At 41.8% G+C, this 288,358-nt stretch overlaps 10 protein-coding genes across 18 annotated transcripts; 6 read left to right on the top strand and 4 right to left on the bottom strand.

Moving 5' to 3' along the window:
• Positions 1-18,394: 18,394 nt before the first annotated feature.
• Positions 18,395-59,474, bottom strand: prdm5 (PR domain containing 5). The gene is made up of 16 exons (XM_078259777.1): positions 59,240-59,474; positions 58,373-58,456; positions 57,607-57,729; positions 55,321-55,489; positions 53,921-54,098; positions 52,790-52,882; positions 52,529-52,650; positions 51,718-51,797; positions 48,143-48,227; positions 47,481-47,638; positions 46,870-46,963; positions 41,619-41,779; positions 37,924-38,017; positions 29,748-29,833; positions 23,054-23,158; positions 18,395-20,570 (listed from the first exon to the last, which is right to left on the bottom strand). Exons 1-16 carry the CDS (start codon positions 59,336-59,338, stop codon positions 20,406-20,408), a joined length of 1,896 nt encoding a protein of 631 aa, XP_078115903.1. The 5' UTR covers positions 59,339-59,474; the 3' UTR covers positions 18,395-20,405.
• Positions 59,475-70,523: 11,049 nt separating this feature from the next.
• Positions 70,524-80,818, bottom strand: ndnf (neuron-derived neurotrophic factor). The gene is made up of 4 exons (XM_078259776.1): positions 80,368-80,818; positions 74,357-74,551; positions 73,787-73,911; positions 70,524-72,652 (listed from the first exon to the last, which is right to left on the bottom strand). The coding sequence occupies exons 2-4, from the start codon at positions 74,548-74,550 to the stop codon at positions 71,256-71,258; spliced, it is 1,716 nt and encodes a 571-aa protein (XP_078115902.1). The 5' UTR covers position 74,551; positions 80,368-80,818; the 3' UTR covers positions 70,524-71,255.
• Positions 80,819-101,995: 21,177 nt separating this feature from the next.
• On the top strand, positions 101,996-127,669 carry cpeb2 (cytoplasmic polyadenylation element binding protein 2). 3 transcript variants are annotated; one of them, XM_078259772.1, is made up of 11 exons: positions 101,996-103,418; positions 104,912-105,181; positions 110,214-110,304; positions 113,487-113,537; positions 114,904-114,927; positions 116,272-116,445; positions 118,613-118,702; positions 121,594-121,712; positions 121,828-121,942; positions 122,234-122,415; positions 123,971-127,669. In XM_078259772.1, exons 1-11 carry the CDS (start codon positions 102,483-102,485, stop codon positions 124,196-124,198), a joined length of 2,280 nt encoding a protein of 759 aa, XP_078115898.1. In that variant the 5' UTR covers positions 101,996-102,482; the 3' UTR covers positions 124,199-127,669. The 3 variants fall into 3 exon arrangements, with proteins under 3 accessions (XP_078115898.1, XP_078115900.1, XP_078115901.1); XM_078259774.1 differs by lacking the exon at positions 114,904-114,927; XM_078259775.1 differs by lacking the exons at positions 113,487-113,537; positions 114,904-114,927 and having other exon boundaries at positions 101,997-103,418.
• Positions 127,670-129,060: 1,391 nt separating this feature from the next.
• Positions 129,061-135,602, top strand: c1qtnf7 (C1q and TNF related 7). Its single transcript, XM_078258215.1, has 3 exons — positions 129,061-129,190; positions 131,904-132,140; positions 134,849-135,602. The coding sequence occupies exons 1-3, from the start codon at positions 129,169-129,171 to the stop codon at positions 135,475-135,477; spliced, it is 888 nt and encodes a 295-aa protein (XP_078114341.1). The 5' UTR covers positions 129,061-129,168; the 3' UTR covers positions 135,478-135,602.
• Positions 135,603-136,948: 1,346 nt separating this feature from the next.
• Positions 136,949-157,030, top strand: cc2d2a (coiled-coil and C2 domain containing 2A). The gene is made up of 38 exons (XM_078259769.1): positions 136,949-137,072; positions 137,248-137,329; positions 137,579-137,632; positions 137,830-137,910; positions 138,028-138,166; positions 138,516-138,604; positions 138,736-138,834; positions 139,428-139,508; positions 139,592-139,810; positions 139,946-140,105; positions 140,240-140,376; positions 140,711-140,842; positions 142,774-142,983; positions 143,116-143,222; positions 143,331-143,471; positions 143,695-143,851; positions 144,472-144,743; positions 145,784-145,961; positions 146,100-146,253; positions 146,439-146,586; positions 147,522-147,660; positions 147,782-147,985; positions 148,087-148,179; positions 148,276-148,367; positions 149,895-150,062; positions 150,200-150,257; positions 150,364-150,473; positions 151,639-151,735; positions 151,841-151,939; positions 152,707-152,883; positions 154,564-154,767; positions 154,892-154,981; positions 155,268-155,381; positions 155,553-155,687; positions 155,797-155,919; positions 156,005-156,063; positions 156,144-156,321; positions 156,673-157,030. Exons 3-38 carry the CDS (start codon positions 137,627-137,629, stop codon positions 156,856-156,858), a joined length of 4,836 nt encoding a protein of 1,611 aa, XP_078115895.1. The 5' UTR covers positions 136,949-137,072; positions 137,248-137,329; positions 137,579-137,626; the 3' UTR covers positions 156,859-157,030.
• Positions 157,031-158,238: 1,208 nt separating this feature from the next.
• On the bottom strand, positions 158,239-165,569 carry fbxl5 (F-box and leucine-rich repeat protein 5). 2 transcript variants are annotated; one of them, XM_078259770.1, is made up of 11 exons: positions 165,352-165,569; positions 164,326-164,541; positions 163,345-163,440; positions 162,928-163,123; positions 162,259-162,462; positions 161,962-162,087; positions 161,456-161,610; positions 161,272-161,354; positions 160,388-161,125; positions 159,646-159,794; positions 158,239-159,226 (listed from the first exon to the last, which is right to left on the bottom strand). In XM_078259770.1, exons 1-11 carry the CDS (start codon positions 165,433-165,435, stop codon positions 159,150-159,152), a joined length of 2,124 nt encoding a protein of 707 aa, XP_078115896.1. In that variant the 5' UTR covers positions 165,436-165,569; the 3' UTR covers positions 158,239-159,149. The 2 variants fall into 2 exon arrangements, with proteins under 2 accessions (XP_078115896.1, XP_078115897.1); XM_078259771.1 differs by having other exon boundaries at positions 162,277-162,462; positions 165,352-165,568.
• A 1,000-nt stretch (positions 165,570-166,569) lies between these two features.
• On the top strand, positions 166,570-186,221 carry nek1 (NIMA-related kinase 1). Of its 2 annotated transcripts, XM_078259767.1 has the most exons (36): positions 166,570-166,636; positions 167,039-167,187; positions 167,300-167,396; positions 167,528-167,625; positions 167,826-167,909; positions 168,010-168,077; positions 168,170-168,256; positions 168,755-168,809; positions 169,103-169,303; positions 169,398-169,470; positions 170,814-170,965; positions 171,186-171,251; positions 171,558-171,617; positions 171,705-171,752; positions 171,852-171,932; positions 172,110-172,288; positions 172,369-172,491; positions 172,618-172,720; positions 174,238-174,324; positions 174,961-175,044; positions 175,138-175,215; positions 175,761-175,856; positions 175,951-176,169; positions 176,268-176,321; positions 176,426-176,663; positions 176,929-177,057; positions 177,252-177,428; positions 177,943-178,146; positions 178,242-178,347; positions 178,543-178,619; positions 178,712-178,929; positions 180,386-180,543; positions 181,750-182,144; positions 182,842-182,975; positions 183,746-183,878; positions 185,417-186,221. In XM_078259767.1, exons 2-36 carry the CDS (start codon positions 167,071-167,073, stop codon positions 185,434-185,436), a joined length of 4,299 nt encoding a protein of 1,432 aa, XP_078115893.1. In that variant the 5' UTR covers positions 166,570-166,636; positions 167,039-167,070; the 3' UTR covers positions 185,437-186,221. The 2 variants fall into 2 exon arrangements, with proteins under 2 accessions (XP_078115893.1, XP_078115894.1); XM_078259768.1 differs by lacking the exon at positions 174,238-174,324.
• Positions 186,222-191,469: 5,248 nt separating this feature from the next.
• sh3rf1 (SH3 domain containing ring finger 1) lies at positions 191,470-224,683 on the top strand. The gene is made up of 12 exons (XM_078259766.1): positions 191,470-191,776; positions 192,649-193,154; positions 209,020-209,295; positions 209,848-209,943; positions 211,309-211,614; positions 215,257-215,367; positions 218,542-218,669; positions 219,409-219,579; positions 220,249-220,532; positions 220,627-220,943; positions 221,442-221,773; positions 221,938-224,683. The coding sequence occupies exons 2-12, from the start codon at positions 192,774-192,776 to the stop codon at positions 222,104-222,106; spliced, it is 2,571 nt and encodes an 856-aa protein (XP_078115892.1). The 5' UTR covers positions 191,470-191,776; positions 192,649-192,773; the 3' UTR covers positions 222,107-224,683.
• Positions 224,684-227,425: 2,742 nt separating this feature from the next.
• On the top strand, positions 227,426-233,055 carry cbr4 (carbonyl reductase 4). 2 transcript variants are annotated; one of them, XM_078259765.1, is made up of 6 exons: positions 227,426-227,438; positions 227,695-227,923; positions 229,634-229,754; positions 230,310-230,446; positions 230,863-230,997; positions 231,135-233,055. In XM_078259765.1, exons 2-6 carry the CDS (start codon positions 227,779-227,781, stop codon positions 231,311-231,313), a joined length of 717 nt encoding a protein of 238 aa, XP_078115891.1. In that variant the 5' UTR covers positions 227,426-227,438; positions 227,695-227,778; the 3' UTR covers positions 231,314-233,055. The 2 variants fall into 2 exon arrangements, with proteins under 2 accessions (XP_078115891.1, XP_078115889.1); XM_078259763.1 differs by having other exon boundaries at positions 227,437-227,452.
• On the bottom strand, positions 232,473-266,454 carry palld (palladin, cytoskeletal associated protein). 4 transcript variants are annotated; one of them, XM_078259762.1, is made up of 20 exons: positions 266,282-266,454; positions 265,996-266,047; positions 265,057-265,174; positions 264,866-264,928; positions 262,274-262,415; positions 262,111-262,134; positions 261,332-261,451; positions 258,257-258,710; positions 256,327-256,362; positions 242,768-243,448; positions 241,832-241,976; positions 241,350-241,451; positions 239,049-239,270; positions 238,380-238,529; positions 237,910-237,998; positions 236,881-237,013; positions 235,086-235,293; positions 234,558-234,723; positions 234,307-234,440; positions 232,473-234,200 (listed from the first exon to the last, which is right to left on the bottom strand). In XM_078259762.1, exons 2-20 carry the CDS (start codon positions 266,001-266,003, stop codon positions 234,040-234,042), a joined length of 3,156 nt encoding a protein of 1,051 aa, XP_078115888.1. In that variant the 5' UTR covers positions 266,004-266,047; positions 266,282-266,454; the 3' UTR covers positions 232,473-234,039. The 4 variants fall into 4 exon arrangements, with proteins under 4 accessions (XP_078115888.1, XP_078115885.1, XP_078115886.1 ...); XM_078259759.1 differs by having other exon boundaries at positions 265,996-266,062; positions 266,282-266,299; XM_078259760.1 differs by having other exon boundaries at positions 258,257-258,707; positions 265,996-266,062; positions 266,282-266,299.
• Between the last annotated feature and the right edge of the window lie 21,904 nt (positions 266,455-288,358).

The following is a 288,358-nucleotide window of genomic DNA, read 5'->3' as shown; positions in this document are numbered from 1 at the left end:
ACAATGGCTTCACTTTTTAGCGCTGGAATGCGGCTTGGTTAAACGCAGCCGTATACCTGCTAAGCATCAGCTGTTAGCATTGTCACTGTGAGCATGTTAGCATGCTGATATGAGCATTTAGCTAAAAGCACTGCTGTGCCTGTGCAGCCTTACAGAGCAGTCAGCATGGCTGTAGACTCTTGTTCTAAAAATGTATTTAGCCATGCAAAGTTGAATTAATGTACTTTTGGTAGCAACAATCTGCTTTCTCTTTCACACAGTTCTACACAATCCTGGGTGCTGTGTTGGAAAGGTGAAGGTTAAGTGCCTTGCTCAAGCGCACCTCATCAGCAGTCATTGAGGGAAGGGAGAGAGTTACTCATTCACTTTCCAGAGCCAAATTTCCCCCAGCCAGAGTCGATTACAGTGCCAGCCTGAAACAGCTCCTCAGTGCAGCACTGCTGGCATGCGACCATGTACATTCAAACCCAAACACTGACATTCCTGAGCCTCTGGAGGTTCCTCTCTCCTCCTCTACATGCTGAACTGTGATATATGATCCAGTGCTTATTAAACAGAGCTTACTTGTAATTAAGCCTCCCAGATGGGTTTTGCTTGAGGTTCACTTTAAGCCTCTCTCTCCAGTCTCTCCGTCTGTCGCCCTAAAAGTGATGAGTGAAGGGTAATAGGTTTCATAATGTGCCATAGAAAAATGACAGACAGCATCACAGATTGTGCTAAAAAAATGCTCCAAACACTTGTTTAGTCCTCAATTAGCTGTCCTGAACGTATCCCTCCAGTGGCACTGTATACAAGAGGCTATGAAGTACTGCAAATAAATGTCCAGCTCCAGAAAATGTTCTGGAAAATAATTATAGCACTGTCTGCACAATAAAGACTGAAAAGGGAAACCTAAAACATTGTGGGTGAGGTTAGAAATACCTTCACCGAGTGTGTTTATCTACAAGTCAATGCGCAGACAGGATCTCCATAGTCATTATGTAATAAAACTGGGAATAATATAAACCTTTCATTCTGACTTATTGCTGTCTTTTGTTTGACTCAACCACAGAAGAGATTCTGCACGGCATTCTTGTTTAACAGTAAACAAGCTCTGACAAAAATGGAACATGAAAAGCAAGATGGAACAGCCTGAACATGATGTTGCATGTGGAGGTGCACAGCTGTGCAGGGAGGCAGGAAGCCAGGTGTCCAGCAGGAGAGCGGTCCAGGATCGCTCTGATGATGATGTGTAGGCCTCCAACACCTCGCTGTAGACCTGTAACGGCTTTTACAGAAACATCTGGCAGGCGACAGGTCTTATTCACCACTTTCTTGCCAATTAGTGTTTCTCTGCACTCCTCTACGTCCCCATGCAACACACACACACACACACACACACACACACACACACACACACACACACACACACACACACACACACGCATTCTCTCAGTCTCTGTTCTCAACCTGCCGGCTCTTGCCAGGTTGGACACACAGGGATGCAAAAACATGAAAAGAAGCCAATTTAAAAGGGCTAATCTACCCATTTTTAAAACATGAAGACTATTTTTACAGTCTCCAGCTGGACTTGCTTCGAGTGTGTGGAAGCAATCAGGAAACACAGAGAGAGCATGAGGGAGAGAGAGAGAGAGAGAGAAATTATGTTCACAGATTCAAATGTCACTTAGCCTGGAGGATAAACTGTAGAATTGTATAAAGGCCCCATTGAAACGAGTACCGATCAGACTGCTTGGGCAATTGCCTCCAAATGGATGTTGCATTTTGTTTTTATTTGCTAAAGAGGAGGTCACTTAGCAAAATAGGACACATTTAGTATTGAGACTAGGCAACATGCCAATCATTAGCCTTCAAAGGCCACTTCAAAGTGTGTTGAGTGTGTCGGTCGATGAATAGAGACATGCAAGAAAAATGTCTTTGTGTCCGTTTGTTTTCATTTAACAGTGTTGTCTCACTACCATGTGCCTGGAATTACCTGGCATTGCTGTACGCTCGCGCAGCAATGTGTGTCAGTCATTATCACTACCGAGGGAATGGTGGACATAATTACTGGGTTTTCTCTGGAGAAAGAAAAATAACTTCTGTTATAAACACTATAAAACAAAAAATGTAAAGTGCATATTGTCACACTGGCACTCTGGCTCAAACCCTGAATCCCTGTTGTATTTGCAGCATTGTACATCTGTTTGCTAATATGTAAAAAAGTGACGGCTGCCTTTCAAACATCTCTACCAACAGGACCTCTGCTGAGGTGTTTGTTAGGCTTAAACCCTGTTTGACCGAGCCGATACCCTTCCTTCGCCCCGCTGATGACTCTCCTCTGCCCTCGCCGTTTGACATGTTGCTCCTCTGATGGATGTTAGCCATCTGGACAAGGTGGCCCTGCGCTTTCATCAGGCTCTCAGCAGGCAGGCAGATAGGCCGAGAGAGCGGGACGAGCATCTCATGCCTCAGCACAGGAGATAAAACAACCGTCCCATGTCACCACGCAGGAGATAAAACAAGGCTCCTCTTCACAGATCATACATCAACATTATACCATCTGACGCCAGGAAGCAGCAAAGCATGCTGGGTAGATGACACACCTAGAAAGATGGATCTCTCTAATCTGAGGAGTAAACACATAAATTATCCAGGGATATATTTAAGCTTGTGCGTGGGAAGTTGGTGTCAATTTAGCGGAGATGCAGCGTAAGAGAGTTTTATCTCATGTTTTTATATTTATACATTATTTATTTTATATGACACCAGCATGCAGATGGAAATTTTAATACAATAAATGTCAAAGTATCTTTTAACTGGGGTGGAATTCATTATAGTGTGAGAGTGTGACAGTGACAAGTACCATCTATAGCAGCTTACCTCATCACTCACTTCTTCTGGGAATCAAAACATATCATCCTCATGTCTGTCCTGAGTGCTGCATGGTGCTGTAGAGGCACATCTATTTAAAGCTATAGTGCGCCACTATTTTATATTAATGAATGTCCGTTCCATTCAAGCCATTGCCAAATGAGTTGATACAAAGCTAATTGAGCCTATCAGCTCCACACAACTCTCGCTGTATTTCTTAGTATGGCTGTGTTTACAAAATGGTGTGTAGTCCTGCGACTTTTGGGCGCAGCAGTTCGAGTGATATGTTTGACGTCACCGCTGAGAAAGGACAACACCAGCGTTCAGCTCTGGAGACGAAGAGGACTGCTGCAACAGGTGAAGCATGGCTGAAAACCAGAAGAATCGCCCACGAAATGTTTCAGTCAGTGATTGTATTGCTAAGAATAGACCTACACTTTCAGCAGAAGGACTAAAATCCATAAAAGAAAGCGACCGACGGCGAAGACAAACACGGATAACCATTGGTGGGGCGTTTCCTATTTGGAGAGCGCTGAAAAAAGACACAGTCAGACAAGGATGTCGCCTTACTGCTCTTAAACAGGTTAGTAATGGGTTTTGTAACATATTAGGAGTAGGAATTATTGCTATTTCATTTACTCGACCTAAATGATGTGCTACCAGCAACTGCGTGAAGGAGGGGTGGGGATGGCGCATTCACCGAAGGCTTGCGTCATGTGGATGCATCGGCAGTGTTGTTATCATTACTAATACTCCTCATGGGGGGGAGAGAAACTACGCACTATAGCTTTAAGGCCGACTGTATAGTCGTTTTTCAGGAGACCTTGACCAACTGTGCAGAGGAGACACAGAGGAACTGTATAGGTCTTCATCTTTCACCTCAGCACACACTTCTTTTTCTCAACAGAGTCTATATTTTCATGTCTCTCTCTTGAATGCCATAAACACACACAGACAGTTACACTGAATGTGATGCAGTTTGATCATTCACCAGGCAGACGGAGCAGTTTTTCAGTTGCGGTCTGACAAACACTTGACATCGGAATCTCACTGTATCACTCCTCAGTTCCTCCTTGTGTTCTCAACCTTTTCAAACCCGATTATACGTGATCACTCTGTTATCCTCTGAACATGCTCGAGCCACCTGTCATCCTTCTTGCCACTAAACTAAATGTGGTTTTCATCTCTCGAACATGGTTTATATTCCTCCTCCGAACTGAACCGCATTCTCCTCTTTCCATGACTGTGAGCTGGCCCACTGTGGACTGCATTATGGTGTTCAGATGCCCGTTGGCTTGCAGGGGTACTGTTTATTTGGAGAACTGGCACTCACACTGTCTCAACAACCTCCCAGTCAAGTGCACCGCAAAAGCTTTAATTACTGGAGTTTAAAATGAGGCTCCATTAAAATGAATGACCTTCATTAAAGTGGTATTAAGGGACAGAGGCCTTCGCTGGTGGGGTGAACATGCAGTGAGAGGTGGGGGGGGGGGCACTTGACCAGACTTACAAGTGCCTGAATAAACAGCTTGGCAGGTTTTTCTTTCTTTTGCCCTCTTTGAGCGAAGCCCCACTGCGACCGCCATCGAGATTACAACCACCTGGCTGTGCGTCCTGCTCGCGCCCCTGCCCCAAACATTTTAATCATGGATGAAATTCATTTATATGTTGCGATAATTGTACTTAATTGTTTCTTTGAAGGGGACTGAGGCCAGCAGCATCTGGCTGACATATGGCTCGATGGTTGTGAGACTGACTTTGTGCCCAGCAGGAAACCGTGGGCCCGGTCAGCTCTCTATCGTCCATTTAGCCTAAGTCCAAGGCGCGCTTTGGAGGTAATGAAGCCGACCTGGTGACTGAGTTGGACGAGGTACCTAAGCACTCAGCCTTCCTCCACATGTGTTTGAACCCCATTGAAGATGTGTCATCGCCAGTATTGGCTGGAAAATGATCTTCTCTTTAGGAATTCAGCAGCCTCGACTTCTCCAGCTGGGCTTCCCGTTTCTGGTTGTACTGTACATTCCATATGGCCCACAGACCTAGCAATCGTATGCACAAACACACATACGGCACTTTAGTGTATCCACGCAGTAATGAACACACACAGATGCATGCTTTCACCAGACATGTGCTCTCAAAAGCCAGAATCCCAGGAATTATGGATGATTCTACTCTGAACAATTTACATCCATTGCCAATGTTTAGTGCCATTGCAGGAAGTGGCCTTTATGTAGCCAGGTTGAAACGAAAGGGTGTAGAGCTGAAGGTGGCAGATGAGCGTGTAGCACATCCAACTTTATTGCAGAGAGAGTTTTCCAACCGTCACAAGCCTGCAAACAAAGTTGTCATCCTTATTACGTCAGAGTAATAAGTACAGCAATTGGTGTTACAGTACAGCCAAACAAACTAATACAGCAACAGCAATCGGTTTTCATGTTTTTATATGTAGTTTTCTCATAACAGCAGGACACAGTAAAGTTAGTTATTTATCTATCAGCTCGGTATGGCAGCTGCTTCTTATTCCATTACACTTTTTTTAAAAATCCAAAATTATCCAATGGCAAAAAATCCCCAAAACGACCATGTCTTGTTTTAATTTCCTGTGACAACTTCACAATAAAACAAATACACTCATTTTCACCAGCTGAATACTGTTAATGTGGAGCAGCGGCAGCAGGAATGTTTGGTTATCATAACCAGTAGCTTAATACTGCTCCGTAATGGTTAAAGAGAATGAACAGTAAACAGTGTGGCTGTTGTCACTGAACCCCTCGTGCATGTGAAGGCAATTTGAATCGAAAGCGGGAAAGGTGGCCACAAACAATGAAAACTACTATACACTGTAGAAACTATCATTGAATGTTTATACATTGAATGGCTATTGCAGAAAGAATGCTGACCATAAATAGTATCACAAAAGGGGATTTGATTTCGTGAAAATCTTACAGATTCAAACATTAACAATCTCATTTTTATTCACCGTAACCACGATTTCCCCCCCTAACAAAGGGTTTTTGTTGGCTAACCCTAACCATACCGTGACCATATTTTATTTGCCATCACCACACTGTCCCTAACCTAAACCAGAAACATACACACTGGACATAAAAAAAACGTTGTCATTGTACACAATCGGGCGTTTTGCAGAACCATTGTTGGCGTTCTTGTCTGGCGATTGGGTTATCTCTCAACATGCACAGGCAAGCTCATAAATGCACAGCTGTTCTGTGATTAAACAATGCATGTGTGTGTGTGTGTGTGTGTGTGTGTGTGTGTCTTTCTTCCTCACACACCCACTCTCATGTTGACTACAAGGCACATGTTGTCACCGAAACATGCACACAAACCTGAGTGCAGTCATTCCCATGTAAACACAACCTTCCCCCAAAGCGTCTGGAGATACAAACACAGGTTGCCATTGAAGAGATGATTATTTTTTCTCTTCTCTCCTTGAGTGATATTCTCATTCACACTGAGAGCCTGTCAGTCAGTCACCACCCTCCCCCCCAACACATCCCTACCTCGTCACTGAGTGTCGTTGATGCTGACATGTCACATCTGGAAGCTCTTCCCTACATGTGCTGCATAGACATTTCTCTGCTCACTTTCCCTTTCCCAGGAGGCCTGAATGTGAAGCTCCTGTAACAATGTGAAAAAGGAGCCTGAGATCTCTATACAACAGCTCTGGGCTAATGAATGCATTCTGGACACAACCCCCCCCCCCCCCCTCGTTGTTATGGGATCAGTTTCCTCAATATGCAGAAGAATAAAGGTATCTAAATGGTAGCAATTTGCTGCAAGTCTTCAACACCTCGTTTGTTCCAAGGGGCTCTTTGTGTAAGGTCAGAAAAGTGAAAACTATTTTAAGTTGACAAGGATGAGACGCATGTGTGATAGCATACTGGCATCTGTAAGCAAAGGATGAAATTTCAAAGACGGACACTTGTCACTTGTTGCAGGCAGCAACAGAGGAAATTCAAGAGACTGCCCTCCCCCGAAAAACGCCCAAATATGTTGTTTGTTCAAGCAGCGATTACGACTCATATTTACATGTGTAGTGACGTCGCCCTCTAGTGGCCGTAGTAGTTATGACGGGAGTGACGAATTACAAGAGCGAGAAGGAGGTGGGGATGGATTGGTCAAACAAACACAGGACACAAGGTTTTTTTTTTTACTTTACAGAACAAACAAAAAAGTGAAGTCTGATTTTAACATGAACCACGATCTTTAGCTTAACACGTTTCACAACATTTACGACGGTTTAAAAACCGCGATGTTCGGTTATGTTCTCTGGCTTACCACTAAGGGCGCTAATTTATGAACCGCTCCTGTGGGTCTTATTAGAGAGTAGGAATAGACGACATGATATCGTCGTATGGTTTGGAGGACTTTTTGAAGTTCAAGCCTCTGTTTCCTGTGGAAAGTCTATGCTCAGTGTGCTGCTGTGCTCTGTTACAGGCGAGCAAGGGTGTTCCCTTGGCAGGAGGAGAGAATGAAACAATCATTAATACGTCTGAAGGGTAAATGATGTCATGCACGGTGAATAAATGTTGCTGAAAGGCCATATAAGACGTTTGCACAGAGAGTGACACTTTGTGCTATAGTGTTTCACAAGCACAGATATGTTACACACTGTAACATTCACTGCAGACAACAACATAGGTGTGTTCCCCCCCACACACACACACACACACACACACATACATGTGTAGCCCAGCCCATTGATGAAGGGTAGGATGATCTGCTTTCAGTTAGGTTGCACACTGTTCCTGTTCGGCGGCTGTACAAAGAGATGGATCCAATTTCAGGACATGCTTTTAATGAAACTCAAACTGAAACACGTTTCTGATTGGAGAACAAAGACGGAGAATCAAAAGCTGTTGCAGAGGTGACCTGGGCTAAAGCGTGCTCACAGCTCCAAACACCAGCTCCTCACTAAAGGCCGACTCCAAACAAGGCCCCTCCGAAGCATCCTGTTCCTGTAACACCGCAAAGCAGTCTGACAGACGTGGCCAGATTTGATACCTTTGCTATCTAGGATTACAATTTGTTTTGAAAACTCTATGGCATATAGAAAAACTACAATTTAGGTTGCTTATGACTTCCAGAGATGTAAAGGCCAAAAGCTGAGGCTACTGAAACCTCAGGGAGCTTTGAAGACGAGAAACATTTCAAAAATCAGATGAATCAACGGCAATCTCAAACATATGTTGTCTTACGCTGCACACCCATGAAAAGTACACATCGTGAATAAAAGGAAAGGTTCTTTGTTTGATATGGAATTGTAAAAAAAAAAAAAAAAGGCTCATTCCAGCATAATTGTATTACTGTGTAAATTATGAAGTGAAACTAGCTATGCCTAAAGCAATTGTTCAACATTTTTGGAAATGAGTTTATTTGCTTTCTTGCAGAGAGTTAGATGAAAAGATTGATACCACGCTCATGTCTGTACAGTAAATGTACATCTACAGTCAGCAGCAGTTAGCTTAGCTTAGCATAAAGACTGGAAGCAATGGCAAAAATGAGCATACCATTTCCTCTAAAGCTCACTAATTAACACATTATGTTCTCATTTGTTAAATGTGAACAAAAATCAAAGTGTAAAAACCTCAAGTGGTGGTTTTACAGAAACTTCCTAAAGCCTTGTTGTCTGCTCCTGGCTAAGAAATAGTTTTGGACATAATCCCCCATAAAACAGCAACTAGATGTTTTTACACTTCGTATTTTTGTATGAAATAAACAAATGAGATATAACATGTTGCATCAGCCTCTTTCCGACCAAGTAGTTACAGGAACGTAGTTCTAGGAACAGTCCACTTCTAAACACATCTACTAACTACTCTCCCCCAAAACTGGTTTTGCCATTTGCATTCGCACTGGTGAAGTGGCCATAGGGACTGGTAGGAGGGGTAAGGGAGTGACGCAAGCACGGCAACGGTCTTCATAACATTTTTATAGGATCCTCATAACGGAGTTCGAACGGAGGCATTTAAAGACTAGGCTGGAGTACTATACAGAGAAACGCAGAAGACGAAGGCTCCAGCGTAATATGATCCTAATTAATATGATGGAAGAAGAGAGAAGAGCAGAACGCAACAGGCTAACGAAACGACGGGTTAACTAGCATTAACAATTAGCTGGTTGAATGTGTGATGTTTGTCTTATGAGTTAGCACACGCAGGCGAATTGCAACAGACAGTGAAGAATATGTACTGTTTGTGTTTCAGACGTGTTGCTAAGTCACTAAGGGTTCTTATGTGGAAAAGGGAAAAGACCCTTCCCTGAAGAAGGAGCTGAAAGAGTTACAGGAACTGCGGCCAGAGGAACTTAAAAATCCCCAAATTGGTCCAGTCGGAACACGAGAAAAAAAGGGTTCTAGGAGCATTATGTTCTAGGAACTGCAAAAATCCCTCCGGTCGGAAAGAGGCTATAGTAGACCTTCAAGGTGATGCTAGCAGTTGGTTACCTTTTGACAGAGTCAGGCTAGCTGTTTCCCTGTTTCCAATCATGACGCTAAGCTGAGCTCGCCGGCTGTAGATTTAGATCTAACAGACATGGCATCAATCTAATCAGCTAACTCTCAGCAAGAAGGCAAATGGTTTCTTTGTTCTTCTTTAAAATCACAAATATATACTGACTATCAATCAGCAACAGTCTTTTGCTTTCTATGGAATTAAAAGTATTTTTTTAAATGTCTTTATCCTATGTACCTCAGCCCAACACACAATCAGAGTCAGAAAAGGTTTTATTGCCACAATAAGTACACTTATGTGGAAACACTATCTCCCAAAGGCCTGAATGATGAGTTCAACCTAAATATCATGTTGTAATATATTTTTATTTTTATGTACTTTCTTATTTTGTGTTCTTCATGATGGAATTATGTATTTGAACTGATCAGATTGTATATTTCAAGTCAGATTTCTAATATCTGTTAATGTGGAATGGTTGTCAATATTCTGACTGTGTTAAAAGAGAGCTGACATTACCTCTATGTTTGTTACTCACAAATGGTGATGGAAAGTTTTTGTGAACGAATGATGTAACCTGTGAGCAGATTCTGATTGGTTCAGAGTAGTCAACTAAACTACTTGAGCGCAGTAGTGTAAATTCACCTGAGGAAGGTCTGTTGTGAAATAAAGCATTTACAGTGTCTTCTTCAACAAGAATTTGCCCTGATGGTGAAAGGTGCATATATAAAAAACATATTAAACATGAATATAAAATAAACTACAAATAGAGAAAAAACAAATATATACATACAAAGTTGCATACTAACTGTTGCATGAGAAAAAAGGCTGAATGGGTTGAGTAAAAGACCACATTAGGAGCACAAATCCCTTTCAAATGGTCCGTATCAACGTCCCAGAGGTGATCTGCAGTGATTCTCCCGGTCAGAGCAGGAGGAAGGGTCATTACTCTCCCCACAGAGACTGCTGTGTTTGGTGGTCTCCGAGCTCAGCCTGCACCTGCGGCCGGCCATGTCCCGAGCTGCAGCAAAGAAAACAAATACAGTAAATAACAGCCCCCTCTGCTTAATGGAGCTCAAGAGTGGCCTCGCTCATTTGTCGTGAAGATCAGAGGCTTTTGAAATGACTTCCAGTACAATGGCTCTCAGATAGCGCTCCGTGGTGTGAGCGGCCTCCAGTTCTGGTGTGCATGAGTAACCTTGTGATGGTATCGGTTTAAACTGGAGTGCTGGATTTAAAAGAAAAAAGAAGATGTGAGTGCAATGACTGTAAATGTTTGGTGCAGAGGTTAAATATACGGGTTGCCCACATTTGCCAGGAGAAACAAGCGGAAAGTCCTACACAAACATCATTGTCTGCTACTGAGGCACAAAGACCGAGGGCTAGTGCATCAAAGACGCATTCAAGGACATGGAGGTAAACTGTCTCAGACCCAACGCTACGAAACCCGAGAACACAAACAAGCTCTTTCTGCGTTCACTATCTGGGTATTTTCATTTTAAAAGAAAGAAAAGCAGCTTTTCCCTTTCTTTGTGCAGGTATTGTTTTGAAAAGCAGTTGTGGAATGTAACTAAGTACACTTATTCAAGTACTGTACTTAACTACAAATCTGACGTACTTGTACTTTACTTGAGTCTTTTCTTTTCATGCCACTTTCTACTTCTACTCCACTACATTTCAGAGAGAAATATTGGACTTTTTACTCCACTACATTCATCTGTTACAGCTTTAGTTACTAGTTACTTTACATATTAAGATTCTGCACATAAAAAACATGACATGTGATGTTTAACCCTCGTGTTGTCTTCCCATAGACCATCCAACTCAAGTTGATCTGGGTCAAATTTAAAGTTAAAACCTCCAGACACTTTTGTCACTTTTCCCGAAGTTCTTTGTTGATTTTTTGGGACATTTTTGTTGTTGTTTTGACCAAGTTTTTGAAGCTTTCCCCTACATTTCTGTCACTTTTCTTTCTTCAAATGCTATAAAATTAAATAAAACACCCAAATTCAAGGAAAGTAGTGAACTGAGTGTTGTAGGGAACCGTCCACATTATTGTTTTTGACAATTTGGTTGAAGGAAACCCAAATTTCTGATATAGAAACTTTTTGAAAACGGGTCAGATTAGACCCGAGGACAACAGGAGGGTTGATGCTAAAGTAAACTACCCAACAGTTTAACGGCCTACAAGTCCAGCTGAAATTATTAGACCATTAAACACTTGAATGACAGAACTGTTTCCGTTTCCAGTTTCTAAAATATGAGGATTTTTCTGCATTGAGTACTTTTAATTTGAAATACTTTATAAGTTAGTACATTTTCCTGATGATACTTACATACTTTTACTTAAGTAACATTTCAATGCAGGACTTTTACTCGTAACAGAGTATGTTGTTGTAAAGGATCTTCCACAGCTGTTGAAAAGTCAACTGTAATGTGTCTGTAGTATTTTCTGTCCAATGTTCCAATGTTCTGCCTTGAAATCCACCACCTCTTTTCCCCGTGTCGCTCTGCAAATGGGATTTTATCTATAACAAGGGTGTAATTTATGAAAATCTGAAGGCCCTGACTATTTCATAACCTGGGTCAGACTCACTCTCATTCTTCAGCGTGACAGGGCTGGGCTCCTGGAGTTATGGGATCAAGGCTGATGTCTAACAGAGCACAGCTTGGGGGGAACAGGTATGTGCACTTCCTTATTTTATCAGCTCTCCAACAAGTGAACATGAACACGGGCATAAATCATTTGCTTCTGACAACAGCCCAGAGGCAGCAGGGCAGAGCATCGACTGATGTCGTACACGTGTGCCATCTTTTTTCTTCTTCTTAGAAGATATGTAGCATGACAGACTGAGCCCTCCTCGTGCCTCTGCGTGTGTGTAGTACACCTGCAGGGTGTGACCACTATAGGTGGTAGTTGTGATTCAATTGGGGGCCATTTTAGCTTTAGCATCTGTTTATACTGTATTAGGAGAAGGGTCCAACTGCAGACCTCCCTTCTGGGGACCCCATCTGCGAGCCAATGGGAAGAGAGTAGGGTCCCCAGCATGGATGTATTAAAAGTAGGGCTGGGTATCAAATTCAATACTTTTTAGGCACCGACAAAATTGTCTCTAAAGTATTGAGTGTAGAAAAATGCCTCGTCATTCAATACCAAATATCAATACCTAAGGAGTAAATCTCATCAGCGTCAGTGAGCCAATAAGCATGCAGCATGCTTTTACCAAGATCTAACAATGCTTGTGATTGGCTGTCTAACGTTACACGTCGTAGAGACAGGCAGGAAAACTCTACGTTACCATAGAGACGGGCTCACGTAGTAGGAGCTGAGAAATAACTAAAAAGATTTGTGTGTAATGTGTAATGTTGTAATTTCTTTTTGTTTTTTAAAATTGGTATTGAAAAAAGTATCATTCAGGAACCGGTAACAAAGTCACGGTATTGGTATTGGTAACTGTATCAAATATTTTTGAATGACACCCAGCCCTAATTATTAAGAACCAGATTCTGGACATATTTATACAAAGAGTAATCATTTACTGAGTTTGCAGTTCGAGGTGTCTTTGTCAAATACCTTCTTGTGGTATTGCCGTCATTGCAACACCACAAGTGACCACTGGGATAAACAGATCACTTATGTAATGCATCCATGGTCCCCAGGCATTAGATGGTCCCCAGCAGTGAGGTGTCATTTGCGTTAATGGCCTTTTTTTCCCCTTTCCTTCATGCATCCTCATTTAAAATGCTGTTTCTCTTGCTCAAGACTTGACAAGTCATGTTTAGGTAATGTTTTATTGGTTAAAAAAAAAGCCAAATATTCTGTCCTGATGTTAGCCTAAGCTAACGTTCATTGTTAGCCCTATAAAACCATGTGAAACCAATTCTTATGAAATATATCCTCTAATATAACAAAAACATAAACCTCTCTTGTGTTGTCAATGCCAGTGTTATACACAAAATATAGAACTTAACAAACATTCTCAGTATTTAAAAAATAAAAATGGAACCTCATTGACAAACACAGCCATCATAACAAGCTAATCTAAACAGCAAATTAGCAGACTTGAGTTTAATATCAGCATTAAATTGAACCCTACTCTATTTTTCCACATCTTGCTAATGTTAAAATGCTGACGTTAGTTACAAACATAAAATAAAAGTTTGCCTAATAATACTGTGGCTTTTGAAACCAAATGGGCGTGGGAGTGAAACAGCCTTCTTTTATGTAAGAGGTCCATGGCCTTGATTCTTTTTCCACTCTACTGTTTCTGTTAACGGGCGTGAGGAAGAGAAAATGAGAGTGTGTGTGTGTGTGTGTGTGTGTGTGTGTGTGTGTGTGTGTGTGTGTGTGTGTGTGTGAGAGACAGACAGATCTAGTCATGGTCAACAAGACAAGAACAACAGATTCATTACATTTGTTTGACCAATAACTTCCTGTGGAAGATAGATGTGTTTTGGCACAGCAGCTGTTTTGTTCTGACAACAGTCACTCCCCTCGCATGATGTCCCTGTGTGGCAGGGGAATTATCATTCAGTGCACACACACATTAATGTGTGTGTGTGTGTGTGTGTGTGTGTGTGTGTGTGTGTGTGTGTGTGTGTGTGTGTGTGTGTGTGGTCTGGGTTAACAGGTTCAACGTGGCTAATTCAGAGGGCTCAGACAGAAACCCCAGTCCCACCTCACACTTTTCATGAAGGGTCTAAGACACTGGAGGCCTTTCTCCATGAAGTTAGCGTCCATGTGCGTCTCCACGTGTGTGTGTGTGTGTGTGTGTGTGTGTGTGTGTGTGTGTGTGTGTGTGTGTGTGTGTGTGTGTGTGTTCGACGGTCCATTGGACCGAAACCTAAATCAGCACATGAAAGGTGTGCATCTCAGTGTTGCTTCTCTGACAGGAAACAGATCCTCACAGTGGTATTTGGTTTCTCCAAACTCACACAGGACTCCATTTCAAACATGGTGCAAAATTCAAAACAGAAATGTAGCATGAGTGGGGGGGACAATAAGGCCAATGTTATGTCAATAGTTACATTTAATTCCACAGATTGTTCACTGCTGTTCCAAATACATCAATTTCACATGACTAAAAAACAAAATTAGGATATTTCGCATCTATTGAAATTTGCTCTTCCTTTCATCCAACTGTTTCATATTTACTTCAAAGTGTTTTAATGTTTTAGTGATTTCACTTGAGAGTGAATCCTGGGCTCAGTGTTGTCTCTGTGTGTGTTCTTGTACATGCAGTCATTACCCCTGCTTCTCCACCCCAGCAAGAGTTTGGTGTTGTTTGTGTTGGGCCGTTTTGCTCGCAAAAAAACCGCCAAGATTATGGGGGCTGACACAATAACAGGGAGGAGGAGGATGAGCAGCAGTGTGACCAAAGAGAATAGAGAGGAATTATGGCGCTTCTATCATCACTTTTGCACAAATGTTTTGGCTAGACCAGTTGAGTCTTCTCTGTCATCACTAATCACCTCACAATAAATCCCTGAGCAGCACGCGGTGAAGGGAAGAAGCACAAAGACTAGTCTAGTTGCTGGAGAGGAAGCCTTTTTACAGCGTTTTCAAATATACAGACTACTAAATAGAATGGATTGAATTTGGTTCCTGGCAGCTCATCATAGACATTTTCCCCTCTGTGGGTCACATTGAACCTTGGCGTAGGTCAAAATCTTATTGGATTTGCTTGTTTTGGTGTATGTTTTCTGCCAGGTTGAATTTCTCCTTTGACAGCTGAACTTCAGCACGACATCAGCTTTGTTTCTTCTGCCCCTGCAGGCTGCTGTTGTGTTCCATTTTTGTTAGATCACGCATTGTAAAGGACCAACCTTTCATGACTTTTGTATCTGTTCTGTTGCTACAATGCATGGCCCACGAAAAGAGACGCGAGACATCAACCGAGCGAGGACAGCGCTGTGGTTCCTAATGAGGCTGAGGAGTGATGGCACCCAGCAACAACGCGCTGACAGAACTGAGCAACACTAAAGCTCCAGAGGTGGACCTGCACACTGACTGAAGTCTTTAACCCGCAGACTTTCAGAATGAGCCTCTATGTCCTGTAACACAGCGGGGGCCTTTCATCTCCCGCATGTCTTCACAGTTAGAAAAAGTCAACATTCTTGTTTATTGGAATTAACAGCTATACTTGGCATAGGCTGAGCCATTCTTACACAGTTGAACCTCCCTAAAGAGGACAAAAGTGGGAAAAGGAGACAATTCTCCATCATTCTTCTGGAGCGTTTCCTGGCCAGCTTTTCGCCTCTGTATGTTGTCGAGAGTCTTTCTCACGAGCCAAGGCACCATTGTGCTGCAGTGCTTCAAATGTGGTTCCATTTCCTACAGGCACTTCAAACCTAAACAATCAGGACATGCTGTTTCCTCATCAATATACTCTATTTTGATTTTGGAGGGTGGGGAAACACAATTTGATGTAAAATAACATGACGTTCCCATTTTTTTCCACCAGAGGGGACTTTTTTTAATAGTTTGAGTCAAGATATAGTTATTCAAACCAGCGTTTACTGATTTTTTGGCCACTTTAGCGGGAACAAGCTGTGAACAAAACCCTGACATATTAAAACCTTATGAAGTGGATTTGGCAAATTTGTTAGCAAACAGTCCAAAAGTCCAATATTCACTCTCCTTTTACGTCTAGTCTAGTTCCCAGCTGATTTTTCGTGATACCATGATATCATCACACAAAAATCCATCTTGTCAGGCTTCAAGTAGCGTGTTTGTGTCTGAACTACCAGCTTACCGAACCAATTAGCGTCCGATGAGGAGCTCCTGGCGTGGTTTAGGTGTGTGTGTGTGGCGGCGTTCAAAACAACAATGGCGGATGTAATAGACAGATGGTTCATCCTATCACCTGCCAGGTATTTCCTGAAAGTAACTGCACTTTTCCAAACAGTTTCCAATGGTGGCTTCTCAGTTGATTCTGTGTAACAAATCATCTTAACTCCTGAAAGAAATATCTGGCTCTTTAGCTGTTTAAATGCTCCACTATGTTCACCAGCTGGTTGCTAACTGTGTCTGTCTGCTGTTTGGTAACGCACCGTGGGCTTTCATTAGCTTTTTGGCCGAAAACTGCATGCACAATGCTTGCATTTTGTGTTATCTCTCTAACATAAGTGTGTATAAGTGAAGTTTTGGGCTGTGTGTATAGTTGGGAGTAGCTGTGTGCGGTGTAATGATAGTTCTTCTCCTAATGAAAGAATCTCTGTTTACCTGACCTGATATAGCCTGGAGTGGAGTCTGCAGATTAAATTAGAACCATCTTGTAAATAATCAAGAAAGACTGAAATATCGTGAGAATGGTGTGTGTGTGTGTGTGTGTGTGTGTGTGTGTGTGTGTGTGTGTGTTTGCGCGTGTGTTTTCCTCAGACAGGCAAGTTTTTCGGCTCGAGCCCTATGGCCTTGTGTCAAGCATTTAACCTTTTGCTGGTTTTCAGTGTCAAGGCTTTTGCCACAGTCTGTTTCCATGGAAATGTGGCTTTAAAGGAACATCCATCATGCTGAAAGGGTGACCCAGAATAACCAAACACACCCTGCCCACTCGTATTAAAATTCTTCAGCATGGCACTCTTCGCCGGGCACACACATTCCACATTACTGGTCAGGGGAAGTGGAGGGGAAAGCTACCTGTTGCTACGGCAACGCCGGCCAAACACAGAGGTCAGACAAGCGTGTCCGTGTCATTCCTAACGTGACAGCGGCTTGCCATAAACCCGGCCCTGGCGTGGTAATGATACTCCTGTGCAGTGGGCGGGGCTGGCGTTGGCCTCTGTGGACGCTGGTCGGGGCCCAGTCTGGCCACACTCACAAATGGGGAGGCAACACAGGAAACTGGGGCTTCCAGTAAAAACATGTAATTAGAAACACATTGACTGGGAGCTTTGGTATGATACACCCAGCAGGAAGGGAGAGACACATGCAGGCAGGGATGCACGCGGGGAGAAAAAAAAAGTGGAGGACAAGCTCACTGGGTCACTGGGAAAGTCCCAGGAGAAAATCAAAGGTTGGGGGGCCGAAATGGAAAAGCAGAGATGTGGACATCGTTACAGACCAGGGGCGATTCTAGGATCAGAGCTTTAGGCTGGCACCCTTCTATCTTTAATCTACTGTGCTAACTGTGCACTTAAACATTATTTTGGACCATCACGGCAGAGGAATCACTGAATTATGTAACTAGAAAGAAACCAACAATTCTGAGAAATCTTCCTGTGATGCTCAGCCACTGGGCCATTACTACAAAGGTGAGGAGGTATTACAAATGAAATCCGATATTTATCTATGAAAAAACACTGACATTTCCAAAATGCAGTATCAATATTATCAATTTTAAAAATGAGAGATTTATGCGATTTTGACTAATGGCTGACAAGCACTTTTTTCTGAATGATCTAGGCATCTAGATTCTGGATTTAATTTCACGATGCCGTAATATTCCTAGAGGAGAACTCCTTAGCTCTCAATAGATTAACAGACTATTTTTTTAGGCTTAAATCGCCCCTGTTACAGACACAGAGAGAGATAGCAAAGTGATAATCAAAAGCAGAGATATCTCAACTCCCACTCTGACCTGTCAGTCCAACAAGACAGACATGTGGCAGACAATAATATTCCACTGTTGGATATCCCCACTACTACTACTACTGTTTACAAGATGCAGTATAAATGCTACTGTATTTGAGAGTGCGTCAGTATGGCCTGGAGGCCTCACCACTAACAAGCAGGCGGCGGGCAGCACAAGCTCAGCGGGCAGCGAGGGCTGGCGACTGCAGCCACGCCCTGCACGGCCACGCGGTGAACCGAGCTCCAGAGGGAGAGCAGGGTAACCCGGCCACATGGGATCTGAGAGTCATCGATAACCACGCTCCTCTGGAAGCCTGGCAGAGAGAGGCTGATAGGAGCGCCTGAAACATAATGCTGGTTTTGATTTCTTTATGCAGCGGAGCTGAAATGTAATCTAACATGAACATTAGCTAATTGTTAAAACAAACAGGACACACTCAAATAAGTGAAGATAGACATACTGTAGGAGTTATGTGTTTTTAGGAAGCCAAAAGCACACATGGCAAGATTTATTGAGTTTCAACAGCAGCCCGTTTGACAATCTTCACACAGCGAAGATGAGAAATACTCGCAGCTCTCCCACTTCACTCCACCGCTCCGGAGATTCTCACAGATAAATCCTGAGATACTAGAGAGCCTCTGCAGGGGACGGATGTGAGAAAGACTCCCCGCATCCACAGAGAGAAACCATCACAGGCAATATTTAGAGTGTGGCTTTACGGATCAGGCAAGTGGTGACTGTGGCCTCAGTAAGAAGAAAAAGCATAATTAGCCCTCGCTCCCAGCAGACTGCCAACCCAAGAATAGGGGTTAGATTAACAACGAGAAAGCGAACACTTTTAATCAACTCTCAAAGCGTTTCCTTGCACCCCCACCCCCAACGTCAACAGTTCACAAACACATAATTAGAACGGGCGGAGGAAATGGATGTTTGGTAGGTGATGAGGTTTTATATATTTCAAAATACAAAAGTGTGAAGTGACAATTCACAGTCTACAGATGCAGAATAAACAGCGGGAACATGTGCATTCATCACAGGGGCAGTACATGAGGAAGCAAATGGGTGTGGACATAAAACAAGAGAGAATTGCACTTCTATTGAAATACATTAAATACTGTATCGAACAATGATGAACAAAGAACTTAAACACATACCGTAAGGCACAATAACCCTGGGCCGTTCATATGAAAACATACTCAATACATTAAGAAATTCAACACACACAGTACTTTGGATTCTCTTCATGTCCCTAAGACAATTTGGGACGCAGAAACAGTAACACACTTTAAGCACCAAAAGGCTGTGGGAAAGGGAGGAACTCATTCATCTTAAATTAATAATGTATGCCCTGTAGTTTTAAAGTTGTCTACCAGATTATACCTAAAAAGCCATGAAACTTCTGTTTTCTTGATCGCTTTTTAAATGAGGACCCAAATAGATCTGAAATAGGAGCATGAAAGACTGGGGACAGTATGTTTATACTCTGGCCATTCATGTAAATAAAAACTTACAGGTGAGCTGTTTCAGATCTCGTAGCTGGTTAGTATTACAGTTTTCAGAGCTTCACTTCTCTCCATCTCCCGTTCAAACATACTGTTGAAATACTTTTACTTTGAAATAATAAATGGAGCAACATGCTTGTGTAGTGTGCTCTAGGGCTTAACAGTCTAAATATTAAACATGTTTGGATGCCAAAGAACCGGTATAAACATGTAGAAAGCGTACAGGTAAGTGCGCTTCAAGGTCTACTGGCCACAGATGTACAGTAATGTGTTCAGACAGCTGGTCAGTAAATGCTACAGTGGAAGAGGTCAGGCTGTAACAGTATGAACAGTAACACTGGTTAGAAGTCAGACAGACTAAAAGTGAAATAACAGACATATCTGTGAGCAGACACTCTGAAGGCAGCTCAAACAATACCTAAACAGTAGGGCTGCACAATACATGGTTTTTATAGTGTCATCGCGATATCAACTTGCGCAATAAACACATCGCCAAAGACACTCTGAGATTTTTTGAGTTAGTTGAAAGAGAGTATCAGTAGAAAACTACACTTTAAATGTAACTGCCATTTTGTTTTAATGGTGCTTTTTATGTTCAATGTTCAATAAAATAATTTTGTTTTCCAAATTCAACAAGCAATTTGTTGTATTTTAGCAGAACACTGAAAGTAGCAGAAAGGCAGAACTAGGTACACTTTAATATTTGTGTATTTATTGTAAGTAATATTGTTTTCAACAATGTTATCACATATTTTCCTCATATCGAGCAGCCCTACTAAACAGTATGACAAACATTACAAATAACAAATGTACAGCCTGTGTTTCAATTCTGAAATACTCGCCCAAATGTTTTCCATATCCTACATGTGTGTATCTTTAATAACAACGTTTCTGCTATCGCTCCATCTGTATATACAGTATGTATAGGCCATACTGGTTGCATAGGGAGACTGAACTTTATCTGAGGAATCAGATATCATTGTCAGCCAGCGGTTCCATAATTAGCTCTAGCTCTCCGTCTCCCCGTGGACGTTCTCCATGTGTACTTTGAGGTAGTCGTTCCTGGTGAACTTCTTATGGCACAGCTGGCACTCTGCCATTGGCCGGTTCGGGTTGTGTGTGAGCTTGTGCCTGCTAAGCATCTTCTTCAAGCTGAACGACAGGTCACACACCTAGAAAACACACGGAACAATACAGGATTTTAAAACTTGAAGTCGTTTAACCCGTGGTCTTGTTTGCTGAATTCTTCTGCTCACTGTAGAGTTCAGGCTTATCTCCGCCACAGCCAGAGACACAGAGAGTGATTTGTAAATCACACGCGGCGGACCTTGGCGACAGACTTTGTTTCCTCCACCAGCAGCGAGAGGGAATGCATGCAACTTAACATCCATCATAAATGAGCCATTTTACACTGTACAAAATGACTCCATCGTCCTCTATCAATCATGATAATCTGCCGCTGGCTGCTGTGCAGCTGCAGTTTAACATACTGCTTCAAGAGGCACAGCATGTGTCCTCCTCACTCTATCTGGGAAGAACTTCAGCGCCATGACTACATTCACAAAGTCTCACAGACAGTTTATATCTGTGGCAAAAGACAAACAGAATTCCTGCGAGAATCATGGTGAAAAATAAGGAGATTCCTGTCCTAATATCATGTGGTCGGTTCAGAATTATTTTTTTTTGGTCCAGAGTCGTTGTAAGTTAATAACTGTACACAGCGTTTTTCTACCATAATAATTCTTGCGGTCGGGGCACACTGGCCGCGAAGCGCTGCGAAGCGTAGATTTGTGCCTGATCGGGCGCCTGGCTGCTCAAATCAGATGCGCATTTCTCTGCGCCGGTCACAAAGCGATCCTGCTCCTCTCCACTCTATAGAATGGATTTTTTTTCATCATGGGTAACTTCATAACCTCATGAAATTATAATGTAATGTGTTCATGACAACTATACATGTGTGTCCTGCTACAGTAATGGCTGCAGTAGGAATATAGACAAAAAGCTCTTGTTGCCAGTAATGTGTGTGTGTGTGTGTGTGTGTGTGTGTGTGTGTGTCTGTCTGTCTCTCTGTCTATCCAAATATCTGTCAAACAATCAACGAATCTGATCCAGTCAGTAAAATATTAGACATTTTATAAAGTGCACCAGTGGCAGGAGCTGATGAGAGAAGGGCCTTCTCATCTCATCCTAACCCAGATGTTACTGGATGCTTCTACAACATTTTTAATGCTGTTATGACAGACACTGCTTATAGAGCCCCTCTAGCTTGTCTGGAAAATGTTCCTGGAACTGTGCGATCCTTTTGTCTGACTCAAAATCCACTCCGAAATAAAATCCACATGTTATTTCTATTATCTTTTTAGTTTAGCGTAGAATTATTTACATGAGAATTTCTCTTCCACAGCTGGGAAAAAGAAGCCAGATGAATGTTGGATGTCTTCTGATGCTTCACTGACGATGAATAGGAAACTGATTCTGTGGTCTCAAACAACAACTCTATGCCCATTTTTTGGTTTGGAACGTGAGGCGATGCCACAGATTTAGGCTTATTAGGGTGTTAAAGCTCAAACGAGAGTCTGAGAATCCAGAGTTGGGTGATGGATTAGACACAATTGTTTTTTTGATGTTCTTCAAAGAATTAAGAGATATTTGGCTTCCAGAGTTACGATCTAAGAGTATCGTCCATGACTGAGCTGTCTAGATCAAAGGCTTTCAAAGTCTGACACTGTGGACCCCCCCCTCAGACAACTGTGCCTCCCACATTTTAGTTTATTACCTCTAAGCCTGTATTTGTATTTAGTAAGCAAAGTGGCACCATTACAGTAAAAGTATGCTGAAGTAGTTATTATCAGTTCCTGTTTGCAATGTTTCTATGAATGTCCATGTGAACCATCGCTGGATTACTTTGATACTGAAGAAAACTTAAAAACATGATGATTCTCAAGCAAGTTCTGAGTTACAAGGTTTGTCTTTATTTCAATGATTTCTAAGTGGATTTATGATTTATGGGCATTGATTTGCAATGGACACAATGATATCCCTGAAAGGTTTTAGTTACTCTGAATCTAAAAAATAGGTTCATCTTGTTTTTGTGATCAGTTTTGACTGAGTTATGACTCCAAGAAGAAGTAGCTTAAGCACTTTAATTGACCGTGTTGTTGAGCGAGCCAAACTATTTTGACTTGCTGTCCTTTTTTAGAACAGCTTGCACCTGCCTCTTTTACCTCACACAGCATTAGTCTGAAAACCCCCGGTCTACAATAACATCATCTTCATTCTGTTTAAAAGGCATCTGGCTTCCATTATTTATCACATTAAAATGTTTCTATTTAAAAAGAAATGCCAATAAAACACAGCATTCAAAAAGTTTGTTTCTAACATGGACAACATCTTCTGTCACATGTTCCCTCCCCAGTCTCTGAGAATAATTATTTCTCCTGCAGTATTATAAGCAGAGGGTAATTTCTCCCTCTGATCTTCTCAATGTGTTTACGTGAGATCAGCCCACTCTGCCCCTCCAGAGAAGCAAGATCACTATCTGCCTCTTACTGAGCCCCCCAACTCTTCCCCACATCTGGCCTTGTGCCATCACATATAAAGTACACACAGACAAACACGTGCAAGAATCCAGGGAAGACAGAAGTTGGATACTCACATCACATTGGAAAGGTTTCTCTCCTGTGTGGGTCCTCATGTGCTCGTCCAGTCCTCTTTTCTGGCTAAAGGCTTTGTTGCACTCGCTGCATTTATACGGCTTTTCCTGCAGCAACACACACACACACACACACACACACACACACACACACACACACACACACACACACACACACACACACACACACACACACACACATACACACTAAGTTTAAAGAGGGCACTTGATCTGTCAGTGTGCAGCAGAACAATACATAAAACAATACTTCCCCAGTTTGGTCACATATGGCATACACCAGGGTAATGACACACACATGTGCATGCACAGCACAGCGGAAAACACAAGAAGATGTAGAAATATCCCAGTAACACGCACGCACGCACGCACGCACGCACACACACACACACACACACACAGATACCCTCTCACTTGCTCACTTGCTTCACACCCCGGTGTTCTCCCTGTGAGTTTATGAAGATATGAAATGAAAGGTTGTACAGCCCCTGCAGTAGGGAGGAAATGACCGGCAAAGGGGCCATCAAAAACACATGGATTCCTCAAAAGAGTAAGGAAAACACGGCACAGAAAATCCCTTTGAACATGTATCAGAGCACTGGCTCTCTGGTGCTGTAGAATATCACTCCTCTGTCTCCACACCTCATCAGTTTACCAAAGAACATTTCCTCTACGCCTTTCGGAGGCCTGTCTCAGTGTCAGTCAAAGCAGCTATCTCAAGTATGTGTGTGTGTGTGTGTGTGTGTGTGTGTGTGTGTGTTCAACTGGGTGGACGGCTGCCTTGAAGAGTAGGTGTGTCCTACAGTATGAGGGGAAACAGTGGTGACACCTACTGTAAAAGACTTGAGGAGAAGTAAGAAGTGTGGAGATCGTCACTCTTTGGAAAGCTGTTTTTGACAAGTCTGGCTGATAGCAAAGGCTCTACCCATTTAAAGCTTAGTTGTCATGGGAACAGGGTGAATGCAGGAAGTAAGGGTCCTGGGAAAGGCGCTATCATGTGGGCGGGGCAAGGAGTGCCCAGTGACACAGGATACAAAAGGAGGTAAAGATCAGGTTCACTGCATGTGCGTGTGTGAGCGGCTTTAAGTATGCAACTGTTTGTGTGCATGTGACTGAATGAAGGGGAGCGATGGAAATAAAGCAGTGTGTGTGTGTGTGTGTGTGTGTGTGTGTGTGTGTGTGTGTGTGTGTGTGTGTGTGTGAAAACAGACTCTGTGATGATCTGTGTAATGCAAATTCCAACTTAAATCTTCAGCTTTAACAAGGATAATTTATTTTTCTATAAGGTCGTGCCTTATAGAAAAAGAAACTATCCTTGTCCTATGGCTCTTGTATGACCAAGAAAAAAAAAACTATGAGGGGTCAAAGTTCAAAGGCCAGGAAACACATGGATGGACTTAGGTGATATGGTGTACCCAGAATGCATCACTATGACCCAAGTAACATTGAACATCTGTACCTGGTGACCTTCACTCTTCAGCAGCTGTTCACCCTTTGGCCTGTGATCTGGCCTTTTCCTCTGAGTTTGACCACTCTCAAGCAAATAGCACATATATACATGCACAGATGGAGTTTGGATGGAGGGTGTTTATTTGCTCCAAAAGAGCCTCACATCTCATGTGTCAAGTTAAATATGTGGCTATTTGTAAAGCAGCATGCTGACAGGATGTCTTTGTGCTCTATCAGGCTTCAGTTAGAAATCAACAAAGAGCACCGGTCCACCTTAATAGGGCGTTCCGTTATGCTCGGAAGTCAGAAACACGCCGCCTTTAGTCGGATTTCTAAGTTGAGAAGTCAGACAACCTCACAGTACCTCAAGCTCAAAATACAACATGGCTGTTCTGTGCATCAACAGTAATGAAAGCTGTAGTAACATACAGTTAGAAGCACTTCTGTCTTATTTGTGTCTCACTAAATCAGTCATATACACAGTCCTGTCCAACTTCTAGCAGTGGACATGTTACGCTGTTTGTACTGTATGCAAAAAAACAGCATAATGCGTTGTTATCATCTGGTATTCCTAACAATGGCTAACCTGGTTACTAACTTGTTTTCTGTATTTCATAAAAACCACTGGTGATAACAAGGCACTTGCTTTCACAATAAAAGTGCATTTTAATTTGAAGTCAGTGGTTGGCCTTTACTGTGAAGTCAGTGACGTGTTGACAATGACATTCGCGTTTAGCTAATAGTTTCCTTCGTTTAACAAAGTTTTTTAAGCGACTTGGAAAACAAGGACTGACATTCATCACAAAATTAAATCAAAATGAAGACAAACTTTTAGCAACTGTTTAGCAAGTTGGTTTTGCTTTGTGAGAAAGAACTGAGACACGCAAAGGTGAAGTGGATTGGATGAAGAGATACAGAAGCCTCAAATTCCTTTAGCTGAGAGCACAGCAGCATTACGTCTGATTGTAACATCTGTATTTGTCAACAACACTTTAATCAATTCAATTTAATTTATAGGGCCCTATCCTGCACCCGGCGCAGCACAAAGCCCGACGTGAGTGTCTTTGCTAGTTTAAGACCGACGCAGTTGTCAGTTTCCCGTCCAGCGCCCGCGTCGTTTAAATAACAAATGCACCTGCACCCATCTGTGCGCCCATGGGCGTGCTGGTCTTACAGGGAGGTGTGTTCAGGTGCATTCTGGGAATATTGCTATCTTGAGGCAGCGGGAGGTGATCGCGCCATTGACCAACAAAAACCTGGAATAAAGTCAATAGCGCAGCATTTCATTGTTATTTTAACAGAGCATTAGTAAAATGCTCCTAGGCTCGTGCACAGTGCAGACACACTTTGCTTGTTACACACACAGGGACGCACAGCAGCACACAAACATGCAAAAGATTACAAATAAAAATATTACGGTGCAAATCCTCCATCATAATAGCAATGCTCCAAGGTCCAAACGCACCTGGCTTTTAAAGGGAATGGGAGATGACACTGATTGGTTGATTGCATGTTACGCCCAAAACACACCTCTGGTTAATGAAGACACTAAGTTCAACCCTTTTCAATCCCTTTTTTCCGTCGTCAAACTAGCAAAAGTGGATTTGTACACGCCCTAAACGCACCTGTGATCGTTAAAATAGGGCCCATAGTGTCAAATCATCACAGACGTTATCTTAGGACACTTTTCAGGTAGAGTAAGTCTAGACCACACTATAATTTCCAGAGACCAAACGCTTTCCCCAATTGGAATTTTTAGAATGGTTCTCCTACTAGCGTGTGTCTGCCATAATCACAATCAGGAAAAGTTAAAAAGGAAAAGTTTAACCTTTTAACCAGTTTTAAAGTGTCCTAACGCCTTCGTGCGTGACAACGAAAGATGAAACCTTTTACATAAAATATGCGTTTGTAATCATACAACAGCCATCATCAGAGATCAAAACCATATTGTAAAAAAAATCTCTTAATATCCAAAATGTCAGAATTTCATATCGGCATCAAATGTGTTCCACTTGAGTTTGCAGACGATGTGGTTTGTGGTATACACACATCTCAAATCGTCGTGTACATTAAGAGTGAGCTGCAGCTCTCTCAGCCAAATGACAGTGACTTCATCTGGTTCTGCTGTTTGTAACTGTTCAACCCATATTTCAGAGCGCTGTGAGCAAAGGCAGATCTGGGAACATTAGGAGCAAAACATCAGTCAGTTTAATCAGCAGCTCACCAGAAAATTATACCTGCCTGTTTCTACTGAGGGACGTCAACCTGGGCAGGATACGTCCATTATCGGCACACGGTAACAGCAGAGCGCCGTGCTCTGGACAACATTAACAGAGGGCAAATCTTTGAAATGAACAGTGTTGACAGGCCCAGACTGTCACAGTCATAACTGTATGAATTGATGATGGAAATCTGTGATGAAATACATATTAAGTCGCTTTTATCAAAAGTGCCACCAACACATGTCCAGATTCTCACAAAGAGCTCATGGAAAGTGGCGCTTTGGTGGAGAACTTCAATCGTTTCAAGTGATGCTGGGAAATGAGCGCTGTCCCGACCCAGGATATGACCTCATGACGTCCAGGGAGAAACCTACCTTTTCCTTTCTCCACCCCGAGCCCTGGCTCGCTTTACATTTACATGTTTGGGCCATTAAAACAACATTTCCTATGTCTGCATCGGAAAGTTTCTCCCAGTTTCTAAAGCAGTAAAGCTGGGGATGTCAATAACAAACAGCAAACAGTCTAAGTAAAGTGTATGTCATTTTCTCTTGCCTTTTGCGTCACTAGATGATTCATGAAAGAACCTGCAAATGTGGGATTTACCTCATAATTAAATGACTAGGGAGTGTCACTTCTGTTAGACACAGAGGAGACAGGACATTTTTCACTAGGCGAGGTGTGTGAGAATTTCTTTATGCACACTCTGAAGTTCAGACTGGACAGAAAAACTGAAGCAAAGTGGTCCAGATTGAATGATTGAGTCAGTGGGAGACCTGACGCTGTGTGAGCATCCCTTTCTCTCTTTCTTTGTCTTGACACCTTTTCACTGCACTCATTGCATTCTGGAATATAGTACAACACTAAAAAACATTGCAATTAGGTGTTAATAGGCCTTTTTCACAGCATTTTGACTTTGAAAAGCAAACATGTTACTCATAATATTAATAATGGCTCTGTTCTAGGGCTGTCCTCGACTAATGAAGTTCTTAATCGACTAACACTCATATGATTTCGACTAATCGATTAGCTGATTTAATCGACAGATCTGTAAAACTTAAAAGAATCATGCAAAAGCACCACTTCAAATCTTGTGGTTACCAGAGATATGATCATACATTTTTTTTTAAATAAGTCATTCAGCATGAAAAGCATAAAAAAATGACTAATCGACTAAAGAAATCTTAGTTGACTAAGACCAAAATGATTAGTTGACTAACAGACTCAAAGCCCTATTCTGTTCAATTCAATTGTCCCAGTAAGCCATGACAGTGTGACAGTGAGCCAGCATGCACAATATCAGGACCCTGAAACGATGATATCGTTATCGTACAAAAACTAGCACAACAATTCGTATGATATATTACAAAATTACGGTCACATGGCCGCATCTGTTTTACAGTTGTTAAGACAACAAAAAGGTACTGCGAGCTGGCCGAGAATTCCGGCCGATTTTTACCTGAATCTTGATCGCTAGATGTCTCGGAATGGAATTCAGTTGTTGCAGGAAACGGTAAACAGTAGTGTGCAGATCGGAGTGTAGTGTGTGAAGAGTGAAGATCGGAGGTGTTCACAAGGGAAGACGCTTGGAGTAAGAATAACGTGTGTTGATCTACTGTAGAAAAGAGATGGTTTGCGTTTGTGTTTGTTTACCATTTCAACAACTGAATTCCCACGGGACTTCAGCGCAAGACTACAGCTAGCCTTCAGTAACGCTATTACTGTGCAAGCCACAGGCATCGTTTGGACCGTTTCCATGTAGTTACATAGTCACTGATATGGTCATAACCACTACAGTGCTCAATTACCTATTTTTGAGGGGGAAATAAACTTCGTCGCGAAGGCATGACCTCCGTGATCGACTCTTCTGGGCTTTTGGTGAAGCGACCGATGGAAAAAGAGGTAGGTGACAGTACAAACTTTGAATTTAAACTGTTTCTTCACAATGTCTGAGTTGAAAACACATCTTGTTGTCACGTAAGGGCCCTGTTTGTGTTGCACAGACATTTTAATTGCATTTTGTGTCTGTTAAGAGGCACAAAGGCACTCTTTAGAACATGCCCCCACAACTGGCATTTTAGCTAACTGGGAGCTCAGCATTAGCTGCAGCAGCTCCAGTTTGCTAGCACAGATTTTGGTCGTTTTTTTCTTCCTATCGACAATACTCAGAGACATCTAGCGATCAAGATTCAGGTAAAAATCGGCCCGAATTCTCCTTTAAGTTTAGACACCAAAGACTAGTTAAGATTATAAAAAAAAAAAAAAAAAAGTGGTTTGGGTTAACCTTAAGTAGTACTCCCGGGACACAAACGCCCGTTACCTGGGAGAAAGGGTGTTTTTTTCCTCTTCTCCCGGGACACAAACTCCCCTCCCCTGCTTAAAAGCCCTGCTTCTTTGTGGTTTTATACAGCAGCAGTCCATGTGGGGCAAACTCATAAATTCGTGGGATACATACGAATAACAATGCATTTCTTTTCGTAGCTACATGTACGACATGTATGAGCCAGCCTGATTATTTACGTCTGTGCTTTTCCTACAAAGGCCAAATACCAAAGGCCTACGGTGCATTTGGTGATGCTTTGTCTGATTAACAATGCCATTGCTTCAGTAAATATATAATAATGCCACCATGGCATGTAACAAAATCAAGAGGACACATCTAAACATTGATTAAAAAAAAAGTTACACTTATAAGTTACATTGTAAAATACTTCACTATATCCATTACTGTGTTTTTGGAGGCAAGGATTGGCTAATCACAGTGTGCTGGACACGAATGGCTGTGATTGGACCATTTACAAGTGTTTAGGGAGCTCTTGATTTGATGCACCAGAGCAAATATTCTATCAAATTATCAATATGCCTCCGATCAAGTTTAACTAACAAATGTCTGATTGTACTTATGATTCGAAATACTGTAATGGAGAATACAAAATACTGTACACTATACACACACAATAACCGAAAGATGAAGTTCTTCCAAACGTGAGTACAGAAAGGGGGAAACTTACACGAGTGTGTGTGCGGATGTGCATCTTCAGGCCATCATTCTTGCTGAATGCTTTGTCACAGTAGGGGCACTGGTATGGACGCTCACCTAGGGAACCAAAACAATTAGACATCATTCACATATGAAACTGATACTGGACTACAACTCTAAACAGGAAGACAGACTCGGGAAGACTTTCTATTATACATATACTGCACATTTGCTCACATATGCCACACACACATTTACCAATATAAAATATGACATACAGTATGTATATATTCTCCTACATGACCAAATTAAAGACAGACCTTCAATGTCCGGTAGATGACTGAAAAAAATCGCATAGCCAACAATTCTTAGATGCAGGTGCATTGGAAAATATCACATCAGACTTGAAAAAGGAAGTTCCAACACTCTGCTCTTGCTCAGCATAACAATTTATTGATGATACTAACATTTTGGCTAGGTCCAGAGGGGCAAATAAATTGTTAATAAATTGTGATGCTGAGCAAGAGCAGAGTGTGGGATCTTCCTTTTTTAAGTCTGAGGTAGATGACAGAAAAAATATAAATAATGGACATTTATACAATGCCTTGCCTCACAGATGGTTGAGTTGTGTGTGTTGTTGCCTCTGTCCTGTCCCTTCTTCACTTGCTCTAAAGGCTGATTTATGCTTTTGTGGAGGCTCCACACAGAGCTTTCGCCGTAGCCTACGTAAGTGGCCTGAAGTTTATACTTGTGCGTTGGTCTGTGCTAGTGATAGACAGACCGGCCGATATATCAGGCTGATATTTGCGTTTTTACTGCTGTGTTTGCCGATAGTTTTTTCCTGTCATTATTTACAAACAGGCGTCCACAGGCAGCTCTGTGTTGCTGGAGACGCTGCAGTTCACGTGCAGACCATGCACTGCCCCTCCACCACTAGCACCATGGCAGTCTTAAATTACACATCAAGCACTTTATTTCAATGGCCACTTTTCAAGTTCATTGTTTCCTTAAATTATTTAAATGTGTTGACAAAGGACATTTTGTGATGACCTGATTATATCTGTCTTATAATATGTCAGCAAGCGATGCATAATCAAGGCTGTGTTGTAGATGTTGATGAAAGCCTTTTACCCTTGCACAGTTAACCATATGCAGTGCACCCATCCATATGATGCACATTGCACACATACTTAGGATGATATGATATGTGATATGAATGTAAGATGATTGCAGAAGTGACACTGATCTGTGTTTTTGTTTATGAAAGCATACAACATACGACATTTAGTTACATTTTTTGAGAGGTGCACGTCAGGCTACATCGTAGGATCCGGCGTAGGGTCAGTATTTCCACGTACCTACGTACGTACCCACGGCATCGATTTAACACAGAAGCATAAGTCAGCCTTAACGCAGATTTGACCTGGCTGCTGGTACACCAGATATCTTTCACTCCATTCATTTCTGATGCACACTGACTTTCCACTGCAGAGCAAAAGCTTATATTGGCTACACTTCATGGCTCGCTATCGGAGCTACAACTGGCCAACAGTTTAGGAGCACATCAGAGGCAATGTGGCTTATCCCAGTTGGATCAAAAGCAGTTGGGCCAAACTCCTGCAGATCCTATCTGAGCACACACCGATGATGACAAAGAGAAAGTGACAGGCTGTCAGTCAAACAGTCCACTGACACATGGATCTGTTTACCGTGTGCCGATCCAAAGGCCAGATAGGAGCACCAGAGCTGATTAATCTATAGAAGGGATATGAGGTAACCTATAGAACCATACTGAAATTAAAGTCTCCGACAGGAAAAATTTCTGGGTTCAATAATTGCTTAATTTATTTCATAGATATACCCTTAATCAGGAAGCTAGAGCAAACTAAATAAATCTCCTGTGTTCAGAAAATAGAGTAGGGAATCAAACTTAAAAAAGCATTTTCTGAAATCCCCTTCCTCGTGATATAGGAAATGACTCTTTTCTGAATTTAAATATATGCCTGCAAGTATACACAGTACAATCTAATGAAACACTGCTAAAAATAGATACCTACAGCTACACATCTGTGTTCATTCCTTCAGTACGACAATCTCATTTCTTATCTGCTTCATAGTAATCTCTCTTTAGTGGCTAATTGTTGAACAGGCAAGCAAGTCATTTTATTGATGGGGGAGATGTTTTGTCCCTTTAAGTAATAAGGTTAATTAGCTGTGTTTCTTTGGGATTCAAAATGCAAAGAAGATCCATCTAGGGAGGATATGAGAAAAGTAATATTATCTCCCAGTGCTATGAACACAACTGTGCTGAAGGAATATTTCTCTTCTGTTCTTTACAGCAAGGAAGTAAGGTTTGATTGAGGTACACAGTAAATATTTCATATCGTTTTGTTTTGATTTAAATGTTTTCTGTCCCTGACTAGATGAGACTGGGCAGATGTACTCATTTATCCATTTGTGTCCGACTACTACTTTGACTTAATACATTTTTATTAGGACTACAATGGTTATATTAAAACCATTTGTGATACACAAATCCTGTGTCTGTTAACAGAGAAGCTGCGACAGCTGTCACGACATACAAGTCGGGGTCTAAACCCATCGTAAACCTCCCCCCCACAAGAGGGCTTCAGCAGAGCACAATGAGGAGCGCTGTGACACAAAGTAATGAAATGTGTAACCCTTACGTTGGTGTCGGAAAGGGTTAACGTGACAGATGTGCACTGATTACCCATACTGAAACATGTGCAGAGGAAAGCTCGCCATTCTGTCCCATTCTGCGCAATTTCAGCTCTGGGGGGGGGGGGGGGTTTGTTGACAAACAGGAAAATCTGAATCCCAGATGTGTTTTGAGAAAGAGGAGAGCAAATCCTATGTCTTCTGTAGCATGTGTGGTATCGGGTTAAGGTCCCAGCGTTAGCCTTGGGGAGTCCTGGGGAAGGCATTAGTGGGCTAATTGCGCCGGAGCGCGGTGTGCCAGTGTACTTCTGTAGCTTGGCTCACATCCCTCCCAGGAGCTGGCTATTGTCAGTTAATACACCACACCCTGTTAACACAGAGGCTCACAATAAGTGTACACCAATTCACCTACTTAACCTATACACTCTCTGATTCTGGACATGTGGGCCTCATCTGGATAATTATCCATATATTCCAAAAGAGGTCATTCATAAATACGATCACTTATAGAGCACATATCCCACTCAAAACTACTTTAATTCAACAGTCATTGCTTTTCCACTGGTTCAACCTGCTCTTAATGAATCATGAGCAACTCAAACCTTTAGCGAAACAGGAAATAAACAAATATTACTCAGGAACCTAAGTAGTAACATTCTTGCAACATGGGTCTCTGTTATTCGTGCGAGAGGCTTTGTGTCTGTTTAGCTGAGTGTTACTGTAACTAGAAACCCTCCACTTATTCTCCAGATTGAGCCAGATTGTTTGGGGATTATGAGGGGTGGCTGCAGCACTGAGCCTGGGCTTTATGTGTGTGGAGATGGTAACTGATTTAGCATGTGCTGAAACAGTACACCATCTCTTTGACCCTGGGTGTCTCCCCCGGCCCCCGCTGTGGCCCTCACACTCCTTGTCTGCTAATCGATCCGTTTGGCACCCCTTGTGTGTTGTATATGTGTGCGTACGGCCGTGTGTCTGGTTAGCAGATGGCCGGCTTTGTCGTCCTGCCTGCCGCACAGCGTTCCTGTTATGGAGAACGCTTTGTAGCTTCGGGGCTCCGGTCTGAAAGACATTAGTGCTGTCCGTCAAAAAATGAATTCCCATCTTCCTCCAGTTCAGCCAGACAGTGGCCCTCCACTGTCCTTCTCTCTGCCCTGTGTCACATGCCGACAGGGGCCACAGAGGTAATGTGATATCAGTGTGTTGGAGATGATAAGAGATCACCTTTGATGAGCCGTAAGAACGCCCAACAACTTTTACACTTGACCTTTCCATTATAGCCAGGGTCTCGGTAGATTTCTCCACTTCCTCAAACAATTCCCTTAAACTCGCCCATGTGAAGGTATCAGACAGACTCGCCTTACCGCACATGTCGCAGATCCGAACTCCTGACACGCGTCTCAAAACTCCATCCTCAATCCAAATTAAGCATCTGCACGACACCCGGAAAAAAAAAGAGACCAAGCTGCGATAGCGCAGCACTATTTATCACAGAGACAATAATTCAGTACATAGTGATTTTACTTTTCAAGATTGTAACCATGACCACAGTAAAGACAAACAAAATCATCTGTGCGTAAATAGGTTCAGTGATTCCAGAGTTCTACCAGATGTCCATTTGAGGGCAGTTGTTCTGTCGTGCGATCACCTAAAGCTGCAATGTGTAGCTTTTTAAAGCATCAAAATATGGCTGTGTATAATTACTGTAACAAATGACACCATTATCGAGACAATTAGTATCCTTTGTCCGGTGCTAGTGGGATAGCAAGTGCGTGTTTATAAAATGAAGATGGTATTTTCCATGAACAAGTCCTGGTGTTATTTTCTCTTTCTCTTTTCCATTACTGAAAAGGAAATAAATATTGATTGTATTGTATATTGTTTTAATATCAATTTCGGTCTCACTGAGAAACCCATAATGACACAAAGAACAGTGACCTCAGAGCAATCTCTATTACAGCAATTCACTGTAAAACACATCACTGAAAATGCACATTGAATGTTTTGTATAAAGTTTTCTGGCACGGCCTTTTGTATAATTATACAAATGTTTCAAAGTTTAGATGAAATGTATTTACTGAAAATGCTTCAGGTTGTACACAACTATAACACAAGCTTCAAGTTCAGTGAGGCAGGTCTACTTTTCCTGTCATCTGTAATACAAACGTTAGACCAACCACTCCTTTCTCTAAGTCTCTGAGAAAAACCAGACACCAGACTTTGGCCTGTATGTATTTTATCTACTGTATATAACCTGATAATAACAGAATATGGGATTTGACAATAATAAATACCCTGGGGCCTAGGCCTGTGAGAATGTAGGCCTGTTGCTTTTTTTCTGATCAGTACATTAAAGGGGCACAGATCTTTATGTTACAAGTTGTATAACTGTTTCTGTGGCTCAGGAGGGACATTTCTGTCTGGAGAAAAAAAAACCTAATGCTGTCAGGAAGTGCCAAACTAAATTGCTAACTAAACTAAATTGTGGCCCTTTAATGCCACTATGTGGACGTTATTTGTTGTTATATCTTCAAGTAATTGTAAAGGCATATGTTTTTGTTTTTAGAGAAATATGTGACAATCCCAGTGAAACAATTGGTGCGGCCTTTCAAACCATGGTGGCTTAAATATACCCCACTCAGACAGCTGTGTAAAGATGACACAATGGAAAGGTGTTTGCTTTTTGTTTTGTTCTGCCTCATGTTTCTGCTTGTTAAATTTACAGGAAACTAATATTTTATTTGTTGGTTATGATGATGATGTTATGAGTTATAAGTGTTCCCCTTTTGATTGCTGAACACACTGGAGACCTTGGTCTGTCTGTGCATGTGGAAAAAGTCTAAATACTGACGCTTGTTTCATTATACAACATAAACACTACATCATCATTTTCAAGGGTTAAAATGCCACACCAATTTGTTGTAGCACAGCTCATGGCTTTACACTGATCACTGTGCCCACACATGACATGTCCTATGATGTCAGTGTGACACAGAGGCACTGGGTTCTGTCAACATTTCCCTTGGCACAAATAATTTTCATGACCCCACTATGGTTATTTACCACATCATGGCACACATGGTGGGAAAATCGACTCTCACTGAGCTGTGATGTGGAGAAGGACACATCACAGGGCCAAAAAGAACTATTTAGAAAATGATAGAAACATCCATCATCACTCCTGAGTTCCACAACGTCTCCAACATCCAGTCCAAGTTTTTGACAGCTCACATTTTATGGGTTGTCGGTGATCTCATAAAGGCTGCTCTCTGAGAAGACGCCTGTCTCTGTAGCACTACAACTAATTTATTTGAGCACCATGTTTTAACCAAATTAAATTGAAACAAAATCCAAGCCAAATATACAGTACACGTCTTTGCCAGCTACTTAATGCTCTCAAGTAGATGTTTTAAAATGTCTCTTTCATCTATTTCTCACTTTCCCCATTTGTCCCATAATGCTCTCTAGTATTTCATGGTAAAATGATAGGGGAAGGAAATCTCCAAGTAATCTGTACAAAGTCCTCTGTGTTCAGCAGGTAAATAATCAACACTGACTTGTTCCTGTGAAGCAGGAAGACAAACAAGATCCTGTCCGCCATCCAGAGAAGCCGTCGATTTAAAGGTCTTTACCTCAGCTGGTGGCCTTCTTTAAGAGATTACTGACAGAAGAAAAACTACCCGTGTTTAAAGTTTTTCTTAAATAAACAGGATCGTTTTATGATTTACACATTTATCACACAATGTACATAATGGGTTACATGAGCCGTGTGTGCAAAATTACTCTCTCTATTTGAGAACAAGATGAGTCTTGTCTGGATTGTCGCTCATGGAACGACTCGCACTTTTCACCAAAGCTTATTTTTTCCTCCCACACAAAAAGGCAACAAACAAAAAAAATCCCGGTCTATAGAATGAGGGGACAGATTTACAGCCAGTCAGGGTCAAGGGTCATCCGGCTGGATGCTTTCTTGGAGTGGTCTTTTCTCTCTTTACTCCTTTCTTTCTTTGAGGTGTCCCCTCGGCTCCCACCCCTCCCCCAGCATTCCTCTCTTTTGTTTATTCTATATAAATACAATCAGACTGGGCCACAGCTCACACTGGAATACTTTCTCTCTTACTGTTGGTTTGTCCTTCGCACACACATATACAAAAAAAACACACATACGCAGCTCGCGCACACACGGATACAAAGGACGCTGTTGACAAAGTGTGGTAGGACCATTGTCCGGCTAGCACTGAAATATACACACACTTTTTGACACACTAATCCTGTCAACACCTGACAGGAATGTTTGAAGAGGCTACACGTATGATTTAAAGGGATACTTTACCGATTTTAATCCAGCTCTGTGTCATCTTTGTGTGGCCAGTGTCTTTAGATGAACGGTGTTTGGCTTCCCTCAATGGCTCCAGTGCACGTTGGAGCAGATGTCTGTCGAGATCCACCAGATGATTCAAAACGACATGTTTCGGCGGACCTCGGTGACACGTTGCGCGTCACTTTCGCGCCACTTGCTCTGCTCCGCAGGGAGCTCTGTGCACTGGCGCCACGGAGGGAAGCCAACCACTCTTTATCTAAACACACACCCCACACTGCCATGACACAGAGCTGTTTTAAATCAGTAAAATATTTCTTTAAGTGTGGTATGGACTCAGTACAAGACATGGAGTGAATGAAGCTGACTGAGCATTATTTAAAAACCGATTATATTAGGTAACTGATTTGCCAATTAGGGGGTCTATGTGGGCTGGTAATGATGACAGACTCTACCTGGATTCAATAGGAAGTTTAGAAGATCAAGACCTGTGAGGAGGATTGGCATAGTTCATAGGAAATCTACAGAACTTAAGTGCATTTCAGAGAGCGAGTCTGAAGCCAGAGAGCAAGCACAGTAGTGATGTCTTCAAACTCCTAAAAAACAACAGAACAATGGGAAGACAACATGAGAGAGAGAGAAAGAAATGAAGTTCAGTAGGAGTAAGAAAAAGAGGGAGACAGCCAACAGTAAGACAGAAGAGAGAGGGAAAGAAAGAGTGAGTTTAGAGGCCAAGAAGTGTGTGTGTGTGTGTGTGTGTGTGTGTGTGTGTGTGTGTGTGTGTGTGTGTATGTGTGTGCGCGTGCGTGTGTGTGTGGCCGTGCCAGGTCTCTGCACCAGTCTGTTGGTAAGGAAACACACAGGAATGTGTGGCTTTCCAGTTTAAGGCAGTTTAATGAACATCCAGGGCTCTATTTTTGTGGCAGAGCAAAGACTGGAACAAGCAGTGCTGTATCATGTTGGCGTTTTCTAATATTAAAATGTGTAATATGTTACGTTGTTAGGTGGATAGTCGTGACCTGAGCGGTGAGCATGGTGTAAAGGTGGTACAGTAAGAGCTGAGCATCATACATAATGAAAATGACAATTAACACAAGGTGTTGGTATTTAGTATACCAGACCTCTAATCATTAGGGCTGTAGTAGGTGATGTTAATGGCAGCTGATGGAAGGTGGATTAACAAAGCATTGACCTGTGGAGGGCCACTGACCTGTATGGCTGCGGATGTGGACCCTTAGCGTGCCGTTGCTGGCAAACTTTTGTCCGCAGTATGGGCAGATCTTCTCCTTCTCTCCCGTGTGTGTCTGGCACCGAAATGATAAAACAGACATGTGGTTGATGTTAAAAAAAACATTTGTAACATTCATCCTCACATCCTTCCTACATTACAAAGTAAAAAATGATCTACTGTGATAGCTGGAATTCAACGTCAGGACATTATACGTATCAGATACTCATCAAAAGTAGAAAATTAAACTCTGGCATACTGTGTCTTCAACCCATTCATACAAATGTAATCTGATTTTGTTTTTTTTTTTTTCTTGGTAAAAAAAAAAAACTCCATCATCTAGTTCCACTTTAAATGCCAGTCTCTTTAGATTAAAACTTGATCTGCTCTGATTGGGTAAAGAATACACTAAATGTAGTTTTCTCCCATAATGCACCACTAACTAGTGGAATGGAGATGCACATGTTCACATGACAGTGGATCCACTGAGCTGCCCTGAAGGCAGGATCAAAGAACACAGACGATGCAGATTTGCCAGGGTCCAAAGCCCGGGGGACTAAAGGCCAGGGTGCACGAATGCATCCTCCTCCTCCCTCTTCTTCCTCTCCCTTCACCTCCCAGCAGTCCACAGTGTTGAGCTCTGTGCACTCATACGGGCTGCACATGCAAACAGGGAAGAAGCGCATGTGGAAAGCATGTACTACCTCCTCTACCTTTTCCTCCACCCCCTCCCCCCCTCGCTCTCTCTCCTTGTTGAAAAGTATACGCTCTGAATTCCTCCTCCTGGCCTGTTAGAAAATTCCCGAGAATAATCTTGAGTATGAAAGGCTCAAACTCAGAGCGACAGTTTCAACAGCAGTACAACAATACAGGAACACCTCCTCTCTGGGCCCCCATCCTTTCCTCCATCAACCCACTGTGTCCCTCTGACACCTCGGGTGTTTCGTTACAAAGGCTCCATCCACACACACACACACACACACACACACACACACACACACACACGCACACACACACACACACACACACACACAAACACACACACACACACGCACACACACACATACACACACACACACGCACGCACACACATGCTCACACAGACACACATACTTGCATGCACATTAACAAACACATGCATGCACATTCACATGGTCACTCTCTCTCACACACACACACACACACACACACACACACACACACACACACACATACATACAGACACAAACAAATCCACATCTTTATGAACACATGTGTCCCAGATGGAGCAGTGTTGCATGTATTTAGTTAGTTGTTTGTACAACAGAGCAAACATCACTGCTATTCTACCTTCACAGGCAGACAGCCAGGGGGGAACGCTAGCAATTTCACTTGGGAACACCACGTTCCGAATCATAAGTGTGGAATTTATTGGGAGTTGTAGGTAATGATTCAAAGTTTTTATATATAATTGTTCTGTGTGCCTGTAACTACTCAAAATCCAACCCTGTAATTTTCAGTCATGGGTGAATTCTTCCAGAATAGCACTGACAGAGGTGAGACTATCTTGTATAATGTGCAAAACATACAATACATGCACATACATGCTGACACACACGCCCTCTCATATAACACGAATCCAGGCTCACTGAGGAGAAAGCATCGACTGTAACACAAGAGCGCTCCACGAATAACTCAGGCCTGTTCTGTCAGACATGGGCTGCACTACTGTTCATTTGCACAAGCAACTGCTGCAACATCACATACCGCGTGACACAAAGAAAGACACAAAGGTGTACATCCGTTCTGTCCCATCTTGAAATACATTGAAAATCGATCAATTCGTTCAATCATTTTTCATCAAAAATGCCAAACGTTTGCTGGTTAGAGATTCTCAAATGTGTTTCTCTCTGTTACATATCATTGTATAAATTTAACATATTCGTGTTTTGATGTTGGTTGAGTAAAACAAAACCTTTTTTTTTTTAAAAGTCCCCTCGGCATTTTCTGACTATTTTTTAAACAATGTTTCTATTTCAAAGATTCAAATGATTAATTGATTATACGAAAAAGAAATGGCAGAGGAATCTATAATGGAAATAATCATACTCAAAAGCATCATAACTGTTAGAATAATGGCGGTAAGCTCATACTGTGATCCTAACAAACCTGGATCAGATGTTTTGGCTTTCATGATGTTCAAAAAGTCACTTTATCTTACTCCATGTAACTTCTGATTTCCATCATATGGGCAGAATCAGACACGGTGCACAGAGCTACGGTTAGATTTGATACTAACAAAAGATGGCTGTGGAGACTATATGGGATTGTTTGGGGGCCAAAGTTTACTCAGACAAACAGTTGCGGAGTATCAAGGTGTACATTAAATAAGACCTCAACAATAGTATGGCCAAAAGCAGGGTTACTCTGCGAGTGTAAACACGGCCAGTAAGTTGTCATCTCCTCGGCAACCTGGCTTTGATCAAGGCCAGATCTCCCAGCAGCCTCCAAAAGCCTGTAAGCAGCGAGACAGTTCAACATGCCTTTCTTCAGCCCTACTGTTCTGAGACAACCTCCAAGACATTTTCTTTAGCCGTGTGCCAAGAAGCTGTTTGGTTTCAATCTTGATCCATAACCACACCGGACGTTGTCAGATTTAGGGCTCATAATCTGCAGCGAGATCTGTTTGGGGCTTTGAAACCCTGCAGAGCTAATGGGCTAAATGCCATTTCTAATCATCATAGGAATTGATTTCCAAGCCTTCATGGGCAGCAACGGTCAAGATGGATGTCCCCGTCAGGTTTGACAGTCCACGATATTACAACAGTTAGCTGCATCACGTTCATGAGACGAGGACTAATGTGAAACAATGGACACATTTTGGTAAAGTAGATGGTCGGGCTGTCATTTCTTCCCTTTTAAATGTAGTTTGACAGCAGAAGATTGATGATGAATGATAAGGCTGGGACGATATGCTTTTGTCCCAATTTGATTCTTTCACGATCCACGGGTGCCGATTTGATTTGTATTGCGATTTTCATTAATTGCGATTCTAGAAGTATTGCGATTCGATAGTATTGCGTTTTATTTAGTTTTATAGTATAAAGTATTATTGCGATTTTTTCCCCCCCTTCTTTAACAAAAACAAAAGTTGAATAACACACTTCTAGAGACAATGTATCATGAGACATTTCAAAAAAGTAATTGTTTTCTAAGAAGAATGCACATCACATGTCTGACATTTATTTCATTTGTAAAGAAGTACAGAAAATGGATTTTTTGTATTTTCTGTTTTTGGTCTGTTTTGCTGGAAACAGATACAATGTAGTCGCCATCAGCGGTAGCGTTCAAACAGAAAATATTTAGGTGAATCGTTGCAAAGAAAATCATGATACATACGTGAATGGATTATTTCCCCCACCCCTAATGAATAATCTGACGAAAAATGCAGAAGTATATTCTTCTGCATTATATATAACCCTAACTATATGTACTTTCGTGCAAGATAATTGTATCAATCAACTTCATTTTGCAATGTTTCATACATTATTTTCTAACCGTTACATTTCAACTATGTGCATTTCAAATAAACGCAACAAAAATTAAGCTTGAACTCAATTTCGGGACAAAGTGACGGCCCTGGCAGACATGCAATCACTGGCTGTGATTGAGGTTGTCTGGCTCCAGCAAACACTCACCTTCTTGTGGCTCTTGAGGACAGAAGGAGTGACAAAGGCCTTCTCACACAGGTCGCACTTATACTTCTTATGGCCGTCGTGCACCACCTGGATGTGAACGTTGAGCGTGTCCTTCCTCTTGAAGGTGGCGTCGCAATGGTCACACTTGAATGTCCTCTCACCTGCAGCGAGCATAGAGGAACATTTGTAAGAGCCATTTGCAGTTCATCTATTGTTGTGCCTCTAAACGCACAGTCATCACGCACAGCGAGAGTGGACCCAATTTCACCGGGAGCGATTGTGTGCGCAGGAACATACAAAGAGGGGTGTTTCGCTGCACCAGACAACCCTGAACAAAAGTCTTTAGAAAAGTCTGGTTCTGGGTAATTATTTTTTTTTTTTTTTAACAGGAGTCTTCCTTTATTGTGCATCTGTAGCTGTAACATATCCCAGGGGAAACAGTAAAGCAAACTGCTCTGCCATATGTTTCAGTTGAACGTCAAATGGTTCTGTCTTACTTTTTTACAGTGCAAAAAAAACATCCCTTATTGCATTAATCATTCCACTGACAAGCACTAAAACGCCAGACAGACAGTACACCGACAGTACGATGGGGCACAATCTCAGCTGTTCACAGAGTGCAGCCTGATGTTTTCCTTCACGCCTCTGCTCTCTGTCTCCATACAACAGCCTCTATTGTTGCGGAGTAGTTGTTTCCATTATATGGAGATCATTCAATTTTCACAGAGTAGTTTAGTGTGTGTGTGTGTGTGTGTGTGTGTGTGTGTGTGTGTGTGTGTGTGTGTGTGTGTGTGTGTGTGTGTGTGTGTGCGTGTGCGTGTGTGTGTGCGTGCGCGTGTGTTTGGCGGGAGCAAGTGGTTACAAGCTTGTGCTCATTCTCCTGTTACCAAGGCAGATGATGGTCAGCTCAATAAACTGGAACAACAGTGAAAGCTGAGGTCCATTGTGTTTTTAATCAAATCAAAACATCCACTTGATGATAATTAATGTCAACGACACCCTCGCATAAAGATTTCATTATTACTTGCAGCAGGGCTTCAGTCTGGTATTAAACCATGCAATGATAGTGATTTATACTTTAACATACACACAGGAATGTTCTCGGGGGTCCTGAAACAACTAGAAGACCACAACTGACATGTAACTCTACATAAATGTGCTGTGCATGTTTCTTTGGGCAAGAACCACACATACTAACAGATTCGTTCTGAAGTGGCTCGTACGAATAATTAACGAGAACTTGTCGCATTCAACAGTTTTCTTGTTTTTAGATTTATTCGAACAAAACTCCAGTAGTCCAGATCTGTCCAGATAGGACTCATGTATGATATGATATGATGTGATTTGATATGATATTTTATTTACGTGTCATGCCACTAAGTGGCCCATCCCACACGGAATTACATGACACCAAAACAGAAGTAATTTCATCCACAGCCTCCGGTCCAATGTCCACACACAACATACTCTACTTTGCACAAAATAAAGAACAAAGAAAACATATTACAGCAGCCACAACACAATTGTGTAACCCATAAATTGTCCAACTAGAACTAAACATTTCATACAAAACTACAGCCACAGAAAAATAAATAAAAAGTAAATAAATAAATAAATGAGAACCATCGATACAAAGCTGTCTTCCTTATAGCCCATGCTTGTTCTAAAAAGTCTGCAAATGAAATGAAAATGTTTTATGTTCAAACAACCAAACTAACAGATCTATATCCTGCCCCATCTCTTTAACTTTGTTAAATAATTGCAATCTTAAATCATGTTAATATGGACGATAAAAAGCCAAGTGAACACACGGATAGAATTTCATTGAGATCATATAAATAACATGCAGTAACAGTAAGTCTGCCTTTATCAACGATAAAAAAACAACAACTTTTGTTTGACTTAAACTGCTCCGGTCTCAAAACATCTTGGTCGCCTAAGCAACACAGTTCAAATTAGCCCGCTGGCTAACACTGGCACATTGACAGAAATGGTGTCTGTGCGTTGTCCTTATAAATAAAATAAATGAAAGATAATATTTAACTTTTACACAATAAAATGTCTAAAAACAACTAGACTCCTGTTATATAGTTTGCTGAGTTGAGTAATTACATTATCCCAAATGTTTCCAACAATGATCAAACCGAGAGAAATCTGAAATTTTAATCAAGGACAGGGTCCGTGTCATTTGGTAGCCTGTCAATGGTGTCATATCCCCTTTACGTATGCGTCAAGCGTTGTGGTTGTCTGCCAGAATCTGTCATGAATTGACTTTTTATCCAGTTTCAAGCCACATTTTTTAACAATACACTTTTTTAGATCTTGGTTGTTTTAGTCATCGGACATCTGGATCTAAAGTTATCAGAGAAACAAGCTGAGCTTGTTGCAGCTCGGCTCCAGCCGCTCCAATTTTTAACTCATTTTAGATTTTTAACATGAAATTGGCTTTATTCAGTGTTTTTTTTTTACTGGTTTTAATCCCCTGGTTCGTTTGTTTGGAGATGGGAAAAAAAACAACTCCTGAACGATGAACACTGTAGGAATCCTAACCGGGAAAAACTGACTGCAGAATCTGAATGGATTTGGGGTTTAAATATGTTGCAGATATCAACTTAAATAAAAATAAACATAGTCCAAAATGAATCTTGGCTTGCCAATACACAGACAGCTGTGAGGTTTCTTGTTTTTTATATTTCAGTAGATGTTATTTTCCCACTCATCCTCCATTATAACACCTACCAGTGTAATATCAGCTGTATGATGGCAGCTGTCGTAATATTTTCTCGCTTATTCTTTCAGGTCCCCTAATGCAACTACTGACACTGTTACACTGTGCTGTGTTTTTTTTGCTTTTTACTGAGATTACGTGATATTTTTGTGAATGAAACATACACAAAAGGAGAGGAACAAAAAGCCTTAGGTAGAGATTTGTGGGCATGGATTACGCTAATAATCAAATCTAACGAACACTTGGCATTCATCAATTTGAAACAAGAAATTTAGGGCAAGTGTGTCCAGTTAAAGAGAGTACAAGACAAAAAAAAGTGCAAGGCATTTAGAATAAAAATATGAAACTGTTCTTGCATTAGAAAGAAAAAAATTAGATTTCACCTAAAAATGCTGCGACATCTGTGCTTCATTTTCTCATTTTTAGACAATCGCTAGAGAGCTAACGTGTATGTGCACTAACGTTAACTCACAGAGACAGGCACAATAATTCAATGGCGTGTCTATTCTCTTACCTACAGTGAAATCACACACTGGATCCTCCCGCCCCACATGCTATCTAGAACTTGATACAGAATACGAGTCCTGGTATTATATGGCCTGCCTCCTGAGACAGCGGCAGGAAATGCCTTGAGCTTTACAATCTCTTTGTTATCTGGCTCAATTGGAGGACCAGCGTTGCATCCTGCCAAGGCTCGACTGTCTGGGGAAGAAAAGTTTCTGCTGGGTCACAGCAGCCAGGGACCAGCAGACAACCTGAACGCTCTGTAATGTCTCCTTGGTGAGATGTTTAAAAGAGTTATGATGTCTATTATTAATGGAAATATCCACAGGGGTAAGGATGAGTTGAAGGCAGATGGAAATATAGCACCGTCTATCACATAAAAACTAGACGCTAGGCTTGTTTTCAAACTTTTTTCCTAAGAGATATTAAGATGGTCAACATTTTTAGATGGCTTGATCAAACTACAGGAGGGATAAAATAATCTATTCCAAGGTCATTTCTCCTCAAAAACCACTGCATGTTTCACAGGGCTCATTTTGTTATTGCATGTTATGCATAAAATATCATTATAACTTGATTTGTTTTGGTATTTTTCACTCAAAATTTTAAATTAAAAAAAATATCACTAACTTTCTTGGCACTTCAACATTACCTTTTAAACTTATGGGTAGGGCTGCAACTGCAAGACATCGTTGAAGCTCTACGTATGTATTGATTGTGGGCAGAGTCACGACGACACACTAGGGCTGCTCGATTGTGGAAAAAATCATAATCACAATTATTTTGGTCAATGTTGAAATCACACTTATTTAATACGATTACTCGTTGACTTTTGGAAGCAATTATTCAACTTAAAAAACATTGAAACAGTTAACAAATCAACAGTGAAAACCATAGGCGTCAATTTCGGTGGGGACGGTGGGGACGCGTACCTACCAGATTTCGTCATGAGTTGTACCCATCACTTTTTTGAAAACCTTGAGCTCAATAACATATAATTCTTGAGCGACATATGCCAAAAAATCCACAACAATCTCTATCCCCACAAGGCAGGCACAGACACCTGCTGCTGCGCTGGCTGCACACTTCTCTGTTCACTACACTGCCTGTCGGGACATTCTGCTTAACGTGAAAAAAAGCTTAACGTGGTTTAATGTACCTAAACAACGATCAATGATCACCAAATTTCTCATGGCCATATCTTGTAATGAACACTTACGCCTGTCAAAAGAACTAAACCGAAATCCAACGATTATAGAAGTTATCTCACATTAACGTTGTCTTCTTCATTGGCGCCTATGGCGAGGAAAAAGCTTGTACCTATAAACAATGATCAATTATCACCAAATTTCTCTCTCATATTGCTCCTCATAACCACTGAAAACTGTCAAAAAATCTAACCAGAAATGTGGTGATGATTGGTCGTTGTTAAGGTACATTGCGCTGAAAATGTGTGGAAGAAAAATGTAAAAATTGTAAACGTTGGAAAAAGCAAAAACAAACTGTGAAAAAAAGGCGTCAACAACGTCGAAAACAATCCATAATAAGTCGGTAATAATAGGACTTTGGGTTCGATTTTTTGACAGTTTTCAGTGGTTATGAGGGAAATTTGGTAATCATCGATCATTGTTTACGTACATTAAACCACGTTTTTATTCATTAGTAAGCTACAGGACAGCGTCTTTCAAAACATGACCTGCGCGAAAGAGAAAAAACAATGAATGCGTCATTATACCCAACACTTCTGGAAATGTACTTCCGAATGCATCTCTGTCCCCAGCACATTTCAAACCAAACTGACGCCCATGGTGAAAACACCTCGAACTGTGAAATTTGCCTTGGTACTTTTCCTCGTTTGAACACATCATACTTGCAAAAGGAAATGTGCAAAAAAATCGTTTTTCTCGATTACTCAGTTTTTGTGATCATTAGGAGCCGGAATCGTAATCGTGAATAACAATTTGATTAATTGCACAGCCCTACAACACACAGGGGGCTCTCCCACTCTGCTATACTTACTGTTGTGGATGAGTAAGTGACGCTGTAGAGAGAAGGGGGTGCGGAACAGAGCTTTGCACTCCTCACACTGGAAGGGTCTTTCCTCGGAGTGGGTCTGCAGAGAGAGCAGAGCAGCGTCAGCATGTTTATAATGTGTAAGGCGATCCGCCGCCTGCCTCCGCGTGGATGTTGATGAAGCTTCTTAAATTGATGTGAGAGGATCATGCAGAAGGCTCCGTAGCCGATTTGGTTTGTTGACTTGATGAGGACAAGCAGCTCGAGGGGCTTTAAGTTTAAAGTGCTTCTGTTTTCTGCCCCCCCCCCCACCCATCCCCGGCCTATCTATCTGAGTGACACCTCAATCCCAAAAGTAAACATGGGGGAGCTCATGGGGTGGAGCAGGCCAGAGACCGCACAGATACCCGCCACCAACGAGACCCTGATTGATTACAGTCTCACTAATAATTCTAGCTTTGAAGTGACTTTGCCTTTCAATTAATGCCTCTTCTCAGCAAACGCCAATCAGCTACATGTAATCGTATCAAGAAAGTCATTTCCGCTGTTGTGAAAGCCTAATTACAATGACCTCCCCCGGTGTAACGGTATGTGTGTGTGATACCACATCTGCTCACCTTCTTGTGATTCTTGTAGACGTTGCGGTGGGCAAACTCTTTCCCGCACAGCTTGCATTTGTACGGTTTGTCCTCGCTGTGGATGATCTTATGAGCCGTCACCTGGTCCAGGCGCTTGAATGAACGACTGCAGATCTCACAGGTATACGGTCGCTTCTCTAATCATTGGAAGATTTAACACATTAAGTTAAAGGGATAATTTGTTATTTTTTGTGGGGTTATATAAGGTTAGGTACTTATACATAGTCAGTGTTTTAACTACAGTAGATGGCAGCTACTCCAGTGTTCTGCTAAGTAAAATGACTGTGTTTGTCAAAGGGAGACTGGTGGCTTTGAAGAGAGCATAGGTAATGGCTTCAGTTCCCCGTCGAAAAGGGCTGTCTGACGGCAAGGTAAAGCACTGAAAATATTCTAAATATAGCATACACTGAAAACAGATATTGATTTTTTGAAGTGGGCCTTTTTTCTAAAATACGTTAAGCTGCTGCCCCCGTCCACAGCAGTACATTGCTTAGCGTCTGTGCCGGTACTCCTGTCTGCTTCATGAAACCATCTCCTGTAAGTAATACACTGACTATGGATAAGTACCTCGTACAACCCAACTTTAAAGAATCTGAACTATTTCTTTAAGGACTGATGTATTTAAGGCACCATTTTCTTACCTGAGTGTGTGATCATGTGACGTTTTAGCTGATTTGTAGAAATGAACTTCTTGTCACATGCGTGGCAGTCAAGTATTTCATGTACCTACAACAGAAGAGTAAAAGAGAAAGTTTTGGTCTTGCTGGTAATTTTAAATAAAAACGTAGGGTAAAGAGCACGGAAAAGTTGGAGGATCACGGTCTGCGATAGTCAACAGAAAGTAAATCAAGTCCGTTTATATTAGAGTGATGTCTACTGACAGAAAAGCAATTAAAGTGATGAAAAGTTCCAATCCTTTTTCTGCTTCAGAGCATTGCTCCAATAATTGCACATTCAATAGTTCCCCGGCGTACAGCTACAATAGCATATGCTAATGCAAAGCAGCTCCTCTTGTAAAGCTGATACTGCAAAAGCTTGTTCAGCTAAATGATGATAACGGCAGCTTTAAGCTGCTTCGGAGCTAACGTGTCATTATGGAAAGTTTGATTGCTCCTCTGCGAGAATAATACTTAATGCCCCAATGTCTTTGATGGAAGCTATAAGAACAATGTGTGACATATTTATTATAACACTTTGTGTTTAAGTAGGACTCAATTATTATGAACAACTTTATTAAAATGTTTTACTGGAAAAACATAATTTGTCAAATTGAATGTAATGCTGACCTAAATTTAGAGAAAGACATTCTGCCTTTCAGATCTCCTAATGTTATGACAGACAACGGTTCAGACAACGGGCTCTATTTTAACGATCTAAGCGCACGGCGTGAAGCGCCTGGCGCAGGTGCGTTTAGGGCGTGTCCAAATACACTTTTGCTAGTTTGACAGCAGAAAAAAGGGTCCGTGCGTCGGGCGCATGGTTCAAAAGGGTTGTACTGAACACACCTCCCTGTAAGACCAGCACGCCCATGGGCGCAAAGATGGCCGCAGGTGCATTTGCTATTTAAACGACGCGGGCGCTGGACGGGAAACTGACAACTGCGTCGGTCTTAAATTAGCAAAGACACTTGCGTCGGGCTTTGCGCTGCGCTGCGCCGGGTGCAGGATAGGGCCCAATGTGTGCATGTACAAATAGTGCATGACTGGAAATCTTTTCTGCTACCGTGAGCCACATATAAAAGCAGGAATGGAGGCCACATAGCAATATTACATACGCCTATTTTAAAATTCCCCGGAGGTCTGAAACAGGAGAATACTGACTCATAGGTGAAGTAGGTTAAATGATGCACTGCAGAACTATGTCACAACTTCCAGGTGACTTTAAGTGCTGAAGAGTTTGGAGGTGGCTCGAAGATGAATTAGGTGACAGGGTGGATTAATGCCTGTTGATTAATCTGGATGATACATGATGACAAGAGGAAATGAAAATGCACAATAACCAGCAGGGATAATTAATCAGGAATGTTGGTTAATGAATGGCAACCAATAAGAATTTGTGAGACATCTTGCATAATAACCCAATGCACAACGTCGTCCAAAGTGCTGTCCTGATCTGAACTAGAAAACAACAGTGATTAATCCATTGAAACAAAAAACTGTTATCTATAGATATATTTTTTTTTCTTTCTTTCTAAATCCCGATATATACAGCAAAGAGCAACTTTGAATATTGGACTTTTCTACACCAATCTCCTGTATTCTGAATAATTATTAAATACAATTATATTCATTGCATTGGAATTACATGTTTAAAGCAGAATTATGCAACTATTTCACTTTAAAATAACAGCTTCAAAATCGTTTTGATGTTACTGTGACTTGATGGTGCCCCCATCATTACCACTCTGCGCACCAATTGCCTGTCTTAGCACTATGTAACTTTGGAGAGCAGTACGATCTACATAACGCTTCACGGCAATAAGTCACAAACCACCAACTATGTCACTGATTTTGGTGAAACCGGATCACGTTTTTGGTGAAAATATTTTTCTGGTTTTCCCTCTGATGTCCTCCGACTGCTCTGCCTTCACTCTCTGTCATTTACGGAGAAAGCTTTACTTGTTGCTAATGTAAGGCTAACCACTAACTGCTGCTAACATTAGCTGCCATCAGCTATAGATGCTCAGTTACATGTGGTGCTCAGAGCACAGGGGGAGTGTTGGGGTTTACACAGGTGTGTTGGACCGCTGGGAGGAGGACGTTTTCAGGCCGTGGGCCAGAGAAGGGGGGGGGTGGCGCCGGTCGGACAGAGGTTCAGCAGCTTCTACGGACATCATGGGAGAGGTAAAGAGACCGAAGAGTAGGGCTATATATCGTTCAAAAATATTTGATACTGATACCGGTTCCTAAACAATACTTTTTTCAATACAAATTTTATGAAACAAAAGGAAACCGTAAATCTTTTTATTTATTTTTCAGCTCCTACTACGTGAGCTGTCTCTGTGTAACATAGAGTTTTCCTTGCGTGCCTCTAAGACGTTTAACGTTAGACAGCCAATCACAAGCATTATTAGATTTTGGTAGAAGCATGCTGCATGTTAATTGGCTCACTGACTCTGATGCGATTCACTCCTTAGTAAATCTCATTAGGTGTTGAAATTGGGGATTGAATAACGAGGCATTTTTCGATACTCGATACTTTAGAGGCAATTCGGTCGGTGCCTAAAAGGTATTGGATACTGTACCAAGCCTTACCAAGGAGGACGCAGAGAAAACTAAGAAGAGAAAAGGAGTGAGTGTCTGAGCGAGAGGCCGCGGGGACAAGAGAAAAACTCAGACTAGATTTTAGTCGTTGGCCAGAGCTTCGCAAAATAAAAGGCTGCAAGACAGATACCGAGCTGGCCATCTTGCTGTTGGATAAGTAACATTGGCTGGCTTGCTATGTCTTGTGTTGTTGCACTTGCTTGATGTTTGGCTGGGTTATCAAAGTTATCGACTCTCTAGTTTTTTAAAATTTTGTAATCATTACAAATGCACGCGTACAGCTGTCCATTTTTACGACAGCGGTGTATGAGTGAATTGCACTCTTCTTCTATTTAATGTTGCTTTAAGTGGAATAAATATTACCCTACTTTGTGCACAACAAAGTGTAAACCACTTGAAGATGTCTAAACACTGAATGTAAAGCTTTCATGAACTAAATATAGGCTGATAGTGGTAATACACAGTACCAACACAGATATCTATTTGTACAAAAACATTTTTAGAATGGTATTTAAACAGCCCTGTTCAGTTCTGTGATCCATCAATAAGAGGGAGAATGATGACGCCAAGGTTAAAACCTTATTGTCTGCCAACAGAGCCTCTTAAATTTCACAAGACATGTGAGATGAGCTAGTGAAAAAGAAGCCAGACCTCTGCACTTTGTCACCCAGAATATATTTGTAACAACTTGACCATAAAGACAGCCTCACGTGGAGAGGGAATAACCGAACAAAGTGAACTCAGAAGCTCAGGAAGCAGAGCCGAAAGCTAGATTAAGGGTTAGACTGGGTTATAGAAAAAGTGGAGTGTGATGGATTGTACAGCAAAAAAGAGACGTCACTGTAAAAATGGATCCTGCAGAACTGCGTAAGCTGAGTAAATCCTCTCAGATCCGAAGCAAAGTATCTGGCTGGGGTAATTTGAGCTGTACAGTAGATGTTGCAGAGCCTCACCTTTCTGTGTTCTTGGAGATTCAGAGAGGAGGAGCATTTTCTGTTGCATATGGTGCACGTGAGTTTCCGACGTGCACTCCCTATAAAGAAAAGAAAAACTGGATGAAAAATGACCCAACCTAACCGACAGGACTGATAACAGAAGTGGGCAATCATGAATACTATTTCAAGACAAGCATGGCACAGCAACAGAAAAACAAAGTTTTACTGGAGACTGAACTTTCCTCATCATCCCACCATTTTACCATTTTGGGACCCTCCCCTTATCCCCATCTGAATCGCATGACCCACATCTGACGAGTCTGATCCACTTCCTCCCTCGCCCACACACACACACACACTGACACACACACACACACACACACACACACACACACACACACACACAGCCTTGTCCTGACCACATTGGTAAAACATAAAGGGCCAGATCTCATCTCCATCAGCCTCTGAGATTAATGTCTTAATCTCGGGTTGATACTTGATTCAGGCTGCGTAGATCCCCGCTGCCCTACATCCCATCATAAATAGCTATGGAAGTCCAATTATCTAAAGGAGTGAGCCGCCCCAGAACACACAGGTCAACAATTATGTAGCGCAAGTAATTAGAGATGTGCTGCAACGTTGCAGAGATTTTAACTGATCGAGGTCAAGTACTTTTATTTCAGTTCCTTGAGTGCTGAGGCTGCTAATGGACAATAGGCTTCATTACATAAAAAATAAAAGAAAAGTGCTATGCATGTGAATATGTGTGTGCTAGAGACAGAAGAAAAAAATGACGGAGAGGCATACAGGGAGAGACAGAGACGCCAACCTGTGTGAACATTTCCTTTATGCTTCTTCAGAGCGTCCTTGCTTTTGAATCTTTTGCCGCAGCTCTCTGCTTTACAGATGAACCTGGCATCTCCTTTACAGGCTTCCTTGTGCTGTTCAAAACTGTACACACAGGATACAGAAGAAGACTTTATCTAACTGTGCGTCTTAGGAAGTAAATGGCATGTGTCCATTATACATTGTATTGTGCTTGTTATTTAGGTGGTAAATTCCCTGTATACAGCAATGGACTGTATGTTACCTGGATATTGATCTGAATGTGTTGTGGCAGATGGAGCACTGGTGTGCTTTAGAGTCACCTGACGGGTCCAGTGACTCAGAACAATGCAAAACACTGGGGAAGGATTGAAAATAAAAAACTAATTATAGATATACAGGATAAATGAATTTGAATAATTCTTACTGAAGTTATCAGATTATCAGGTTTGACCTTAATTTAAACCAACTGTAGAGTGGAAGAATACACATAGTAGTTTATAGAGTTTGAGATTATGGGAAATAAATGTATTTGATTTCTTGCAGAGAGTTAGATAAGGGGATCAATACCACTCTCATGTCTGCATGTTAAATATAAAGCTACATTCAGCAGAGGGTTAGCCTAGCTTAGCATTAAGACTGGAGACAGGGGACAACAGTTAGCCTGGCTCTTTCTGAAGTAAAATAAAACCTGCCATCCAGCACCTCTAAAGCTCACCGATTCACATGTTAGATCTCATTTTTTTAATCCGTCAAATAAACGTAGTGAAAAAACGATATGTGGTTTTATGGCTGATTATGAGCTGAAATGTTTCTTGGTGTCATGGTGACGAGAAGAGTCCAGGAAGGATTAAAACCATCAATATATAACATGTTAATAAGTGAGCTTTACAGATGCTACAGTAATAGGCGAATTTTGTTTTGCTTGCTGTTTCCCCAGTCTTTGTGCTTAACTAAGCTAAGCTAAGCTAAGCTAAGCTAACTTGCTGCCGCCTGTAGCTTTATATTTAACAGACAGATATGAGAGTCGTATCTAACTTCTCACTTAAAGGACAACTCCGGGCAATTTTTATATTAATCTTGATTAAGAGTTCTCCTTTAACTCTCGGCAAGAAACACATGAGCATAAAATGTCGAACTATGCCTTTTTATTTTTCATCTTATTTTGTTGTTTTGTGGAATCAGCAACATCCTCCTTCCGTCTTTTTGTGTTAGAAGCAACAAAATGAAAACCATTAAAAACTGAACCATCATGTCTAATAAAAAGAAACTTAATTGCTGCCAAACTGACTTAATACCTTTTTCAGACTTCTTAATGACCTGCAGATTCATTGAACAGTTCAATGTTAAATAAAACTACACCACAAGCAGCTTAGTGATGGAAAAGACAACCCACTGGCGCTGCAGAGCCTGTTTGATGGGGAACTTCTTGCCACAGTTTTTGCATTTGAACTCCTTCTCCTCTGTGCTGGGCCTCTGGTGCAGACTCTGGAGGTGGGCGGCCAGGATCTCCTCACTGGGAAAGCTGCTCTCGCACAGCAGGCAGGGGTGGTCCTCCTTCTTTATTATTAGCTCTGCAGAGATGGGACACACACACACATACACACACACACAATGAAGAAAGATCTCACAGGCAATTATACGGCCATTTTTGTTTGATTGTCTTTGAAAAAGTATATGATAGCATTGCTTGATTATGGAAAAAATCATAATCACAAGTATTTTGGTCAATATTGAAATCACGATTATTTAACCCGATTACTCGTTGTCTTTTTGAAGTACATATTAACAATGGAAAGCTATTTTTACCAGTGTATCTTGACTGGGAATCAAATGAATGCAAAGAAAGTGACTTTATGAACTTGACTTTAAGATTTGTATTTGTTTAGTATTTATTTACTGTAAACAAAAGAAAAATGTGTGAATCTGTCATTATAGCACAATTCCTCCAAGTACCTAACTAAAAAACTAAAAATCCCTATCCTTACTACAGTCAATATAGTGTTTAGTAACTCCTAAATAATGTTGATTACTCACTGATGTCCAGTGATCACCGGTTAATGAGACAGCGTTTGTACTTTGCAGCTGTTCCAGTGTGGCTGCTTTCTCCATGTCATACAGGCTGTGTGGGGCTGCTGTCCCCCTCGACGGCAATGAGACAGGTCAGAACACGCCAACCGTAGTACGTCTTTAAGACCCGAGTCCTCTACGATGCTGACAGGTCTGCAGTTAGTTGCCACCCATTTCGCAAGAGCTGTAGTAATTTTTTGGGGATTTGGTTTCATCCACAGGTCGGCAAGTAGCACTCTCCAAAATAGTGCTTTGCCTGAATGGGTAGCATGCTAGTTGGTAGCATCAACCAGAGTCACGTTAATTAGCTCGTAGGTGGTAGCTCAAGCTTGACGTGCTTCGGCGATATTTTAATTTGGCTTTACACAACGTGCATATGGCTTTCGACTTGTCTACGAGCCGTCCGGGAGTTTTGGAAAATAAAAAGCGCCATTCAGTTTGTGTTGCTGCTGTGTTTCTCCATCATGCCTGCAGCCTGCTGCAGCAGGATGTGTTAGGAGGAAGTATGGCGGCTTGATGATAAGTAACGGTGCAGCAAAGGGTCAAAATAGTAGCCTGTTAGGCACGACGCAAAGCCGAGTGAAGTGTAAAATAAATTAATAAATGCCGGCATGCGATTAATGCGATTTAAAAAAATAAACGCACTATGCCCGGCCCTTAATCGCATCGCGATTAACGCGTTAATGCTGACAGCCCTACAAATAAGGTAACATAATTCCACTGTACCCATTTCAACAAGATGCCTAGCATCTTTACTGTTTTCATCGTCATCTTTGATGACCTCCTCCTCTTCTTCCTCCTCCTCTTCCTCCATGTCACTGTCCAGGTAGCCTATCAGGAGCTCTGTGTCAGTCTCTATGTCATCCACAGCCAGGTAAAAGATGTTCTCTCCATCCTAAGAAACAACAACATGCTTATAATTAGAGCTGCACGATATGAGGAAAATTTGCAGAATGCGATGACGTTGTTGAATATCGCGATAACGATATAATTTGCGATAAATAAACAAACGTTAAAGTGTACTCAGTTGGGCGCCTGGATAGCTCAGTTGGTAGAGCAGGCGCCCATATATAGAGGTTTAGTCCTCAACACAGCAGGCCTAGGTTTAACTCTGACCTGCGGCCCTTTGCTGCATGTCATTCCCCCTCTCTCTCCCCTTTCATTTCTACAGCTGTCCTGTCAATAAAGGCCTAAAAATGCCCAAAAAATAATCTTAAAAAAAAAAAAGAAAGTGTACTCACTTCTGCCTTTCTGCTGCTTTAAGTGTTCTGCTCAAATACAGCAAATTGCTTGCTGACATTTAAAATAACAAAAAAAATAATTTCCAACATTATTTTATTTAACAAATTGAATATTGAATTGAACATAAAAAGATCCATTGAAAAAGGAATGACACTCACATTTGAAAGTGTAGTTTTCTACTCTTTCAACTAACTCAAACAATCTCAGAGTGACTGTCGCGATATGTCGCAGCCAGTTGATATCGCGATAACGATTAAAAAAACGATATATATTGTGCAGCCCTAGTTATAATATAGTAATCACACAATAACAGCGATGCCACGGAGCCCTGGCAGAGCGGTACCAGACAAACCTGAGTAGAATGGAGCATTCCTGCTAAAATACAGCTACAGTATAACCGTTTATGGTAATGCACACTGAGTTGAGACTGGCTGAAGGTTGAACTCATTACACCCAGACAAAAGTCTGTTAAGCCTGATTAAGGCCGCAGGTCAAATGCTCAAACCCTTAAAAATGTTGTCATTAACTTCCTTGTCCTTAAAGGTCATGCAAATAAAATCAAACAGTCATTTTGTTTTAACTATGGGATTCTAAATATACATAAATAATGATTAAGAGGAAAGCTACACAATAAATGTCACTGTTGATGGAACACAGAGCTTTGACACACATGATGACCTTTAAACGACCAATCACTTTGGGCATCGGTGTATTAATGGCAGGAACTTGGCCCTGGCTCCTCTTCATTCCAACTCTATTTTTCTTCCATCATGAGAAAGCAATCTGTTTGATCTTTTGCACAGAAGTGCAAGAGGTGAAATTTCCTAGATCCAGTATGCTGGGGTATGTAGTATGCAAGTTCACTCTCTCACCACTGTTTATCGTATTGTAACTTCAATATTTATGTAATCTTGCGTGGTCATCTGGAATATCTAAATCTACAACCACACTACTATATTTTCTTTTAAAAATGGATATCTTCTGCTACGTTTATGCCTCACGTCCACACTACGTTGCTGTTTCTGAGCCCCTATAACGGAGACATTTGGAAACACTGCTGCCCCTGTTTTGGTTTAAAAACAGCTTTGTAGTCACCCCAGTCAGTCTTATCGGTTAGGTAGGATTACATACCTTTCAGTAACAGTTCCACCTCGTCGTCGGTCCAAACTAACAAATCCCTGGTCTTACTTTAAGCCATTGTTCTTTCTCCAAAGTATTTTCAACTTATTCATCCATGGTTTTCAACCACAGAGTAACGCCAGATAATCTGCTTCCTGTTTACACCGGCACGCACATGCCCCGTGCATGCGAATGGTCATGTGACATCTGCTGTCAGTGCTGTGTTAATATGGACGGAGATTAGTTCCGCTACGGAGCTAAAACACTTGTGTGTACGGAGATCCTTTTTGTTTCAAAACGCCATTTAAAAATGAAAACGTATCGGTGTGGATGTAGTCTCACAGAACAAAGACAATACAAGGCTTCCATTTTTATCCTGCGCTACTGAAACAAAGTGACTTTTCAGATCTTGCTTTGAAGGTTTTATTCAGGCTGAGAAGAGAGAGAGTCTGTACACTCATAAGTGAAAAATCAAACTAGATTCCAATATTTATTACCTGTATAAGTAAGTCTCTTAGGGGTCTCTTAACAGCTACATTTACAAAAATAAATCAATAGCCGACTCTGACAGATGTGTATTGTTTTCTAGTCTGTCTTTCTGTAGTCTGTCTTTTTATGAAGGTCTTTATGTTCCACTGAGAGGAAATATACCTGTATGGCTGCCAAGTTCTTCTGCTCTTGTGAAGGCGCCTGATGGACAAACCGCAGCCAGTTGGCATAGCGTGGGTTACTAGCATCCAGAATATACAGCACATCTCCTTTACTGCCACGGACCTGGAAATAAAGTACAAGAACTGCATGAGTTGTCAGAAGCGAACAACTGATTCTTCTTCTCTTGTTATTTTCATGGTTTGTCTTCTGTGCGTCAAAGTGTGTTGGCCTTACATATGAACAGCTAATGATGTGCACAGGCTGGTACCTCCCAATGTGGCAGCTACAGATAACTACATCACAGCTTTTATTTCAGTGGTTACCAGCAATGGCTTCATCGCAACATGAGTCAATTTAAATCAGCCAGTACGGTTAGTTGATCTGCAAAGTAATTAAATATTCTCTTTATCACAGAAAAACTGAGAACATATTTGGACAGAAATGCAAGCAGCTGTCTTTCTTCCACAGCTGTCCCATGAAAAAGGATGTTTTGAGCTTAACTGCAATATGAGCTGTTAATTACCACATTACATATTTAACACAGCTTTAGCAGGTGTGAGGCTTGTGTTATCATGCTGTATGAACATCTTACTGTAACTAGAAACAATATAAAGTCACATATTAGTTACTTCTGTCAAACAGCAAACGCACATTTGGTTCTCATTTTGCTTTTAACCACTCACACCTTTGAGTTCTGAAACCTTTGAATGTGTAAAAATATGAGAATGTATGTGGTGTAAACATATGAGAATGAATGTGCATTCACCTCCCACATAAGCCTGGTGTCCGAGCTTTCATCCAATTCACCAGGCAGCTTTTTCTCACCTGCAAAAGGGCCAAACTTTTCTCCCTTTAAAACAAAACACAGGGATCAATGTGTCAAACACAATGCCATTGTAGAACAGACAGGCACCAAAAATGAATTATTATGAATTAAAACATTATACGCTCCAGTGGACTGTCCAAACCATGATTTTTGCACTGTGGGTAAATGTTGAATAGCCTAGTGTTTAATGTGACATGAGAGTACATCCTTCACAACTGGACATATTTTACTTTTGATCTCCCAGAAGAGTCAAAACTCCAGGGGGCGTGGTCAAAATGTGTTCTTCGTGTTGTATTCACGTTCATCCTCAACCGGCTTTACCACAGTACCACAGATTTAAATAACAATAGCCTTCTGAGTGCGAACACATCCCTACTGATATATGAACCTATTCACCCAATGACATATTTCACAACTCCATACGCCTTCTCTATACATCTGGCAGCAGGGGGGAAATATTGTCTGCAGTTTTGCAAAATGAAGTAAAAAACTGAGAGCTTTAAGCTGAATGCAACATTCATGTATAGTATGTACTGTGTTGCCTCCCAAGACAGCCGCGAGACCCTTCTTCGCCGACATGAATACATTGTAGTGTAGTGAACGGGAGAAACAACTGGAGTTACTGTAGCTACGTGGCAGTTCACGTCAGAGGAGCCTTGGGTTTACACTGAGACGTTGACAGAGACTATAAGGAATAAGGCGAACAGAAAAACTATCTACAACGCTTAGAATTCATTTTAAAAGTAACATAAAACGCTTCCCGCGTGTATACTCGGTTACAAAGTTGCCCAGTCAGAAACAACAAACCTTTTTCACTCGCCTCGCCGTGTAAAGACCGATTCCATCCTGGACCTTTGACGATTTCAGAGAAAATCTGTCTGGCACATACATACCCAACATTGTCATTACTCGGAAATGTTTCCTTCAATGACAATTTGTTGGCTATTAAGAATGTCAGCGGAAGTGAATAAGCATTGTCAGTTTGAATTTAGAGCAGATAGTTTCTCCGTGAAGCGGTCCAGGTTGAACTTCTGTTGCTCCTGCAGCAGGAATGCAAAGCGGCGTCCTGATTGGTCCAAAGTTTGTAACCAGAAGCTACCTTTACTGTCGTGCAACACTCCAGCCTGTGTTTCATTCAGGCTGCACTCCCAGCATGCCCAGGATGAAAGCAGCACTGTAGATGCAGTAGTACTGTAGTTATACACGTACAACATTTCCCCTACATACTGTTAGCGTATACACACACGCTGCATCTTAGTAACTTTGTAACTTACTTAGGGTAAAGTGTTATAGATGATATAAAAGCCCTCACCTGAGACTTTTTCAAGATTCAAAGATTTAAAATCCTTTATTAATCTCACAATGGGGAAATTCACATTGACTGCTGAGTCAATGAGACTGCTGAGTTATTGGATATGATTTTGTGGGTGAACATTACTCAGTGAAATATTTATATACCAATAATTATAAATAATAATAATAATAATAATGATGTCTGAATCATTTACTAATTGGTTTAAAATAGGTTAAAATATGTAAAAATTAAAAATAGTTTTGCCACAAAGAGTCTCCTTTAAGGGCCACGGAATAATGCACAGTAATATGAAAATTAATAATCTGAGTATTTAGGAAAAGTTACTTTGAATAGTTATTCCCATTGTCATACATCGTATGAGAAAAAGACGTAGCCTTCTATAAACTTTCCAAATGCAGCAGCTAAATGCCCTTTTTCTCAGTGCATATGTTACAGAAAAAGTGGCTATAACAGTTTGATATCATTGCAAATTCAGATCCATTAATACTGTTAGGTTATTACATCCTAAACTGTTGCAGAAGCTACGGGGCAATACCTTCACTAAGCTGACAATGCATGCATTTCACATAGCTCAGAAAAAAACCACTCACCATCATTTTCCTCATTCACCATTAGCCTCTAAAACCTCAGAATATTGTGATGGCTGTGTGTTTTGGCTTGCATCTATCTGTTCTATAATTCAATAACCACACTGTACCAACAAGCAGTAGACCAGTGGTCTGACTGACCTTTTCAGCTTAAAACAGTCGGCTCTGTCCTTTGGCCAGAAACCACAATTTACCAACAACCTAAGGCTGCTGGGACAGATGGTGCTCCTGGCCTGAAGGAACCATCTGAACCAAACATTCCAGGATGAAAAACTTAACCCTTGTGTTGTCTTTGGGTCAAATTTGACCCGTTTTCACAATTACTATATCAGAAATATGGGTTTCTTTACCCAAAAATAACATGGATGATTCCACACAATGGCTTCGCAAGTAAAACAAAATATCGGATCTCCACTTTCATTGAATTTTAGGGTGTTTTATTTCATGTTTTAGCATTTGAAAAAAAATGGAAATGTTTCTCAATAGTATCCTGACTGAACGTCGACATATACCCTTCTGTGATGATCCTTCCTTTAATATTAGTCTAAATAATTCATAATTTCTGCTTTTGTAACTCAAGAATTAGGTATAATTTTCTAAAAATGAGGTTTATTGACCATGAATTCCAAAAATAAGTGTAAAACTAGTGGTAATAAGTTGGTGTTAGTGGTGTTTATACATGGTAGTGAAAAGAAGCGTTAAACGTCAAAATAGCGCCAAAAACATTGAAAAGAGCGCCAAAAATGTTTAAAAAAAAGACTAAAATGTCAACTGGCAAGTACATGGTTGAATGGAAGACAAGACAAGGGTTACATCAGGAGTTATGATCATACCTACCTGTCCCAGTAATGGTGACTGGTAACATTTTGATTATATAATTACTATTTTCACATATTGCTGGTTATACAAGGCTACATATAAATTAAGGGTCAAATTTCCATAGCGTAAGCCCTCTTACTAAACCTTTGCTTAATAACTCTAAAGTCAATGCATTTAAGTATTGTCATTTACACATTACACAGAAATGACTGTTGCCACATTAGTCCTATTTCTTTATCCATAACAACTACTTTTTCCCCAAGAAGTAGAAGTGCTACAACTTGCTAGTACTAGAAATATCTACCTGAGGTTTATTCATTTATTTAAGCTTACACAGTTCATCTTTAAGGCTGAGAAAATGGAGCTCAAACTAGATCAGAGGGAAAACTTGAAATTTCGAAATAAAAGTCCACAAAGTAAAACCAGATGATTCTTTTTTTTCTTTCTTAGCTGACAAACCACTTAGTCGAAATGCTCAGCAGTGGATGTGGTTTCAACTGTACTGTAAAACGTGACTTATGGATATGCTTGTGTGAAAATGCTGAAACTATCAGGCGCCCAAGCAGACCTCTGCATTATGTTTTTTAGTTTTTTTTTCATCCCTACTCACCTTGATTTGTTGACTTTTGCCCTGAGTGGAGAGATTAGCATCATCTCTCATCACTGACTGCTTGTGTATATTCTGTTTTTGAACACCTCTTCAGCAAACGTCTTCCCCCTTTAATCAGCAGTGTCAGCATCATGTCGGATCTCTTTACTGTGTTTATAGCTCGTGTTTATGCCAATGTTTCCTGTTGTGTCGTGGCTCTACGCCACAACTGCTTTATGATTGGTCCAGATGACCGGCGTTGGTTGACAATCACCACAAAGACTGAATCATGATGTACATGTTTACCACAGAGTCAATGAGCTGGTGTGCTCCAGTGTCTTTGTCAGCCTCAACAGCAGTGGTGGAAGAAGTATTCAGATCCTTTACTTAAAGGACAATTCCGGCACAAAATGAACCTAGGGGTTAATAACACATGTGTACCGAGTCGACCGTTCTCTGGGATAAGTTTTCATGCTAATCGAATGTGACCAGTTTTAGCGCATTAGCTTATAACGCTAGTTTATTAAAATGATAGTTTATAAAGACAGTAGCTTTCACGTATACATCGTATACGACCAGTCATTCGACTGTTCGTGACTGTTTTCCCAAGATGGCGCCTGCCTATATACGTGAACGGTACTGTCTTTCTAATCTATCTTTTTAATAAACTGTCTGTACACTTACAAAGTTCTCAATGCTTCGGTTTACATGTAGGCACCCTCATTATGCTACCGTGGTAGTGTGGTGCTATTTTGAGCCTTGTTAGTGGTGTAGAAATAGGGATTTCTTTTTTACTTTTTACCCGATGACTAGCGCTATAAGCTAATTAGCGGTTTGCACTAAAACTGGTCACATTCGATTAGCATGAAAACAAATCCCAGAGAACGGTCGACTCGGTACACATGTGTTATTAACCCCTAGGTTCAATTTGCGCCGGATTTCTCCTTTAAGTAAAAGTACTGATAATGATGATGATATTTTATTTACGTGTCATGCCACTACACACACACCCATCCTACACAGAATTACATGACACCAAAACAAAAGTAATTTCATCCACAGCTTCCGGTCCGATGTCCACACACAACATAAAACACAAAATAAAGAACAAAGAAAACTAACAACTAACTGAGAAAAAACAAAGTACTAATACTGCAATGAAACTGTTACTCAAGTATAGGTATGTAAGTATCATCAGGAAAATGTACTTAAAGTATTTTAAATGTAAAATTGTAGTACTCAATGCAGAAAAATCCTCACATTTTAGAAACTGGAAACGATCCAAACAGTTCTATCACTCAACTAAGTGATTAATCGGCTAATCATTTCAGCTGGACTTGTAGGCCTATATATTGTTGGGTACTTTTATTTTATTAACTACATATGTTTTGTGTGCAACAATCTTAATTTGTAAAGTAATTAGTAACTGAAGCTGTCAGATTAATGTAGAGAATGTGGAGTACAATATTTTTCTCTGAAATGTAGTAAAAAGTCGTATGAAAAGAAAAGACTTAAATTTGTACTTACAGTACTTGAGTAAATGTACTTAGTTACATTCGACCACAGCTCACCAGACTGCTGTTTTTAAAGGGTTTACGCTTCAAAATTGGGGTAAACATGTCCTTCAAGAGGGATCCCCCCCCCCGAGATCACTATTATTTTTGAGATGGTGTCGTCATTGGCCCGGGGGGGAGAGTTAAGCCACAGGAGAGGGTTACAGGGAGACTTATCGGGTGACAGGCCTGATCACTGCACTGAGAGGGTCTTTGTGTGTGTCTGCCCCACCCATGTCCTCCTTGGTCCATTTCTGTCCCCCCTGACCTCGCTGTCAGGGCCTTGGCCTGTCGGGGCAGGACGATTAAATGTCATGACCCCTTTTCTCCTCCGTGCCCTCTGAGGACCCTCCATCCCATTAACTTTCACTCAGCTTTCACTAAGATCCCAGGGTTATCCTCACCAGCTCTGATCTCCCAACACCTGCACAAAAGACACACAGAAACACACACGAAGAACTCTTCTGCTAATGCCCAGACCCCATTACAGGATGATAGCAAGCTGAAGATGATAATCCTGATTTAGCCATTTTAAGATTATGGAGAGTCTGTGCTGGTCTGCACAGATAATTCACAATCTCAGTCGTGATTGAGAGTGGGATTGAGGGGAATTGGAGCATCACACTTTTGATGAGACAATCTGAACACAAACCTGTAGTCTGACCTAGTTATTAATGAAATCGTTTCTGTGATTGTAATCTGAAAAAGTCTGTGGTTAACTGTGTGATACAAAGTGTTTTGTAGTTAAATACAATATGGTGGCCGTCTGGCCGACCAGGGCAAATGTGCTACAACGGCCCAAAACACTTCTATTAGTTGAAAAGTGCTGCAAATACAGAAAAGAAGCCAAGTAAAAAACACACAAACCAGTGGTGTAGTTTAATGTATTGTAGTGGCTATACTGTACTGTATATGTATGGGCTTAAATATATATATGATGATAGTCTGGGTGTCCTCTGCCAGGAAAATTTTGAGTGTCAAAGACTTAATTTCCTGCATTCTGATACACTTTTTTGCACAAATTTACGGTGAAAATACCTTTATTTAGTCTATGCGAAGAAAAAAAAACACAGATGACGATTCAAAATATACCATAATTATAATGGAAAGCATGTTGTTACATGTCATTGCACATTTTTAAGTGGGTATATGGAAATCCTGGAGCTTTCTTAGTGGGTATACTGCGTATACCTGCATATCACGTAGACTACACCACTGACACAAACGCCAAAAACACATGCAACAGAAAAACGCTGCATATCCAGTCGACGGTTCAACGGAAGGTCTCCAGGCCATCTGGATCTACAACATGACATGGCAGATGATATAGCAGAGAGATTACATTTATTGTATGTTTTAAGTATGTATGTTTAAGAACTTGATTTTCCTTCTCGCCTTTTTAAAACAAAAAAATAAAACAGCAAATATACATGAAAAAGTACATATCAAACACAAATAAATGCAAAATAAAGTCATAAAGATATTACAAACTGTGGCCAAATGCAACTAGGGGACAGATAAACTGGGCAATAATTGACACTTATAGAGCAATATGAGTGGTTTTATACTACAGGTATGTGCAGCAGCAGCAAAGGCATCACTGCAAAAAGTGGATTGACTTCAGTATAGAGTATTATGTTTATCTATAACAACTATTAAGTCAGCCCCCCTGGAAGCAGGACAGACACTGCTGGAGTTAAAAAAAAAGATAGAAACTGGCACTTTCTTTATTACTTTGTGTCATTTTTGTATTTGCATCATTTTTATGTAGCATGTGTTTTTGGTGTTTGTGTGTTTTTTACATTGCGTCGTTTCTGTATTTGCAGCACATTTCTCCTAATGGAAGTGTTTTGGGCCGTTGTAGCACGTTTACCCTGCTTGGCTACCGTATGGACAGGATTCAACCAAGACAGCCATGCTACCGCCTCTGTGACGCTGTAGGCTACTTAGCTACAGTGGTGATTTGAGCTAAATGCTAACGTCAGCATGCTAACTCAGCTAATATGCTGATGTTGCTGGTATAATGTTAAAAATGTTCATGATATTAGTTTTGTGTAATATTTGCTAATTAGCGCTAAACAAAAAGTACAGCTGAGGCTGATGGGTATGTCATTAGTTCTGCAGGTATTTGGTTATAAACCAAAGTGGCCGGACAAATTGAAATTTTGGCCTGATGATGGCATTAGACGAAAAGTTAAGGGATCAAAGTTATTACATTTTATCCGGATGGGGGACATGGATGTTTGTACAAAAATTCATGGCAATCCATCTGTTAGTTGTTGGGACATTTCATTCAAAACGACAAATATCAAGCTCATGGTGGTGGTAGATGGAAAGTTGGAGCCTCATCAAAGTCAGAAAGATTCATTCTCTGGGGACCATGAATGTCCTAACACAATTTCATGACAATCCATCCAATAGTTGTTGAGATATTTCAGTCTGAATTAAAGACTGACCGACCAACAGACTAACTTTGCCATTCATAAAGCCATGCGGCTAGCATGGCTGAAAAACATAAAGTCTGTTCCCTACATAAAACACACAAACGTGTAGACGACATCTCTTTTGGCATTGGAGCACACTCATAACTAAGGTCTTAAAATCACTAAAATCATCACCAGCTCTTTCATTGTAAAGTCGTTCTATTCAATGCAGTGGGAGCATGTCATGAAGGTTTTGTTCCAAAACGTCTTTCACCATTTGCAGGCATGTATGAGTGAAAGAAGCTTTCCATGAATGGTCTCATAGAGTGATGACAAAGCCTACACATGGACAAACCAGCACTAGCAGACAATGATGCATTGAGGACTTAAAAATCTCCCATGATAAAGATTTTTTTCAACTAAACAAAGAAATTTGGATCATGAATCCCGCAGGACCAAGACTTTGAACCTGAAAGTGCCCATGGAACTGAGCCACTCAGTGGCTGGACTGCCAGTTGAGTCTCTGAGGGCCAAAAACTACAAAAACCACATTTAGGACATGGTGAAGGAAAGGATTGCATTGAAATAAATACTTTCAGAGTTTCTTTTTTTAAGTAAATATTTTCACTGGAGGAAAACCTCAGTTTGGCAAACATACAAATGGTTCCATACAAGATTTTCCAAATGGATGTGTGCATTTTTCTAAAATCTCTCAAACCTGATACTGTAGATTGAGGGGCCAGACCACCTTTTGTTTCATGTTTCACAAACCCCCGCAGTCCTTCACCACAGCTCCCTATTTCAAGGCTGTCGCTGAATAGCCAGCAAACCATTTCCTGAAGCTCCGAGGTCACTGGATAAATGATGTTTTCATTTGACAACCCCGGGTCGCCACTAAAGGAGGGTCTTCAATGGGAGCCTTTTGAAATTACAGTACTGATGAAGCGTGAGAAATTACAAGCACTTAGAAGTGATTTCATGAGCACAAGAGAGCAGTGGGACCACCCCTATGCAGCTCAGGCGAGAGGGAGCGATGGCAGTGAGTACACAAATACACAAACACACGAGGCTGATACATACAAACACATAGACTCACACACAGGATCCTAATCCAGGAATCCTCAAATACTACATATCATGTGTACAGGATAGTTCATATATCTGTGTATGATAATAACACTGGCCTTAGATTTAAATATACAGCAGGATTAAATGAAAATCATGTTCAGGAGCCAGTCATTATTTCTTTCACTACTTGAGTTATCCTAATGGAGATCGGCTGAGACGGACAATGCCCGAGGGCCACTGGTCCCTCTCCACCCTTTCATGGGAATGGGCTCTTGGTCAGGATGGGTTTGGAAGGAAGCCTCCGATTTCTCCCTGGCCCTCTGCTCAATCAGAACTATGTAGAGCTGGTCTGGACCTGAGCCTCAACAATGATCTATCCCTGAAGTGGAACTATTTTCATCATGCTCTACTCCTTTATACTTCGCAGCCGGGGGTCCCTCTCTGTGTGCGCGTGTGAGATTTCAAAGAGTCATAATTTCATTTCACACTGTTTACTTTGGATATTTCTAAGACAGTTGCACCAGTGTAAGGCTGAATCATTTCATTTAACTCTGTAGAGTAGTACCCACCCCATAGATGGCAGGAGCCCTTCATTCAGTACTGAGCTCTTTACACACAACAACGTTTCACTGCTTTTCTCTGCCATAGGAGTTAGACTCAAAGCCCTCCCAGCGTGTCCGTCTGTTTGCTGTCTGTCTCTGTTTGGATTCTGCTCGAGACTTTCCTGCCTTTTCACGATCTCTGTCCAAAAGTGTCACTCAGCTCTAGGTTGAGCAGCAAGTGCATTCACGAACGCATACACCAAACAGGCACACAAATGCCAACTCCTAAAGCCCCTCGTAAAGAGACGCTGGTGGTGGGAGTTCTACTTCTGTTACAAATTACAACTGTTGCAAGTATTTGAAGCACATATGTGATATTATTTCCTCCAAAATTTGGAGAAACTACTTCAGTGAAACTGGCTGTGTTATGGATTTAGGAATAATTGGACATTTTGGGAAACACCCTTATTTGCTTTCTTGCTAACAGTTAGATAAGAATATTGATGTCACTCTTATATCTATCTGTTAAATATGAATTTACAGCCAGGAGACGGTTAGCTTAGCTTAGCATGAAGACTAGAAACAGGTGGAAACAGCCAGCTTGGCTCTGTCTAAAAAATCTAAAGCTCAATAATTACCAAAAAGTTTGAATAAACCAAAGCATTAAAACAAACCTTCTGAGACTAGACTGTATATGCCTTTTCAAAATACAGTAGGTCTTATATTATGCAAAATGTATCAAACATATAAAACTCTAACTTTGATTTTCTGACACTAGTTAGTCAACCCCAGTCTCAGTTTAATTGAGATGTTATGAGGTTGTTTCATTAGCTTGACAGGTCAGATCCGTCTGAATCCCATCTGGTGGAAAGTGGAACTATCCAAACCAGGAATCAGAGCCAGGTCTTTTGTGTGCTGCTGTGATTACTCCACTACTTACCCGGGCACTACATGTCTGTCTCCACTCCTTACACTGCTCCATGTACACATGTGTATACAAAAGTCGTACATCAAAGCCCTGCGCTCATTACCACGCAGAAGATAAACATGGACAGCCCTGCAGATGGTTAGCTCTCGGACAGAGGTTTCTCTGTATATGTATGTTTGCATGAGTGTTTGTGAGGAGATCTCCTCAAGCATGCTGGCAAAATAGAAGTGTCTGTGCATTTTTTCCATCTTGGACCTCTTGAGTTGACCAGAAAGCAGGAGATTCTTAGAAGACGCCCAAGGACTTCACACAGCAGATCTTATTCACACATGCAGGATAACATTTGAGCAGGGCTGGCCAACTTTATTAGTGGCGGTTTACACGGATATCCATGACACTCCCACAGCTCTCTGGAAGCTCCTCCACATTATACCAGGGCAACGGCAGGTTAATGGAAGCCAGGTGGAGCCTCCCTGCATTTCCTCTGAACAGGAGTGCATGATTGACAGTGAGTTGTGGCGATGAATCGGAGTGCAGCTACCCAGAATCAGGGTCGGGATGGAAACACGGCAATTCAAGAGCAACAGCTGCTTTTCTTGGCCACAACAGAGAAAGCATTTCCATTCACCTGAGACTACTGTTAATTGGAACGTGTAGATATGTTCACTGATGTGTCTGGCTTTTCTCTTTGCTTATTTGTGGTTAACTGTGTCTAATGGTTAAATAGTATAGCAAGTCACCCGATTCTCCCAAATTTGGAGTTTTTTTAAGTGTATGCACTTAAATGAGGGTAGGGGAACAGTAAGATTGCTTTAGAGATGGTGGCCTGTTTAGTATCACCAGTTTGTTCATTTCTTTTTTTGAAAAAAAAAAACGTGCAAAAATGTGTTTTGATTAGTGAATTATTGTAGTTTTTTGCTTCAAAGCAAGTCTAGGTAACTTTTAGAAGAAGAAATCATTCATTTGTCGTCATACAAATGAAAAGCTCAATTCTTAAGCAATAAAACACACCACTGCTCACTTTATTACACTCATGGGTTTTACTGCTAGTCTTACTTGGTAAGACTAGCAGTTACTTACTGGTATGAACAGTAGCTTATGGTTGCTAATGTTAGCAAACTTAAGATGGATATTGCTGTGTAGCTGATATGACTACATTTGTTTACTGACTTTATTACTCCTAAGTTAACATAAAATACTACTTATTCAAAATACTCAACAAGAAGTAAACCCACCGTGTTTATTGAAATGTTTCTCTTTGACATGCGAGCATAGCGTGGCAGTAGCACACGTAATGAAATATTACAAAGTCAGCAAGCTGACTCAGTAATGTTACACATCGAAATCTGTTGAAAGTTTGCTTACATAAAGTTTGCTAACATTAGCTAACATTAGCCACTCATAAGCAGCAGTAATCAAGTGAGCAATAGTGCATTTATTTGTTTCAGTTTATGAATTAAAGGGGTTATATATTATATATCTTCTCTCAAAAGTTACAGTGTCACTTTAACATATAAAAAAAAAAGATAAACAACAAAATGATTTGACAATGATTTTGATTTTGACACCAATTAAAAACATTCTTCGTTCGTTCTTCCACCCATTGAGATCTTACATAATTTAACGTATGAAATGCAAATTTCCTAATCGACAACATCCTGTGTGGCCAGACAATGAGTGTAGAGAGAAGCATGTAAAGTGTAATTGTTTTATAAAAAAACCAACAAAGACTACAGAGGGACCATGTGAAACAGGGCCTGGGCTAAAACAAACTTTCAACATACATTTCTGCTCCGACTTTCTTGTGTGAGAGCAGTTCTAGGTAGACTTTTTTTTTTTTTTTAATTCCTCAACATAAAACATATGAATAGTTCTCCACAGAGACAAACAAATGCACTTGTAAGCTATATGCTAAGGTGCACTGATTTATTACTGTATCTATGAGAATGTCCGTCAATGAGACGCTGATTTGATTGCAAACGAGCTAATATATATATATATATTTTTTTTTTTAATGGAGCTTGGGCACCACTTGTGTCTTGAAAGTTATTTCCAGCAAATATTTCTCCCTCTGTCTGTCTTTTCTAGTCACAAATCATTTTTGGGATCAAGTCATCATTCGGAATCACTCCGGGTATCAAGTTGTACTTATGAAACCCTGATTTAGATGTCTGCGTCTTAACACAATGCGCAGTGTGCTCTTTCAACTCAGAGCCATGACTGTGATGTTAACTGCTTGGCAAAAGAACATGACACCCAGGGTGACAGAGGGATTACTTGTTCTATATTTAGTGTTTATGTACATGAATATTGGCAGGACAACTCTGTACATGTGACACACACAGCGATACAGTGATAATAACACAGATCTCCAGCACAGAACACATTTACAAGATGGGCTCTAGAGCAAACACTGACTGAGATACATAAGGGAATGTCTGAACTACGACAACTTCCTCATAAAACTGGAATTTCCTCGTAACAGTTATTATTGTCATCAATAAAAACAGACAATCAAAAAGAGAGACCAAAAGTATAAAATAATTTAAATTCCTCCTAAAACATGTAGTGAATATGCAGTGAGAGATCTATACAATGCGGGCAGCTACTGTATCTCCTCCGGACAACATGATGTGAAACTGAAGTAATGCACAAATATGACGGACAAAAGCAAATGTCATGCAGCAACAAAGAAACATACAAGATGAAATATGATCTTCTTTGAAGTTCTGCCTCCCCAGTGGCAACATCATGTCAAGACGACAAGCTTCGTATCAAAGCACCTCACGCTATGGGCCACCCAGAGGTGCCGCAATGAAATGTAAACATAAATATACAGGTTGATATCTCTCTCTCTACAAACAGTTCAGTCACTGCCACAGGCCCATCTGCTGTGTGAGTAGTCAGTCTGTATACACTCCTTAGTAGAATATCACTTAGAGTTAAATAAACTTATTTAATATATATATTTATAATAGATTTATTCTTTGCAGAGTCATTTAGCAGTATTTCCTTGTTTTCACCAGTTTGCTCTGGTATTTCACTGAGTGACCACTGTGTCCAACAACGTAAACGTCCAGCAGGTAGGTCTTGCCTGGCTCCAGACCTGTGATGGTCTCTGTAGTCACAGCTTTCTGCAGGTTCGGGCTGTGGAAGTACTTGCACAGGACCTTTTCTGACTTCCTGCGGGTCTCTGGCCCGGCGCATTGGTTCTGCTCCCGGCGTCGCTGCTCCTCGCCATAATTGTCAGCCACCTCCTTGCGATAAATGCAGAATTTGTTGCGGTCCTGCGTGCCCAGCCAGGCCACAGTGGCGGAGGAGCAGGTGCGCAACTTGTCAAAGGCCTTGATGCGCGTATCCTCCGGAAGCGACGGGAAGGGCTGCTTGCTGCTGGGTCGTGTGGTGGCTAGCACTTTCAAAGTGGAGGCCCCTTTCCTGCTGCCCCTCAAACGGATCAGGTACTTTGCTTTTGGCTTTCCCCGCAGCTGGAACTGCCGTACCCCCTCCACGTTCTGGGAGAGCAGCAACTTTCCGTCGCGCCTCACTTGCACCTGCACAGCGTCCAGACATGTGTGCACAAACAAAGTGACCCTCTGATGGGAAGAAACAGGAGCAAAGCGCAGGAACTTGCTGCCCTTTCTCTTGATGAAAACATCCGATACTTTGCCGTCCTTCAGCTCCACTGTCTTCTGGCGAGCTTCCTCTTTTGTGCGGGCGAATGTTCCCACGTATGCCGTGCTGGTGTTGGTTGCAGAATTTACAGCGAACACGTCAAAGTAATACTGCGTGTCTGGTTTCAGGTCTGACACAGTGAAAATGTTTTTATTGCCTATACACACCTTTTGAATGTCTGATGCTTTGGGCTTGGCTGTGTACGCCCGTGAGATCTTGTTACTTGTGAGACCTCGGTCCTTGCCAAAACCATTGTCAGAGGGCACAAAGCCAAAGTGGGCAAAGTCAAACGGGCTAAAGTCTCTGCCAGGCTTCGGAGCCAGCATGAAGGCATCATCAACGCTCATCTTAGCTTCAGCAGCACACATGCTCTTGAAATTGTGCTCCTTGTTGATCACTACACAATACTGGACAGGCTGGCCCATCAGAAAGCCCGTTGGTGTTGGCTTCCAGGCTAGGGTGACAGTGGTACGGCCCAGTGCGGTCACATCCACACGCGGGTCATAGGGCAGCTCCGGGTAGGGCTGGTCAGACTCTGGAGTTGTGGTGGCGTACACCTTGAAGTTGCTGTCTTTCTCTGTGGACAACAGCTCCAGCTGGTAGAGGCCAGAGGGCGTGCTGGTGGCCACATAGGCCTCCACATCGTTGCCCTTGTAGGTGAAGAGCTCCGTCCCGTCGTCGACGGTCACCTGCTGTTTCTGCTGCTCCAGAGGTTCAGGCTCTCCTGGAAAACAAACAGGCACAACGTGAGCTCTTTGTTTGACACTGTATCTAATCTGTAGCCATGACCTTAACAATATTTTCTTCCATTTAATTTTTGCCTGTGAGGAAAAATAATTTCCACCCATGCTAAAAATGTTTCATATGTTGATGCTGTGAGGTCACGATGAAGCTCTGCAGCAAGCCTCGCGGACGATTAGCCCCTCACATGGCAGCCATGTTTTCACTTCAAATATCCCTTAAAGATCACAGGCCAGCATTCACTGGGCCTTTCTGGGGAAGTTGTGCTACAAAGAGGCGCCTTGTAGCTTCTACGTGAGAGAGACAGCCCAAGCATAATATTATGTTTGTCAACCAGAGAGTGTGCTCACTGGTGTACTAAAAATTAATGCTCAAAGATCTACTCCCACTAGAGACATTTAGCAACAACAACAAAAAGAGCTGCAAAGACGAAAAGAAGTTCACTGGTTCAACCATTGGCCTAACACATCTTGTGGAGTCAGACTTCTACCAATGGCACTGCGTGTGTTGGGTCCAAGTTTGACATTATTTTTCTACTTAGAGATGAATTCTTTTCTCTTGAGGCAAAGTGCATGTCTTCAACAACCCAATAAATCATTTAGTAGGATTTTGACATGACAAGAGCACAGACACACTCGCAGGTGCTCATGTATTGATATTCAAATATATGCTCACATCACACATCTATGCTTTAAACCACCGCTTTGGTCATCTGGCAAGATCTCAATGTGTTGAAAGGACACCCTCCAGATGGAGAAAGTTTTAACGTGAGGGAGAGAAGAAAAAAAAGACAGAGAGAAGGAAAGGAAAAAAGGAAGGAAGACAGACAGACAGACAGAGAATTTACCTTAAGAAGACTAAGTAAAGGGATGCAATGGCTTTGATTCAGTACGTTGACTAGAGTGGAGCCCTACTCTGAAATTATAGACATCAGCTTGGGTCGAGTCAGACAGACATCATAAGTGGTCGGACTAGACACTACGACTGTGACTTAATTAAAACCCACCAAAACACAAGGCCTAACATCACTGCGTAGGTTAATTGTGTGTGGGGGATAGTGATATTTCCACATAACGTGTCATTAACCTCTTCCACTGCTGCCTGATGTCAATTATACCTGATCCCTCTCCACTGGCCTCTTCTGGCAGCTCCTGCAGAATGAGTTTCCACTCCAGAGGAGCATCACAAGGTGTCACGGTCACAGACAGGGGTGTGTTGTCTTCTTCCACCACAAAGTAGTACCTGTGAAAATAGCAGGTTAAAGGGGCCGATACTGACATTGCTTCATCACATTTTGACGTTATCCAAAATAATGTGTGGGGTAGATGCATACGCAGACAGTTGGAAACTGTAGTACGCAGCGATATTACTGTACCACTGACCTTTGTCTGTCTCGGGCTGAGCGGACAGACACTCAATTACACGAACATGACTTTCTCATTTATTATTTAGTTTTTTGCATCTACATAATAGATCATGTTACAGAGCAACATCTGATGTTTCCTATCTATTTACAGTAAGTGGCCATCAGCAAGTTTAATGTATTCCTCTGTGATTGTTATGGATCAGTCAGCAGCGGAAGGGGGAATTGGCTCCTTTATTTTCGCTCTCATTACAACATGATGACAGTTTTAATCACCAGGGTTATCTATTTCATTCAGTCGCGGTTTGTCTGAGCAGCTCTTACCTTTTGGGTGTGTCCCTGAACAGGTAGCCACTGATCTCCGCTCCATCTGGGATGACCGAGGAGTCGTGGAACAGCGACTTGTCTCTGATCTGCATCTGGAAGAGCCCTTCGTCTCTCGTGGGCAGCTTCTGGGCCAATGCTCCCAGTCCCAACAGAGCCAACAGCATCACACTCCAACCTTTACACTGCCTCATTCTGAAAGACAGAAAAAAATACTTCTGTTTAATTTACAGGACACGGAACACTCTGGAAACAGAAGCATGGTGTTGTATCATAGTTATGTTTGATTTTAAAGAAATAGTTCGGATTTTGCGGATTTGTTTTTTTGCTGCAAGTTAGATGAGTAAATTGATACCGCTCTCATGTCTGTACAGTAAATATTAAGCTACAGCAAGCAGCAGATAGCTTAGCTTAGCATAAAACCTTGAAACAGGGGGAATCAGCTAACCTGGCTCTGTATGAAGGTTAAAAGAAATGGGGGAAAAACTTGTCATTTCTACATTTACTTTTTGTATGACTTAAACTAAGGAGATATAACATGTTAATTTGTGAGTTTTAGAGGTGCTGGTAGCAGTAGTTTTTTTTAACCTTTGGACAGAGCACGGCTAGCTGTTTCACCTTGCTTCCAGTCTTCTATTATGCTAGGCTAAGCTAATCTACTCCTGTAACAAAGCTTAACATTTAATGTGCAAATTTAAGAGTGGTATCAGTCTTCTCATCTAACTCCTGGCAAGAAATCAAACAAGTGCACTTCCAAAAATGTAAAACTATTCCTTAAAACCAAACATAACTTAACGATACAGGAAAAAAAAGGTGGATTTTGTTACTTTTGGACAGAGCCAGGCTAGCTGTTAGTCCATTTGCATTCCTTAAGCTATGTTAGGATAAGCTAATATTTAGCATACAGACAAGAGAGTGGTATCCGCCTTTCATATCTTATATCAAGAAAATAAATAAGCGTATTTATCAAAATTTCTAACTATTTCTTTACTGCACATTATCAATCAATAATGGTGGCTCATATCAGTTACCAAAATGGCTATTTTTACCATAGAAGTTCTAAATGGCTTTTTTTGCTTCCTTTTTCTTCCCTTTCATTCTGGCATTAGCTTAAAACAGAAAAACTGTTTGTAGTGATCTCTATTTGGCAACACTGAGCTTTGGCAACAGACATAACAGTGTCTTTTATAGGGTTCTGCTTTAATTTGGTTCCACAACATATTTAATTTGATGTAAAAATGTGTTTTCTTGCCTTATTTTCCTCTGAGATTTAACCTTAATTAACAATTCACATTAAAACTGGGAGACACCACCAACATCGTCGTCGAGTGGATCTATGAGACCGAAAGTAAAGGGAGAGTGAATGAATGCTCATGGCCACAGAGAGGAAGGGGGATTAGATTTAAATACAGACGTGTGAAGGAAAAGACATGGCTAGAAACTTCAGGGGACCACGCTATTCCATAAAGCGCTTAATATATAAATCCCTAAATCCATGCCATTTAAGTTTTATTGATGCTAATATAAAAATGTTTAGTGGTGCAGTCCACAGATGGAGCGGTGGCTCAGCACAGGGTGCAGCTGACCGTGGCTGAGAGCCTCTCACGTATCCCCTGTCTATTGATTTTGCCTCATTGATTGCAGCTGATGGGAATGCCAAATCCCTGGTGATTTAATCAGCGTAATGATGGCAGATTAGCCAGATACTTTACTGCCATTTACTGCAAGTGAGATGGTGTCCTTTTAATGACCCCTCTCCCTCCCTCCCCCTTTCTCAGCTCACCCTCCCTTGTCTGTCTCTTCCCCTTGATCACAGTTTTTTCATCGACAAATAATCTCTTTCTCTTTCACACTTGTAAACACATACAGTACAGCCATTTAACTTTACTCTGTCTTTTCTCCTCGCTCATTTCCTCCCAAAACAAGAAACCGAAAAAAGCAGCCTAAAACCTGAGGCCTGGACGACCCTCCACACTACAATCATGGCTTCATTTCTGCATTATCGTCCTTTAAAAACACAAGCAGGGGAAAAAAGCCCTTTGACAGCTCCTGTCAGTGTCTCCGTGTCTGCCGTTGTCTGAGCCCAGCCTCCCGTCGGAGCGCCAAACTTCAGAGAGCAAAAGGAAAGCCGCCTAAGTGGTACTTTGAGGTTTGACTCACACAGAGAGTGGAGAGCCTTATCGCCTCAGCTTGTCTCATTCCACTTCAGAAGTGTGTCACTTGGAACAAAGACATGTCTATTAATACTCAAGACAGCGCTGAGGTGGTATGTACAGAGCTGCTCAGAGCTGTCTTTCATTCCAACATCCCCAAACACCACACAGACACAGTGGGGGCCTCATCCCCGGCACCCTCTGTCCACCACACTGATGTCATTACACATAATGTCTGCTATCACGCATACAGTGAGGGTTTTATCACCACTGTCATTGGCACATTTGATGTGTTCCTTCAATGTGTTCCCCACATGTGACACTTCTGAATTAAACCCTATGACTGAACCTTTTACTTCTCCCACATGCGCTGAACCACTCCGTCTGTACTCACAGTATGTATTGTCGAGAGATGACATCTGAATATTAGAGCAGCGGGGTTGGGTCACTGCGGTTGCATGGACCAGCGCAGAGTCAACAAGGTCACACACAGGCTGCGCTGGATCTGCTTTTACATGCAGGCCTGCACCCTTCTCATGCCACAGAGCTCCCTTACCAAAATAACACATCCCAAGCTGCATCTGGAACAGATAAAGTCTAATGTTTAATTAGAACGGGGAAAAATGTATGATCACAATTTGAGGAAGGGATAATTTTAAGCAAGGTCAGCCGCAATCGCGTCAACTTTGTTTTGCTGTTGCTCTTTTATGTGTGTTTTTTTTTTATACATTTATAGTTTTTTGTTTCACTTTGTGTGGAATTTTCTAAGCATTGTGGGTGGAAAACATCCTGCATATTCTAATTGGCAAGCTGTAAAATCTGTGTAATAGGATTAAAAGGACAAATATACAGCTTGCAATGGTTTCACCAATAGAGGAAATGTTGATGATCTTTTTTCCTGTGGCCGTCTTTGACACATCTACAGTTTCAATTCTCACACAGAAGGAACACGAAAATGGCCCCCGCCCTCTTCTTTCCCGTGTGATCTGAGGAATGGTATCCCTTCATTTAAAATTACTTTTATAACCACTTTCACCTGTTCTAATTTAGGTTCATTACAAGCAAATTGTGTACAAAGCCAAAACAAAATGTTCACACTTGGTCTTTACATCTCCCAGATGGGCCCAATATTTTCAGGGACATCAATCAACTGCAAAATCATTCGCAATCTACTCATGATTAAAGCAACAACAAAAAACTGCAACATGCAACAATTCAGCCACACCTTCCCTCTACCTGACCAACTCACACTGATTATAAGCACACTATTTTCATGTATGAAGGTGGAGCAGAACATCCCAGCCCCATCATGTGTGTGTGTGTGTGTGTGTGTGTGTGTGTGTGTGTGTGTGTGTGTGTGTGTGTGTGTGTGTGTGCGTGTACATGCTCGTGCATGTATGCACCAAACTGCCCCTGACCTCCCCTTTCTCCCCTCACTTTGTTTAACCGGTCTCTCTCTCTCGCTCTCTCCTTTCCTCCAGCTCCTTGTCAAGACGGATAAGCCTACTGCCTACTGCCACATGGAGCTCATTAACAGAACGGGAGGGAATAAAAGACAGTTTAATTTCAACACAAATAAAGAGACATTTCGGATTCCACCCAACAAGACGCCTGGCAGGGCTCGCAGGACCTGAAACCTCTATGTGTTTTCATTAAGGAAATCTAAAGGCAGATTTATGGAGTGGAGTCCTCGGTAGCGAGCTCCATCACTGCTGTCATTTCAGGGCCAATGTGGGGATTGCAGTGAGAGGAGTATATGTGTGTGTAGGGGGGGCTAGGAGCCATGGATGGAACCACACAGGACCTGGACCTGTGCTATAGGAAGGCCAAACCAAAGCAGGTCTGGTGCTTTTGGACAGCTAAAGAGCTCATTAATGGATTGGTAGAGACTGTGGTAAAGGCTCTGATCCAAGAATGTAGATTTGTATCTGTGTGTGTGTGTGTGTGTGTGTGTGTGTGTGTGTGTGTGTGTGTGTGTGTGTGTGTGTGTGTGTGTGTGTGTGTGTGTGTGTGTGTGTGTATGTTTGTGTGATCAAACCATCACATTCCTCTGCTCCACTCTGTGTATAAGTCTAAGTCATCACTCGGGACCCGTCTCTTCGCCATCCACAACATCACTCACAGTTTGAGTTTCTGAACTATCCACATCATCAGAACCATGAAAGCTGGCACAATAATAGCATGATGGAAAAGAAGAGCCCAGTTTCCTTTCCTTTCCTTTACTTCTCGCATTCCCCTCCCCTCCCCTCCTGCTTCTTTATAGTCCATCTCTGGAGCTTGCATTTAGCACTGCATCCTGGAATGTCTCTATGAGGAGGGTCAGGTCGCAGGGCCCGCTTTCTGCCTCAAAAAGCATTCAGATAGAATTGAGGGGTGGGGGAGTGGTGGTGGTGGTGGCTCTGACTGATGTGCTGGCATTGTGGCTGCAAGGGTGATTAAAGATTATAAGAGAAAATGCCCCATGGGAAAGTCATCCACCCACTGCCCATCATCCAGGGCACATACACACACACACACACACACACACACACACACACACACACACACACACACACACACACACACGGGCCTGGCTGCGTCGTGGGAAATGAGTCAATCATGATCCGTTGTGTTGTGCTTGGGGAAGCACAGAAAGCCTGTTCAGCAGCTATGTGTGAGCCGCCCTGCCTCTTGCTTGTGTCCATCTGAGGGAGCATAATGAGGGGCTTTGCGAAATGAATGTGCCCGGGACTGGGAGTAGGGGATTGTGGATAAGATGAATAATTTAACAAGGAAATAAAAACTTGTGCTTAATCTTCCACCAGTGACTCTTTGGATGTTGACAGTCAGAGACTGTATATAGGCATATACACACCGCAGCCCGTCACTTCTCTGGACGCAAACGGCTACAGCAACACTGGCGGAATTCTTTCAGTCGGTTTTCATATGCAAATCACGGTTTAGTTACGGTATGCGATGCAGACCTTCCCATTTTAAGACTTTTTTTTGTTCATGATTCATTCTCCTGAGAAAGTAGAATGGAGGCAGTGTGGCTTCACCCTGCTACTAAATACAGTTATTCAAATCCCCTCTCCGGGTATGTCTCTCATTAAACACCGACTGAGAGGAAAAACACGGACCGGATGAGGAAAAACATTTCCCAACATGAGCTAAACTGTCATTAATCTGCCTTCAGAAACCACTGAAGGCGTTGGGAATATATTTTAATTTCAATTATATGAAAAATGCTTCTCATTACGCGCACCACTCATATCCGTGTGGGCTCTTACAGGTGCGTAAATACACCCAAGGGCGATACGATGAAACATCTACAACAAATGTGTATCCGTATTCCACTGTGCAGTAGTTTTTTTACACTTTGCAGAGAGAGAAAAGCGCGCAGGCTGTTAGAACTACTGCGCGTACTGATAAATCGCCTTATTGGGTGCTGTTTGTGTCACCCCTGGGAGCATGGGAACCATTGGGAGGCATTAAAGCAAGAGGATTTTTCTAAAGTTCATCAGTTTAACAGTCATCAGCACCGTGTCGTGCGCTCTGATACACAGCCCAAACCAAAATAAGCCAAAATTAAAAAAGCATGCGAGCTCGGGCTTGATTGAAATGTGTTTGAAACTTTTAACTTCCCGGAGTTGTAAACCGCAAAACCTCTTCCTCTCTATTTCTCTCTCTGGCAGGCGTTTCAAAGGCACCACTTTACTCGGGGAGTCCGGCTCTGAATTTATATAGAGCTTTCATGCACATTATAACCATAGAAAAGTTGAAGAAAAGAAGAAGAAGTTTTTTTTTTTTCCTCATTTAATAATTTCCCCCAGAAGCCGAAGACGCAAAAGCATGCGTAAAAGACTCAATCTTTCTTACCTTTCAGAATATGAAACGGCCAAGTTATCTGACGGGTGGCGCTTCTTGCTCTCAAAGCCACTCTGATATCACCAAGATAAAAAAAAGTGCTTTACAACTAAAGCGATTTAAAAGAAAAATCAAAACACAAGTTGTCCTCTGCAGTGTCCAGTAGTTCCCTCAGTTTTCACTTCTATTGTTGGTGCCTATCAATCGGATTAGGCGACTGCTCTGGTGCGTGTTTGCAGTTTTCTTGCGGATTTAACTGGTCTCTAGTGGGCAGGAGTGTGTGTGTGTGTGTGTGTGTGTGTGTGTGTGTGTGTGTGTGTGTGTGTGTGTGTGTGTGTGTGTGTGTGTGAGTGAGTGAGTGTGTGTGAGTGGGTATCCTGAGTGCTGGCAGTGCGTCCCTCCCCTGCCGTGCTGCTGCTATTGAAACCTCCACTGGATTGGAAGCAAAACTGGTGCGAACTTCTTCCCTGCGCTCTCTGCAGGAAGACTCCAAGACACAGAACCAGCCCACTCACACACACACACACACACACACACACACACACACACACACACACACACACACACACACAAAAAAAAATAGGGAGCAGACAGATTCACTAGCTGGCCCTCAGACTCTAACCACACTCTGCACAAGAACAAATCTGGCACACACAGCACCTGAATTCTTTATAGTTTATAATCTCAAAGTCAAATAATAACTAAATAACTTGACTTTAAATCACATTAGGAGCACAGTGTTGCTGATAAAAACAAGACGGTCATGTCACCAGAGCATACATGTAAAGGCAGCGGGGTTTCCAACCTCTTACATTTTTTATTTCCTAGCTGTTTACTCTGATGCTCCATGGAAATTATTACTTTGGGCAGTAGCGCCTTGTAGAAGTCACGCAAGCCTCGGGGCTGTAGTGTGCAGGCAAGTTTTATCATGGGCCCTGATACCTGGGCGTGCACAACACCATCATACTGCACTTTCTCTGTACAGCAACTTTGATAATGGCGACACAACCTTTCGCCAAGTGAAGTGGAATTGTGACACACACACACACACACAGGCCTTCACTAACGCTGATCAGATGGGGAAATTCCCAGTGAGACTTTAAAGTGCTGTTGTCTTTTTCCTGGGTTAAAGCTCAGGGAAGCTAACAAGAAGATAACAGCCATTGACTGTCTCGGAACTGAATTGCCCCACATTTATGGCTTGATGGGGGGTCCATGTATGTCTGACGAGCAGGCAATCTAGATTTAGAGGATGCTGTCGTTTCCTGCTGTTTCCTCCCCACGAGGACCGTCTTTCATGTCATGAAGCTGCAGATGTTTACGCATGGACGGCCGGCTGCAGGTTGCAGCTTCCTGCAGGAGAAATGACATCCATCTAAGTCTGCAAGTTCAATTTAGCACAGATGAAAAGTTAGAGGTAGCAAACATTTGAATAATTTGGAAATAAATTATATACGCTTACAAGCCTGAGATTGGCCATTCATTATCAGTAAAATGAGATTTGTTTTGGACAGGAGAGAGAAGCTGCGCAAAGGGTTGGTACAACAGCGTCATCTAGCGTCTGCTGCAGCAAGACCACGGAGAACAGATTGTGTAGTGTTCAGAGACAGGAAGAAGGGAAGATTTGACTTTTCATTTATGCATACAGGTTTAACTCAGAAAAATGACACTTAAGGCTCAAATGACTGCACAGAATACTGTTGTTTCAAGGAGTTTGGAAACAGAACTACATCTTTTCAGCATCAGTTAGATTACACATCAGTTTATAACATAGACCTTTTATTTTGTGTGTGTGTGTGTGTGTGTGTGTGTGTGTGTGTGTGTGTGTGTGTGTGTGTGTGTGTGTGTGTGTGTGTGTGTGTGTGTGTGTGTGTGTGTGTGTGTTGGGGTTATTGATGCCTGGGCTCATGATTAGTGCCGCTGTGACTTTCACATCCTTGGGATTAAAATAGATGCCAAATTGAATCTGCTATTAGCCACACCACCAAGCTGTGAAAACGAATCCACTCTGGGGACATGTATACTCACAATAACCCAGACACACACACACACACACACACACACACACACACACACACACACACACACACACACACTGACCCAGCTACATGCCAGATTCTTGAAAATGTATCCACACCAGGGACAGTTTAGTACAGATGGAGGGAGGAGGGGAATAACGCTCCTGTAATGTTAATCCCTCTGAACTATTTCATCTTCTCTGCAGAGACGAGAAAAATGTAATTTTAAGAGATTTACTGAAGAAATGTCACACAAAGCGTACATTTCAAACGTCAACTGAGCCTGCTCTTTTCTAGCGACGCCCTGTTTCACACTTACACAGTTGCACACATCTGGTAGTTTCTACTGAGCAGAGCACTGCTGGAGTTATTTGCCGTGCTCAATGGCATTTTGATAGTAGACAAATGTCACATTTGACATAAAGCTATATTTTTGTTATCTTTGGAGAATTGAAAGTATTCTATTACAGTCAAATTCAAACCTTTCAGACAAAATCAAATATGCAAGTTTTCACTGGAACTACTTTATGCTGAAGAAATAGTCCCCTTGACAATGTGCTCTCTGGATTATCCAAAGTAACCAGGATTCTGTAAAGATATGATGTTTTTTAATATATCCTTTTGGTAACACACAACATATAATTACGTAATGCTGTTTTATATTATACATGGCACTAAATTAGCCGGATTCCAGTTACGTATGGGCATTTCAGCCACATGCGATTGATTCACATAGAAATATGAAGCAACATTAACATGTTTGCATCCAATGACCAGTTCAATTTTTCTTTTAAATGCTTCAAATGTTTAGAACAGGTCATTGTTTTGAAATTCAGAGGCTGATCTAATCTCCTTTTCCTATGTAACTATTGATTACGCATGAACTAATCCCAGTCATCAAAGCCACAGTGACATCATTTGTAAATGGTGAAAAACAAGAAATCATCCTGCATTCATTTGTACATTAACTCATCATGCATTAGTTAAGCATGGCTATAAACATGTTTTGTTTTCTTATTATAAAGTGTTACCGTCATTTTTTAAATGTGGTAAGTGAGAAAACTGTTCTGAGTACTGTGGGTGAACCAACCCTTTATCTTAGTGATCTTATGGGGAATTAACCTAGTGAACTATACAGCAATGATTAACGGCTTATTATGTGTGTGGAATGTGGAGGCTGTGGGTCTGACTTGTTTGCTTTTTGGATATCAAGTCACCCATTTCACTGACCTGATTGTTTGTGATGCAACATCAGCACTACTCAAAATGTCAGCAGTTGCATTTCCAGCTTCAGGTTAGTGATTTGTTATGAAAAATAGGTAACCATCTTTGAGAGTTCACAGAAACATTTGTAATATTTTGTGGCTTCGAGATGTTTTTTTACAGGTCAGACTGAGAGTCATTATGCTCTGGCCCTCAGTCTGTTTGCTTTGGGGGTTAACTCTGTCCCTGACTGTGGCTTCACCTAACTGATCTCCTTACACTTCCCCAACAGCTCAGGTAATCCATTAATGCAGGGAGGATGGAAAGTAATATGTTGTTGGACTGATATGCATTCACATGACGCTGAGTGGAGCCTGGGAGGTGTAATCTGCATCACTCACCTCGCATCCATTCAACGTTGTCTGAGAGGCTTTCTGTCACACAGCTGCAGAGAGGAGGATGACGTCTGCCTTTTAGCGCTCTAACATCCTGAGTTCATCATTAACCCGACAGAGCTAAGAGCCTACTCCAGGCAAACATCCACATTGTAAATATTTCCCCCCTGTTGTCTCTTCTTGGATGAAGGGGGGAGGGAGAAGAAACAATGTGTGAACCCTGACCTATAAAGATGCTATACACTCTTGCCATCTTTTTTAATAACGACGATACACTATGGTCCGAATCTGCAGTTTGCACGCTGGGTGACACTGAAGGCTTCATCCCACAGCAAGATAAAGTGGGAGGAAAGACAAAAGGTTACAGTTCAAGGGAAGGAATGAAGGGAGGGAAGGATGGTGACGGGAAACCAGGCTGTGTTAAGGACATCCTGTGTGAGTTTTACCCAATGGTGTACCCACCTGGCCTTCAACAGATATGTGTGTCAGCCTAAACAAAATCAACCTGTGAGTGCAGATAAGGCAGGCCTGAAGGGTTTGTTACATGAAACCAGTTTGAAGGTTTTTGTTTCAAACATGTTTTGTTGAAAGCATTTTTGTATAAGGCTTGACAGTTCTTTGTGATATGGAACTGCTTACATTTTTTAATAAATATTTTACAAGCAAAGTACAAATTGAAGAAGAAGAAGAGACAAAGAGAAAGGTGAGAAGGAAAATAAAAATAAAAATAAAAATGATACACATTACTCCCGTCTAACTACCCGTTTACCCGCCCGTCCAGCACTTCTTGTGATTTTTTTGTTTGTGTTCAGTTTGTATGTTGATCGAGGTACCGAATAAAAGGGGGCCATATGTTTAAAAAATTGTTTGCCAACGAGTTTTTACACAGTGTTACCAAATATCTATTCCGAAGCTGTAGGGGGAGCTCTATAGAGAAACCTGTGAGCAAAAAGCAAGAAATTGCCAAAACTGCATAGCGCCTCTTTAATTCTGAAATCCACAGTTTCACTGGAGGAACTTCAGCATTTTTCCAGAATTTAAGTATGAGTCAGACAAAGCAGTCGTGTTTGAAGGGTTTTGCTGCTTTTTCGTTTTGTTTGTGTGGTAGAGATTCATGATGTTGCAGAGATAAACACAGATACACACACAGGCTGATATGAGTGCTTCAGCATTTCTAAAATTAGTCTACAGGCCATCCCTTTTTTTCTTCAAAAGCTCGTTTGGCTCTTGATAGAAGAAGAAGAAGAAGAAGAAGAAGAAGAAGAAGAAGAAGAAGAAGAAGGAAAAAACAGACTAAAAGCCAAAATTGAAACCAGATGAAAGAGGACACGAGTGAAGATCGCATGTCGTGTCAGCGTCTAACTTCCTCTCATTATCCAATAAAAGAGCAGCAGCAGCGTCAGCATCCAACTTCATCCTATTATCCAGTGAGGGAGCAGCATGTCAGTGGTGCCCGAAATACTCAGAGGACAGGGAGACATAAACAAAGAGCAAAGAGTTTAGATTCACAATCACACACACACACACACACACACACACACACACACAGCAGAGGCAGATTGAAACAGGAGTCTGTCCCGGGCCTTTTTAGTGAAACTCTAGAGCGCAGCAGCTCCAGGCGTGGTATGCTGATTGTAAACACAGCCATGAGGAGGCAGACACAAGTGGAGGAGGATCTGCTCTCCCCACTCTGCTCTCTGTCTGTAGGAGGCATTACATCATCTGTAACACATTACTTACACACACTGACACTCACAAGTTATCAAAACAGACATTTAAAGTGATGATCTTTAAGATTTTCTTTAAATCAAACCCCTCTTTTAGGGATGTAACGACACACTGAACTCACTTTTTTTTTTTAACAGAATGAGCGGCAGACAAGTGACTGAAAAATATTCCTTTATTTATATAAACTGTGCAAAACAACCGATCAGAATCAGAATCAGAAAAGGGTTTATTGCCACAATAAGAACACTTATGTGGAATTTGCCTTGGTGAACATAAACAAACACACATATATAACATTAATATGAAATAAACAATAGATGCAGAAAAACAAATATATACAAAGTATCATTAGTAAGTTGCATAAGATGTGTGCTCTTATCAAAGGAAATTGTTGCCAACAAAATTTAAATAAAAAATGAATAATTAGATTTTTAGAACAAATCCATGTCAAAATAACTAAATAAACAGAAAAAAATCTCTAAGATCACTAAGAAGATGTAGAGATGTCTGAAGTCAATTCACGTGTTACATCCCTACCCACTTTTGATACTATCAATGGCATTTTTCTTTTGCATTAGCCACTCAGTGTATTGGCCTGTAAATAAACAGATGTAAATGTGAACATTCTGTTCTATATAGTAGCTTTCATTCCTGTCCTGATTCAGATTGCCTTTGCTTACGCCTACCATGTCAGTTTGTTTGGTTGCGCTGTAAACAGACACACCAGTTCTGTTATATTTTTGACAAAACAGCTGCTCCAGGCGCCTTGGCTGCAATATTAAACCACACTTGCTGTCACTACGGTAACCACAGGTGTTGCTAAATCAACAGGAGTGAAATCTTAAGAATTTCAACTTTAAAGTGCTCATATTATGCTCATTTTCAGGTTCATAATTGTATTTAGAGGTTATATCAGAATAGGTTTACATCGTTTAATTTTCAAAAAACACCATATTTTTGTTGTACTGCTCATTGCTGCAGCTCCTCTTTTCACCCTGTGTGTTGAGCTCTCTGTTTTAGCTACAGAGTGAGACATCTCACTTCTGTTCTATCTTTGTCAGGAGTCGCACATGCTCAGTAGCTAGGTAAGGACTACTAGCCAGTCAGGAGCAGAGTATGAGGGCGTGCCATGACAGTACCTAGGTAAGGACTACTAGCCAGTCAGAAGCAGAGTATGAGGGCGTGTCCTGACAGTACCTAGGTAAGGACTACTAGCCAGTCAGAAGCAGAGTATGAGGGCGTGCCCTGACAGTACCTAGGTAAGGACTACTAGCCAGTCAGAAGCAGAGTATGAGGGCGTGCCCTGACAGTACCTAGGTAAGGACTACTAGCCAGTCAGGAGCAGAGTATGAGGGCGTGCCATGACAGTACCTAGGTAAGGACTACTAGCCAGTCAGAAGCAGAGTATGAGGGCGTGCCCTGACAGTACCTAGGTAAGGACTACTAGCCAGTCAGAAGCAGAGTATGAGGGCGTGCCCTGACAGTACCTAGGTAAGGACTACTAGCCAGTCAGAAGCAGAGTATGAGGGCGTGCCCTGACAGTACCTAGGTAAGGACTACTAGCCAGTCAGAAGCAGAGTATGAGGGCGTGCCCTGACAGTACCTAGGTAAGGACTACTAGCCAGTCAGAAGCAGAGTATGAGGGCGTGCCCTGACAGTATCCTAGGTAAGGACTACTAGCCAGTCAGAAGCAGAGTATGAGGGCGTGCCCTGACAGTACCTAGGTAAGGACTACTAGCCAGTCAGAAGCAGAGTATGAGGCCGTGCCATGCTAGCAGCTAGGCGAGCATTATAACGTGTGTTCCAAAGTGACCACGTTTGTCTCTGAAGTAAAGGCTGGACTACAATAGAGCTGTTTGGAGCAGTTTGTGAACAGTGTTTTCTGTTGGAGATGGTAAGTCCCTTTGGGGGGGACTTTGGGCTTTTTCACTTTGTAAACCTATTACATGCACAAAAAAGATATATATAATACAATAAAGGTAAGGGAAAAAGCCAAAAAGCATAATATGAGCACTTTAAACAGTTAAAAGATTAGCCGCAAACCTATTATAAAGCCATCTATCATTGCAATGACAAACGTATCATAGCTAAATGTTAAAAAGTAGGGTAAAGAATAAGGAGGCCTGATGGTTTTACAGTGTAACTCTATCTTAGAAATATGTCCAATTGTGAGAGAATGAGGTGTGCTCCAGGATATAACAGCTGCAGCCATGGAGCATGCACACTCATACTGTACATGACAGGATAACAAATGGCCCCAACTCATCCACCTCATCCACCTTGGACAGTTAGGAATAGGTTGGTGCTTTGGCAGATGCAGCACAGCTATGTCTTAATCCCCTGGCTGTGCTAAGAAAAACTAAAAAACAAGACACACGTTTGAAGCATGCAAGGGCGTAACTTTGGTTTCAACATTGGAGGGGTTGAGATCTCGACTTATTTAGCAAGGTCGTTTGTTTCAACATCGGGGGGGCATTATAACAGGGGGGTCCTCCCACAGGAAATTTGGAGCATCAAACACTTCATTTCCTGCATTCTGGGGAATTTGTCTGTAACAATTTGTGCCTTTTCTGCATCAGGTTATGGTGCAAATGCATTTATTTATGTAAAAGAAATTATTATTAATACCTGTTAGTAAAAATGGGCTGTCTTCTTTCTTTTCTTTCTAAGAAAAAAGTCAGAATTCTGAGATTAAAGATTACTTTTTTTCCCGAATTCTGACTCTTTTTTATGTCCTTCTTTATGTTAAAAGAGTCAGCTTTAATCTCAGAATTCTGACTATTTTATCAGAATTTTTTGAAGTCTAGAATTCTGACTTTATTCTCAGAGTTCTGACTTTAAACTCAGAACTCAAATACATTTTTCACATGTGGCCCTAATCCTCACAAGATTCATACATACTGTAAAATGGAACCATTCCTACTGTCATGCAGACATGGAGTATGTGTAAGCAGATTTTACATACTTATCAGTACAAAGGTTTGAGCTCTAACCACACATGCACATGTAAAATAAGTTACTGCACTAGATTTAATGGAGGTGCAAAAAAAAAAGAAGGTTATTAATGATATGGAGAGAATAATTCTGAATGCACGTTTTGCATTTCCAGGTTTCTCAGATAATCTGGTAAACAAAGAGATGAAATATGTTGCATGGCAATGCAAAGCCTGTGTTTCTCATTTCTCTGCCACAGTTTCCAAGACACAGGATTTACTGGGATATTTTATGGTCCAGCTAAAGAACAGACTGGAAACCTGCATCAAATGTAAATCACAAATTCCAAAAGTGGATACATTTGTAGCATAACAGCTGTATAATAATACAAGGCTGAGACATCAACTTGCACTTTTTAACACATCATGATGTTAGGCTAATAATAATTCAAAAGGTCTATTAATGCAGGAACAACAGTGTGTCAGATGTAGAGTTGCTAACATGCAGGGAGAGTATGTTGCAATCATCACAGAGACTCAGGAGAGCCCAGCGAGGTGCTCAGACTTTATTAGATTTGTTCTGTGGTTGTCAGGGAGAATTTTCAACAAAAATACTCTCAAGTGTCTGCTAAGGAGGATTATCAGTTGGTCCCAAAATAGACTTTACAGGAAAAGACCATAAAATCCTTTCAGAGACCATTCCAGCAACAATATCACAGTTTACGGGGGCAAGTTAAGTTTATAGCTCTGATATGAAATGTTGGAGAGACACACACACACACACACACACACACACACACACACACACACACACACACACACACACACACACACACACACACACACACACACACACACACACACACACACACACACACACACAGCCCTGGAGAATTATTCATCATGGACATGAAAACTCAATTTACTTGACTGAAAACATATAAATTAAATGCATTATAAAAAGATGTTTCTTTGACTTTATTATGGGCACACATGACTCAGAGTGGTATAAGAGAGGTTCCAAGAGTTCAATCTGTCACTCCCAAGTGTCACGTCTGTTACAGTGATGCTGGGACGTGTGAAGTATTAGGTATGGAAACACTGCCCCCTCCTGGCCGGAGAGGCACACTGCAGCCATTTCTGGAAGCGCAAATAAATGACAGGTTAGGTCATGATGTCTTCAGGTTAGTAATCAGTCTTGTATAAAGTACTTATTATACTTATTATATAAAGTACACTTACTTGAGTAAAAGTACAAGTATCTTACCAGAAAATGACTTTGGTAGAAGTTAAAGTCTCCTTTTAGAATATTACTTGAGTAAAAGTCTTACAGTATCTGATATTTACTGTACTTAAGTATCAAAAGTAATTTTCTGATATTAAATGTACTTAAGTATGAGAAGTAAAAGTAAAAAAAAACTTTGATTATGAACTTCATGGCCAAAGGTGTGTAACGTTATCTTCATCGCCACTGTCGTCGGGGTGGTCATCGTCTGTTACCATGGCAGCAGAGCCTGCAGCAGGTGCTTCCATGACGCTATCAGTTATCATGCTTCCTCCTCTTCTTCGTTAGTTTTTTTTTTTGCAGCTTGGCAACAAACAGGCATCAGGTCACCAATTGGAATGGAGCGTGCATTAACTTGTAATCTAGGAGCAATGATTCACCAATCCTGCTTTTTTCCAGTGTAACAAATTCCTTCTGATTTTATTTTGTAGTAACGAGTAACTAAGATGCTCAGGGGAAATGTAGTAGAGTAAAAGTAAACATTTCCGGAAATATATAAAAATAAATAAATAACAATGTAAAGTACAGATACGTGAAAATTCTACTTAAGTACAGTAGCGAAGTATTTGTACTTTGTTACATTACAACACCATTAGTAATACATTGGTACACTACTCTGGTGTAAAGAATGTGTCAGTGCTTGCATTACAAATGATTTAAACTTACTATGATTACATCATAGTTGGTCTTGTTTGTAACAATGGAGAGTCTTGTTTGACAGCATTGCCCAATGCCTTTTCAGGTATTGTGTAGTCTTGCATTGCCAGACCTGACTCCATGACTTTCTATATATTGGACATAAAATGTCCAAAGAGTAATTAAATAAATATATTCACACAGTATCACATACATATAAAGGTATGAAGATAATATACAAATGTAAACTGAGAAAACTATTTTTGCACCAGTTCATGACAGCTGAAACGTTGTATGTCTGACTCAGTTACTGGATAAATAGTCTGTAATCCATTTAAAGCAAAGTATGAGGGTTATATCATACGTTATTTTTCTCCTCCTGCATTGGGAGTCTGTTCCTCTGGAGACAGGTTAATTTAAAGTTGCATTTGGCAAACCAATACAGACAATGTAATAAACCATGTCAAGTGTGGTGCTCCAAAGAACTGGGTACTTTGGAGGCTAAAGAGCTTGATTTGACTCCTACAAAAAATATCCTTGGATATCCCACATGCACATGCAAAAGTTAGGCCTATAATCATTCAGTACAGAGGATGTTTTTATTTCCCTTTTTTTTTTTTTTTTTTGCAAATCATGAATCACATTTATACTGTCACAATGGTAATATGTAATGGAAACATGCCTGCCCTCCGACACATGACAGATGGATACAGGAAATCTTGGAATGCATAAAGCTAGAAAACGTTAGATTCTCAATTAAAGGATCCCTTAAAGCTTTCACAGGATCTGCTCCTGGACTTTATTAATTATTAATAACCTCACTATCACTCCTGATAAAAATGTCAGTAAAAGAGAGTAGTCCAATCCTCTTTCTTTCTTTCTTTTTGTTTCCTTTTTTTCTCTACTTTGGCATGATGCAATCATTTTTTTGAAATAAAAACTTATCTTTATTCCATGTTCTTGGTAAGCTCAATAAAAAGTGTGTCTTACAGTAGAAATGCCAATAAAGAGCACATTTCTCTCCCATCCCAGAATGCTGTGTGGACTAGCCAGACCCTCCTTGGCAGCGCTGTGGAGGAAGGTCTGGCAAAGCGAGACTAGTCTTACAGTAATACAGAACTCATATGCCCATATGAAAAATAAAAAGAGTCATTGGTCGCTGTAGATCCCGCAAGGGAGGTATGGTAACACAATGAGGTCATTTTATACTAAAGGTATCCTACTGTAAATCCACTTGATTTGACGAATGCTGAAGCCTCACATTAGATTAGGATGAACTTCAGGATGTATTTGTGCACAGAACAAAGACTGTGGATTTATTCCCAAAAACAGGCCCCAATAACTTACTGTGAAAATGCATTAAGAGAGGATCTCTTTACAGCCAGTATAGACGGGGGGAATGATTGATTCCCATATGATCAATGCACATATGAGGATGTCTGTATTGTTTTTAAACACACTTTAAAAAATGTGAAAAAATCCCTTAAAGGTCCAGTGTGTAACGTGTTTAGTTGTTCATTATCAAAATCTGTGTTGCCCGTTCACAAACTTGTCGTTTTTTATGAATATTTACCACCACCATCAATTCCAAGTATTCCTTTTGGCTTGAAATTTTACATTTGCATTTGCATGAACTGGGGTAGACGCTAAGGCATGGATACCCGACCCAAGCCCGACGGGGGCCAACGGTACCCGACCCGATCAGACCTCTAGTAGACGCTCCATATTCATGCTCCATCTTGAAATACGTTAGCCGGTAAGGGACATACAGGACATACTGCTCCGCCTTTCGCGTTTTCTCTGTCACATGATAAACTCAAAGGTGCTGCTAATGCTGCTAATGGGTGTTGTAGCTTCCTGGCCCCGGCAAGTTTGAAGAAGGAAACATCAAGGACTACACGTGTTCAAAATCCAAATTTCAGGAACAGGAGTCTTCTTCTTCTTCTCCCAGAAAAAGAAAAAGGAGATTGAAAAGAGCAAGAGACCGGCTTTTTGAAGCGTGAAGGCTCCCGTAGCTGTAATACGTACTTTGAACTGCGTGGTGCGAGAGAGTTGATTGTGATATATGATCTCAACGCTAGATGGGAGAAATTCCCACACATTGGACCTTTAACTTCACATCTTACTACCAATCCCAAATTCAAATCAAAGGTATAATGTAGCATTGAGCTTTAGCTGGCTGTAATTGTCCATTATATATGTGCCAGGTCAATATGTTGTTGAAACAAGCCCATTACACAAGGAAAAATGATCTGAGTGATGAATCAAGTAAATCTAGTTGCAACTTTACTATATCTTTATACATTTTTCAATAGATAAAACTGCACGTTACTAATGATGAGCCAGTATTTGTAAATCCCCATTATCTTGCAGTAATAGCAACTGACGCCAAAGGTGCAATTTGTGTTCATGACCTTGTTAGACAACCCTAAACTTATCAGCCAAGACATGCTCAGCTGAAAAGGCTTTGATTACTGCAACACGCTAGTTTTCACTTGCTTTATCCAGGCATCTTAAACAAACCCCTCCATAATAAAACTGATCAGGACGCCATCTGGACCAGCTGCTTGTCTGCATTCACCTTCATCAACCTTCTCTGAGCCTTCAATGGATAAACTGTCAAGCTGAGCTGCAGACGAGTCAACAAAGCCAAAAGAGGGTTGTGGGGGGAAGGGACTACATGTTTACTATGTATCAGTTATAGCCTGTTGGGTTTGTTTGTCACCAGGACCGAGGACACTCAAGGATGTGCATGGCACTCTTAAACCTGAGGACAATTCACAAGCATTACAAGTGAGTTTGTTAGTATGGAAGAGAATCTCCTGCTTACTAAAGACAATTTTGGTTGATTAAAACCCTTGTGTTGTCTTCCCGTCGACCATGCAACTTTTAGATTTTCTACGTCAAAATGTAAACTTTTGTCGCTTTTATCCAAGTTTTTCTTATCACTTTTTCCGATGTTTTTTGTTGATTTTTTTCTGCGCCTTTTGACGTTTTTGTGGGGGGTTTTCTCCACATTTTTGAAGCTTTTTCCGACATTTTTTGCTCCCGATGCGTTTAATACTAAAATGTGTATAACTTTATGTCTGGTACATTTGAATTAGTTATCAGGTTTCCATAAGGTGTGGGAGACAGAAATTAAGATCTAAGACTGGTGCAGGTCAGTAGCTGCTTTAGTGCTGAGTTCAAGGTCCATCCATCCATCCATCTTCGTCCGCTTATCCGGTATCGGGTCGCGGGGGTAGCAGCTCCAGCAGGGGACCCCAAACTTTCCTTTCCCGAGCCACATTAACCAACTCCGACTGGGGGATCCCGAGGCGTTCCCAGGCCAGGTTGGAGATATAATCCCTCCACCTAGTCCTGGGTCTTCCCCGAGGCCTCCTCCCAGCTGGACGTGCCTGGAACACCTCCCTAGGGAGGCGCCCAGGGGGCATCCTTACCAGATGCCCGAACCACCTCAACTGGCTCCTTTCGACGCAAAGGAGCAGCGGCTCTACTAGTTTCTCACCCTATCTCTAAGGGAGACGCCAGCTACCCTCCTGAGGAAACCCATTTCGGCCGCTTGTACCCTGGATCTTGTTCTTTCGGTCATGACCCAGCCTTCATGACCATAGGTGAGGGTAGTAACAAAAACTGACCGATAGATTGAGAGCTTTGCCTTCTGGCTCAGCTCTCTTTTCGTCACAATGGTGCGATAAATTGAATGTAATACCGCACCCGCTCGATTCTCCGACCAATCTCCCGCTCCATTGTCCCCTCATTCGCGAACAAGACCCCAAGGTACTTGAACTCCTTCACTTGGGGTAAGGACTCATTCCCTACCTGGAGAAGGCACTCCATCGGTTTCCTGCTGAGAACCATGGCCTCCGATTTAGAGGTGCTGATCCTCATCCCAGCCGCTTCACACTCGGCTGCGAACCGAAACAGTATGTGCTGAAGGTCACAGGCCGATGATGCCATCAGGACCACATCATCTGCAAAAAGCAGCGATGAGATCCCCAGCCCACCGAACTGCAACCCCTCTCCACCCCGACTACGCCTCGATATCCTGGCCATAAATACCACAAACAGCCCTGGCGGAGGCCAACTCTCACCTGAAACGAGTCCGACTCTCTGCCGAGAACCTGGACACAGCTCTCGCTTTGGTCGTTCAGAGATTGGATGGCCCTGAGAAGGGACCCCCTCACCCCGTACTCCCGCAGCACCTCCCACAGTATCTCCCGGGGCACCTGGTCATACACCTTCTCCAGATCCACAAAACACATGTAGACCGGTTGGGCATACTCCCAGGCTCCCTCCAGGATCCTTGCGAGAGTAAAGATCTGGTCCATTGTTCCACGACTAGGACGGAATCCGCATTGTTCCTCTTCAACCTGAGGTTTGACTATCGACCGAACCCTCCTTTCCAGCACCTTGGAGTAGACTTTACCGGGGAGGCTGAGAAGTGTGATACCCCGTTAATTGGCACACACCCTCTGGTCCCCCTTTTTAAAAAGGGGAACCACCACCCCGGTCTGCCACTCCTAAGGCACCGTCCCAGATTTCCACGCAATGTTGAAGAGGCGTGTCAACCAAGACAACCCCTCCACACCCAGAGCTTTAAGCATTTCTGGACGGACCGTCCCAGACTTCCACGCAATGTCAGATGAAATGATCAGAGGAAACGATTATAAAATCGTTCATTGACCTTTGGCCTAGGGTGCTCTGGTACAAAGTACACTTATGAGCGACCCTATGTTCGAACATGGTGTTCGTTATAGACAATCCATGACTAGCACAGAAGTCCAACAACAAACAACCACTCTGGTTTAGATCAGGGAGGCCGTTCCTCCCAATCACGCCTCTCCATGTGTCTCCATCATTGCCCACGTGCGCGTTGAAGTCCCCCAGCAGAACTATGGAGTCCCCCACTGGAGCCCCATGCAGGACTCCACTCAAGGTCTCCAAGAAGGCCAAATACACCGAACTCTTGTTTGGTGCATATGCACAAACAACAGTCAGAGTTTTCCCCCCACAACCCGCAGGCGTAGGGAGGCGATCCTCTCGTCCACCGGGTTAAACTCCAACGTAGTGGCGCTCAGCCGGGGGCTTGTGAGTATCCCCACACCCACCCAGCGCCTCACACCCTGGGCAACTCCGGAGAAGAAAAGAGTCCAAACCCTATCCAGGAGTATGGTTCCAGAACTGAGACTGTGCGTAGAGGTAAGCCCCACCAGATCTAACCGGTAGCGCTCCACCTCCCGCACAAGTTCCGGCTCCTTCCCCCACAGAGAGGTGACATTCCACGTCCCCAGAGCCAGCGTCTGCTGCCCGGGTCTGGTCCGTCGAGGCCCCTGACCTTCACTGCCACCTGTGTGGCAGCGCACCCGACCCCAGCGGTTCCTCCCACAGTTCAAGGTGTACAATATAATAACTGCTTATTTTTCTGATTTCCCTAAAGCTCGTGTCTGGGGGTGCAACTTGCACACTTTCCTACTTATGGTGCGTTCAAATCAACTCAGATGTGTTGTACGTGTAAAGCATGTAAAGTGCAGGGGACATGTACCCTGTGTAAACTACACATGGGTTCACATACTCTTTGATAATAATAATAATAATAATAATAATAATAATTTATACTTTATTAATCCCGCAAGGGAAATTACAATGTATCCCAGTATTTACAGTGAAAAGCCATTTAGAGAAATGTAGTTTTATCGATATCAATAAGATACAACAAGCACACACACTGTAAAAAATTCAGACTGTATTTTCGTACTTTTTTTCATGTTTTTAAAAAATACAGGAAAAATAAAATGGAATAGTTCGGGAACACATTCAGACAAGAATGTTTCTGTGAAGCATAAACATACCAATGACAACATATCATTTTACCGTAAGAGCATCTGAGGCACAAGAAAAAACTGATTATTATCCATAACGAGATTTAACAATACATCTTTTAGCTAATGACAGAAATTATCGATCTATTATCCATCTATTTTGATAATCATCTGTGTTCTTCCTACACCTGCTGGCCTCCCACAAGGCATCTTGACCTCTGACCCCCAGCTGCAGCTCTGCACTCGGGACACTTGAGATGCCCTCTGACAATGTATGGAACACACATGCAGATGCACACACACACAAACAGACACACACACAAAACACAGACACACACCTAATTACATTACCTGCAATAATGCAATACACTAACGGACAGGTGCTCTTGTAAACTGAATTAGGAAACACACTGCCTGTGTGTGTGTGTGTGTGTGTGTGTGTGTGTGTGGGTGTGCGTGTGCGTGTGTGTGTGCTGCTAGACGGCTTTCCTCTTTGTTTCGCCTACAACAGCATTATAGGCATCCCCATACATATGGAACCCCTGTTGTTGCCTGACATTATGGTCTGTCTGTGTGTGCCATTCATGTATTTGTGTGCAAATAAACGGCCTGTGGAAAGCTGGAGGCTGGAGGCTGTTATTTGTTCATGTGAATGTTTGCAGTTACAACAGAACCCTGGCTTCTGTGCAGAAAACAAAGGAAATGTACTCTGACATTAAGATAACACCATCTCTCTCTCTCTCTCTCTCTCTCTTTCTCCCTTACACACACACTGACAAATGCAGAAGCCGAGAGAGTAGACAGATGTGATGTGGACGCAATCACTGGAGAGCACTCGTGGGAATATTGGGAATAGGATTAACGACAAGCTCACTAGTCAGCAGAGCTCTAAGACAAAGGAAATGGGATAAAGTTGATCAAAAATGATGAAAGCTATCGTAAATTGAGCAGAGGATTGGTCTTTTGAGTTATAAGGTCAAAAACAGCCCAGTCTGATGAGGAGAATAACACGCTTCACACTTCTAATATGTGTAAAGCATGAAAGATTTGCCCGCTTGGTCTCTGTCCTCCAGCCCCGGAGAAACCAACCACCTAATCAGTCCCGCAAGCCTTCTGCAGTGGGCCATAAAATGCAAATATGTGCCAATCTGATACCGACCTACTGCTCATTTAATCTCACAGAATAATGCCAATCATAGATGGGAGGGCCCTTTTGATTGATTTTTAAAGTGGGGATGGCAGGTGTGACCGTTAAGGACAAGGCCCCGTTTATATAAGAGATAAGCTTATCCAGGGCGTCTACTGTTACACTGTATGTGAATCTGTTTGTAAGTTTGTGATCTAATGTAGATGTAACATCGTTACCGACACCTCCGGCTGCGTGTCTGTGTTTTGTGGGCGAGCATATGTGCGAGTGAGATGACTGTTTGCAGAAGCTTTATCAGTCAGCAACACAAAGAGCTATTCAGTGCCCAGAGAAACACAACAAAGGGACAATTTACTACAACAAAGACACCTCCGTCCTGGAGGCCATGCCGGGTGAAAATCTGAACAAAAACCCACCCATGAGCTGGCCATACTAAATCAGAACCTTAGGTAGAACCAGCATTGGTGTCCACAAACCATTGGTAAATGGGAAAACAGTAGTTAAAAAGGTTGTTTTTTAAAATCCATTTATCTGAAGTAGATTTGGTTGTACTTGTACAGGTTTTGAGACAAATTATACTTCAAAATTCAGCAACATCATTTTCCAGAATCAGTGATATAATTTAACCTGGCTATGAACCCTTTTCTTAGGGACTATTTCTACTGTATAAAGTAGTTCCAATGAACATTGTTAACAGCATGGCCTCAATTACCCAGAGTAATGGGGCACTTATTCTGAAAAGAAATTGAACAATTTACAACATTGTTGTATTAAGGCTGTTTTATGCTTCTGAGTGAACCCCACGCCGTCGCTCCTACGGCGTCGTGACCCTTTCGGAGTTCTGCGTCGGGGTTGCTTTGCATCGCGGTGCATTTCACCGCCATAACGCTAGGGGGCGATAAGTCTGAGATTATTTGCAAGGTGTCTGCCAGCCGGTTTATGTTGTGTTAGCAAGCAAACTTTAGCACAACTGCCCACAAAGTACTGCTTGCTGGTGAAGTTTCAAATTTCAAAACGTTACTGACATATAGACACTTTACAAACGGATAACCTCGTCATTGTAACCAAAATATGTCTGAGTTTATTTGCAAAGCTGATGTCAGTGAACTAGCATGTTGCTACTCCCCACAGTAGGCTGCTTGAAACACCGACTATCAACACACAGGACAAGTCGCCTCGACGCAAAGTTAACATTTTTTGGAGGTACACGTCGCGCTACGGCAGAGGGCTCAGAGGGGGGTTCGCGGCAACGCAGAGGGGTCTGCGGGGGTACGCTGTCGATTCGACATAGAAGCATAAAATAGCCTTTAAGGTGGATGCAGAAATCTCGAGACAGATATCGCGAAACCTGGAGAACAAAATGATCAGCATAAGTAGATAGCACTATAAGTAAATGAGAAAATTATTTTTTATTTTTTAAATATTATTATTTGAATGAATCAACCCTTTAATAATGAGGACGTACAATAGTATAATGGTATAGACTGTGCCAATCTGATTTTATTACCACCGTTTTAATCACGTGGTTTCCACTCATGATGGCACCTCATGCCTGATGACATCTCTGAAATACAAAACCAAGTGTTTTGTATTTGTATTTGCTGAGTGGCACACTACAGGACACATACTTCCTGTATGCTGAAATAGGATTATAAGGGTTGGAACACATCCCATTAATCCCAGAATAGAGTCATCACAGTTGATGGATAGGTCTGTCAAACAGGATGAGCTGATCAATGCTCTCCGCCCAACCCTTCAAACATATAGAGTGAGAGCGCTGAGTCAAACAGAGTAATCAAGCACACAAAAGGAAATGCAGATCACCTGTTGCTATGATGACTGCAGCTGCAGTATGACAGCCTTCTACTCTGACAGAGAACTAAATAGAGCTGGCTTTACAAACACAGTCAAATGTGATATTGATTAGTTGGCCAGGTGCTTACTAATAACCACAAATGTATCATAGTAACCAGTAACCTGGTAAAATGAAGGGTGTGTGTGCTGGATTTCTGTCACTCAATTTAATATGATTTATCCCCATTGCATGATCAGATCATATGTTCATGTAAGCATTGATATTTGTGTCCTTATGTTTACATTTGTTCCCCGTGTATGCTCCAGTGTGCATGCACAGAGAATGCAGCCAAATCTAAAGCTGAGTACAAATGAGTAGGGCTGTGCAATCAATCGGATTTTGATGGAATTTAGATTTTGGCTCCTAACAATCATAAAAACAATGTAATCGAGAGAAACAATCATGTTGCACATTACGTTTTGCAAGTAAACTCTTGTTTTGTCTTGTGTTCTGAATGACACACGCACGTTTGCCCCTCCCACTGTTCCCAACTGTTTCACTGGGGTTTTTTAAGTTCAAAAATGCAACATCTTTCCAAAGGTCAATGAGTAATGGTATTAAATAATTGTGATTTCAATATTGACCAAAATAATTGTGATTGTGATTTTTTCCATAACGGAGCAGCCCTACAAATGTGCATAACTAGGCTCAAGTTAGTCATTTGGATTGATGTGTAACATTCTGTTTGTGGCAAGGCAGCTTGTGCATATTGGAGTCAGAGAATGGACACCCCCCCCTCCTTAACACCACACCCACCATGGCTGACCCCCTCCCCCAGCCCATCATCACCAGACACCAGCAGCTGGCAGCCTGCCCCATTTAACTCCCTCCAGCACTTACATGGGCCTGGCTAATCACTGGTGTTCAGCACCATCCATGGCCACCACACCTGCCCCCTTGCTTGTGGGACTGTCCCATCTGGGACCTTGTGATAGGGAATTTCTGTGGGTGGGGGTGTCTTCTTACTTCCCAAAACAGCTCAAGGTGCTTTGAAAAGGGGAGAAGAAAATCAAGACATCAGTGATCGGAGGCAAATCCTGTCCTTGATGAGGTTCTCGTGTGGAAACTATCGGAATGTAAAGTTCTTATCGGTAAAACTTTTGTACATGCTGGAAATGCTTTGTAGCAAGGAATGTAACAATGCTCCAAACCCTTCCTGTGTACGCACTTGGCAGTCTCTCAGCAGCCATAACAACAAACTTTATAACATTAAGTCTAAAATATGTCCTGGGTTTTATGTGAGACTATGACATTTCCATTGCTTTTGTGATAAGGTGCTATTGATTGAAATTAAAAGCACTGTATAGGTGACAATGCAGGGTGGAAATCTGTGTGAAGTGTGTGCTTAGATAAGCCCTCATCATTAGCAGCGACCAGATGGTAAGTTGATCATGCACATTGCTTTGCTACTCTGGTATCTGTCTTCTTCATTAGAAACCACATTCACACACAGAGACTGCAATGATTTATTCAGCTCCAATCACGAGAAAGAGAAATGATCCATGTCAGTTTATGTTACACAACAAATCGTCCCTACTGTTCACACCAAAGGCACACTGGAATAACAAAATAAAATCTATAACTTACTGCAGCTTTAATTCAAGAAAGAAAGCGAAAACTGAAGTGTTCCTCATTTGCATCTCCCCAGTTCCCAGCTGATACTTGTTTTGTATTTAGAGTGAATACAAGTCAGCTGAAGAGTTTGCCTAAAACCCTCTGTTGTTTCCCTCTTCAGCCCTCAAACACAAATGAGCATAGTCAGGACTCACACACAAACACACTCACTCTTTCCCATCCACACAGAACTGTAATTTGCCTGTAGCCATATAGTGCTGCTGGTGGGGGGGCATTTATGAGGCAGCAGATCATATGGTAGGGTTGCTTGTCAGATTTGAGTTCAGAACAGGCGATGAGGATTCATCTCCCTTGACACGCGCTGACAGAGAAAACTATATTTAGCTGTTGGCGTCCGTGCGTAAAGTGACGCAGACGCACGCACAACGGTTGTGGACTGAATACTGATTGCACAAGCCGAAGCAAACTGTGCCATACTATGCAGTCTGGTAATGTTTAAGTTTTTATGAAATTTTTTTTCCAAAGCCCACAAATCGCATGATTATGAAATGTCATTCATTCTGATCTTTTAATTTGTTTGGCTTTGGATAAGAAGTCCCTGATTAATCTAGAAATGTCTCTATAAGCTCACAGGCTTGTGAGTATGCAAGGTCAGTTATTTCAAAATAAAATGAAATACCTTTACTTTAGATAAACTAAATAAACATCACATAGCCTATGCAAATGCTAAATAAACATGACAAAACTATAAAATAATTTCAGCCAAGAGCCGGGTAGCTTACTCTGCACATGATACTATAAGTCATTACAAACGCATTACTAAGAAACAGACTCACTACAATTAGCCTCAGTCTCCACAGGAATATTGTTTCGCTTTAATTAGGCCCGGAGTGAAACTCTGCCCTACTGTAAGCTACTTTCCAGGGCTTGGTTAGGGTGTAGGCCTACTGCACTTTATGAATAATGAAAAAAATGACGTAAACAATGCGGTCCTCTTTGCTGCTCGGGCTCGAGGCAAGAGGCGGGCGCACCGAGGCGTGATGCGGTCGTGACGTAGATTCAGTCGGGGATCTTTAATCCTCTGCCGCAGCAGCACAACCGGTAACCAGAGGAGGGGGTAACACGGTCGGACACGAATGGACCGCACATGCTAGGCTAGAAACGAAAAGTCCGAAATATCTCGGTCTAGTTAGATACATGATAATATCACCGAGTAAAACTGAGAGTAGGACTAGAACGAGCCGACTATTTGCATAGGCCAGACCCCCTCCTCTCTATCTCTGCCTTTAGTCTACAGCCTATTCACAGACGTTTCGCTATTAAACAGAACTCATTTAGAAACGCAGGTTGATATATATCTTTCAGACGCATATATTTGACTCGTTTAGCCGAATTCGTATTCTTTTAGCCGGCTGACGGATACTACGCCTCGTCCTGCCGGTTTCCTGCGGCCAGTTGCGCCCCGGTTCGCCCTTCAGCTACGTTGCCGCGTCCCCGCTGTTCCTGTCAGCTGCTGCGCATCAGCGAAACATGCAGGATGAGCCTGTGGGGGTGACAGCCACGCAATTACCCCCGTCAACCGAGGAAAGGGACAGCAGCGGCAGCACGGTCAACAAATCCGGGAAGCAACCGAACCAAAACGACAGCCACGACAGCCAGCTAGGCTTATTCACGCCGGATTATAACCATCGAAACCAGACGACAGCTTTCCCCGATTTCGATCGAGATCATTTTTTCATCAGTGACCTTCAGCAAAGCCGAAAAATACATCAGCAGTTAAGTCAGCACACTGAGTTTAGCCCCACAGAGTCGCCCCCACCCCAGAGACATTTCAGTCACCTGCCGCAGAGGCAGCCCTTTATGCCCGAGCTCTGCGCTGCTGACCCCTGCGGCTCTCCAGTTGAAGAGGCTGAAGCCGATGCTGCGTCGCCATCGTCCACTTCTGTAAATCCAAACAAGATCCAAATGGACTCCCCCATCGCCCACCATATAAATAACGGCAATGGCAGCAGCAGCACCGGCAACATGTTGTCCGGTGGTCTCAGCGCCGCTTTCCCGAACCTGCCTGCCCAAGACATGCAGAGCGCCAGCGTAGGCTCGTCTTCACCTTCCATACCTGGGTTCGGCACCCCGTGGTCCGTCCAAACCAGCTCCTCTCCCCCTCCCGCACCCAACTCCATCAACCCCATCCACGCGAACGCCATTAACCATATGCCCAATACGGACTCTGACAACAGCTTCTACCCAGGTATCCCCTCCTCCATCAACCCGGCCTTCTTCCAGAGTTTTTCGCCAGTGTCAGCTAATCCGTGCGCCGGGGTTAATGTGCAGGGCTTCAGCGGTCCTTTCTCGCCCCAGATAAACGTCCCTCAGCAGGCGCAGAGTCGCAGGTCCCCGGCCAGTCCCCAGATGCATCCCCAGCAGGGCGCCTTCCTGCAGCAGAGGAACAACTACAACCAACATCAGGTGAGCTGCTATAGAACGTAAATCACATGAAGGTGACACAGGATGGGAGCCCGCTCTCCTATAGTATTCCCACTTGAATCAAGATGTTGGGGGAATTAAGGTTCCTACCATTTTTAAGTGAGGGCCACCACTAGTAGTAGTCTTTAGGTTAGGTTAGCATCTTGTGACACTGCAGAGATTAAGCATAGCCTTAAGAGTTCTGTGTGTGTACATTATGCAGCATTATGCAATAAATAGTCTCTTTTTTAACTCATAATGCATTAGTCATGTCCTCTGCAAGGGCTGAAGTCACTACTCTCGAGGCAAAGGAAGGGAGGGGTGAACAGGGGAACAAGGGAGCATCACTGAATCTAGCTGTTGTTCTCTGTGGAAGCTGGCAGTGGGATGCAGTCACATGGCACCAGACCATCCCTGTCTTGTGGTTCAATCAGTGGGAATACAAAGGCTTGCAGGGTTTGGTGTACTAAATGGATGCTTATTTGGGTGAAATGAAGGCATCTAGTTTCATAGAGGACCCAGAGGAAAGGCCAGCAATAGAGGCTTTTCACATGAAGGTTCAGATTATGCAGTATCCTTGGGGCCATGTGTTAGTAGCCTTCGGCCTCAGGTTTCTCATGTGATTTGCACATTGGGTGTGTGTGTGTGTGTGTGTGTGTGTGTGTGTGTGTGTGTGTGTGTGTGTGTGTGTGAGTAGGTATATGCTTTAAAGTGCATATATGGTGTTGCTGTCTCTCCAACCTTTAACCCCTTGCTTTGATGATGAGTGCTTTGCAAATTTATTTTCGTAGAAATGCAAAGACACCGTCCTATGCACATCCAAAGGATCAACACATTAAAAGGAGAATCATTTAATAAAATGCAACATGGAGCAGAAAAAAACTTTTTTCACGTTTTCAATGGCTCATTTGTATAACAATCAAAACAAACTAACCTCTCCAGGAGTTTTCATTTCATTTACATAACAGCACTTGCATTATCCAGATTTTTTAGATAATATAAACTATTTTTTAAAGCACACCACTATCTGACATCCCTAAGCTGTTTGCAGTTCATACAAAGAGAAAAAGAATTTAGGTCACATTATGACTCGAGTGTGTGAGAAACAAAAAGTTGATTGTCCTCTGTGTAGGATTTTCACGTGAAAGCACGCAAGATTAAGCATGATGTGATACGATGTATGATATGCTTAAGGTCCAGGTAGAGAGAAAAAGAAAAAGAAAGAGAGAGAGAGAGAGACAGAGAGAGAGAGAGAGAGAGAGTGCATTACACTGGCGGTGTCGCAGCGCACGGGATACTTAGTACTAGTCTTAAAGCCCTAAATCTTCTTATCTACCCACCCGTTACAGGATCAGATCAAGCCAGGCTGTTGCTGACAGCGAGAAAAGAAAGAATAGAATATGATGATAAGGAAGTAATATATAAAAGGATGCACATGCCCTTTTTAACCTTCCATCTTTCCACACCCTCTGTGCCCCATCCATTCTGTGTTGCAGCCCATGGTGAAACAGTCTCCCTGGGGCAGTCACCAGGGGAATGGCTGGGGCTCTGGGGGGATGTCCTGGGGCCGGGACCACCGTAGAGTGAGTGGCATGGGCGTACCTGGCTCAGTCAGTCACGTCTCACCCCTGAAGAAGCCCTTCTCGAGCAACATCATTGCTCCTCCCAAGTTCCCACGCTCTGGTGGATCACTGGGGCCTAAGTCCTGGATAGAGGAGAACATGTTTCGCACAGACGGAAACAGCAACACTTTGTTGCCCCTGCAGGTATGTGTTTTGGGTTGCTACTGCGTTGGTGTCGGTGGTTTTGGGGGACAATTGGTTTGGTGTGTGTTTGTTTGTGAGTGGATGGGTATTGTTTTGGTGTTACAGTGTGAGAATCAGTCGCTTTAAAGGTGGGAAAGAACTAGTAACAGAGGCATACCCAATCATTTGAATTGTGTGTGTGTGTGTGTGTGTGTGTGTGTGTGTGTGTGTGTGTGTGTGTGTGTGTGTGTGTGTGTGTGTGTGTATTTAAGAGAGTGTTTCAATGTATATCCCTTGATGAAATAGACACTAAAAGGGAATGGTAGTTATTTCTATCAGTAGAGAAACTGAAAGAAAGGGATTGTCGAGACACACATAGCATTGTATAGATAGATGTAAATGACCATTAAAGGGCCAGCATGGTTAGCATTTCAATCAGATGGGAGGAGTTGGCTCTGCAGGTTTTACTAAAGGTGTAACAAAGTGGGAGCTGGGCTGAATTCACTTCAGGAAACTAACATCTTGTAGGTGAGATCTGATTTAGGCACCAAGACTGCTAAAGCTAGAAGGTAATCTTATTCGATGTTATATGTAGCAAGTTGTGTGTTTTCTACGGAAATTGCTAGAGGTCTTTGAGAGTGGTCATCACATGCTACTCAATTGTATTCCGTATAATGTAACTCAAATTATTTTCCTGTGTGTGCTCATATTATGCTCATTTTCAGGTTCATAATTGTATTTAGAGGTTGTATCAGAATAGGTTTACATGGTTTAATTCTTCAAAAAACGCCATATTTTTGTTGTACTGCACATTGCTGCAGCTCCTCTTTTCACCCTGTGTGTTGAGCTCTCTGTTTTAGCTACAGAGTGAGACCTCTCATTTCTGTTCCATCTTTGTTGGGAGTCGCACATGCGCAGTAGCTAGATAAGGACTACTAGCCAGTCAGAAACAGAGTATGAGGGCGTGCCCTGACAGTAGCTAGGTAAAGACTACTAGCCAGTCAGAAACAGAGTATGAGGGCGTGCCCTGACAGTAGCTAGGTAAAGACTACTAGCCAGTCAGAAGCAGAGTATGAGGGCGTGCCCTGACAGTAGCTAGGTAAAGACTACTAGCCAGTCAGAAGCAGAGTATGAGGGCATGCCCTGACAGTACCTAGGTAAGGACTACTAGCCAGTCAGAAGCAGAGTATGAGGGCGTGCCCTGACAGTACCTAGGTAAGGACTACTAGCCAGTCAGAAGCAGAGTATGAGGGCGTGCCCTGACAGTTGCTAGATAAGGACTACTAGCCAGTCAGAAGCAGAGTATGAGGGCGTGCCCTGACAGTACCTAGGTAAGGACTACTAGCCAGTCAGAAGCAGAGTATGAGGGCGTGCCCTGACAGTACCTAGGTAAGGACTACTAGCCAGTCAGAAGCAGAGTATGAGGGCGTGCCCTGACAGTACCTAGGTAAGGACTACTAGCCAGTCAGAAGCAGAGTATGAGGGCGTGCCCTGACAGTACCTAGGTAAGGACTACTAGCCAGTCAGAAGCAGAGTATGAGGGCGTGCCATGCTAGCAGCTAGGCGAGCATTATAACGTGTGTTCCAAAGTGACCACGTTTGTCTCTGAAGTAAAGGCTGGACTACAATAGAGCTGTTTGGAGCAGTTTGTGAACAGTGTTTTCTGTTGGACATGGTAAGTCCCTTTGGGGGGGGGACTTTGGGCTTTTTCACTTTGTAAACCTAGAACATGCACAAAAAAGATATATAACACAATAAAGGAAAGGGAAAAAGCCAAAAAGCATAATATGAGCACTTTAAGGCTGCAATTGGGTCTACATGGCCACCTTTGGTCATGTATTGATGATATCTCACTGATTCTTTTTATTTTCTACTACACTGCCATTAGTTTTCAAAATTAGATTTTTCTCAGACAAAAACATATAAAAAAATAACGCTCTGTGTTTTTTTTTATAGAGTTGTAACCATGGCTGACATCCACTTAGTGTCTCTGGTGGTTTATGTGGTATTTGTGCATTTAGTATTGAATGAACTTAACCAGAAGGTAGCTGAAAACATATCAATAAATGATTGTAAATTGCATGTGTATGGGATGCAAACAGACCCTGAATGGATTGCTAGTAGAAATTATGACAGAAAAGTATTTTACGGGTTTTATACTCTAACTGGATTGCTGTATTTCATTTAAGATGCAACATTATGCAACACAGTGTCACTGTCTATGTTTAATTTATCTGTAGTTTATCATTGCTGATGCTATTTGTGATATTTCTTTACAGCGTTGATAGTTAGACTAAAAGTACCTTTTAATTCTGATGTAAAAACAGTCACAGGCTGGTGAGCCGGATGTAAGAGGCTTTCACTGTTTTAGAAAAACTGCACTAAGTGTCTGTTGCTGTACTGAACAGTATATTCACAGTTTATAATGCAGTGGTTTACTGCAAGGGACATATTTAATACTCAGTAAAAGCCATGAAACTGCAAACTTGGTTAATAAATTAAATGTAATGTCCGCTTATATGAAATAAATACATTCATTCTAAGACAATATATTATTCTCTACACTACACTGACTTATTCTGACTAGAATAATGATATCACCTAAATACGGGTGTCACCAAATGCTATTGCTGTTGCTGTGAGCTCAAATTATTAGTGATATCAGTGCCAAGAAGTACAATGCTTCCTATTCCAGGAAACAGGCCTGACTCCATGGATTGTTAATTTCCATAAACAGTGTCGGCCCTAGAATCTTTCAGATTCCAAGTCTTTTCCTTCCTTCCTTTCTGTTTAATGTTTGGCCATCAGTGACAGGTCTCTGCTGTGTCATGTTTTAGACATCACTCAGAGGTAGTCTGTGGAAGATAGGAGAGTCTACTTTCAGTGTGAATATTATGTCTGGAGTAAAGACTTGGCTTGACATCTCTTAAAAATGTTACAGCCATTTTCTATCGCTAATGCATACCATCACCCTGAAACACTATATTCTTAAAGTTAAGAGCATATCCACCCCACACCTTGATTCCTACAGCCGCATGTTTAACTTTCCTGCGTGTTACAATTTCATCCCGATTCATAATGGCAGACAAGCAAAGTCTTTTTGCGGACACGCGTTCTGTTCTGACTGGTGGCTTCAAAGGAGAACACCACCGAATTCACACATCAAAGTCTGTTTACAGGTGTTGGGGAGTACTACTGAATATGTGGAAAACGTTGTATAAAGCATCTTGTGGCTCCAGTCTAATAAATTGCCTCAAGTGATGTCACTTGAGGCAGCGTTGGTTGGGTCTGAAGACTACAAGTCTGAAAATGAAAAAGATCTGAGGGTGCGGAGTTAGAAAGAAGTGAGCTTACCAGACCTCTGTAGCACGCTCCTCATCGCTGCTCGAGGCTTCATTAGCTGCTACTAGCTTAACACACCTAAATCTGTACAGTCAAGTTAATTGAGTGAAGTTGCATTGTGGGTAATGTAGGTGACAGGTTTTGGCAAGGAAGAAGAATACTTGGAATAAAAAAGTGGATATCTCTAAATCTGCTGCAATGATTTGATCCTCTCTCTTTTTTTTGAACTGTCCAACAGTGTTGGAGGAGTGCAATGCTAAATCGGGGGAGTGCTTATTTATGTTACTCTGGAAACCTTAATCTGTCATGAAAATGACTCAATGATTAGGGATTTTAGTGGACAACTTACTAAACATCTGGCAATCTGTTTAGGATTAATCAATAATTCTGTTATCAAAATGGTTTAGATAGATAGATACTTAGATTGATAGATACTTTATTGATCCCCAAGGGGAAAGTTCAATAAACATGCCCTGCATAAACATGCCCTGCAGTGGCAAAGTAGATGTGAAGTTACTGCAGACACTGGATTATATTCCTTGCCGAGCTAACTGTCCATTAAAAGGACATTTTAGCTATTTTTATTAGATTAGATATGATTAGATTCAACTTTATTATCGTTGTGCAGAGTACAAGTACAAAGACAACGAAATGCAGTTTGCGTCTAACCAGCATTGCAAAAAAAGCAGAAAAGTGCAATGTGATATACAAAGTATAGACAGGTGGTGCATAGGCAGGACAAGAAATATATTGCAGTGTTATAAGAGCAGAATAAATATGGCTATGTAATATGAACAATGTATGAACAACATGTACAGATATGTGCAATGTAGTAGCAGTGACATTATACTAGTAGTAAGTATTATTTTAGTTATTAGATGCAATGCCATCTAAAAGGCTTTTCACACTGCTCTTAGCCCCAGGCTATATGAGCTGTTAGCCTGGGGCAAAAAAAAAAAAGTGTTCACACTGGCTCAAGCCAGGCGCATTCCAAAGTGGGCTAAACCTGACTTTAGCCTAGTTGATGGCCCAGCTCCAGAGCAGGGTTACCTTTGAGTTTGCGGGGTTATCCCCTGAAAAGTGAATAAACACAGGGCTTACAGTTACCAGTGTGAAACAGGACTAAAGTAAACAGTCATGTGTTGCAAAGGACATTTAACCCAGGGCTAGTAGAAGTGCACTGTGAATCATACAGCCCTGTGCTTAGGTTAGCCCTGGGGCTAAGTTATCCCAGGGTCAACATATAGGCCAGGGCTAAGGATGGATAGGCTAGTCACCAGAACATTACCATATGAGTTTATCATTATTTGTCATTAAGGAGAACTATCTCACTGGTCCACTGATGAGCTCATAACTTCCATCTCAGCTCTGTAGCTAAATGCCACTCCTGGTTTTGGTTTGCATTCTCTTTCTGTCTGTCTCTGGAAACAAGTCCAGAGATCCTGGGGAATCCGTCTCATAGGCCGCTCAGAAATATACCTTTAGACCCCCTAAAGTGAGTAAATACGGAAAGAATGTTAATCCAAGCGTGAGCTACTCACTCTCTTGAATCTTGAAATTAAGCCAAATACCCACACATCAGGGGATTTATTATTTATAAGCCAAATCCCAAAAGTGTGTTAGAAATGCGAGGACACGCATCACAACATGTGTTATTGTTTTGTTACCTCTGACTCCGGATGATATAAAAACCTCACACTTTTTTTTTCAGGAGCGCACCAGAATGTTTGACAGTCTGAACATGCACTCCCTGGAGAGCTCTCTGATCGACATCATGCGAGCCGAGCAGGACCCGATGAAAGGTAAGATTGCCTTTCCCTATCTATCTACGTATGGGGGGGGGTCAAAATGAGTTGATCGTGTTCGGCAAGGAGTCCTGACGTCGCGCAGGGTCACACGGTGCAGGGGAAGTGACAGGCCCAATGCTCCCGGAGCTGTGTTGTTTTTCCACACTGCAGCTTATTTTCTCCCCGCTGAGAGCTTAATACTTCTGCCACCAGCTGCACTATTACATGATCTTCCAGCGCTGATCCTGTTGCTGCTTAACCTGAGCAGCACACACAGCTGAGTAAGGAGTGGAGGAGAGAAGTGACGCTACTTTTCTTTGATGTGAATTGCTCTCATTTGTTACAGAAGTGATCAGACATGTGTAATATCACACATTCCAATCTAAAACAGAAAAGGGTTTATTGCCAAAATAGTTACACAAACAAACAAACAAATTGAACATTAATATGAACAAATATTTACAAAATTGCTGTTTAGCATAAGACTATAAACTTAAACTAAAATATAGATGAGTTTCCTTTAAATTGCTCTTAATGGTTTGGCAGGAGCAAGCAGAGAATGTACTGTAGTGTGACACTGGCTGGCCTCCTGGGCTCAGCTGCTAGACACCAGAGGAGCAGTGTCAAATAACTGCAGCACTCTCACTCCTCTCTCCTAGACACGGCTGCTTGTAGCTCATTTACAGCCTCACAGGCCAGCTACACTTGCCCTTTAGAATACGGCCCTGAAATAACAACGTCGGTAAACCCAAGCCATGCATACAGTCATGTTTTTGTTCTGGCATATACGTAGAAGCACCACAATTCTTGTGCAGGTTTTTTATTTGTACTCAACCTGTGCCCTCCTTTCTCAGGCAAGTTTCTTGTTTTTCCTGCCAGAGCAGATGGAGAGGACATGGGCCAGTGTGCACAGCAGAGAGAGGGGAATCTAGACTAATTTTAGATGTGATCACACTTTCACACACTGTGTATGACAGCCAAGAGAGGAGACGGCAGGGAGCAAGGGTTCTGCCATTTATAGCATTGCCATGGCTGACACAACAGTGTACTGTATTCTGACTACAGCAGCTCCAAAATACAGGCCTCATAAAACCAAAGCATTCAGTGGCTCAATGGTGTTTTAAGCCCCCAACGTCGACTTCAAGGCAGCGCTGCGACCGTCGACTTCAAGGCACCTAACCCTAACCTTAACCATTGCCTAATCCTAGTGCCTTCCAGGCAGCGCTGCCTGGAAGTTGATGTTGGGGGCTTTAAACACCAAACACCCATTCAGTGCCCCATGTAGGCTGAGTCCTCTGCAGCGGCCCGGGTTCGAATCCAACCTGCGGCCCTTTGCTGCGTGTTGTCACCCATCTCTCTCGCACCTTTCCTGTCTATCCACTGTCACTATCAAATAAAGGGAAAAGCCCGAAAAAAGTCATCTTAAAAAAAAAAAGTGCTGCAAGTTAATATTTAATATTACGTTTTTTTCTTTGTTTTTTGTTTTTTTTAAATAGCACTAGGTGCTGTTAAACATTTAAATCTGCTATGTAGAATTGGAACAGTTTACCCAGTGATAGGATCAAAAAAGACTGGCAGTACCACGCCAGTCAGAATGGATCGCTAAATACACACAGTCTATACCAATGTTTCCACCGACAAAATCTTATGCCATCCAATAAATCTAAAATATGCTTTAATCACATATAAAAAAAAATCTACATATGGGCACTTTAACATTTGTATATATACAAAATAAATGGCTTGTCTCGCAAGACATACAGATGTGTTGATGAAGATACCAACCCGTTCTCATTCTGAACTCGTAAAATAAGGATGTTTGGACAGTGGCTGTCACGTCTGATGCGACAAAAAAGGCGTCTTTCAACGTGTTTGTGTAACGCACCGGGGAGAGCAGCAGTTAGAGAGGGTTTAGCGAGTAGTATGTAAGAGCGAATTTCCGTGTAAGGAGGTAGGTTGGGGGGGTGGATGGGTCAAACGGGGTTCGCGTCCCGCTTGTCACGCTTGCTATAGTCGTTTTTTTCTTTCCTCCCGCGTGTCACAGAACCGTACGCCCACCCACAACCCTTTCCTTAATCCAACCGTCCCGTTCTTCCCGCCTGTCACGGAACCGTACGCCCACCCACGACCTTTTCCTTAACATAACTGCGTCAAAAGGACGGCAATCGTCCCGACCGAGCGTGTTTACTTAGAGCGCTAAAGGGACGTCAATAGTCACGACCAGGCGTGTTTACTTAAAGCTAAAGGAGACTTTTAGCGTCAATAAGAACAACAAAGGCACCTGACCAAGCGTCCATATTTTACGAGATGAGTGTGAGAATGTGTTGCAAATACACACGTTTACATAGAATATTGCATTACAGGTTGGTGTGATATTTCACTGATAACACTTAATTAACTTCACCTGTATGTCATGATCTAAAGACTCCTATCTTACTGTTTTACTGTCGATAAAAAACAAAGGAAGTGTTAAGGCGTAGCCTGACATCAACTCTCGAAAAATTTAACTACACGTCGCTTGGCCGTGGCTTGGTAACGTTGCATTTCCGCCGACTCATTTCCTGGTTCTCCTTCTCCATCAACAACATGACATCAAGGAGAGGGTTAACTTCTCCTGCTCCAGATCTCACCGTGGTCAGAAAGAACAGGAGAGACACTTTGTTTCTCTCACTATGACTCTAGAGTCGCTACTCGCTCCGAAGCTAATCGCCGTCACTCTCTCACTTCTCCCTCACACACACGCATGCCGGCTCGACGCACACACCAGCGCACAAGTATAAATACCAGGGCACTTACGTAGGCTACGGCGAAAGCTCTGCGTGGAGCCTCCTTAGAACCATAAAACGGCCTTTACATTCTGCCTCTGTTTTCTCGTAATAACAACTCAAGGTGTCTTTGGGGATAAGAAGACCTTTGTTCCTTTTGCTGACAAGCAGTAGTGCTCGCTGTAGACATGTGAGAAGCCTGTTGTAACACATTTACAGGCAGGCACTGTGTGTGTGTGTGTGTGTGTGTGTGTGTGTGTGTGTGTGTGTGTGTGTGTGTGAGTGTGACGTGCGTTCTCGCTTCCATGTACACACTTTGGCCTCGCCCTGTCCTCTCCATCTGCTCTGTCTCATCCCTATTTTTGTGTGTGTGTGTGTGTGTGTGTGTGTGTGTGTGTGTGTGTGTGTGTGTGTTTCTATTTCTCATGTTAGGCCGTGTGGGATGCCCTAACCCTGGGGCTGACGGCCTACTCATGCTCAATGGTAATTATCTCTTAGCAGCATCTCCCTCTGTAACTACGTTTCCATCCAAATGTAGAGCACATTTAAATCCGATTGACAATTGAAAATGTGAATTAATGCGTCAGGTTCAGTGGACTTTAAGCCACATGTTTAATGTACCGTTATTTCCCTAAGTCTGTTTCCATTGGACGTTGTTACATTTATATTCTATTGATACACCAAGTCTAAGAATTTCAAATTTCCAGCCTTCCATCCAGCTGTTTTTTTGTTTAAATTAAAAATGAGCATGATGTGTCTCATGATGCTTCCACTGTTACTCTTAAGCCTCATTAGACTTCCTCTCCAGACTCACAGTCTGGTGGTATAATACTGTCACACAATGACATGTGGTAGGTCTGGTGTAGAGAAGACAATACCTACTAGTATTTCATCATCTGTTTTCTTTTTTATAACAAATCTATACATTATATTTGCATAAAGTGCTATTTGTCATCAAAACGTCTATGTAGTGCCAATCTGGACTCTATAAACATCATTGTCTTTTATGTTTTGGAACATTACCATCAGTGTAGCATTTTCAAACCTCCCAATTGCCAAGGGTTCATTCAAACTCAAGATCTTATCCCTTGTTATGGCGCTCACATGACGAGGAGTGTTTCCATTTTTAAACTAAAGTCACCTGAGGACTTTGAATGCATCACAGACAGGACTTGTTGCACCCTTTCATTAAAATGTAAATTTTAAAGCGGAGTAATTGTGGCCCTGCCGACTCTCTGCCTCACATGTGGACACACGCCATGTTGGGGTCAAAAATAAAATCTTGTTTTATAACAGTGTCAACGGGACACAATAATAATTGCGAGCGCGCTTGTCATTGTCTCTTGTATTTGCTGTTTCCTCCTGAGACCCAGCAATCAGCTATTTGTTTTCGCCCTGTGTCAGAGGCAGATTTTGGCTCCCGCTCTGAGGCCGAACATGTTGCTGAGATGAGCCTTGTCGTCCCTGACAGAGGACATCCACGGCTTTTCAGTGATGTAACATATGTGGAGTTGGACCTTGACAAGTTTATTTTTCTGGTTTTCCAAATGGCTTCCATCAGATCTGGCGCATTTTAAGGAAAAATAAGAGTGTCTAAGGAATTAATTAAATTAGTTTTCAGAGCAGTGAGATGTTTTTTAAAACATAAATCTTGTTCTGGGTCTCAGGAGGATGTAAGCTAAGCTGTTTTAAAGTATAAACAAGTCAGTTTGGTGCACTTTTGGTTCACAAGTGGTTGGATGAAGACATCATGAGATAACTCTGCAGATTAAAGTCCACAGAGGTTACATGTAGCTTTTGAGAATGTGTGCTCAGCTGAAACTTGTACTCTGTACTTCTCTACATGCAGCCCGGAGCTATGGGAGACGCCGAGGTAAACTCAGCTTTCTATAACATGTCTTTTTCCTTGTGGCTTATTCTCTTGTGGCATGCTTCGTTGCTTGAATGGATACCAAAACTGAGGCCTCAAGTGTGGAGGCAGACTTCAAATTATCTTTCTGTTTTGAAATGTTTGAAGAGTTTGAAGAGTTTTTTTTTTTTTGCCCAATCACTTCCTGTTGGCTATCAAAAACAGAAACAAAATTACTTTTAATTGACTTGATCGTACTGTTTTAGGTACTAGACATGCAAGTGGCATTAATCAAAATCCACAATAAAATATAAACTGACTTTTGGAACAGAGCATTTTGAATATAAAAAAAAAAAAAACTTTAATATGAACTAAAAATGAACTCTGTTGAAAAATCTTTTAAAATAATCTCAAATTATTGTTTCATTTATATATTTGTATACAGTTCATTCATATGACTATTCATTTTATAATCACTTATTAATATATTTAATATTGAACACTTTGGGGCTCCATACTGCTCAGTGATGCTATTAACAGCTTTGCTCCACACAGCCTGCCTTTCCACACCTGCTTCATCTGCCACACTGCTCAGAGAGGAGCACACACGATTGCGTGTCTAAAGCGTGATTTATGCTTCTGTGTTAAATCTACGCCGTGGCTACGTACGTAGGTACATGGAGGCACGGACCCTACACCAGACACTACGCCGTAGCATGACGTCACCTCCCGAAAAATGTAACTACACGTCACGGCGACGCACGTCGCTTGGCCGTGGCTTGGTAGGGTTGCATTTCCCCCGACTCATTTCCTGGTTCTCCTTCTCCATCAACAACATGACATCAAGGAGAGGGTTAACTTCTCCTGCTCCAGATCTCACCGTGGTCAGAAAGAACAGGAGAGAGACTTTGTTTCTCTCACTATGACTCTAGAGTCGCTACTCACTCTGAAGAAAATCGCTGTCACTCTCTCACTCACTCTACCACACACTCCCCACACACACACACACACACACATGCCGGCCGGCTATTCTCCTAAAGAGATTGACGCACACACCAACGCACAAGTATAAACTTCAGGCCACTTACGTAGGCTGCGGTGAAAGCTCTGCGTGGAGCCTCCTCAGAACCATAAATCACGCTTCAGTCTCAGACCTGTAAAAAACCAAATTGTACATAATCCTCACTTTAAGCTGGTGCTTTGTCTCACAACCACACACGTATTACTCCAAAGACACTCTCCCCTGGATGTGTCAGGAGAGGCAGGCAGCTTTAGATACACGTTTGGGATTTATGTTTCTGCTTCTGTGCGTGTGTGTGAATGCTTGACATTTGCTGTGGCCTTAACTGCCTTTTTTTTCTCCACCAGGCCGCTCCTCCCTCTTCCCTATTGATGACAATCTCCTCGACGATGGCCACGGCAACCACGGTGTCCCAGGTGTCCACGGCTCCCCCAACTGTTACCCCCACCAAAATGGGGAACGCATCGAGCGCTTCTCCCGCAAGGTGTTTGTGGGCGGTTTGCCTCCTGATATAGATGAAGGTGAGGATCAATGGTGGAAGAAGTACTCAGATCCTTAACTTGAATAAAAGTACTATTACCACTCTGTAAAAACACTCTGTTAGGGACTGTTCGGTATTTATGGAATGGACCACCGGAGGAAAATAGGGGAGGGTCGTGTCTTTTTATTTTTTGCTGAGGGGAGGGTCATCCAACATTTCTTAGTCTGGGCGGGGGAGTCACCCAACTTTTTTATTCATGAAAAGAGCAAAATTTCAAAGTGGCTTGTTTGGTGTATATTTATCCATGTAGCTCTCAGTCTGGGCCCCCTAGCTGATGGGTCTGACCACATACACGGAGTTTGCTGGGGGGGCAGGAGGAGCTGCCCCCCTGGTGGCTCAAACAGGTAATTGCATTGTTTATAAAATGAGTGGAATAATTACATCTGGCATGACCAGATATTTTATAAATATCTTAAATAACACAAAACAACTAAATGGTGGTAGGTAATACATCAGATTTTATATACTGCTTTAGTAAAAAAAATATTACCTGGCTGACGATGGGAGCAGCAGGACGCAAAAAACAAAAGTTACTGTTGCACTAGTCTGGACATCTTGCCGTGCCAACTTTGCAATAAAGGTTTCCTAAATGCCGTGTATATAAATGTGATGTCAGCTTACTAATTGATTGCGGGTTTTGTGTAGATTTGGACTTTTGTACGTTTATTCCACTTTGTTTAAACGGCGAAGTGGAGAGGCCTCGTTCACCTGTTTGGAGCTGATGGTGAATGTGACGCGCGTAGGCCTTGCTGGATACACCCTGACTCTGTTTGTAGATCTACTGATCGCTGCGGATTACTTTTTTTCCGTGTCATTGGATTACGGCAAAATAGCCTACGGATCTTTTTTCTCAACGTGTCTTAACGTTTTATGGTGAGTTTGGAGAGGCGTCTCAACAGACTGGAGGTCCAACACTGAGTGTTACATTTTAGTTTAATTTAAGCGTCTGTCTGTTGCGTTCCAAAACAGCCGAGCCGTGATTGGATTTCATCAGGGCGAATTGTTAAATTGTTACAGTGTAACTTAAAATCTGCTTTAAAAATAAACATATGTGTTTTGGAATATAATGTTCAGCTTCGGCAGCTTTACCTATGTGCTAAAATATACAGTGACGAAGCCTAGTGACGAGTCCATAGCAACCAGTGTTGAATTGGTTATTTCCCAGTGTCCTTTGCTGAATGGTCTCAATGTTTTATTGTTTTATTTCTTGTGAATACTAGTTTACTAGAGGAGTAACTTAGTATTTGAAGTAATGCAGTAATGCAGGAAGTGTGCATTTAGTTTCCATGCTTATTGTGTTTCCACAACAGTGTTAGTGAGTAAATCTACTGAAATGGCCCCCACACTGTAACAGAGGAGTGGGATGTATAAGATGAGAATGCAGAGGTTAACTCCTGTACGTCAGGGCTGTAAAAATCAAATGGTATCTGTACTTCAAATTGCAAAATTGCACGCAGGGGGGGGGGGGGTCATGCCTCTTTTTCAAATCAGTTTGGAGGGTCATAGGAAAATTATTACTGATGAGGGGAGGGTCAAGTCTTTTTAGGTTAGAGGCCACAAAACTCCTCCGGTGGTCCCTTAATTAAATAACGAACAGTCCCTTACTTAAGTAAAAATATCTAAGTATCATTAGGAAAATGTACTTAAAGTATTACAAGTAAAAGTACTCAATGCAGAAAAATCCTCACATTTTAGAAACTGGAAACGATCCAAACAGTTCTGTCTATCCACTAAGTGATTAATGAGCTAATCATTTTAGCTGGACTTGTAGGCCTATACTGTATACCGTTGGGTAGTTTATAATAAAACATCATATTTTATAAACTACATGTGTTTTGTGTGCAAAAATCTTAATATCTAAAGTAACTAAAGCTGTCAGATGAATGTAGTGGAAAGTAAAATGTACAATATTTCTCGCGGAGTTGAAGTAGAAAGTGGCATGAAAAGAAAAGACTCAAGTAAAGTACAAGTACCTTAACATTTGTACTTAAGTACAGTACTTGAGTAAATGTACTTTGTTACATTCCACCACTGGTGAGGATAACACAGCCTTTTAGTATTGCAGTATACTGCTGGCCTTCTTCTAGTCTAGTCTAGTCTTTCTTTCTCTTCACCTATCTGTTGTTCTTTTTCCCACTTCTCCTCAGATGAAATAACCTCAAGCTTCCGCCGCTTTGGTCACCTGGTGGTGGACTGGCCACACAAAGCCGAGAGCAAATCCTACTTTCCACCTAAAGGTATTGACGAAAGCAGCGAACCTCTGTATTAAACATACATGTATGGCTGCTAAACTTTATTAAAGGTCCCATATCATGCTCATTGTTGGGTTTATACTTGTATTTTGGGTATCTCTTATAACGTTTTTTCTCAAAGAGTGTTCCACGAGTAGATTTGATAAAACATCACGTTTCAATTCAAAACAGTGTAGGGCTGTGCAATTAATTTATTTTTAATCGTGATTACGATTTACGATCTTAACGATCCCAAAAACAGAGTCATCGAGAAAAACGATTATTTTGAACGTTACGTTTTGCAAGTCAACTCTTATTTTGTCCTGTGTTCTGAATGGAGAGAAAAAAGGGGAAAAGTATTAGATGGAAATTTCACAGTTCAAGGTGTTTTCACTGTTGATTTGTTTTTTTAAATTCAATAATTACAATGTCTGTCCAAAAGTCAGTGAGTAATTGTGTAAAATAATCGTGATTTCAATATTGACCAAAATAATCAGGATTATGATTCTTTCCATAATCGAGCATCCCTAAAACAGTGTTTCTCAAACTCAACTCCAAGGCCTAATATTGAGAAGCATAGATGTGTTGTTTTCAATTTTAAATAAATGTATATATAAATTCAAACATTATTATTTGAATTGATTTTTTTCTGTATGTCACAAATGATCAGTGTGACATAAAGTTAAAAACACAGAGGAATAAAGTTTACGGTTACTGTCAACTGACAAAATGGACACCGTTCTTCCTCATTAATATGCCAATAGAGACAATGAGTGAGTAAGCTATTTGTAAAACCGTCATTTAATTTGGCTGTAATTTGTAATATACTGTTGAAGTAGGAGGCCTATTGTTTTGGGGATATCGTGGCAGTTAAGTGGTCATGAGTTTTTTTTTTGGGGGGGGGGGTAAGTGGTCCTTGGTCTGAAAAAGGTTTGAGAAACACTGTCCTAGAACATGTTTACATGCTTTAAAGGTCCAATATGTAATACTGACAGCTAGCGTTTAAAATAGTTAGTGCAGTACAAATTCAAAACACTGGAGAGAGTTGGTTCCCCCTCCCCAGACTCAAAGTTCACGTTGGTTGCCAGGCTGAGACCGCAGCATCCAACAATGTTAGACAGCGGAGTAGCTAACGTTAGATGCTGGCTATATTGACAGTCATAAAAGCTTGTGCTCACACGGCGCTCTGTACCCAACTGACAGACACACTTTTTCGGCTTAGAATTACAGTAGGAACCGCTAAAAACCCAACAACCTCGTCGTCCTCTCCACACGCCAGGTTAGGAACTACTAAAAATACCACTACCTTGCCGTCCTATTCCACCCGACTGAACACACTTCATTGGCCTACAATTGCAGCAACAATTGCTAAACACACTGTAAACTTAGGGTTCTCTCTTCCCGATTCACAGCCTCCCTCTCTTGGCTTAAAATAACTCACCATTGTACACGTTGTAAACAGCTGTGGATTGCTTGCCTGGTTGCCTCCGGTAACGTTAGCAGGGTTAGCATGACGTCGTTAGCCAGGACCAGTCGGAATCACTTTACTGGCTGTGTCTCAATTGTTTTTGTGAGTAACCAACTCGGGTACTCTAGCTATATAATTCAATGTTCAATTAGCCTGAAGCTAATGCTTACCTGTTCAGGAGGAGATTAGCCAACTCTGCGTCCTTTTGGGCTCTAAGCTGTCTCCATCTTTCAAATACATCTCCAATATTTACCCTGGGGTTTGTTACGTCTCTGGTCACGCAACTGTTAGAAACATGCAGTTTTTTTTTTTATGTCATGTCAAATCAATCTCTGTAGATCCCGTTCGTTTGAGTGCTGCTTTCATGGCTGTACTAACGTTCCAGCTGTAGCGCGCTAGGTTTACGTGTTTACAGGTATATCTGGCAACCCGGCCTGGCTGTCAAACTGGGCAGTTGATACCAACACACAGGCCAAAACACAAACAGAAATTCCGTCACAGAACGGAAATTTCAAAAGGAGAAAATACTGGCATTAGCAATGATGTCAGAAAAGATAGTATTTCAACTTAGCATGTTTCCTTAATATCTGATGACATATTGGGGTCATTTTTGGATTTATTACAATAAATATATTACATATTGGACCTTTAATGTTAAAAAAAGACATTATTTGTCTCATACTGTCTGTCTGAATATACTTGTATTTTGTATTGTTTTAGCACCTGTCTCTTTAAGCCCTCCTCCTGATTAAGCCCAGTCTGCTCTGATTGGTCAGCGTTTCCAGGTCTTTTGCAACTTAATTGTTGCTGTGGAATGACTGTAACAACGCTGTAGCGGGACTTTCTACCTATATATAGTATAGTTGTGACATCACAACCATACCCTTCCGGCTCGTTTAAATGCACCGCCTACAGGCTCTGTGGATTTCTCTGTACACTGAGCGTTTTGACACTTTTACAGTATTTATATAGCACCTCGACCTGTTTTATAGTCAATAAAGACATGAAAATCTCACTTTCTACAATATGAGACCTTTAAGACTATAGACTAGGGCGTAATTTCCACTGGGAACCCCTACTGACAAATTTGTTTGATACTTTAACCTACTTTGTATAGGTCTCGGTAACTGGCCCCTATTTTAAACAATAAAGAAAGTAAGACATATTTCTTATAGTCTCTTATAGTCAAGTACTATTCTTTCTGGCATAATTTATTATTATGGTCAACTTAATTATTTCCTGGATTTTGTATAACCATAGTCCCTATAAATGTATGTAGAAATGGGATTCAAATGAAAAAAAAAACTTCTGGCGGAGGAGCCCCAGACCCCCTGTTTTGCTAATAGATACGGCATCATTTGTCATACTGTCTTTATTTCAGTGTGTTTAATGTACACACTGACTGACTGTGGATGTGTGGGTTTCCTAGGATACGCCTTCCTGCTGTTCCAGGAGGAGAGCTCAGTGCAGGCTCTGATTGAAGCCTGCATGGAGGAGGATGGGAAGCTCTACCTGTGTGTCTCCAGCCCCACCATCAAGGACAAGCCTGTGAGTCCAACAGCACCAGCTCCCACTAACCAGACACAGTGCTGCCATTTACATTTTTATTTCCTGAAAAAAAGAGAGAGTGGATTTAAAGTTCAATTTGACTTTTTGACTCCAGGTGCAAATTCGACCCTGGAACCTGAGCGACAGTGATTTTGTGATGGATGGATCTCAGCCCCTCGATCCCCGCAAGACCATCTTTGTGGGAGGCGTCCCTCGCCCCCTGAGAGCAAGTAATTACACATACTTTGTTTTTCCTCGAGCAATTTCATATCATTTTTCTACTTAACTATGAACTTGTTTCAGTTTTGTTCTGATCTATTTAGAAACTAAGTAGCTCAGTAGCTTAAGGATGGCACATGAACAAATTATTTAATTACGGAAATTATGGAATAGGAACTTGATTGATTAATTGATCAATTGATGTTTTTGGTTATAGGGTTGTTTATTGAAAGACAATAGATTGAAAACACTTTGATAAGGGTATAAGGGTATTATCTGACCGCTTGTCACCCTCTGACTAGTTGAGCTGGCCATGATTATGGACCGTCTCTATGGTGGAGTCTGCTACGCGGGCATCGACACTGATCCCGAACTCAAGTACCCCAAGGGGGCGGGGCGAGTGGCCTTCTCCAATCAACAGAGTTACATCGCTGCCATCAGCGCCAGATTCGTCCAGCTGCAGCATGGAGACATTGACAAGCGGGTACGATTATTCGGAAAGTGTATTATGACTCAGTCATCATTAGGATGTGTCTTCATTTTGTGAATGCAAGTTGTGTGTGTGTGTGTGTGTGTGTGTGTGTGTGTGTGTGTGTGTGTGTGTGTGTGTGTGTGTGTGTGTGTGTGTGTGAGCAGCAGCTTGTTGCTATGGTGAGCGAAAGCTTATTAGGGCTGATTGAATTAGCTTCCGTCCCAGTCTCTGCTGCTGCAAGGCAAGGCCATTTCTTTATATAGTACAACTCATACACAAGAGCAGTTGAAAGTGCTTTACAGAATAAAACAAGATACATTTCCGGTAAAAACAAGAGTGAAATTACAAGATCGCATATATGTAAAAAGATAATGAAAGACAAAATGATAACTATGGTTGTACAGTTTTAAAAAGCCCCGGAGAACAGGAATGTTTTAAGACCTGACTTAACCCTCCTGTCATCCTCAGAAAGTTTCTATATTAGAAATTTGGGTTTCTTTCAACCAAGTTGTAAAAATAAATAACGTGGATGTTCCATACAACGCTCTTCACAAGTAAAATAAATGATCAGTTCACTACTTTCATTGAATTTGGGTGTTTTATTAAATTTTATAGCATTGATAACAATTTAACAAAATTAATAAAAGAACGTTGAAAAAATCGGCAAAAATTTTGACAAAAACGTCGGAAAAAGTGACTAAAAAACTGTTTTTGACTGACTGTCAAAAATATTGTGAAAGACTTTTCATACTTCAGGAAAAGTAACAAAACCGTCAAAAATAGTGACAAAAACATCGTGAAAAGGGTCGAAAAGATGACCAAAATGTTGAAAAAAAGTATAGTCATTTAAAATGTTGACCCATAAAAACTAAAAGTAGCATGGACGACAGGAAGACAACACAAGGGTTAAAGGGTCTGTAAGGTGCTGGCCAATCTCAGGTATTCTGGAAGTTTATTCCAGGCATGAGGAGCATAAAAACAAAAAGCTGCTTCTACATGTTTTGTTCTAATAAAAGGAACTGTAAACAGCTCAGTGTCTAAAGACCTGAGGGGTCTGATAGGTTCACGCCTTTGAAGATCAGGCCCATTGGTCCTAGCCCATTGGTCCTAGCCCATTAGTCCTACCCCATTGGTCCTACCCCATTGGTCATAGCCCATTAGTCCTAGCCCATTGGTCCTAGCCCATTGGTCCTAGCCCATTGGTCCTAGCCCATTGGTCCTAGCCCATTAGTCCTAGCCCATTAGTCCTAGCCCATTGGTCCTAGCCCATTGGTCCTAGCCCATTAGTCCTACCCCATTGGTCCTAGCCTATTGGTCCTAGCCCATTGGTCCTAGCCCATTGGTCCTAGCCCATTAGTCCTACCCCATTGGTCCTAGCCTATTGGTCCTAGCCCATTGGTCCTAGCCCATAAACGAGCAACAGAATCTTAAACTCAACTAATCTTATTCAGTGGAAGCCAGTGAAGTGATCTCAGAACTGTAATGAGTGCTGGCCTTTCATGCACACATGCATATACTGTATGTATTTATGCACTTTCTATGTCTTCTCTAAAACGTGTGTGTGCAGGTGGAGGTGAAGCCCTACGTCCTGGATGATCAGCTATGCGATGAGTGCCAGGGTGCGCGCTGCGGAGGGAAGTTTGCTCCCTTTTTCTGTGCTAACGTCACCTGTCTGCAGTACTACTGCGAATTCTGCTGGGCCAACATCCACTCCCGCGCCGGACGGGAGTTCCACAAGCCGCTGGTCAAAGAGGGAGCCGACCGCCCGCGCCAGATTCACTTCCGCTGGAACTAGAGATGCCACCACAGCCATGGTGACACAGTCCGAGGAAAGGGAAATGAAACACTGGCTAACAGGAAACAGAGCATCGCTCCGCCTCTCCTGCTCTCCTAAGCTATCAGTATAATCCAGTACATAACACTATACAGTATATACTACATATATATCTCTATATCTTTTGTAGCAGCCAAACACCACAAGCCTCAGTTTTTCACCAAAACCCCCCTCACATCTCAGGCTCTGACAACTCTACAACTCTTTTGTGGTACTTTCATCTTTTCTAAGAGGAGATTTAAAAAAGAGATTGATTTTTGTAGGTTTTTTTATTGCTATTATTTTTGTATGTGAGATTTAAAGTAGATACAGAATGTTTTTTGCATGGGGGCAGCTTGTCTGTCTGTTTGTCCGCTGCTAGCCACCCCAACAGTGCGTGTCGTGCACACTTGTTTCTGGGAAAACCTTGATTCTCTAATGTTGACGCCTGCCCCAGCTCATTAACCAAAGGTAGCAAAAAGATAGGAAGCATAAAAATTGACACATTTTCAAAAAACAGTTGTTTTTTAACGTTGCCATGGGCTCTGTCTTCATGTTAGAGAGTTTATTTAAAATTTTTAAAAAAGACGCTAGGGTTATTTCTGCGCTCATACTGACCCATAGAGTGATACCTCAAAATACTAAATCTGGATTCTGCTAACTGTATTCAAGATTTATACTTAACAAGCTATTTTAGAAGCTTTGCTGCTATATATAGTATATAAGAATAGATGTGTAGGTATTATATTTAATGCTATTTATAAACCAGAATCATGTAAAACAAAATGGCCCCCATTGCCATGGAAAGTGCATGTAATGACAATAGCTACACAAAAAGCATGCAGGATAAAAAAACAAAAAACAAACCACTGATAGCATAATCATACATTTCTATAGTGAGTAGCATGATCATCTATTACAGATGCTAAATAAGAGGGAGAAAAAAAATCAGACAAAGCTAAATAAGTAAAAAAAAATGATATATATATATATATTTAAACGTGCATGCATTGATGTTTCTCCGTCGTTTGATCCGTTTACATACTTAACGATACAAAAAGTGATATTGGTTCTGCTGTAGACTTAGTGGACGCCATCGTTTTGTGACACGGTGGCTTGTGTGGCGAAAAAAAGTAAATCCTGTTGAGAAGCAGAGTGGTGTTCAGTGGTTTGTGTTTGTGTCGTCCCCGTGCTGTGTGACTGTTATTAGTGTAGACTGAGGCTCTAGTTTAGTTACGTAGAGGAGAATTAAAACATCCAAAGGACGTTGCCTTCCCACCCTTCCTATCCCACGTCTGTGTGTGGTTCCAAAGGTCAATCTGAAATAGCATCGCCCACCGGCAGACCAAATGCAAACACAACACTTGATCAGCTTGGAAGACTTAACCGGGAGAAGCATCATTAGAACATGTTCGCTTCTCTAAACTTGCCTATTCTGTAATGACTAGTTGAAACTCTGTGAATCCAGGGAAACCCTGGCTAAGTTAGTAAAAAGTAAGGTATCTCTACATCTCAGCCAGCTTTATGACGAGGACGATGACACTTAGGACACTTAGGTCTCTTGGCGTGCTAAAAAACAGAAACTCCCCTCTCCTCGTTTGGGTTGTCTGTGTGTTTGGTTTCCACCGAGACCCTTGAATTACTCTAAAACAAACTATTTCGGGACAATCTTTCTGTGAGGATGGTGGCTCAGCCGTCCGTTTGGTACTGTGCAAGTGTGTCGCTCTCGTGTCCCTTTGGGGGGTTTTTGTGTACCACGCCTCGGTATCATTGTTCAGGCGTCAAGTGTGTACTGTTACAAAACCATAATGAAACTGAGATTCTGACTTTAGTTGAGTCGTATAATTTATTTTGTCTGTGTTAACTACTTACCAATCACTGGCCCTTCAATATGTTTTTATAATATATATTATCTATATATATATATATATATATATTATGCACTACTTTTCTATGTACCCACTCCTTTTATTTCTTATCTACACCCCCATAAGTGATTTGAGTGCAGATGTGGATTCTCTGAAAACCTCCACCTATTTATAAATTCTACAGATTTATTAAATTTTTTTTTTTATTATTACTTATTTAAGATGTAGCGTGAAGCAGTGGTCTTAAGTTATCGATGTTCTGTATGAGTAGAGCAGGAATCCAATATTTTCTAATATATTCTAATGTAGTCTGGATGTTGTGAGGACAGTGAGTCCGAACCCCCCCCCCCCCCCCCCCACCTTGTTTCTCATGAACACGTTTGAATATCGTCACCTGTAACACTTGACTCGTGCTATCTTTGTGAGGTTCTATTTTCTATGTTGAACACTGTTACTTTGTTCTCTTTGTGTCTTTGTTTTTGTAAAAATCATATTTATTTCACTATTTTTGTAGACAAAAAAAAAAACTATTTGATTTTGATTGTATTTTTCTATTTAAATAGGACTATAATACAATTTATCCCCCCCCCCACCCCCCCTTGCTAACTATGTCCAAAAGTTCCATTCAAAGACAAATAATCATGTCATTAGTAACAACATCAAAGCTTTTGATATACAGTTTACTCTTATTTTGATACACATGACACATTTCATTTGAAGGAAGGAAACATGAAGGTTTTATTCTATTCTTGGAAGACACTTGAGATTTCCCCCCCCCCCCCCCCCACCACCGTTGCATCGAGGCCCCGGCTGCCTTTCCTCGTAGATGCTCTGAAACTTGAATATAACACATTTTGAAAGGCTGACTAACCTCGAATCTGTGTTGTGATGTGCAATACTGTTTCTAATGTTTGTATAAAAAGTAAGAACTACAGTGTAAACCTTTTTAAATGCAGATTTATTTTTTTCATTGCATATTTTGCAGATTTCTGATCCACAGTGTCATTTTTTACTGTCAGAAAAGATTGACCCCAGTTTTTTCATTGCAACTATTTTTAAATCCAGAAATCTTTGTACTGATTGTAAATGATTGTAGTTATTTTGGATAGTGTTTTGCTAACAAAAAGGAGAGACTTTTTCATGCATATTTCTATTTCATTTTCATCTTGTTTTATCCCACGTTTGTATTTCATTTAATAGTAGCAAAGTTCTTGGAATAATTTTTCATACTTAAATGTCATTGGTATCATTTTGTATTTTTATGTGGAAATTCACGATATATAAAAATGAAGATGCTAATTGCTGAGATATTATTTTAAGTTTAATTATTTTGAAAGCTAAATATTTGTAATTTTATTGTTAAAGTGACTAATTTCTAAATCAGAGTTTGTGTATAGATTCACAAAAGTGGTTTATGAGGTGTTTGGATTATAATTATTACTGAATGGTTCTTTGATATGCAAAATGAATATCATGTTTATTTTTATTTTTGTTGGTTTTGTATTTAAATGGGGTGTTGATTACAATCTTTTGTTTTTTTCTTTCACTTCCTGAATAAAGACCCATTCTGTTTGGACACAACATGGCTGCTGCTGCGTGTGTTTTAAAGAAAAGAAAAAATATCGAGTAAAAATAGGAGACTGATGGAAGTCCATTATAGTCCGATGTTTTCTATCAGTCATCAGAGACGGTGTTGTGAACATATGCAAAAAAAGTACAAGATAAATACTAAATATTTCATATTTTTACTTAAGCTTCCTCATACTGATAGCAGGATGTGGTTAGATTTGTTTTAGCATTTTACTAAATCAGTGCAAATCAGTGTGGGGGTGGGGGTCAGTGTGTACTTTAAAGGTGCTGTAGGTAGGATTGTGAAGATCCAGGACTTGGCCAAAAAATTTGAACATCGACAACTTCTCAGTCCCTGCCCCCCTTTCTGCTAAAGCCCAAAACAGTCTCCTAAGCCCCTCCCCCCACAAGGGAGAATGAATGTGGGTGCATGAGCAGTGATTGACACGCAGTTAGACACCCCCCCCCCCCACCCCCCTCGACTTGGACTCGTGCACTGATGACTTGGACTCGAGGATCCATGTAATAGGACTCGGAAGTTGGATGAGGTTTCTGACTACTTTTATGTGTATTAGACAGCGATGGAGCTATTATCTGGACTCGTGACTCAACTCGGACTCAAACTCAGGTAATGGTGACTTGACTCGGACTCTTCTGTGGTGACTCGGACTTGGACTCGAACACTGGGGACTCGAGACTTGACTCAGATTCAACAGTTGGTGACTCGACTGCAACACTGCTTTCAAGTCCACTTCCAGTGATCAGCAGCTCACGACAGCCCTTGCTGTGTGTTACTTTTTTATATTATATCATGTATATAGCTGTACATTATACCTCTCAAGTGTTAACATGAAGGTTAATTAACACATTGATTAGCTGAAATAGCTTCATTAAAATAACTAGTCATGTTAACATATCATTGATTGATGTTGGAGACATTATTTTTTTATAAAGGTGGCCTCCGTTTAATCATGTGTGGTAAGGAAATAATCCCAGAAGTCCCCATCACACTTCCTCGCATCACTTCTGGCCCCATCTAGGGGCGAGTGTCGGAAATGCAAGGGAGACCAACACTGAGGCACACATGACTTCTCCCTTGTATTCATCCGACTTTACAGATACCAAGCTGCTGACTTCTACACTGAGTTTCTGACATCTAATGAGTCTTCATCCATGACATAATGGAGTTGATTCTGTATGCACATGCTGAGTTTATCTGGATGATGTGTGTGTTTGCTCTGGGAAAGTTTATGAGGCAGAGAGAAGGGAGTGGATAAGAGGAGGAGGGGGAGGGAGGAAGGAAGGTTGGATGGAGTGAGTTCAGACTGCTGCTGCATTACAAAACACTGTCAGCAGCGAAGCAGCTGAGCTCTGCACGCAGATATCTGAGAGCACAGCAGGGAAAGAAAAAGACAAATGACATGATAGCCAAGGGGTCAAATCATCAAAAAGAACGGAATCTGAGCAGATAGGACGAAGATTCTCAAACACTGAGAATACTGATCAGCTTTGGCGATGAAAGGCTGCAAACTGTGGGGTAAGAACACTGTAACATACCTCTGTCTGCACTGTCTGTTGACCTTTCATTCAGAGTATTAACAAAAAAGATGGACACAGAAACACTTTCATCTTTAAGACTTTCAGTTCATGCCAAGCGAATACCTTGAGTAACTTTGCCAATCCCTGTGTTTGTGTACAGTTGCACCCACATGTATGCATGCATGGCTTCTAATTCTAATTATTTAAATATATATAGTAAATGGTCTCCCTGAAAGAAGCTAAATGTCTTATTTGTTCTTTTTCAACTTTTCAAACATGATAACCTGGTATTATAAGCCACCTGCTGCCTGAGGAATCATTAGTTAACTTGTGCCTGACATCAATTACACACACCCCGAGGCCATCACAGAGACTGCCATCACTTAAAGTGGACACAGACATTCTCAGGAAAGGATAGCCAAAACACAATCTTTTCATTGTACTGTATCTGTAGAATCTGCCTTGCTCCACGTGTCCACTGGGAAAAGAAGACATTGAGACGCAAAATATTTAATAGTTTTTAGAGGTTTAATACATTTGTTATCTACAAAAAGAAATCAGAAATGGACTATTTTTTTAAATTAATGTTGTTGTCCCTTTGTAAATGTGTAATTTACGATTTAATGAGTTGCAGGCACGTATATCCATGTAAGAGCATTTTTCACACGTGCATTTATGTCCTCATGCACACGTACAGGCATGTCCACGTGTGTGTGCATGTGTGTGTGTGTGTGTGTGTGTGTGTAAAGAGACAACCATTTCTTTAATAATAGCCATTTTAATAATGCTGACATCATTGCTGCAGAGAGAGTTGACAGGCGGGGTTTCTCTCTCACAGGACCTCACACTAGAATAGGATAGAATATACTTTATTGTCTCAGAGAGGAAATTTGTCTTGGACATAGTGCTACAATCTGTTGCTTCACGACATAAACAACAAAAAACATTCTCAGATTAACATCAAATAAAATACAAATACAATACAAGATAAAATCAACATGAAAGTGAGATCAGCACGGCGTCCTAAGACACAAAAGAAGGACATGACACAACATCCTAAGAATGAACTGTAATAATTGAAGTGTGAAGTGCAAAAAGTGCTGGTGTATTTACTGCACTCCTGCTCTGCTGGGCTAAGATTTACTATTGGAGTTCAGCAGCTTGATGGAAGTTGGAATAAACGATAACTTTAGTCTGTTTGTTTGTTTTACATCTTGGCACACGGAATCTCCTCCCTGATGGCAGAAGTTCATATTCAGGGAAGAGAGGGTGTAGAGAGTCTACAGTGATTCTTTCAGCTTGTTTTATGACTGCTTGCTCGTACAGGCTCTGTATGGGCTTGTACTCTTTCCTCCCTTTTATCCTCATAGCTGTCTTGTGTGTGCTGACCAGCCTGCTTTTTAGCTGCACTGTTAAGTTGCCAAACCATGCTGTGATTCCACACTGGCTCTGTGGCCAGGTCAAAAACAGCAACACACTGACAGCAATAGAGGGGCTGTGTGTGTGTGTGTGTTTCACAGAGCAGCTTCTTTATGTCAGGTGTCTGTGTGTCCTTCCTGTTTACCGCATTGTGTTTATTGTCCCGTTAGTACACACATCATTTGTCTGAAGCAGCATCTTCCACTGACGGGATGTGTAACGCAAAGGAAAACATGTTGCAATAAAAAAAAGAGACTTATTTTTAAAAGGGATGATCCCTCTCTGCAAACCTGACACACATGTTCCGACGCCCCCACAAACAGAGAGAGCCAAAGAGCAGATGCAGAACTTACATTCTCACACCCACATGGCCAATATGCAGAGAGACAAAACGTGAATGTGTATTAATGTAATCCATGAATCTTAACGCTAAACTTTTACTTTTGCATTTGGTCACTCCCTAAAGATTTTCTTGAAGAAGACATCTTGTTGGTATTGGCAAGCTTCCATAGATGGCATTATTATGGGATATTTGATGTCCAACATCTGCCAGAGTGGATTTAAGTGTGTAGTCTGTCATTCACCACTTCCCAAGTGTTATTGCTTTTAAACTCATGGTTGTTTTCCGTCAGTGAAACACAGTTAGACATGATGAGATCAGGTCTTTCTCTCCCTGTAACATACATATACATACTGCATGTACATAGACTGTTTCTGTCAGCTCGAGTGCCATTGCTTCATGATTAGGTTTCCCCTGACAGACGTGCTGGATGTTATGTCATAACTTGGGAATGTTTTGGCAAAAAAGAAGAATACTTGGAACAGAGACAAAGGTTTCATTTGCGGTCTCACATGCAATTCTGTGGTGGATGAGAACATCAGAGTGTGAGACAGAATCAAATAGCAATTGCTTCTCATTAAAAGAGTCACATCTGGCCTCATGCTGTACTTGATCAGAAATTAGATTCACTGATATGCAGTCGTTCTGTCTGTGACCATGACAACACTATTGGAAGTGTTTTACAGCTGTGTGAAAACTGATAACAGGCTCCCGAGAACCTTTTTAAAAGTCTGGCACCATAAACACAGTTTCTGTCTTATTGATCACTTTTTATCTTTCCCCTTTGCTCTGAACATCTGCAAACACAAAACAATTTTGTTCTGTATTTTTGACAAATTAGGCTATATATTGCGCACTGAGATACATCGCCATGTAGACAGACATTGAAGATGTCTTAAAAGCATGTTAGATGTCAGCAAAGTTATCTAAAAGTTGCTGTTTGCATTTACAGATTTGAAGATGTGGGCGCTGATGGGAGCAGTGTGTCTGTGCCACTGCGTCTTTGGACAGCTGTTTGAGACCAAAGTGAAAGGAGCACCGCGTCTGATCTGCAGTGTCCCCGGGTCACCGGGCCTGCCAGGCAAACCTGGTCCCAGCGGGCCCCCAGGAGCAGATGGGAATGTGGGTATCCCGGGAAGAGATGGCAGAGATGGCAGGAAGGGTGAAAAGGGAGAAAAGGGAGACACAGGTATATGATAAAACATAAACAGATACAGCATCAGTTTATGTGTGCCGATAAATAAATAAATACCACTGATCCATGCAAGGGAAAAGCTGGCACAGAAAGGTTTCCAAGTTCCCAAGTGTCAGACAAACTATGCAGGCGTTGTTTAGAATAGCACACACTGCAGGCTTAAAGATGATATATGTAATCAGGCTTCAGGCCTCCAACTCCCCAAAAGAACATGAATGTCATGGACAGTACAAAGCTAATAGGGACTGTACTTAAAAAAAGTACACCTTCTGTACATATATTGTCCTATGAAGCAACATAAAACCGTTCTAAACTCAAGGTTCACTTACTAGCCTTTCCCCCAGCTTTCAATCTTAAGTAGGGTACAATACAAACAATTAGTAACACTTTGTAATAAGGGTATAAATCATATAGTTAAGTAATGTTCATCTAATGCATGACTCGTGATGATTTGTATGCATGAATTAATGCATGCAGGATGTATGTGTTGCTCACCATTATTAACAAATGATCAAGTCACCGTGCCTTTATGTGATTAGTCTGCACTTAAATGTGCTTTTGTTAAAGGTGCAGTAGGTAAGCCTTATAAAACTACTTCCAGTAGAACTACATGAAGCAGGTCATTTCAAAAAAATCCAGCTCCTCTGGCACCACCTACTAACCTGACTCCAGATGGATTGCTTCACATTTGCTCGGCATATCCATCTGGGAACTTTCCGCTGGAGAACTTTTGGGAAGGGGCAAAAATACTGGTTAGCTGATTGGATAAACCATCTGTCTATCACTAACCTGACTCCGCCAGATAGCTCGCGAGATCAGGACGGTCTCACGAGGCTAATTTTCTTCCCAACTAGCGGAGCCAGTTGATATATCAAACTCTTGCCGAAACCAGTCGGGAGAAGAGCAAAAACATCTTTTCCTCCGAGAAAAGCCTCCAGTGCCGTTTTTTTGCTCTTCTTTCAATGAAGGAATACTATCTAATTCGGATAAAACTTGCGCGATAGCTACACTCATCTCATCTGTGGAAGCCGCCATGTTGTTTAGACTGCATTAATTCATGCATTAAATCCTCATGAATCATGCATTAGTTAAACATTATTTAAGTATAGTATTTGTCCCCCTATTATAAGGCATTACCAAACAAGTTATCCTGGTTGGTCACAGCTTGGTAAAGCTTTAATTACTTTATTTTAGAATATTCGGAAGGTGAAAGTTTCCTGGAGGTAAAGGTGGCACAGAGCTGCAAATATATTTGGAAGGACTGCGTCTGTTCATCTCGTCCAGCAGAAAGAACCACTGTATTGATATCAACTATGCAGTGTAAACTGCCATAAATCTGTCAGTGATAACACACCTGTGTTTCCATTATGTGTGGAAACAGGAATTCAGACACATACCTCCATCAATAGCCCACCTGTGTTTGCACCAACATACAGTGTTCCCTAGCTACAGGAGATGTACTGTGTAGTCAACTGAATATAAGATTTGAATGAATCAAGCCAAACTGTGCTGTTCAAATGTCAAGGTGTCTGTGTTCCAAGGCTAAATTACTGCATGACATTGGGTGGGGTTTTGTGTTTCCATTGACTATTCCTTTAAAGGCAGGGTTGGTAACTATTTCCAATACACACTTTTTCATATATATTGTTTGAAATGGCATTTACACCCAGCCAGCAATAAATAAGTTACGGGCTCTGAAAAAGGAGCGAAAAATATCCGTCATCTGTAGCTGCTGCAATCCTGTAAAAACGCCCACCAATCACAGCCTCGCAGACCGCTTGGAAAGAGCCAATGAAATGCCTCCTTGCCCTGCTGCGCGTACTCTACCCCTCCCGTGTAAGAGCCTGAGCTGAATGCGCATCGTCGCCAACGCATTTACTGCAAGTCTACTGGAGAATGGAGGAGAAAACTAACATGAAGTAGTTTTTTTAAAGATTATTTTTGTTGGGCTTGTTTTTAATTAGATAGTGATGGTGCATAGACAGGAAAGGGGGGAGAGAGAGGGGATGACACGCAGCAAAGGGCCGCAAGTTGGATTCGAACCCCAGCTGCTGCCAAGGGGTTAGGGGTTAGGGCTAGGGGTCGCCCCCATATGAAGTAGTTTTGATGAGTAATATTGCGGCTCTTTCTCTGCTCTGATGCAGCGAGGCAGCGATGTTCGTGCACATCTGTGTGTGGGTCGGAGCCCTGAGGGCAGGGGGAGGGGTTAGATTGAGTCTATATCCACGACGTTCCTCTTCCAGGATTGCTCCGGTGCAGTCGGAAATTCCGCCAGGTGTCCCTCTTTTCGGCCGGATGTCCGTTACCTTCCGCTTCCTTTGTGTCGGCATTTTAAACTCTGGTGGATTTGTGAGGACTATGGTTAACTGCTCCTCAGATCTCTGCAGGGTAAATCCAGACAGCTAGCTAGACTATCTGTCCAATCGGAGTTTTCTGTTGCACGACTAAAACAACGTACACACGTTCCACCAAAACAAGTTCCTTCCTGAGGTTATTTTGCAGCGGCACCGTGGCTCTGTCCGAGACGAAGACGATTGAGATGCCAATAAACCAGAGTACGTTTTTCTCCCATCCCGGAATGCTGTGTGGACTAGACAGAACCTCCTCCGCAGCGCTGTGGAGGAAGGTCTGGCAAAGCAAGACTAATCCATCAGTGACTGTGCAGAAATGATGATCCCAACATGATTTTTTTTCTGTTTCAGGGATTAAGGGCAGAGTTGGCCCAACAGGTAAGATTGGAGGCCGAGGTGATCGTGGCCCTGCAGGGAAACGAGGCCCGACCGGAGAGAACGGAGATGTGGGCCTAGTTGGTTCTCTGGGCCCCGACGGAGAGAAAGGGGACAAGGGCAAAAGAGGGCCAAAGGGAACTGCAGGAATCTGCAAGTGTGGCAGCCTGCTGCCTAAATCTGCCTTCTCTGTGGGAATCACCAGCAGCTACCCTCAAGAGAAAACCCCCATCAAGTTCAACAAGGTCCTGTTTGACGAGGGCGGACACTACAACCCACAGACGGGCAAGTTCATCTGTGCATACCCAGGCGTTTATTATTTCTCCTACGATATTACACTGGCCAACAAACACCTGGCCATTGGTCTAGTGCAGAATGGTCAGTATCGCATCAAAACCTTTGATGCCAACACGGGGAACCACGACAATGCATCTGGGTCCACTGTGATGTACCTGAACTCAGAAGATGAGGTGTGGCTGGAGATCTTCTTCCACGACCAGAATGGTTTATTTGCAGACCCGGGCTGGACGGACAGCTTGTTCTCTGGCTTCCTTCTATACGCAGACACAAACTATTTTGACACACTGGCAGAGGACTATACATAGAACCTGGAAAACACAAACTGCTAGTCACTGTTGTTTTTTTTAAATAATTTTATTACACACATAGTATGGTCAAACTATATTTTTATACAAACATTTGTACTGCTAGTTATAGTGTTAATATAGAGACTTACACTGATTTGAAATTATATTATTTGATTAAGCTTGAATAAGTTTCTGATGTATTTGTTTTGGTTCGGAGTTGAGTGAATAACTTAAATAAACATTGTTGACTGGTCGAGCTTGGTTTGGGGATTCGCCTTTATAAAAATGCTAAACTGAAGCATGTGTGAGACGAAATTATTGCAAAATATGTGAAAAGTCAAAATGAGTGAGCTGTAATATTTTTTTAAACATTTTTTAGGGCTTTTATTGCCTTTATTATGCAACAAAGCAGCTGGAGAATGACAGGAAAGGGGGGGAGAGAGCTGATGACATGCAGCAAAGGGCAACAGGTCTGATTCAAACCCAGGCAACTGCCAATGACTCAGCATACATGGGGGCACGCTCTACCAGGTGAGCTAGAGATCACCCCCAAAATGCACTTTTGCAGTTTTTTTTCCGAACATGGGGGCACAAAGGGGGCGGTCGCTGCGAGTGGTGCATAGTGGTGTTTGGTTGCCTTGCTCTGACTATATTATATATTTAAACTCCAGATTGAAGATGTTCAGAGGCCGGTGGCAGGAGCCGTGGGGGACCTGGAGGAAGCAGAGCATCATCTACACCGGGCAGACCTGGCCACTGGGAGAGAGCCATGATGCTGTCCTGGACTGGACTGGGTAGAGAGAGAGAGAAAAATAACTGCAAATTTTTAATATAACAATAATAATTGATAATGATAACGTTTTCCCTTTTTAAATCATGAAAAAAAATGGATTATGTCATGTCTCCAATGCATTGTACAGTTGCTCTTCTATGATGGTGTGGCCCAGAGTGCCCCTTGTCTTTATTACGAAATAGGAAATATCTTAATTTTTCTTAATTTACCACACTGATAGGCTATTAAGGGGCATACGTAAACAAAGCCTTTTCCTTGGATAAAATAACTCTTACACAGTTTCTAAACCGTTGTTTTTCTCGAAGGCAACACGTGGTTCAAGATTGAGTGTAATAAGTTCATTTAATATCCAATATGGTTATGAATCATAACCATAGACTGTATAAAACGATTTTATATTTACAGTCAGTTGATCACGAATGACCAGCCGACAGAAAAACCGGTGAAGCTAACATCCAATCACAAAGACGCGTCAAGGTACCGAGGACTAGCCAATCAAATCATAGTAGGGCGGGACTTCCGGTGATCGTCGGGAGTAGTTTATCTCGTTACTAGGCAGCGACATGGATGTATAATATAACCATAGGCAGTAAAAGAAAGAATAATATAACGGGCAGCGAAAACGGCGCTCGCTCGGAAAAGGGAGGGATACATACATTGTAGCAAGTAAAGCGCATACACTCTATGGTTAGCCGGTTGTAATACAGACTAACTTTAGCTTAGACCACAACAACAGTGATCACAGTCCTGACCTGACTTTCTGTAACGTTACTTTCTTTATTGTAAAGAAAACTATCCTCGCCGCCCTGGCCTCCTCAAGGTAACGGCAGTTAACCTTACAGTAGCTAGTTGTTCCTTATTGGTTTCTGCAATTACCAATTTCATCAGCTTACGTTAACGTTAGCGCTATAGCTAGCTACATGCCACGTTTAGCTATCTAAGCTAATTAGTTAGCTCTATTTGTTTTAAAACGACTGGCTTTATTTCTGTTTTAGTGACTTTCGAGAAAAACTGCAGAAGAAACGACGTGCTTTGCAAGACACTTTGGTAAAAAATAAAAATGAGGACGACACTCAGGTAAATGTATACATACACGTTAGGTCCTAAATGAATATTATTACTGATAAACATTATATTTTGCGTTGTTTCTGTGGACTGACAATGACAGTATAGAGTTAATCCAGCACCCAGCACAAACTGAACGAGAGCCCTCCCTAACAAGACTCAACATGAGCTAGAGGAGTGTCTCACTTTGTACACACTCAAAGTCAGGAACACAGATAGAAGAGCTGCCAACGCTTTAGTAAATCTAATTATACTTGATAGGCTCTGGTTCCGTCGAGCAAATTGAGTGAAGAGAAACTGCAAACTACAATGAAGGTTGGTGTGTGTTTTGTAGCTAAGCCTGTAGCCTCTAGTTCCCCTCCTGTGTGTGCTGCTGGCTGCTCAACACCAATCTCCTTCACTCTTGCCTCTGCCAGTACACCCTTTCCCAGCTGTGCTAACAAGCAGTGTGTATAGAATTACAGTTTGCATATGCAGTCTTGCTGTTTATCATTGTTGCTGTGTTGCAACAGGAACTTCAAAGCAGTGAGGAAGATCCAGGAGAGACACTGAAACGCACGTTAAGGGATCAGAGACAGAGGCGGAAGAAAAGGGTACATTTTCCTCTTGCACCCATTCTTTAATTGCATTAATGCCAGTTTCATAAAACCCACTTAGTACAAGCTATATAGAACAGTATATGTATACATTCATCTCTTGGCATATGTTAGCTGCTTGACCAGTCTTCAGCCCAGGAGTCCTATGTGGAGGAGATCTCTACCATTCAGCACCAAAGTGAAGATGAGGGATCAGCTGACAAGGCAAGCGACTCTGGGGTTTTGTCAAGACCTCCGACTGGTTCTCAGAGAGGTTAGTGTCCATCTTCTCTCTAAACTTGCCTCCTCTCCCCCTTTATGCCTTTTGGCTGTTTAGGGATATCATTCAAAAAAATTACCAGTAGCAGTACCAAAACAGTACTTTATGACCTTATTATGCAGCATATAAGCACTTTTTTTCATTTCACAAAATGACCTAAACTTCTCGAAATAAACCTAAACAACACCTTTCTCAAGTGAGTATAAAAATGACAATATCCTATCCTATGTATCCTATATAAGCAGTCAGTTCCAGCATTGGATATGAGATTGTCGGTGGAGTAATAATACAAAACTGTGTAATCAATGTAATTATTGTTTTAATGGTGTGCTTTGTCTTCTAGGTCTCTCAGGAATGCAGCATTCTGCCAGCTCTCAGCATTTAGACAGCTTTGTGACACAGCGCCTGGAAGAGAGACTGAGAGCAGCCAGAGTAAACCCAAAGTCTCTTTTGTGTGCACAAACTAGCTTGTATTTGAATATGATTACTAAAGATATCCTATTCCAAAAAACTGCCTGTTTTGCAAAAACTTGTATTTATAAGAATGGCCTCTTGTGTTCCAGTCTAAAGGTGAGAGCCTCCAGCAGCAGGAGTCCTCTCTCGAGCCAGCCAGTCGCCTGCAGAGCCTCAGAGACAGAGACACTGTAACAAGGTTTGACAAGGTTTGAATGATGATTTTACACAATGGTGCGGCGGGGGGATTGTCAATGAAACGGCCCATTTGTGTGATATCCTCCCAACAAAGGACAAGTTTATATTATATTTCACAATTACTGTTTTCCGTCAGATCGTTTCTGACCGCACTCACAGGGGGAGAGAGAGAAAGAAAAGAGACGAGCGAGGAAACTTTCAGCTGTTACACAAACTCCCGGGCAGTTCAGTGCTTGTGGTTTGTTTTTTTACCCTAATAATGTTTAAAAACTTTCTTGTGGCAGTGATGTTTCCTGTTCACTGTATGGGATTCTCACACCGCCTCAAACCATAGCTCAAAACACACTGACAAGTCTGATCGCCGACTACATGACTGGCCACCGCAGTGTGACGTGGGGTTGCATTTCTCCAAAAGTTGAGTCGGCCTCAACTTTTTGCTGCAGGCCCGCTGCCTTTTTTTGAGCGTCCCCTCTGCGGCAACCCCCCGCCGCAGCCCTAACGCACTACCCCCATTCAAAATGAATGAAAAGACCTGCGTTTTTGCCGTTGACCGTTAGGCCGACGCAGGCAGTGTGAACGCAGCCTTACTCCCAGTGTTTTACAGATAGATCCGGACAGAGCTGGAAGACACGAGGACCCTCTGGCCCTCAGAACCAGGGTCACATTCCGAGAAGCAGCCAGACGAGTAAGGCTGGAGACAAGATTGCAATCATTTTAAGGAACAAATTATTTGTGTTGTGTGTATTTAATCATTATTTGCAAATACAGACAGAAAAAGGCCTACCCACTGCTGAAGAGGCATACAGTTTCTTTACACTCAACTTTGAGCTGGAACCACAAGATGGGACTGAGAAGAAGAGCAAGAAAAGAGAAAAACAGAAAAAAACAACTGAGAAGGACAGTGATGAAGAAGGAGGAGGCGGTGTTGTTGAAGAGCAGGAAGCTGCTGAAGTAGATGAAGATAATCAAGATGAAAATGAAGACCAGGTAAGACACCGACGATGATATTGTAAGAAATGATCCGTGTGTATCATGATTATTTCCACCTGTTCTGTAGCTGCAGTTGCATAAGAGTGAGGGGATTCCTCATATTCTCGCCTTATATTCTTCGTCCCGCTTTAGAGTGAAGCGGCTCCTCTTGTGCGGGATGAAGAGGAGGATTTATTCGTCATTGAACAATCGTCAAGGGACTTCCTGGAAGTAAAGAAAGCAGAGTATGTTGGGTACCGAAAACGTATTCAGCGAGAGAGTGAGCTTCTCTTTACGCCGAGTTTTCGAACAGGTATTCTTTAATGTACAAACCCCCCTCTATAAACACACAGCTTTCAAATACTGTAGTGTCAGCTTTAATATTCTGTTGAGGATATTAACTATCTTTAAAATGTTTTAACTGCATTCTATCTATCATTGTCACAGTCCCAACTACCATTAAACTGCCTGAAAACATGAAGCCTCGTTATCTGGAGGACGAGGGTCTGTATGTAGGGGAGAGGCCTCCTATATCCCTGACCAATGAGAACATTCTGGAGAACCGCATTTTGAAAATGGAGGAGGTAATTTTAACCCACATGCCACACAGTTCAACAGTGTCACTGGCCCTGAATCCATGAATTCTTTAATATATATATATTTATTATTTTTATATATTATGTATCTTTTTTTTTTTTTTAGATTATTTTTTGGGCATTTTAGGCCTTTATTTCCAACAGGACAGCTTAGACTTGAAAGGGGAGAGAGAGGGGGAACGACATGCAGCAAAGGACCGCAGGTCGGAGTTGAACCCACTGCCGCTGCGTCAAGGACTAAGACTCTTTATATGGGCTTGCGCTCTACCAGGTGAGCTACCCAAGCACCCTAAATCTATATATTTTTTAACTCTTTATTTAGGGAAAGAAGTGGTTTGGAGATGATGGCAGAATCATGGTTCTGCCTGACCCCATAAAGGAATCGTCCACCAGACCCCCTCTGTTCCACATGGAGGAGGACCTGGATCCTGCACTGCACACTGTGTACAGGAAGGTCAGAAACGCCCACTCTCACTTCATTCACTCCATTCATTTGCCACATCTAAAGAACCGTGCACAGCCATACACTGAAAGTGTTGTGGCACCCTCAGACGGGTGTTCTCTAACCCCTTTGCCATTAAAAAAGAAGAAGCAGAAGGGCAGTTTGGCATTTGGTACAAAGGAACAGGGTGGGTGGGAGGTGTTTTTTATCAGGGAGTAGAGCAGAGGTGGAGGCTGACACATCTGTGATATCATCTCTGCAGACAATATACAGCTACATCAAAACTCCAAACTGGGCATTTAAAGAAATACAGGATGTGCTGTCAGTGCTGGCCTGGTGTATCTGCTACCTTATACCCGACCTCAACAGAAAGAAAAGGCTGGTTTGGATCTTTAAATTAAATTATATTTAGGCAGGATAGAGCAGCTCCTATTGTGTCATCAGCTGAACAAACCACTCTCTGCAGGGCCTTGCAGTCCTTTCCCCTATATTCCCCATCAGGGCGCTCTAGATGACGCAGGAGTAGAAATTCCTCAGTATTTGAGGGGATACCAACATTTCCTCAGGCGTCTTGAAGTGAAACAGCCTCTCCCTTGCCTTTCTCACCACTGAGTCAGTATGCAGTGCCCAGGTCAGGCCACATCGGTGATGTGGACACCATGTTACTTGAAGGTTTGCAGTGCACCTCTCCACTGAGGACCTGTTGATATTAAGGGGTTCGTAGTTTCTTTCCTACTTCTTCGCAAACTCCACTATCATCTCTTTAGACTTTTAGAACCCGAAATTGGCTCTTAGTATCTCCATTGTTTACACGCAGCTGTTCTAGCCACTCCAATATTAACTTTGGTCTTGTTTCTTTGCCTGTCGCGTTGTCGTTTTAATTGTCTTTTTCGCTTCCCTGGTGAGTAATCTCCACCTGGCATTCATCACGGTTCCACCGACTGCAAGAGGGCGAAAGGCGGCTGTATGTCCCTCTTTGGTTAATGTATTTTAAAGATGGAGGCGCAACATGCCGGCCGTCATTCGAGCAACTCGCCCGTATGTATTCTGAATGATTGTAAATGGCAGATTCTATGCTTACGAGAATACTTTGATTAGTTGGTGGAAGTAATAACACATGCATGAGCACATATTTGTGAAAGAACAAAGGGGCTTTTACTAAGAATCAACTCAAAAAATGACACAATGTAGGTTTAAGGATGAGGGTGGAAGAGGTGTGTCCGCCCACCCTCACACCTGTGGTCTGCCTGTCAGGGAGTCAAGGATCCACATGCACAGTGAGGTGTTTAATCCCAGGTCCTTGAGCTTTGTGACGAGCCTGGAGGGAACTATGGTGTTCAACGTTGAACTGTTGTCAATGAACAGCACATCTCACATAGGTTCCCTTCTTTTTACAGCTGAATGACAAATTACTGTATGTGTCAGATGACATTGTCCGTCTGCATCGTTATTGGAAGCAGCTAATTTTAGACCTTATTCACACTCCTGAATTCATTGATCTCAAGCGTTGCAATGACATTGCAGACCACAGAGGCAAAATATGACAAAAATGGAAACCCTGAAAAAACAGATCCAAAACAGTGTTGAGATCTGGTTCTGGTTGGGTGTGTCTTGAATGGGAAACCCCCAAAGAACTCTTGTTTTCACATTCTCATGTTTTGTTTCTCACTCTGGAGATAAGCACAGCTGCAATATTTGATCATCTGGAAAACAGAGCATCCATTGTAGTCCAATTGAGTGTTTATTTTACATTTTTGTCATGCATAACGTTTCATTACAGCGCTCCCTGATGGTGCTCAATCAATCTTGCCAATTTTATGCTTCTTTTAAGCTTGCACACATACTTAGATACACTCAAGCTAAACACAAGCACTGCGTATATTTCATTGTGATTATTATTTTCCAGAACATTGCATGACAAATGATGATGTTCTATCCCCCAGGCGGTGAAGTCCAAGTATGCAAATCTGTACATTGCTGGTGCAGCGGACCCCGAGGGAGACTACCAGCTTGATGTGGATGTCTCTGGGCTGATCTTTTCCCATCACCCACTCTTCAGTCGCGAACATGTGCTGGGGGCCCGTCTGGCTCAGCTGTATGATCAGTACCTCACCAGGCAGCACAATAATCTCACAGGACATCTTACAGACAAGGTAAACTTTGTCTGAATAGTAAAGCTGTCACGACGACTCTGCAAAACTTTTCTTACATTCCTGAATACATTTAGAAATCTATTGTATCAAATAAGCCACATATATACCTTGTATGTTTCCTGTGGGCTGCAGTTGAATGGATTAAGGAGTGCGTTGCGGAATATACTTGAGATCCATGGCGGGGAGAGCCTTACTCAAGCCATGCAGCAGAGGATATCTGAGTACAGTCTGGAGGTTAGGTGAGTTACCCAGCTTGTGTTCAATCCAAGTCCTGTTCAGTCTAGAAAGACAGAAAGAGTCTTGACAAGCAAGATACACGATGTATGTTTTCCCCCTGAATATCACAGGAACACACGGCAGCTGCGAGACAGTGAGCAGGAGAAAGACAGGACTCTGCTGAAGCACATAGTTAAAGTGTGGAAGGAGCTCAAGGCCCTGAGAGACTTTCAGAAGTTTACCAACACGCCCTATAAGCTCTCGCTCAGAAGGTAAATCTCTTTGTGTAGTTAGACAATTGGCCCATGTCTGTGATAATACATTTGCTGACGCTGCTCCATAGAACTATAATAAAAATGCTCTGATTACACATTCACTTCTACCCCGAACAAATGCTTGCTGGATGATGTGTGTATTTTCTCATTTAGCTGTTTAGATGCTTGTTCCGTTTTATATTAATGTGCTGTGTTTTTCTTTTTTTCAACCTTACTCCAGAGAGAATGTGGACCGGACGTCAGATGAGCGAGATTACGAAGATGAAATCTTGGCAGAGGTTGTGGAATTGGAGGCCGAGATCGAGGAGGATTACCAGAAAAAGTTTGCAGAGTATAAGAAACAGCTGCAGGAGTGGAAGCTCTGTAGAAGGAAACAGGTACCTATTACAGTCACACAGATAACTCAGCTTTTTATTAGCTTACTGCAAATATATCAGTACTGTGTCGCTGGATAAGGGTAAAAATGCCAAAGTAAGTTTAAAATAATTTAGAAACATAGTTTTTCCCATCAGATAGCACTAACAGGGTGATTGTTAAACTGTAATATTCTGCTTGGTATGTATCTTGGGCCCAATGAAAAAAAACAAAAGAAATTTAAGGGATCTGTATGAAGTTTGTTTGCTTATGTTATGTTCATATATATATATATATATATATGAGATATATACAGATTTTTTGAACAAATATCGATTTCGGCCTCAATAATCCAGTTTTAGTCAGGCTATAGTCCCTACCTATTTAATATTTATTTCCCTTAGCTTAGCCAGATGTTCTTACACCTGAACATGTTGCTGTACAAGCAGAATCTTTTAAATAGATGCATCTTACCTATAATAAATGTCTCACATAAAGAATAATAAATAAATGAAGTTCAAATTCTGTTTTGAAATCAAGACATTCTTGGACCTTATGTGAAAAATATATACACAATATTAACACACACACACACACACACACACACACACACACACACACATCCTATGTTTTCTTTTTTTAGAAAACCAAAAAGAAGAAGAGAAAAAAGAAGAAGAAAGGCCAGGCACTGGATGAGACAGAAGAAGAAGATGAAGACCAGGATGGGAGCGAATCAGAAGGGCCCGTTGAAGAAGGTCCCCCAAAGCCCGAGCCTCCAGAGAAGCCTGACTTTGACTCTATAGAGCAGCGGGTCAGAGAGAAAGCCTCCAGGATACGCAGGAAACCCGGAGAATCCATCCTGATCCCTGAGCTGTCTGCATCTGGAAACATCACCGCCAGTGAACTCTGCCCCAGGTATGAGCAGAAACACAGAGAGTGTTGGTCTGGGTTTCTTTAAAGCTTTAGTCCGTAACTTTTTGATATTAATACACGTCTGTTACATTCAAGCCATTGCCAAATGAGTTGCTACAAAGCTAATAAAGACTATCAGCTCCACACAACTCTCTCTGTGTTTCTCAGTATCGCTATGTTTAGAAGATTGTGGCATCCGAGTGAAGATAATGACCTCTTCAATGTAGTCCATCATGTTTTTTTAAATCCTCCGTGTCCTCCTTGGCTACTAGCAACTGTGTGGAGGAGGGGTGGGGGCGCGTGCACGATCACAGAAGGCTTGTATCATGCGGACGCGCCGACAGTGTTGTTGTCATTACTTAGAATTCCTCATAGGGGAGACAGAAACTACGCACTATAGCTTTAAAAAGGGTTAGTGTTAACTCCAATTCAGTTTTACTTTCTTTCAAGAGTTTTAGTAAAATATGTTACATGTTGAAATATAATATCCTCTGGCAGATTTTTCACTTGTTTTGAGAAAAGTAAGATGATTTCCATCTGAAATAAAAGAACTACACTATCATTGTGGCATAACGCTCAACAGTGACCGCCTACATTTTCAAAAGGCTCTGGTTCCAGAAAGTGATTTTCCCCATTCAATTGCTCCATTGATTGACTGTGAACATTAATGATCATAGACATTAGTGGTACTAGCCCAGCTCACTAGCTGTTCGCAGATTCAGTAAACATTTCTATGGTAACAGCGAGCTCTACCAATCAGAGACGTCGCTGTTACGCTTAGGATTGTTGGTAGTGTAGTACTCCACCATGGCATTGCAGATAAAACACATTTTTCTTAAGAAAAGGTTAATATCATACAGACTTGTGGCTTCTACAGCTGCATAAACCTTCGTTTCACAGTCTTGTAGCTCGTGGTCACAGGACACTAAGACTAATTATCAAAATCCTTATGGAGAAAATGAATGGGATTTTCACTTTCGGAACTACACTGTTGAGCTCTATTGTGGACGTTCTTCATCTGGTTTGTTTACTCCCTGTTGTAGGCCTGAAACAGCTCGAAGAGAGGATGTAACAAGGCGCTCTCTTTTCGTCAAGATCCTTTATAATGACAAAGAAGTCTCCAGAACGGACAGCCGCTCCCTGAACACTGATTTCAGAGTACACTTTGGCCAGATTTTCAATCTCAAGATAGTTAACTGTCCCCAAAGCATCAATTTGCAGGTACAGACCAGACACATTTGTCATGCTGCCACTTTGTCTAATCCACAAATCTGAGTGATAGATTAGTCCATGATCTGTATTCATTTCTCATTTGTGTGTGTGTGTGTGTGTGTGTGTGTGTGTGTGTGTGTGCGCTAGGTGTTTGAGGAGATTGGCTCATCATGCTACCTCCTGGCTCAAGTGTTTGTTCCAGTGCCAGAACCCTCCGTTGTTGCAGACAGAGTCTCTCTTGAGGAGTTTGAGTTTAGCAGCAACCAGAGAGTGATGTTCGACCATGAGGGTGTAGGAAGTGGTAAATGCCTTTTATTTAACGCAAGCTCAGACCTGAAACACTGTCACCCACAAATATATTCCCACTCCAAGGATAACATCTATATTTGAATGTGATTGATTGCCCTTTCATTTGTTGTCCATGGACTTTTCAGTGATCTCAGTCCCTGTCTCCCTGTGTCTCGTCCTCTCTGTATGCCTCATCAGACGTGCCCCTCTCCTTTGAGGCGGATGGCAGTAACAAACAGACCCTGCTGACCTCTGGGAAGCTGTCGTGTCGTGTTTATTGGGGGTCTGGGGAGGACGATGTAGCACTTGCCCCTCCTGTGTCTCAACAACATGGTGGCATACACAGGTAATGTCACTTAAAGGACAGTACTGGTGGTTGTGCATGTTTTAGTTCATTAACTACATATCCTGTATGATTTACATCACAGCTAACCTTTTGCCAAACATGACTACAGGTGTTTATATTCATGGATCCAGTGGAAGCCAGTGGTTTCAGTTTATGTCAGCATGATATAAACTTAGCAACATGCTCAGACTTGAAACTTGTTTAAGTAATCAATCATGTTAAACTTTTTTTGCATCAAAGGTTATGCAGCAGGGGAAGTTTCTTAAAAGTCCCTCAACATTAATGTTGCAATGAACAACATATTCAACGTGCCATGCCATAAACCTATCCTATGTTTGCTTATTGTCTGATAACATAGCTCATAAATGAATATCAAGGCTCAATAATTTTTTATGCAAATTCCCAAAACATTGATGTCAGAGCTTTATACAACTGTACCTGAATGCATCGGTCTGAAGGAAGGTTCAAGTCTCTGCAAGTTACGTATTATATCACATTGAAATAAGCTGCAGCCTGTGGTTGAAATAAGTCTTAAAACAGTGTGCTTGGAAAATTAGTCATCAGTAATGTATGGTGTGTGCAGTCTGTAGTTTATGTGCCTGAGTAGTCCTTTCAAAGATATATTTTGCCCATTTTAAACCAGCTCTGTGTCATCTCAGTGTGAGCAGTGAGTGCAGATGAATGGTGTGTGTTTTTTTGCTGTGGTGCTCTCTCTCCACGGAGCAGAGCAGCGAAGGTCTACCGAGATCTGCTGGATTACACTCCACAGACAGCAGCGCCACACCGCACACCGTTAATCAATCTGCATACACTGCCCACACTAAGATGACACAGAGCTGGTCTAAAATCGGCAAAGTCTGCTCCGAAACCTTGTACCTTGTCTATGGTAATTGGTTTTTAAAAGTATTAATCACTTTCTTTCTTCGTGTTTTTAGTGGCTTGAGTCGTCTTGATGCTGTTACATTTATTGGGGCATCTGGACTATATGACATGAAGAAGATTGGAGAGTGGGCCACACAGTCACGACTGGACCCCAACGATCCAAAAAATGCCTCCATCATGCAGCTGCTAAAAGTGCGTATCAGAATACAGTACTTTGCATAAACAAGTGGTCTGAGCATCCAGGTGATTGGCCATTTTGTGATTTAAAAAAAAAAAAAGCATGGCTTCTTTCTTTGTACCTGGGATTCACCAGGTGGCCACTAGTGGAGAGGTAACAGCTCCAGAGTACTTCCGTCTAGAACAGCTGCAGGAGGAGTTTAACTTTGTGACTGATGAAGAGTTGGAGAGGTCCAAAAGATTTCGCCTGCTCATGCTCAGGAACCAGGAAGTTGCAGAGTTTCGAAATTACAAGTGTGTTCCTTCCCTGGAGAGGGAGGTCACAGATAAGGTGTTCCAGGTCAGCCTTTCAAACATTTACAATATTGCAATGGATAAGGATGCATTAACTCTGTATGAGGCTATTTATTTTTTTCTTCTTTTGGTTAACAATGATTTCAGGAATATGAAAAGAGACTGAAAGAAGGAGAGATAGTTGACACTAAAGAACATTTGGATTCCCACCGAGCCTTAGTAGCCAAATACCTTCAGAAGGTGAGTAGCCTGTGTAATGTAAATATGTATGTATTACCCCAGTCGTTGGCACATAAGAAAAATAAGTGGTGATGATAATCTTGCCTTTTTCCACAGATCCGAGAATCGGTCATCAACAGATTTCTTCTTGCCAAGCATCACTACATTCTGTCTGACTTGGTGGTAGAAGAGGAAATACCAAGCATCGGGTAAATAGCTCCTCAGGCCTATTAACTCACCATATATTCTGTCTCGCTTTTAACTCCCATCTTTCACTACTGACATTTTTTCATGTGTGCGTTATGCATGTTACCGTAATTTTTCTTTCTGTCTTGCCAATCACAAAACAGTAATTCAAGCATGTATGCATGTAATGTATACTTTCTGTATATCCTACGTTTATTCCCATTGTCAAAAATAATTTAAAAATTACAAACAGTGCCTACACTCCCTGCTCAAGTTGTAAAGGAAAGGTTAGATAACTTGGATTACTTTAAACTGTGGGATCTGCATCCAAATCAACCAGAATCAGAAAGTGCAACAAGGCCTATATAAATCACAGGCTGATGTAATGTAATCATTTCTTGGCCTGGTGCTGCTTCAGTCTCTATCTGATCTTGAACGCAACACGACATTCCCCTGGCTGAGTATGACTGTCTCCTGGAACCGCTCAAGGCGGTGTTTTAGAGCAGGTTTCAAAACATGTGGACATAATAACGGAAAATGTAAAATTAATTGTAGTCTTTGATGTTATGTGTGCAGATGTATAGATAATAATGTACAGCTGCCAACGACAATCATGCTGTTGGGTGTTACTTTGCACATTTCTTTTTCATTATTGAAAGTGAATGTTATGTAATCTTCTCTGTTCCATTCTTCTGTTATATTTCTGCTATGCTTCTTCTCTTCTTTTTTTTTTATTCTTTTTTTTACAGTGGTGCAGGTTCAGGGTATGATTTTCTTTCTTTTTCTCCCACCATCTGTGTCTTTGTCTCTCCATTTAGTTTGAACCCTGAGTACCAGTACAGTAGTGACAATAGACGTCGTGTAGTATTCAGTCCTTTCAGGATTTTGCCGTTTATTTCACTAAAACAAAGATTTTTTGGGGTGTTTCCTTTTTTGCTGTAAAATTGCAGGAATTGATAAAGTTACAATTCTACAGTTGTGTGCCTAACATATTTTGCTATATACAGTAATCATTTATAATATATTTATTACAGAACTAATGTGGAAGTTATGAATCTAGCTTTGCTCGCTATAAGAATACTGAAAGACAGCTCACTGGTCATTGAGTGCATTTATTCCAAACTAACACTGTTAATTATTATTATATTATGTGCTTAAACACTTTGCAAGGCACAGTTTGCCTATAATATGCAGGTATAACTCCTTTGTTCAAACAAGTGAAGCAATCGTCTTCCTGTTAGCCCCCTGTGCCACAATTTAATCCTGCATATTTCTGGTCGTACAACACAAATACATAATAATAGGAACAGAATAAAACACTTTTCTCCTTAGTGGTTCCATTTTTCAACAGCTAAATTAGTATTGTGATCATAAAATCGCAGATACCTGGAGGGACTGCGTACTGTCGGTGGTAATAATCGTATCCCACACTTGAATGAAAAATGTGATCTCTCGATAAATGATGTGCAGACAGTCTGATATTGGTTTAAATGAGCAGTCCCTTGTTGGTTGTCGACTAAATAATAACAGCTGTTTGTTGTGACAATCAGGATTCTGGGACTGAACCTTTTCAAGCTGGCTGAACCCAAGCGGCCGCTGAAACCTCAGAGGAAAGCGAGGAAGAAGGTGACGGCTCAGAATCTGTCTGATGGAGACATCAAACTGCTGATCAACATCATCCGGGCCTTTGACATCCCCATCCGCAGGCCCCAGTCCAAGTGAGTGTGGAGTGCACCCAGTCAAATTCAGAATAGTTTAGAACGGAGTGCGAAAGCCTTGATTGCCCTCAGGAAATGATACATTTTAGACATGTAACAGAAAGTTAATCTTTTGTGTTAATGTGTGTTTATTTCAGTAAACCAGGACAGTCGTCTCAGAGTGCCATCCAGGGCAGTGATTGGCTCCTCAGCCAGGTACAATAACTGTCCTCTATAGCTGATTGGCAGCAAGATTTTTTTATTGGCATGCGATCTATATTGTGTCTGTGTTTTGTGTGTGTTTTGCATTGGTGTGATGTAGGTACAAGTGAGGCCCTTTGTGGAGGTCTCCTTCCAGCGCACAGTGCTTCAAACAACCACAGCTGATGGACCAAACCCCTGCTGGAACGAGGAGCTGCAGCTACCGTTCAGGTAGTCTATATCCACGAAGTTCCACTTCTGGGATTGTTCCGGTGCCGCCGGACATCCCCTTCCTCTTTCTTTGTGTTGGCATTTTAAACTCCGGTGGATTTGTGAGGACTATGGTTAACTGCTCCTCAGCTAGGGTAGCTAGCTAGACTATCTGTCCAATCTGAGTTTTCTGGTGCACGACTAAAACTACTTTTGAACGTACACATGTTCCACCAAAACAAGTTCCTTCCTGAGACTATTTTGCAGAGGCACCGTGGTTCCGTCTGGCGCTTAGCGACCGCCCATGATGATTGTGATTGGTTTAAAGAGATGCCAATAAACCAGAACACGTTTTTCTCCCATCCAGGAATGCTGTGTGGACTAGACAGACCCTCCTCCGCAGCGCGGTGGAGGAAGGTCTGGCAATGCGAGACTACCGTTCAGGTGCCAGCTGTGGATTTCATGGCTTGGCTTTTGTCTTTTATGATAAATGTTTACGTCGGAGTTTTATGTAGAGCTGCAAGGACTCATCGATTAGTTGTCAACCATTAAATTAATCGCCAATTATTTTTGATGGAAAAAAAAAAGTAAAACTCTGATTCCAGCTTCTTAAATGTGAATATTTTCTAGTTTCTTCACTGCTCTGTCAGTAAACTGAATATCTTTAAAATTTGGGCTAAACAAGACATTCAATTTCAACTTCAATTTGGGCTTTGGAAAACACTGATTGACATTTTTCAACTTTTTCTGATATTTTATAGACAAACAACTGATTAAACAAGATCTTATTGGCCGGGTTAGCTCAGTTGGTAGAGCGGGCGCACATATGTGGAGGTTTACTCCTTGGCGCAGTGGCCGCGGGTTGGACTCTGACCTGCGGCCCTTTGCTGCATGTCATTCCCCCCTCTCTCTCCCCTTTCATGTCTTCATCTGTCATGTGGAAATAAAGGCCTAAAATGCCCCAAAAATAATCTAAAAAAAAAACAAGATCTTAAATCGACAGTAAAAAATTATTGTTAGTTGCAGCCCTGGTTTTACGGCCACTGGGTGCTACTTGTGGCCAATTCCAAATCAGCTTTATCTACTTATATACCTTCAAAACCAAACACCTTCCAGATACTGTAGTAACACACTAAGGAACACCAACAAATTACATAATATGTAAAACTGTTGTTCTTCTCTACAGTGCCCCAAATGGGGACTACAGCGCTGCTGTCTTACAATCAGTCAAAGACGAAGTCTTCATCAACATATTTGATGAGGTGGTTTATGAAACTGGAGTGGTGAGTAACACTTTATATTTCGCTCACAGCAATCATATCAGAACATGTTCCTTGAATTGTATGATTTGTTCTTTGCTTCATAATTTAACACCCTTTGCTCCACAGAAGGACCAAGACAGAGCGAAATCAATACACACCCGGGTAGAGAAGCACTGGCTGGGCTCCGTCAAGATTCCTTTCAGCACCATTTATTCTCAGTCCAGGGTGAGAGTCTCTGATCAGTCTTTTATATATATATATATATATATACATATATACTTTATTTTTCTTAAAGAAACAAAGATACAATCAAACAGAACAAACAGTTGGTGACCTATACACTCATACAAACATTATACTGATGGAGATACATGCCAGTACAATACAGTAAATTGTCATTTATCATTTCCTGAGTTCAGAAACACAATCCATTTTTTCCAGTATTGCCAGTATTTATTAGCCCGTAGATTTCTTTTATTCTCTCAATACTTAGAACATTCGTCACAATATGTCTTTGGTGGAGATTCGGTCTGTACCGCGCTGGACTCACACCACATACAGAGCTGTCTTATGCACTTTAACCATTTTTTTTTATATCTCTTTTCAAACTATTTATTACAACTTTGGTTATTGTTTGTTTTTAGCTTAATTGTATTATGTAAGGAAGACTGGCAAAGCAAGCTTTTCATTGCACGGTGTAAGTTGTTTTTACTGTGCCTATGACAATAAACCTCTTGAATCTGGAATCTCTAACTATTTTCATGTTATGGCTTTCTTGCTAGCCGCTAACCATATATTTTTAAATATTGTTCATATTTATAATTAAGGTACTTGTCTTGTCCCAATACATTAGCTGCAATATTGCCAACATAGATTGTAGTAAAGGAACAGTCAATTCTGTTACCAAAAATGTTCTTTGTTCAGTCTTTGTTTCAGATAAGCACACTGACTACCTGAACTGCAGACTCATGTATTATTATTCCATTGGATAGATTGATGGAACATTCAAGGTGCATACACCGGCGGTGTTGCTGGGCTACAGTAAGGAGCGCAGCTATGGCACTAATGGTGCCTACGATACTTTGCGGAGCCTGAGTGAGGGAGCATTCATCACACTCTTCATCACCATTGAACCCCAGCTGGTGCCTGGAGAGTCTGTTAGAGAAAAGGTAAGACATGTATGTTTAAGTGCCAAGCTCAAGGATGGCTCCTGTTTGCTCTTTAGTAGCCAGCCTGCACCACTGTGTGATAGTTTCTCTTAGTTCATGTGTGTCTTCAGATCCAAGGGGTTAACGTGAGATCTGGCAGGTGGGGGACCCCTAAGATCCAAGGCTTCTATTCTCAAATGTAACTAAGACAATTCCGGCGCAAAATGAACCTATGGGTTAATGACGTGTACCGAGTCAACCGTTGTCTGGGATCTGTTTTCATGCTAATCGAATGTGTCTCTAGCTTGAAACAAGCTAGCGCAAACCAATTATTAGCTTTTAACGCTAGTCTTTGGAGCAGAGGGTAAAATCACTATGTTCTACCACTAACAAGGCTCAAAATAGCACCACACTACCACGGTAGCATAATGAGGGTCCCTACATGTAAACCGAAGCATTGAGAACTTTGTACGTGTACAGACAGTTTATTAAAAAGATAGATTAGAAAGACCGTAGCGTTCACGTATACAAGCAGGCGCCATCTTGGGAAAACAGTCACGACCAGTCAAACGCCGAACGCCGTGCAACCAGTGACCAGTAACTCAAGCACGGCATTCGTCGTCCGACTGGTTCTCTGGTCGAGAGAACGGTCGGCTCGGTACACGTTTTTTTAACCCCTAGGTTCATTTTGCGCCGGAATTGTCCTTTAAAGTTCCTTACCACTTTAAAGTCTATATCAACTACACAGCACAGCAAGAAAAATTCACTTGAGCTAGTTCACTTGTTACTCTCGTTATTTCCTTCTTCCAAAACAGTAATGGAGAACACCAGGAGCAACGGCAAGGAGTTGAGTTTTTCTGACAAAATTATGACTGGTGTGTTAACTGCATTTCTGACAAGCACTTAAAAGGCTTTCCGACGCAGTCACTCCACATTAAACACACCAGGGCTACGTTTACTTCCAGCTAACGGCAGAGCAGCATCACCGATCTGTTTAATTTGAATATTCTCCATCTAGCTCGGCTAAAAACACCGCGTATGCAGCATGAGACTGTGTCCTTCACTACCGAGCCTGTTTGTAACCGGTAGGTTGCCGACAGTGTGATCTTCACCTGTTCACCTGATCAGTTTAGATAGTACGCAACTGTCCTGCTATTGTTACCGACATGTGAACTCACCACAGACAGTTGCCTTGTGCACGGACTCACGGCGGTGCGCTGCTGAGAGTGAATAGGGGGAACACTGGGATGAATATTTTGCGTTATTTTAAACTAACAGGAAACACGATGTGTGAAACTGCCAATCAGATTAATTAACTTATTAATCGAAGGTGCCAGAACACTGATCCGGATCGTTTCGGCCCACTTTAACCCCTGTTCAGATCCTATCAACATCCATTCCTTTTGATTTGAGTTTCTATGTCAATACTTCATCAGATATGTCCTCCTGTTATAAGTAGGTGGTTATGCATCAATGTAATGTCAAGTTTTGTTTTTTATCCTTTTGTGCCACTTTTTTGCTTTTGCTCTGCGACATATGCTAGATAAAGGAATTGAAGGTAACCTTCCAGTCAAACACTCTTCCATTTTTTTACTCCCCTAACTCTCCCATCTATGACCGCATCATTCTCAAGGCATATTAATCCATGTACATGGTGCTGAGCTGTATTTCTCTGCTGTAACCTTTGACCTTTTCATGCAGTTTGACAGCCAAGAGGATGAGCGTTTACTGCAGGCTTCAGAGAGGTTCGAGAGGGAAGCAGCACAGGGCTACCCGGACCGACCCTGCATTACCACCGTCATAGATCTCAATGGGAAGACCGTCTTCATCACACGCTACATTCGACCACTCAACCCCCCACAGGAGTTACTGGATGCATCCCCCGATAACCCCCAAGAGACCACGGTCAGTCGCTGGTGAAGTGAATGTAGAAAAGGGGCTACTCTTATTTTCTTTAGTAGTAATTGCTTGTATTTCTTACTTGATCAGATTTCCTGTAGTGACAGAGTCTGACTCTATCCTCACACAGGCCCTGGTTGCCCGATTTGTCTCGCTCATCCCTTCTCTGCCGGACAGAGTTTCGTTTTCCGGCGTCTGTGACCTGTGGAGCACCTGTGATGTGAGTGGACCCTCTCTGAGCGATTGTGATTGGAAGAGGAGGTGAAATGCCCATCATGTATAGCTCACCTGGTGGAGCGTGCGCCCCACGTAGACTCAGTCCTTGCCAACTGCCCAGGTTCGGGTCCGACCCGGGGCCCTTTGCTGCGTGTCGTCCCCCCCTCTCTCTTTCCTGTCTCTCTTCAGCTGTTCTAACTAAAGGAAAAACCCTAAAAAAATATCTTTCAAAAAAGGGGAAAAAAAGAAAGAAATGCCCATCTTACTGTAACTTGTCTTCTTGTTTTTAGCAATTCCTCACCCTCCTAGCAGGGGATGAAGAAGAACATGCTGTATTGTTGTGCAACTACTTCCTGTCTATGGGCAAGAAAGCCTGGCTTATAATTGGCACTGCTATACCAGAGGTGTGTAACACTCATTTGTAAACAACAATGCTTCTTTTTTTTTTTACTTCTTCATTAGTTAATAAGATGAAAAGTGTATCTCTGGTATAGACATATATGTATAAAAAGAATGAAGAGCTTTGGAGTCTTTCTGCAGCAGCTTTAAGGTTTTCTGATCTCTCTATGTCTTAGGGACCCACAGCGTATGTCTTGACCCTCGAGCAGAGCCGCTACCTGATCTGGAATCCCAGCAGTGCTCAGTACTACGGACAGTATGACACCTTCTGCCCACTGCAAACCATTGGTTGTCTGGTCAATGCTGACAATGTGAGTGAAGAGGGAGCAACTATATGAAATTAGCAGTTCACGATGTGGCTTTTCATTCTTTATTTTGATTGCAGCAGATGATTTTAATAATGCCAACATTTATATTCAGGTGTGGTTCAACATTCAAGAATATACATCCCCAATGACGGTGAGTTTTGACACCACCAAAGCCAATTTGTGGAAGCCGTTTTTCTCCCGATCCTTCTCCCACCCTGGGCTGTCGAGTGTACAAGTGAGTGTTCAACATTTATCTATAATCTTGTTGTATGTTTAGTGGTATTTGTTTTACATTTTCTTCTAAATCTAAATCTCTTTAGCCAGAGGAGCTGGTATATCGGGGCACAGACAGAGCAGCTGCAGCAGAGCTTCAGGACAGGCAAGTGAACACTGTGTCATGTTGATTTGTAAGGCTACAATTACACGCTAGACGAAACATTTACCATCTCACTTTTACAGAATTGAGAAGATCCTAAAGGAGAAGATCATGGAGTGGCGCCCTCGTCACCCAACCCGCTGGAACCGCTACTGCACCACTACTCTGAAACAATTCCTGCCCAAACTGGAGCTGAGCGGGGGGCAGGACATGGCGGAGGGGCACCGCCACGAGTTGCAGAGCCTGCTGGGAGACAACAATGTAAGTCTGAAATGGCAGTTGAATGATGTCATCAGTCATCAATCTATCATTTTCTCCGCTCTGGGAAGATATGTCAGCTGGCGTAATGCACATGGCGTCACATAAATAAACTCCTATCATAAATTACATGTCATTTACCTGACGCTTTTATCCAAAGCGACTTACGAATGCTACATATGTCAGAGGTCGCGCGCCTCTGGAGCAACTAGGGGTTAAGTGTCTTGTTCAGGGACACATTGGTTGATGTATCGCAGTGGGAATCGAACCTGGATCTCCCACACCAAAGGCATGTGTCACATCCACTGCGCCAAACCCACCAATAACTAATAGATTTTTTTATTTTCCTTTTAGATTTCCGGATTCCCCCTGCATATGCCATTCTCTGAGATCCGGCCCATCATAGAGGCAGTGTACAGCACTGGAGTTCACAATGTTCAGGCATCAAATGTGGAGTTTGCCCTGGCCGTGTATGTGCACCCCTACCCCAATAATGTCCTGTCTGTGTGGGTGTACCTGGCCTCACTGGTGCGTACATGAAACAAGAGACACTCATCTTACTGTGGATCGCTGGGCTTTACAAAACCAGTTAATACACACCCGGGTAGAGAAGCACTGGCTGAGCTCCGCTCTCCCATTCACGTGAATGAGAAAGTGGTCCAAACCTTTGACTGGTACTGTATATAAATGAGCTTTAGCTTTTCTTTTCTTTTTTTTAAAGAAAACTTTATGTAATTACATTATTCACACACAGCACACTATTGTATATCTAATGTATATAATGAATAGGTAGTTACCAGTTTGATACCTGTACATCAAATCCAATGACCTTGAATTAAAGGTGCACTATGAGTTCCTGCTTGGTTTCAGCGCGATTTCATTTTTGTCTCAAATGGTAGGCATCTCTCCTTGATCCGCTCGCTGCCTGCCCCCTGAACACACCGTGAAACAGCCCGGTCTCGGGAGACAACACAGGGGTCGTACACGTCAAACAAACACTAGAGGCACAGAATAGGCACCAAAATACAACAAAACACTCCAGCCAATCACCGTCAAGATGCTTGGGGGAGGGGGTGGGGCTTAGTGACAGTCATGACAGTTACGGAAACATGGGGCGAGCTTTCTCTGTTTTGTTTTGAATTTACTTGGAACGTCAACAGAAGTGACCATGCAGGAACTCATAGTGCACCTTTAAATCTTACCTTTCTGAACCTTACAATTATAAAATGACCTGGCCACAACAAATAGGAGACACACCATGATACAGTTTTACAGAAATATACTTTATTAACCAAATCAAAGGGTTTATTAAGTTGTGGGGTGTGGTGGTCAGTATAGTGATAGATGAGTGAGTGTAAAATGCAAATAAAGCATACAGATAAACTAAAGCAGGGGGTCTTCAATGTTTTTTTAGGCCAAGGACCCCTTAACTGAAAGCAACCCACTAGGGTGTTCCCCCAGGTTAGACTAACAAGCACCTGCAGAGTCAGCAGACACACAATAGGGGGCGTCACATAATGTTCAGTTGTTTTCGACTCTGAGAATAGCCATTTCTGAGGCTATAGCTTGTGATGCTGTTGTATTTGACGGTTGTGAAACGTGTTTCCAATAGATCTTATTAATCTACGTTGACGTAAATGGGACAGAACAGTAAAAATGTATAGAAACGTGTTACACTGCACCTGCTTTAAGCAGCCTAAAGCAAGTTAAAAATCAACACCAACAATAATAGGATCAAAGACTTCACAAAAAATATTTATTGCAGAGCTGTTGGATTGCATTACAATGTACAAATGTCATTAACTGGTAGCTCAGTATACAGGTTTCCTACAGTTTTATTTATGTTGAGATTAAAATAACCCACTTGCAAGCGTTTCAATTTTTACTTTGTGTTCACAAAATTAATTAAAATGACCAACAGAGCTTAAAGATACCTTTATTATTCTGTTTATGAATTGAACATTTTCAATGGAACTCCTCATGCAAGACTTAGAGAAAAAAAAAATCATCCTTCAGCATAACGATTAAAGATGAAGTACAATCTACTGAAAACAGAACACAGTAGACTTCTACCAATCTACCAAGGGTAATGTTCCTAATCCCCTTTCAGCTTCTCTAAAAAGCCCTCTTATATGAACATTGGTCCATTTTTTTTGGTGCCTATGAACATCTGGTATGTGGAACAAAATTGTTAAGACTACACTGCACCATCATGTACCAATTCCTAACTCTGTACATCCTTTACTGGTGTCTTAGGCCTGGTGTCATTCAATGGCTACTGTGCCAACATCAACAGAAAACACATGTACAATGGGACTATATTCATTCTGACCTGTAACCCGTCAACAAAATGACAGCTTCAATCTAAGGCGGAGCAGCAATAAAGTCACTCCTGATTAATTGTGCACATCACCCTCTCCAACAAATGACAGCTTGTTTAATTGATGGTCAGTCTACACTATGCTGATTATAAATAGATCAACTAAAACACAACAGGGGGAGAAGACTTATATAAGTCAGTATAGTTTTAGTGACAAAAGAAACATGTTTGGTGCCTTGGTGTTTACGTGTCTCTAGTTATTATTTATTTTTTAAACCAAAACAGGAAACAGAATGTACATTTTCATACAATTCAAATCCATTATCACCCCTTTATATTTTCCTTTTCTAAAGGAATATTTCCATTTAATATAGATGGAAATGGAAATAACAGGAGCAAACTTAGTTTCGTCCAGAAACATTTTTACACAAAACACAGCAACTGGTATTCCCAGGATAAAGTGCAATAAAAAGGAGATGTGATATTTTACGAAAGGTGTTGCTTGGTGGGATCACTCTCCAGAGCGACAGCAGGCCCTGAAGCCACACTGCAGGTTCTGGCAGCCGCTGGCCGTGTCTGCGTGAGGACCTGGAGAGAAATGCCACACAGTGGTCACCTACTGAACTACAAGCCATAAGACAAATGAAAAAGACTTAAGCCCTTACACACACTCTTACACACAATACTTAAAAAACTAATCATTATATTTCTAATTAATGAAGTGAATACTAACGGCATCATACTGGCTACTGTAATGCCCACTTACCTTCCACCGCAGTAGCATCTGTTACTTACAATAGGACACATGCTATGCAGGTGGGGTTAGTAAGATTTGTTCCAGTTGCCACACATATGCAATAGATCTGCTCACAAAATATTTTACATTCACCATGACATATTAACAATATATTATATAACACAGCCTATTTTTAAAGCACCTTAATAGCATGTACAGTTTTGTTTCAGAGGAAAATGGGATCCCTAACAGTTTTGCTTGTGAGTGTTACCGTTGATGTTGTCGCAGTAATAGAAGTGCTCATCATTGAGGGAAGGACAGGCTGACACCAGCTCCTGCAGCCCCACCTCAGTGATGAGGAGGCAGCCAGATAGGTTGAGATGCTCCAGGAAAGGAAGCCCTCCACGCTGCGACAGAGCCCTGAAACACACAATGCAACCTCATTATACAGGTACAGCAACGTGCACACAGGCACTGAGAAGGAACACTGATAATCCAGTCTTAACCTAAAGAAAGGCAAAACTGTTCACTATAGAAAATGGAATGCACAACACCATTCTTTAATAATCAGCATTTAGGTAATAACTTGATGGAAACCTAACTTGGACAGAGCACACCTGCATTTCTACTTTCCATTTTATTTGGCCATGTGAATAAACACTCATACCGTATCTCGCCTAAACTGTGTACGTGAGAAAGGTTGCAGCTGGGAGGAGTTTACCAAGGTAAGTGACAGAGTGCTTGTACACATGACAGTTATTACACCACCTTCGGTTTTCAACTAGCACTGAAAATAACTACACTTGCCACTAAATGTTTTGAAACTGCAACCTTACAAAACGTGGTAATTTACAGCCGATCAAAGATGACATCATGCATCTCACTACTTCACATCCATTTCTGAAGATACCAACCTCTCATAAATCCATGTAAACCCAGGTTAGTATTACGAAATTATGCCATGTCAAGTGTTAAGGAGTGTTTGTTGAAAAACAGCAGTGCATTATCTTTACCTTAAGCCCAAATCTGTGACTTGATAACATCCAGAAAGGCTGAGAAACCTCAGTGAGCGTTTTGCCGCTGACTGGTCAGTCCTGTTTTGACGCCCCAGGCACTGCAGGCCCCCAAATAAGGAGCATTTAGTCCGAAACTCTGCAGTGCTGCTTCTGGTGGTGCCTGATTCGCACTGAGGCCCAGTAAAAGTCCTGAGGGCCATGTCACTAGTCGTGCAGCAGGTGGAGTGACCACAAAACATTTCCCCAGACACTGCATACTGCTGATGCAAATAGGAGGTATTTGAGCCAGTCCTGTGCCCGCGCCTCCTGCTCCTCCTGCAACAGCACGAACTTCCCGCAAGCTGTGTCTCTACAAGGCTTTCTGCTTCAGGAAGAGACACGCCACCGCGGCGGCTCCAATCTGCAGCGTCTTCAATATCAGCAAGGTCTGAGGGGTCCAGGACCCACACTTGTGTGGGGGTGCAGGCAGCGCCCCAACGGCCAGTCCCCGGCTTGAAAATGATGGCCTGCCGCTTTCGTCCCACTGGATAAAGGTTCCTCTCTTCCACCAGAGTGATGGGTAATGAGGAACTTTTAAGTAGCTTGGCCCGTCGGTCCAAACGTTTGTCAAAGCAGGTGGAGGATGTGAGGTCACCCAGCCCAACTGACAGTTTCTTCATGGTGTGATCAGTAATCTTTTCACACCCCGACAAATCCAGGTGCTCCAGAGAGAGACAAGCCCCGAGAGACGCCCAGCTGAAAGAGGGAGGATAGCAAGAACATGGAGATACTGTAAGTGCAGAGTTTCCTGTACATAAAAAAAAAAAAAAAGGAAGAACTGACCAGGGTTGGTCCTGGTTAAATTACATAATGGTATGTTAGTCATGACTTTTAATATTTACCTGTCAAATGCACTATCTGTAATATTAGTCTGGGTCAGGTCCAGGTGAGTAATATTGGGGCAGAAACTGAGGATCTGGCGCACCTGAAAAGAGGATAAAAGTATGACAGTTCAGACTTGGCACAATCTTCATAATCAGGCATTGTGCATTTACAGTGTCAAAATAAAGAGTTTGCGCTGCATACCATTTTACTAGAGACTGTAGAACTGTAAGCCAAAACAATGGACTTGACAGCCGGACCCACAGATGGCAGGAGGTTCTGGATAATCCCATGCAGAAGCCTCTTCTCTCGCTGAGCAGTGTTAATTGCCAGGGAGCCCTGTGTATGGTCCGACACATCTGAAAAGACAATGAACAACAACATGGATGACGCAATTTACTCAGTTTAGATACAGAACTCATTTTAACCATCACCTTCAAAGAATGGACTACCATGCAACGCTGTCGGCCTGCCCATGACAACCCAGCCCATGACTTTTTTTTAGGTGCCTAATCTGTTTATGACATACCTCTTTTACAGCTGACCAGTGTAGTGCCTGACTATCTTACACTGCAGAGAATTAAAAACAGTGGTCATTGTGTTTATAAGGGTACACACTGACAATGCAATAGCTTGCCAAAGGCCAGTTAAAAAGGGGTTTGAAACTAGCAATAACATGTTCCCAATTATACTTTTTTCATGTAACTTACCAGACTCATCAACATCAGCATCCTCATCCCATTTCTGATAGGCTCGCCCCTCATTCTGCCGACTCTTCACCCACTCATCATCTGGCTCCTGGTCCAGATCCCCAGGGGGGCCACTATAATAATCACCTACATTAGAGAGACACAAACATTTCTCAGCAGTGCACCACTACTACATACTTAACTTAATGCAAGTATTTTTGCCTATTTTTTATATGATATATTACTATATTTATATTATATATTTTGCAGGGGAAATTAGGCTTTGTTAACAATATTTTGTTCCTTTTAGGTAATCACCAGTTATCAGCAGCCTACCTCTGGCCCAGCGCACAGGGTAGAGATGCCTCCACAGAGAGCCGGTCTTAGCCAGCTCTGACCAAGAGCTGCAGACTTGACTACAGCGACACAGATCTTCAGGGTCCAAATAGTGGAAGAGCCTCAGCATAATTTCAGTAGGAAGCTGGGAGATGTGGGTTGAAGAATTCCTGTTCTTTTCCAGTTCTGAGGAAGAGAACAATACAGTTTTGCTTGTAACCAACTCAAAATACCAAAATTGAATGAAATGCCCCTTTTACGAATGCCAACGTATCCTTTTAAGAAAGCTGACTTAAATATTTAAAAGAAGAAGAAAAAAAAAAAACAGCATTGCTTGGACATAGGACTTTTTGGCAGAACACATTTTGACATTTGACAGTAGGAAAAGTACAGATGTAAATGATCAAATGAATAATGGCTGAATTCCATGTAGCTCCCTCGGTTTCAAGGTCCTGCTACGTTACATGCTGGCTCACTGCCACAGCTTACTGGGAAAGTCAAAATGTCTGCTGTGAAACAAGCGTATCATATGTAAGTGTTAAACAGTACCATTGGCCTTCAAATATTTTTTTTTATTGTTAATCAATCAACTTTTATTAACAATGGCTGATGTCACCATAAGTAAATAAAAAAGTATTCACTTTCACTAACCATAATCTGTCTTTTCGTGGTCGGCATATTTAATGGCCTTTTGTAGCTCCTCCGCCTGGCTCCACAAACTGAAGCCCTTCAGCACCTCGGCGGCACAGTCCCATTGGTGCTGGCTGCGGTGTTGTGCTATCACCTGCTTCTTGATGTCCTTGAGCTCCTCGTAGGTGAAGTACTGCATAAGCATAGGCTGAAACACCTGCAACAACTCTCCTTAGTTTATAAACGGCTTGCAACAGTGAAATTCACTGACTGGGGTGTGAGCAAACACGATTTTAAAATAGTTTCCTTGGGATTATTTTTTATGGTCTTTTGCCTTTGTTTTTAAGTAACACAATTTAGTCTTACCCACTCTTTGTAGAATTCATTCATTCAAAGATATTATTATTAACAATGAAAATAAATTTGAACATCTTATACCTCTTCTTCTTCCTTCATGTGGGGCAGAAAGTCTTGTGTGAAAGCTTCTAGTCTCTCCTTCAGCTGCTGGGCATAGTTAAGCTGCTCATATTCACTCTAAAAACAAATAAGTATTCATTTGTGGAATCTCTTATAAAAAACATTGCAGTTGAGACTTCACAATCCCGTCTACAACATCTAGCCTCTAAATGATTAGACATTGCAACTACAATTTATAACCTCCTCAGATCTAATATTCTGCAAAGTCTCTTTAACGAATAAGAAAAACAAATTGAAGTAAGCTCCTCCAACTATGAAAAACAAACAAAAACAATCTCAGCACAGTATTATTTATCTCAGGAGAAACATATTTCCCATAAGACAGAGTTTGTGATCTCAAGCCAAACCAACACAACGTTCCTTTCTGTTTTAGAAACTGACTGGGGCAGAGCGGAAGTTAAGATTTACACAATTGCATCATTCTGGAAAACCCATTTTTTTTGGTTTGTCCACAGCTTGAGAGAGAACAATAACACGTCTCTCTTGTTAAGCAGATCACAAAAGACCCCTGCCTTTATTATACAATTTAGCACACTTCTTTCTGCATTGCACTGCTCTCAAGTTGTAACCTGGTACAATACTTGGTTTTTAATAGTTTTATAGAAAAGAAGGATGCTACAATTTGTAAAAAATAAAAAGGGATTTTAAATTAATTACATTTAAAAATATACAGATTAATGTCCCATCTTTACATTTAACTTGTATATGACAAATAACAATTGTAATGTTGTTGTTGGTGGTGGTACTGCAATCTTTGTGTAGCTAACATAATAGTTATTTTAATGACAGAGTGTAACCCAACCATTGAGCATCAACTATCAGCTGAGCTCTGCAGAACTCATGCATGTTTTCCTTTAAAGTAAAGCCTAGGTGCAAACAAGGTGCAATTTAGGGTCATGGCAGGATAAGAAACTATTCTGTAAAGCATATATGCATATTTACCTTGACATTGTGCAACCCTTTTTCAAAGAGGGACAACATCTCTGAGAGTTTGTTGTCCGAGTGCACATTGTACACAGTACAGCAGCGCTGTTGCAACAGGCCGATAATGTACTCATTCTCAATTTGTTCATGCATCTTGAACTCCTTGAAGGTGGCGCACAGCGACTCAAGAAATGAGCGGAAATCATTGTTGTTGGAGAAGTTGGTTTTTGACAGCTGTAAAAACAAACAAATACTAAATCAATTATTATAAAATGTTACGTCATTTGTGTCATCATCTGATATCAATGCAATAAATAAAATAATTAGCACTACTGCTGGTACCATTAGATCACAATAATAATAATAATAATAATAATAATAATAATAGGTGGTTTCTCCTATACGTGACCCAACCCAACATCTGCGTACGTGCGACTGAGAATGTAATAGATAGCGCATGACAGCAGTACTGTATACGTAGCTAACGCTAGTTTACGTGAGCACACACGGTGCATTATGCTAGCTAAAAAAAAAAAAAAAAGTGTCGCTGACTGAATTTATCTGACATGTGTCGACATTTTAACAGACAGCTTGCGAATTTTCAATGTTATGCACAATTTGTGTATTAGAAGCTGCATTGTGATGTTACATAACAACGTATCGTGTAAATTAGCTAAGTTAGTTAACGTTAAGATAACGTTAGCCAAACCTGTTAGCAAGCCTTAGTCGAGGATGTGTTCTTGAAAGTAGCTATATTAAGAGCAACCCAATATATGCTTCAAAGTAATGGATAAGCAAACACCTCCATGTAACGCTAACTTCATGTTTATAAGTCATACCACAGAGCTACCAAAACGGCCCTAATGTAGTCGTGAGACAATAATCAGATAGTTAATTTGCTTCGACATAACGCTAGTCAATCCTGAGTGCTACAAACACAAGCTAGCCAGCGTGCTAGCTGGCGTTCACTCGTCCGTTGGTCATACACTGTCATATGTTTCTCATAAAATTGCACATTAATGACCGACTTTTAGTTATACACACCTTTTCGCAGTATAGGCCCACCAACTGTTTCATTCGCCAGTGTGGGCCAGTAAAAACATCCACCTCGTCCGGAAAAGGAGCCATCTTTACACACTGAACCTCAGTGCGTCATCACAGTCGCAGAATCAGATACAACAAACAAGGAGGCGTGTACGAGCGCCTCGTGTGACCGCAGGTTGTGAATATGGTCAAATGGTCCAACCAGGTCCTACCATGGATGTATTAAGAGAACGGTCCTACCCTGGAAATCCAGAGTTCTCGCGAGATTTGGGTCTGGGTTTCCAGGCTAACCAGGTCCAACAGTACAAGCACTGATCTGGGATCAATGTTTTAATAGAATTCTATATACATTTCACTGTAACGCGAGGGGATATACGCTCCCAGATCAGTAGTTAAAAACACAGTAGTTAAACACATAGACTGTATACAGCTACATAAGGTACATTTATATTTGTAACCAAACGTTGCTAAATCTCCGCATAGGACCTATCTAAATTTAAAATATTGAAAAGACTCTACAAGGTCATCAGTAAAAGTACTGCACTGATGTGAATGGGCTTTTTTACTCATGCATTTCGTAAGTTTCATATTAATTGTATTCGTTTGTCATTTTACTATAGACAGCATATAGATATTGTTGTGCTTTTCACATTTTATCAGGGCTGTTTATATGTATGCACAACTGCATGGTCTTTCTTTCTTATTTTGTTTTATATTTTACATGCATACTTTTATAAAATGTCCACGTTTCACTTATTTAATCAAAAGTACTATTTGTTTATTAGATATTCATATTTCACCTTTGTTTTATTGTCTAAAACTTGCAGTTAAATTAGTTTAACTAAACACTGAATTTCACGTGATCCCATTAGCCTACTTTAAGCTATAAGACTGCTAATATCCATTAGTAATTAGTTAAGTAAAGATCAATGTTTTGGTAAAAGAATACACACGTTGGTAGAATAACTAATAAACTAAATTACATATTAAGTGTATTTGCTTGGCCAAAAACACAGTGCAAAGGCTTCCATGGGCGCTGCACATCCACGACTGCCTTGTGGTTGCTATGGAAAATGTCCACAGCAACAGTACCATTGGGGGTGGAGACTACGACCGTCATTCACCGTGAAAAATGATGGACAGCTGTTATAAACCAATTCACGATCGAGAAATAGGAAGGTGACCAATGAAAATGCAGCAAAGAGAGAGCTGTAGATAGATAGAGAGCGCGAGGGCAGTAGCATGTATCACAACCTCTGTGAGACAACAGCGAAAAAGACTAATGGTAAGCCAAGTATTAGCCACCTGATATAATTTACATACCGCTACCTAGTAAGCTAACTACGATAATAGTATTACTCAGTGTTGTGTGCACTGACAGTGACAGGGCATTATTTTTTTTATGTAGGGTAGCTATTACTGCTGGACTTTTTCGTCTAGCTAAACGGTAACGTTAGCTATTGCTACCAGTTGTGTGTTGTCTCAGCATCACAGCCCGTCTGAGAAAAGAGATGCTTTTCTGTCAGACACATTACTGTGTATTTAAAAACAACACACAATCATGATTACTGAAGTGAACAACATTACAAAACTACCGACATTTAATCCTTATTTATGATGAAAGCCTAATAAGCTCCAGCCTCAGCAGAGCTTTGCAATAACGTTATGCTCCTTGATTTCTTTGCAGACCCAGCATGAGGAGCCAGTCATTCCACTGACATGGACAAGTACGAAAAGGTGAAGAAAATTGGGGAAGGGTCGTTTGGAAAGGCCATCCTAGTCAAATCCAAAGAGGATGGACGCCAATATGTCATCAAGGAGATTGGCATATCTGCAGTAAGAGCCTATGCATAATGTTACACAAGCTTCACATGTCACTGTTAAGTGAGCTCCCTTGTGCTACCTTGCTCCATCCCTCCATTCTCTGTTCCTTTTTTTTTTCTGACAGATGCCAAGTAAAGAGAGGCAGGAATCTCGGAAAGAGGTTGCTGTTCTTGCCAACATGAGTCATCCCAACATTGTCCAGTACAAGGAGTCTTTTGAAGGTATTCACACAATCCAAAGATCTTAGCCATTAGGTGAAAGAACCACAGAGTTAATCTTATGCAATTATATGCAGATGGACACAATATAAGCTGTAATGCCTTTTCTGAATGTCCTATACAACTGTTTTTAGAGGGGGGCTGCCTGTACATTGTGATGGATTATTGTGAGGGTGGAGACCTCTTTAAGAAGATCAACTCTCAGAAAGGAGTACTGTTCTCAGAAGAACAAGTAAGCCACTTGTTCTTTGACACAGGCATGCACGTGTGGATTGAATTGATCATATTTACTGGTGCTGTTTCACATCTTTATCCTCTTCTTTGAAAATGTATTAAGACTCTCCTTGGGTTGTTCAGCCATTACAAATGATGTATATACTGTAGGAAGTTGATACTGTATAATGCGGTGTTATCATCTTCTCCCTTTCCTAGATCTTGGATTGGTTTGTGCAGATTTGCCTGGCACTGAAGCATGTGCATGATCGTAAAATCCTCCACAGGGACATCAAATCACAGGTATTGCTTCATGCATTACACAGTGTTCCCTCAGTGATTATAAGTTGTTTACTTGTCATGTATTGCCTTATTTATCTGTATTTTCATAATGTCTTCATAGAACATATTTTTGACAAAAGCTGGGACTGTACAGCTTGGAGACTTTGGAATTGCAAGGGTGCTGAACAGGTATGTGAAATGTCATCTGAAGAGATTTGCAGATCTCTACAAAACCAAGATTTGGGAATAGTTAAGCACAATCATTCTCTTCTCATTTTCAGCACTGTAGAACTGGCAAGAACATGTATAGGCACACCATATTACCTATCACCAGAGATCTGCGAAAATAAACCGTACAACAACAAAAGGTACTAACTTGATGTTGTGGAATACCATGGTTTTTGTGTTTGTCTCACTTGTGGTGTATATGAATATTTAATAAAAATCCAGGGGAATTTGCAATCCAAATTGTGTCCCACCAAATTGTGAGTCATGCAGGATCAGCTATTGGCCTCTGGGTGATGTAAAGGTATCATGTCTCCTCTTAATTGAGTGAACCTGCTTGTCTGTAGCTACAGCAGGAAGCTAGTATTGATTTCCGTTAACTATTTTAATAATGCATGTAATCTAATCCACTTTAGTTGCAACCAATGATGTAAATTTAGCAGTATATCAATGTCCCTTGTGGAGTTTTCACAGCAATGTTAAAATCCTTTTTTCCTTTCATTTAATGATAAAGAAAGGAAAAGCATTGCAAGAGACTGTTAATACTTTATTCAATGAATGTAAAGCTGCCCCAGAACTTATCCCTGCCTGTCCATTTGTGTGCTCTCCTCTCACTTTCCCTACTTTCCCTCCCTCTGCAGTGATATTTGGGCCCTAGGGTGTGTCCTATATGAAATGTGCACTCTAAAGCATGCAGTAAGTATTCTGTGTGTGAGCTGTTTACTAATTAATGTAGCTGTAATGTATCCTACGCAGCATTGCAATGCTCTCTCACATGCTTTGATCTCTTCCCTGTATGTACTGTATGGTTTAACGGTTGGCCAACTAAGTTTCAAGGGCAGAGTCATTTTTCCTGAGAGTCTCATAATCAAATCTGTAACTCTTTATAGTCTCAACCACTCCCTTAAAAACCCCTGCTTTGATCTATCATTGCCTAAGATTGAGTATGATTGCCCTCAGTAAAGTGTTCTACATGTATTTCTGCTCAGTTTGAGGCTGGCAACATGAAGAACCTAGTTCTGAAGATCATCCGTGGCTCATACCCTCCCGTGTCTGTTCACTACTCCCAAGAACTGCGCTCTCTCTTGGCACTGCTGTTCAAACGCAGCCCGAGAGAGAGGCCCTCAGTCAGCAGCATACTGGACAAACCTTTCCTGGCCTGTAGGATAGAGAGGTTCCTCACACCACAGGTGAAGCACACAGTTGTCTTACAGACTGAATTATTTGCATTAACCAGACTGTGTTCAGTTAAAGAAACAAACATGTATTCTCTACTGATTCCAGATCATTGCTCAGGAATTCTGCCATACTTTTCTTCACAAGCAGCCTAAAGTGGGTGTGGTGCAGGGGCCACCAGGTAAGCAAATGGGGTTATTCCATAATTGGGGAGGTAGTAGCAATAGCCATGCCATGAATGATGAGCCGCTTGATATCTGAAAGTGCAAACAGGAACCAGAGAGATTCAGGTGGAAGACAAAAGTACTCCAAGCTGAAAACAGAGATCCTTTGAAGAACTTTCTCTTTAGTCTCCAGCACAGACACACTTGAGTTTAGCTGCTGAGGACACAGCTAAGGGGAGAAGACCTTGTTGTCCGTGGTCGGCCGTGCTACCAAGCAGGACCACAGCAGCATGGCTCGGCACGGCTATCCTGTCCTGTGAGGCAGAAGTAGAAATGCGTGTCATTACAACCAATAGAAAAACTCTTAAATGCTTAACTTCGTGCAATGCTGTCTGCCACAGTTTCTTTTTAGCTAGTACCACTAGGAGTCATTACATCAAAAAAAAAAATCTAAAATATTACACATAGGGGCTTTAACCCAACTATTATGTTCAATGAGTTCAAATTAGTAAGTCCCAGTTAAACAACAGTTAGAGCATCTTTAGCTTTTAACATATGGCTGAGGTATAGTTACGAGAGGGCTTTGTTGAAATGGTTCCGATTTGATTGGATGACTTAAAAGCGTAGGTGTAGCTCATAAGAAGTGATACAAAGCTGAGCCTCAACCCACGCCTCCCTCACCCGCATGTTTACATCAGGAGATGAAGGATAAGGGAGAAATGAATAACCTAGATCTGAACCACTCTTGGAAATGTACACAGACTAATATCCAAACACACTCATTCTACTATGATATCACTCTGCCAGCTGCTATGACCCATGAGCTAACTGTGAAGTGTGGTTTTATACAGTATGATGGGCGGAGTTAGCTAGTTGCCCTAAGGATGGGAAAAGAGCAGGATTTTAATACAAAAATACTCAAATTGTTATTTGACATATATTTGGAGAGAGTAAACAATTAACAAAGAGACACATGAATAGAACTTGGAAAAGTTTTGTTTTTGTTTCTGTGTCTTTTAATTGTACCGCTCTATGACATAGGTATGACATAGGTGACAAATTTACAGTAGTCGTACTAAGGCCTACATTTAATTCGTGCTCCACATATAATGATTTGTTGGGGTAATGCTGGCCAGAGGTTTGAAATGCTAAGTGCATTTCAACTATAGTGTGAATAACATTATGGAATTGCACTTTCCTGATAAAATGTTCCTTTACTTGTTATTCTGTGGAGACCAGTGAGTAGACCCCACTAAACAATAATTTGGATGTCTTGTTTATTCATTTGCATTGCACATTGTATTTGCTGTTGAATACTGATTTGGATAAATGTTTAAATACTTTTTACTTGTGTGACTAGCTAAGCGTCCCGCCCCTGGCTCCATACCACTCACCCCAGCCCAGAAGATTACCAAACCAGCCAGCAAATACGGAGTGCCTTTAACTGTGAGGAAGGTGTCCGATGCAGCCAAAAAGCCTGCAGAGAGGAAACTAGCTGTAAAGCATAAAGCGGTTAGTAGATTGTTGAAATTGATGTCAAGTTGCTGTGATTTTTGAGCTTCAATTATGACTTTTTTGTGTGCTCTGGGTGTAAAAAAAAAGCTCTATTTGATGTTGAGGGGGGTGTGTGTGTGTGTGTGTGTGTGTGTGTGTCATTGTGTGTGTGTGTGTGTGTGTCATTGTGTGATTGTGTGTTGGCAACCTCTGAATCCCAGTGTCATATGTTGCTTAGGCCCCTCTCCCAGCAGCCCCCCAGAGAAGAGTGAGTCAAGTGGAGCAAGAGAGGAAAAAACATGAGGTACAGCTGAGAGCGCCTCATGACTCAAATTTACTCCTTTTTCTCTCCCCATTTACTCACACATCAAGGTCCCTTTCGACCAGCATTTTTCCTTCCTCCCTCTCATTACCCTTGATCCCTATATTCACCTGTTTTCTGCTCACGGCCCATTCGGAGTGTTCTGCCTGATTTAGCTTTCTCTGTTAACCAACATTTCCCTCCTCACCTACCTGCCCAGTGACAGAGCAGTCCTGCTGCCTCTTGCCTCAAAGCGGGTTTCTTTAAGATGTCTCTTTTTGATTGAGATGCTTTTGCCTCATGCTGCAGGATGGCATCAGAAAGAAAAGGATGGAGCTGATTGAGAAAGAACGAAAACAGAGAGAGCAGGTGGGTGCACTCACTGTTACGTCTCTCCTGTAAAGTTTCTAAAAGAAAAGGAAACCACTGAAAGTGTAACAACTGTGTTGCCTTTAGATGTTCCTGTTGAAAGCGGAGCAAATGAAGAGATATGAAAAAGAAAAGGTAGGTGTTAAATTTGCTCCTTGTGGGTACAGTATATTTCTCTTCTTTTATGTGTCAAGTCAATTACTGAAAAACTGATGATCCTGTGATCTATAACAGATCAATCGTATAAACCAAGCCAGAGAACAAGGCTGGAAGCATGTTTTGAGTTCCAGTGGAGGCAGCAGCCCAGAGAGGAAGGTAATGGATGCCCATTTCCTTTTTTCATGATACAAAATGTTACTTATGCCACCTTTTTACATTCAAAGTATTTCTACATTTTTGGATTGCATTATTGTAACATTACAAATCAGTTGTACTCGTATCATACATCTCCTGCTTCAGACTCACAACCACCCTTTTGTCCCCTTAACTCAGTGTTTTGTCGGTGCTGGAAAGAGGGCTGTCCCAAGCTCTGTTCAGGGTCCTACTCCTGCCTGTCTCCCAAGTAAAACCCCGTACGAACATTACCACGCTGCACTGGACCAAATGGCTAAACCACAGCCTAAAGTCATCAGCAGAGAGGGATCCTCAGCAGGACCAGGCAGTCCCATTCGGTAAGTTTACATGTCTTTGTATTTAAGGGGATTTAGGTGTGTTGAATAATTGTTTTAATGGCATCGCCTCTGTGTGTAAGAGGTGTACCGGCTGCTGCTGGCCCAGTGCTGCCCAATGGCCCTGCTCGACTCCTAAACCCCGACGTAATCAAGAGGGAACTGCAGAGGCTGCAGCACGTTCCTAAACCAGCCCATGTTAGTAGGTCAGTCAAGCAGCTTCTTCCCAATCAGAAAATGACCCTACACATCTGGATTTAAACTCTACATCCTTGTGCTTTTCATAGTGTGGAAAGTAGTAGTAGTAGTAAATAACCGCATTCTGTTTTCAGGCCGCGCGGTCATGCTGCTGCTGGACGAGCCTATCAGGTTGAGGAGTTTTTACAGCGGAAGAGAGAAGCCATGCTCAACAAAGTTCGCGCTGAGGGACAGCTGGTACGTGGTTTGACTTATACTGATGATTTTAAGGGTAACCTTTTGAGCAGGGGTGTGAATCTTCACTGGTCTCACGATTCAATTCGATTTTGATTATCCTGTCAACGATACGATTTGATATCCCGATGCATCACGATGGATCATCAAGCAGTCACATATATATGAACTTTCATTTTTATTGCATCTGATCTTATAAAAGACACTTCCTGAATATAGCGGAGTCTGAACACAGCAGACAAAAGGCAAAAACAAAAAAAGCAACCTCAGTAGGCAATAATTATTGCATCGCGATGCATCAATGCAATGATTCATTTCAACACCCCTACTATTGAGTATTTAGTGCCGTTTCTGAAATACGGAACCTTTTCTATCATAGTTACAACCCCTCCCATACTGGGCATGAACACTGATGTATCTCTAGCAAATATGAATCTTCAGGCTCCATTGAACACTGACTGAATCAGATTGCTCTATGTATCGTTAAATGGTTGCTCGTACTGCCAAACCCACTGCGCATCAGCCAGGTTTCAGCTCATTGTTTTGGTTTGCTGGTCTGTAAGGTTGACAGCTCTCACTGTCAATCCCATGTCCAACTACTGTATAAACAGCCTGCTCTCACCATGAGCTCACACAAGCCTGTTGTATTGGCCTGAGTAGCATTGAGCCAAAGTAATGGAGTGGCTGAGAGGCCAAAAAGACTGTTGTATGAAAAGATAAATCCATCAGACAAAGTTAGTGTGTCAAGGCTCTGTTGCGGTCTGTTTGTTTTCGAAAGGCATTTTAGGCCTTTTATTTCCGATAGAACAGCTTAGACATGAAAGGAGAGAGAGAAGGGGAATGACATGCAGCAAAGGGCCGCAGGTCGGAGTTGAACCTGCGGCTGCTGCGTCGAGGACTAAGCCTCTTTATATGGGGGCGCGCTCTACCAGGTGACCTACCCAGTGTTGGAATCGGAGTCCAAGTCAGAGTCACCAAAGAAGAGTCGAGTCCGAGTCTAGTCACCATTACCTGAGTTCTATTTCAAGTCGAATCATGAGTCCAGAGAATAGCGGCTTGAGTCAGACTCGAGCAGCACTACAAAAAAACCAAACTACTACAAATAAAAGTAGTCAGAAACTTCCAGGTTTTGAGTCCTATAAATCATCAAATTCCAGTCTAAGACCCAGTCATCAGTGCGCGAGTCCAAGTTGAGTACTCCATCACTGGCTGCAGGAAAAGGGGGGGGTTGATGAGAGTAGTGAGACTAAATCAAAGAGTTAATCTGTACGCTGTAAAACCAAAACAATGGACTAAAATACTATGTAGAGCTGCAGAGGTGGCTGATCATTCTCTGTGGGTTCATTATTATGAATGACTGCTTTTCAATTTACATGAAGTGATTTGATTCAATGTTAATTTAAAAAATATTGATCAATGCAGGTTTACCTCCTGGCCCCAGCTCATGTTGTTGCAGTTAGATGTTAGGGGCTACGACCTTTTTTTTAAAAAAAAATGTGGTTAAATTGAACGGTAAACAGGGTACTCGTCAAAACCTGGCAGCAATCTATGGAAGCCGGGCTGGTTCGATTCGGTGCAGGAGACCCAAAGCCAACAAAGAGGAGGAGGTAGGAGCCCAGGCCTGAATGCCCAGCCTTACATTACACCTCACTCATAGCACGTCTGGCTTGGCTCGGCGTCCTTCATATATCTGCACAAAACTCCCTTTGACACCCATAATTCAACCCAGCATCTCAAACTCATGCCCACTCCTTGCACATCACGTGGTGTTCCACTGTCCAGTGAGCTGTTCCATTTTGTAATTTTTGATTTGCCTCCCAATAATGGCTGTTGTTATTCACAAACAAAATATAACCATTGTTTGTTTTTTTGTTTATTGTGCATAATGTCCCATTTCAAATAACCACACCACCTCAGTTTTGAGTTGTGTATTGCAGCTTTTTTTTTTGTTGCTTTCAATGGAGTACATATAAATATATGCATCTTTATTGTTAACTGCAAAAAAAAATTTATTTTTATTCTGGCTGAATGGCTGATGTGTAAATGTACATATGCTATCATCATATTGTGTTTTAAGTAATACTTTGTTAAAAGTGCTCCCTGTGTATGCAGTATTGTTTTTGTATGATTGTAACCACATTTATCAATGCTTTATTCTACTTTGCCTCTGTGTCTGAGCATCTCTGTCATCTGTGCAGACATGTCGAGCATACAGTATGTAACATTTCTGTATTTGTTCTCAGGAGTACTTGTCGAGACTGAGGCAGATCCGCTTGCAGAACTTCAATGAGCGTCAGCAGATCAAAGCCCGACTCAGAGGAGAGAAGGTACAGTCTTCCACTCTCAGATTCTGAGAGCACCGTTTTAATGAGTGTTTTCAGTTCTCTCCAACATTTCATCTCCTGGCTGCTGCGTTTCAGTATGACAGTGATGGTTCTGACAGCCAGGAGTCCAGCGAGGAAGCAGAGCTCAGGAGAAAGAAGATAGAAGCTTTAAAAGTGAGTCTGCCTGGAAAATAATACATTTCACAATATGCAACATTTAGATGATAGCAAGAAGAACATAGTTAAATCAGTGACACAATGACACAACTGAGCAGGTAATAACAAAAGAGCAGCAGCTCCCTTCCAGGTTACCTGAGCCTGTGACTTGTTCTCCTGGTTGTTTTTAATCAGGATTAGAAGGTCAGAGATGTAGCTTGATACTCGCCCAGCATGAGCCCTGTAGGCAGTACAATCCTATAATCAATTCTACAATTACCTGGCAACCAGCGTAGCGCAAATAAAACAAGGCTAATACCTTTCAAAGCCTCGCTGCTGCATTCTGCTCTAACTACAGACACTAAGTGTGAAATCTGAGTGAGATAGGAATCCAATTTATCTTATTGAGATGCTATTAAGTCGTCAACTGAGATGCAATCATTTGCTCACCTCTGAAATAGACTGCAATTGGATGGAACTGTTATTTTCATTGCCCAAAAAAAATGGTTGGCCATAGCCTCATTCTTTTTCATTTGCGTGTGTATATATATGTATCCCGCCAGGCCCAAGCAAATGCCCGTGCTGCTGTTCTGAGAGAGCAACTAGAGAAGAAGAGGAAAGAAGCATTTGAGAGAGAAAAGAGAGCTTGGGAGGACCATGTAAGCTCTATCATTCTTTGCACATTTTTACCATTATTTGGCCTTATTTGGTGCATTAGTTGAGTCTAATCTCGATTATTGTGTATTGTTGAAGCTTGAAGCTCGGGGGGTGAAGGTTGGCATGGCAGCAGGCAACTTAGCGGCGGTGGCAGCAGTAGCAGCAGTAGCAGCAGTATCATCTACCTCTGACAGTCCTCTTCCACAGCCCAGTCCCTCTCAGCCAGACCCAGCTGCCAAAGCTCCAGTCCTGCCTGCAACCAAACCCTCCACCCCAGCTATATCCATGACCGCTGCCCTGAAGAATGTCGGAGCAGTCAGTATACATTTACAAAGTCTATCACACCCTACGTCATAGTATTGTTTGAGCATGTACTCCTGAGCTATATCAATTTTGCATTTTGTGTTTGGCAGATTACTCCACTAAAAGAAAAGTTGGCCAAGCCTGAGACTGATACCGCCATCCAGGTGAGTGTATTAAAGTAACCGTGTGCTAAAATGGCAGGATTTCTGAATCTTCCCTGAGTCAATATTTAGAAAGATAATACTACTCAATGCTTCCCATGGTACAGAGTGAGAAAAAGCAGATTCTACGCAGACTTAACCAGAACCTAAAAGCCCAGAGTCCAGTGGAGGAGCTGGAGGAGTCACTTCCACTCCCTGCAGAACCAATTCCTGCTCCCCACCAGAACCAGTCCGACGCAGAGAAACGCCCCTCTTCAAACGGAGACCGGAAGAAGTGGGATGCAGCAGAACTGCCTGTACTCCCTGTGGCTCAGCAAACCTTAGAGGAAACCTTAACCACAGCCAGTACGTCCAGCCAAATTTACAAGATTATTTTTTTACCATTTTGTGTACATGATGGCACACTTACGGTATATTAATAGTGTAGTCTTTTGTAGTGTTTGTTGATTTAGAATTAAAAGAGATACTTAAGTAATAATACCGCATGCGAGCAGAAATTTCATGCTCACTTTAAATTTGCTTTGCAAGGCATTTATACACATTAGTGCTTCTATTTAAAAGTTTTAGAAGACATTTTGCTCAGCTTCTCCCCCCAACATTCCCTCACCAGCTACCTCAGTGTCCTCAGAAGATGGACCATCCTCTGGTGAAGACAGGAAGAAGTGGGAGGCAGGAGGAGTTCCACTTGTCCTCTCTGTAGCCCAACAAACTCTGGAGGAGACATGCATCAGGACCATCGGTGAGTTACCTTCTCCCTGAGCGATCACAAAAAAAGAGAAATCACAACCATCTGCAGTGTGCATATAAAATAATCTAAGTCTAATTCTTTCTCTGTGTGTGTGTGTGTGTGTGTGTGTGTGTGTGTGTGTGTGTGTGTGTGTGTGTGTGTGTGTGTGTGTGTGTGTGTGTGTGTGTGTGTGTGTTATGTCTCAGAGCAAACAGTGGGTGAAGTTATACAGATGGGTAGGCTACAGGACGAAGCTCCTAGGAAGGTGTGGAGAGCGAGTCCAGACTCTCAGGTGCTGAGAGTACTTCAGGAGGCAGAGCTTCAGCCTCTCACCCAGCAGCTGGAGAGTGTCACCATCTGGGAGGAAGAGTTGTCCAGCCCTGGTTAGTCTTCATTCAGTCTTCTTTATTTATGTCAATATGTGGACGTGACGGACCCTTCTTAATAATAATAATAATAATAATAATAATTCATTACATTTATATAGCGCTTTATCATAGACACTCAAAGCACTTGGGGGGGGGGGGACTACTCTCTACCACCAATGTGTAGCACCCACCTGGGTGATGCACGGCAGCCTTACGACGCCAGACGCTCACCACACATCAGCTCAGTAGAGAGGGAGGGGAACACGTTTTTAGTGGTGGGGGAAACCAGAGCACCCGGAGAAAACCCACGCAGACACAGGAAGAACAGGCAAACTCCACACAGAAAGGCCTGGGACGACCAGGGTTCGAGCCTTCTTGCTATGAGGCCACAGTGCTAACCATTGGGCCACCGTGCTGCCCATGTTCTTAAATGGTTTACTTTTTACTTTTTCAAATTTCAAAAAATGTATAAATTGTTAAGATGTACTAGAAGTATATTCACTTACCGATGATGCCATATTCTCCCTAGATAAGCCGAGCCTGACAGCAGCAGCTGAGATTTTGAAGACGCCTAAAGAAGCGTTGCCTTCTAAGCCAACGCCGCCTGCTGGGGTTCCGAGCCCAGAGGTTCAGAAGGAGAGTGCAGACTCCACAGAGGCCTCGCATCAGGAAATGTCTGTGGCCGGTGCTGTAGAACGAGTGACACTGCCACCCAACCTCACTGAGATTCAGGGTTAGTGTGACACTTAACCTGACATTGATTGAATATCTCAGCTCCACATTTTTTTAAAAGCCTAATGCAATCCTGTCTGGTCTGAATTCTTCCAGATCCAGCAGACATGGAGTCCCTGGTTTTGGAAGAGACACCTAAACAGGCCTCACAACCCCCAGCTGGTGTGCAGCAGGCATGGGAGCATGAAGCCCAGCAGCCAATGTGACTGTTCATCTTTTGTTTTCTCTTTATATTAAGAAGACATTCGCACACCAAAATGAAAATTCAGCCATTGTTTACTCACCCCAATATTTAGTTTAAACTTGTTGGACCCATATTTCTTGGCGTGAACAATTTCTTTATTACATTTGAAGACATCATGCATGTTTGTGGAGCTAAAGTGTATTTTTCTTATAGGCCACCAGAGGGCGGTACAAGACCAGCAGACACTAAGGATGTTGAGAAGAGTGCAGAGAAACCAACTGAATCTTCCGGTGAGGTTGAGGTTTAGTGAGTCACAGCCACTTTATTTTTTTCAGCGTGATTATTATCTTAATTAAATCTTCCCTTTGCCTCCATCTCCCAGGTTTCACACAATGTGAGGAGCCCCTGTTTATAAAGTTGTGTTCCCCAGCCCACCGACGCACTGCTGCCCTTGCACTCCTCTCAGCCCAGTCCTCCATGGATGAATCATCCTCCTCTCTGGCCTCTCGCTCACGCTCTGTCTCCCCTCTGCGCTCCAAACACCATGACGCCCTCCTCATTGGTCTCTCAACGGGCATGTTTGACGCCAATAACCCCAAGGTGATTACTGGCTGAGCTTTTGTTTTGTTTTTATACAGGAAATGACATAGCATTATGAGGACAGGTCTAATGGTGTCACATGGGATCTATGTTTGATGTCGCAATTGCAGACCTATCTCCACAGCCCTGTGTAAACGGCTTTAGTTTTTACAGAGAAGAAATGGAGGAGGAGCTCAACCTTCTCCTCTGGCCCTAATGACACGATGAAATGGTGTCTGCAAGTCGATCCAAAGGGACTTCATCTCCACAGTAAAGTGTGGCTACATCACACATACATTCTGGGACAGGAGAAAAAAAACGCTCTGGGTTGTTTGAATTTCTTTAAACCAATCATAATCGTCTTGGGCGGAGCTAAGTTCAGGACGCACCGACGGTGGCTCTGCAAAATAGTCAGAGGAAGGAACCTGTTTTTTGGTGGAACATTTGCACCCTGCAACAAAAAAAAACGGCAGATAAAATAATCAATGAAGTTAACTGTTCACACAATAGAGTAACGCAAGCTATTTAAATAAGCTGGATACATGGTTAAACATCATTTGCTCTTACCAGATTTTGAGAATGAGAACACACACAGAGACCTGTCATTCAGCGCGTGAGCCACATGCCGGATGTCAGGATTTATTCTGAAAATGTGCTTCTGTTCATCCAGACTGTTTGATGTGATCCGGTGAACGGGTTGAATTGTTCTTGTGCTTGGTGTGATGTCGAGTCTTGTGTGGTATTTTTAGGTAGGAAATCAGTCTTCTTTATTAATGAATGAAGCCAGAGCCATTAATCACATGGGCTGAACCTGCAGTGGATAGGTCTGATAGAACAGAAGCAGCATCCATCAACCTATATCTTTCATAACCTTCATCAGGGACAGTGGGATCTGCAAAACCTAGCCCAACATTATTTCCACTTAAAGAGCTGCATAGAATATGAATGTGGTAGGTTTTGTTAGTGTGCTCTTTTTAGGGTTTGGTTGTTTCTAGTATATAACCTTGACGTTCCACTTCAGGGATTGCTCCGGGGCCACAGGAAATTCCGCCGGATGCATGTAGTCCGTTTCCTTCCTCTTTCTCTGTGTTGGCGTTCTAACCTCCAGTGGATTTGTGAGGACTATGGTTAACTGCTCCTCAGATCTCTGCAGGGTAAATCCAGACAGCTAGCTAGACTATCTGTCCAATCTGAGTTTTCTGTTGCACAACTATTTTGCAGCGGCTCTGTGATGATTTTCTGATTGGTTTAAAGAAATGCCATTAAACCAGAGCACGTTTTTCTCCCATCCCCGAATGCTATGTGGACTAGCCAGAATCTCCTTCAGCGCACTTTGGAGGAGGGTCTGGCAAAGCGAGACTAGGTTGTTGCTTACTATAAATGATGTAATGATATAATTGACTTGACTTGATCAAGTCTTCCTGTCTGAGCCCATCAAAGTATTAAACATGTCGCTCTGTTTGCATTGTACTCTCAGATGCTGCGGACATGCTCTCTCCCAGACCTCAGTCGTCTGTTCAGCTCTCAGCAGGACTCTGCAGGGGCGAGTGATGCTAATGTTGCCCCAGACAACAACCTGGAAATCGAGGACCTGGAGGATGCAGCGAAAGATGACGAGCAGTCAGAGACCGAAGAGTAAGACAAACGCAGATGAAATCTTACAAGCAAAAACATGCTTTGGGGCCACACTGTCAGATCATAATCATAAGCTGCTGCAGTCTAAAAATGGCTGGTCATTTTAATGGTGACCGATATCTTGCCTTACCCCTATTCTTCTGTCAATCATTTTCTAGGCATGAGAGACAAGATTAGAAAATGGCACAGGTTTCATTTTGCTAAGAAACTTTTAAATACAGCCATTTGCATCAAATTGTTGGAAATGTAAGACAGAGGAGGACCAATGACATCATGTCCTATGGTCCTGTGATAAGGTCCAGGAATTCTGGACCAGGATACATGATAACCTATGTCAGACTGCAGGGACCCAGGTTCCATTCAGCCCAAAATGATTGGTTCTGGGAGATGGGTCCATCCTAAGTGGGATGGATAAGCCCATAAGAAGCTGGGTCCAGACTAGTTTAATGATAGCCAGACAGATTATGTTAAGAGGATGGAGGAATGAAGGGCTGCCGTCAATCCAGCAGTGGGCTTGTGAGAGGGCTAGGGGTCGCAGCATTTGAAAAGATGTCATACAAACGTTTGCCAGATTGGATGTTTATACTAGAACATAGATATTCAACAGCGGGTCCGGGACCCCAAGGGGGTCCTCAGAGTTGCTGCAGGGGGGCCACCAAATTATTGTTTAATTGTTTAAAATACAAAAATAAAAATAAAAACTTGAATCCAACATATTATTTGTAAAGATAAATCTTTTTTTTTTTTTTTATAATGTACACAACATTGATGACAGGCTTACATAGCCATCCACAGATATAGTTATTGTGCCTCAATCGAACATTAAAACATGATGTATAAATATATGAATATGTCAACAATTATTATTTTAATACCTTAGTATTGTATGCCCCATAAAAAGGTATGTGTGTATTGTAGGCCCAGTGTAATATGCAATTTATATTTTATATTCCTATTTTATACAATATATGTAGTAAGGGGTCCCTGCGCAATCTCTTTTTCAACTGAGGGGTCCTTGGCCTAAAAAATGTTGACCCCTGTACTAGAAAATGGGGAAAGTACCTGAGCTTATGGAGGGCTCCTAGGAAGCGATGTGTTGGGGTGTAGCGTAAAGTATGTGCTTATGGTTTTATCACATAAAAAAAACAACCAAAACAGCCGTTTGATTGCATCCTGTGTGTAACAACAATATTCCCTGTTCCCTAGTGCATATGAGGATGAAGACCTGCGGGACATCCGGGCCTCTATGGAGAGGCTGCTCCAAGAAGAGAGCGACCTAATGAGAAACACTCCAGAGGTTGGTGCAGGAGACTTTAATGGGAACCGTCCAGATGGCGAAGACCAAGTACTGTTCAACAGGATAGCAGCTGAGATCGATCAGGACAACAATCGGATGGCTGTAGATGACGACGACGACGACGACGATGAAGAGGAGGAGGAGGAAGAAGAAGGCGAGGAGGAGGAGGATGAGGAGGAGGACGAGGATGAGGAATGCTCTAATGGGAGTCCTGGCGATGATGAAGCAGGGGAGCTGCTCACTAATGGTGTGGGAGAGAGGAGCCACAGTAATAACAGCCCGCTCAATGAGGAGTGGCAGTCAGGTACCAGGAATGTTACGAGTTGGTGAAATAAAAGCTGATTCAAGGATTTTAATTTAGGGCTGCAACAATTAATGATTATTTTCATTGTCGGTTAATCTGTTGGTTATTTAATCGATTAGTTGTCTATAAAATGTCATAAAATGGTGAAAAATGTCCATCAGTGTTTCCCAAAGCCCAAGATGACTCGTCAAATGACTTGCTTTGTCCGCAACTCAAAGATATTCAGCCACAGACTACTACCAACTACCAACTACCACAGAGGAGAGAAGACACTAGAAAATATTCACTTTTAAGAAGCTGGAATCAGAGAATTATCTTTCTTTCTTTTTTTAATAGATTAATCAATTATCAAAATACTTGTCGATTAAGTTATTGGTTGACAACAAATCGATTAATCTTTGCAGCCCTATTTTAATTCAGTTAGTATTAGTTATTTTAATGTAAGAACAAACATTCATTTACCACTTTTGTGTGACATTCTCATGGTCTTGCTACACGGTAATTTGGAGAAAGCTTGCAAACTACTTCAGCTTAAAAAGTCTTGAATGAATATTTTATGTCAGATGATTCATACTTTTAATAACTGGCCGTGTAATAAATAGGAGTATTTTTGCAAACAAAGCACCTTCAGAGTGATGAAGACCCAAAGTCTAACAGGATTGTGAGAGGTGATACATGCTGCTGCCCCATCCTATAGATGGCAGTGGAGAGGACCAGGGCGGAGAGGCTGTGCATCATGACAGCATCTTCAGTCGTCTGGAAGAACTTCGCTTCAATCTGGAGCAGCAGATGGGCTTTGAGAAGTTCATCGAGGCTTACAATAAGATTAAGGTATGAAACTTTTCTTATCTTTTTAAAGGTTAACACCGCTAAATGCTGCAACATAAAGGGCCCTATCTAGCACCCAGCGCAGTGCGGCGCAAAGCCCGACGCAAGTGTCTTTGCTATTTTAAGACCGTCCAGAGCCCACGTCGTTTAAATAGAAAATGCACCTGCACCCATCTGTGCACCCATGGGCGTGCTGGTCTTACAGGGAGGTGTGTTCAGGTGAATTCTTGGTGTATTGCTATCTTGAGGCAGTGGAAAGTGATCGCACCATTTACCAACAAAAACCTGGAATAAAGTCAATAGCGCAGCATTTCATTGTTATTTTAACAGAGCATTAGTAAAATGCTCCTAGGCTCGTGCACAGCACGTGCACACTATGCTTGTTACACACAGGTGAGCACAGCAGCACACACACATGCAGAAGATTACAAATAAAAATATTACGGTGCAAATCCTCCATAACAGCAATGCTCCAAGGTCCAAACGCGCCTGGCTTTTAAAGGGAATGGGAGATGATCTCTGATTGGTTTATTGCATGTTACGCCCAAAACACACCTCTGATTAATGAAGACACAGTACAATACACACAAGTACAACCCTTTTGAACCATGCGCCCGGCACACGGACCCTTTTTTCCGCAGTCGAACTAGCAAAAGTGGATTTGGACACGCCCTAAACGCACCTGCACCAGGCGCTTCACGCCGTGCGCTTAGATCGTTAAAATAGGGCCCAAAGAGTGATTGAACATATTTTTTGTTTTTTTGGCATTTAAGGCTATGCATGAAGACGAAGATGAGAATATTGACCTGGGCTCCAGTTTTGTCTTAAGCATTCTGGGAACTGAGCACCAACATCTGTATCCCAACATCCTTCATCTAGTGATGGCAGATGGCGCATACCAAGAAGGTTAGTGACGGTAGTTGGTTCTTAGTTGATTGAAGATATTTTTATCTTTATCTTTTATTCTTGTTGCTTGTGTAAACCACAGAAATACATGTGTATCTCTTTTAATTGTTCTGGTCAGCAACAGTATTGAAATGTCCTCAATGGTTTTCCCACAGCATAGAGCTGTGTCAGAGTACAGTGAGTGTCTAAAGGTAGACTATGTAGGTAGTATGGCTTTATGGTTTGTAATCACACCGTTCAGAGTTCGCCTCTCCTCCCCGGCTCAACGGCCAGAGAGAGAGAGAGTGGTGGTCGAGCGAGCTAAAGAGTGGATAAAGAGAGGGAGCGCCGAACAAAGCAGTAATCAGAGGAATAGAAGGGTTTTCTCATATTGTTTCGCAGCGGTTATATTCTAAAGCACAAATAAACCCAACCACACCTCCGCGGCAAGGTGCCACATTGTTGGATTATCAGTGAATGCAGCATCTGTTTCTGAGTGTCTGTCAGTAAAACATATGCGTAGATATGAGACGCTGAGGGGGAAAAACCGCAGTCGGGAGTAAGAACTGGCTGCACGCCCTGCACACTGTTATTGGCTGGGGGTCACACACCCACGTGGGGCCCAGAGTCTCTTTGTTACCACCCAGAAACATCCTGCACACGGGAAAATAAAAAGGCAAGAGAAAATCCAGGCAGAGGGCACGGTGTCTGCAGATACAGACACCACCAAACCCTTCTAGTGGGTCATAAGTGATGATTGAGAGAGGGATTACTTTTGTATTACTCAATACATTGTTGGTTTTTTTTTTTTTTTAGGAAATTTATTTGACCTTTTAATCTAATCTCTCAAATCCTATCCTCTTTTCTCACATTGCTACAAAGTCATAAAGAGACTAAGTAGATGTGAAACACACCCTTAACGCTGTCTGTCTGCTTCTTCTCGCTGTGTGCCGAGTCGGTTGTCAGACTGGGGCCACAGCAGATACAGAAAGAGATAAGGGGCGGGGGAGGGGGGAGTATTTTGAGTTTGACAGATTTCCCTCAGGATGCGAGCAGTCTTGAGAAATTCTCTCACTGAACATCTCTTTCCAACAAGTCTTTAGTTTTCTATTTTTACTGTCTTCAGTAGAAGAAATGGAGGATGCGTGATAAATGTCAAATATCTCTCTTGAGGACCTATCTCAAGGTCTGTGAAAGATGCATCGTATGGCTCCCATCCATACAGCAATAACACTTGGTATATTTTGAGGCATCTAACAGAGTACAAATGTACTGTGGTAATGCAGTATGATCTATTGGCTACAGTCACACATTATCCATCACTTTGCTGTGGGTTTTAGGTCACTTCTGATGCCTGTTGTTCCCATTAAATGGGATCACCAAAGTCATGAGAATACATCATCTGGGACCCACAAATGTCTCTACAGATTTCTGTGCCAATTTGGAGTCATCTGCCTCTCTTTTGTCATTTCTTATTAAGAGACATGCTCAAACCAATTAACTCTGCCTCTCTAATTAATTATCTGTCCCAACATGGTTCTCTTTCTTCTCTCTTGTAGATAATAATGATGATGAATAATTGTTGGTGCAGTGGAGCTGCTGGCAGCTATGACAATCTGCTAGCTATCTGATGTCTTCCCATGACGCACACCATTGGCAGAAGGATCTATGCATGAGGTGTCGCAGCCATGCATCTAACAGTGTTTCAGGCACACTTGCATGATGACTAGCTAGTACACTCGAGGCTGTGTTTCATACTTTTGACTATCAGCACCTGACACTATTTTCTAACCAGTGTTCATTCAAAAAGTGCATTTATCAAATCCACGTTCTTAATAACCAAAGTTTAACTTCAAGGTTCTGTCAAATGTTTGTGAAAGTCTGTATCTGTAAATGAGTGACACACATGTATTGTCTCATTGGATTAATAGCATAAACACTGTTGTGTTTCAGTTTGTTGTCGGTTCGGTTAAAATCCACAGTGGCTTTTTATTTTGTCGGTCAAAGATCTGGTTCTCTCAGGTGCTCTGTTTCTAATTGTCACATACTCAACCACAGCTTCAAAACATACACCAGGTCACCCTCATGTTTCACTCCCAACCGGTTGAACCTCCTTTTCTTACAACTCTTTTCACCAAACAAGACGTTAAATATTATCTTAATACATTTTTCACATTTCTTACTGTTTCACTTAACCCAAATTAAATCCAAAAATAATTGGGTGAATATATGTTTCCATGGTACTGTAGCAAGACTGTGGCATTAGAGTGATTGGTGTGATGTAGTGGGCCACGTCAGAATGTTTGGTGCAGAGAGTTGTACCGATGATGTAAGCAATGGTGTGTGTGTGTGTGTATGTATGTGTGTGTGTGTGTGTGTGTGTGTGTATGTATGTATATATATATATATATATGTATGTATATATATATATATATATATATATATATATATATATATATATATATATATATATATATATATATATATATATATATATATATATATATAATATTAACAATAATATTAACAATAATTCACATGTGATTATAAATTAAATATTGTAAATCTTTATATGAATAAACCTCTTTTTTTTTTTTAAGAAACTAAGGACTTTTATTTTCTTTCAACCTCACTACCATGTAGACTGTAAGCATGGATGGATTACTGAATGAGCCTACTGGACACAGCACCCCACCCCCCCACCCCCCATCACTCGTATAGAATAGAATGCCTTTATTGTCATTGTATCATTAAAAATGTAAAAAAAAACATTCTCTCCACACATGCATTCATACACACAATAATAACGATAATACTAAATAATCAGAATCAGAATCAGCTTTATTGGCCAGGTTTGCGTAAACAAACAAGGAATTTAACACTCACTTAACATTTAAAAACAGGACGGTAAGAAATATGAAAACAATACTGTTAAGTATACAGTATAATACAATAGAATTTACAATTTTACAAAAAATATACAATAACATTTGAAGAGAGTGAAAGAATAGTGCAATATCAGTATAGTCTGAGAGTTAAGATTTAAATATAAATATAGTGCCTAAAGATAAATAGATAAATGAAGTAGTCAAAAACTGCATTGAGAAAAGTGCACATGGATTAGAATATTGCACATTGGTTTAAAAAGAAGAGACACCACCAACCAGGAAGAGACTTATAATGACTACAAAGAGACACAAAATGACTACAAAGAGACACCGAGCAACTACAGTACAAAGAGATGTAAAACTACTCCAAAAATGGGCAAAACAGCCATAGACCCAAAATGACGATAAAGAGACACAAAACCAGACAGATGTGTAATGACTACAAAGAGACAGAAACCAAGAACAAAAAGATTTATTTTAAACTTTTAAATCTGTGTGTATGCTCAATGTAGAAGAGGTGCTGGGGACCATTGTTTCATATTCTGCCCATGACCGTAAAGTATGGTATATAAGTGTCAACATATCTGTGCTTACAAATCAGCTGTCCTACATTATGATACATGTTATATTGAGAGTCTTGGATTTGAAATGTGAAGTTTTGAAAGAGAGAGACCACTGGTGAGTACTATTAATATCCACAGCTCTTCAACAGACCACTAACCTTTCTGTCAGCTAGCAAGATTTATTTGTAGTTGCAATCCCTGTGGAATAATATAACAAGAGCCTCCAGTGTTCTACCACCATGTCTGATTTAGTGTGACAGGAGAAGGTGTGTTTCCTCTGAGATGGAGCATAACCAAGTAGTTGACTGTAGCATCTTCCCAATAATGATAAACAAACCAAGGAGCTTTGCAGCATATCCTGACTTTAATGTGGTAGTAATTTAAGAATTTGTAAATGTTTTTCCTCTATTCTATGAGTCCAGAACAAGACAACAAGGTATTTTGCTCCCAACAACCCATTTACATCTTGCCTTCTAGCTTTGATGGATGACACTCAAACAGCAAGCCTAGCATGGATCTGCCTTTATTCAAATTAAACTGCAAACTTTTGTCATCTGTGCTAAATGATGGCATCATTAAATTTCAAATGTAAACCCCAAGCATGCATTTTCAAGCTGAGGTTGCACGTTGTATGTCATATTGAATATGCAAATGCTAAGTCAATTTTACATTAAATCATTACATGTCATAGGGTTATGTGTTGGGTTACATTGTAAATATGTGTTGTATGGGTTCTGGCTGGCTCTGGCCTTCCATACTATCCACTTTAACTTGATTTAGGCTGGTAGTCAAAGGACAGAGAGGAATAGCACTTAAAGCTGTTACATGTCGTGCACAACAGAGCACTTCATTCAATATTTATGCTGCATGGTGGCGTTGTGTTTGTTGTTCCATTTCAGATTTAGTAATTCTGTTTTATGTTCTGCTATGTGGCTCATATTATGCAAGGGTGGCAGTTTTATCTCAGTCGTGATTTGCATTTTACTTGTTAAGAGGTATATCGAGTACATAAAGATAGGCAACTGTCATACAATGAAAAGAAAAGGGGTTCTGACAAAATGCTCATGGCTTTCTTTGAAGTATTTCATGAAGAAGAAATGACATTATGGGCTCAGTCTGGAGTCAGGTTACAGCACCAGTGTTGATTTTGTTCATGAATGTCAACTTTTTCTTTTTGATTTGCTATTCTACTGGTTTCCTGGGCCTACGGAAGCTTACTAGTTACACACAAAAGAAAGCCATCAATAGTGGTAAGTTCATCTGTATAGACCGAATGCAACAGATCACTTGAGTTCTTTGTTCATGATTTCTGTTAGATATGATAACTACTAAAGTTAGACGGGGCTATGAGGAAATCAAAAAGACAGATCAGAATATGACTTAGGAAGGATACAGTCCAACCAGGGTTCAAAATTAACTTTTTCGTCCACCAGCCAAATGGCTAGTGTATGTTCAGATTTTACCAGCTGCTCAATAGACAACCATTGTTTGTTTTGGCTGCTGAGTGAAGCAAAAATACCAGCATTTGGCTAGTAGATGGGGCTAATTTTGAACCCTAATTGCAACCCATTTTACTTGGGAAGAAATTAATTAAATTCTTGGTTTGAATGTTCTATAAGGTCTGTGTTTGGCTTGATCCCAGCCCCCAGCCCCCAAAGGGAAAAATCACCCCACAGAGAAATAAATGCACTCAACCGCATTCATTGACATTCAGCTATGGTCCCTAATCTAATTTAAAAAGCTGGTTGCCTCTGGCTGAGTTAGTACGTTTGAAAGCCTTATCAGAGTAGCCTAATACAAATGGTGATCACTGGATGTGAGTCTCCTGATCTCATTAGCATATTAAGCCCTAGAAATGTTGGTCTGGTTTCAATCTAGACATTGTTGTTTTAAAAAGTGAATAATGCAATATTGTCAACTTGTGAACAACACACATCTTGGACATCTATTTACAGTAATGACTGTACTAGAGAGGCAATATTTCTGCCAAGGTTCATCCATTTCCTGGAGATTGGGACATATGTCTTGTCATGTCCTCTCCTGCTTTCCTTGTCCCCATTTACAGGCAATAACAGCTGTCACCTCCATCAGATGAGCGTGTGTGTGTGTGTGTGTGTGTGTGTGTGTGTGTGTGTTTCTGAGAGTGTGTGCACACAGTGATCTTGTTTTTGCCTTCAGGTGCAGTCATTATGAAAGATGATTGCCTTTCAAAGACGACAAATCATTCCTGCTGCCTTTCTGAATAACATTAAGTGGTGTCTACTGAAGCTTTTTCACAAAACATAGCTGTGTGTGTGTGTGTGTGTGTGTGTGTGTGTGTGTGTGTGTGGTAATGCATACGGGTCAAGCAGAAAAGGAGGGCAGGGGCCATTGTCTCAGCTGAGGTGGAGGGGCAGATTCCCTGCCTCTTTGCGGTGAGGAAATATGACCTGAGGGCTCCTGCCAGCTCCCATGGGATCACATGTGACAGAAGAGAGCCACCTCCGTATAAATCTCCTTTTTTATTGCTCTTTTCTTGCTCTCCTTCATCTCTCCCTCTTGCTCAGTATGCAGTGTCCTCCAAATGAGATAAAAATAAATCACATGTTTATTGCCTGGCTGTGTCTCACTTGCTGTCATCTCCCTCAAGTAGTTTTGTGCCTTTGCTGTCAAGGTTATTAGGAGTCAAAGGTCTATTCCAAATGTGTTTTTTGTAATAAAAGCAGTGCCTTTGGGAGAAGTGCTGTCCCTGTGGTGCTTTTGTTTAGTTTTATATCAGCCAATGACCGGTCCATCGGTTTGCTTTTGCCTCAAGATAAGATAAACGGTAGTATAATCCAGGGTTTTAATGTTCTTGTTTGTTGCAATTTATATTAGAATAATCAATTTTTTGAAACACAAAGATCACATTAAATGCAATAAGGACAGTTGTAATTTCATAAAACACCATTTATTTCTAGCTGCCACAAGAAAAAGACAGAATCAGAAAGGAGTTTATTGCCACAGTAGTTACCCTACGATGGAATTTGCCTTGGTGATTGGTGCATACTATACACAAACTCTTATTAAACATTAATAAGAAATAAACAATAGATTAAAAAAAGAATTTTGGGCAAGCAGGATTGAAGCTACTCTAGCATCAAAATCCTGTATGTGTGACTTTGTCATAAGTTTGTTGGCCCAGGACTAAAGAGTAGCAGAGTAGTAAATTGGTGCTGTTTGCTTTCACTAGAAAGTTCTGATAAATGTGACCACCAGATGTCCCTATTCATTCTCCACTACTCAGTTACAGTATGGTGCAACAAAAAGAGTAAAAGAATGTCTGGGAAAGTGAGTAGCCTAGACCAGTTATCGGTTATCTATTATATCAAGAAAAAGAGCAGTGCGTCCGCACACCTCTTCATTGTATCTGAAATGCAGAATGTTATATGAATCTAACCGAACAGAGAATGCTGCTGAAATGCAACAGAGAGCATCCATAGAGATACATTAAGTAGCTATGCAATTCAACTACATTGCCAAATTGCTGACTTTCAGCTAATAAGCCAACATGTGTATGAGGGTTGCCCAAAAAAATGAAATGAAAAACAAGTCATTTTCTACTCCGCCTGGGAAAAGATGCTGCTTTTTTTGACACATCATTACATGACGATCAAGTTCACGCCCGTTTGACAACGCTAGACGCTGCCTTCCTGTGCACCTCGGAAATTCCTGATTTCCACGGTGGTAGTCCTCGGTAGGATTAATAGGCTATCAACTAACGTTAGGCTACTTTTGGAAGGAAATAATGTTAGGCCTATCTAAATATTAATAATGACGCAAAGTAAGTGTTTGTAGGATTGGTTAGTTTTACGACGACATCGTGGAAAGTGACAGTCATAGATATGGTGACAGTAATGTCCAGTCCCGCTGAGAACCATGACTGTAAAAAAAAATAATAAAAAAGGTAAAAACACAGAGACCATTCGTGCCGGTTTGTTGTTTTATTAATCTGTCAAAAGTATAATCAATTACTGTGTCAATTACTAACACAGTTACAAACTTCTAACTATTTACAAACGTTACAGCTCATTTGTTGGCTCGTTTATGTGTCCTTACCACTTAACCGCCATAATTGACCCCTTTTCCGACGACCCTTGAAGCCCACATACTTCCCCCCTCTCCCCTCTTGCTTGTTTCCAGCAACACAGCAGAGTCCAGCAGAACAGAAGTAGCGTAGTACTAGCATGGCGCTCGGTGCAGTTGGAGTTCCGTTGTCTCGCCTGTGTCCTTTTCATGTTAGGTTTTACTTGAGTATCTGACAGAAGTTATTTTATACTATACGCTGTAAAGAAAACCTGTCTTGGAAGAACAGTAGTATTTGTCTGACCAATAATTCAGATAAGTAGCTTGTATATCCCAGGTGGCTTGCTAACTAGTAACGTTAGCAAGAAAGCAAAAAAATTGGGAGATACGGGGCAACAAGAGGAGGAGTCCTGTTTTGGAAGAGGTAAGCTCAATTGCTTTTATTGGGCGAATGATTTTTAAGTGTTCATTAAAGAGATCATTTCGTACGAGAAGTTATAGAAAACATTTGTTAAGTAACAGTTACAAGTGCTGTAAAACTTGTTAATTGTTAACGGAAACGTTACTTTAAAGGGTGGCAACATTAAAGTAGCCCCCTCGCTAGCGAGCGACATTTGCTAGCAAACTTACTTTAATTTGCGCATTGGTAGTTTTAGTTCTGGCGTTTCCGAGATAACACTACCAGTGCTGAGTACCAGTCATAAAAAGTGTCAGTACACGTTAAGTGTTACGTAATATTGACATTTTTCCGGAGTAACGTTAATTTACACTCTCGCTGTACAAGCTTGGAATATTTGGGTTTGTATCATTGAAACATCTTGTGATGTTAGCATTTATAGGACAGGTTGCATTTGGCTGATTTGGTAGTAGTATTTTTTTATTTGTGAGTTGATCAAATTCTTGATACATTTCTCGCCATGTGTTTACTCTTGAAAGACAAATCACAGTTATTCACCCCCGGCACCGTTGCTGTAGCTTTCTCTCAGTTCTAGGCGTAATTATCTGCTGTCGAGAAATCGGATTAATTTAGCCTTTAATCCCTTATTGGTTACTCTAATGACAGTAGTTCTGTGTTTTGCCAGTGTTGTCAGCTCATTACTGTCAGCTGCAACAATAAATGTGGCGTGAATGTGTCAGTTTTTCAGTGTTACAACTGAAATATAACATTTCCCGTGCTCAACAGATGAAGCAACACTACACAGTTACAGCCATATGTGATGTCTGTTGCATGCTTACCATGACCTATTTCTTGTGTGCACAGTTGGTTCATTTGCATGTCTTGACCCTGTTTTACAGCTGATGCAGATGCCATGGCCACAGCCGAGGTATGGGAGTGACGTGACAGTACTGGTCCTGCTTCCAAACAAAAACCTTATCAGCATCATGTTTTTCTGCTGAAGTAGTGGCAGAGCACACAGAGAATGGACGAGTCAGTATTGTTGGATTTGCTTGAGTGCCCTGTTTGTCTGGAGCGGCTGGATGCTTCGGCAAAGGTTCTTCCCTGTCAGCACACCTTCTGCCGCAGATGTCTCCAAGGCATCCTAGGCTCACGTGGAGAGTTGCGCTGCCCAGAGTGTCGCACGTTGGTGGAGTGTGCTGTTGATGAACTCCCCAGCAACATCCTTCTCGTGCGCCTGTTAGATGGCATCAAGCAGAGGCCTCGAAGGGCTGGTCCTGGGGCTGGAGTCTGCACAAATGGTACGTCTGGAGCCATGGCCAGAGCACACAGCAGTGGAACCAGGGACCAGGGCACCCCAGGAGCACAACCCCAGCGAGCTCAGGCTAAGAGCACCCTTGTACGGGTGAGTATACTCACTGTGACTAAACATGGATCAGCGAGCACGAATCTGTGCCTCCCATTGTTTGGGTCAAGCTAAAACAAAATAGAGAAAATCTGTGTGGATTACAAGCAGCATGTTGCATTACTGGCTCTCTAATCTTTGCTGCGGATTAACTGTTATCATGGTGATCCGAAAGCCAGCCAGTTGACTAGAAGCCAAACTAATGGCAGTGATTGAAAGCAGTTAGCAGTGGAGCCAACAAATGATTCTGCTCTCTTTGCCAACTGCATCGGGGCTTTTTCTGTAAGAAGGGTTCTTTCTTAGTTGCTGACGATGCTATATGCCAAAGTCTTTCTTGCAGTTGACATCCTGGCTGTAGTGTTGCTTGTGAATGTAGGTGAGAAATGCAGGGCGGGACTACAGGGTGGTTGTTTCAGCAGCAGTGCCGAGAGGAGCTGTAAAGTGTAGTGGAAGCAGAGGAAAAATGTGAATTGCCTCGACCCTGTGTTTCAGCAGTTTTATTTAAATAGATGAGAGAGAGAGAGACGAGCTTCTGTAAGCCCAAGAAAATATGGGTTGACTTTAACTTGTCAGTGTTTTTGTTCTAATACAATATGTGGAAACAAGATGAAAGCAGATGCTGAGGCTAACAGATGTTCTGGCATGTAGGCTAGTGCTTTAATGTTTTGGTGTCATTTTAATGTAATTTATTGAACCCTTTACCTCTAACACTTCATTACACTCCTCTTTGGGAAAGCCAATTATATATATATATATATATATATATATATATATATATATATATATATATATATATAGTTGCTTCAGAATGTGCTACTTTCCCTGAGCTGCCCAGTCTATTTGTTGTGGAGTTTTAATATCAGCACATAACAGAAGATATAACATGTTACAGTATCAAGTAAATAATATTGTCTTAATAACATTTATGCTGTAAATATACCTAAATTACATTTGCTTTAATATTATTGCATGTTGAAAACCTGGCTCAAACAAATGCGAGAGTAGAGACGTGGAAAACCCGCGGGCCCCTCTTTGAGCACCTTGGTCTCCACGTAGGGAGGATAAGGTAGATGAAAAGATGTCAAGGTCCTGTCTAGAATCATTGGAATGTCAAAGCGCTGATAATGTGTCTGCCTAGCAATGCAGGTATGAAGATCAGAGACCTTGCTGTAAATCGCTACTGGGGGACTCGCCTCATTTGCCATAGTATCACTTCAGAGGATTCATGCTCATTTCAAAGCTGTTTGTGCATTGTGGAATTCCCCTGGATTCTGAAAAGCCTGTTTGTTGGAGATAAAGAGGTGGACATTTGAAACTACCACATTATTTCGCCCCTCTTATGTTTTTAAGATTGACAGTTTATTATACTCCCTCAGTGTAGGCATAGATCCTCCCTAATGCACACACGGTGTATGAAAGTGTTTTGTCTGAGTGTGTATAATTGTGAAGTGCATTCTGATTCCTATTTTCCTTGTGTTTCCAACTGTTGAATTTCATGTTATTGACTGATAGGGCCCCTCAAGCCTATTCCGCCATCCTAAGGCATTCTGCTGCTGACAGAGAACAAGAGGAGACATGGCTGTGCAGGTGCAAGCTCTCGCTGATTGCCCAGTCTGGTCTCTGGCCAGTGCTGCTTCATGGGGACTGAGTACTTCACTGCCCCTGGGTGACACCCTCTCAGTCCCACTTCTTTATTGTTTGTCGTCTGTCCCCCCGTTATTTGGGGTATCTCAAAGCTTGGAGCAGCTCCTCTGGTGCCGTGCCCCTGTTCAGGCAGAGCTCCACCTCCAATTCTTATATGGCCAGAGAATGGCTGGGAGGGGAGAGCGGTGGGGACTGCCTGACAGATGCACAACAGGGTTTTGTTTCGGGTCCCCTCTGATCTTACTGACTGGCCGACACATGTATAGTGGCCAAGAGAGATTGTGTGTCTATAGAATGCTACCAGTAACAGAAGCTGATGAGTGTTAAGTGAAGGCGTCAGGACCAAAAGGGACAAATGTTTAGCGAGTAACCTTGCACATTCAGCTTTCTGCCCCTCCTCTTACCATCTCCAGGGTCGCAGCAGTTGTTTGACACTGGCCCGGCATTTCTTTGATGAGGGGAATGAAAGGGCTCGTCTTCTTGAATGTACAGCTGTGGTTGTCTGGCCCTTCATAGTCAGGTTGATGACTCACCTCCATGGTGCGCCGTTACATGGATGTTTTGTCTTTCCCTTGCCCTTGTTGACTCATATAACACAGTATTTTGTTCACAGAGATTGAGAACAGATAGCCCAGTGGTATTTTTTGCGTGAGAGTGAGTAAAGCCATTGGAGCTGTCTGGAAGTCAAAGGTCAGGGTTCAGGAGTCACGGCAGTCAGGGGTCGGAGCCAATGAGGAAGATGGAAGAAGAATTAGAGAGCACTTTCCGTGGATATCTTTACTTATCATTATAGTCCTCAAGAGTTGAGCCAGTACTCCCTCAGACTCAAAATAGAGTTTCTTTTAGTATAATTTCTGTTTTTGTCATAAAAGCTTTCATGATCATTTTTAATGATGTTGTGCATTAGCCACACTTTAGAGTTTAGGTTGCATTTAGAACTATAATATATGCAGTAATGCTATGTGATAAGTCTTTAATTAACAATAATAACTTCACTCAACTACCTATTAGATGCGAGTGTGTTTAGTTGATGGGAAATAAGATGCTATTCTTTCCTACTCAGCTCCTGGGAATGTAATTAGGTAATTGTCTCGTCTTTGGTAATGGGAGCTTTAGGGAAAAAAAGGGTTTCTCCTTTTTTATAGACCTCTTATGTTTGATGGCATCCTCCACCTGCCATTACTTGTCTTCAAATCCACTAAATTGATTCTGAACAAACAGGAAGCAAAACAGCCTTTTAATTTGGTGTTATTTGCTGCTGATTGAAAGGAAGATGTCTAATGCTACCCACAAGACATTGCAAAGTCTTTTGTCTCCCACTTGTGTTTTTATAATGAAGTTGTGGTGTGTTTTGTCCCCTCTCTTTGTAGTTGATTTATTTCTACAGAGGAAAAAAGAATGTTGTTTATGGGTTCCTTATGTAGAGGCATCTCATTAAAATTCCTTTGCACCTCCCTCGTCTGAGGTCGATGAGTCACGCTGGCCCTCTTTGATGACATCATATTGTTGTTGAAGCCTTTCCTCTTGGCCGACTGGCTGACCTCTGCCTGCGCGACAGAACCCAGTCATTACACCCTCACACTGCCCACATACTGGCAAACACATACTTACTGCTTTCCACTTGGGATTTTTCAACAGGGCTTTGGTCTATTCATTCCTGCTCTCTCAACACGCTCACACTTTTCTCTTGCCTCCTCTGTATTTCCCACGGAGATCTACAAGTAGCCGTGGCCTTCCGGACAGTGCGTGTCAGGGTTTTGGAGCCACCTGTAATTTTCTCTTATGAGACACTGACACAAGCTGTATTTGTCCCCATATTTCTGCCATGTACCTCCTCCCTCCTTGCTGTGTAAATCCAGGCTGGAGCCTGTTAGAGGTCTAATGAGATTAGAGTTTATTAGACAGTGAGTCGGCACTGCTCCCCGTTCTCCTCTTACGGTTGACTGCTGACTCTCATTCTGAGGAAGCAAAACATTTGTTTTTTAGTGAAGCAACCTGTGTGTCTGCATCTCTGGTTGCCACTATGTGTTTTTACACACTTTAAGTCATTTTGTTTCTTGTTGACAAGTACAGTTTTTTTCAGTGCCAGATTATAACTTTATATTTTTTTAATGAATGGTTTCTGACTGTGTTATTAACTAAAGCTTCCAGAAAACAGGTAGATAATGAGAGATTTTCACACTGCCAAGTTGTAAATTAAAACTAATGACGTGGAACCAAAAAGGTTGCAAATCTATCCATCTATCTCTTTCCTATACCATCCATCCTGTACAAGCTCACAGTGATGTGGAGCGTATCCCATCATGCATTTGGCAAGAGGAGGGGAATCTGCACCTTGAACAGGTCTGCAGTCTATCACACTGCTAATATATAAATAGACAAACACATTTATCATCCCTTTCACATCTACTGGCAAATTTCACATTCTTCCCATGTTTTGGAGAACATGCAATGAATAAACAAATGGCCCGTTAACGCTGTGGGAAATTAAAAGACCTAATCATGTGATGTAGGTGCAGCCATGGCCTGCTCATTGTAGGCCAATACTACTCCCCTGACAAAGGGTGTGTGTGCCTGTCTTTGTCATTTTGGGCTTTCAAGATTTTCCAGACACATAAAGGAACGGGTTGACTCTTTCCCGCAGACAGAGTAGGATGTTTTGTGTTAATGTGTGTGTCTCTGAGGAATGCTATGAGTAGTTGCAGGTCACTGTTTCTCCTCTAAACATTGGGCTCGTCTAGTCTTGTCCCACTCGCCAGCTCATGTTCACCTTCTTCAGTAAAACTTTAAGTGTCAACATGTATTTATGTGTACTGTTTTTGCTGTTAGCTGTAATACTGTTCTTTGACTTGAAAGGATGGTAGGGGCCTGTGTCTGCCATATGCATAAAATCTGTAGATTCTGTTGATAGTCATTAATGCAGCGATGTGCCTCTGCACCTGAAAGCCCCAGGGCAGACTCTGCATACGTCTTGGATCTTGTTGCAAGGGATCTTTTCATATTCATCTAAAGAGGTAGCCAGCTGGCCATCATTTAGTTACAGTTATGACTTATGTCTAGACCCCTATGCCAAATTGATGATTACATTTCACCTCACTGTAGGTTTTGTTCACAAAGGTGTTTGTTTTGGTTTCTAGCGGTTTTAACAATAAATTCTGGGTGGTCCACCAAACAAATGGCACATTTGCCAATGGCCCAAGCCCCCCCCTGCTTCTTCCGTCCATATCTCATCTCCTGTCAAGTCTGTCAGCATGACAATAGTAAAAAAAAAAAGCAGCCATGACCTGCTTTACCACCGTCCTGTCACACCTGTGGGGGCCAATGAAAGCCTTTCTTTAGCACTCATTTTATATGTGTGGTCCAGTGGCCAAGGTTCATGGGGGAAAATATTTTGTGGACCAGCTCTTATCAGTAGTTTGTCTTAGAAACCACTTTGAGCCTGCTTGCTGTTACATAATAATCTAATTTATACCTGTAATTCCAGTGTTTTTATGTCAACTGGTCTCCTGGTTTGGGTGTTACGTATTGCCACCAAATTGTTTTACAACTGTTTTCAGTGGAATACATTCTTTTGACTGTTTTTTCAGCTGTTTGACAACATGTGTCCCATTGTGTCCCTCCCTTATTCCCCAGGTGCCCCTACTACCTGCCTGGTCTTAACAGAGCAGTTTGACCTCTCACCCTGTGTTGTGATTGGTGGGCCAAGATTGGTCATCTATGGGCCGTTTGACTGCTGGCATGTTAAGTGTTCAGTTCCCATCCCTAAGGCATGAATCATGATTTGCTGTGAGTTTCGTTTTCAGTTGTTTGACCGCCGACCCAGGAGCTTTTACTGTCTCTTGATACATCTTCAAGCAGCAGTGGTTGCCTCTGCTTCACCTTGCTGCTGCATGAGAGATGTGTGGTCCCAGACATCCTTTTAAGACGGAGGGGAAAAAATGATTCTATAAAATATTTTAAAAGTTTTCCTCCAATCTCTAGCCTTTCCTCTGTAAGTCGTCCGTGGGTGTTTTCTGTTCGGCTATGTGCTGAAAAGTTTCCTGTTTTTCTTTGAGGCCCAGAGGTGCAGTTAATCTGCATTGTCCCCCTGAGTGACATCTTTGTCTCAGTTGTGAGAAGGCACTGCGTATCCGGTACGGTGTCCAGAGGATGAAGTGTTGCATCCTTTTAATTCAAAGCAATAATGTGAATTCTTTCATAGATCTGCTGTAATAAGTATCAATGTTACTGCCCAGCCACATGTTATGTACCATGGGCTCATTCTCTTATTATTTATCACTCTATATATATATATATATATATATATATATATATATATATATATATATATATATATATATATATATATATATATATATATATCTCTCAATGATCAAGATTCCTTGTCATAATGTCTTATCATTCAATCATCAACCAAAGTGGGGCTGCAACTAATTAATATTTTCATAAAAAAAATGCCCGTCGCAATTTTCTAAAGCCACATTTGACACTTTCAGATGTCCTTTTTTTTTATCTGACCAACAAGAGATTCAGTTAATGATAACCCCCCCCACAGATAAGCAGAAAAAAAGTCATTTGACATATTTGGTAGAATAAATTACATAAAACAATTATTCAGTTATCAAAATAGTTGCAGACAATTTGTGTATATATATATATTTTTTATTTCTCTTTCAATACAGATGGTTAGAAATTAAATATTAGTTTATTTTGGAAGAAAATATAAATCTTGAAAACCAGGCTACTGAAACTCTGTGTTCTCAGTTACTCCACATGTATGGGATCTCTCTTGCTGACAGCGTGTGATTAATTATTAAAGTAGACTTGAATAGGCGAGAGCTCTGACAAAGAGTTTGGGGTTGGGGCTTGCGTCCATAATATGCACACACATCCCACCACAAGCACTGACTACAGAATGACATTCACACTCGTATCCCATCATACATTTCTGATTAGAGGCAAATGTACTTTGAGCCCAGTTGTTATACACAACCACAAACCCAGCCCTCTGTAAGTGTGGCCTGACGAAGCCAGGGCAATGTTTGTTTTAATGAGTCACAGACTGATTTTAGATCCATTGTACAGTGCACACCCACAAAAACACAGGTGTGTAGTAAGTACACAAACACATCTGCGTCAACACTATGTTGCAATGTCAGCCCAGATTTGAGCCAACCAGCCTGTGTTTCTATTCTCCGAGGTAGAAAGGTGGGATCTTCATGTTGATCATGTCAAGGAGAGGCCCATGAGCTCCCATGTATATGGACATGCTGATTAGTTTTAGAGGCACCAGCATCTGTCTCTCCTTACTCCCCAGTTCTTAATGGTATTACTGTGGGCTGAGTAACCACAGCAACCTGGGATTTTTTGCAATTGGAGTCTAGTATGCCAGCAGAATTCTCTGCTTGTCAAATGTCTCTAGGCTTATGAGCCCTGCCCCTGCCTCTACTGGCCAGTTAAAACCAAGATAGATATGAAAAGCATAGATTCCGTACTAATACTTTCTTCTATACTAATAGTGCTGAAAACTCAAATTATTTAAACGGAGAACTGCTGTAATAGTGCGGCACAGTCCTGTTAAAGCAACACTAAAGAACTTTTCCCGCTTCAGTCCCCCTACAGGTTGGAAGCGGGATTGTTCATTACATTACATTGTCCAGTTCATTCAAACTACAGATCTGCTTCCCGATCTGGCCAACTTGCATAATGTAATGTAATGTAATGGACAATTCCGCTTCCAACCTGTAGGGGGACCAAAGCGGGAAAAGTTCTCTAGTGTTGCTTTAAGGACTAACCACTCAGCACACCTAATATACTAACAAGAAACTAGTGAGGGTCCCATCTCTGATTTCCTCAGATTTGCTCCTCGACACTCGCTCCAGAACGTGATGTCCATTTAGTAATCAGTGGAGACAATTAAGGAAAGCTAGGAGCTACATGTTACATCTGGGCTGAGTCGTGGGTGGAATGGACAAACACACTCACACACTTTCTTAAGGAAAGGAAAAAGGAAAAAAATGGTCAGTGCTGTGCTGCTTCTTGAGTCTTGAGAACAGATGCAGTGTTTGTGCTTTGGCTCTTTGCCAGTACTGTGTCAATATCCTGGCTTTGTTTGTCCACTGTAGAGGCGTACAAATACCAGCCAATGCAAGCAAATGTTCTTCAGTTGCCCACTAGTCTGACATGCAACACTGGACAATTGTAAGATAACTGGGAGACAGCATAGCGGTGGCTATAGCAGGTTTTATTTGAGATTCAGCAACCTACTGAGTAGGTAGTTGTCCAATTTCTTGTCAAATTTCCCCTGGACTTGCAACTCCTGCGTAAATCGAAGTCAGCCTAAGCAGAGCAGGTGGCTCACCCTGAATGACTAAGAGGAACAAAAGGCCACAGACACTGCACGCTTTCACCAGCACAGTGGAGAGTAATGTGAGGAAATGCTTAGTATTCAGCTCATATTGACTGGTACTCAATACACAGATACTGTGACATTTGTGAACTAATCCCTTTGTAGCTTGGATACAAGTGAACTTCCTATGTGCAACTCCTCTCTTAGTGCTAATCCAGGTTATTAAATACCTAACAAAACAAGGTACCTCTTACCATCTCATTGCCGATGAAAATAATGCTTTTTACCCAAATATTCTATTGATTTGTGAAGTGCTTGCTGACTTAGCTATTGCCACTGGTAGTGCATGAAAACATTTTCATTGCACTTGGTGGCTACATTACCAAGTCTCCAGACCAGCATCCAAGAGTGATTTCTTGATCTGGTCTACGTATAAAATGTTTAAATAGACACTATATTCTACACTTTAAATAGACATTTGGAATGTTTATCATCTGATTGTCATCATGGCCACTGACACAATGTCTATGGGTCCATATCACAGAACCATATTATAGTTTCAGGACGGCAGGCTTTCTGTCTTTTTAAATTTTCTTTTCAGGCTTTTGATCTCACACTGTTTCTCTCCCCCTCTCTTTCTAGTTTACATCTAGCTTCCTTGCTCTCTCTGTCTGCTCTGAAATGTGAGTGGGTTCCTGTGAGAACAGTTGTTAAGCCCAGTGTATGAACTGGCACAGAGTTCAAGAGTTCTGTTCTTTTCAGTTTTTAGTCAGACTGGGTGATCACAGGGCCACCCAGAACCAGCCTTTACCCCTTATCTGAGGCCAGACAAGTAAAAAAAAAAAAAACATCCCCTACGCAAAAGCTACAGAAAGAGATGTGCCAGTTCCTGTGCAAGTGGTTTCATGTAATTGCATTTTCACAGTAGAGCCTATACATACACCCCAAACACACGAGAGCTTCATGAGATCCGCATGTGTGACAGCTCCACACTGTGCATACGCTTTCCCATAAATCCATACTCGCTTCCTGCTAAAATGCTTTCTTTCTGATGACTAATCTATAGCTTATTGAGTGCACTCAGCTCAGAAATGTCTTGATTGTACATCTACGTGGAAAATGTTTTTATAGACCCCACCACCATCGCCACCACCTTAAGACAATCTCAATGTAGTTCATGGTTTTGCACATGGCAGCTTTATGTATCCTGTCTGTATCCCAGCTCCAAGGAGAATGGCTTTGATCGTAGTCTAGCACACAGATTCCCATGAAGCCCCAAGCTACACCTCAGGGTCAGGAGCTGGCATTAAAACTGTAGATTGCTGGGGTCAGTGCGTGTTATCCCTGAGGTGTGTTTTGTAAGTGGCACTCAGGGGAGTAGAGGACATTGTCTCTTTTTTAGTATATTAGCATTAGGCTAACTGAGAGATGCTTTAAACGACCTAGGCGCATGGAAGAACATTAGGCAGTCCTTCCAGAAAAATGCGGAGTTTTTTTTGTGATTGTTGCGGGCAAAAATCCTTGATTATGCGGCACGTTTTCTTAAAAAATGCGATGGAATATGCGGGATATTTATGCGATGAAATTGCGGGAACTTGCAAAAACTGCGGTTTCATCGTGGCTTCATCGCGGGGTTTGGCAGCTTTTCGATGATGTTCTCGTCGCGTAATTACGTCCCTTCATAACGTTCCCATGGCAACAGGGGAAAATGGCTGCTCTTGTGTGAAGTAAACGCACCATTTTTCAACTTTCTGCTAAGATATACGGGACTTTTTTTGCAACGAAAATGCGGGGATTATGAAATCATGCAAGCCCTGCATATTTTGCGCGGAAATCGGCAATTTATGCGGCAAAAGTGCGGCGTATTTGAAAGAATGCGGCCCCTGCATAAATATGCGTACTTTGGCTGATTATGCATTGAATTATGCAATCACATAATCGTGTTTTTCTGGAGGGACTGATTAGGAGGAACTGTAGGAGAGTTTTGAGGGCTTTTGAAAACTTCCCGTTCTTCTCATATGCAATCCAAGCTTCCATCTGGGCTCCAGACTGCTCTGAATGTTTTTGTGCCTGTGGACTAATGTGTGCGACCTCATTTGCTATGTAGTGAAGAAAACAAATAAGCAGTGAGTTGTCATAGGGTAAAGCTCTTGGAAAGCGTGAATGGTTTATTGCCTCTTTCCCTTCTGACTAAATGCAGTCAAGTAGATAAATGATACCCACTAAACTAGGTCGGCTAGTGTCGGTTAGATTTTATTGATTCAGATTTCTGCTTGTTGATTCGGTTTATTGAATTCTGGTTGGCCTAGTGGCAAGTGGTCGTACAGAAAACATGGAAAGTTGTCAGGCAAAAATTGACCCTGGCTCAAAATGTACCCAATTGGAAATGTCTATTTTTTTGACAGTGAAATCAATACCTTGCAGATTAGTATCACAGGATGCAAAAATCCTGTTAATCCAATATTGTCATAACCCAATAATTATTTCATTTTAAATTATAATACATTTCCTGCAATGGCTTAAATACAGCCATATGATTATATCCCTATAATACATAAGTTGAACATTAGCTGATTGACACTTGTTTTTAGCTGAATTTGACCCTTTAGCATTAGCTGATTCCTGGAAATCAGGGCTTCGCTTGATGACGTCAAAAATGGCATATTCTCCATACCATGCTGCACTAAAGGTTTTGTGATGTTATGACTTCCTCCTTTTTGTATTTAATATTTATTTGGTGCAAAATGTGTATTTCCCAAAATGTCAAACTACTTTTTCGAGGTGATAGCCCATTAACTTCACCACTGCCCTGGGCCCCATCATTGCACTCTCTCTCAGAACAGGGCACTTGCTGGATTCTCAATAACTCCCTTTCATAAGATTCACGGCACTGTCAAGAGACACATAAATAGCCCAAAAAAGTGCTCCTGTGTGGAGTTTCCATAGAAACCAGAGAATGGAAGTTTTTCTTTTGTTTTACCCTGAGAGGGAGACGACGACGCTGTGTCATGAGGTTCTGCTGTGACGAGAGATGCTCATCTGAAAGTCCCCGTGTGACCCTGTTTTCTAATGATTCTTGGTGATCCTCATGTGTATGCTTTTTGGACATACTGGATGCATTTATCTCCAATGGGACACTTTCAAAATCAGAAAACCAAGACGAAAACAGATGTTCAGCTCTTATGCCACCATTGTTATGGCCAACAATGCCATTTAAATAAACTGATGTTTCTTAGCAGAAATCAAGACCTATTTGTTTCAAAGTTCAGCCAAAATATGCCATAAATACAGAAATTTGTAGTATTTGTAAAAAAAAAAGAAAAAAAAGATTTATTCACAACCATCTATGGAAAAAGACAAAAGTTGTACAATTTCAGGCTCTGCTCAGATTTTGTGTGCTTGATCAATCACCCAATTGTGTGCTTGGCTAAATTTGGTTGAAGACACCTAAACAGTCTCTTTCTGGCTACTGGCTTTCATAAGCTTGATACTACTGTCTTTTGTCTGCCTCTCTTTGTCTGTAGCCCACTTCCTGCATTTTACACCAAGACACCCTCAGGTTTTTATACAGTGTGGGGAGGCAGGGAAAGAAGCCTGCTCTACAGCGGTCATTAAAAAGCCCATTAGGAATCAATTTAAACTAATGCAGCTCTAATGGAATCAAGATGGCCAATGCCTTCAGAATTCCTCACTCCCATCATGTGTCAATGCTTGTGCCACAATGTTGGTGGCAAGATCTTCACTTCACAGACTTGGTAATGAACAACAAATGTCCTATGACCACCTGGTCAGTCGGGCAGATACCGCTCCTGCTCCGTCTGGTAGAATGTCTGACATGTCTTGCCCCACTCACACACACACACACACACACACACACACACACACACACACACCTCCCACCCTCTACACACTGTTTTGGCAGTAGTACCCATGCTCATTCTCCACCCCCTGCAGAGTTTCTGGAGGTGTCCATATGGGAGTGGAGTCATGTCTGGCACTTACACACACGGGGTAAAGGTCTCTGTCTACTGTGGTTACACACAACCCTTGGACAGCTGACAGAGCAAAAGCTACCCCTAACCTTGACGTATTCACAATAGCAGGTTCATAATTTATTGTGATTTTATTGAGCTGGTTGATTGTCTGAACCATGTTTCGCCTATAGCATAACAATTCAACAGTGTGTTGATACTACATCTGTGACAGACCTACAGGACGCCTATTTCTTTGTCTTTCAAAATCTCTTTTGCAAACATTACTGTGTGAAGACAAGCTAGTGTAATTATCCCCATTTGACCTAGTCTTACTCCGTAGCACTACATGCATGCATGCATTGTGTTTGTATGCTTGTCTGCTCACTGGTTGTTGACATTCGGCTGTGCTGTAGAGCATAACACTTGGGTAATTCAGTTATAATCCAGTGTTGTGGAAGAGGACACTATAACAGCCAAATCCCTTTAGCACACAGGTCTAATTGCATTATCTACAGTACAAGAGTAATTGCACACACCAGCTGATGCTCTGCACATTGAGCCTAATCTCTCTCTCTTTTCCTCTCGCTTTCTCGGTCTTTGTTTCGTCTATCTGGCCGTCTCTCACTCATACATATAGGTTGGATAACCGCATTAAGACTCTACTGCAAGTAAAAAATGTAATGATCTATCCAGTCATCTAGCTCCAAAAGGAAAATGAGTGCTTCAGACTTCTGTTTTCATAGAATCCAAATGTGTTTTGCTGAGCCTTTTCTAACCGTAAGTAATAGAAGGCACTGTTCTCACACATGCTTGTTGCGAATTAAGACCTGGCCCCATCTAACCCGTCTTCTCGGTTGAAAATTGGTGGAGAAAAGTTGAATATAAACCTGTTAAGTTGCGGGTCTTGATTTTGAACGCAAAGCTAGTTTGCTTTGGTTTTCAGGGGTAGACGTTTCCGTTAAACAAATTACTTTTTTCTGATAGTTGTACTTCCTACAACTATTAACAACTCAAAAATGTGGTGTGAAGCGGTTGTGATACAGGGTAATGGCATTAAATCCTCAAAGGACTCATTTTAACTGGTAATATGCTTTACTGATCGGAATATACGTATGTCAAGCCGTCTGTGAAACAAAATATTTGTGTTACCAAATTACTTATCTGCTATCTTAGTTAATACATGCTACCAGTTTGAAAAAAGTGGGCTGCTGAATGGTATTATTGGTAGTTTAGGAATGATAAAAAGTGAATATGCATTATAAAGTTTTATTTTACACGTTTTTATGTAATTGTAATAATTATAAATTATAACCAGGCCATGTTGGGGGCCTTAAAATAAAGAAGCAGTGGGGGTGTTGCTGCTGTGGGTAATCATCTACTTTAAATCTTTAAAGAGGCTAGAAGTCAGAAGTTGTATTACTCTGATACAGCAGCCCAACAGTGGTGTATGCTGCTGTATAATTACTTCCATAAACTTTTACCACAGATGTTCAGAACAATTGGAGAGGTGGAGTCAGGAAAAAAAAACTAGCTTGCTCCCCCCTTAGACCAGAAAAATTAAATCTGTTGTCTTTTATCCTGGGTTTTTGGTGTAGTACCTGAATGCAGGACCTGGCTTTTTCTATGGCAGAGATTCATGCAGATATGTACCTCAATGCAGTCTTGTGCCGCCCCTACAGTGGGTTTAAAAGTGATAAAGGCAAGGAGGATCTGTGTGCATCTATGTGTGTTAATGTGATGTCTGCATTTGTGTTCCTGGCAGTCTGAGATGAGACTTTTCTTTTTAATTTATTTATTTTTTATATAGCATTTGTGTTGTTGCAACTCTTAAAGCACAGTGTTTGGTCAGGACTGATGGTGCTCCTTTATGCACTGCAGACACAACAGCACTGTCTCCATGGACGCAAACCGGATATTAACCCTCAGAGCCGTCACCCCTCCCCAGAATGGCACACCCACATCACCACTTATATCCAGAGGCCCTTGTTGTCAATCTCTTGATTTTCTCTCTCTCTCCTTCTCACTATGTTAAGCCAAGTGAAACATGGAAATGTACCTCTGCTGACTACTCCTCTTTTATGAGGCCAGAAAAGGGAGTTTAAAAACAAGCTGAGACGTAGGCAATAAGTGAGTTTGGGAACAAAACATATTACCCTGTCAGAAGTTTGTTCTGTGTTGTCCAGTATAGAACTTAGAACGTAAACTGCTAATTCAATAGAAATCAGTAGGAGAATCTTGACTTCCTGCCAGTCTCACCTAACCATTCTGGCTAATAGTAAGGACATATTTTTCTAGCCCAGTGTTTTGTACATGCAAGACCTTATTTAATAACACATTTTATGAGTACAATCCCTTTTACCATGTACAAAAACAATTGCATAACAATGCTGACTTTGGACACTGTGCTACTACTAAACTAAGGTTTTATTAAGCCTTGGCCTCGGTGTACAAACAAGTGCTCACTAACTTCACAGTTTCAAGGGGACAAGCATTTCATATTTGCCATGCAATTAGATACCATTGGCTTTGTGTCGCTTGAACCTGTTCTGTCATTTGCAACAAAAATGGCAGAGCTTCTACTCTCATTTGCATTTTCCTCACAAAACTCTCTGCCAGGCCTGGGTGGGCTCAAAAGCCCTGTTTTCCCCTGAAAGGAGGCCCAGTTCCAGTGCAGTGTGCAGGGGGCTGCAGTACACCTCCTCCCACTGCTCCCTCCCCATAGACTGGACCAGCAGAGCCAGAGCCCGATTGGCTCTGTGCCTTAGGCTGTGTGATTCTCTGCAGCAGGGTAATGTCACCCTGGCTCACCATCACGGCTCATTCTGTACTTTTATTCTCCTCTGAGCCTTTAAACGGTTCATTAGCCTTTAACAAGACTGCAGAGCCTGCTCCAAACTCTGCTTTTAACCCCTCTCGCTCTGGCTCACTTTCTCACCATAGTAGTATCTGCCTGAGTTCTAGCCATGTTTCTTATCACTGTTTATATTCCTTGTTGACTCCCTAGTGTCAGTTCCAGAGTTGAGATCCAGTTGATTAGTAGTGTTTGTGATTCTGAGCACTGCAAAAGATGTCGGAACAGCAGTGGGATAAATGGTGGGGGGTTGGTTTGGACTGAAGCCTTCCTCATGGACACCCACCCTGAATGGAGAACATTGATGCTTCTCTATCCTGCTACTCCCCCCTACTCGCTGTCCCTCTTTCCCCGGATTGTCATTCCCTGAATGGGCCTTTCAGGACTTCAGGCTAGCAGCCTGAGATACAAAACCTTCCTCTGCAAGATAAAGGGATGGAGCCCTGGGCCTTCTGAAGGCGCTAGTCAGCTAGTCACAACCAGCCAGGCTCATCACACTTAAACTTTGAACACACAACAGAGACCTTTTAACTATCAGGGAACAAACAGGACGGTTTACTGTCTCTGGGAAAACATACATTCCATCATTTCTGTAGCCTATCTCTTTTTGTTTGTAGTGTCCAAAAACATGTACTATTTCCTTTCCCATAGAGCCTGGTTTTACAATCAGTCTTGGTTATGGGCTGTTGTCAAGCTTGTTACAGTGCCTCTAGGGGTCTAAGCTCGAATATTGTCCATTGCCCTGTTCTCGAGCACTGCTCTAGTACCTTTCTGAAAAATGTCTGATTGGTAATTTATTTTGTATAAATCTTACAACTAAGCCTGAACTAACTTCACAAAGAGAAAGCAAAATACTTTTCCTTAAAAAAAAGAAATTATTATTAATTTTTTCGCAGAGCTGTCTTTCTACTACTGCAATTTTTTATTTTTTTATTTTAAACCTTTTTAAAAAAACTTCTTCCTTTCCTATCCCCAAGCAAATGTAGTATGCACACCAACTACACTTAATCTTATGAATCAACTACAAACCTCGATCTCTGTTTGTAGGGTGTACCCCAGCTCCCTTGTGCCAAAGCCCTCTACAACTACGATGGCAAGGAACCAGGAGACCTCAAGTTCAGCAAGGGTGACGTTATCATCCTGCGACGGCAAGTGGACGAGAACTGGTACCACGGGGAGATGGGTGGAGTTCATGGCTTCTTCCCCACCAACTTCGTCCAGGTCATCAAGCCGCTGCCACAACCACCACCTCAGTGCAAAGCTCTCTATGACTTTGAGCTCAAAGACAAGGAGGCAGACAAGGACTGCCTGCCCTTCTCCAAGGTAGCACAGTAGCACTGCAACACCCACCGTTCTGCTACATGGTCGCTGTAGTAAAACAAAAATACCTCTCATTACAGTGACACGCTGTCTTCTAAGCATTCATTTTCTTAAGTTATGTGTGCGTTAGAATGTAAGGGCTGTTAACTTAAACGCCTGGAGAAATGATTTAGATTTTGAGCTTCTTGATTAACAACTGTAATTAGGCTGGATAGAATGACTGCCACATAGGGCAAGGCATGGCTTAACTACAGTAATTGAGTGGTTATATCTGTACAGCAGTTTGGGTCATACATGTTTTTGCGTTCTGTCATCAGCTGTTTATATGCCACATCATGAGCAAAAACAGAAACAAGCTTACTAAGTAGTTTTCCAAACCGAATGCCAAAACTTAGACTCCAGGGATTTTACTCTTGGGCACGTCCCTTTTAATGAAACATCGTCACGATCTCATTATTTCTGTTCAGGGTTTGGTCCTCGAGGATGAGAAACACTCTTAGTTAGCAGCATCCTTAATTAGGTTCTACCTCATGCAGCGCCCCTCTTGAATTACAGGATGATATCCTGACTGTGATCCGCAGAGTGGATGAAAACTGGGCAGAGGGAATGCTGGGAGATAAAATTGGAATTTTCCCCATCTCATATGTTGAGGTAAGAAAATTAACTAGATTCCTTAATGTCAAAATGTCAAGAATCATTGGTGGAATAAGTCCTACATGAAGATCAGCGAAGTGCCGAGATCCTCTGAACTTAGACTTCTTTCCATATGCATCTTGTAAATTTGTCTATGATACTTCTCTTCCTTTTGAAATAATCATATGTTTCATAGAATCACGAAACACGTCTTTGAAGATTTAGACAGTCACAGTCTCTCCCGCTCTGAGCTCCACAGGTCTCACTTAAAAGCTTTAGGAATAATCCAGACAGAATTAAATAAATTGTCCTTTTAAAGATGATTTTGTTTTTCACTTGGCAGTGTGCGTTCTATTGTTATGAATATTATAAACAAGCAGACAAAATATATCAAATATCAAAACCTGTTTTGCACAATGGAAGAATCTCAGAATAAAGTTTCAGTCTTAAATAAGGTACATGATTGAAGCATTGCAGAAGTGTTTTGAGGTTAGTCTGTGGAAAAGGATTTTTTTTTTTCAAAGCTGTGACAGTTTTCTTTATTCCTTTCATGTGTATTCTATCCTTTTTATATTCATATTTTTATACACTGAGTGAGGTCTTTTGCAGAATGCAGACTATGTCTGAAGCTAAAGCAGTAGCAGAATAGAATATTTTGTTCTCCTCTAACGAGATAGTATGCAGTCATGCTCAGGATTTCGTTAACAAATGCAGTGGCATCAGAAACATATAGAGCATCCCAAAATGTTTGTTTGGTTGTGCACAACCAGTGAATATCTAGGTCATAGCGTTTTCATTAACAACCTAAAACCTTAGGAGCTTTTGTTTCCTTTCAGTTGTTTATATACAATAATCTACAATTGCTGTTAGAGGTGGCCTTCAATTTAATAAGGTTATGGTTCCCCACCTGGTATTTTGTTCTTAATCCCTCTTATCTGACTTAATGTGCTGACATGTCAGTGATGAACCTGTGCAGACTGTCTCTTGGATTGGAGTGAAATGCTTGGCTTTTATGTCCTAAGTAGAGGGAGCTGCTTGGGGCAACGTGTGACAGCAAGTGAGAGCACCCTCTAATTAACTGAAACCTTTTTAGTGTCCTCCTTTGATTTTTACCTAAGAGTTGCACATTACGGTGCCTGAAAGGGTCACAAAGCCTGCAGTTTGAGAGCTGCCTCAGAAGATTCAGCTCCCTCACACTATAATGACCTGATCTCATCTCCACAGACTAGATAAAGATGGAGGTCTTCCATGACAACTATATTATAGAGAGTGACAGTTTTCATGATCACATTAATGCTCCTAGCTCCATCATGCCTCCCCCTCTGTTATTTCCACCTTACTACTCTGTCTTCATTGCCCCCTGCCTCTCTTCCCCTCTCACAGTTCAACTCGGCAGCTCGGCAGCTTATAGAGTTAGACAAGCCGTCAGACTCCAGTGGAGACTCTGGTGAGGGGGCCTCCTCGGGGCCCCAGAGCAATGGTGCCCAGCGTGCAGGGGAGAAGAAGAACAGCAAAAAGCGACATTCCTTCACCTCTCTCACCATGTCCCACAAACCCATGCTAGCTCCTCCCCCCCAGCGCCACTCCATGGAAATCAGTGGGCCTGTCCTCATCAGCTCCAGCAACCCCACAGCAGCTGCCCGAATTGGAGAGATCAGCGGGGGGCTTTCCTGCAGCGCACCTTCACAGGTAGGATACTCCACAGGAAGGGAGGGGGTAAAGGAGAGTGGCTGCTGCATTGCAGGTCCCTTCCTAGAAGTTGTACCTATGTGTTGACTGAAAACAGAAGAGTGCTGTATGACAAATAAGCTCCTTTTAAGATAAGATAAGATAGAACTACATTTGTCCCGACAAAATTGTTGTGCAGCTGTTGCAGTACAAAGGAGGAAAGAGTGCAAATACAAAATACCAAATATTTAGCTGTTTAAAGGATGTCTTTGTCCTAAGTTTTTTTCTTCTCATAATTACATAGCAGTACGTAGAAGAATGTGGCACTTAAAAACAAAATGGAGAAATCTGCAACACTTGCAACATTAATATGTACCATAATTTAATACAACACTTGGTGTTCTTCTTTAATCCAATGTTCTGAATGAGAGGACTCTCTCAACCAGCTGATCATGTTGAGTTGCATTTAAATGCAAAACTGAAAAAAGAAAAGACAAAAAAAGACAAAATCATGCAGCTGGAAAGCTGAGTTCAGCTTCAGCTCTTTTTGTTTTTACAAGATGTTTGTTGCTGTTCAAAGGCTCCGCTCTCCTTCTGTCAGCTATTAGACTGACTTCCCTTTTCCCCATCATACCAAACAGGCCATTGCTCCATCCAAGCGTTTGAAATCATGGATGCGTGACTCCACTCATCCGCAAAAACGACTCCAGCTCAGCCCTCAAGGTTTCCACACCAATCCCAACATGACAGGAACTCGCAGCTGCTTTATGGTTGCAAGCCGCTGGAGATTGGCTTTGACTTGGTGCTAGACTGTAAGAACAACAGACAAGCAGATTTACAAGTGTCCTGCTGTTTATCTTAGTCTGAGGCTCTCTATGACTTTAACTCAAATATACAACAAACAAAAATGCCAAGTTAACATATGGAATTCATCAAATAGGGTTACCCATTATACGGTGATTTAGAACCATTAAACAGTAATGAATTCATGTTCACCATTTGTTAAGGATTCTATAAGTGTTACTACACGTTTGAGGAACAAGCATAAAGTCTAATCAGGTGAAGGTAATTTGTCTCAGGATTTCAATATTTTTATCTTGTTCTTAATATTTTAAATGTCTACTGGCATGTTCATACAATAGCTGGCTTTTTTTTTTCTTTTCCCAAGGGGCAGTGGTTTGTCAATATTCAGAGACAGATTACTCATTATACACCAGCATCGGCAATGTTGTCACACTTGGTGGTTCTGGGAGCTTGTAGATAACTCTTTTTTTTTTTCCATTAATTTCTTCCTAATTGTTTGTTTTTCTGGGAAATGTCCTTTCTGTGTTGTCTGGTTACTGCAGACGTTCTGAAATGCTATGTTTCAAAACTCCCTATTAAGCTCAATCATTAATCTTTTATCTACAGTGTATGTGTTTATGTGCTTCTTAGTGAAAGGGAGACGAGGAGAGTGCTCGTCTACAGTAAAGTGGATCTTGCGGATGTTCTGTTTTTTTGGGGTTTTTATTTATTCCAAACCTTTTTTATGTTGATATTATTCGTGTATAATCAAATACTTCTATCCTTGCAGAAGGTGCAATCCGATTTTTAATGACTCCAGACCTTTCCCACTAATCATTATCAGGATACTTTTAAAATAAAATACATCATATCTGCGCCTTTGAACTGATCCTCCCTAGTGGCAACTGGGCCAACAGTATATTTGATTCACACATCACTGTGTTTAATAAAAACATAACAGAGACACTCCAGGCACTGCATGCACAGCATCTTTTCTCTCTACTCTCCCCCTTTACTAATAGAGCTTTATTAAGGTTTTACAGGTTACAATTTAGAAATTAGACATACAGTAAGCTACATTTTATAACAATCAAAATATAAACAATACAACAGTTACAAAATTTAACTAATGAAACAAGATGTGCAAATGAAGCTTTGTAAGGTGTGTCCAGTGCATATAGTCTTTCATAAAGTGCATAGAGTCGTTCATAAAGTGCTGTAATTCACAGGGTCAAAGTGAAGAAGGAAGAAGCTGTTCTGTGTCCAGCGTTCTTCTTCTCCTTAGCTCAGAGAGCACTTGTTTGCACACGTCACCGCTATATATAACAGTCTGTTGAATAACCATACAGCTTCTTGTTTTCCACAATTTGAAGCATACAATACATATGATTATTTGTATCAGTTCCTTGTGTTTCTCTGGTAGAGTCTCATCAATAATACAGTACATTACAGATTTATATGAAAGATCAAAATTGACACCATACACTTTTAACTTGTTCCAGACTTCTTTTGCTCTGTAGCAGTCCATTAAGAGATGCTGTTGTGTCTCATCTTCGTCGCAGTAAATCATTGGACATTTTGTTGTTGTTACATATCAACTCCAAGACACAACAGCTCTGACAGCAAGTGTGTTTACGGACATCAGCCATCTCACGTCACGAATGCTCTCAGAAAGGTTTTCATTTTTAAAAAATGTCAGGAACGGGGTTCCTTCGTTGTGTGTTAGGTGTTTATAATTTATTTACCCACCATATTTATAATCATTAATTTAAAAAAAAATCATTTTACTCGGGAGGCCATTCCAGTCAATTTGAAGTTTTTCATATTCATACATAAAATCACCATAAATCAGGTTATATTCTGGACCTTGTCTGGCTCTCCTTCTCCTTTACCTCTACTCATCTTCTCTCCTTCCAGCACACAGACAAAAAAACAACAAAGGTAAGCCCCAGTTGCCTAGGGGGCTGAGTAGTCCATCTTGGAAATGAATATGCCTCTGATCTACAAATGTACTAGACAAGACGAGGAAGAATTGTCAAAGAATGAAAACAAGCTGCTGTTGATGGCATTTCTCCTCAATTCTAAAGGAAATTTACTTATTTAAATTAGCATAGCATACCTTGCCCTCTACTTTACTGTTAATTATTTGTTTGCAGGCAACATTTCACCAACAGTGTCACCTCTGAGCAGCACACTGTTACATTTGGCTTTCCTTTGGCACACCCAGTGCACAATAGATAAGGAAGCAGTGAAGATTGAATCTGAGGTTTGTCTGCTTTCTGAAAGGTTCACCTTAAGAGGCGGCTCTGTCTGGAGCAGTCATGCATGGAGAGAGACCAGAGGCTACAGGGGGATATTGTGTGTCCAACAGTATGGCCTTGTTACTAGGACACCACCATGACTCACGTGGATGACTGGTTGCAGAAAGCACCCCTCTTCATATGCCCAATGAAATGTCTTGCTGGGTGGTCACCTGGTTTCCATTGGCCAATTAGATCATCAGACCACCATTGTGGTTATGTCTAAGTCACCAGGATACAATTCCACATGTGTGCATCACTGTTCTGTGAGAATGATTACATACAATGTGACAGGAGAGGGGGGAGAATGTTTATTTATTTATTTTATTTTTTTTATGAAATTGTGGTGTGTTTTGCTCTTAAAATACTGTGGGTCATGTTTCCATATGATGATGTATGATTCCAATGTTTTTTACTTCCTATGTGAAATCTGATGGCATTACATGACATTACTGACTGATTACACGCATGCACTGCTGACCTAAGCACATTTCTATTATTCATGTGTGAGTGGAGCTTGTTGCTAACATTGTATTCATTATGGTATATTTTATGGTCCACATTTCCCTTTTGTTGATAGGTACACATTTGCACAACTGGACTAATTGTGACCCCACCCCCTAGTAGTCCAGTTACCACAGCAACGGTCTTCACATTTCCCTCGGAGACGAGCTACACTTCCATCACTGTGGTAAGTGAAATCCTTTGCAGGTCTTATCAGTCTTACAAACACCAGGCCAGAGCAACAACTAAACAGTTCAACATTATTGGAGTAAATTATTCAAAGTTAATATGTGGCTATTTCTGGAGTACTAAACAGATTTTATATATATATATATGTGTGTGTGTGTGTGTGTGTATGTGTGTGTATATGTATGGCATGTTTCTACGACTGAAGCCGCAGGAAATATATATTTATATCAAGTTTTTTTCTGCAGACAGTTGAGACTATTTTCACATTATTTTGATTAGACAGTTGAATCATTGTGTGTATGTGTCATTCTGAGACATTGTTTGTATCCATTAAATAGACTTGCTATTTTAATCCAACACATGTTCACAATAAATGGTATAGAAGTATACAATATAACATTCTCTGTAAACAATGGCTTGAATTAATCAATGCAAATAGTAATATCACCTTCAAAACATTTTCTTTCCTCTGAGAAGATGAGTTTGTTTTGATGAGAAGAACTGCCTCATAGCACTCCCCATCAGCTGCTAACAAGCAACATAGTTACTTCAGGTTGTGAACCTGTGTTAATCTGGATTCTCTGTAGAATAAGATACAGTAGCTTTATTATGTTACAATTTGTCAACAAACTTCATAAAGCTTGCGACATGGAGGAACCTTTTTGAGCAAAAAATTTACTTCACATGTTTTCTGCTGAAGGAAAACAATCAGTACTAAAAATGTCAAGAAATCCCTTCATCCCACACGAAACAGCAAGCACACTTCCTCTCTGTCTATGTGTATGCTCTGGCATGTGGAGTTTCTGAATGAGCAGGAATGTGTTCACAAAAGGTTGAGCTCACCGCTTCACTTGGGAACCCTACATGATGTTTTTGTACAGATGATTTCTCTAGCCTGCAGGCAACCTAATTATCTCAGCTCAAGCGTCAGCAGTAAACCGAAATGCACATCGACACTCACCCATACACAAATACCACAGGACTGTCTGAGTGCCTCTCTCCTCCACCATTGTGTCATGGAAGCAATTACTCTGCTGCTCAGTGCTGGCAAAGTTGAGCTTGGAAAGACTTGACTTGCTCCTAGGTATAGGAGTTTATTCTGACACACTTCTCTCATTTGGGCTTTTAGTTTTTCACAATTTCTAAACGTGTGTATAGTGTAATGTTGTTTTCACATGCTTCAGTTTGACACAGCTGAGGCCCATTTCAGAAAGCAGGTTTAGTGAAAACTCTGAGTTTGTTAACCCTGAGATGAGGGAAACTCTGGGTTTTCTGTTTCAGAAAGAGAGGTAAATCAAACCTGAGAAAGAGGGGTAACTCCAGCCCGTTTGAGAAAGAGAGGTAACTTAACCTCAGAGTCTGTTACTATGGTAACTGAGTCTGTGAACCTAACCTGGTCGGAAGCAGGTTTTCTTCTCTCAGTCTCCTCCCTCTGACACAGCGCTCTTTCATTTCCTCATTCATTCATTCAGTCTGTATCAGGCGCATTTTAGACCAGTTTGTTATCTGCATGAATATTAACTGTGTTAGGCAGACTATATAAAAAAAAAAGCATTTCCTTTTGTCGACGATCCCGTTGGTGAAAAAGCTGTATCACTTCTCAGGGAGTTAAACATACGTCTGGAGAGGATATTGAGGCCTGACTACAGATATACTTTCATTTGAGCACTATCATTTTTCTTCCCAGTCTATCAGTTATGTAGCCTACATAACCTTATCCGTCCTCATATCACTAACGTCACCCATCGTGGACATGCTCTTACATCCCAGAAGATTCTTTGTGTCGCATTATGTTTTTTTTGCAAACGGCAGTTTTCTTTACAACACTGGTGTTGCGGAGCATATTAGTAAAGCCACTGTATGCAGAGCGCCGACAGAAAGGTGTGCCTCGCTCTGAAGCTTTTTTTAGACGTTTTTGTAGTGTTCCCGGGACACAAACCAGTGAGAGCCATTAAAGAGGAGTTCCACAGTATTGCAGGTGAATGATGTAAAACCAGTTGAAATAAATTATTAGAAATTATAATTCTGTTAATGACATGGTGCTGCAACCTCAGAATGGGATTAGTAGTCGGCTACTTTTTCGCCCACAGGATTGCAACTATGAAATAGATTATAGGTTCAATACCATTTCACCAGTTTTCACCAGTAATAATATACTTGTGATTAAATATAAAATGAATACACTTCATTGGAACTTAAGCATTGACTCGAGCAGCAATGTTCTCCCACGCCAGTTGGCGCTCTTTTGCAGCAGCAGCCGTGTTGCTTTTTTACAAAATATATGTTCAAACTCGCTGTATTTGCGCATGAGTATTTCCAGTTCCAGAGGGGTAAAGTACAGCGACCGATTTGTTTTTTTGTAGTTGTTGCCATGGTGAATCGTAGTATCATGGCTCCATTCATGCTGCCTTTTTATAGTGGTGGTTTCACATGCTTAACTCTGAGTGAACCTACTCTGAGTTGATTGAACCAACTCAAATCAGCTGTTCTGGAAGCCGAAAACTCAAGAGTTTCCATCTCAGGGTAAATCAACCCAGAGATCAGGGTTAGACTCCGAGGTTGGTGACTTACTTTTTAATCGTGTAATCCAGTAGTACACAAAAGATACAAGCATTGTTCTAGGTCTCTTCTTACAGCATGCTGCGATCATCAGCCTCTAGTTAAAAGGGTGAGACTACTTTGACATTACAGATGCTCAACAAGGGAAAACAAGTCAAGATGAATCCACTCATGCTTGGTTTGAGGGTTGCTCTGAAGTGTGTCAACTGACATGTTTTGAATTTCATATGGTCCCAATTAATAACAATGGATTTAACATCTAGCTATGTGGTCTCCTGGCAACAAACAAACAAGCAGAATAGGATATTCTCCGCTCAAGGGGAAGTCGGGGACAGGGCTATCGTGTCTGCCAAACTAGACTCTCCCTGAGTATCGGCAAACCGGAGGGAATATCCCAGATGACAGATGATCTCTCATTCTCTTTCCCCTCTTTGTTCCTCATAAACAAGCTGGTTTCTCCACTTACGCAACACACTCTCTGTTTTTTTTAGACTCATGTTACTTGTTTTTGTCTTTCTGCGCCGTACTGAGAGGACATAATGAATAAATGAATTGTAATTAAATGTTGATACTATCTAACTACTAATATGATATTCTGTTCTTCTTTTACAAGGATGCTCTCCCACCACCCCCACCTCCTCCCCCACAGTCCTCCGTTGATGGAGCAGCATATTCATTGGCTGCTGGACAGAGACCCTCCCCCAGCATAAGCGACCAAAGTGGGAGACAAAGACCCACAGTGTGAGTTATAAAAACAGTCCCACACAAAAATATGCAGTCTTCTTAAATGTGCAGTGAAATGTCAGAAGCGGTTTATGCACCGATGGCCAAGGGCCTTAATGGAAATGTTCGGTCCAGAAGGGGAAAGCTTCGCCTGTCTATGACCCCCCTCAGCTGTCAGTGTGAGGCTGCAAAGTGTGAGCATGTGCGTAGGTGACAGGGTCAAAACCTGTGGGTGACAGTCTCCAGGGTCTCATTGGAGAATCCCCTCTGTCACCCCTGACCTTTGACCTTCCCACCTTTACCCTCATTACTCCTTCAAGGCACCATACACCTGCTAAGAATTAGATCCACCCATGCCTGCTTCTTTGCCGTCATCTGTGTCTGCCTGTGCATGCATGTCAGACTCTGAGGCATTTATGTTCCCTTCCCCTGACAACACTGAAATCAGACGGAAAACATCCCAGCTGAGACTCCTATCTTCTTGGCTGTTTGACCTGCAAATTGTTTTATCCTCCAGTGCTGATTTCCTCTGGGTCAGAGGGCACAGTCTCTGCTGGAGGGTCTCCGAGTAGATGATGACAGATGTACAACTAGAGAGCGACATTAATCCGGAAGAAATGGCATGCTGTACAAAGTGTTGAACCGCTTTTATTTCCATACGGGAGAAGATTATCCGTGCTAGCGCCATGTTGGGGTTTGTGAGTTTGTAATTTGTGTTTGTAAAAATCTTTTTTTCTACTGTTTGTTCTGGATCTAGCTATGTGGCTATGTTCCCCTATACTCCCCGTAAGGAGGATGAGCTGGAACTAAGGAAGGGAGAGATGTTTCTGGTGCTGGAACGCTGTCAGGATGGCTGGTTCAAGGGCACCTCAATGCACACGGGCAAGATTGGAGTCTTCCCTGGGAACTACATGAGCCCAGTCAGCAGGTCAGTCATGTAAAACATGCACACATACACACGCCTGGTTTTACATCCATTTGTCTGTCATGCATGCATCGGTTTGTTATTTTTTTAGATAACTTATTAACTATCGGGCTCTACACGGTGGAGCCATTTTAGTTTTATTTCTGTTTAGTAAATTCTACTTTGTTGTAGTTACATTGTTCTTTTTTGTTGTTTTATTCAATGCTGTTATTGTGAAGCACTTTATAAAGAAAAATGCTATGTAAATACCACCATACTTATCTGCACTTAACTTTATTTTACATCTTTTTGACCAAAGAAACATTCCAACTTTGCAAATGAATCCCATGAGGCATAGCTTTTGGTTGCTATGCAAATTCATTGTAAAGTGTAACTATGTAATTTATTTTCATGATTTCAGTGTCTGTCTGTGGGTTATGTTATATAGATATGTGTGATCGTCACTGTTTCAACTTGTGCAACAGTTTCAGAAGAATAATAGAAAACCTATTGATTCAAACTAACAATAATTAGAAGCTGTTCTAATTACACATTAGAAGAGTTGCCTCATATTTTTTGACATGAAAACCTAACACAATTTATGAGGTATAAAAACATCCTGTCGGTCAAAATGCCCTCCTGTTGCCTCAGGCTGCTAGGTCTTACCCATCTTTATGCCCCTTTCCCTTTCAGGACAGCATCAGGGAGCAGCCAGCCCAAAGTGCCCATGAGTCTGTGCACTCAGGCTGGTAGAGGGGTCACCATCATCAGCCCCTCTTCTGCAGCCCTTGGAGCCATTGTTCCAGGTCCTGATTTTAACAAAGCCATCGCCGTGTGCTCCAGTGCTGTACCTGCAAACTCCCAACCTGCAGCTGTGGTAACAGCAGCCCAGACAGCCACAGGTCAACAGCCAAAAATCCCTCTGCATGTCAGCTCCCAGATGACTGTGAATCAGGCTCGCAATGCGGTCAGGACAGGTACATTTACCAGGAGAAAAATGTATTCCGGATGTTGGCTTGTTGTATATAAGGGGTTTTAAATGTGTAATATTGTTTTATATCCCATTTGCAGCTGCGTGCCACAGTCAGGACCGGCCCACAGCAGCTGTGACACCCATCCAGTCTGCAACACCTGTGGCCTATCTCCCAAACCTTACAGTGTGCCCGCAGCCTTCTTCCAATCCTGCTCAATGCTGTTCCCGGGCTGGAGTGGCAATGGGCTGTGCCGCTGCGTCTCTAACCCCACCCAATGTCAGTGCTGCATCTTTGGAGGGTGATGCTTTGAGACCTGTAGCTGTCTTCACTGTCCCCGGCTCTGGGAACAGCTCTGCTCTCAATTCCACATCTAACAGCGCAGCTCTCGCTTGCCGACTGGACAAGGACGTCAAGGTTGGATATGTCTAAATATTTCAGTGCTTCCATTTGCTTAATTAACATGATCTGTATCTAATTATCCATTTTGCTGCTATTTGCACTAGATGTGTGCATGTTTAATTATAGTAGAGAGACTTCTGACTTGTCTTCAGATCTAGCATATTTGACTAACTTGTGGTTGGGATTGTCTAAGATTCCTGATGAGATCTGATAGAATGCTAATCACACTGATAGGATTCACCAGTAGTAATCAACAGGGATGTTATTATATTATTATTGTTTCTGTCTTTTGCAACAGACAGTGGCTGTTTTTTTTTCCTCACTTCCAACCTTTAGTTCAAAATCTCTGTGCTAAAAATAGGAATTTCTCTTACTCTGTGTGTGTGTGTCAGTGGCAAAGAGACAACGAGTTCCAGGCACTAGATTATACCTGTCTGCGGCTTGCGAAAATGACTTATGCCTCAGGAGTTGTTCTCTAACAAACAAGTTATGATGTTGCGGTTGTTGCTGCAGAGAGAAAAGAAAGGTCTTCTGAAGATGTTGTCCAATAAGAAGAAGTCTCGTCCTTCACCACCCTCCTCTCCTACCCTGGAGGCGGAACAAGCTGCTGCAGGAGAGGTACTTCATGGCGCTGTGGGGCCTGACACCTCCCCTCCCTCCAGCTCTGTCAGCTGCCTCGAGCCCGAAACTGCTGCTGCTGCCTTTTCCTCCTCCTCAGCGCCGGAGTCCTCCCATCGGAAGAGCAGTCCCCTTGATGGATGTGCACCTATTGCTCCTCCTCCTCGCCAGCCGTGCTCCTCTCTCTTATCTCAACAACACGATGCACGGCCCATCATATGTGAGAGGTACATTGATCTAAATCTTCTGCTACAAAGCGTTGTTTGTGATTGTCCTGCTTTGTCCTTTTTAAAGAAAGTGTAACACTATATTACAAGCATCGTGACTTATCACTTGTCATTGTTGCAGTGTATATCAGTCACTGACTGTGCCTCTGGCTGTCCTCCCCCAGGTACAGAGTGGTAGTATCATATCCTCCCCAGAGCGAGGCTGAGCTGGAACTTAAGGAGGGCGACATTGTGTTTGTTCACAGGAAGAGGGAGGACGGCTGGTTCAAAGGCACACTGCAGCGGAACGGCAGGACCGGATTGTTCCCCGGCAGCTTTGTAGACAGCATCTAATACACACATTACGGTGAACCATGGTCAACACCACCACCATGACCAAGCAGACCGCTGCTCGCCTCGCTACAGTGTGTCAACATGCTAACCAAACGGATCATCGCTTGAAAGGTTGCTAGCACAGGCCCATCATATGGACACTTTAACTCCTTAGAGCCCACCGTGGCTCTGGCCACCGGAAACTACCCCGCTAGTGGCACATGAGAGAGAGCTGCGGTGACGAACAGAATACACAGTGGACAGAGTTAGAGGAGAGCACACTACTCATGAACGTTTCCTTTTTGTTGGTTATTTATATCTTTGTAACAATTCAGCTGTTAAATGTGTGCCTTGTACTGTTCCTCACTTTATTGTACATAAGGACACAAAGAAGATTAGTCCTAAAACAACCAGTATGAGCTGTTGATATAGATATGTTACACATTTAACTTATTTCATAGATTGGCCTTTTTGTAGTGCAACACATTAAGGGGTTAGGCTGGCACATGCCGTATGCTACATTTTCCAACATCAGTTACACTTTTCTTTCTCTGACTGCTGTTTTACCATGATATCAAACTGTCAGCAGATAGGAGTAGGTATATCAGATGCACCAGACCACAACAAATGAGCATTGTCATCATCGCTTGTGCTGTAGGTAGGAAAAAGGATACTTCCCCAGCTCTAAAGGCATTACCTAAACCTGAGGATCATAAGAGAGATCTGCCGTATTGCACATTCAAGCTACAATTCACAGCCATGTGAACATTGCACATCACAAAATATTTCTGTGGGCCATTCACAGGCCTCCAGTTTGTTTTCCCTGGTGTGGCTGAGGCTGAGGCTGAAGTGCTAAGGACTCCGTTACCTGCAGTGATCAAATATTTGCATGTGATGAGCAAAGCCTCCCATAAGAGACAAAATGGTGTTACTTGTGTTGCAGGACAGTTTGGTTATGCCTTGTGCTTATGTGGAAACCACACTCCAATATAGACTTGCAGTCAAACATTGCTTACTTTGTACCTTCTTTGTATTTACTGACCAGAGTAGCTTCTCTCCTAACCCCTTTGGCAATAGCCAAACCCAGACGTAGCTCTACATTATAAGAGCAACGTAACATTTCAGTAACAGTGCACAACAGATTATTTTCAGTGTATATTTATGTTTGTTACAAATTCCACAGAGGCTGACACCTGCTGCTCTTAAGGAGTCTGTCATTAAACTAACCTGGACACACAGTAAGGCACACAGGAAACACTCACCCTTCAGCAGGATCTCAAGTTTTTGTACACTATAACTCATTCCTAATGTGACTTCTGGCAACAACAAAAAAAAAACACAGCTAGCTAAAGCACAGAATATTTGCCTAAAGGAACATATTGTATCACTCCACAGGAAGAGATGTGTAGTGTAATTCTGTTGAATCTCGAAAGAGAAGGTTTTATTGAAATCGATCACTTTGACCCCTTTGATTTATTAGTTTTTTATTTTGTGGTTGGGTTTTGTTGTACATTACGTCTATACAAAGTTTTTAATGTTAAATATTGTATTGACTGGAATGACTGTAAGATGTATATGTGATTGGAGTGGATTTGGTCGTAGTGTCGGTGCTTGTTGAACATAAAACAAAAAGAATGGGCAGTTTTAGAGGGGGGGGAAAATAACACCAGATCAAATATCTCAACATGTAATTCCTCTTTTCCTAACGTATTCTCTAAATGAATGAAATTCTTCAAAGTAAAGGTATTATTAGGTAACATTATAGACTGAGGCCTCCTGCCTCAGTGGACCCCACAATATGTAATGTAATGTGACTTACACATCTGATCTTCAGCCAGTCTTATGAGGTCTGAGTATTTAAACACTTTAAAGTTGAGGCAATCACTGAATCATGCCAAATTTGGCTTTGAAAATGAATTTACTGATTGAATTAGACCCATAGATTGTGGGGTTTTTTTGTAGTCTTTTGTTGTTAATTGAGGGGGACCACTGTGTAACTGACTGCTGGAATATCTTGTACTTTGTTTGAAATTTGGAGTGTATGGAAAAGGATGGTACAAATCACTGTTAGGGCCTTTTTGTCTTTCTGAATTGAATCTGATGTTGTCTTGGCAATCACCACACCAACCTCAGGCTATATGCTAAACTGTTCCTCTGAGTGTCTTTCCATTCTCACTGGTAAGCCTTTAATATACACGTCTTACTTACTCCAACACAGATGTACACATGTATGCACTATCATGACATATCTAATCGTACTGACTTTTCATTATTATTGTTCATGCATAGGCTGCACAGTTCTCAAAAACATGAAGCATTTCTTACAACAGTTAACAAACTATATTTTCGTTTATTGGAACACATGGCGACTTAAGTTTGCTTGATTCAACTTAACAGATTTTCCTCATGCCAAGGTGACCTACTTGATTCTTTTCTTTTTTTTTGTCTTTAGTTAGTCTGTTGTATGTCTGAAAATGGTGAAACTGAAATCAACCTATTTGGCACAAATCTATTATGTGAAAAGCATTCTGAAGTATTTGAGGGAATAGCACATTTTGTTAAAATCTCTATAACAATAAAAGCTAATGGTTTCCATAATTTCCTCTGGCTAAGTCATTGTTTCATTATAACAGTAATGTTGTGTTCTGTTTTCTCTAGTTGCCTTGTTATGTTGGCCACCTGCAGCCAGGGCAGGATTATGATCAAAGACAGACCGCAGTTGACAGGACTGACTGAATACTCACGTTCTCACCTTTCCCCTTTGTCCCAACACAAAGCTTAGACAGCCTAAGATTTGACCGAACGTATACACACATATGATAAATTACCAGAAAAAAGACAGTTGTTCCTAATTAAATGTGATTGGGGTAAGTCATGGCACATGTGGTCATTAATGTCTCCAGGAATAATAGGTTGGGCTGGTAATTATGGGCTGTAGAGGAGCTTCTACTGTGCCATACAGCAGAGCAGTGTTGCAAAGAGAGGTGAGCCTCTCCAGCTTGTTCAGCTGGGAAACGCTGACAGGGACTGACAAGCACCCAGAGAGGTCATTGTGCTGCACACAGTACCCGGCAGAGGATGGGTTACCATGGAAATAAGTTATTCCAATGTATGAGCAACATTGTATAAGACTAGACTTAGCAGGAATAAAAACAAGTAGCAATTTATTCTGCAAAATGATTTTATGTCTGACTTCATCACATCTGTTTCGTATTCTTTGGCCACTCCACTTGTTTTACTTTGGTACATGACTTACAAAATTCTGAATTTGATAAAAGATCATCGCTGTCTGACGGAACTGTGAGTTGTGGGTTGAATAATGCGTAAGGTGGTTATTTGAATGACAGGAAAAAGCTGTGTGCACAGAGTGTAGGTAATTTTATTAAAGGACCTTTTTCACAGCAGACATGTAGACTTGTCATAGTAGGAAAATCACAGCTGAAACTGATCACCTTAACGATGGCTCAGTTCCATCAAGTGTCCCAGTGAGCTAGTTCAGTGAGTCAGCATGCACAATACCAGTGTCTCTGCTAAGTCATTGATGGTTTTGAATACACCTGTGCTTTTCCTACTATGACATGTCAACATGTCTGCTGTGAAAAAGGTCTATAGCTGCAAGGGCTGTCAAAGAGTTCAGGAGTCTCAAGTTTAAGAATTTCTTGATAATTTAAAGCTCAGGGTGTGTCAGCCATTTCAAGTCACTGAAACGAGTGCCAGTCAAGTCCTTTTTGAACCCTTCACTGTACATAACAGAGGAGTCAGGTATTTGGCTCCCTTGAACAGATTTCAGTATGCATTGGTATTTCAGAGATTTCAAAATGACCAATACATGTTCAAAGAAAATGTCCCCTCTTCTTTTAAGTGATCCAACCTCAACGATTTTTAGTTATAGTAATGACTGAAAAAAGATGTACCTTCATAAAACTATATATATATATATATATATATATATATATATATATATATGTCTGTCTGAGTGTGTACGTTCATGGTACATACAGTGTTACAGAGACATCTCTTGCTTCTGTGTGTGTGTGTGTGTGTGTGTGTGTGTGTGTGTGTGTGTGTGTGCGTGCGTTCACACGAGAGAGAGCAAAATACGGTTCTGTTGGCAGGTATAATTAGATCAGTAAAGTGTGAAAGAGGGGAATAATGTCTTGGTGTTCAGAGAGGTGATCTGAATACAAATCAAGCTCTATTTCTCTCTTTGACACACAGACACAGTTTATTAATGAACATTGTGCTAAGAGTAATCACATTTTAAGCACATTATACGGTTTGGGATGGTTGTATTTTTCTGCTGCAGCATGGATATGATTCATACCGCAAAGCTCAGTGTCACAGGTCCACTCCGGCACAGGTTGTGGATGTGATTTAACCTCAGCAAATCAATCCTGCAGAATGTCTTGGTCTGATGGACCGTCCAGGTGTAGGCCGAGGCCACCCACTCTCAACATCACTCACTTTATTTAGTTTTATTTTTTTTTTACACCAATGACTGTTTTGCTTTCCTGGTGAAATCTATTTCCATGGGGAACAATGATACATGAAGCAAGAAGGAGAATGAATGACTGCAATTAACAGTCAATGAGCTATTTCTGTGTGCTGGGTAGGGCAGCGTGTGTCAGTATAAATAGCTACTCTCTTAACGTTAACTCAGAAAGAACTGCAGTTATTCCTCTGAAATAAAGAGTATTCTTACAAAAATATTGCAGCAATTCCTCCATATTGAAAAGACATTATAGGAATATTCATTTTAATAAAGTACAAGAACTTGGGCACTGCAAACACTTCCAACAGCAGCTATATAAAAACAGTTTTTTCAGTGCTGATGCCCATGACATAGGCTAATTATGCTGTTACAGTAATTTATTAGTGAGTACTTCCTTGTCGAAATTGTCAATAGCAAACCCATACAAGGAAATAATGTGTCAAAGTTTTACTGGCCTTTTAAATTTTCTGGGCTATTTTAAATGCCATGTGAACTGACAACTTTCACAGAGACAATGTCAGGTTGTTGTGTTTATAATCCATGTGGACGAATATTAACGTGTACTTTGGCTGCTTAGAGGCTTTCCAAAGATAGAAACCTTGACCAAGATGAAAAACAATGAGTCCAGACGATAGACAGTTAACAGTTAATAGTCCAGACCTATTTGATACAGTCTTCGTCCAGACCAGTCCTGTCTGTGCAGTGTGTATACTGCGCCATCTATCGAGCAATGACGAGCAACGCAACAACACTGAGAAGAAACATGGCGACGTCCATAAGCGCCCGCTCTTGGTCTTCTTTCAGTCAGTAAACTTATTTACCGGGGAAACAAATTTTGTCCGACGGAAAAAATAAGCTAAGGTACAGCTAACTAGGTATATTAACTTTATTATGCAACCATATTTATCTAAGCTAGCTGAAAACGTTACTAGACAGCAAAATGACCGTGAAACATAGCAGCTATCATCATGAGCTTGCATGAGCTGTAGCTTTCTCTACAGTATTTGTGTGGTAAATAAATTCACTACATTTAGGCCTGAGTTAGCTACATGCATTAGCTGCATTAGCTACATGCTAGTTTTGTTACAGTTTGTGTCAATATACGTACATTATACAGTTGTAAATACAGTGGTGCAGTCCTGTGGTGACGTGCAGTGCTGCGGTCTCTCCTGCCCACTTGTTTGGTGTCCTGCTGTCCGCCATGTCCAGGCTGGCAGCGGTGTGTGGGGGCTCCAGGGGCATCGGGAAGGCTGTGTCCCGCCTGCTGGCAGAGAAGGGCTGCAGGCTGGCTGTTCTATCCAGGAACGAAGATGTTGCCCGTGCCACTGTGGCATCTCTACATGGAGGTATGGAGCTGTGCACACACAAACATGCATGTTTCAGCAGGCAACATGTATACCTCATCAGTGGTGGAATGTAACTAAGTACATTTACTCAAGTACTGTACTTAAGTACAAATTTGAGGTACTTGTACTTTAGTTGAGTCTTTTCTTTTCGTGCCACTTTCTACTTCTACTCCACTACATTTCAGAGAGAAATATTGGACTTTTGACTCCACTACATTCATCTGTTCCAGCTTTAGTTACTAGTTACTTTAGTTACTCCACTACATTCATCTGTTACAGCTTTAGTTACTAGTTACTTTAGTTACTCCACTACATTCATCTGTTCCAGCTTTTGTTACTAGTTACTTTAGTTACTAGTTACTTTAGTTACTCCACTACATTCATCTGTTCCAGCTTTTGTTACTAGTTACTTTAGTTACTCCACTACATTCATCTGTTACAGCTTTAGTTACTAGTTACTTTAGTTACTCCACTACATTCATCTGTTCCAGCTTTAGTTACTAGTTACTTTAGTTACTCCACTACATTCATCTGTTACAGCTTTAGTTACTAGTTACTTTAGTTACTCCACTACATTCATCTGTTACAGCTTTTGTTACTAGTTACTTTAGTTACTCCGCTACATTCATCTGTTACAGCTTTAGTTACTAGTTACTTTAGTTACTCCACTACATTCATCTGTTACAGCTTTAGTTACTAGTTACTTTAGTTACTCCACTACATTCATCTGTTACAGCTTTAGTTACTAGTTACTTTACACAATAAGATTGTTGCACACAAAACACATGTAGTTTTTAAAATATGCTGTTTTAGTAGACATTAAACTACCCAACAGTATATAGACCTACAAGTCCAGCTGAGTTGATCGACAGAACTGTTTGGATCGTTTGTAGATTCTAAAATGTGAGGATTTTTTTTTGCATTGAGTACTTTTACTTTTAAATACTTTAAGTACATTTTCCTGATGATACTTTTACTCAAGTCACATTTTCAATGCAGGACTTATAACAGAGTGTTTTTACAGTGTAGTATTAGTACTTTTACTTAAGTAAAGGATCTGAATACTTCTTCCACCACTGCACCTCATGCAATGAACTGATAGTGATTAGAAAGCCCTGTCATATGGACTATACTATTGGTTCTGGTGTTTTTTTCTTGTTTCTTCAACAATGCAAACTATTAAAAAAAAAAAAATAGGGCTGCAACTAACGATTTTTTTCATTGTTGATTAATCTGTTGATTATTTTCTCGCTAGACGATTAGTTGTTTGGTCTCTAAAATGACAGAAACTGGTGAAAAATGTTGATCAGTGTTTCCCAAAGCCCAACATAACGTCCTCAAATGTCTTGTTTTGTCCACAACTCAAAGATATTCAGTTTTACTGTCACAGAGGAGAGAAGAAACTAGAACATATTCACATTTAACAAGCAGCAATCAGAGAATTTCTACTATTACTAGTTACTACTCAAACCGGTTAATCGATTATCAAAATAGTTGCCGATTAATTTAATAGTTGACAACTAATCGATTAATCAATTAATCTTTGCAGCTCTAAAAGAAAATGTCACAGTTGTATACATACACATTACCTGATCTGGTGCTTTTGTGCTATAAAATACAAAGAAGAAACCACAATACCTGCAGCAGTTGTGAACAGACTGTAGTCTGGTAACCATTTAAACTCCCATTCCTTCTGTATATGCTCTCTAGCTGACCACGTGGCTTTCAGCTGTGATGTCTCTAAAGAGCAGGAGGTGCAGAAAACCTTTGAGACGATCCAGAAGACCTGTGGAAACATCTCTTATCTTGTAAATGCAGCGGGCATCAACAGGTGAGCAGGCACTTGAGCGGGCTCCTCCGCTGGCGCCCTGCTGTATTTTCATATATGGGCATATATAAATGGATATAATGTTGTCACAGGACACTGAACTTCATGGCTGACCTATATTTAGGATTGGGCATCGAGAACCGATTCCTACTTGGAATCGTTTAAAAGAATTATGATTCCAGTAAGATTTCTTTATTGGAATCGTTTAGAGGATTTGGTTTTAAATCCGATCATCGCTTCCCAATTTAATATGCACAAGTTTTGGTTTCCGTAGCGACCAGGCGCTTGTTGTTTGCAGCCATAGAGCACAGTAAGCAGCGCTCTAGTCTGGCTTTATTTTACGTTGAAAAAGCTGTAAAACTGCAAACCACCATTGAATCAAAATAAAACTTTCCTCTTATTTGTGAAAATAGACATGTGACCCGTTTCAACTCCACTCCTCAAAGAATCTGATCGAGAATCGATGAGAACCGGGATCAGAAGGAAGAATCGCAATTGGAATCAGAATTGTTAAAATCCAAATGATGCCCAACCCTACTTATATTACTGTGTGTTCAGGGATGCTCTGTTACTGAGGGCCAAGCCGGAGGACATGGTGGCTGTGCTTCACACCAACCTGCTGGGCACCATGCTGACCTGCAGGGCAGCACTGCGCTGCATGCTGCACACCCAGGGAGCCGCCATTGTTAATATAGGTACTGATAGGACCTTCATGATTAATTATGTTTTTAGTTTGGTCACAAGATGGCAGTGTACATCATTGCTACTTTCTTTAAAGTGAAGTACTTCAAAGGCCGTACATTTTACTTGTACATACATTTTTGCATGTTTTAACCCATTAACATTGATTTTATTAGCATACTGAGATTAATCAAAAGCAAAGGCTGACACAAACGTAGGAAAACATAATTCATCAGTCTGTAAACCTGTAGTATGCTTTTGTCTGGGACTAATTTAAATATTAGTGATTTGTATCAATTGGGCTAAATACTAATATCATCATTTAAGCATAATGGCATCAAATACTGTAGTAGCTTCCTAACAGAGTTTTATTCTGAAACATTTCTGTCATACTAAGTCATCCTAATGGATGTCTGTCTGTTGCGTGTAGGCTCTGTTGTGGGCCTGAAAGGGAGCGCTGGCCAGTGTGTCTACAGTGCCAGTAAAGCCGGTCTAGAGGGCTTCACACGCTCTTTGGCTAAAGAAGTCGCTTCACGCAATGTCAGAGTTAACCTGCTCGCTCCCGGTAAAGTACAACTTCATCTTCTTACTTCACCTTTCCTCTCAGCAACTGCTCTGGCTTCATTTTTACTGTCTCAGTTTCTGGCATCTTATTTGTCTTTTTTATTATAGTCTCATGTCCCTGCCCTCTCTGGCTTTCAGGTTTCATTCGCACCGACATGACCGCAGGGCTGAAGGAGGAGGACGGGGTGCGCTCTATCCCACTGGGGAGATTTGGCGAGCCGGAGGAGGTAGCTCAGGCTGTCCTCTTCCTTTTGGAGTCTTCCTACGTTACAGGACAGGTGCTGGTGGTGGATGGAGGACTGCAGCTGGCCATGTAAGGGATGGGGCCTACATGGAGTTATCTCACTGTTCAAAACAATGGCAGTGGGGCAGGAAGATGGAGACTGTAGAGGAAATGGCTCAAGAGAAAGATGAGGGGACAGTGGGCTCTATGTTACTCATGAATGATAAATATTACACTTCACAGTGCTTCATGGCTGAAGTTGGATATTGCTCTGGCCACATGACAATTCAGAGTCACATCTGGTAAGCTGTTGTGTAGTGTGAGATTGGATATAAAGTATTTAATATCAGCTGTTTTCTTGTCAAAATTCTTGCTACAAAACAGAGTAAACTGAATCTTTGCACAAGAGATAAAAAGGCAGTTTCCTGTTGTTGACATAGAGACACAACCCCACATCCCTCTGAGGATCACTGTCCCGCTGCTCTCTGTCTTTCTGCTGAGTCACTCTGTCCGGCAAACAGTAGGCGTGGCCTGATGTGTGGGACAGTCAGTCGTGATGACTAACCCTGCTGACTCCAGAGTGTCTGGCCCAGTCCAGACCTCCGTGCCCCGAGGTCCTAAATTGGATCAGCAGATTGAACGCCGTTGGGTCTTTTTCCATGACTGTAAAGCGCCCGCCAGTGATCGTAGCGCTCATGTTTTGTTTCCCCACCGCCCCCGGGAGACCCCCTCACAGCCAGCACATGTCCATCCCCCCCCCCACACCCTCCACCAGTGGCCCCCTGAGCCCACCTCTGGAGGGGCCTGTCAAGGGGCCAGGCATGTTAGGCTGCAGCTGGAGGAAATTAGACTTAGTGGTGGAGGTGTGGGGGGGTATTTTTAACTCTGGGAATGTTTTGAGTGTCTGGTTACAGCTCTGAAACTGTAGTGTGGATGGATGGGGTTGGAGGTGACTGTCATGCTCAGAGATGAGATTTGAAATGCTGCGTTGGTTGTTCCTTTCACTGAAACATGCTGTTACCATCCATTAGTATCAAAATGAGCAACTTCAACTGTGCTCTGTCTCTTTAATGTGCAATCGTCCTACACGTTGTGTACACATATTTCCTATTAAAGGATTGGATTATATTTACTCTGATTAACATTCTTAGCAAGAATGGTCTTTCCACTGTGACCGATAATGTGTTTTTTTGGCATTCTCTTATTGTTTTAAGAAGAGTCTGCCAGTCTATAAAAACATCTCACACGGTCTCTGAAGAGTTAGATTTTTTATTAACTTTCATAACCTAAAATAATATCAGAACAATCCATATACAGGCATTGATTGGCATAGAAATGTGCAAACAGTAACTGTCAGCTGATGCAAGCTCTGAACAGACAGAAAAAGATGTCCACTTTGTATAGTACAGGTGATGAAAATAGTAGCTATAAATATAACTTGCTTTTTACTTTCTACTAACTAAGAGTGCTTTCTACCCCTGAACACTGGGGGGAAAGAGTTGTGTTTTTATACATCCTGGAAACAGTCATTTGGCACTGTACAAGTGTCCAAGAATAACATGCAAAGAAATTGTGTTTGCATTAAGCCTAAACGTGATTCAAGGCAGTAAATATATTTATAAAACTTCATGATACAGAAAGGATTGTTTTATCAGTGAACAAAAGGTTGCTGATATAATTTATGTCAAGACTGTTGGAAGTTTTTTTTCCATACAAAAATAAAATGGACACTCTGTGATGTGTGTGACAAATACACAGAAACCTTTCACAGCACCCTCTTGAGTAAGAACATTTCAATTCACCCTTTTAAAATAAACCAAAGAAAATTCACAAAAATGACCCTCTATTGCCAAAGTTTTCTGTATCTTCCATTTTTTGACCATCACCACAGTCATTCACATCCCTCTATCAAGTGTTAACTTACCACATTAAAGTTGATGCCCATCATATTCACAACAACCTGCTTTTTCCGTTGCTATCCCTTCCTGTGTCTGTCTGATCCAACCTTCCTTAAGTTCTGCTGCATCCACAACCAAACAGATCACATTCATGTGTGAGCCTTCTTTTCCCAAACCTCATTTATTTTGCTAAAAAAACTATACTGCTTATAAGGCCCGGCCTTTTCCAATATCTGTAAGCTAATCTATGACAACAAAGAGACTGTATGATATTGCAGCTACAATCAGATACTGTGGATATCAGTACTGTGTTACATAAGCCCACAGAATAAAAGTTTGTGATCTCATTCGTCAAAGCTACAATGCTTTGAATCCTTCAGCCGCTTTTGAAGTCATCTTTTCTCCCTCATGTCCATATTTAAACCCAGCTGGTGGACTGCTACGTATAGATACAGTATTAGCCTGTGTATATCAAATGGCACCACTTGGAACATGCATAGTAATTCTATGTTTCATTCATCTTTTTTAAAATCTTTACAGTCATGAGAGGCACTTACACAGACAAGCCTTTGCAAAACAGAGTCAACATGAACAATTCATGAAACAGTGAGAGCATATTAATGAACAGTCTTTCCTCGTGGTAAACACTTCAATCATTTTCCAGGTCCATTTCATAAAATGAAGCATGGGGTAACAACTCGATGAATTCTGTAATATAATGGGTTGTGTGTCACATTATAAAAACATATGAAAACCACGGCTACACCAGCTCACTCTGCCCACCAACCCTTCAGTTCTGTATCCACAGTCCCTCCGGTGGACAAGGTTCTACACGCCCCCTTGTCGCCATCATAAAGTATTTGTTTCAGGCGTGCTGAGAACAAGGGCAGCTTTCAGATTTTTTTCGGGGAGGGGGGTCTCTCTACAGGTCATCACTTTCCACCAGGCCGCCAGGCTGCAGCGGGCTTGAGTCGGGGAAGAATGCTGCCTTCACGTCCAGCCCTCTCTCTGTCAGAGCGGCATAGCGGCTGGTGGAGGGACGCACCTTCTTGGGCCTGGGGAGGTTAGGCTGCTGCCACTGAGCTGAGGATAGAGCAGAGGGTGTTTAATGATGTGTAGAGTGGGGGAAAAAGCCACACAAGAAAGGTTTGAGTCGATGAGCAGTGTGTGTTTCAGAGTCCCAACTTACTGTTGACATCGAGGCGTGCAGTGCTGGATACGATGCCGGCGTCATTCTTGGCTGACACAGTGTACCAGCCAGCATCTTCTTTCATGGCTGGCTGGATGATCATACACAGGTAGCCACAGTTGTCCTGGTGCATGCTGGGAAAGACAATTGACACGTTTAAGGGAAGTGATTATTTCCATATTCTGTTGTCCAGATTTTTTTGGGGGGGAAGTGCCCATAATCTGGTACAAAAAAAACTGGATTTTCTGTACCTGATTCTATCTGTGTTGTGAGTTAATGACTCATTCTCCCTTTTCCAGAAGATTTGTGGGTAAGGGACCCCTGCGACACGACACTCCAGTCGCACAGGATGACCCTCAGCCACACTTGTGTTCTGCAGCTTTTCGACGAACGAAGGGGCCTTGTGCATCTCTTTGGCTGTGGAAAAAGTGCGTTACTGAGATTTTTTTTTGGTCCAAACCATGTTAACATGTAAAACTGGAAACGGCCGTTTGGCACCGTACAAGTGTCCAAGATTAACATGCAAAGAAATTGTGTTTGCATTAAGCCTAAACGTGATTTAAGGCAGTAAATATATTTATAAATGTATCTTCATGATACAGAAAGAATTGTTTAATCAGTGAACAAAAGGTTGCTGATATAATTTATGTCAAGACTTTTGGAAGTTTATTTTTCATACAAAAATAAAACGGACACTCTGTGATGTGTTTTCTTCCAAATCATGCTAACGTGTATCTTCTGCGCACATGCCGCCTACTGATTTGTATGTTTCTGTTTACCTGCAACAATGAGTTCCAGGTTAAAGGAGTTCTGCCCGGCTCGGTTGCTGGCGATGCAGGTGTAGATGCCTGCGTCACGGCTAGTCACAGGCTCGATGACCAATGAGTGCACACCGTTTTCCCTCACCAGCATCTTATGGGCAGAGTCGGGCCGGATGGTCTGCCCGTTCAGCTGCCAGATGAGGTCAGGAGTGGGCAGCCCGCTCACCTACAGGTGGCGAAAGAACACAGCGAACATTAAAACTCACTCAATGTGTGGATGCTTGTTCGTAGAGCAGCCTGTGCTTGCTTTTGTTGGAGAATATGCATATATACGCTGCATGTGTTCGGTGGGGGCAGTGTTTGTTTATTGGGAGTATGAAAACAGCAGTGTTTGGTTAATCCGTCTGTGCTGTTTGTCTGGAGGAGCCTGGTCACCTGCACGCTTTGTCATGGGAATAAACTGCAGAAAAGACTTGTCTCACTTTGCAGAGAAACCCAAGACCTACTTCACCCTGCCCACCTGGAAAATGTGCCACTGTGGATATGCATGTTTGATATTACAATGTGAAATTCACAGATATCACAAAGGAGAGTAGACTAAGCAGTGATAAGTATTTCTGGAAGCGGCCCAATACGCTTTTAGAAGTTGGGACATTTTAAGGAAGGAAAGTTTGGAAAGCCACAAATGATCTGGAAATAAATATTTGCTATAAATATCATTGACATTCAGGGCTCCGTAGGAATGGAGACTCTCAGTTTATTTCTGACGAGCATAAAAAGTCTTTTTATAGTGAGTTAATTGTGGGCCTGTTTTATTTTATTACATGTACCAGCTTTCAAAGAGTTTTGGAAGTGCTGCGGGCTGAAGGGAGGCAAGGTGATGACGAAGAAGATGAAGAAAAAATGAGCGCGGGGCGATGGGAGTGGCGCGAGGGGGAAATAATTGTAGAAAAACCCGATCCCACTTAATCACTGAAAAATGACACCTCTTTATTCTCCCTGTCTGCTTTGAGCCATTCATAACGCGAGGAAGTGATGAAACATCTCGTCTCCACTAGTTTCTTTATTCCCTAAAGAAACTGGAATGCACGGAAAGGGAATTGTTTCTTTGGCAGCGCAGACATGGAGCCTCCCTGAAAGCAATACAGACACTGAATTAAAGGGTGGATCTGAAATTGCTTTCTCTATTACTATGATTAACATATTCTCTTTGGTGCGGGCATTTTTCCTTTCCAGTCATGTCTCAGTTATTTTAAACCATCTCTCTTTCTCTCTTTTATCATAGAATAACAGCTACAGGTTAGACACACAGACGCTTAAAGCAGAAGTTGGCTGTCTGCTAAACTATTCCACTATTTTAGACCTTAATCCCATTAGATTAAACTAACTAGAAGTATACAAGTAAAGGGTAAAAGTAAAAATGGCAGATTCTGACATAACTTGTCCAAAAAAAGGCCTTAAAACTGCGGTCATAAAAAAAAAAGAAGCTTTCTTCACATTAAAGTTCATAGATTGACATGCCATACCACACCAAAAAACATAATGTATAATTTGTCTTTTCTCTTTTTAAGTTTTAAAAATGTCCTTCAGTAAGCAGCACTGTCTCAAAACTGAACCGACACACTCAAACGACTTCTTATATGAATCTTTTCAGAAAAACATTTCCAGAAGTCTCTTCATCCTAATCAATAAAGAACTGTTTTATATGGAAAATGTTCAGATGCAGCCACCATTTCCCCCCCCCCCCTTCAATCCCACTGTCCACCCATGTTAGCACAGGTTGCACTCTCAGGAGTGAGAGGCATGCATTTACCTTGCAGTCCATCCGGCACAGTCGGCCCTCCTGAACTATGAGGTCACCGGGCGCCTGCAGGAAGTGGGGGCGGAAGTGGCGCTCTTGGATGTTATCGTTCTCATCCCCGCTGTCTCTAGACCTGGACCTGGGCCTGATTGAGAGAGAGAGGTAAAAGTACAGTACTTCAAAAATCAACTAGATTATTTTTAAGGCATTTTTGCAACTTTAAATTCATTTCTATTTAAAAAGAAAATGGAAGCCTTTTAGTTGGTGAAAGTAAATGTCCCTTTGGAGCATGAATCTAAATGCTTTTTAGAGAAGCTTGTAAAGAAACAAGAGTGCAATACTCTTTCCACATTCATGCTCATTTTATATTATATATCCCCCCTTTCATAGACATAGTAAAAACTTTTGGGGCCTTTTTTGCCCTTATTTTCTGCTCTGGCATCCTTCCACTAGCTCTTTCTTGATCTATGAGTCCCCCCTTAACTGTGTACAGCAGGTCAAGACTCATGGGAGTTCCTGTGATTCTGCCTAATGACATCACCACTCTGCCTGCACGTCAACCAGGGAGGGAAAAAAAGAAATGGGAGACACTGATTGTTATCTTGATTTCTCTTCTCAAAACATCTCTGAGCTCTGGCAGTGTTCATCTACAGATTACAGGTGGGTTTTTTATGTTCTGTGAGGAAGGTCTGTGATCTTCTGCGCATCTTTTCAATATCTGGGCTCGGATGAATGCGCTCTCTATATACAAAGTCATAAGAGCAATGGAAAACAGAACAGAGCAAACAGGTGTTCCCTCTCATTAACACGGAGCTTTTCTGTCCTGAACAGACAGTTCAACAAAAGCAAAACTGTGACTCAGCTCACAACAAAGGCATCCGAAAAAAAAAAAGAAAAACCTATTAAATCTGTGTGAGTGAGGGAGTACAGAAGTAATGCAGATGGCGAACAGCATGCAGCACATGTGCCAGCCAGCAGCTCCAAGTTGTGAATACAATATATTCAGTTCAGCCTTTCCTCCGCCAGTCAGCGCAGCCTCACCTGCGCATGTGTCCAGGTGTGGAGCGTTGGCTTCGGCCTCGCTGGTTCACAGCCTGCACCATCATCCTGCCGGTGCAGCTCACCCTGCCCTGCGAGGTGGAGAGAGAGAGAGAGAGAGCTGATGAGGTGTTGACACTCCAGCGCAGCACAGGCTGCAGTCAGACAGGGAGGAGGAAATAAAATGTGAGTGTTGGAGCTGGAAAAAGCTGTTAGAAAGCCTGTAGCACATGGACTTTTGACCCTCATGAGGGCTTTAGTGATTTCCCGTCTCATTCAACGCCCTCTTCCTCTTCAGGCCAGAGACTATTATCTCGATACTCATTATTCTCTCGCTAATGGGCGCTGAAGTCTTCTAAGGAGCGGCCAAACAGACGTGCGTGTGCATTTATTTTCTATGAAAAGGTGCACAGAAATTTCTATAACATTTTATGCTTTTTTATTTTTCCAGAGCTCTGCACCCGTCTGCTCACCTCAGGGTTGCCCGCCATGATGGTGTAGTTGCCGTCGTCATCGAGCGAGGCTGCAGCGGTGTGCAGAGAGCAGGTTCCATCAGCGTCGCGGCTGATCCGGTAGTGCTCGCTCCTCTTGGAGATTTGCTTGCCATCTTTAAACCAGTAGACCTGTGACACAAGACAAGAACAGAGGATAACTATCAGACTGATCGTGATATTAAAATCAGTGGTTTTTATCTTTAAACATTTAATGAATTTTCAAACTAAAGTTTGGTATCATCTTTAAATAGTTTTAATGCAGTGCTCTATGCCTCTTTCACCTCTATCGCGCTGCTTTTTTATATTTCATCAGTTCATCCTGAAGCCTGTCATCACCAAGCCATTAATGTGTACAGAGCCAGGCAGGCAGGCCAGGCAGGCAGCCCAGGCCAGGCCAGGCCAGGCCAGTGTGTGTTCTCGCAAAGGGCCTCCTCTTATCACAACATGGAGCATATGTGCAACATCTACACCCTCCGTCATCAACATCACACATCAGCAACTCCCAAAGCAAAGGGAGCCAAGTCATGTAAATGCCTCAAAATGACCAAATATGCAACTAATGTTAATAACTGCCACAGCATCATCACCAACAATGTTTAATCATACAGGGCGATGACATTCTTTCGGTAAACATGTTCAACCTCCCACCTTTGGTTTGGGGTCTCCGTGGACCTTGCAGGAGAAGGTGACGGGCATGCCCTCGAAGACTTTGTAGTGTTTGAGCTTCTGGTCGAAGGATGGTGCCTTCCCCCGCCCGGCTGAGTCTTCATCGTGCTGCACGTCGTCGTCCGATTCCTCCACCGGTGAACGCTCTAGACGGAATTCAATCTCACTGATCAGACGCTGCTCGAAGCTGGACACTTTGTATTCCTACATGCCAGAGAAGGAGAGCGAAAACAATTTAGAGAAAGACTGAGACAGAAGTAGCCTACTAGAGCAGGTTTGCAATTTCCTAATTCCTCCCTGCCCCAATGAGCCATTCCTCCTGCCCACCACCTCCATCAATCTGTCATCACTGTAGCTCTGCTGAGGCAGAGGGAACATCTGCAGGGCATGGTTCGATGACACATCACACAGTTAATGACAGGCCTTGGGAACAGCTGCAGAACCAGCATTTATCGTCAATCTGCCGCTCATAACGGCAGCAATCACAGAAGTGGCCCATCCTGATCTGCTGAGGAATCATCCTGTAATAGCGCAGAGGCAGCTGCTGCAGCATGTTCCTTTCTAAAAATCTAACAAATTATTATTCAATTATCCTTGCTTTCTAAAGATTTAACTTAATTGCTGGTTTAAATCTCAAATGCAAATTAACGTTGCAGCATGCATCGCGTGATGGACACACAGACGGAACAAAGTGCAACCTGTGAAAACGTGCTGACTGATACTTGTGTTGCAATCAAGCTACGACATGCGTCAGTATCTGAATCAATTCAAACTAGCAACAAGCAACTGTAAAAGGTGAGTGACCAAGTTTTACACAAGCATAATCAGTTGTATTCTTTTGTGTTTATAGGCACACCTGCCTGTGAATGGACTACACAATGACTATGGAACTGCAAGGACCAAAAAAAAAAAATTCCGTACCGCTGCCTTTTGTGTGCCACTTGTTCCCTTATGAGCTAATTCCCAGGCCTGATCCTGTTTTCGCCAAAGTGAACACATCCTAGCTTTTAGTGTGACTCTGTGTGCACATTTACACAGAAGGTGACAGAGAGAAACAAAGCTTTCAAACACCTTTTGAGGGAAATATTCTCTATCAGATGACTCGTCTTCCTGTTGAGAGAAAAACACTGACTGACTGTACTGTCACTGTGCATCACACAGGGTGGCAAACACGTGTGTGTTGTGTGTTTTAGTGTGTGTACGTGTTCAGTCGTACCTGCTCTCAAAACAGAACATTTAAATTCACATGCTTTACTATCAAAATACGACGTCCCACAGATGCATTCCCGGGCTTAGAGTTTGTGCTCAGAGCCATGCAGTGCTGTAGTGCCACAACCAATCAGATCGCTTCTCATGCCAACAGGCACACTGAGATGACACGGTGTAGACACAACTTGTGTTCTAGTGGTGTTCATTACATCTGCATTGTGACTTCACTTATGAGTCAAATTTCATATTTTTCAATTTGTAGTTAGGTATTCTCTCTCTGTAATTACTCTTGGGGGAATTGTTTGGTCTCTGTAATATTATTTGACATAATGAATAAAATTGAATTGAACCTAATTCAGAGCCAGTTTCCCCTCGGTCTACTCTCGTTCTTCGGTGCATGCTGCTTGTTATGTGGTCCAATTTTAAATGACAAAAATTGAAATGAAAATACAATTTCAACAACAAATAGTTTCTTCCATAGGTGGAAATGAGCCCTGATAGAGGATCAATATAAACAACCATTTGCACAAGCTAAAAAAAGAAGCCAGTTTGTATGTGAATGAACAACCGACGCTGTGCGGAGGTGCTACACTCTGACACGACCACAGAATGTTTTGGTGGCTCACAGTTAGACAAACGGCTACACAAGCCTTCAAACAGTGTGTGTCTTCCCCCCCCCCAGCATGTTTCCAGCAACACTGGTTTCTACCAGTTTGCATAAACAGAGCTTTTTATGGAGGGCTCTGGAGGACTTTACAGTATGTATACCCTGCTTTCATAACTCGCTCCTCAACAGTGTTTACAGGGACTGGGGGTGGGGTAAGGGTTGTGTGCACTCAGATTCAACAGTATATTAAGGAAAGCCAGAAGTCATAAGATAGGAATGACACCAGAAAAGCATAGGTGGACAAACCAGAAAATAGAAAGGTGATGTGTCGTACACATGCAAGAGTGGGATTTGTGTAAAAAAAAAAGTAAACACTGCTGGTGTAGACATGTTGCTCAAACGGTGAAGTGTGTATGTGTGTGATTACCCCCTCCAGGTGTGTGGATCCTAAAAAAGAGCCACCGTACCTGTGTGACTGGCTCCTCCTCTGTGTCCTGTGTGTTTAAGACTGTGGCAGCGTTGTCAGCACCCAGCAGTCTGCGAGCCATCTTCTCCTCATAGGTTAACTTCTAGAAAAGCAGGGATTATTGGGGTCAGCGGGGGTTAGTGTGTGAGTTGCAGAACACACACTGATACACACCATTGGCTAGCCACTGTATCTTGTGTTAAGAGGGATGTAATTAGGTATGGAGACAACATTTTGAATTTATTTGAGGGTGCGTGGCACAAAAGCTTAAATACACTTTTATGGGTTGTTTTTTTCTTCATGAATAGATGCATGACTTGTTGGGATCTTTGTTAATCTGTGTTACTGAACACGCTCATTCTCTGATTGTCTGCAAACACACAGATGTTTCAGTAATGTAACAAAGCTAGAGAACGCACGCACACACACACACACACACACACACACACACACACACACACACACACACACACACACACACACCTGTTGACCATTGCTTATGCGTTCCTCTTTAAAGCGCAGTTTTCTCTCTAAGTCCTGGATGACGGCGTCCTTGGATCCTTGGATGTCAGAGTCAGACGCCAGGCGGGGCGTCCTGGTGACCGAGGACTTCCTGGGGAACGCTTTGCTAAAAAAAAGACCAAACAGAAACATTTGTCAACATCAATGTTGTGGCACTCTGCTCTGTGACGCACATGCACGCGTATTATCTCAACACGTCGCAACTCCTCTTTCCTCTCTAGCTCTTTTTGCTCCCTCTCTGGCTCTCTCATATCCAGCCTTATCTGGACATGTGCAGCTATAGCATTCCACAATGTGTCTTCTTATCTCTCACAACTGCAGCAGGAATGCCAGGGTGAGAGGGGGAGTGCAGGGGTGAGGGAGGGGCTGATGAAAAATGACTGGCAAAGAGTTTAAGGTGGAATGCCCTTGATGGAGGAAAAAGAAAATCGAAATGTCCCCCTTCAGGACAGCGGAGGAGGATTATCTACACAACCAGAGATTTTGATCAGCTAACTCAATATGCAGAGCTCAAAGTCAAAAGGCAGCAACCCTGCAGTCTGTATCAGCTGGGCGCAGAACTCTGTGAAGTGATACATCTTGAGTGTTTATTTGATTTTGACACACCTTTCACTCTCACGTCCTCTTGTATATTTTCTCGCTGTATAGGCGCTAAAGCTCTTGCACCTTGATAAGACTTTTGTGTCTATGTGTGTGGGTTTGTAAGAATTCTTTAGTTTTCCTGTAAACATGCTGTATAAAAATGTAAACATGTCATCTTCCATCTAGCAGACATCCTGCCTCCAGTTGCCAGCAGGGCAACTCGCCTGAGACACACCATGTATAAAGAGCTAACGTATGTTGACTGACACTGTACAGAAAGCTCTATTTGTAAAAGTGCATGTGAGGGATACTTACACAGTGCCGTTGCCTTTAGGAAGGCCCAGGGCGTTGGCGTTGACTATAAGACTGCTGGGTGAGGAAGGTGTGGAGGGCAACACTGAGGACAGGAAGCTGGAGGCTGGAGATGGAGGGACGGAAGAGAACGGTGAGGACATATCTGAGAGGGCTGGAGACATGGAAACGGGCGGAGGGGGGGGAGGCGGAGGAGGAGGGAAGTCTTGGCCAGGGCCTGATGGAGAGGACAGGTTGCTGGAGCTAAAGAAGGGCGGCGGTGGAGGCGGGAAGGAGGGAGAGCTCGGAGACTCCACACTGCCGGCCTTGGTGAAGGGGGGTACGGTGACCCGGGTGAAGGGCTTGTGTGAGGTGGGAGGAGACAGGGGGGAGGACAGGCTGGACCCTGAGGAGCCAGAGGACTGGGTGACGTAGCCCGCCCCGCCGGGGCTCTGGGCTGCGATGAACTGCTTGGGCCGGGCGTAGTTGAAGGTGCTGGCCTGCATGGCGGTGCTGCTCTCCAACTCCTGGAAGGAGGGAGGAGGTGGGAGAGGTGGGGATGGTGGAGCAGGTGGAGGCACTTCTTGTTGCTGAGGTGGAGGCGGGATTTCCTGGCTCGGCTGTTCCTGCTGCTGCTGCCAGCTGGCTGCTTCCTGTTGCTCCAATAGAATCTGGTCCTGCAGCTGCTTCAGCTGGGACGCATTCCTAAAAAGCAGAAGCATGGTCATCAGTGGCAGTTATCAGAAACTAAAGTCATTGTTTGTTTTCTTAAGGGCTTCACATTCTGTAACAAAGTAACAGACTTGTAAAACTGTTTCAAAATCATGCAGCTGTTGTCAATTTATGCATGACACCATCGCCTGGTCTCTATCTAACTGTAACAGAAGTGTTAGCTGCCACATGTGAGCATAATCGATGTAGAGTTAGAATGTCAATCTAAAGTGTTGGGACAGCCGAGTGAGGCAGAAACACCACAAATTGAGAACATGTTCATTATTAAAGACATAAAGGATTTGGAGGATGACCTCAACACGTGGTCGTATGTCAACAAGAGTCAAAGTCAACTGTTTTTTTCACTGGTCTGAAGGTGACAGCCTGGACACATTGCTTGCTTGTGTGTGTGTGTGTGTGTGTGTGTGTGTGTGTGTGTGTGTGTGTGTGTGTGTGTGTGTGTGTGTGTGTGTGTGTGTGTTCTGGGAAGGAAACACTGCACCAGCAGCACCAGCTGATAGGTTATCAGCCTCTAGCCTTTCACAAAGCCAGCCTGTTGACAATACATCAAGTATAGTTAAGGAATCAGGAGAGAAGTGAGAAAAACAGTTCTGTTCAACAGTGCAGCAGTTTAGTCTAACGGACCGTAAACTGGTCTGAGCTCAGTTAATATGATGTTTTTTCTATCTGAGAAATAAGAAAAGCGAATTACACGATTGAGGCGTGGCTCCTGGTATCTGAATGGCACTGTGATGAAGAAAAACAAAATATGTAATGTTGCGGTGTCATTTTGCCAGGGATAGGTCCTGATGAAGTATTGTGTTTTTTCACAGAGGTGTGGTTGCCCAGTCTCTCCCCCAGCTTGGTTGATTCACTGTGTTGTCGTCATTGTGGGAGAGAGGGAGTTCTTTTTACTAGTTTTTATTTTCTCGTAGCATTGCTAAAACAAGCTCTAAAGAGGACTTTTGAAAACCACGAGACAGAAGTGAACTCTTAGAAGCTCTCCTTGAGGATCAGAAGGAGGGGAAAGGCTGGAAATTATAAACCTTCAGAGTATACAGCTATGTGTATGTGAGACTGATGAGTTCTTCATAGGCAGCCTGTTATATACTGTGCATCCCAGTGGTTCATGTTGTCAGGAGTCCACCAGGACCAAGTTCACGTGCCCAAATCTGTTCCAGATGTTGAATAATCAGTGGAGTCTTTCGACTATTTTTCATCTGTGAGAATGCAGAGAAGACCCCCCTCCCTTTAGCCTCCCCCCCTATACATTTGCAAACAACACTGGTGAGTATTTCATAAAACTGACAGTTGTAGCAAAGTGTAACAAATCCAGCACACAATCAAACAGAAACATGACTGATTAGTCTGTCCGAGCCAGTTATTTTGGTCTCATGCTCCCCTCCAGAGGAGACTTCACATGCCCAAATAAATAGTCATTAATTCAAAACCGTTCATTGCGATCATTCCAGCTCAGCGTAACCTGGTGCTTTCCTCACTGACGGTGAGAGCACACAGTCGATTCAACGTGTCCCCCCCGCCCCCTGCGTATACATTTTTCTTTACATTCTCCAAAGCTCTCCTGTTCAGGCCTCAACCAAAAGAGTGCTTTTACAGGAACAGTTTGGCAGCTCGGAGGCTCGCAGCGCTCTGCAGCGGTTTGATTCCTTTTTTGGCTGTGTTCTCAGAGCATCAGGCCCAAAGCACCCTGCCCGTCTGCTCCAGCAGAGAGGAAACACACTTAATTTCCTCCGAGCCTCATCCCTCTCAAGCCGACACACCGCTTTACTGCCTCAGCATGAAAGACCTCAAAGACCTTTACAGTTTTTTTTACCTATGTTTTTGACAAAGGTAAATGCTGTAAATGTATGAGCTGGATGTTATCCAGCTTGAACTGACATCATCCCCTTTGCCTTAAAAGGTGCCCTTTACTTCCAATATAAAGACACAAGCACCTTCATTCATTACACAGCCCAACTGCTATGCAACTATCTTACAGTACAATGGTACACTCTCTTACTATGCACTGACATTTGACTTGCATCTAAATACAATTCAGCGTAATAGAATTCTAATTTTGTCAGTTGTTTAGACATTTGGCTTCTTCATATTTGACAGCGCATGAAAAGGTCAGCTTGTATAATTTGCAGCTGCATGAATAGTTTTACGGCCCACTTAAGGATTTACATCAAGCGAGGGTCATGCGGACTCTGTGACCAGCTCTGATCGTCCAGACCTCTTTGACCACAAAGTGCATGACAAAGGTCGCTGTACGCACACTACGTCCTGCCTGTTTTCATCCCAGCTGTACTCTAAAACAGCACGACCCCTGCTAAAACCTGCGCCTTGTGTAAAAGATTAGAAGGCATCTACAAATGGCTCCATTGCTCTCTCTTATTTTTTGTCTCTGTGGCGGAGAGGGGCTGAATTAGAAGGGAAGTGTTCCTCTGTCGTCATGCCAACGGCCCTGTGTTTTGCTGTCCTGGTCCGAGCCAACTGGCCCACGGAGCGTCTTGCTTCGCTCCAGCTCCTCTGTCTGTCATTCTGTAACACAGCATTACTCTTATGTCTCTCTCCCTCATTGCCTCTCTTCTTTTCTTTTTTCTTTGCCCGTCTTCTGGTGGTAAAAATAGGCAGAGCAGTTATGTCTTCCCCCTTTTCATCCTGAAAAATACTTTCCTTGGGCTGGATCCTGTCTGTAAACTTTTTAATGGGGGAAAAAAAAGAAAGAAGAGTAGAAAAGCCAAAAGGGATCTGGTGTGGAGTAACTTTGTCTCTCCGGTTTCTACATGGAAAAGCTCAATGAACAGATCCAGGAACAGCTTAACAGTAACTTAATTGTAAGAGTGTTTCACAGCCCAGTGATGTATCAGTCAGCTAAACACGGAGCGGTGCCAGACACTGTGGGTCTTTACCGGCAGCATCTTGCTTCAATAAATGAAGCCGGTGCCGCTTGTTTGTGCTTCCTGAACAATAACGACCCGGGGTGCGTGAGAAACTCATCCACTGTTCCACCGCCTAGCAAGCTGGGAGCCATCCGCAGGTTTATCTGCCGCCCATCTCGTTAGCTCCGCAGCTGGCTGAAAAGACGGAGCCGCTTTATTAGACCCGGCCAGCTGATGACAGGAAGCAGGCCAGGGGGAAAACAGGAAGTAGTTGAGTGTGCATTGCTAGTAATGAGGGCTTTCCTCCAGTAAACGACAACAAAGGGGGGAAACTAAAGACATGTCCATTCTCTTTAAAATTCCGTAGGTGTTTCCAAACAGAAAGAGTGACATTAGACGCATATAACAAGGCGTCTAGGCTGTGCAGCAAGTGGACCGAGGAATGCCTTTAGTGGGTGTTTGCATTACACCTTTTTATTTGATTGTGCAAACATCCGTGGCTTAGCAACAGCCTGACCTTGCCATTTGTAAATTATTTATATCCAAATAGTCAAATTGAGCTCTGGTATCACACCTACAACATAAACACAGGTTTGCTAACACTGCCTGAGTTCATCACACGCACAGTGCTCGGCCCAGACCGTGACACCGATCAGGGGTTCATGATGAATAGAAATGCGAGATGAAATCCTAGCTGGAACACACCTTTCTAGTCACACAAAAACAAGGTGGATCTTGTTTTCTCTCATTTATTTTAACTGCACTGCCACCTACACACCTAGTTCACGGTTTCCTCACTTGCATTCGCCACCGAGCATTGCATCATCACTATAGTGCGTCAATATAAACATGTCTGATGCCGCCGAGCAGGAACGGACCGTCAATCTGACGTAGTGATGAGCTGATGTCTGAGTGTCTTTCACACTGACAGACTGTGATTAAGCTGCTTAAACTGCTGGAAAAGTGACTCCTGTCTAACGTGTGGCCTGATTAATATGAAGAAATGGGTTTTGTGTCACCATGGACTGGAAATGTGTCGGGGATTTACTGACAAGAGTGAGACTTTTGTTGAGTCACATTTGAACTACAATCCAAGGTTACTTAGAAAGGCCACACAAAATCATTCAAATTGAACAAATGTAAAATCCTCATGCACTCTAGATCTCATGCACACACACACACGCACAGACACACACACACACACACACGTACGCATGCACGCATGCACACACACGCACGCACTCACGCACGCAGACACACACACACACACACACACACACACCACTCTCCTGCCTCCCTCAACTCTCACAAGACAAAGCAGAGTAGCCACAAAGTTTCCAAGAACATTCAACATAATCTTGTCTGACCACACAAACCAGGCTGCTGCTGCTGCTGCTGCTGCTGGGAGCACACAATATTAAATGTGTCTCACATACGAAAAAGCATTTAATTTGCCTTCTGCAGCTTCCATCCATTCACTTCTTCCCTGTCAGCTGACATCTCTCTCATCCTTTGTTCTCCTAGTGTCCTTAACTTATTTTCAGCCCCTTTCCTCCCCGGGTACCCCAGCCCCCGCTTCCCTTCTCCTCATTCTCTCTGGCTCTAATTGCACACACACCACATAAAACAGAACCAGACTGTTTTCCTTCCCCCCCCCCCTTCTCTCTCTTTAAAACGTAGCACAGAGCGTTTTTCTTATTCCAGCCACACCAACAACTCATGGTTGGTGTGCTCCGCTCATCCACTTACTCCCTGCCCTACTTTCTTTCTTCCTTCTTCTACTAATATTTCCCCCTTGCTCTCTGTCTGGGCTCATATTTCATATCCAAGTGTAGGTGAAGAGGGCTTTTTACAATCAGCGAGCCCTACTTTTCTCTATATACCTCCATCCATTCAACCCCTTCTCTTCTCCCCACTCCTCCGCCTTTTGCTCTGTCCAAGTGATACAGGGAGTGTTTTTTTTTCTTTTTCTTTTTCTATAGCAAGAATGCTGAAGACATTCTTCCCTGGATTGGAGTGGGAAAGACATTGCCATCAAATGGGATTAGCAGCAGGAGAGGAGGGAGAGGAGGAGGAGGGAAGTGAAGGAAGAGCCAGGGGGAGGAAAAAAGACAGAGAGTGAAGAGAAGAAATCAGTCAGTGAAAGAGTTGGATGAGTAAGACACAAGCTTTCTCACCTAACAGACTCTATTGTGTTAACTAATCTATGTGACGCCACTGAGGAGCTCTGCAAACAAATGAACCTCGCCACATAAACAGTCTGTCTGCATCACAGACGCAACACTAGAAAGAAAACGGCCGACTCATCTTTGTTAAAGTCACTCACGGTTCTTCTCTTTCTCATTACAGACTGAACTCACTACCTTTCCAGAGGCTCCAGCAAATGAATGGGTATCACACTCAGCCTCTCTGTGCTCCCAGAAAACCACACACCCATTCTGATTACATGTGATTTAAACATTAACATGCCAAACTGGTAAAGCATGAAAACACAGGGGGGGGAAATTGTCCATATTCTACCTCAAATTTTTGACTTTTCCTTCTTCCTCTACTCCCTAATTCAAATGTAATGACTTAAAGTATTTGTCTCCAGTGCCTTTTCAATTAGAAATAAACAACCCAAAGAACCCTAAATGCAATAACATTTTTAAAAAGTTATTTAAAAAGTTTCCTCCATGCTAGCTCAAAGTTTAAAAAAAAGTTGAAGGAAAGCATCATCATCTTTTATCCATTCCTTTGTCATTCTATCAGTCTCACTGAGGTTTGCTTCATTCAAATTAGTTGTCAGTCTACACAAAGCAAAGTTTTACCTTCAGTGTTGTGGTCTTGGTGTGTAGCAGCTCTGATATTTCCCTGCAGGAGAGTAAACTACGTTGCAGTGCTGCTCTGCCAGGTATGAGCAGCATATATAGAGCGCTGAGCAGCCAGAGAGTGACAGACGCAGTCTCTCTCTCTCTCTCTCTCCATGAGTCAGTCTGTCTGTGAGCTCCTCCTTTTCACAATAAAAGCTCCCAGCCTGCCTGAAACCAACTCATTTCAAAATAAAACCTCTGCCATATACTGTACTGACCGAGGAACTTCCCTTTGGGAGTCAGGAACCAAAACAACAACAGTTTTCACAGTCACAGATAAAGAAAACGTCCACAAGAAAAACCAAATGAGATACCTAGATCTAATTGCTTTTACCTTTTGTGTCCACATTTATATTGTTTTCTGAATGACCAAAGGCAAAAGAGACAGGATGATTGAGGACAGAGAATGGAAGACAGATTTAAGAAATTAATCATCGGAACAATTCTCTCAGTTTCAAGTGACGCAATGAAATTTGTCCATTGTAAGGTTACATTTGAGACAATGCCCTTTCTGAAAGTAAAAACCCACATGTACTCTTCACATAAACATTATCTACCCTTCACATGTACACAGAGCACAGTGACTATTATCTACATGCCGAGCATATGGAACATGATAGTTTTATGTAACATATACCCTATTGGACCTTTGGAACTATAATAGAGACAAAGTCTGTGTGCAAACACTCCTATCACAACCACAATAGATCTGGTGTCATTCACTGAAATATGTTTACAAGTATTCAGTTTCTCAATAGAAGAAATTTGTCCTTCATTTTTGTGGGATGAAACAAAACCTTTTTGGGAATTTATCATTTCCATTTTTGTGTGTAATGCCTCTATTTTTAGAGTCGCTGTTCATTTTCCAGACTACTGATGAGTCACAGTGTGTTGATGGGAGGTGGGAGGCAAGGGATCTGGTCCAGTGGGGTGTTGCGTGTAGTTGTGAGTGTGCATGTCATCGTGTCCTTATATTGGGGAAAGGTCGGCGAGCCATTAGGAGAGGGTCCTCCTCTCTCATAGTCAAGTCACTCCCTGTGTGTTGACTCATTGACACTTTAGAGGCGAGTCAGAGTGAATCTCCTCTGTGCTCAGAGTCGGTGACAGCAGTGTCATGAGATTAGAGTGCGTATACATTATTGCATCCTCTAATTAACATCCACGAGGGAAAGTGCTGTAGTGGTCTGACTGGGAGTGTGTCTAAAGGGTGATCAAGTCTATACCGCACACGCACACGCATGCACGCGCACACACACAGCTTGCACCAACAGCCAGGGTTTAAATCAGGGGTTGATTGACTTCATCCAGAAACAATGTGATTCTCTGAGAGAGTGTGTGTGTGTGTGTGTGTGTGTGTGTGGGTGTAATGTGTATTTATATGTGTGTTTCTCAGTGTTTAACATACCAGGGTGTTCTTTCCTGGGAAACATAGTCTGCTTTCTATGAGGGGATCATTGAGGCCCATTAGTTTCCATGCTGTCAACTCCCAAGCATACACCCTGGTCTCTCGCTCCCCTCATCTCTCTGTGCGTCTTTTCATCGCTCCCTTTTCCCTCGGCTCACCCCTCTTTCTTCCAGCCCCCTCTCTGTGTTATGAAGGTCAGCGCCGACAACTCTCTTCCTTATTTGGAAAGTTTCTCCATTCCATGCAGGTCATTCTAGCCCGACTGACCAATCCAGTGGTTAGTTGGTCTGGTTTCTCAGCCAATCCTGTGTCTCCCATGTCCTTTTAAGGACTGCCCATCTCTCACTCTGGAGGTTGATGTGAAATTGTCTGCTTTTCCTGCTCCCGTTGACTTCATTTCGCTTTTTTATATAAGATTGTGTAACTACACAATCTTATTCCTGATGACAACTAACTTTCTGTTTCTGCCTTTTTCCACTTGCTGGTAATCACAACCCTCTCTGGCCTGCATTCATGCATCCATTAGAGAACAGACTCCCAGTCAGTGTTTTACTTCCATTTTTAATTAGACATTTGATGATGACGAACCACAAGTTCTCAGTGTGTATCCAGTACCATATGTGGTTCTTTAACATGCATGTTTCCCCTCTCTCCATAAAACCACAAGCAACACCTCGACAAGAAAGTGATTGTTAATACTTCATTAGAGAGTTCATGACTTACACCTCGTAAACACAAACACACTGCTGAGAGGAAGCTCTGAGTCACAGCACAGATATGCAACCAATCCTGGCAGCCAGAGCTCCTTGCTCAGCAACGCAACACAGAGAGCATATAGATCCTGCTTTAAATTGAATGCAACAAGCCTGAAAAGTCCTACTTAGATACTAGTAGTCTGAACTAAACACAATACAGAGGGACAGAGGGCAAACAACCAATCACCAGTTACATCTTCACACTGTAAATACAAGTACAAGTTGTGTGTGTGTGTGTGTGTGTGTGTGTGTGTGTGTGTGTGTGTGTGTGTGTGTGTGTGTGTGTGTGTGTGTGTGTGTGTGTGTGTGACAGTGGGAGACTGATGATGGCCATTGGCAAAGAGCTGTTTGTTGCCATCAGTTTGTATGCTGTTCCCCTGACAACAGCCTTACTGGGGTTAAAGAGGTTTGGAGCTACTGCAGAAGTCATTTAATCTCAGTGGTATGGCAATTATGTCAGCAGACAAGGATTGAAAGGTATAAGGTCAAGATGCATGCAATACAGGCCACATAAAAGTGGATCAGACCATTGCTCATATTTATCACTGCAGTATGTAAGTATGCAGACCCTGGAACATTAAAGTTGGTAAGTGGCACACATGGCGTCACTTACACACTGTTGCTCTAAGCTCCTGTGTGTTTGGAACTATGTGTTTGTGTGAGTTAGAGCTGGGCAATAATTCAATATTATATCAACTTATATTGACTTTCGGCGAAATTGTATTATGATGGTATGATTATATCATGATATCGTTATACATATCGTACATAATTCTGCTCTCAAAAATAATGATTTCAAGCTAACTATACTTAAAGTTCCCATATTGTAGAAAGTGATATTTATGTCTTTTTTGATTATAAAGCATGTCAAGGTGCTATATAAATACTGGGAAAGTATCAAAATGCTCAATCCATGGAGAAATGCACAAAGCCCATATTCAGAAAGTGGGCCTTTAAACGAGCCGTCAGGACTTCCGTACGGTTGTGATGTCACAACTATACTATATATACTGTAGGTAGAAAGTGCTGCTTCAGTGCAGTTACAGTCATTCCCCGACTGCAGTGACGGTGACTTCAAGAGCGCAGATGCAGAAGACCCAGACCTGAACGGCACCAATCAGAACAGACAGGGCTATTTCGGGAGGGGGCTTAAAGAGACAGGCGCTAAAATGAATCATTTCAGACAGAGGATGAATACAGGTATATTCAGACAGACATTATGAGAAAAAAATTAGTCTTTTGAACATTAAAGCATGTAAACATTTTTTAGTCGAAATCCAAAATACAAGTATGAACCTGAAAATGAGCATAATGTGGGACCTTTGAAAGATGATTTCCATCTGATTCAATACACAACAGTGGAAGACAGTTAGTTAAATTATTTTATATACTATGATATACGTATATCAATATCAGAAAAATGATTCATAATAATGATTATAGCAATATGTCCCAGTCTTTAAGTGAGTTTGTGTACTTTTGGGTCATGCTAAGAAGGTTTGACAGTAACTTCCGATCTATAACATTTGACAGCTGATTGTTGCACACTGTCTGCCATGTAATTCCCTCAGTCTGAAACTTTCCACTTCCTCCCTTTGCACAAGCAGATGTGCATTAGATAGACCTCCACTTTCCGTCCGCGGGCTACTTCTGCTTCAGCTGCACTTAAAATGTAAATTCAAAGGTATTTATAATCAAGTGCAGGCACTGCTTACACACACACACACACACACACACACACACACACACACACACACACACACACACACACACACACACACACACACACACACACACACACACACACACACACACACACACACAACTTCTGTCTCTCTATTTTCACCGTCTGGCTTTATGTTACCAACCTACTCAATCAGTAATTATTAAAGCACAAAACTTAAACCTGAATTATTCTAGACCCTCAGTGTAGTGAGAAAAGGCTAAAATGAGGTCCTGTTGACTGCCAACGTGTGCCTGTTTTACATCATCGATAATTTTAGCATACTGAGTTAAAATGAACATACTGTAGAGCTGCATAAAAGAATTCACAGACACGTTGCTGGTAAGAGTTCAACTGACAAATAAAAAGCACTCTGTGGAATGAAATCCGTGCAAGAGAATAATTTTGACTGTCAAAGTTGATTCCTGGTCTTATGAAAGAGAGATTAAGCTGTGGAATGGTTCGAGGATAATTGTTGCCTCTGCTACTTATGCTTGGTGTGTGACGCCCACCCAGCCATTATCCCACCCTATAATATAATGCTTTGCCCCTATTATCACGGTCGATATCATTGTGGTCACACCTTCGATGTGTTGCACTAGCTTGACTCTTTTGACGGTCTCCTCCTTTGTCTTGTAGTCTTGTTTTTAGTCACAGTGAAGTGATTTGTTGAAACAGTTGCTCACTATAGTGCCTTAATGTTTCACTGCATCATATGTAGACTTTTCCTACCATAAAAAAAAATCTGGATTTAAAAAAATGTGAAAACACACAACCACATGCCACCTCTTGTACTAGCAAGAGCATGTCATTACACCGAAATTAATGTAAGAAATGCAAAACGTCCTTGTGAAATGTCACACTAGGCAAACATGTACCTTTATCAATATAGGAAAGCTGACACTGGACACCAGCAGCACTGACACCTCATCCATCAACACACACTCACACCCATGTGCATGCAAGTGCATGAGTGCACACACACAGATTTATCAGTCTATCAAGATGTGGCTTTACAGACAGTTACGTGTGTACAGTTGATGCCCTGGACAAAGGTGAGTTGTGTTGTTTAATCAGGAGTGACCACAACTTTGGCATGTTGACATGGCAATGACCTTAGTCTGGTTAGTCTTGGTTTGTCTCGTAGTATCCTCTCAGAGTGTGTTTCAAAGCTGTAGTCCTAAATCCTGTCAGATCTTTATTTAGACCCTTCTGCAGGAACCCAAGTTCATCTCCCATCTCACACAATAGGCTTCAATCCCAGGATAACTTTTAGTTGCCATTCATAACACGTCTGCTTTAAGAAATATGTTACTTTAGCACAATAGTTTTGCTTTCTATACTTATTGTTCGGGTAGTTTATGAGAGGGCAATAAAAACACTGACAGTACGTTGTGTCACTGGTTTTTATATTTTATCCTGCTTACAGTAGTCTGAAAATAACACACCTATCAATGTTGCCAACTATAGCAAGTACCCAAATATTATTTGTTTCTATGTGTAGAATTCCTAACAAAATGCTGTGAAAAAAACGGCATTCCAGAGGAACATAAAATGAGACTGTGCTGCCAATTTGCAGTCTATCTATTCTCTACCATGTGGTAAAACTCAGCTTTCTCTCCAAACCTGGGGGTTGGTTCAGATCCAACTGGCCAATCTGAGCCTCTCCCCTGAGAATTTCCTTTGATTCTTATCCTGACGTCTGACATCAACGCCGGGCATCAAACCCAAATACCTACCGACCCTGCTCTGTCTTCCTTAGCACAGAAAAACAGCGGGTCTGTTTTCACAGCTCAGGTCTCCTGCAGTCCCTCCTGTCTGCCAAGTCACACAACGACTTCCTCCATCTCATCAGCTCACTGTTATTGAAGCAAAAAATCATCCCTTCTACAGGCTTCCAGTTTGTTATTCCTGTGATTTAGAACGATTTATTCTAGATTTGTGAACATGAACACATCTCACCAATAGCTATAAACACTGGTGTTACGATTGTGATGTTGTTTAATTCAGCTGTCCCTTTATAAATAATAATGGGTGCTGTGAAAACCAAGAATATTTTTTTCCGGATATCCGCATATGAGTAACATTTCCTTGAGAGAAAAAGCTTATATGTACAGAAAGCCAGAAAACTTTAGACTTTAGAAATAATTCTCAATAAGTATTAAAGTCTAGACACTCATGCCTTAAGCTAGGTGAGCTGTTCACTCAGATAATAAAACCACCACCCATACTAATCCTCACTGCCTTTATGTAAATGCAATAAAACAATTCATCTCTTTAATGAAATCGCCTTATCTTAAAAATACACGACATAAGGGTCATAGTTTCCACTCTGTCTGTTGAATTTATAGCTTTTCAACAAATTGGTTTGTTAGAAAGTCATGGTGCTTATTAAAGAGAACTCCTATAAAAAGTGCAAAAAAAGCAATTAAAGTAACAAACTAGGATCATTTGAAAGGCTGCAGGCTTTGCTGTGCTATGTTGATGTTTCATAGCAGCATGTGGCGCACAGAGAAGAAACAATTGAGCAGTCTGTACGGGATGTGCCACACAACAAACAGGATATGATGAACTCAGTGATAAGCTTGGAGGTTTTAGGTTGAGAGTGGTCAGACTCTGTTCCTACATGTTACCTAAAGAAACAGAGTGCAGTCTGGCAGAAACATGACCTCTGGTAATGGCAGGGCTGCTGTTTTTACTGTGTAATTATAGAATTTAAAGGTGAAAGGGCAGGAGAGGGATGGCCTATGCTTTTTAATTGCTTCACAGTTGGGAGCTGGTTGTTTTTAGCAGTGTATTGATGTTGTTAGTGTGGATGAACAGAGAAAAGCAGCTTTCTGCCTCATTTATCTAGAATTGAAGTCTGATCTAGTGATAAAAGACAGATTATTGTTCCATCTTTGTCACATCCCTAAAATCAATCTCAGTAACTATGTTTTTGCACGCCACAAAAGAAAACAGATTTATCAAAAATTGGTATATTGAGCTCTTCTGCCATGTGAAATATTTGCAAAATTGCTAATTCTGCACCAACAAACATGCATTATTAATTCACAATATGTTAATTGTAAATGATCAGCTGATTCCACTCTGCTCTTGTCCAACTGCTGCCTCTGTTTTATCATCCTAATATTGTAAAGAAATTAATCAGAAAAGGTATGTGCCTTAACATAATTTCTACTGTTGTGTGAGGCTACATGTGGCGCCACTCAACTCACACCCAGAGCATCAGCCTCACAGCCAAATATTTACCTGTAATTTCCTGTCTCCTCCTCTATACTCTCAGCTCTGGAAGCACAGAATAAACAAGTCATAACATTTGTGTCAACAGATATGCAATTCTGTAGCATCCATCAGTGGTAACCAAGTCCAGTACACATGCAGTGGAAAAAGCATGTGCAATGCAAGAACCAAGCTTCACTGCACTGTAACCAAACTCTAGTCTAAATGCAGCCTGTCGTAACTCGCACAGCAACACTGTTAAGCATCTGCTATTGATGGAATATACTGCTTGCATTGTTTAATAGTCTGACAGCAATATTAGAAACCTCCCAAAAAAGTCCCCCCACCTAATTTACTAAGTTTTGCCAAACTACAAGGGAAAATATTAAGAGTGAAAAACAAAGAGTCTACCACCATGAGGCTGTACTTAGGCACAGTGCTGCTTTGAGCTAAAGTTTAACGTCAGCAATGCTGGCATGTTGTTGTTTAGCAGGAGTAATGTTTACCATTTTAGTTTAGTGGGTTAGCATGCTAATATTTGCTAATTAGCTCCAAACTAAGTAAAGCTGAGGCTGAGTGGAACCAAATCAAAGTAGTGAATAAGCAGAAATATTGATTATGGTGCTAGATGAAAGGTCAGGGGATCAAAGTTTTTACAATACATCCTCTGGGGACCATAAACGTCTGCATCTATTTTACAGCATCCATCTAAAAATGTCAGTCTTGTGGCGCCAAATGAAAATTCATTAGGATTCATTGTCTGGGAACAATGAATGTTAAAGTGCCAATCCATCATGTAGATGTTGAGATATTTCACTGAATAAGTGAAAATTTGACATGCTGGTCGCACTAGAGAAAAAGTCAGGGGATCACCAGTTATTACAATTCATCCTGAATAGGACATAAATATCTGTAGCAACTTCCATGACAATCCATCAAATACTTTTTAAAATATTTTACTCTGAACCACAAAAGTCAACTTCATGGTGGCACAACAGAAAAAGTCAGGGGATCACCAAAATCAGTAGGATTCATTTTCTGGGAATCATGAATGCCTTTATAAAAGATATTTCAGTTTGGACCAAAGTGGTGAAAAGTGCGACCAACCCAGTAGACAGACGGATTGCCATCTCTATAGCCATGCTGCTAGCATGGCTAAAAGGATACACAAAGAGAAGGGAAGAAAACACATAGCTCCAAACCAACCAATGGAGTGAAGTATACACACTACAATTATTTGTGTATGGTCTGCTGTCAGTTATCATCAGAAATGCATTAGCGAGTCATCCTGGTGGTCTTAAAGATGGCAACCATGTAATCCCAACCTCTCTGCTTCAAGTCTGAACTTGGACCTTCTATTCCTTCTCTGTTTCTTTCTCCTTATTTCTTGTCTATCTGTCGTATTCTTTCTGATTAAGGCAAAACTGCAAATGCAAAATGCATCAGCAAGTGAGATAAAAATCCATGCAGGCCAAGAGGCTTGTCCACGGCAGACATCTCAAAACACAGGATCTTTGAAAAAAAAGCCATTCAATGCCCAACTCTCTATTCTAATAACAGTGACATCCTACCTGATCTCTATAGTGCTTACAGAAAGGTGCTCAGGGAAAAAAACACAATGGCTCTGGCCTGGGCTGGGCATGCAGCCGAGGTCAGACAGAAACAATAGGAGCCATCCAGCAAAAGCTACACAGATCTGTTTACAGCCACAGACAGAAAGCAGCTAGCAGACCCGCCCTGGCTAACATGATGCCAAATTGAAACCAACATAAAGGCAAGGGAATGCTTTTGTTCTAAAAAGGCTTGGGATTCCCACCGTTAACACTTTCACAAAACTGAGACACTATTCGTTCCACCAGACCTCAGACAGGCTTCCCAGCCTGTCTCCCTCCCACAAACCCTCCCTGGTGACGAGCCTGCCCCCTGGGCACAGACACATTGGCACACAGCAGGTACTCACAGCTTTGGTTTAGGCTTGGTAGGCATTGGAGGACCGTCCTTCCCAGGGGATGGAGACAGCTTGCCTGGGGATGGAGGGGAGTCTGGTGCCACCTGGGCAGGACTTTGGGCTGTGACTGGGACATGTGTCGTAGGGTCAGACTGTGGCAGAGGTGGAGGTGGAGGTGGAGGTGGAGGCTGGCTTGGTGGTGATGATGGATTTGGGGGTTGGCCATTCTGTATACATTTTCCCTTATTCCTGTCCTCCTCTAAGCCCATCTGTACTGGAGGCAGCGATGACACACCGGGCCAGATCTCGAGCTCCTTGATAAGGAAAGCACCGGGCTGAGACAGCATCTTGGGTGGCAGCTCTAGGAGGCTGATCTCTGTGGGTGGGGGAGGAGGGGGGAAGGCTGCCACATCCTCAAACCTTGAGTTATCACCAGACATGCCATTACTGGATGAGTCCTCGGCTGCTGAAGGAAACAAACAAAAGAAAAGTGGAAAATGTTGGACTTTAATGTTTAGTTTTTTGTGCAGATTACACACACAAGACTGTGTCACAGCTGATCTGGCCTAAAGTAGCAGCTGGGTCCAGTCAGGCTGATGCAATTCCTATTTATTCAGCCTTTCCCTTAACTGTGCTGTGAGTCCTTTACAGTACATACACAGTTCTGTCTGTTAAAATATACACAAAGAAATATTAATGTCCTGCTGGACTCACAAAGAGCTGCTTATCAACTGACACCTCTCACCCCTCTCCCATACAGACTACACAATAATAAACCTTACAAAAGATGGTCATCTCGTTGAGATGTCAACTTTTAGAACTGGTCATAAACCACACGTCCTCCAGGGAATTAGCCTACTGGATTGTCAGAGGTTAGTGTAATCAAGCCCTGATTCATTTGCCAGTTACATTTGTTGTGGAAAAAATACCATTCAAATGAGAAAATTTGCCTTTCAGTTTCAGAAGGACCTTTTTGAAGCATAGAGTTGGTTTATGCTTGACAGCTTCATCTGAAAGTGCTCCCAAAAGTCTTAATATCGTTTGAATGGAACAACGGTTTTCAATAGTTCCACACAAACACATTTGAACATTAGAAGCAGTAAATTAGACCCTAACTTATTGTAAATATTGACTGGTTTAAAATGTTTGCTGTTTGGTTTATTTTGTGGCTCAGGTAGCATGCTAGTTAGCTAAAGGTGTATTTAGCATGCTAGTTAGCTTTACAGAATATAGTAGACAGGAGTGTATGATTTGTTGCTTGCCAAGGTGAGGTAGCTGAGGCTAATTGTCTGGATGTTGCTTGGTGGGTAGAGCAGCATGTTGCTGATGCTAGCAACATGCTAGTTAGCGTGACATGTTGGTAACTGGTTGGTTTGGTTTGCATGCTCTTACCTGATGATGTTAGCTGGTGTTTTAGACAAAGGTGACTATAACTTGCTAGTTAGGGCAGTTTTGACTGTGTGGAGGTAGGTAAAAAGGAGGGTGGTTCTGTGACACTGGAATTAAAGCAACACTAGAGAACTTTTTCCGTTTCGGTCCCCCTACAGGTTGGAAGCGGACAATGTAATGTAATGTAATGGACAATTCCGCTTCCAACCTGTAGGGGGACCGAAGCGGGAAATGTTCTCTAGGGTCTTTAGTGTTTTTTGCCCTCAACGTCTCCTCCCAGGCAGCGCGGCAATGGTTATGTTTAAGGTTAAGGTTAGGGTTAGCTGCCTGGAAGGCGGCGTTGGAGGCAAAAAACACCATTGAGCGTTAGTTAGCTCTAGTGTTGCTTTAACTGTTGAGCCTTTTCTGTGTCGTGGGCCCAACTCAACGGAACACATATTATTGAGCGGGTGCCCACCTGATGACCCTGTAGACCTACACTCAGACACTCACACACAAATTCCTATTGAAACCATGCAGCAGCAGAAGTTTATGACTAATAATGACATAGGAATGCGCAACAAACTTTTGGCATATTTTACTGTGTATTGATATTGTGTATTGACTTTGTAAAAACAGGCAAAATGTGGGTGTTTTTTCTAGTGACTTCAATTAAGTTTTCTCTAGGATTAACACAAAGTGCATCTTAAAGCATAACTCTCGCCAAAATGCGACCTAGGGACTTTTTGTAAATATACCGAGTCAAACTTTCGTTTAAAAGCATAATTAGGACGGAAACGCCACTTTTAGGATTTACCGTATTTTCGTTTTTCGGTCAAATGGCCTTTTGAATGGGAGAGCTAGGGGCACTACTATGATCGCATCAAAATCACTATTTTTAAAACAATAAGAAGGTTCGACACCACGTGAAACTTTGCTCCAAGTATCACCAGGGTCTCTACACCTAAACGAAAGCATTGAGAACATTGTTTGTGTACCCAGAGTTTACTAAAAATAAAGGTTTTCAACAACTCACTGTAGCTGTTGGTTTTCCAGTCGTCCATCTCGCAAGTCAAAAATCGAGGGAGGAGAGTAAAGATGGAAAGCTCCTAAAGCTTAGTTGCATATAAATGCACAGATTATTTATTGTTTTGTCGTTGAAAAAGGAGCCTCATATAAGAATGGCATTTCCTCCTATGGAGTCCGTTCATTCACATTCGGAGATCGACTATTTTTGACTGAGAAAATGGCGGATAGCGTAAACAACAACTGCTAACGTGAGTTGCTAAAAAAACTTTTTTTTAGTAAACTCTGTGTACACAAACAATGTTCTCAATGCTGGAGTTCATATGTAGAGCCCCTGGTGATACTTGGAGCAAAGTTTCATGTTGTGTTGAGCCTTCTTAGTGTTTTAGAAATAGTGATTTTAGTAGTCATAGTAGTGCCCCTAGCACTTCCATTCAAAAGGCCATTTGACCGAAAAATGAGAATACGGTAAATCTTAAAAGTGGTGTTTCCGTCCTAAATATGCTTGTAAACGAAAGTTTGACTTGGGTATATTCACAAAAAGACCCTCAGTTGCATTTTGGCGAGAGTTACGCTTTAAGGCACTCCCACATTGGCTTTAAAGTTCAGGTGTGGTGCCCGCTGCTTGTTGATGCTTAGATGCTACCTGGTAACAACATGCTGAGCATCTCTTTCTGTCTGCGTTGCACGCACCTGCAGTGACGGTGAGTTGGGCTGTGTTGTTAACAGAGCCATACGGGTTGGACGCAGTGCAGCAGAACAGACCGCCGTCCTCTGGAAAGGCCTCAGCTATCACCAGGGTGCAGATCTCCTCTAAAATAACAACCACCATTAATAAACCTTTAATGACCAAACTGTTTATGATCCTAAAAGTTAGATTTATATGGGAAGAGATAAAAGCTTTGACACTGATGAACAGTGATCTGAGCAGGTGTGGAGTGACATCATGTTGACACTTGATTTGTTTGTAATGAGATATAATAGAGAAAGACAAGTTATGTACACTGTAGACTGATGACAGATGATGTCATATAGACTGGTGAGTCGCTATTCATAGTCGGACATACAAAGCATGGACCTAACTACTCATGAAGAACAGACAGACAGATGTTCAGGGACGTCTAAGTGACTCACAGCCTGAAATTAACACCTGAAACGACTCCCTGAGTCACACAGGTGAGAAATGTCTAACGTAAATTAGCATGTGTGTCATTGTTTATCTATTTTGTCTGTGTTTATGTGTTGGAGTTTGCAGGTGATGGGGTTTCTCAGACTTTCCCAGGGACTCCCTCTGACTGTAGTGGGTGTGATAAGAGTGTCCTGTGAGACACAGACTTATTAACTTGTGATTTGCTGTAGTCATAACCAAGTGAAAGGATGCAGCTAATATTGAAAGCATCAAACTCAATTTGAGTCTGCAGACACATCTAATGACTGTGGTTGGAAAAATGAAAGCAAATGAGGTGTTATACCTGGCTCAGCTGCAGATCGAGGCTCTGATTCACAGGATATTATAGGCAGGAAGGAAGAGAAGACAAAGAGAAATATTTTGGTTAGCATATATTAAAAAGTATAATTACAAATCACTCAGCTGCTGTACAATGCGCTTCATGACCACAAAAAAAAATGTCTCACTTTTCTGGAGTATACGAAAATCGGGCGAATCCAGGATCTCCTCTCCCTGGCGGGACCATCTGACCTGCAGAGGAGGGCTTCCACGGACCCTGCACTCCAGAACCACCACCTGGCCCTCGGATGCCTGGGCATCCTGCAGCAGCTGCACAGACGAGGGATAGGGTAAGAGAGAGGTAATGAGAAAAAGGAGCGAGTGAGTGAAGAATGAAGGAGATGAGAAGAGATTGAAACCTGTAATGAAAAGGATAAATCTGCCTCAGAGGTACAGCAGGGAATAGGCGGAGACAGAGATTGTTGAAGATGGCCCACTGTCAAGAAACACCATTTCAGGAACCTGGAGGCCAGTGGACACTATTGTCTATAAACAGTCACTCTGTTTCCTACAGAGTACTAGCTTGCTGTCCCACCGGTTAAATTCCGCCAAAGACAACTAGAGCTACCTCTTTAGGTACAAATCACCAGATCCTGTTAAGCCCCAGCATCAGTCAATTAGTTAACTTATTATATATATATATCTCTATTATGAGACAGGTACTCCCAAGGATAAATTTGTGTACCTGGAAACCATCTTCCAACCAACTCCCCAATAAGCCATCTACTCAAGGATGCATTTGAAAACAAAAAGACCATTTAGTCTCTCACTGGTTAGGCAGTTTCTAACGGTCTTTCTTCTGAAAAATCACTTTTTGTTGATTTTCTTTGGCTAGCCTGATTTTTTAAAACATCACAGATACACTAATTTGTTAGTATGCTAATATACTTTCCTCCAAGAACCTGATATCCACTGACATTTTATTGGATCCATCTGGTCCATTACTTTTGATCATCATATATTTAAAAAAAAAAAATCCATTTGTTTTAACTTAAGCCCTAAATGAGCATTTATTTTGGTCCAAATACCTGTCACCAAGCTCCACTCACAATTAAAAAAAAACCTTGTTTACTTTGTCAAAATATCGTATTTCAAAATCAAATAATTTCTTAAATTTGGAAAATTATGAACTGAAAGGGCAAGTTCTATAAAGTAAATAACTATGAACTTTAAATAATTAAGTTTAAGCTAGGGGTAAGCTTTTAGCATGACAAAACAGTCTGTAAAATAACTAATTAGACTCTGCTGTATGCTGATTATTATCACTTACACTCTTATCTACTATATTTAGATTCACTTATACATGTGTGAACATTGTGCTTTTGGCCAATAGAATAGGTAATAATTAGCCACTCCCTAAGATGCTCTCAACCTCATAATTGCAGGACCTACTCTTTACAAATGCCAATTTAACCTGTGTCCAATCAAACATATGTCAGCTTATAGTGTTCCAGAACTAAAAATATCAACATAGGGGCTGATGGAGAAGCCACTGTCAACACTGTGTTGTCTCTTCTGCTGGTCACAGGGCCAGAGCGACTTAGACTGGTTAATCCATCAACAAGAGGCACTCAGTGTCAGTGTAAATAAATGTGTCTGTGAGCTTGAGCCTCTTTAGCCTTTTGACTGTGTGTCTTTGGTATGGGTATATTTTGGGAAGACCAGGGGTGGAATGTACATCATGGGTCTGACAGTGTATGCGTGTGGGTGTGTTGTTTGGGTCACATCACGGTGCTGACTTCACTGGAGGCGAACGTCCTCTCATTGAGATGATTATAAAGCCTGCGACAGTTTTTAAAAGAGGTGGGGTGGAGGTGAAGAAAAACAAATGTCTTTTTGTAATGAAGTGGAAAATGATTTAGGGCCTGACTGGCTGAATTAGAGTGAAAGAGACCTGACCCTTGTGGGTTTGGCAGGGCCGTTTGAAGCTCTGCCTCAGCCCATCTCAGCCCTGCCATCACAAGACCCAAAGCCTGAGGGAAAGGGAGTTGGGGGAGTGTTGAAGAGTCTGAGCTGGAAAAGGGTGTTCTTGCCTTGAGCTTGTGTTTTATCTGACCCCCACTGCTGAAAGCCACAGCAATGCATACTGTTATTATGGGAAGGCAAGGAGACTGAGTACATGTGTGTCAGGTTATGTATGTACTGTATGCGTGTATGTATTGCATGCATGAAGTCCTGTACTGTACGTAAGTATGTATGTATGATTGTATCTGGGGCTGTTTTTAATGGTTTTGGTTAGTTCCCTTAGATCCAATTAAGGCAAATCCAAATGCCACAGCATACAAAATATTTCAGACACGTTATGCTACAAACTTTGTGGCAACAGTCTGGGGAAGGTCCCTTCTGTTTCATGCCAATTCCTCTGTGCACGAAACATTTTAAATAAAGGAATGGTTTTCTCAGACTGGCGTGAAAGAATTGAACTGGCCCTGCACAGAGCCCTGACCTCAACCCCATCAAAGACCTTTAAGATGAATTTAAACACTAACTGCCAGACAGGTCTTATCGCCCAACATCAGTTCTTAACCTCATAAATGCTTTTGAAGATAAGGTTACAAGCCAGGTTACAAAATCGTATGGGAAAACTTCCCAGATGAGTAGAGCCTGTTTCAGCAGCATATGGTTTCGGAATGACATATTTGAACAGTCACATATGTGCATAATGTTTGTATGTCCACATACTTTTCACCATATAGTGCATATTGTGTATGCCGACCTACCTTGGTGAATATAGGAGGACCTGACGCCTCACCACCATACAGTGATGACACTGGGCTCTGCATCTAGAAGACAGCAAATAGGTACTTTCAGAACAGGTTGAGTCCATTCAGAAAGGCGTCTGCTCATGGCAATAAAGAGATTTCTTTCACCTTTTGACCATGTGTATGAGCTTGTGTGGATAGCTGCTTACCCGCTGTGGGGGCTGAGACAGGGACTGGACCAGGGTGGAGCGATGAGGATGGACCTCAGGGGTTTTGGGTGACGATGAACGTATCGTCAGAGACATTGAAGTCATCTTCTTCTGAACTCTAAAATGAACAAAGCATAAATCAGTACCCACACATACTCATAAAACAAAACTCCCAAGAAAAAACGAGGCATTTCTCAACTCAATATGCTTTTAGTTATAACATGATACTTGAATCAAAGAAAATTGTCTTCACAGCAATTAAGATGATATCAGTGATCTTGGCTTCAGTGTGTAAACAGAAAGAGAATCAGGAAGTAGTCTAGATGGAGGCAGATTTATACAACGGATAATAATCAAAAACATTTAGAGAATTGAAAGCACTCAGAGCGGGTACTGTTGATGGAGAGCACAATCCTCCCAATGGAAATGAAAAAGTTTCGAAATGTTGAACATGCATGTTGATCCGAATCAACATAAAGATAAATACATATCTGTGCCAGATTGTTGTCGGTCAAGTAAGTTCTTTAGTGAAAAAATTGCACACAAAAACATGTGCACTTTGGTGTGTGGGCCAAACCTTTCACCCAATCAAAAAAAAACTTTCTTTTTCATATGAAGAAGAAGAAAATGATTAAAGAGAAAAAGGAAGACAAGTAAAAGAAGAGAGTGAAAGCAGGAAATGTGTAAAAAGTTTAACATTTGGAAATGTACAGGGGACAATCATGACAGGGTGGTTTTTTATAACTATAGTAACCCTCTGCACCTCTCATTATTTAGATTGTGACCTGTGTACTGGGTCAGGGTTATGGCTCTTTAAGGGCCTTTAAAAGGGCCTAGTTAAAGGCAGCAGACCTGATTAGCTGCTGCAGGGCTCAGTTAACCTGCTCAGGGGTTCATTGGGTCATTGGGTCACAAGAGGTCATGCTGAAACACACGTACTGAGGCATGGTTCCGGATCTGGACTTTGACACAGCTCCTTCTCCTTCTGAGTCTGATGACGAAGCTCCTGCAATGGGACACAAACAAAGGCAGGGATTCCCATGTGATGCACGCCATCTTAGTGGTGCTAGATGAGTAGCAGGCCTGTTCTATGCCATAAAGCACTATTTCCTTTGTGCTGTTAAATATTATAGCAGATTAGCCACCATTAAAAGCCCACATATACTTAAATGTAGAGATCAGCAGAGGCTGCCAATCCTAATTTCTTGATATGGAAACACCTGACCTTCAATGTAAACCTCAGCAGAGGTGTTGTCTGCTCCGATACTGTTGGAAGCCACGCAGGTGTAACGTCCTGTGTCGTCCTCAAAGGCTTCAGTAATCACCAGTGTGTGCAGATCACCATCCCTCCAGATCTGTATGTCAGGAGAGTTGTGCAGCTCACGGCCTTCACAGAACCACCTGGTGGAGGAGATGAATCACAACTTTACTTTAACCAATCAGAGCAAATGTAATGCATTACTGAGCAGAGCCTCACAGGCAGAAAAGTCAAACCACAGTTGGATGCACAGAGACACCAAAATCATCCCTTTGTAGCCTGTACTCGTGCTCCATGCTAACGCTTTGGCAAACTGCATTATGTTGATTAATGAATATGTTACAACCAGCATTATCCAGAGTAGAAAAACAGACTTTTGAAATCATAAAAACATTTTGTGTGACATGTGACATTTACTGCCATAGTATACTACCGTGCATTTAATTTATTGTGACTTTTAATACCACACAGTCTAGAGTGCTTCAAAGAAAATGATGACATATTTCCAATCTGGGTAGTTTTGGCCACCATTCCTTCCTACCAGATATAACAATAAGTCATTTAACAGAGTATATAATGCATGGCTAACTTGTGGACCCAAAGATCCAGATCCATTTTGTACGGAGAAAGTGGTCTTAAATATGAGTTGTATTATTTCACAATTGCCTTGTGGCTGAAAATGTATTACACTTCTTGCCAAAAGAAATTAGTATTCCAATAAAGGCAAAAACGTACATTACAGACAAGGAAGCATTGGGAATATATGTATGTAATATATATAATATATATGTCTTTTCAATGAAATCAATCAATAAAAAATCATACAAGCAAGGGCCATCACTCTTCTTGACAAATACTTGAACTCAAATATACCTTTGCCAAACATGATGGAGGCCTGCCAATCTAATTAACATCAATCAACTGCTCATTCACACACACTCATATACAGCCTCTGGGCATGTCTGAGATTCCATATCTGCAAAATGTCAGCCACCCTGAGGCACTGGCGAGACGATGTGTTACGGGAAGCAGACACACCTTTTCCCTCCTTCCAATCAGAGGCCTGTGTGTCCGGGCAGGCGCCTGGGCCTTGTACCACCTCCCTTGGGGTCTGCTAACGCCGGCTTTTTTCCCTGATCTAGGACAGAGGAGGGATGAGAGGGTCTACAACAAAACCAGCTTCATCTGGCTCATCTGTCTTCACAGGGTTATGATTAAAGCAGACCCCTCAGCACTGTGTGACCACATCAAAAATCACCCATCTTTAATACACACACACACACACACACACACACACACACACACACACACACACACACACATTTGCTGCTTTCATTGATGCTAATGTCTAATCTTCTTTTAAGAGTGCATTATGACACATCAAATCAGGATACCCACACTCCACTGACACACTACATACTGTACAGCCTATCAGCACCTTTTTAAAAGAGAGGGCATGTATGTCTTGTTCACCTCCCGCCCTCTGCATTGACATGGGGAGGGGCAGGAATTCCCTAAATGCTGGAAGAACAGCTGCTCCGTCTGTCCAGAAGCCTGACCTGAGGACATTCCAGCTATCTTGGAGGGCTGTATAAAAAATCCCAACATCCTGCTTCTTAGGCATTACTTGATTTTATACACTCTGGTCTGTCTGTCAAACAGCAGGCTAACTCCTGTTCCAGAGAGTAATCCATCAGCCAAAGAAATTCAGACAACCCTTCACATTTGAGGATCCACACCTGAAAGAGTGGGTGTGGGAGCAGAGACAGAGACAGGGAACGTTAATGTATGAATGGCAAGTATAGGAACAGGAGGTGAATGAGCATGAGTCAGGCCGGGTCAGACAGGAAAAATGATACGCTCCGTCGTTGTTGAGACGGATCACTCTGAGCAATTCATCAGCAGCAGTGACAGGTGGAGCAGTGAAGATCCCTGTCACTCAGTTTCTGCTCTCTCTGCTGTTTCTTTTTAACACTAAACCCCCTGTACAATAGACATTTCGGGGTAGTTCCTCCTCTTTGATGAAGTGAAACAACGTAAACTTGGCTGGCGCTATCATGCAGCCAGACGCCGGTGTGTTAAATGATAGGAAACAGATCAGATGAATGAGATGAATGAATGGCACGAGCAGGGAGACCTTATCAGCTATTATGTCAGCCCTTGTGGCAACAGAGGCCAAGAGTCATCGCCATGCCACGCTTCAAACATCCCAGCAGCTATCTGTGCATGAAACACATGATCCAGACAGACAAAAGGCTAGGACAACACAGGGGATCCTGTGTGACATGACTGTGCAATATAACACAAGCCAAATTATTTAATACAAAACTGCCAGCATCTGGTGATTGAGAGTAAAACAATTGATTGAGCAAACCAATATGTCTGGGTGAGTTTGTAATCCATTTTTCCAGATTATAGTCAGGCAGAGAAACAACTCGTTTGGGTGACTGCCATGTCTGCTGGCAATGTGCTTGGGAAAATCAGCCTTCTTTTAAGTCACCCACTGTATTAGTCAAAATGGTTCACTATGGACTTTGCAGCTATATGCTCTCTGTTTGATGTGGACCACGCAGTACAAATCCTCTTCTGTATAGGAAAATCATTTGGACACTGTTAAATCAAACACAGAGAAAAGGGCTTATTGTAACAGATGGCATCATTAAACAAATGACTGTGTTTGTGATGGGGGATGATAAAGCTGTTGGAGGTTAGATGAATGTAGGTGTTTTGTGTGTATGTAACTATAGTGAACATAGACCAGCAAACAGCAGGGGGGATAGCTTTTCTGCAGTGTGGCCTGAATCTGTCCAGATCCCAGGAAATTAAAATATGGCATTTCCATGTGGCAACATATGAGAACAAAAATAGAGTTGTAATTCCGGAATTCATCAGAAGACTTATGAATTTCTTTTATTTATTTTTTTATCAAATGTCTTTTAAAAAAAGTAATTTTCCATTCTGGTTATGGCACATACTGTGGGACTGCAAAAGTGTCTGCTTAGTCGGAGTAAAGGAATGGAAATGTACATTTGTTTGGGCACGATTTGACAAAACACAGCAGGGCACAAGACTCATCATCAGCTTATGCTCCTCTGAGGGTTGACTGAACATAAACTAAGAAGCACAAACCATTCCCAACAAGCACAACAATAAAACCCCTTATTAATCAACCTTAATGATCTACCATTATGTATAATTACTGAGTAAACTCATTTAGAGACAGACGGTAATGTTTATTTAATCCCCTCTCTATTTCTCTGGAATGCGCTGAACATTGTGCTAGACCTAAACAGCACGTAGTGTTCTCTCCAGTGGGGAAGTGGAGACTTTGTTGAGGCACATACAGTCCAGAACTAAACCATCAATAGTCTCATTTGGAGGGGAAGCTGGGTGTGTTAGAACAGCAGTCACTCCGTGCTTTGCGAAAACTTGAGTGAAGGTACAAGTTTCTTGGCAGAAAGTACTTTTACCACCCATTTCCTATTAACACAATACCATTATAAAACACAACTATTCTGAACATGCCTGTAAAATAGGCTTCAGAGTAATGCCTCACCTCTTCATTCACCCAGCCAAGATGGTGACTAAACGTACCACCATGACAATCAAACAGCCTGTCGCAAGCTCTCCGAATAAGGATAGCATGTGAGAAAGCAATTATAAACGTCTTAGCAAAGACAATTGATGCCAGATGATGCCTCACATAATAACGGAAGGATGATCTCGGTTTCATGGCGCTCCCTTCTCTAACCTATTCACATACCGAAGAAGAGAGCATTCTGCGGGACAGGCCAAACCAGAGCCTGTTGCCCTAGCCTCCATAGTGCGTGCTGAAGGCCACACTTTCCTCATCTAACCCTGTTGTTATTTGCTGCTGTTGATGGAAAATTTTATGAAGCCAGGCTCAGTTTCACCACAAACCCAAACGAGTGGAGGCCAGAGCGCAGAGTGAAGAGAAAAAGGAAGGAGGAGAATTCAATCACAAAAACGACTTTGACAGGATGTAGGAGTAACAAGCGTGCAAGAAAAAAACATCCACAAGTCAATCAACAATCAATATGGGATATAAGGAATCAGTAGACTAAATGTATACTTCCTGAGACATTTCTGTCTTTTCTTTTTACTCCTTAGTCTGCTCAATGTTCAGTTTCTAGGTTATGGACCACAGAAGTCAACCAAAGTGCAACTGGACAAGGACAAGTGGAGCGGCGTCAAGGCTGTCTTTATCCCTAATTACAAACTACAATAGAGGTCAACTGAAACTATCCAAACTCTATAGCAAGCAATGTTGGTTTTATTATCCACGACAGAGCAATCTCCCAATTCATGCAAACACAAGATGGAAAGCATATTGGGTTTCCTCTTTCCCACGCATGCTGACTCAAACCAACAATGAATCCAACTTTACGAGGCTCAGGATAAGGTTTAAAAGCACAACCTCACTAAAGCTGCAATATATTTATTCCCACCACAGCCCTCCTTATTACCGTAATTTTCCATTATACCACATAATACATAATTTACCTGCCCTCCAGGTATGCAGTGGTACCAATATTGATACCACTGAATGCATAATTTAGCTGCCCAACAAAATATTCCCATCATTAAACCGGAAACAATTTAACATGCCAAAAATATACGCAACTCTACTCAATTTTCTCTTGTAGCACACAAACATTAGTTCATGCTAGCAGCATGGCTCTAGGGCAATGTTGGTCTAATGGTCTGTTTTGTTGGTCGGTCCAGATTGAAATATTGCAACAACTACTGACTGGGTTGCTATAAAGATTTGTACTAACATTCATGGTCCCCAGAGGATGAATCCTACAGACTTTATTGATCCTCTGACTTTTCCTTTAGTGCCACCAGCAGGTTGACATTTTTGGCTTTTAATGAAATATCTCAACAGCTTTTGGATAGATTGCCATAACGTTTGGTACAGACATTCATGTCCGCCTCAGGATGAATTAAGTCAAAATTACAATTTTGTCCAATATTTTGGTTTATGATCAAATACCTGCAAAACTAATGACATTCATCAAGTCACCAGAACAACTCCAAATTAATGCTAATGTTGTTCTAAATGTGCTGAATGTGTTTGCTAACCCATTAGCCATATTAACTTCCATAATATGTCAAACATGTTTTTGCTGTTCAGCTTGTTGTGAAATTGCCTCCAAGGTGCCAAAATAACTGACTAGTGCTGCTTCAGTCTATCAGTTTAATTTTACATTGCGTTGCGAACACTGGCTGCAGTAGTGCACCAGACTGTAGTTAAAAGTTTAATATTTAGTATTGATCAGTTTAGTAAAATATAGTTTTTATGTTGTGAATGGGTGTTGGTATATTACTGTTTTGAGCTCCATGGGACAACATTATAATTAAATGACAATGACCCAATTGTTGTTCAGAATTACTGTATCAATGTACAGTATGTTTATTTTCTAGAAAAAAAACTACACCAGATGTTAAGATTCTACTAAATCGCAAATATTTGTTTGAGCGTTGTCATCCAGAGAAAATGAATTATTAGCATCCTAGATTTGAGACTGAGCTTAGTTCAAGTGTTCTGCTACATGCTTATAAATGCAGGCAACCACAAATGTCTTGATTAAAGATGATACATGCAGGAATCCTGCTACATAAAGAAGCAGAAGCCATCTGATGATGGAGTTAATCGTGGCACAGGATCACGGGTCAGAGTTCACTGGAATATTCTGGACATCAGACAGCTGCAGATGACAGTCAAAGCTTTGACCGGAAGCAACAAAGGAATACTTTCTTCCAAGGAATTTTAACCCAGGGGAAGGATAGGCTACTTTACATCCTTTATGTTGTACATTAACAGATATTGTCCAGTGATGCATTACTGTACAAGAGAGTAGACTTAAGTGTCAATGTGCGAAGCAGGCAAATGGTTCAGACTGAATCATCGCAGGCATTAATTCATTAATTATGAAATCAAGTCAAAATGTATTCATACTGTGGATAGTAGGAATGTATTAGTACCTATACCAAGTACTATAAATACTAATACTGGATGTACAGTTCTTGCAGTTTGAATCAACGCATTTAGTGTGTGTGTGTGTGTGTGTGTGTGTGTGTGTGTGTGTGTGTGTGTGTGTGTGTGTGTGTGTGTGTGTGAGAGAGAGAGACTGAACTGAAATAGTGACAGACATATGCAGCAGCTGAGCTACAAATGCACGCACCTCGGACCTAATGGGAATGCCCCGACATGCATGCACAAGACATGACACACATTCAATTTAATTGAGAAATCAGTAGAATTAAAAGAGGTGAAGCAAACAGGGATGGTTTTCTTTTTGTTCACAAAAAACAACATGACCTCATTCATTCATTCAAACGAGACACAGTCTATCAGCTGTTGTTTCAGAGAGAAACATCATATTTTTCTGTAGTAAAAAATAAAAGTTAGCAATGTTCTCCTAATCCCATTCATTAAGATGTCGACCACACAAGGTTCTCTCATTCAGGGTGAGTGTGCCCGGAATTTGCTAATCTCCTTTATAACAATCAAAATATGGCTAAACTGTGAAGATGAAGTAAGACAGATTTACCATGTTAACTTGACTTGTATACAAGGAAATTACATCCCCAAGCAAGATGGCTGTTCAAACTGTAACTTACCTGAGCTGTTGTGCTATTTCCAGTTAGTTAAACCAAAGTCATAGATGATTTCCTTGAACTTAAGATGCACACCGAGCTTCTCCTCCTGACAGCATGACACACACTGAGCCACTGACACTCTCACAGCAGGACTGCCACTCTGAGTCACACAGTCAGACCTACACACAATGCCCGGACCAAGCAGAGTGTTGAGAGTTAGGGAGCAGCCCCAATCTGCCAAATTCCACACAAGACAGAAGGACAGAAAAAACCCATTTAAGACTAAATTAAAAGACAAAAACAGTTTCAGTGCTGCCCACACTGAATTCATTCATATAATTCCAGCGGTTGGTTGAACTGTCTCTACGTTTTTCTCTTCCTTACAACAATAATACATCCTCATGCTAGTCAAACTCACTACAACTCGAAACCCCTCATAGGACACAAGTAAACATCCTCTAATGTGATGCATTTTGTGGGCTACAAACATTTATAACAAACAGATATATATCAAGTTCATGGATTTTTTTAGCTTCTTTGTGGAATCCAGGCCACAGTCTGCTGACCACCAAAAGCACTGTAGCAAACCCTGGGCTCCAGCCAAACAACCCTGTCACCATGGAAACCTCTGGGGCTCTGATCTGTGGCTGCAGGAAGGGGGAATCGTGACAATAAAAGATGACAGTGCTACAATATGTACTACAGTGTGACACAAAAAGAGAGGGCATCAAATATAATGGCCCTGACTTAATAAATCCCACATGCCAGAATTAAGTAGGCCACTTAAAAAGCCAAATTTGGCCTGAACAAAAATAGCTTGGGTACGTCAGGATCTAAATAGACCACTTTGAGTTGGTAGCACCTGGCAAGTACAAGACAAATGGCCATGGCTACTGCTTTGTACACACACATATACGCACACATTGAGACCATATAAAAATCCCCAAAACTCCAAAGGCTGAATTCACCTTGGTTAGCTAATTTAATCTGGTATTTGAGGCATATTTCGAGCCAGAGGGTTGGTTTCTGATGCACAGTCCACAGCAGAATGAAAGGGTGTGGTGTGTTTCTCTCTCTGCAGGGGCTCCATTCGGGCTTTAACACACACTCGTGATATTTTGGTCGCTGTCAATGAAGAAGCCAAAGAGCCTATCACTGGGACGTAGCAGATTATTTGTGGTGCTTGTAACTAGGTCTGCTCTAACCCTTGTACAACGTGGAAATCTATGATGGGAAGAACACACACACACACACACACACACACACACACACACACACACACACACACACACACACACACACACACACACACACACACACACACACCTAACAACGTCCTGTCCCAGTGGCACACACACTGTAATCATGCAGTTCTTTTATTCAAATTCCTCCCAAAAAAACAAAACAAAACAAAAAACTCTCTCCCATTTGTAGCGATAACAACATGAAAAACACCGTACTTCCCCTAAGTGACTATAAAACATGGGTTAATAAGAGGAAGGGCTTTTACAGTCGCTTGATGTTCCCATTCATTATTAAATGACTGACAACGGCCTTCTCAGACCCACAGCTTTGTCTGACTGCTCTACTCCTAGGGACAGAAGATAGAGGCAATTGCAGATGGAAGCAGCTTTTCAAAATATGACAAGAGATTCCTCCCTCCAAGCAACATCCTGGGTTTATTAACATTCAAACATACGCAGGTGCACATTGGCTCACAGACACACACACACACGCACACACATGCACACACACGCACACACACGCACACACACGTGCACACATGCACACAAACACAAAATAGTTTCTGTCACACCACAAACAATCAAATTTTCAATCATTTTGTATTCTATCAGAACCCACACTTCCACATACTATTTTGTTGTTTAAAAAGGTCTTTCAAGGGTCAGCTGACATCACAAAAAATGGGGGCATGTACAGTAGTCATGACAACCTCTGTTTTCGCTCCAAGGAGACCGAATGACACTAACAAAAACAGAGACTATGTCCTCTCATGATGTCATACTGTGATCCCAAATCCCAATATGTCCTCCCAACTGTCAAATAAAACCAGTATTAGAACCAACAAAAGCAACATCCAGAAAAGTCCTACATTAAACATATCAGCCACATAAAATAAATGAGCCCACATATTTAACATGAAGCCTCTGCTAAAAGAAGTGGATTGCTGGCCAACAAGATCAGATGTGTTACTGGCCTGTTATTGTTGAGACCAACAGTGAGGTTACTTATGTTTTGTGAACTATTTGAAAAACTAGCTGTGGGTATGAATGAGTATAATTCTGACTGATGTGGGATGGAGGAATTCATTTTTATTACATTTTTCTGGAGCAGTCATGGGCCTAATTAGACCAAAGTCTTTCCTCAAACATCCACCCTTCAGTACATATGTACTCACACCTATACTGAAAGCAGATAGATCAGATCTTCAACTTTCATCAATTTACTAATGTATACCATCTTCCATAACCACAATCATCAATCATCCTGCCAATGAGTAATTACAGCTGGAGACAAACCAGTCTGTGTTAGTTCTAATTTAAGGTATGTATCATAACTTTCTGGGAACAACAATTAGATGAGGTTAAGGCAATAGCTGAACCACATGGAGCAGATCTATCATCTGTCATGTATGGTTACCCTCTGAGTCAAAGTAATTATCATTATAGCAATATTTACTCTTTTTGATAGTTACTCTATACTGTTGTAGTTAACATCCTGTTACTTGCACAGGCCAGATGCAATTTCTGATTTGAGAGTTTTAGAGGAAGCAGCATACATCTGTCCATCTGTGGACCCAGATGAGTAAATATACTGAAAAAAAACAAATGTGCATGATCCACCAGCCACCCACGACCTCGCCACAAACATGCAAACACACAAGCATACAAAAATGTTTCCATGACACCCAGACCACCTCTCCTGGAGTGTGGGTGAGTAGTGCACCTCAACGTCGGTATCCTTGAATATTTTCAATTCTAAAGCCAAATCTTAGCTAGTCTGATAGTCTTTAAAGGTTCCGTATTGTAAAAAGTCTTTTTTTTATTTATTTTAAAGCAGGTCAAGGTACTATATAAATATTGTGAAAGTATCAAAACACTCAATCCACAGAGATGCACACGGCCTGTATTCAGAAAGTGTGACTTCAAATGAGCCGTCAGGACTTCCGTACAGTTGTGATGTCACAACTATACTATATACTGTAGGTATAAGGTGCCGCTACAGTGCTGTTACAGTTATTCCCCGGCTGCAATGGCGGTGCAGAGACACCCAGAGTGAAGATATGGAAGACCCGGAAACGCTAACCAATCAGAGCAGACGTGGCTTTTTGAGAGGGGTGCTTAAAGAGACAGGCACTACAACAGAGCGTCTCGGACAGCGGGTTTTTTGAACATTAAAGCATGTAAACATGTCCTAGTAGAAACCCAAAATACAAGTATGAACCTGAAAATGAGCATGATATGAGACCTTTAAGGGTGGAGACAGTCAGCAACACACAAATTGTATGCACATTAGCAAGTACTGAACTTGGTAACATCCTGTAATTCTGCTGTTTTGAAAACTGAAAAAAAAACAAGAAATTACTGTGAAACTACTGCCAACAAAATAATACAGATAACATACAATACAACATAACAATACAATAACTACAGAGATAAATGGCAATGAAGGCAACAGGCTGAAGTTGCTGGAGTCAGGGGATTGAACTCTGTGACCTCTCCTCCACATTTTACATTTATGGACTTAGATCTGAGCTCTGATCCGACACGCATGAGCCAGACATGGAGCATCTTCCTCTCTTCCTCCTCTTTCCCCCCGTATGAAACCGAATCCTGCAGACCCCCCACCTCCTACTGTCATACATGATATCAGGAGCCACAGCAGTGAACTGGAAGGGGGGGAAAGGCAGGGATATTTTGTTGAAGTGATATGGAAAAGACAAACATTGAAAGACTGAGGAATAAAGATGCATATCTTGAGTTTCTATGTAAGACAGTTTAACATTCACACAGCTGTTATCCCATCACATGTACAAGGAAGGAAGACTTGAGCTTGTTTTTATGAGTCCCATTTGACCTCATGCCTGCTCGTAAAACAAGTATCCCTGCACAGACTATGATTTTTGCACAACACACAGCCAAGTGCACCACACATGTATATGCATTTTACAGTTTTAAGCACCATGAGAGCCTGCTGCTGTCTATACAGACACAAGACACAAAACCACATAACAGCACGCACTAAATTCCACCACTTCAGTATTGTCAAAGATACGTAATTGAATCGGGCTCAACATCAAACACAGCTCTTTGGCAACCACACAGGAATCCGACGTCCAGGAAAACATAACAGCCTAAAATATCTCATCAAAAGGCAGATTACTGTAAGCTGAATCTAATGGCCATGCCTTATCAAGCATGATGAATAGCAGAGAGTCATTTAACAGGTGAACAGAGGAATGTAACCCGGTGCTTACTGTTCACAGCCCAGCTGTGGAACAGACCCTGAGGCCCGGATGACTCAAAACTACAAACCTTAACCTTTGAGAACAGACACAGACAGGACTTGAGTGTCTCAGAGGAACACTGGCAGATCTTTGATGCCTTGCCCACTCTTAAACTAATGTGTACCTGGACAAAGGTTTCAGTGCCCTGTACTTGAAATAGTGAGGCCTTTGGTCCCTTATTTGTTGTGAGGCCCAAGTAAGTTGAGCTTCTGTGATCTGACTGCAGGTAGTTTGAGCGTTCATGTATCACTGACCATGCAAGGCTCACTGGAGTTGGTTAATGGTGACCAACTCCAGCAATAGTGTGCGCATGTTTGCCGATGAGGTCAAACAGGCCTGCTGACACTCGGTGTGGAGGAGAGGCTTTAGTACAGAGTAAAGATTTATGGGGTGTCCTCTGCCCATCCTCCTGTTGGACTTGTTTTAGATTACCATCCTCTTGCCGTGCATGACTGCTGCCTTTGTCCACAACAGACATGCTTCATATTAAATCTGGTATTCCACTTCTTCAACTGTCACTGATCCACTTATATAACTCTATACAAATCCCATTTCCCTCTACTCTTACACTACTCCCTTTCTTGTTTAACTCATTCTCGCCTGATTGTTTAGTTTACTAGTAACTTACTGACCCTAGTAGGGTCTAGACCTCTAGTTTGGCCATATACTACAGGCAGAATGAAAACATTCCTTCTTTTATTGTGTCAACTAGTTATATTCAATACATAAAAAAGAAGCAGTGGCCAATCAATTTTCATGGTCTACAAGACTCACCCGCTAAGCACTAAATGTGATTTCAACATGGTGCTGTCAATGAGCCCAGAATCCTTTTGGCTCTGTGTATGGTCCATTCACAAAGGCTACATTATTAGAGGTCTATTTTCTTGATTAACAGCTGTAAATATAATACATTTAGACTAAGGTCCACACAGAATGTACAAGGTAATGCTTCATTTCTGTCAAATACTGTATTCTTAAAAATAAAGACATGTAATTGACTTTTAATTGGAAACCTGTGTGGCCCTATTACTCTACATATCTTTGTCTTTAATTGACTACACACAAACATAAAATTCAAGAACCTCTAATGAACTTTCCAAGCCCAATTCCCTGAAATTCAAGAACACAACACGGCATAGTTTGAGACACGGATCAAGGTTAATTACTGTTGCAACACTGAAAATTTGTATAATGAGAACTAGCAGGCTTTACAGAAGCTCACAGACAATAATTAAAGAGAGAAACACTTAGTTACAGTGATAGCAGACTATGTGGTCTCTTGCCTTCTCTTCACAACACAGCAAAATAATATTTAGCCTTTTTACTAACGTTAAGTAAAAAAAATATCAAAATAATTTCAATTTATATTCTTGCACAAAATATATAAATTCAAGCACTTTAATAACCTATGTGTATGTTCAAAAATGTTCATACAAGAAATGGAAAAACACACATCACGATTTAAACTAGGTGGCCAGAGCGGTCTACAGTATATGTCCATGGTAAAAGCAAGTGTGTGTGTGTGTGTGTGTGTGTGTGTTTGTGTGTGTGTGTGTGTGTGTAAAATAACTAGTTTTACAAATAGGATAAGTGAGTTGCTGTATATGGTAGGGGTCAGGGTCAGGAGCCTCCTAGAATCCTGGGCTAGGAGAGGAGCAGGAAAAGTCTCACCTCGTTGGGTGAAACTTCACACTCTGTCTCCAGGCCAGCGGAGGGCCAGGGGCCCCCGCTGAGGCTTAGACAGGACAGCTCCATTCATCACAACTGCCATTAACGTACCACTGAGGAATAGCACTGACGTGTGTCCATCTGAATGTTTTACTGCTGATATCTTAATGCGTTAATGTGTATAATCTGCAGTAGGTCAGATTTGACTACTTGTGCAAAGGTGTATAATCTGTTCAGGGGTGATTTAGATTACATGCAAGTTGCTTTGGGTATTTATGATTACCTCACGAAATTCTTTGGCGGGCTGCAGTGAACAAGCTCAAATGTACTCGCGCCTTGGACGCGTCTTTGTACACGTATAACACACAGTCATGAACACAGTTCAGTTATCAGCATGGTGAGAACTAAATAATACGTCAAACTGACTACCTCACAGCAACTTGCAAAATCTCAATACAGTATCCGTAGTTAAAGTTGGTGTGAATGTTTCACGTCTCAGGAATGTTAAGTTTCTGTATATATGTATATAGTCCCCATATAGTTTAATATGTAGTATGTAGTAACCACACAGTCATTCCAGGCTCCCTCATTATTTAGAGCTTAAATATGAAATGACATCATGCTTGCAGAATTTCTAAAAAGCAGGTATAAACATACCAGTGCTTTTTCCTTTCCCCTCCTCCCACAGAGATCAAATGAGCCCATGAGGGAGAATTTAAAATTATGGCCGTCCTGAACCAGGCCAAACAGTCAGCATTACAGTCAGGCTACGTCATGAGTCAGCAGTGGGTCACCTGCTATGACCTCATACGAAATCTGTTTCACACAAGGTAGGAGGAAGGGCTACTGTAACTGTTAGCTGGTATAGTAACTACTTTTTTTTTTACACTTCACGTTCAATTTAAATGCTTTACTTCCAGTTTAGATGAACTTAAAAAAACGATCTACAATCATGAAATGACATGGTATTTGGACAAAGAAAAAGAAAACATAAGATTACTTATTTGATTCTCTGGCATCTTCATGGCCCTTACTTGATACGTTTTTATTGAGTTAAAATAAAAACAGGGGCAACATCTGTCAGAAAACATTGGAACTGTGATTATAAGGTATACGATAGTGAGTGGTATGAAGTATGAGGAGGTTAATAACAGGAGGTGACACAAGGTATTTCCTGAAGCCTCGGATTATTCCACTATTTGATCAAGTGGTTTCCAGGACTGAACCATGTCTGTAAGAGGGAGAAGCCTTTTGTGTGCTTGTAAAGAAAGATTTCTGAATTTGATCAGAGCATTTACCCAGGGGAATAAAATGGAACAATTTAAGAAGTATAAAGACAAAGACAATTTGCAAAATAAATACTTGGATTACATGTTTGTGATTGTGTATGTCATTTTATGTCTGTGGATCTGCTGCTGTCTATGATCCTGTCCGTCAATATTAGTTCAAAAAGGGTACCATGTTTGAATTTAAACAGGATCATACTGTATATTTGACAACAAATTCCATCATCAACCCATTGGAATGTAGTCTCCTCCTGATGTTAGAGACACCGCCTTGTGTAGATTTCACAGCATAATTCATCGGCAGCCTCTCATCTTCCAAACGTTTCCCCTGTGGTTTTGTGTATTGGGCTGCTCTCTACTGTAACTGCCCATCTCTCTTCATTCAACTCCAAGTCAAGTCTTGAAATGCCTTGTTTGCACAGCAGGCAGTTAGCATAATGACATGGAAGAGCATCAGACAAAATGCCTAAAATAGCATGCTGTTGAAGATTTTCTCTGTCTGCTTTGCAATGCATTGAAATAGTGAGAGATCAGTCATCAGGCACCCGCAGCGTGTTTGGCGTTTTGCACAACCAGACCACACACCACCAATTTTATTTAGAAATGCTCTCTTTGACAACACAAACACACACACACACACACACACACACACACACACACACACACACACACACACACACACACACAAGGGTCTTATACTGACTGCATACATTCCCCTATTCTCTCATGCCAACAGCTAATCTTAAACCGAAGCTAGCCCCTTGAAGATTTAAAGAAAGGCCAAAATGAGCTCAGACTGAAAACATGCACAAAGTGGTTCCCACAAGGATAAAGCACAAACAACTCCCAATACTAGAGATGCATCATTACAAACAGATCATTGCATAAAACATTGTGTGAGAGGAGCAGGAGGACATATTGAAGAATACCAGGCGCTCAGCACCGTAAGACTCTCCGGCCGAGACAAATTGTGGTTGACCACGGAAAGGCCGCGCCCAGCACCCAACCACCAGGAATGTCTCCTTCGCTGGCCGTGCAAAATGCTGGCATCAGCGCGGCACCAACTCATTAGCCTGAGTGAACGAGGAGGTGAGGAGGTGTGTGGCAGCTGCTTGGGCTGGCAACGGCATCAAAGGTGCTGCCCATTGGAAATTAAGTAAGGCATTTTAATTCAACCTTTGTAAAATTCTATTTTAAAAAAGAGACACACACACATTCAAATAACAGAGAGCGAACTTTCAAGGATAAGCTGAAGCCATTCACTTTCCAGTGCAACACACAGAAAACATAAGCAAATGAAAATAGGTCAAACTACCAAGATGTACAAGAAAAATGAGACACACTTATGCACACACATGCACAACATGCAGTCAGTCATGCCTAACTGACAAACTGCTTCATTTTGCTGCATGCTGATATTTCAGAAAGAAGCTACGCAGGTAAGAAATTCAGACAAATGAGTGTGAGATGTCTGAGTTTAACAAAAAAAAGGTGAATCAAGAAATCAAGAAATTCAGTGCAGTGTAGTGTTTTTTTTACTTGAATTATTTAGCTGAGTAGAGGGGGACATGGTCCTTAGATACGGCAAGCCTTGTTTTTATTTATTTTTTACTGTATATTCATCAAAACATATACAGCTAGGGTTGCAGCAGAGAAAGCACTGACTCTGGGTTTCTCCTCCAGCTTATCTGAGATCTCAGTACAGATGCAGATGATAAACCCTTTCTGCAACTGTACTTCTTAAGATGTCATTATGTGGCTATCTTTTCACTTCCAGAACTTCTAGAAGATGCTCCGTTTTGTTTTGATTAATATATAATTTGCTGCCATCTAGTGTCCACTATCAATAGCCAACACAGAAAATGACAGCACTGTTTTAACCACACACAAACAATACTAAGTGCTGAGAGAGCCGGCACTGCGGCTTAACACACACAATCTGTCAAACTACTAAAGCTTCGGCACAAGTGTGCACAGCTGAATTCACTTTTAACAACATAGAGATCATAACCTTTTTTGGGACATTTGTAAACTGCACATTATTACACATGATTATGAAATTATAGGGGGAAAACGCAAAGTGCTCAACAACAGTTCTTACATTTCCACTTCACTTCTCTGAGCTTCCCATTCATTTTCTCTATTATATAACGTCAGTATGGCCACAGTGTCTAGGCTCTCCTGTTTCCCTGTGGTTTAACATGCTACACACTACCTTCATATTCCCCAAGAAGGTGTGGGGAGATGTAGAGCCTGGTGACTGAAAATGCATTGCCTGCATTCCTGTGCTTGGCTCCTGTTGGCCTGAAGACTATTTATACAGCCGCAGAAGAGGCCCCTCGTAGCCTACTGGGGAGACGCACATCGTGGGCCACTGACTTTATGTCTAGCAATTACACAAATGCATAAAAATCACACACATCATCTGCTCAAAATGTTATGGAAGTGAACCTGTTTAACTCTATTGGATCCTTTGGAGGGTCCAGAATTACCTAATCCTAGGTAAGATGGTAAGTTTTCAAAAGACATTCAAACTTTAATGGCATCTTGATTTCTAATAATGTAGTGATTCAGTGAAGTGCTGCAACCAGAAGGAGCTATTCTGGTTATTATGGTCTATTGTTATTCTGAATAATAGGGTTTATTCATTTAAAAAAAAAAATCTATTTGGACAGTATGGTCCAGGATCACTGAACATGTGCCAGAAAAGCTAAACTATCAAGAGGAACGGACACACACCTGCAGAAAGACCATCCTTACAGCCCTGAAATCATCACATTCAAACAGATTGCAACTTTAATTAGCACAGGTATGTCTCTATATGTTGACTGAGCTGTGAGGTTGACACATCTAGAAACAAGAGAGGAGTGTATTTTTAGTTTGCTGATGAACTGGTGCAAATAATCAGGGGGAAGGGGTGCTGTTCTTTGAAATGGAGTAACAGTTCATCCAAGCATGAATCAGACAGTGTCCCTCCCGTGTCCCTAGAACTGGCACAGGTACCAATGGACACAGAGTGGAAGTCCCCGTAAACCCGAAACCAGGTGCTCTGCTTGTCAACACATGGGTAACTCTCACCTCCTGGCAGCCTCCCATCTCCCTCACCTTATCTCTAATGGCCTGGCTGAATCCTGACACCTGGTCTGGTCAACATCACTGACACTGGGATATAAAGGTCTGTTCCTATACTGTAGGTCAGCGCATTCTTGGATCACGTTCATCCAATATCTTGAAACTCTGAAAGTTTCCCCTAATGTTACCTGGCCTGTGTATGCCTTCACTTCAAAGGTTAAACAAACAAACTTCTTGCTAGAAAACAATGTTTCTTAAAGTGTCACTTCACATAAATTACAAAATTCCCCCTAGTTATATCTAGCCATGCAGGCACTTTAGATTTTATTTGCCTCCACCTATATACAATGTAGCTAGATGCAAAAATGACATGTCTTGGTTACTCTGGATAATCTACACAACTGTTTTTCTGTGGTTTATCCACCGTTACAGAGGTGCTGTTTCTGGAAAGATATGTTGTCGTGAATGTTTTTTTGTTTATTTTTATAATGCTATGGGCACCACAAATGAAGTTCTATTTAACTCCATTGTATTGGGAGGGATATAGAAAACCTCAGACACAGATACTGTATCCCAAAACCTTGACAAAAAATCTGCTTCGGTATATGCTAAGATCAAGTGAGAACGGAGGTAGATTTTTTTCCATTGTCAAATATTTTACCTGACCCAGATAATTATTAATGAATTTGACAAATAACACACTGACACTCTTTGAATTAGTTAAGTAATGTTAACAAGTAAGGTATCAGCTAAATTCCTTTTGATATATTTTATTTCACTCCCAGTTTATGGAAAAGAAGGAATAGCAATAAAACAATATATACAGTATATCAAAGTCAATATTCATACTATTGAGATGTTTTAAAATTGGTTTGCTCTGCACTACAGAAGTTGAAATAATGCGATATGAATTAGATCTCCACAAAAATACAGAATGAGAAATCCATAGAATGCTCAGGAAAAAAAGGAAATATAACATCTTCAGTTCTATGAAATCAACCCCCTGAGGAAGACCGTGTGATACCACTGAAAGCTCCAGAACAGCTACCTTTTTTTTTATTTCAAGATTATCTTTTGGGCTTTTCAGCCTTTATTTGATAGGACAGTTAGATGAGAAAGGGGGGAAGACATGCAGGAAATCATCACAGGTCAGATTCAAACCCTAGACCTCTGCGTCGAGGCATAAACCTCTAAGTATATGTGTGCCTGCTCTACCCACTGAGCCAACCTGGCCACCGGAACAGCTACTTAAAGGACGTTGTGGTGAGACTGTTTTGTCAACCATGATCAAACCTTACCTGACGAGTGGCAGGGGATTTCCTATAACTCTGCATTCCAGACGAATGGGGTTTCCTTCTGCCACCTCCTGACTCTTCAGCTTTTGGAGGAAGCAAGGAGGAGACAGCGGTCCCTGTGTGGTTGGAGCTCCAGAGTGTTGGTGCCTTGTAGAAGCTGCCACTCCAGGCTGAGGCTGCAAGATCATGGCAGGCTGGCTGTACTGTGTCTCCTCTGGTTGGCAGGGAGGCAGAGAGGGAGCAAAGACTGAGCCCTGAGGGACTGGTCGCCTACTCCTTGGAGTCAGATAGCCACTATCAGGAGAGGAGGAGTCCTCCTCCACCTGCTGCTCCAAATGAGCAGAACCTTTGAAGATGGACGACAGCTCCTCGATGAACGTCGCAGCTCGGCTGCAGAACTCTGTGGCAGAAGCTACCCGATCATTCAGCTCCAGGCCTTCATGAACCAGCCTGGGTTTATCCTGCTTATAAACTGGCAGGATAGGTTTGTGGCGGACAACCTTCTCTGCAAAGGCTGGAGCCTCATAGGACACCTGTACGGGTTTGCTGAGGTTGGCGTTGTGGCTGGAAGAGTCCTCTGGGCAGGGGGCTTTGGTCTGGTACTGCAGGTTTGGGCTTGTGGTGAGGTTTTCAGTAGTCTGGGGGGGCACAGGAAGGGAGGGGACCGGTTGGAGAGCCTGCTCCTGGGATGTAGGATTAGAGGGTCCTAGATCTTCAGATTCAAATGTGTCACCAAAGGCCTCCAGGGCCAGGTCCAGGCTACGATGAATCTCTTCTGCACTCAAGAAGGCAGTAAGATCTGCAAAGTCCCCATCTCCAGAATCCCGCTCTGTCACTGAGTCCAGGTAGAATTCCCCATCAGAGGATGCCTCGGAAAACACCCCCCCATCGCCCTCCGAAGTCCCACCTGCTGCCGTGTCCTTCAGCAGCAGAGAGATGGGGAGTGGCTGATTCCAACTCCCGTCCTGCATCCTGAAACACACATCAACTGTCATTAACCAGCAAATTACACATATGTACACTGTAGACAGTTCAGTTTATAAAGCGCATGAGATCATTATCATTAGAAAGGGAAATGACAGTTACAGGAGGAGTGAAGCTGAAAACATTGACTTCACAATAGTGGCTCATTTGCTCTGCTGCCATAGCTGGCAGGATGACTCAGGCCGGTGTTGTCTGGATGCAGTTGGTGGGTATTAGCAAAGGCCTTTACTAAGGTCATAGTGAACATGACTGGCATTTCTTCCTCGCTCTGCTTCTGTCAGGATATTTTACCCCATCACTCTGTTCTTTGTTGTACTTACTTGAGTTGTGTTTTACTCCACATTAACAGATTGGTTGTTTAACAGTTACAGCTAAAACAAATTATTTAATAATTATTATAATTAAATAATTATTCAAAGGTTGTTTTTTGAGTAATCAATTGCATCAAACAAGGTTATTGCAAAAGGCCACATCCAACAATACACAGAATATATGTATTTTTTCTGTTTATTCTTTGAACGTATGAAATCACCTAAATTCTGAAAGTTGATATGTTCATACCATAAATCGATAACATTTTTCCAAACTAAAGCCATTTTGTTAACAAGTGATGGAGAGACTCCACACAGAGGCCATGAGCATCTTCAAATAAATTAAATGTGCACAACACACACTGTATGTCATTTACATTCATGTCACCTGATGCATCCTTATGTATTAGTTTACACATAATGTACTGGTCTCACTTTTTTGACTCAGATGTAAAATAGGTCACATGCTGTTTAAAATGTTTCTTCATCTCTGTGAGATCTGACTCTTGATGTAGAGTATGTTGTGAAGCTGTTGGTGAAGACACATACATGAGGCAGTGAGACACTCAGAGCCTCATGGCGTCCTGAAGACCACCTGTTGTTATTTTTAATCCCCTGGGCTATGTTTCACAGCAGCAGCGCAGCCCCACCCACCCTGAGCTCTGGAGAGAGGTCCCTGAAACTCAGCCGCTACCTTCCAACGCACACAGGTACAACTGGACATACACAAACATCCACTGACAGTCACTGGGTAAAACATTAAACGGACAAGTCATGAAAAGGTTCCATCATCTGAAGAGAACAATAACAACAAGTGCTGTGCTCATTAAATATGAATGTGGGTAATTTTAAACACTGAGACTGATTGACAGAATGTTAACAACTGTCAGTGCTGTCAAAGTTTCCACTAACTCCTATTTTATTCAAGATTTTACAAGCCTTATTAAGTTAACTTCATTATTTACATTGCATTGTGTATATGCATTTTCGCAGTATTTGTTAAATTTAATACAAATGCATAGTTTAAAATGAGAATTAATCAACATGAGAAGATACTGCCATGTTTGAATGTGACTGATTATGTATATAAAGACTACATTTAAAACAGCTGTACTGTTACATGAAATGATTTAGAGCATACTTTTGATGAATTCTGAATTAAATTAAGAACCAAACTATAAAATACTGTTGAGTATCAACAAAAACAGAGCTAAACTTACCTTAAAGTAGGGTATTTGTCCAAACACTTTCACCTGGTTTTGTGGTTCTAGGTTTGTCTTGCTTATAAGTAAGAAAGAGCCAAAAACAAGCGTCTCTTTCCAGAAGAGCAGCGTTATTGGTCAGACAGGATCTCTCAGGTTCAGGGTCCAATTGCGTACTGCCTCTGCAGTGGCCTGCTGTCCCATCTGTCCCGGTCTCTAGCGGCTCACTGTGTGGGGTTATATTTGGCCCGTGGCTCAGGTTTCACAGCCAGACTATTGGCAAGAAGAGAGAGTGTTAAGGTAGTCCAGGGGAACAGAAGGTAGTGGTGACATTTTTACAGAACAAGTCTTTTTTATTAATCAAACACAGTAAACACAGACAAATGTGCTGCCTGTAATATTTGACACACACCCACACACACACACACACACACACACACACACACACACACACACAGATGCACGTATAAGCTAGTACAACTGGGGTTCATGCAAAATTCAGAAGCGCTCAATGTGCATCGGCCACTTTGGTTTGAACAATGACTAGATAATAAAAATCCTGCTGAATACGTCATTTACTGGATGAGTTATGGTTTGTCTAGTAAAGACGTCTAATGAGACACAGTGAAGTGACAGCAGCTTGTCAGTGTGGACGCGATGATCCCAGACCACCCACTTATGTGTCTTAGCTATGGGTAAGTTATCATTAAATGGGTCTGGGAGGATTCAGCAAAGACTAGTGCTGACATTCAGGTTCAGCACTGAGTTTGGTACAAGGTCAATGCTGCTTACATAGATAAAGATTCAAATAAGGCACAGATCCGTAGCATTTTAAACTCTCTGAGTTAGACTTGACTAAAGACAAAACAGTGGGTTAGGAGGGTAAAGACAGTCGAGGACCATGCAGACTCACTTGGGCTATTTCTAGGCCACTATCACATTTTGTGCTCTTAGAGCTATTCTGGTTCTTCATCAATCTACTGATTAAAGTAAGTGCCAGTGATAAGTTAGGGAGGAATTTCCACTGTAATAACTATCTAGTGCACATACACACACACACACACACACACA

This window comes from Sander vitreus, chromosome 9 (assembly GCF_031162955.1).
Source record: "Sander vitreus isolate 19-12246 chromosome 9, sanVit1, whole genome shotgun sequence".
In the NCBI taxonomy this organism is placed as follows: Eukaryota; Metazoa; Chordata; class Actinopteri; order Perciformes; family Percidae; genus Sander; species Sander vitreus.
This window is presented reverse-complemented; position numbering and strand designations above follow the sequence as displayed.

What these genes read in the sequence shown, in the direction of transcription:
- prdm5 (XM_078259777.1), bottom strand. Translation starts at nt 59,338, where the DNA reads ATGACAATGTTGGGTATGTATGTGCCAGACAGATTTTCTCTGAAATCG. An exon ending in TCACTTACTCATCCACAACA is followed by an intron (nt 41,780 to 46,869) that starts GTAAGTATAGCA and finishes TGCTCGCTGCAG; the next exon opens with GTGAGAGGACATTCAAGTGT. An exon ending in AGAAACCTTTCCAATGTGAT is followed by an intron (nt 20,571 to 23,053) that starts GTGAGTATCCAA and finishes TGTGTTTTCTAG; the next exon opens with GTGTGTGACCTGTCGTTCAG.
- ndnf (XM_078259776.1), bottom strand. Translation starts at nt 74,550, where the DNA reads ATGAGGCAGTGTAAAGGTTGGAGTGTGATGCTGTTGGCTCTGTTGGGA. An exon ending in TTCAGGGACACACCCAAAAG is followed by an intron (nt 73,912 to 74,356) that starts GTAAGAGCTGCT and finishes CTATTTTCACAG; the next exon opens with GTACTACTTTGTGGTGGAAG. An exon ending in GGCCAGTGGAGAGGGATCAG is followed by an intron (nt 72,653 to 73,786) that starts GTATAATTGACA and finishes TTTGTTTTCCAG; the next exon opens with GAGAGCCTGAACCTCTGGAG.
- cpeb2 (XM_078259772.1), top strand. Translation starts at nt 102,483, where the DNA reads ATGCAGGATGAGCCTGTGGGGGTGACAGCCACGCAATTACCCCCGTCA. An exon ending in ACAACTACAACCAACATCAG is followed by an intron (nt 103,419 to 104,911) that starts GTGAGCTGCTAT and finishes TCTGTGTTGCAG; the next exon opens with CCCATGGTGAAACAGTCTCC. An exon ending in CCACCATCAAGGACAAGCCT is followed by an intron (nt 121,713 to 121,827) that starts GTGAGTCCAACA and finishes TTTTGACTCCAG; the next exon opens with GTGCAAATTCGACCCTGGAA.
- c1qtnf7 (XM_078258215.1), top strand. Translation starts at nt 129,169, where the DNA reads ATGAAAGGCTGCAAACTGTGGG. An exon ending in GAAAGGCTGCAAACTGTGGG is followed by an intron (nt 129,191 to 131,903) that starts GTAAGAACACTG and finishes TTGCATTTACAG; the next exon opens with ATTTGAAGATGTGGGCGCTG. An exon ending in GGGAGAAAAGGGAGACACAG is followed by an intron (nt 132,141 to 134,848) that starts GTATATGATAAA and finishes TTTCTGTTTCAG; the next exon opens with GGATTAAGGGCAGAGTTGGC.
- cc2d2a (XM_078259769.1), top strand. An exon ending in AGAGACTGAGAGCAGCCAGA is followed by an intron (nt 138,605 to 138,735) that starts GTAAACCCAAAG and finishes CTTGTGTTCCAG; the next exon opens with TCTAAAGGTGAGAGCCTCCA. An exon ending in CAACATGGTGGCATACACAG is followed by an intron (nt 146,587 to 147,521) that starts GTAATGTCACTT and finishes TCGTGTTTTTAG; the next exon opens with TGGCTTGAGTCGTCTTGATG.
- fbxl5 (XM_078259770.1), bottom strand. Translation starts at nt 165,435, where the DNA reads ATGGCTCCTTTTCCGGACGAGGTGGATGTTTTTACTGGCCCACACTGG. An exon ending in CCACGAAAAGACAGATTATG is followed by an intron (nt 162,463 to 162,927) that starts GTTAGTGAAAGT and finishes TCTCTTCCTCAG; the next exon opens with AACTGGAAAAGAACAGGAAT. An exon ending in GTCACAGATTTGGGCTTAAG is followed by an intron (nt 159,795 to 160,387) that starts GTAAAGATAATG and finishes TGTGTGTTTCAG; the next exon opens with GGCTCTGTCGCAGCGTGGAG.
- nek1 (XM_078259767.1), top strand. Translation starts at nt 167,071, where the DNA reads ATGGACAAGTACGAAAAGGTGAAGAAAATTGGGGAAGGGTCGTTTGGA. An exon ending in AGGAGATTGGCATATCTGCA is followed by an intron (nt 167,188 to 167,299) that starts GTAAGAGCCTAT and finishes TTTTTCTGACAG; the next exon opens with ATGCCAAGTAAAGAGAGGCA. An exon ending in AGAAGATAGAAGCTTTAAAA is followed by an intron (nt 175,216 to 175,760) that starts GTGAGTCTGCCT and finishes GTATCCCGCCAG; the next exon opens with GCCCAAGCAAATGCCCGTGC.
- sh3rf1 (XM_078259766.1), top strand. Translation starts at nt 192,774, where the DNA reads ATGGACGAGTCAGTATTGTTGGATTTGCTTGAGTGCCCTGTTTGTCTG. An exon ending in CTAAGAGCACCCTTGTACGG is followed by an intron (nt 193,155 to 209,019) that starts GTGAGTATACTC and finishes CTCTGTTTGTAG; the next exon opens with GGTGTACCCCAGCTCCCTTG. An exon ending in GGGAGACAAAGACCCACAGT is followed by an intron (nt 218,670 to 219,408) that starts GTGAGTTATAAA and finishes TTCTGGATCTAG; the next exon opens with CTATGTGGCTATGTTCCCCT.
- cbr4 (XM_078259765.1), top strand. Translation starts at nt 227,779, where the DNA reads ATGTCCAGGCTGGCAGCGGTGTGTGGGGGCTCCAGGGGCATCGGGAAG. An exon ending in TGTGGCATCTCTACATGGAG is followed by an intron (nt 227,924 to 229,633) that starts GTATGGAGCTGT and finishes TATGCTCTCTAG; the next exon opens with CTGACCACGTGGCTTTCAGC. An exon ending in AGTTAACCTGCTCGCTCCCG is followed by an intron (nt 230,998 to 231,134) that starts GTAAAGTACAAC and finishes TCTGGCTTTCAG; the next exon opens with GTTTCATTCGCACCGACATG.
- palld (XM_078259762.1), bottom strand. An exon ending in CCTAAAGGCAACGGCACTGT is followed by an intron (nt 241,977 to 242,767) that starts GTAAGTATCCCT and finishes TCTTTTTTTTAG; the next exon opens with CAAAGCGTTCCCCAGGAAGT. An exon ending in TGTGCCGGATGGACTGCAAG is followed by an intron (nt 235,294 to 236,880) that starts GTAAATGCATGC and finishes CGCCACCTGTAG; the next exon opens with GTGAGCGGGCTGCCCACTCC.